At 48.3% G+C, this 253,132-nt stretch overlaps 6 protein-coding genes across 11 annotated transcripts; 2 read left to right on the forward strand and 4 right to left on the reverse strand.

Moving 5' to 3' along the window:
* Window positions 1-116,567: 116,567 nt before the first annotated feature.
* ZC3H12A (zinc finger CCCH-type containing 12A) lies at window positions 116,568-126,360 on the forward strand. 2 transcript variants are annotated; one of them, XM_037499917.2, is made up of 6 exons: window positions 116,568-116,596; window positions 117,404-117,862; window positions 122,319-122,458; window positions 123,634-123,868; window positions 124,372-124,478; window positions 124,600-126,360. In XM_037499917.2, exons 2-6 carry the CDS (start codon window positions 117,468-117,470, stop codon window positions 125,424-125,426), a joined length of 1,704 nt encoding a protein of 567 aa, XP_037355814.1. In that variant the 5' UTR covers window positions 116,568-116,596; window positions 117,404-117,467; the 3' UTR covers window positions 125,427-126,360. The 2 variants fall into 2 exon arrangements, with proteins under 2 accessions (XP_037355814.1, XP_037355815.1); XM_037499918.2 differs by lacking the exons at window positions 116,568-116,596; window positions 117,404-117,862 and having other exon boundaries at window positions 122,442-122,458; window positions 123,639-123,868.
* Window positions 126,361-134,924: 8,564 nt separating this feature from the next.
* MEAF6 (MYST/Esa1 associated factor 6) lies at window positions 134,925-161,241 on the reverse strand. 2 transcript variants are annotated; one of them, XM_037501405.2, is made up of 7 exons: window positions 161,120-161,241; window positions 159,866-159,981; window positions 155,490-155,577; window positions 155,259-155,304; window positions 141,310-141,502; window positions 136,634-136,667; window positions 134,925-135,879 (listed from the first exon to the last, which is right to left on the reverse strand). In XM_037501405.2, the coding sequence occupies exons 1-7, from the start codon at window positions 161,207-161,209 to the stop codon at window positions 135,871-135,873; spliced, it is 576 nt and encodes a 191-aa protein (XP_037357302.1). In that variant the 5' UTR covers window positions 161,210-161,241; the 3' UTR covers window positions 134,925-135,870. The 2 variants fall into 2 exon arrangements, with proteins under 2 accessions (XP_037357302.1, XP_037357303.1); XM_037501406.2 differs by lacking the exon at window positions 134,925-135,879 and adding an exon at window positions 137,289-137,346 and having other exon boundaries at window positions 136,633-136,667.
* On the reverse strand, window positions 159,942-175,344 carry SNIP1 (Smad nuclear interacting protein 1). Of its 4 annotated transcripts, none has more exons than XM_054690853.1 (6): window positions 175,017-175,344; window positions 173,643-173,745; window positions 170,321-170,919; window positions 168,291-169,178; window positions 166,014-166,132; window positions 159,942-159,981 (listed from the first exon to the last, which is right to left on the reverse strand). In XM_054690853.1, the coding sequence occupies exons 1-4, from the start codon at window positions 175,241-175,243 to the stop codon at window positions 168,914-168,916; spliced, it is 1,194 nt and encodes a 397-aa protein (XP_054546828.1). In that variant the 5' UTR covers window positions 175,244-175,344; the 3' UTR covers window positions 159,942-159,981; window positions 166,014-166,132; window positions 168,291-168,913. The 4 variants fall into 4 exon arrangements, with proteins under 4 accessions (XP_054546828.1, XP_037357301.1, XP_054546827.1 ...); XM_037501404.2 differs by having other exon boundaries at window positions 166,014-166,715; XM_054690852.1 differs by having other exon boundaries at window positions 166,637-169,178.
* A 1,466-nt stretch (window positions 175,345-176,810) lies between these two features.
* On the forward strand, window positions 176,811-185,211 carry DNALI1 (dynein axonemal light intermediate chain 1). The gene is made up of 6 exons (XM_037498445.2): window positions 176,811-176,973; window positions 177,520-177,665; window positions 179,933-180,102; window positions 181,011-181,189; window positions 181,531-181,695; window positions 183,507-185,211. The coding sequence occupies exons 1-6, from the start codon at window positions 176,893-176,895 to the stop codon at window positions 183,540-183,542; spliced, it is 777 nt and encodes a 258-aa protein (XP_037354342.1). The 5' UTR covers window positions 176,811-176,892; the 3' UTR covers window positions 183,543-185,211.
* GNL2 (G protein nucleolar 2) lies at window positions 185,194-208,452 on the reverse strand. The gene is made up of 16 exons (XM_037498446.2): window positions 208,269-208,452; window positions 206,560-206,644; window positions 205,512-205,606; window positions 203,469-203,608; window positions 200,717-200,901; window positions 198,251-198,317; window positions 197,223-197,381; window positions 196,576-196,689; window positions 192,692-192,820; window positions 191,894-191,998; window positions 190,951-191,109; window positions 190,641-190,754; window positions 187,014-187,459; window positions 186,596-186,678; window positions 185,999-186,084; window positions 185,194-185,387 (listed from the first exon to the last, which is right to left on the reverse strand). Exons 1-16 carry the CDS (start codon window positions 208,330-208,332, stop codon window positions 185,235-185,237), a joined length of 2,184 nt encoding a protein of 727 aa, XP_037354343.1. The 5' UTR covers window positions 208,333-208,452; the 3' UTR covers window positions 185,194-185,234.
* A 12,073-nt stretch (window positions 208,453-220,525) lies between these two features.
* Window positions 220,526-241,978, reverse strand: RSPO1 (R-spondin 1). Its single transcript, XM_037499227.2, has 6 exons — window positions 241,875-241,978; window positions 237,003-237,376; window positions 226,042-226,233; window positions 223,841-223,990; window positions 223,381-223,569; window positions 220,526-222,686 (listed from the first exon to the last, which is right to left on the reverse strand). Exons 2-6 carry the CDS (start codon window positions 237,097-237,099, stop codon window positions 222,523-222,525), a joined length of 792 nt encoding a protein of 263 aa, XP_037355124.1. The 5' UTR covers window positions 237,100-237,376; window positions 241,875-241,978; the 3' UTR covers window positions 220,526-222,522.
* Window positions 241,979-253,132: the final 11,154 nt, after the last annotated feature.

A 253,132-nucleotide genomic window follows, 5' to 3' on the forward strand; every position in this document is an offset into this window, starting at 1 on the left:
GTCAGCTGCTGAACACAGACACTAGGGTGGGAGGTGGTGACTTTTAGAGATGCTGCCTGCCCAAGGGCGTGACTCTATCCGCTTGAACACCAGCCAGAGTAGATGACAGGTCCTCTCTTTCCTGGGTGCCCGAATGCCCATCTATGGACAAGAGCTGGCCTGGACATCCTCAGGGGCTAAAAGCAGCAAGGTTCTGTAGAGCAGGGATTGTCTGTGTAGGTAAAGAGGAAAACGGCGGTAGAGCCTCCCTGGTGGCGCAAGAGGTTAAGCACCTCACTGTGAAGCAATCCACAGCCTCTGCAGCATGAGTTTGATCCCCGGCTGGCCAGGGAGCAACCCACATGGCACAGCAGACCTCTCCTGTCTCGCCCGCTGCTCCCCTCAGCAGTGTGCTTCAGTCAATTTGCCTGTTCTGTTCCCCACTCTGTCTCTGGTGAGTCCTCTCACCACCACCCCCCCCCCCCCGCATCTCTGGCCTGTGCCCCAGCTTTTGTAAGCATAAATAAATAATCTTTTAAAAAAAAAAAAGAGTAAAATGGAGGTAGATCAGCCCAAAACCTCCAAGAAAAGAGCAGATCAGCAGATGTCTCACCCAGGGCTTCCTCTTCAGGAAGAGACAAAGGGGATTCCAGTGGTGGTAAGAGATGGAGGCTGCTTCAGAGTCTCCATTTATGAAGCAGAAATTGTCACCCCACTTGAGATTTAAGGAAATTGGATCTGAAAATGTGGACTAAATTGCCTTGAAACTGAGGGTCATGCTTGCCCCTCCCTCACCCCAAAAGTCAATCTATTACCAGGTTCTTAGTTCCACCTTCAAAATATCTCTGGACTCAACCCACATCTCTCCATCTCCCCCACCTCCTCCTTAATCCAAGCCACCATCATGCATTGCTGGGAACTGCTCCAGCAGCCTCCTGGTCAGCCTCCCTGCCTCCAGTTTAGTCTCCCCACCATCAACCAGAGGTTGCCTTATAAAATGCAGCAGCATTTCACCCCCACTTAAATCGTCAATGGCTCCCTATCACCCTCGGGATGAAATCCAGCTTCCTTCCGGGGCACTCAAGTCTCTTCACAGTTCCCACTACCTCTGTACCCTCACCTCTTGCCACTTCCTGCCTGACACTCCAGCCAGCCATCTGAACCACTCGCATCCCCAAGGGGCAAGTCCTCTTTGCTTCTGGCCCTTTGCATAGGCTGTTCCCTCTGTCTGGTGCTCCTCTTCCTCTCATTTGGTTCTTGCACCCTCAGGGTTCTTCCCCTGAAGAATCACCTCCTTTGGGGGCCTTCTATGACCAGGCCAGCCCTGGTTATTTTCCCACCCTCCTCTCTTCTTCCAGAGTCCCCTAAACCTCCTGCATCATGCTCTACTGGAAACTCTCCTCAGAGCAAACAAAGATTACGTCTACCTTATTCATCCTTTGTACCCTGAGCACCTAGGACCATTTCAGACACACAGTAGGCTCTCAAGAAACTATTTGCTTGACAGATGATTGAATGAATGAATCAATGAATGAGAGAATGAACGATGAAGCCAGAGTGCGCTCTCCTCCCCCGTATATCCAAATGTATAAAAAGCACAGGCAAGTCCATCAATAAGGCAAGCACTCGCTCCTCGCAGCCCGTCCTTGGCTGGGAGTCGGGTGATGGATTTCCGGAGGTGATGCACGGGAGCGTGAGAAGGGCGGAGTGGACGCATGGAAGAATAGAATATAGATTTCTATAGATTAATCATTTGTCATTCCTGCCAGTCGGCACGCTCAGGCACACACGCTCCTTCCCCTCCGGATCTCCCCCCACCCCCGAAGAAGCACAATGCACACTGCCCTTGGACCATGCAACAGAGGCACACGCACAACACACACACGCAACGAAGCCCTGTGTGAGTTTACACTTCACAAAAGCCTCAAACGCAAATTCAAACACACACTCTGCACTGAATCGTAATTCACAGCTTCCCCACCACCTAGAAAACACACACACACACCATGGTGCACGCTTGCTCTTACACACACACACACACACACACAGAGACATGCACGCTTACTCTGACACACAAGGGCTCCCTTGTTTCTTTACTGGCTCTGCCCTATTCTCAAGTGCCTACCTGTCCTCCTTCAGAGCCATGGCCTGAGGTCCGGTACCCTGATCACCCCTTTCTCCCTAGGGAGAGCCCAGACACCAACTCCCGGAGCCTCTCCCAGCCCTGAGCTGCTCCCCAGGAACACTGTCCTGCCCCGATGAGTCCAGCACCATGTCCCCTATTTCTTATGTCAAATCCCCCCATCAAAAGTGATGGGCAGAGGGACAGGCCCTGTGGGCTCGGGGTGAAGTCAGTTGGATGCAGATGATTTCACATGTGCCCCTGAGTTGCCTCCTGTTTTATGCAGAGTTGCCAAGAAGGGAAAGTTCAAAAAGAACCAGCCCACTTTTATCCCAAGTTAAGGGGAAGAGGCCAGCACCAGCCTCCCCTGGCCAGCCACTCTGCTTAGTGCCAGTCAAGGGAACACCTCCTCCCCTCAACATCTCATCTGCTCATGTCCCCCCTCTTAGAGCCCCTATCTGCCTTTGCTGGCTCCCCAAGGACCCCAGGAACCTCATCACCCACCCCTCTGTTCCAATACTTCCCAAAGACCCAGAGCTTCCTAGGGTCCCAGGCCAGTGTCTTCATGCATCTCTCCAAGCTGTGGAGCTATGAGTTACACACATACACACTCACACACACACACAGACTTCTCCAGCCTCCAGACCCACCCAGTGTGAGTGCTCTGTGTTCCCTGAGCCTGTCAGGTCACTTGGGGCTCCCTCTGCCTCGGTACCAACTAGAGACTCTCGGTCCTGGCCTCTTCACTCTCCTAGGCCCTCCTAACCCACAGCTTCCACTAAACCTCCTATCCCAGGCCCCTGCTCAAACACTGGGCTTGAATTCTGTAATGCCTTGACTCGCAGGACCCTGCATGACTGGTCCCAAGCCACCAACCTCCCAGGCTCACCCCATTTGCTGACTCCCACTACCCTTTACTCACCGCCTCCTGTACTCTCTCAACTCTGAAGCCCAGAGATGCAAAAGAAAGAACCAGCCCCTCCTGACCTATTCATTTTGTTCCTCCTTTATACACACATTCCACGCCACCCGCACAGAGGGTGCCAAAGAGACTCAAAAGGTTATTTCTTCCTGGGAGCTCCTGACCATCTGCTGGGGCGGGAGGGGGAAGGACACTCAGAGCTACCAGAATGCAAGGACACGGGGGTTGAGTTGGGTTGGGTGGCAGGAGCTTCTTGTGCCATTCCTCCATGGAGAGCCCTTCCGTGCCAGCACCCCCAGGCACCGAGGCCTGGGGGGGAGCACATGTACCCCATGCTGCTGCCTTTGATCTCAGTCACTCTCAAGTTGCTCTAGCACCCAGCTACTTCTCTCTGCCCATCTCCCTTTGAAGTTGTTTAGAAAAGATGGCTGCAGATTACAGCCATTTCAGCAGCCTGAAGTGGGACTTTCTCAAGCTGGCTTCCCTTTGCTCTTAAACTGTTTGCTCCATCTGGCTTGCCCAAAACCCCTGCTCCAAGCTGTTCAATGCCAGGGTTTCTCTCTCCCACAAGACCTGGGTATTTGTGCAGAAATGACCCAACATCGCTTTGCTTGCCGTGAGGGTCCTTTGCTTGCCAGGAGACAGCTCTGCGATGACTTTACCAGCCCTGCAAACATTGAGCTAAGCATCCCTGGAGATGTGACCGCGCCTCTCAAGGATCCCAAAAATGGCACGGGGAGCTATCCGTGGTGCTGACGTCAGGTCGTGCACCACCATCATCTGTCCCCAAATTATGGTCTGTTCAGCACCACACCGAATGGGAAGATGGTCAGCACCTCACCTCCCCTATTGACACAGCTTTGCTTTCCTTTGGGCAAATTGCCTCGACTCCATCCTTCCCAAGCTTCCGTCATTCGTCCTGATCACCTCTCTCAGCTCTCTGCCAGCTCCACCCCCTCCTATGCAACTCCTACCTTGCAATGGCAGCCAGAGCAAACTTTCCAAAGCGTAGGTCTTGTCACCCCATTGTTGCAAACCCCTCAATGCCTTTCATTGTTCCTCTGGTAAAGATTAAAACTTTGTAACATCTTGACACACAGGACCCTGCATGCACTGGTCCCAACCCGCCCTCCCAGCCTCACCCCATTTGCCTTTTGCTGACCCCTCTATTACCCCTTGCTCCCTCCCTGGGTGGGCATTTGTCCATACTCTCCCCATTTTTGTGTAATGCTTTCACTCTGCTGATCTCAGCTCACATGGTGCATCCTCCAGGAAGTCTGCTGTGGGCCTGCCATCCAAGGTAGGTCCTCCTGGGATTATTTTCTTAGTATTGTTCTCCTTTCCTTCAAGGGCTGACCTTGGCTTAATTCATCACTCATCCATGTGTAACTATTTGACTAATATCTGTCCTGCACACTCATTAGACTGTAAGCTCCATGTGAAAAAAAACTCTGTGGATCTACTCAGTCGTCACTAAGGCTAACACATGTCTTGACCATCATGGGGACTCAACACACATTTAGAAATGGATGAACACTTGAGAAGAGGCTGATTCCTATGGTTTGGGGGTCCTGAAAGACCCCAGCCAGGCTATTTCAACTCTCGGGCCATTGCATTTTAACAGACCAAACACGAGCTTGACTCCTAAGAGAAGAAATAAGAAACAGCCCCCTCCTCCAAGCTTGCACTTCAACCACTCAGAGCAATGCTGCAGGATGTCAGGTGCACTGACTCCAAACCCTCCTGTGAAAGCTGTACTTTGCAAAATGAAACAGACTTATGACCCCAAATGTCCCAGACCAGCCCTCCTCCTGGTTGGGCTCAGCTTAAACAAGCTACCTTCAGCTTTAGACCCCAGGTCAGAGAAATCAGTACACCAGGAAAATCTGAACGCCACCCCCCACCCCCCCACACACACACACACAGCTGTGGTGCTAGATGGGGCTAGAACTTGGCAACCCAGGCCCTTGACTTCAAACCTGGTATTTACTCACCCAGAGTGTGACCCAGACTGTCTTCTCAACCCCTCCCCAAGCCCATACCCCCTAGATTGCCTCTGAGGGTGGCAGTGACTGACAGCTCATGCCCCACCCCTCCAGCATATGCCCCCACCCCATGGAACCCCTGGTTTTATCTGGAGAAACCATGTTCTTCTACTAGAAATTAAGATGCCCTCTCCCTGGTTCGTCACCCTGCGTCACTAAAACCAGGAAAAGAACCTGCTTCTTGTCTTCCACCCTCTCCTCCTTCGGACGCCTTTTCAAAGGGAAAGAGAAAAGCCCACAAAGCAACACCCCCTTGCCGCTCCAGGCGTTTTAATGAATTCCAGCCTTCAGGGAGAACGACGGCTGTGTTAACGGTGCCGGTGAAAAATGAGGGGAGGAACAGTGAAGCAAATTTCTTTTTATTGACTTTTAGTGAGCTATTTAATCCAAACAGCTCATTATCTGCAATATAAATATACTATATAATGGATTTTGCAATAAGAACAATTAGTTTTGCAATTAGCATGAGAATAAGCTCTCCCCAACTGCTGGGAAGGCAAGGCCTAGACATTGGGGGTTGGGGGAGCCTGAGGTTGGGGGAGACTTACGAAAGCAGCCCTGCAGGTGGAGAGGGCAGCACCCCTTCCCGTCTCCACTTCCCAGAGTGGCCCCAGATCTGCGGGGGACGCTGCAAGTAGACTGGAGAGTAGAGGCGTGCAGACGGTGGTTAAAAACACTGGTTTTCAGCAGATCTGGGCTCCAGCTCAGCTGCATTGCTAGCCAGCTGTGCAACCTTGGGCAAGTCACTTAAGCTCTCTGAGGCTCAGCATCCTCATTCGTAAAACTGGGCACCACACTAGTATTCTTCACGGAGCTGTTAGGAGGGTGGCATGGGGGTGGCTTGGGGGATGCATCCGTCACTGACACAGAGTACATCCTCTTCCAAAGTACTGAGCTGGGATCTCTTTGCATCTCCTTGACTCACCTCCAGGAAGGAAGGAATCATATCTGTCTTGCTCACCACTGCATCCCAGCACCTGATAGCAGATAGTGAGGCCCTAAAGAAATATTTGTTGAATAAATGTTGCTAAGCAGATGGAGCTCAAAGGTTGCTTGACTCAGTTTCTGGTAAATAGTAAGCACTTGATAAATATTCCTTGGATAGATATTAGTAAGTAAATGAAACTCAGTGACTGCTTCCCTGCTGGCACACTGCAGCAGCCTTGCAGACAAGTGTGGAGGCAGTGGCCAGCCTGCAAAATAGAGCGCCCTCTGCAGGACTCATTCACCACTCTCCCAACCACGCTGCTGCCTCCTACCCCTTCAGAGTAAGGCCTCCCAAGGATGTCCCTCCTCTCTGAGGCCCTGGAGCCTTCCAGAACATTACTCAAAGTCAGCCCTTGTCCCTTCAGTTGCCCACAGTCCCCCAACCCTGGCCCTAAGGGGGGATGTTGAGCACCTTAGTGCCCAGAAGCAGGGGTGTACTGGTTTTGTGTTCCCAAGGCAGAGAGCAGACTGGCCTTTCCTGCATGGCCCAGACGGGGCAGTGTGCAGAGGTTAAGGTATCCAGGTGCTCCGTATTCTAGCTATGAGCCATTGACAAGGTCCCTAACTGCATTTTCCTCATCTGTAAAATGAGAACAGTAAAATGTCACTGCTGGCCTAGAATTCCCCACCTCTCTCAGGTAGGCTTAGGTAACATACAGGTGAGAAAGCCAAGGCTCGGGGGCGGGGACTTGTCCAGGGTCATGCTGCTGGCAAGCGATGGAACTCGTTCCCAGCTCTCCCTGAGCACAGCCTCCCAGGTGCCTCATGAGATCCTGAAGGAGCAGGAGCAGGGACAAGGATTCTTCTTATTCTCCCACTGGCATCTCTAGATGTTTTACCCTGGGCGCTCCGGAGTGTTTGGCTCAGTGGCTTGGACAGGATATTGGCGGAAGGGGGTGGTGCCAATAACTCTGAGTCCCAGGACTCCCCCTGAATCAACTCCAGGAGCACACAGTCTGACCTTGAACTGAGGTTGAAGTGACTTTGACCCCCACCAAGGCTGGCTATGGTGGATGGTCACACACTGCCTCCAGGCAGAAAGCAGAAGTTTCCCTGGCATGGCAGTCAGCAGACAGGCAAGGAAGACTCAGTTTTGGTCATGCTAAAGGAGGAGAATGGCATGAAGATACCCCCAAAGATGCAGGGACCCCAAAAGGCTGACAGGTGGTCTCTGAACATAACGGTCAGCAGTGCCAGCTTCAGAGGCTCCGGCCCCAGATGAGAGCCGGCTCTGCCATGGACTTGCTCCCTGACCTTGGACCAGCCACACATTCTTTCTGAGCCTGTTTCCTTGTCTATAACATGGGGACAGTGACGATGCCCACCTCACAATACTGGGGTCAGACAGGCTCCAGGAGTGATGGACACAAACACCCACACCCGTCAAAGCACAGCCTCTGGTGTTAGTTTTCTGTGTTAAAATGTTCTGGAAAAATGGGGGCCTCCCTGGTGGCACAAGGGGTTAGGACAAAGCACTATGAAGCTATCTGCAGCCACTACAGCATGAGTTCAATCCCCGGCCAGGGAGCTATCCACATGGTGCAGCAGACCTCTCCTGTCTCGCCCGCAGCTCCCCTCAGCAGTGTGTTTCAATCAATCCACCTGTTCTGCTCCCCACTCTGTCTCTGGTGAGTCCTCTCACCCCCAACACCTCTAGCCTGTACCCAGTTCTTATATGCATAAATAAATCTTTAAAATATGCTCTGGAAAAAGTCGTGGGGTGAAGCAAAGCCAAGGGGGGCCTGTGCGTGGCACCCCACCTGTGCCAGTTCTGCTTCTCAACTGCACGACTTGGGGACAGTCGTCTGGATACCCTCCTCTCCTGGCTCTTTCCCCTGCAGCCTCCTGGGGCCTCCTGACTCCAGTCCCCGCAGGGCCCGGTGGCCTCTTCAGGAGAGCAGAACGGAGCGCTGTTAGTCACGGTGTGGAGAGGTGCAATCCATCGGGGGGAGGCCAGCGGGACGTGGAGAGGTCATCTCCATTACAAACTGGCTGTGATTAAGCCATTACTTACCGTAATGGGATCCTTTCAGGCGGAGGTGATGCCTGCCACAGCCGATAACGCAGGCCGGCCGCCGCAGCCCGGCAGGCCGCTATAACACAGGCTCTCCCCTCTGTGACAGGTTCAAGCTCTCACGCTCATCGAAAAGTCCATTTTCCAGCACAACTGGGTACACTTCCCCGTGACAAATGCCTGTTCGCCTTTAATCTGTTACAAGCCGAAGAGGCCCAAAGGAAGCTCTCCATCACGGGGAAGAATGTTTTTATAAGCGTGCTCTTTGAGGGCCCCTGAGTGAGGGGCCGCCGCCAGATGTGCACAGGCAGGATATCTGCACATTTGGGGGGCTCAGGGCCCCCCCAGAGTCACGTTTAGGAGGCAGGGTTGTGCTGGCATGTGTGGGGCCAGGGTGTGGGGGTTATATTTCCATATGTCTGTGTTGGGGGGGGGGCGTGTGAGGGGTGCCTGTGTGTACCATGTGTGAGTACGTGCATGTCCACAGTGAGGGCAGGAGAGGTTGAGTATGTGCAGTGTGAAGAAAGGGGTGTGCACTCAGATATGTGTTTATGGTGTGCCTGGAGGCTCACAAGTATGCCACAGTCTGCACTAGGAGCTGTGTGTGCACCCAGGTGGGGATCTGTGCGTATGTGTGTACCCCCATGCCTAGGTAAGGATCTGGGGGGAGGAAGGAGGGCCTGGGAGGTGTCTGTGTGACTCCTGGGTGGGGCAGTATGTCTGTATGTGTGCACACGTGATGATGCACATGATGGGCACATGATGATGAACACGCGTGTGGGCCTCCATGTGTACATCTGGAGAATAAAGTAAGGTCTGACTACATCACCCCTCTCCTGGGACTCCAGGAAAGACAGGCAGGGGCCCTTAGATCTTCATAACTCATTCCATGGTTGTCCCACCAGCTGGGGGACAGCACCTGGGAAGCTGGGGTTCACCCTGAATTGGGGAATGAGGAGGGAGATGGACCTCTGACTCAGAGGTCAGAGATGCTATTCCTAGAATCTGGGGGCAGAGTCAGGGCATCACGATGGGGGCCATCTGAGAAGAAGCACACGGTTCCAGTTTGAGGCCAGAGACCATGAGAGCCACGCTCACCTGAGGATGGCTGTGGGGTGGGAAAAGCAAAGATTCCTTGACAGTGCAGAGATGGGAAACACCCATCCAGCCTGCACCCAGGGCTTGGAAGAGCCAGACATCAGGGAGTGTGGATGGGGAGAAGTGACAGCCTGAGGCCAGGAGTTACTAAAAGGGACCCTACAGTCTGAGGTGCTCCAATTTTCTGATCTGAGAGTTGTGCCCTGATGCTGGAGTGGGGTGATGACAAAAGGAAAGTGAGCTGAGTCCAGCACACTCCCAGCCCCATGTCAGACATCTCCTGATGACCGGCATGGACCACTACATACCCAGCCCTGGGTGGGGAGCAGGCGTGACACTGGCTCACACTCAGAATCCCCAGACTTTCTAAATCATCTCTCCTGGGGCCTAATCTGCACCAGCCAAGCCCACTGCATGTGCAGTGATGATCCTGTGCCAGCTACTACAAGCAGCCACACTGTGTGAGGTAGATGTGCCTCACCCACAGGACCTCATTCATTAATAGCAAGTACAGTGATAACAGTGGCGTATTGTGCCCCTGATATGAGCTTCCCACAGGTCAGGCACAAGCTGTAGAAAAGTCTACAAGAACATTAAATCCTCACTGAAGATGCTGAGGGCCAGGGTGAGGCAGCCAGGTGTGCCAGGTCCGACATCTGCCAGCAGAGGACCCAGCACTGAGGAGCCTCCTTGAGAGAAGTTTCCACAAGATCACCTGTCCTGCCTCTATCCCAGTCCTAGTGACGGTGCAGGAGGCGAAGCTTAGGGTGTGCTCATCCACTGACTGATGGCGGCTGAGCTAAGTCCATTAGACAATCAGATGGATGGAAACCACTCAAGTCCTCACTGCAACAGAAAAAAATAGGAAGGTGCCCAGGAAAACCTCCCCATCTTTCGTATCATAAGACATGCCACAAAATACAAAGAATAGCAGCTATAAAGTGTTTCTCTTTCATATGTATTATCCTGCCCAAGGTCAATGGAGAGGGAATGTCAGATCCCCACCCCCATCCCCTAGAGATCCCAGGCTGGAAACCAGCATGCCCTTATTTTTCTCAGTTCCAAAAACAATACACTAGAAAATGTATGGCCGTGACTGCCGTTGAAAACATTGTCCATTTTTTTAAGAGATGCGCAAAAGGAGTGGCCAGGACAAGATCCGGAGGAGGTTGAGGAAGCAGAGGAGGTACAGAGGGGTGAAAGGAGGCATAGAAGGGGGGACATGACAACCTGGGGAAGGTGAGGAGAGCAGAAAGCAGGAATCCCACAGACTGCCGCCTGCGGGCCAGGCACAGTGCTAGGCCCTGCACTCGTGGGCCCATTTAATCACCCCAGTCTATAGCAGAACATGTGTCCATCCTGGCAGTGAGGACGCTGTGGCTCAGGAGTTTAAGTAACTGGGTACACTTCCCAAGATCACATAGCTCAGCAGTAGGGAAAGAGTATGAAGCAAGATCTGGTGGGATCTTTCCCCTCTTGTCAAACTTGAGGCAACTGTGTGCCCCACTTCTGAGCTCTCTTGGTATAATTGTGTGCCCTGAGCAGCCTCCCTCTCTCCATGTCCTCCAACCCCCACTATGAGAATCATGCATCATTCTGAGGCACAACAGAAGGAACATGGGATTTGCCTGCCCAGGGAGCCAAGGGCTGTGCCCTATTTTCTGCTTCCAAAAATGCTAGTCTGGGGCTCTGTGTTTTGAAGGCTCCACCCACCCTTTCCCAGCACCTCTCCTCTCCCTGGGTGCCTGCTGCACCCGTGGCTCATGGCCCAAGTTGGAGCTGGAGAAGCCTCTCTCCTCCCTCATCTCATCCCAGTGGATTTCTGCTCTGTCCAACACATTCCTGACCATCCAAGCCCCCTTCCTGCGAAGTGATGCCTTCTCCAGATGATGACTGAGTTAGTTTCTCCCCAGTGGGCATTTAGCTCCTCTCTAATGGCCGACTTGGGAAATGGAAAAGATAAACTCTGACTTACCCTTCAGATCTCAAACCAAACATTTCCTCTCCCGGATTCTCCTGCCGTTGTACACCTGGCCCCCTGAGCACTCAACACAATCCACCACCAAGCCATAAACAGCACAGCACACTGTTGACTATTCCTCTCCCCTCCTTGGTTGTGCACATAATGAAGGCAGAAACTGAGCTAATATCATCTGCCAAGGAATCCCCAGCATTCAGCACAGAACCCTGCACATGATAGGAATAAATATTCGCTGAATGAATGAGTGAATGAATGAAAGGGAATGATCTGGGCCCAGTAGGGGCTCCCTTCTCTGGGCTCCCACTGTCCCCAGGACGCAGTATCCTCACTGCCTGATCACACTGAGCCAGTAGTGTCTTACTGTCTCTAACTCATAGCCCAAGAGCCAATTCAGACATAGTACAGTCTAAAAGCAAATGATTTTATATAGAAAATCAATATATTGATTTCTTTTGAAGAATAGGAAGATCTGGAGATGCCTGAGACCACTTCCCCCCCACAGTAATCAGGTGAAGCAGTCCTCTCATAGACGGACTTAAAGTCTCCAGGTCGCCAAGCCTCCCCCAACTCCTTATTCTTCTTACCCCTCACTTGCCTCATTTACCCCATTACCTGCTCTGTTTGTATAACCCTGTTCCTCCCCTTCAGACTGAGCATTCGCCGTCAGAATATACCTCGGCACAGTGTTGGCTGAATAGTTAAATACAAGCCAGAGCAGGAGGAAGCTACGAAGAGTGGTGAGATCAAGTGGAGAAAACCTGCACGTTAGGAGAAGAGAAAGCCTCCCCTAAGGGAATGGGAGCTCTGGGCTAGACAACCTTTAGGGACTAGTAAAGAAAAGAATAATTGTGTACACCAAGCACTTTGTATTTTATCGCATTAGATGCTGTGGCTCTTGCTGTGCTTGAAATTTGGGACAGGAGTGGAGGATGGGAGCAGAGACATGGGTTAATTTCACTGAACTGATTTAATAAACAGAAATCCATTATTTTTAAGAGTGGAAATCCTCTGCTGTGTCAGTTTCCCAATGCTGACTGGCACTCTACTGCCACCTGGTGGTAGAGAGTACATATTGCAGGAAGAGTATTCTCAAAGGAAACCCCTACCAGAAGCTGCACACAGAAATTTGCAAGACCCTGACCACCCTCCGGAAACAACCTTGACCAAGGGAAGACACAAAGTGGGACAGAAATGACTTATTTAAATGAGAAATTAAATTTAGTGTAATTGAAACCACAGTTATTGAGTATTTGTGGGCTAAGCCTGTCCAACCCCCGGGAGCTGTTAACTATAATCAAGACACACACGATTAGTTCTTATACAGGGAAGACTGAGATCCAAGTCCATAATTGCCAAATTCTTCTAAATGTTGGAATTGCAGCTCAACTTGAATTAACCACCAACAGCTGGTCAAATAGTCAGATATCAAGCATATTTCTTTCTCCCCACCCCACCCCCAGTAAATCTTTGCAACAATCTTCTAAAATAAGTCCTATTATCATTCCATTCTTCAGATGAGGAAAATGAGGCTCTAAAAAATGAAGTCACATGTTGGCAGACAAGCTAATAAACAGCAGAGAAAGGATTCAGGTCTTTGTCATTTCTTCAGTCTCCTATCTGTTCTAGATTCAGGATGGTCTGTTTGATTTCAGAGCCTCCCCAAAACAAGTATCTCCCCTCCTGTAATATCAGCAGGTCTCCAGAAGGACCAGAGAAGCACAAATGTTAGATCATTCCTCAGCCATACCTACAAACTTTCTGCCTCCTCCTCTTTAGTCTCTATTCCATAATGCCCTCACCCTCCAAAAGTCCTCCTGGGCCCTGCTTCCCCCAGGGCAAATTGGTTGCCTGTCCTGAGTCTGGAGTCCCAGCCCTCTGTCATGCCCATGCCAAGTCCACAGCCCATCTGGGGTTGTTTTCTGATTGGCAAGTACACAGTTTGGACCTGCGCTTCCCCAGAGAGAAATACAAAGCCATAATTGTCCCCAGATTGGCTTGTGTTCTTTATGAAAAGAAACAATACACAGTCTTTGTGTTTAAAAAAATTACTGAAACAAAAAATTTCCAGTTCACACTCTTTTGAATTGAGAGAAATAAGTAAACACTATTTCCCAAATCTATGTTCACTGGGAAGCCTCCTTTTATTATATTTATGCAAAAACATGAGCCAAATCTCATCCTACGCCACTATAAAACACATTCGATAATAAAATGCAAACTCTGTTTGCAAAGAATTACAGAGGATCAACTTCTGGCCTATTGTGAGGAGTAGTTTAAAATTAAGAGTTTTAAGCTTCATGTATCCCAATTTTATTTTGCAATAATCCATGCCTTTAACTTTCCCTGTTTATATTTACTCCGAATAATGTAGCCAAAAATCCACTGAACATTGATTGTGAGAAGAGTAACTCATTATCTGCTTTTGGCCAGAAATAACAGCAGAAAAAAAGGAAGGTGTTTGCTTGTGCTCCCACAATTCTCTGGAAATATTTGCTTTCAGACATTTTGTAATATTGTGAAGTGTGCATATTTCTACATGGGAGCTTTGCAATTTTAAAAAGATACCAAAAAGAACAGAAAGGAATCTAAATGGAGTTTGCATCTGTAGCTCAAGTCACGGCAGCTGGGAGCCTAATCTGCATACCCACCTGAAGAATTCTGGGATGTTGCCACTGCTCACCCCAGGGAGGACTTTGGGGTGGTTGCTGAAGGGATCTCCACACTATGCCTCATGACCAGGAAGGGAAATTGGAGCAATGACCTGCACTGCTAAAGAGGACACTCAGGAGGACAGCATTTGCAGGAAAGCCACACCAAGCCAAGGAGTCAGTGAGTATATGGCCTGCTGCGACCTGAGGCGGCAGCAATGACAAGATGGGGAAAGGGACAGGGGCTGCTGGAAATGTGTGTGCCCAGGGTCCCAGGCCCTGATCTAAACCAGCTCGCATGCAAACTCTCTAGGACATGTAGACCCGCGGGGGCTTGGAAGGAGAGAAGGAGGTGCCCCCGCAGAACAGATTTGCACACCCAAACACCATCCATCCCATCCTTATTTCTATTTCTGCATCTCCACCTGCCCTTCTCTTTCTTCTCCTTCCTTCATCCATCTTGCTCACTGTTCCTCTTTCCGTAACTGCCAACAGTCACATTAAAACTCTCTGACCTTTATGTAGCATTTTTTGCTCTTTCCAAAGCACTTTCTCTTGCATGAATGCTTCTTAAACTGGGATGAACACACCCCTGGGGGCTCCAGCTGTGGGTCAGGGTGTGTGGAGAGCAGCGTGGCAAACATGGCGCATCTTGTGGGCTTCAAAATTACCCAGTGGTGGGGCCTCCCCGGTGGCGCAGCGGTTGAGCGCTGGGTTACGAAGCTGTCCGCAGCCTCTGCAGCGCAGGTTCGATGCCCGGCTGCTCCCCGGCCACCGGAGGAGGGTCCCACATGGCGCGCAGACCTCTCCTGCCGCCCGCTGCTCCCCTCAGCAGTGTACCTCGGTCCTTCTGCCTGCTCTGCTCCCCGCTCTGGCTCTGGTGAATTCTCTCACCCTCCCGCGCTTCTGACTGTACCCAGTGCTTGTATAAATAAATAAAAAATAAATCTTTAAAAAAAAATTACCCAGTGTAACTTTAGACACTGCATTGGTATTAAAAGGAACACCATGGCTGTATTACGGAGCCGAATGCAAACTGCACATAAATTTTTAAGCTCCAGGAAGACTTCAAGTGCATTGCGAGCTGTGACAGGCTCCTTGAAGCTACATCCTCAAACCCCCAGGGTACCTGTTTCCTCTTTTTTTGCCATTAGATTTTGTTTTGATGGAAAGTTTGAGAAGCTCTGACTTACTTTATCACACAAAATCCTCACAACATCCCTTTTAAAAAGCAAGTCAGTTTTAGAGATGGAGAAAAAGGAAGCCAGAGCAGATAAGTAACCCACCCCCAAGACGCCCAGCAAACAGATGGCAGAGAATAAATGACACCCAGTATTCTGACCCCAAGTCGAGTGCTCATCCCACACTGCGCCACTGCCAGAGACCTCCAGCCGCCAGGGGCTAAAGGTCGTGGCCACAGGTAGTGGGGTTCAGGACTTGCAGAGCCTGTAAAACCTTCCCCACCACCCATGGCTTCAAAACTCAGAAGCAAGCAGTTGCTTGCAGCCTATTGACCTTAGAACCAGGAGACTATAATGATGATGTCACCCAGATAAGCACTGTCAACTCTGGAACCCCCAGTCTCAGAGGCTAAGAGCGGGGGAGGGGTTCTTCTAGTGAGACCCAAGGGGTAGGGGGCAGACACACGGGCAGTGGGGTGGCCCTGGCCCCTACCTCAGTGCCTGCTGCTGTCCAACAGGTACTCTGGCTCCAGGCCTCTGTCAACACTTAGGAATCAACTGCTGAAGGGTGGGATGGAGGCTGAATTACAGTCAGGTCAGACTGACCACCACGCTCCACTCCCTCTCCAGGCAGTCACCCCTACATCATGGGGGGTGGTGCTTCAGACCAGGGGTTAGGGAAAGTCACAGCTTCCAGTTATCACAATACTTGGCTGCATCAAGCTTCTGAGCATGCAGTTTGCCCAGTGGGGGAGCCCAATGCCTAGTGGCCCCCCATTTAATCTGGGAGGATACCAAGATGACTGGAGCTTGGCAGAAGGAGCACCCTGTATTAGTGGATTATGAAAAACTTAGAAAGGTCCAGGGGTGCTTTTCCCACAGGTACACTCAGGTTAAGGGTAAAAGTCTGGTGTTGGCAGGGCGGGTCCACAGTCCTGAGCAGGGCACAGAGCAAGGGGGACAGCAAGGTCCTATCTCCATGGCTAGAGCCGAAGGAGGTCCCCATCCCATCCCATCCCATCCCCACGGGACAAACTTCAACAACAACAAAGTCACTTCAAGTCAGATTGCTCAGCTTTTATATTGTGAAATGACAGCTGGAATTCAGATGTTCCAAGATAAACTCAGTGGTTTTGTTTATTTACTGTTAATAGAAATAGAACTATTCTGTGTCCAGTAAGTCATTTTAGTGGTAGATGCTTGAATATTACTATATATTACATGTATTGGTGAAGGAAATACAACTCTAACAACAAAGACACATAAGAACCTTAAAATAATATTTCTGCTATTAAAATATTATAAACAACATTTGTTAAGAAATAAAGAAGCAAGTTATAGGATTGTCTGAGGGAAGAAATTCCTGGTAGAGGAAACAGCATGTGCAAAATTCCTGAGACTAGTAGAAGGCAAGGCGGGCAGTCCTAACATTTTGTGCTTCTCAGCGTGCTAAGGTAGCTCGTGCTTTAGAGGAGATAAAATAGTAGCTGTTGAGCATACCTATGAAATTCAAACATGCTAACCCAGGAGACCAGAGGGTGACCCACCTTGTCCAAGGTCATCCTCTGCTGACCTTGACAACCCTGTTGAGACAGAAAAGTTCCTTCCAATACTGTTGAGATGAAAAAAAACAAGAGGCTACATAGTTGCCTGGTGCATGTTAAGAGCCTTGTTTTCATTAATAGAAAGAAAGAAATACATGAATGAGCACAGCCTCCTCATGCTGAACAGTCAGTCTTATTTAACGTACAGATCACAGAAGCAGGTAACTCAAACATGGTTAGTAGCAAATGGAAAAATCAAAGCAAAATAAGTTAAAAAGAGACACAGCAAAGAGGAGAATATTCCTCCTAAATCAGCCTTTTCCAACTGCTCCAGGGCACCCTGGAGGGTCCTAAGTACAGCTGGCTCCAGTTTACAGGTATTTCTGATGCAGGTATGGCCCACCTAGGGCAGCCACAGGTTCTCCAGAGCCTCCTGGGAGTTCCCATGAGTACTATTCAGAGGTGTCTGAGATGACATCGAGCAGGTGCCATGGACTGGGCATTGCATTGAATGCCTTTCCTGCGTGTCTCCTTTCACCCCTGAAAATCCTGGGAGGTAAGGTTTATATTCCCTATTTTACAGATAAGAACACTGAGTCCCAAATTAAGCAAGAAATCCATTAAAGGTATGATGCTTACAGTAATCTGAATCCTAGCCAAGCCAGAAATTTGTAAGATGTTGATTAAGAATGAGAAGATGGCCCCCAAGATGGGGGGTTAGAAATGAGGAGGCTGAGCTTTGAAGAGGAGAAGGAAGTTGGGGGGCAACATTTGTCGAGGCACAAGACCAGGCATCTTTCTCGGTGTCCCATTCAGTTCCCACGATTGCTCTGTAGGACATGGGTTGATAACCCTACTTTCAAGATGAGGATACTGGCACTCAAAGGGATTGGTAGACCTGCCCAAGGTCACAGACTAGTACCAGAGCCCAGATTCCCAACCAGGTGTGTCCAGCCCCACCACCCCCAGCAGCCACTGCACCTGGTCATGGCACCTGTGGACTGATACCAGCCTGTCCTGGGAATCATAATGCCTGGGATGTGGCCCCGGCTTTTCCAGTGACTTGCTGTGTGATCTTGACCACATTGCTCCTTTCTTTGGGCCTCAGTTTCCCTAAAATGGGGGGCTGGGTGGGTTGATCTCCAAGATCCCCTTCAAAACATACACCAGGACATTTGCTGCCTCCTCTGACCCTGGGCAGTACACAAGAGAGGGCAGCAAAATTCCTGGAATCGCAGCTGCACCCCCATCTCCCTGTAGTGTTCCTCCCACCCTACTTCTCTGCGCTCACGGAGACCCCCATCCTACACAGCCAGAGATCTGCCCTCTCTCTCACCTCTGCCTCTTTCTCCCCTGCCCCATATCCGCCCCAAGCCACACCCAGTCCCCTCTACCTTGTTAGCTCCTCCTATACTATCCCCATCAGCTCCCCAACCTGAGCATGTGGTTGACTGGGGCCCATGTCTGTCTCTCACTCGGGCCACGCAGATGCTTCTATCTGGTCCTAGCCCCAGTTTCTTCCCTACAACCAATCATCTTCCACGAGTGTGGCTCATCTTGGTGGCTCAGATTTCCTGCATGTTCCAAAGGCCTACAGGATAAACCCCTCAGCATGACATTAGACACTCAAGACCTGGTCCTCCCAGCTTCATCAGCTCCCTGCCTTTCACACCCAGCTACACGTCCGTTGTGTGCTCTGCTTTTCCACCTAACTACCCCTACGTGCCCTTCTTCTAGTCTGGAATTTCCAACCTCCCCCTGCTCTCCACTCCCCGCCTTGACCCAGACACCACAGGGGGAGTTAGGGTCCTTCCCCTCTCTTTGTTCCCATGAATCATTTTACAGCACCTTGCACGGACCATTATTTATTCGATTCTGTACCTCCAGAGCCTGGCTCCGAGCCTGACACACAGAATAGATGTAGATGCATATTTGATGGATGAATGGAGTTTGGCATCTCATTCTCTCATGGGCTAGGGATTTGTTTTCATCTAGAATGTCAAGTTACCCAAGAAAGCTCTGTCCATCACCCAGAGCACTGCTGCCCACACAAGCAACACCTCCTTCACCCGTGTCCAGGCGTCTTGCCAGTTTGTGCCCAGAATGTGCTCTCTCCTCTCCCTATCCCTCCCTCCCTCACCCCACCCCCCTCCCCTGATCATAAGGACACTGAACCTCTCTCTCCTGTCCTTGAACTCGATGGCCCTCTGTCCAGGGACAGATCGGGGAGGAAGAGGATGCTTGGGAGACATGAGAAGTTCTGTAACAAGTCTCTTGACATGCAAACATCTGTGTTTAGGGGAAAGTGCAAGCAATACAATCTAAAGCAGTGATGGTGCACTCAAAAATGAAGGTCTGTACAGCACATAAAATGACAAGATGGGGCCCTGGATACTGCCAGAGGTCTGTGGTCTACTGTGAAGTGAGAGGCTCGGATGGAATCCAGTTCATAGCATCTGACTCCATCCTGGCAAAGACAGAGAAAGTCTGGTTGGCCACACACCAAAATGCCATGGGGTCTATTTCTGGAAGCTAGGGGTTATGGATTATTTTTACATTTATCTTTACACTTTTATACTGACTTTTTTTTTTTTTTTACAAAAATCATGAATTTTTATGTTCAGGAAATATGCTATTTTCATATTGAAAGAAGAAGATGATGAAGACAGCAGGGAAAAGAGGAAGAAAAGGTGAAGACAAAAATAACTACCTGAAGACGGTTGAGCATCTCCCCCCACCACCCACAGGAGGTGCCCATGGCCAGAATCTACCCTGGTTGTGATTCCGGGGCTCACCCCACGGAAGTGCCCTTCCACCTGCAGCCACCTCTCCAGAGCTGATGCTCAGTTACACTTCAGGTGACAGCGGTCCTGCCTTTGGCTGAGAGGTGAGAGCACATGGAAGGGACTTGGCTCAGACCAACACTTTCGTTCATCTTATTGGACTAAAGACCAGGACAGAACCCCAACCTTGGTGCCCATAAAGGGAGACTCATGCAGAGACACTGCCCCAACAACCAGCTTGGCATCATCTGAAGACCAATTCTCTTAAGATACATGATGGTTGGAATTGATCAAAGTCTGGGTGTGACTCTTTGGGGTGTTGCCTTCCATTCAGAGCTGCAGGTCCTGGCTCCTCTCTCCAGGGGCAATACCACATGACTTGGCTATTTAATTTACCTGTGCCTCTGTTGCCTGTCCTGTAAAGTGAGGCTCATAATCACACGGACATCACAGGACTGTCAAGAAGACTGAACCAATTCTACATGCCCAGCACTGAGCACAGTCCCCACACACAGTCTCTCAACAGACGACAGCTTTTATTATCGATGGCAAAACTACCCCTGCAGTGGGTGGGTCAGAGGCATACATAACCCTCTAACAATGGGATCGGGGTGAGCCCTCATGCATTACCATAAACTGGCAATGCCTGAGGGATTCTGACACAGGGAAAATCGACTGGTGCTCATGAATGGGGACAGGAATCACATTTGTCAGGGGAGGATTTCTGCACAAAAGGAACACGAAGAGCTCTTTCAGCTCGTCCTCTCCCCTCCTTGAGAGGAACTGGCCTTATTAACAGTATAAAGGGCAGCATGGTTCCCACCTCCATCATGGCTCATTGGGAAGCAGAAAACACCAAGCCAGAGGGGAAGAAGAAGGAAGTTATCTGTCTGTTGGGTCTGATGACCCATGGAAAGAACCATACATGGGGTAAACATCAAGAGTCTGTTGTCTGAAACCCTTGCGGGTTCTGAAAATCTGGGAGGGCTTCATGGTCCTGAACATCTTTTGGTGGTAGGACCCCTGCTTTTGCTTCCTGAATCCCTGACCCCGGTCTACGGTTCTCAACTCATAGTCACACCGATGTTTTCAGCCCACATCAGCCAGTCCCATCCTGGGTCAGGACCCCTTTTATTATTCAGTCCACAACTCTGTATGCGTGCCTGCTGTGGGCTGGGAGAGACAGAGAGGAAAGCGATAGAGACCCTCAGGGAACGTGTCCTGTAGTCAGTGAGATGTGGCACGTGCATAAATACACCTAAGTTGTGTCAATCCATCATGGGTTCCTCCTGGGGCTCCCTGTTGCCTGCATGACTGTGCCCAATGCCTAAGCATAGTATTGAATCCTCTCAATCAGTCATAACTAGCCTGCTGTGTGCAAGCCCAGCCCCTTCTCCCCTTCCATCATTCTGCCTTGTCCATTCCAGCCTTGCTGAGCACCCCTGCATTCATGCCCTTGGGTGTTCGTCCAAGCTCTTCCCTGTGCCACTGGACAGACGTCCACAGCTCCTCGGATACATTGTTCAAATGCCCAGTCCTGTATGTATCTTCTCAAGCAGCCCCAGGAAATGTTGGTCTCCTTCGCTTCTGTGTTCCCAAAACATTGGTTTATTTCAGCACTATCGTGCTATTTTGTATATTTTTATATGTTCATCGTTCCCACTAAGTTGTGGGGTCTCTGAGGGTAAAGTCCATGTCCTGTTATTGTGTCTTAATGATAGAACACAGTACCCAGCACACTGTAGGGGTTCAATAAAAATTTGTCTAATAAAGCACAAATGGACAATAAACCTAAGAAAACATGCACGACCCCATAGTCAAAGGGAAATGAAAATGATGGCAAAAATGAGATACCATTTTTACCCACTGGAGAAGCAAAAATTGCATGATATTAACAATATTCAGTTTTGATGAAGATGCGAGGCTACAGAATGCTAGAGAAGAATTGCTAAAATCTTTTGGAAGGAAAAATAACTCCACCTGCTAACAATTAGAATGTATATACCTATGGGCTCTTCGACACCGCTACTGTTTAACCTGCAGAAATAAAAGCTCCTGAAATGCTCCTTATCTATTGCTGCATAACAAACTGCCCCAAAGTCTAGCAGCTTCAAACAACACGATGTTCGATCTCACGGTTTCCGTGAGGCACTGCTTTGCCGAGTCCTCTGGCTCAGGTCTTTGCAAGGCTGCAATCCTGCTGTCCACTGGGACGGACTCATCTGCAGACTTCACTGTGGAGGGATCTGTTTCCCAGCTCACTTACATGGCTGTTGACAAGATTCAGCTCCTCCCGGGTTTTGGAGGTCTTCAGTTCCTAACGGATGGTTGGCCGGAGACCGCCCCACTTCCTCACCAGGTAGTCCTATCTACCAGAGCAAGTGCATGACAAAGCCGGAGAGAGAACCAAGAAGCTGCAGTCTTTTGTAACCTAACCACAGAGGTGACATTCTATTCAGTTTAACATTTTCTATTATTTAGAAGCAAGGTCTAGTTCACACTCAAAAGGAGGAGATTACACAAGGGTAAGGAAAGAAGAGGCGAGGGTCAATGGGGAGTCATGTCAGAAACTGATACAACTCTGCGTGTGTGTGTGTGTGTGCATGCGTGCGTGCACCTGTGCAGACACATGAATCATGAGAAAAGCTATGAAAAGAACATTCCAGGGCCTCCCCTGGTGGCGCTAGGGGTTGAGCGCTGCGCTATGAAACTGTCCGCAGCCTCTGCAGCGCCAGTTCAATCCTGGCCGGCCCGCGAGGGTCCCACATGGTGCTGCAGACCTCTCCTGTCTCGCCTGCTGCTCCCCTCAGCAGTGTATTTCATTAGTCTGCCTGTTCTGTTCCCCACTCTCTTTGGTGAATCCTCCCGCGCATCTGGCCTGTACCCCAGTTCTTGCATAAATAAATAAATGAATCTTTAAAAAAAAAAAAAAATTCCAAACCCTTAGGGGGGCCACTAGGGAGAGGGATAGGACTGGACAGGTAAGAAAAGTGGGCGGGGCAAATTCCTGATTTTTTAATAAATCCTTATTTTGACTTTTAAAGTAAGCATTCTCCCCCCCAAAAAAGTAAGCATTTCATCTTAAAAATATTAAGTCAATGGTAATTTGAAGGAATCAATGCCAAAAATGTCCAGGAGTTGAAAATGGGAAAACTCATCCTAGCTTAAGGGGACAGGGGTGGCCAGGATCATGGAGGAGATAGTGTTTGGAGTGAGTCTTGAAATGTGAATGGTGCCAGGATATGCAGAAACAGCAGGAATGACATGAAGGGAAGAGCACACAGAGGCACTGTCCTAGGGCCAAATGTGGTCAAAGGGACACAGGTCGAGAGGGCACAGGCATGCAGCGGGACCCTCAGGCCAACCTGGCACATATCTGCTGGATTTCTCCATCCACAAGTCAGCTCTGGTGGATGCAACCAAACTCCAGGATATCTGGCAGAAGGTTCTAGACCTCTGTGCTTGCTCATACAGCTTTCAAACTCCAGAGTCACAAGCACCTGCCCCATTCTAAGAGGTCCACAGGCAAGGATGTCAGGAGCCTGAAGTCTGTCCAGGTGAGTCCCCCCAGACGACCATGGCAAGGAGAGGAGGGCCTTCCTCTCTCTAGGCTCTGGTCTTTCTATGGTTCAAGCCTCTTCTATCTCCCTGGCCGTTAACTTCGTCAAATTCACCCTCACCTATCTCCAGGGAGAACTGACCGTCAGAACCACAGGGCTGGGACAGACCCTAGTTCAGCAGTCCCTTTCACTAAACCGACCGCACCACAAGCTTGGATCCAGGGAAAGGGTTTTGTTTAGGATGTAAACAAGAAAACTGATTCCTCAAGACCTCCCCAGTCACTGCTTTGGGACAGGCCATAGGCTGGGACTCAGGAAGGGGAGAAGCTGAGACCCAGCTCCCTGCCCTAGTCCCAGGTAAGGGTCCAAAGCCCCGGGTCAGACCATTCCAGAATAGGCTGGTGTGACACATGAGGGAGTGAAGGGATCATGGCAGCTTCACAAAGAGAAGAGATACACAGGCTGGATTTTGAAGAGTGAGCAGGAGTTGGATGAAGAGCGGGAGGATGGGCACGTCACGCAAATGAAGCAGCACAGGCAGACGTGACATCTGGACCAGCAGCCCAGTGAGGTGGAGCCCGTGGAAGGTGAGGCAGAGGGGAGGCCTCAGGATTGGCAGGAGGAAAGGCAGGCAAGGGCCAGGGGCAAGGGAGTCAATAAGAGGAAGCATGACAGGGTTTGCTGGCAGGAGCCTAGGGGTTTGTGGCTCCTTAAAGTGACTAAGATGTGTAACCTCTCAAGAGATTGCAGGTGGATAAGACAAGATGGGGTGAGCCTTTTATTATATCTTTCAGGGCTTGGGTGGCTAGTTTGTATTGCTATTACTATTTTTAGTATTTTAAACTCGCTTTCGTGGCTAGGATCACGAATAACTGACAATAACTCGCATGCACTGAGGACTCCAGGCATTATGCACTTGGTCTGGCACGATCCTCCTACCAGTGCCGGGAGACAGACACCGTTGCTCACTTCCGGCTGAGGGGCTGAAGCAGTGCTAAGGGGCGCACACATGGAAAGTCACATACAGACAGGGGAATGAGCCAGAATTTGAACCCGGGTCTGCTGATCCCCAGCCGCTACTGCTAACGCTCCACCCCAGCCTCCCAGTAGCACACATGACAGGAGGCAAGTTCATCACTTGCACAGATGCCATGAGGCCAGCAGACAATAGAGCCAATTCAAACCATCTGGATGTGCTGGTGTCCTGGGCACGGGGCCAGCATGCCAGGATGGAATGTATCGGGCACAGATGTGAAGTCCTGGACTTGGGATCAAAGCCCTTCCCAAGGACAGGTGGAAGAAGGGGGCCAAATGGGAACTTGCACACCTCCCATTCCAGAAGTAGCCTCTGTTCTCCAGGACTCTGGACCAGGAAAGTCCATTAGAGGTAGGGGGTAACTGGCGATGAGCTGAAGGCTGACTCCCTCACCCACAGCCTCTGGAGACCATGGAGATTTTGTCTCTTCTGTCCTCATTGCCAACGCTCCCCATGTCTCCTCTGGTGGCCCCGATGAAGCTGAAACCGCCCCAACCCAGAGACAACCCTGAGGCAAGGTTGGGGTTAATCGGGAGGTGGAAGAGCCGGCTACATGACTTCAGAGAATTGCTAGGGGTCAGTGGGTTTTATGTTTTTTAAGCTTCAGACCCTTCTTTTCAAATGAAATCTCATCTAGAATCCTGTAGGTGAAATAGGTGGGAGCCAGAGTTTCCCCTGGTCTTCAGCACCCACCCTGAGAGACGAGAGATGAGCTGGACACAGTGTGAAGTCTACTGAGCTAGGTCACTTCAAAAACTGCCCAGCTCAAAAATGCTGTCACCCTTTAATTAACAGTGAACAAACTAACACCTACTGAGCACTAACTATAAACCAGAAACTAAGCTGAAGGCTTTACACAAATCCTCTCATTGAATTCTCATCACAACCCTATGAAGTAGGTTCTGTCAGGTGACAGAGACTGCCAAGTGCCCACCAAACTCTGTTCTCTCCTTCCTCTGATTAGAATCCAAGGCAGACACATGACTAGACTACATTTCCCAGGATCCCTTGCAGTGAGGGGAGGCCATGTGACCATGTTCTGTCCAATAGCGAGTGAGAAAGGGCACTTCTAGGCCAGGGAGCTTATGGGAGTTAATGAACCCCCACATTCTCCTTATCTTCTGCCCTCTATCAAGGACCAGGACTACCAGAGTAACTGGAAGCCTGCAGTAGAAATGGGGGCCGTCGCAGCGCCTACTGCTGACCTGGAGCCTGCCCCCACTGTACTATTATTGAGAGAAATTTCTGTTTGTGCCCTGGCAGTGTAGATGCGAACCCTCCAGGCAGGGGTGTAGCCATCCTATCTGCATTTCTCAGAGGAGGAAAGTCATGGGAATTAAATAAGGTTCTAAGATCACCTAGCTAACAGCAGAATCTGGAGCCATTCAGTCTGATTGTAAAGTCCCTGCCCTCAAACCATAAACCTTGCCTCCCAGATGTTATAAAATGAATAATGCCAAGACTTGGAGCAACCAAGATGTCCTTTGGAGGTGAATAAGTCAATAAACTGTGGTATATGCATGCAACGGGGTATAATCCCACAATAAAAAAGGAATGAGCTATCAAACCATGAAAAGACATGAAAGACCCTTCATTGTGTGTTACAGCCCACCTGTAAAGGCTCCGTACTGTAAGATTCCAACTTGCTGACATTCTGGAAAAGGCAGGACTGTGGAGATGGTGATTGCCAGGCACTGGGGGGATGAGGGGGGAGGGGTGGTAACAAATAAGTGGAGCACAGAGGATTTCAAGGGCAGTGAAACTACTCTGTGTGATATTCTAATGGTGAAAATTGCCCAAATGTCAGAATGTACAACACAAAAAGTGAGCCCTAATGTAAACTAATGGCTTTAGTTCATAATAATGTATTGATAGCGGTTCATCAACTGTAATAAGCATTGCATCCCACACTAAAATAAAATGTTAAAAATAGGGAAAATTGGGAGGAAGAGGTATTTGGGACTCTGTACTTTCTGATCCACTTTTCTGTAAACTTAAATCTTCTCTTAAAAACAAAATCAATTAATTTAAATATATAGTATATCTACACAGCGTCAATAACTAACTCATGAACGAAAAAAGGTTTTTTTGCCACATGACATACCCTTCAACCAGCACTCATTTAAACTTCCCAACAGTGTATGATGCAGGCAGGTCCTGTGATTAGCTCATTTTGCAGATGAGGAAACTGAGGCATAGAAAAGCCAAGTAACTTAACCATGATGGGACAAAAATCCCATTTGTTTGACTTTCCTCCACCCTCCCTCCATCACCCACTTCCTCAGCTTCCATGGATGTCTGCCCTCACCAAGGCAGGGAGCCCAGAGGAGCCTGCAGGTCACAATGCCAGGCCCGTGTGGCCATGGCGATGAAGGCTCACAACAGTGTGATGAGGGCGACCCCAAGGTTAGCCAGCAAACAAGACCTCTGGATGCCCTGTACTGTGCCCCTTCCTCTGCCCAGTGCCCTGTGCCCTCCAACAGACATATACACATGCACACATGCCCTTCCACATTGTCATTGCACCCTCAAACAAACAGGCTTTGGCTATCCAGGGGACATGAGCCCTTCCGCATTTACAAAAGCTAGCATTTCTCACCAAGAACTGAGGTCATTTGGGGACATTTTTTTTTTTCCTGGAGATTGTCAAGATCTCCTTCAAAATGCATAACCATACCTGCACATTAGCACAAGGCATCACTTTCCCTGCTCTCTGTAACCCCTGGAGGGGAACTGAAGGAATGTATCAAATTCTTAATTTAAGAAAAAATCCCCAGCGCCTGCCTGCGGTGAAAGGGCCATTTCGTATGTTGGAGGTGTTAGGAAGAAAGTGCTGCCCGGAAAATACTGATCTGACCACTGTTCCTGGGATGCTGGGCCTCCAATGAGAGAAATAGGACCCGATCCGGTTTGGCATTTAAGGGACATAAATGCAGTCCAGGGGCGGCAGGATGTCTGCCAGTCAGAGCCTTGGACTATCCATTACCTTATGACAGGGTGATATGGTTCCAAACCCACCGGGTTTTATTAAACTTGCTGATTCCATTCTACTGTGAATGGCAAGGAGAGCACCGGAGGCCCTCGAGCAGCCTTGAAAACTGTCAATGCCTTCTAGAATGAGAGCCCCTGATGTGCAGAGCCCTCCCTCTGGAAGGTCCCACCTGGGTTCAGACAGGCCCCATGTTTCCTGGCTGTGTGGTCCTGGGCATATGCTATCTGAACCTTCACTTTCTCCTCTGAAAATGACCAACAAATACTGATAAGGTTCAATGATATAATGCAGGTAACACACAGAGCATGTAGAAACATTCAGTGAACAGTGATTTGGTGGTGATGAGTATTGAGAGCTAGCCAGGTTCTCACAGATTATCTCCTCCAATCCTCTCATTATACAGATGGGAAAATCGAGGCCCAGAATGGGGAAGGGACTTGCCCACAATCACACAGCAAGTTGGAAGATCTGGGCCTAGAACCCTCACCCCTGTTTCTTAGATGAAGGCTTTCTCCATTGCACACATTGCTCACATTCTAAGAATATCTTAGAAATGCAAAGAATATTCGTTAGTCATGTGAGAACCACAGTGGATCAGGCCTGGGACCAGAATAGGTGATGTCCTATTTTACCAGTTCAGCTGCCCTAAGGGCTGGGATTGGCCTGGACCCCTCTGAGGGAGGGAATGATTGACAGGTGAGAATATGATCGGAAATCACTCCTGCCTTAAGTCAGAGATCTCCATTCCTAGAGGAGTCAGCAAAAGGAGATCTGGGTGGGTTATCAGCCCTTCAATCCAATGCCGTTCCTCAAATAAGACAGCAGCCTTTCTTAAACTCCACACAGATGTCAGGCCTCCCAGCAAGCGCTCTGGTTTTTAGGACTAAGCCAGGCATTGAAATTTCGCAGGAGTTCTGCATAGACACTGGAACACCACAGCCACCAGCCTAACAGAAAGTCCCTGTCTACAAGGGTGACATCACCCAGGGTCTCCCCAAATCCATGTCCCCTTCTGAGTCTTGTAGGTGCAGGAGGGCCCTCCTGATCCGGCTGCTGCTCAGCTCTACCCCACCTCCTATCTTGGGGGCAGAGACAGTCCCATCCCTGTGCATAGGAAGGGATGGGATCCAGGCATGGGCCCAAGTGGGTTTGGTGAGGGTCAGCGATCATAACTGTCTTTTGTGCCTTTACTGAAAGTATCCATCTTTGCTGACCCCCTTGACCTCCACTGAGTGGGAACAGCGAGGTTCTGAGTCACATGACCCAATCGCCACCTAGCCACTGCCAATTGGTTGAGAAGGGAACACCTGACTCAAGGCAGCCCATTCATTGGCTGGTCAGCCATCCTACGAGCTAGCCATAGTCATATGTGGGGGAACTTGAAGAGCTTAAAAAGGGTATTTAGGGGTAGGCACTAAAGGCAAAGGTGATGGGGATGGGGGAGGGGTGGTGGAGGTGTGGGGCTGCTGTCAGAAGGCTGAAAAAAAAATACTACTATTCACAGAGGTGATAGAGTGTTGGTGTTGCTGAAGGTAGAGGAAGTATCCCAAAGGAACCTCTGCAGAACCCTGAGATGGGGGTGCAGGCCAGGTACTCAGATCAATGGAAGGCTAATCTAGGTAAGCTCCCTTTCCTTGGTATAGTTCAGAAGAATACTCTGGAAAGAGAAGCATAAGGCTCAGTGGTATCGACCAACCAATGAAAGTTACCAGTACTCACAAAAGAGGTTGGCGGTAATTCCTAGGAAAGGAAATTCCCACCAGACACCCAAATATAAGAGGAGACGTTCCCTAAGGTTGAGAATCGATGAAAACAAAGATTCTCTTGTACCCTGAACCATGGGTGCAAGGCCACTTCCTCCTTACCTTACCTGTGGCAGCTGCTTTATAGCACTTGAATGGATTCTCCACCCCCAGGGAAAACCCTTCTGCTTTCTGATTATGTTTAGAGCAAATACTAGTTGAGTGGTCAAGGTTGGAATAAGAGAATGGTGGTTTTCTAAAATGAAAAGCTGGGTTGGGCAATCCAAAGGCCAGAAAAATCCTCTGAATCCCCTGCAGAGTCCATGGCTAAGGTTTTGGCCTTGGCTGTGGTGTAGGTGCCATGTAGGTCTGTACAGCAAATTGAGGTTATATCTATAGCACTCAGAGCCTCTGGAACTGGAAATATTCCAGTCCATCCCTAAAAGCTAAGCCACAGTCTAGCACAGGGTAGGATCAGACACCTGGAAACCACTCCCCGGTCAGTCCCCCAAATTCCACAGTCAATATAGGGAATGTGGGGAAGTGTCCTTTGAGCCACTGACAAAGAATCTATTGGGAAGACCAGTATGGTTACTCTTAGCACAGGCTCGGCAGGGCCCCTCAAAAATTGGGAGATCAGCAATAGGAAGAGCAGAGCAGAGATACATCTCAACAGACTTGAACACCTCACTCCTCCCTCTATAAGGGGGTGTGAGTGGAAGGACATGGGGCAGGGAAGAGGTGCATATAGCTGTGACAGCTGGCAGAAGGCCCGGGAACAGAAGGGGAAGGAACGAGCCACAGCGCTCTCTAGCTGAGGGAGCAGGCCGGGCTTAGGGATTTTCCTCACTTCCAAAACAACAGGTGCCACAACTCTAGAGAAGCCACCAGACGGAGCTACGTTCCTCCTCATGTGCCTCTTCTAGAAAATGCTTTAGTCCAAATCCAGCCACCTCGAATGCCCATTCTCCTGAAGCCGCGTAACTGCAAGCTTGACCAGGCAGCCCGGGTTAGAACCAGAACTATTTTCCCTCCGTAAGTGGGTCTGGAGGTATCCCTGAGCAACGCAGCTGCATGGGGAGCACCTGGGAGATTTCATTATTGAGATCAGTGACCCACACAGGAGATTAGGAGCTGTTTGTTGATCAACAGGATTATCCCCACTCCAGCCAGAGTGGCCTGGAGAGGCCTGAGATGGGGGTGCAGGCCAGGTACTCAGATCAATGGAAGGCTAATCTAGGTAAGCTCCCTTTCCTTGGTATAGTTCAGAAGAATACTCTGGAAAGAGAAGCATAAGGCTCAGTGGTATCGACCAACCAATGAAAGTGGCCCCCCCTCTCCAGAGTGGCCTGGAGAGGCCCCGGGGTGCAAATGGTGAGGCTGCCGGCACCCAGTCTGCAGAGGGGGCCCAGGGGCGAGCAGCAGCCTGGCACACGTACCCCTGGCCCACGCCCCCGGCGCCTTCACTCACCCCTGATGCTGTAAGTCTTTCTCCACTGTGTGGGCCAGACCAGTATTCTGACCCACACCACATTCTTGACCACGGCCTCCCCGCATGACGGTTCTTACCTCTTGGGGTGTCAGTCAGGCTTAGGTTCACAGGTGGTGAACCTGGTTCTCATCTTTTGGCAACTTCCCTCGCACAGAAGCCTGACAGGCCTCCTTCTGGGAGCTGCTCTGCTCACCTTCCTGCCTTTCCCAGGGCGTCTTTCCACCTCACTAATTGCACCGGTCTTGGCTAGAACTCCACCTGTGGCCTATTCCCGGTCAGTCCCTCCCCCTCAGAGAAACCAGAGACAGAAAAGAACTTATCAGGACCTCTTGTCTAACAGAGTGTCCAACCAGCCAGTGTAGTCTCCACCCCCATGGGCCCATCTCTGCACCCCAACACCTCCTTCATCTTCCCAGGAGGCCATAACCCAACACCCCAGGGGGGGCACTGGCTTTTCCCCTGCCTTCCAATGACAGGAACAATAGAGCCAGGACAAGCCAGGCACTGTGGTGGCTCTCATAAATATCTCAGCTGAGCCTCATAATTACCCTAGTGGGAGGTACTGCCCCCATTTTACAGGTGAGGAAACTGAAGCTCATAGATTTGCCAAAGGTCACACAGCTAAAACGTGACAGAAACAGGATGCTCTATCAGCCCGCTGGATGGCAGAGACAATGGGGCTGGCCTCCCAGGAAGGGATCCCCCATGTCCTAAAGCTCCCTATTTGGCACAATGTGTCCAGACCCTTAAAAACATCCATTTGACTCTAGCCCGTGGATGTGACCAGCAACATCCAGAGATATAAAGACAGGACTGTGACTTGTTATTCATAATAGCCAAAAATAACTAAACTGTTCAACAACAGGATTAAATAAATGAGGGCCTGGTCAAAAGATGGAAAACCAGGCTTCCATTAATCTTGTCTTGAAAAAAATCACATGTCTAAATATGAAGATTTTTCCCACAATTATCCTTTAGAGAAGAGAAAATGTCTTGAAATTCAAGTACTTCCAAAGACTCTCCCATTAAGCACACTCGCTCTTACTTTAAACAATAAAGTACTGTTTGGGGAAATCACATTAGCCCTCCCGACCTCAATCAATGCTAGCTTGGGATGTTTAAAGAGGTCACCTGCCAGAATTAGCAAAAAGGGAGGCAGAGAAATGTAACAGGGATTTGTGACTATTGTGGGGGTTACAACCTCACAATGGCTGTGTCGGCTGACATTGTAAACAAGCCTTGAAAGATCACTTTTAAAAGCCATGCAGAGAGCAGTTATGTAGCAAAGATCACCCATACACGGCGAGGGCTCAAGGGGAAGGCAGCCCTAATGCAATGCAAATAGAAGACAATTTCCAGAGACAACATTGTACACAGATTTTGAAGGTGTTGCATCTCAATCTCCAACCAGCTGAACAAAATGAAAATGAGGGGTCCCAGACAGCCGGGGTGGGTGATCACCAGGTGGCTCCTGGGCTAGGGAAAGCACCGGGGTCAAAGACTCAGTAGGGACAGAAGGTAAAAGTGAAAAGGCCAATCTTTCTGAATTTCGGGTTCTACGTAGTTTTGTGTATCCGTGGAACCGTGGCTTGAAGGCCAGGGCTGGATGTGAGCAGTGAGCGCAGTCTAAGAGTTGCACGTGGTGGGGCTCCATGGGGCACCCCTGAGACTTTACACAATGTGACAGCGCAATGGCACGTCAATAGAAACTGTAAATATATAATTTATATAATTAAATCTATAAATTAAATATGATGCATAAGCAATTGCTCATGTCTAAATATCTGTATAGTCAGGTTCCAAACTTGGGCTCCAAACTTTTTATTGCATTTTCCATTTGGGAAAGTCAGGCCTTATAGTCCTAGCAACCCCCTATCTAGGTCCATAGGTTATATAGCAATGAAAGAAAATAGCTATGAAACAATATAAAATAGGAAACGCAAAGTGAAAATGTTATACTGTGATTCCAGTGTTGTTTAAATACACACACAGGGCCTCCCCTGGTAGCGCAACGGTTGAGCGCTGGGCTGCGAAGCTGCCCACAGCCTCTGCACCGCCGGTTCAATACCCAGCCACCAGCGAGGGTCCCACGTGGCGCACAGACCTCTCCTGCCGCCCGCTGCTCCCCTCAGCAGTGTCTTCGGTCCATCTGCCTGTTCTGCTCCCCACTCTGGCTCTGGTGAATTCTCTCACCCTCCCGCACTTCTGACTGTACCCAGTGCTTGTATAAATAAATAAATAAATAAATCTTTAAAAAATAAATACACACACATACTCACACACCGTCACACACACACGGCTGTGGGCATAGAAAAAAGATCAGAAAGAACTATCCTGTATCAAAATGTCAGCAGTGATGATAGCTGGGCGGTGAGATTATATGGTTTTTCAATATTTTTTCTTAAAGCTATATTAATGTTTAACCAGGGAAAATAATTTTTGAAGGCTTTTAGAAAAGCACTTCCTTTCTTAAATTCTCCCTTGGGACTATTAGAATAGCTTTTGCCTCACTTAATTCCCTAAATCTTCTGGGAACCACAAATATGGTAGGGGGTGGATTTTTGACATAGTAAGATGTGCTTAGCACAAGAATAATGGGAGGGGAAAGCAGATTGCTAAGCCATGTCAATAACATATATACATATATGTACATGTATGCAGCGGGCTTCTCCCGCTGGAAGAGAGGACGGGAAGGAGATAGTGTGTACGTGGCCCCGAACAGCTGGGGCGGGCAATCCCGGGCTGTGTCATATGTCAATGGCAGTGTCTATGCACACTGCCATTGCGTGTGTGTGTGTGTGTGTGTGTGTGCGCGTGTGTGCGCATGCACGTGTGTGTGTGTGTGTGTGTGAGAGAGAGAGAGAGAGAGAGAGAGAGAGAGAGAGAATAGAAGGAGCAGGAGGAGAGAGGGAAGGAGGCATAAACAGTGTGTGTGCACATAGGTGATAAATGCTCCCACACACATAGCAGGTCTGGGAGGAACCCCACCAAATGACCAAAAGCCCCCAGATGGAGAAATCCTGTATTCTTCTGTGTGGCTCACATTTTCACTCGTGCAGCATGTGTTTATAATAGGATGTAATCAGCTTTTTGCTGATTCCACTGAAATGGGGGAAGCTGAGGGCGAGTCCCATCCATTCGTGTGGCTTCACTACTCTGCAAAAGAAAAAATTTGAAGCAGTATTTTCCTAGTGCCCCCAAACGCCCTTGGGGTGAACCGTGGGGTAAGTGGGTGCTTGCAGTCACAGCCACAGCAGCCTATGTGGCACCAGCAGTCCTCCAAGTCTCTGAGAGGACACGGCGACACAGCCAGGCATGAAGCCTGGTCCCGAGTGGTCCCTGTGCTGGATCTGGTGCCTGCAGCCTGTGCATTCACTGACCATGACCTTGAAACTGAGGCCCTCAGAGGGTGAGGTCACACAGCTGAGACTTGACCCAGGCAGCCTGGGCATGTATGGGTGATACACGTGTTCCCACAATCACACACTCTCAGCTGCCACATTAATGTCTGCCATCTCCCCCCACCCCTCTATCTTTGTGTCCCGGTCCCACCAGGGTAACTGTCACCAAGGCCTCTGCTGCCCACAGAGCTGAAGGAACAGGCCATTTCCCTACAGTGACATCGACATCCACCAGCAAGGGCCCCAATGCAGGGACTGAGGACCCTGCTCCCCAGGATCCAGAGGCTTCAGACCCCCCAGTATCTCCCGCCGGGGCCATGCGAGGAGAGGGCTGTTGAGACTGAATTGCTGGGACAGCATCTGAGCCAGCTCCAGAGTTTCCAAATCCTGCCTTGGCCCAGCCATCTCTCTCCTCTGAAGAGGTCCGCAGGGAAAAGTGCCTGCCAGCCCCAGGCCAGCACCGTCCCCTTAGCAGCCTAGGTGCCAAGCCCAGGGCAAGTGGGCTGGGCAGGGCCAGAGAGCTCCCACCTGTGACACCACTCCAGCCCCACCTGGTCCTGGCCACCAAGGGTCAGAGAAAGAGCAAGAGCCCAGCGGGCAAGAGAGAGCAAGAGCCCCAAAGCCTGGCTCCAGGCTGAGCAGGCTAGATCCCCACGAGACCTTCCGAGGGCTGCCCAGCTGAGGAAGGGGAAATAATCATTCGATTATTTCACAGAGGCCATTTCACAGAGGCCCTCACCCAGCGCTCCACGCCATCTCCTGCAGGACAAGGAAGGCAGAAGAGTGAGCAGGCCACGAACCCTGGGTGGGCTCGCGAAGCCCTTACCAAGGCAGTGAGCATCCTTCCTCCTTTAAGGGGGAGGGGTCTCTCCTGCGCCCCATGCAGACCCATCCTTGAGGAGGAGTGCAGTGGGCAGTCGGCTCAGCTGCCCCCATGCCCTGTTATTGTTTCAGGGGGAGGGGGTGTGCCTGTCCCCCCAAGTTATCAGTGGGACCTATGGACCCCTAACACACTGTTCTCTGAGAGAGCGCCAAACCCTAATCACTAGACCACCAGGGAATGCACCGTGTTGTCTCAAACCCCCATGCTAAGCTGCATACAATCCCCCCACCCTTTTGTTCCAACGACCTGACACAGAGGACATAAGCTACACCCTAAAAATATCCCCTTGTTTCTATTTGCATCCTCCGCCCCCATCAATTTCCCAGGACTCAGATAGGAACCCAGCTGAGGAGAGAATGGCCTGCCCCTGACAAGCCAGGTGGACCCCACTCTCACCCCCTAGGATGCTTTCCTGCTCTGGTTGTGTCCACAGATGCCCTCCAGCCAGCCCTCCACACCCCTCAAGCCCCCAGCGCCTGCCTGAGTGCGCCCCATCCCAGGTCGGCCCCTGTTAGCTCTCCCGGTCCTCACCTGTACCTTCCTCCCACACATTCTTAAAAGGTCACAGCCTTCCCCCAAGCCTTGGTCAGTTGTCCCTGAATTGGCAGAGAGCTGTCACAGGCCCTCGATGACATTAGAAAAGGTCAGCGAATTATGCAATGACACACCCTGCAGGGCCTGGGGTTGCGGCCTGCAGTCCCCTTTGGAAATAGGAAAAGAACCTACGAGCCTCTGGAAACCAACATCCATCTCTCTTCTCAGATCTGATCTCCACCCTGGTCTTCCTTTTGATCTTGCTTCCAAGCCAGAGATGAGCATTTCCACATTGACTCCGGCTTGATTATAACTGACTCTGAACCTTTCTAGTGATTAAAGTAGCCGCGAGGCGATGTTCTCCAGAGATCTGTGCTGCAGGTTGAATAATTCAAGGCATCCCTTCCAAAAGGCTGAGGAATCTAGAAGACAAAATCAGAGAGCAGAAAACTTTTTTTTTTAAGAAAAGAGCAATTTCCTCCATGCTGGTTACACAATAAGTACTCCATCAATGCTGGTTAATTTTGATTGACACAAACACTCACCAGAAATCAAATGGAGAAGGCTGCAGTAACCCGGCAGGCCTGGAGCAGGATATTGGGGGCTCCCAGCAATGGGGCAATTCAGGGGACTTGCTCTCTCCCTCCTGTAGGATAAGGTGTTTAGGAACTTCTGGTATTTCCCAGAGTTGGAAGGACTTTGAAATGAGGGCGATAGTGGATGGGGCGAGGTGGCACCTGAGGTCCTGCCCAGGCTGGTGAGCTAAGAGGTTAGGCCGAGGAGATGAAGGAGCTGCTTTGGCAATGATTGAGGTATGAGACTTTGGTCCCGGCTGAGCTGCTTCAATGCCCACATGGCCAGATCTAACATGGGGAGGAAGCAGGGGAGTAGGTCTTCTCCACCTCACTCTGCTTGCACTGCAGAGTTCAGGGGGACATGAAGCTACAGTAGGGCAGAGCCAGGCACCTGCAGAGTGCCCAGGAAGGAGCCTCCCCACTGCAGTGTCTGCAGCAATGGAGCTGATGGTGGCAGAGGGCTTCCCCAGGAAGGGGCGTCGAAGAAGAGACAAGGATAGATCTGGAAGCCTGCCGCCCTGGGAGTTCAACATAACCAGTGAAGACTTTGGGGTGGGAGGGGAGAGTCCGCCAAAGCAGAGAGTTTGCAACTCTTACATCCAAGCACTGATGATGTCATGGCAGTCTTCCCACCCACGGACTAGCACAGAGATTAGAATTCCCTACACAGGACCCCTCCGATGCCTGGCATCAATACCTAGCAGGTCGCCCTCATCTAAGAGGATCTGGAATCCTCCTTGCACACCTCTTGTTACAGAAGCTGAGGCCCAGAGAGTTGGAGTTGCCCAAGGTCATGCAGCTAGTTAGGAGCCAGAGAGAAACAAGGACCAGGATCCTTCATCCTTATTCCTAGTTCCCAGGAGTGAGTGTGAGTGTGAGTGAGAGTGTGTGTGTGTGTGTGTGTTCAAGTAAGAGATAGAGAGATTGGGGTTGAAATTCGGGCCCACCTGGGTGAGTCCACTTCAGCGCCTCACGCCAGCAACTCTGCCCAGTGTATTGTCAGCACCTTGCAGAGCAGGAATCCCAGTTGCTCCTTGAGGTTGCACACTCAGCATCCACAAGCCAATTCATCTACCTGTGGTTTAATGAGCATCAGATGCTGCCACCAGGGACCTGGAGGCCCAGAAATTCCAATTTTGAGCTTACTCTTTAAAGTCAATTAGCATCACAACATCACATGCTAGAGAGTCCATGGGCACAGAAGCCAGAGCTCGCAGCTGGGGCCTCCCCCCGACATGGCGCTCCCTCCCCTAGAAGAAGAGGAGTCTGGGTGTTCCAACATCAGAAGTGTCTCCACCCCTGGAAAGCAATTGGGAAACCAGGCCTAGGGTGGGTCTAGCATGAGAAGCGACCACCTCTCTGAGTGGGACAGATCTTCAAGGACTGGACACTCCCTCTGCCTGGAGCCCTCCTCCAGCACCACTGCAAGCTGGTGATTACATCTTTCTTAACTTGGGAAGAGAGACGACAGAGAGGTTCACATAGGTGAGCTGTGTCACACCTGTTGGGTTCTCTGCCTGATCCCCTGTCCCCAGTAACTCCCCCTTCTCCCGCCACGCAGTTAGAGCAACAAACAGGCCCTCAGTACCACGTGCAGTACAGCCAGTGACCACTAGGGGCCAGCCCCCATGACCACCCTTGATGGGTGCGGGAGAGGGCATCTGGTCAAAGCCAGACCAGTCAGCTCTTCCTGTGAGGATGATGGGAAATGTGACGGGGTGGAGGGAGGAGGGAGCTGAAAGAGAAGCCACCACATCAGGCACCTGAGCTTAGAATCCGTGGAAGGGGGCCTTTTCCACCCACCCTGTGGATCAGAGAGGCAAAGGAATTCTGGCTTCAGAGAAAAACACAAAGCAGAAAGGAACAGAGGTAAACAGAATAAATGCAGGGAAACCTGAAATTGACTCCCTGCACTGGCCTCTGGAGTCCGGCATGTTTGCTCTGTCCTGCTGAGTTGCTTCTCTCCGGCTGAAACACCCCTAGGTCCTTCAACAGCCGCCCACTGATGGGATTTGGAATCTGGTCTCACAGTACACTGATACCCGTTTTTTCAAGGCTCTTTTTTTTTTTTTTTTTTGCAAACCCACATTTTTCTCACTCACCTTCATTTCTCTGGAATAGGTCTTTTGAGATGCTCCCTTCCCATCACCTTTCCCTCTCCATCTGCTCTCATCCCTTCTTCCCCGGGCTCCCTCCTCCCTTCAGCCTCCCATCAGACCCTACCATGAAGCCAGGAGAAGCTGCCTAAGACAAAGGTCTGACCACCTCGCAGCCCTTTCTGTGACTCCCTGTCCTAGAGGAGAGAATCCAGACCCCTGGGAACAGCCTGGCATCTCCGTGTTCTGCCCTGCCCATCCCTCCAACCCCTGTAGCTCCTCCACACTCTGCAGGCGCTCTGGCCGTGCCCAGCACTGCTTTCACCTGCCACACTCAGTCACTGTATCACGGCAGGTGGTCACAGAGCCAAACAGGCCGGGTTTGAACCCCAATTCTGCCAATGAGCCTATAACCTTGGGGAACCCCATTCCCTCTGTGTTGCCTCCACTACAAATTGGTGACAAAAAACAGCCACCTCGCAGGGCTGTAGAAAGGGCTTGAAATGACATAGGTAAAGCATTAAGCACAATACCTGGAGGTACGAAAATGTGCTTGCTAGAATAATGTGTCCACGTCCCATCTATCTAGAAAATTCCAATTCATCTGAAAACTCAATTCAAGTATTAGCACATCTGTGAAGACTTTTCTGATTCCCCACCACTCTGGACTCTGACAGAACTCCTGCCTCTGACCTTGCAGTGACCTACACATGCTCCTATTGCATCAACGCCCCTGCATGATCACCCCCTGAAGCAGGTCTGTCTCCCCACCCTTGTGTCTGAGCCCTGCCAGGACAAGGACCAGGTCTGACTCTCTCTGTGGCATGCAGAAGAGACCATAGATGTTTACTTCATTAAGTCGCCCTGAATTATTCAAATGCTATTGATTTCTCTCACCCAGCCTCTTCTTCATTCCACCCCGCTTTTAGAAGTTGGACTTTCTCCTTCATCAATAACAATAATAATAGCTAAGGCCTATTGATTGCTTCTCACCCTGCCAGACACCTTCTAGGTGTGTTGCTCATGACTTACTTAATTAACCCTACAACCCTCCTATAAAGCAGGCACTGTTATTAACTTGTTTTCCAAATAGGGAAACTGAGGCTTGAGTGTTGCCAGAAATGTGGAGGAGCCAGATTTGAGCCCATGTGTTCTGTTTCCTGCACATATTTCAGCGTTTTATTTTTAAATAATATAGAAGAGTTGTAAAGAGGGTACAGAGAATGTCCATCTGCCCCCCCACCCAGCCCCCCTGATGTTAATATCGCACATGACTACCATGCATTTAGCGAAGTTAAAAATGAACATTAGCACAGTCCATAGACTCAACTGCAGCCTTTATCTGAATGGCCCCAGTTCTCCCACGAATGCCCTTTTGTTGTTCCCGGCTCTGACCCACACGCAGTCAGTCATTCTGGGGCCTTTGTCTCCTGGAATTTGTGGCCACGTCTCAGTCTTTCCTTGTTTTCCCTGACCCAACACTTCTGGAGAGCAGCAGCCAGGTCTTTTGTGAAATGTTTCTCAGTTTGGCTGGTTATTTCTCACGCAGTCTGAGGTGAGGGTTTGGGGAGGCAGCTGGCAGAGGCATGAGACCCGGCTGTTCACGTCTCACTGGGGGCTCCTGCGATCCACAGGGCTTGTAATGGTCATTGAGCTCTGGGTTTCTCCACCACAGAGTTACTATTTTTCTGCAGTTGCTCATAACCCCCACAGTCTAGTGCTTCACAATCAACTTTGTTGGTGCTGGAACAGCATTGTGCCTGGCAGGGCATGATGTTCTAAGAGAAAAAGCTCAGAGCAAAGGGATCCCGGGATTGCCTAAAGCAGACCTAGCGTATCAGCTGCCCCTCCCACCACAGCTCAGCCTCAGGAAAGGGCGTTCCTCAGGGCCAGAGTCATCTAGAAAGGTGGCTGGGAGGGCGGGGATGACCATTCCAGGGAAAACTGGCACCAGCGGGGGCATCCTCACAGGGAGAAGCCAGAAGAGCCCAGGTCCATATAAGAAGGCAATGGCCAGACTAGAGTCACACAAAGTTCATCAAGCCATAACCCCTGTCTCCACCCAGGCCTCGGAAAACATCTCCGTGGTGTGGCCTACAAGCTCAGAGCAGTGATTCCCAACAAAACAATGCCATGAACCACATTTCTCGCCTACTCCTCACACTGCTCTGCTCCGTAGGCAATGATCACAGCTACCTTGTCTTTGAGGTAAGCCTTGTGCTTGCACTTGCACCCACCCTGCGCCCACTGAAAGGAGTGCAGAGCCCCCCACAAGCCTTCCCCTCCCTCTCAGCTCCTCCAGGCACTGAGCCCAGGACCAACACACAGTAGGGGTTTAGCAAATGTCTGCTGAAAGGTGGGAAGGAAGCAGATTTGCTTCTACAATAAACTTTCAAAATATTCTGAAGACATTTTGTGACCCTCACCACCTTCCAAAGCTCAAAAAATCATTTTAAAAACTGTTGACTGTGAAATTTCAATTATGTTCACAAGAAAAGCTAGAGTAAAGCACCAGAAGCACAGAAAAACAGCTTTGCATTTGACAGGCCAAAAGGGCCTAGGAGAAGAGCAAGTAGGATGGAGACCAGCCTTGAAGCCACTTCCAGCTATTTCCGGAGACTCGATGCTCATGAACAGACTTAACTCAATAGCCCTTGAAAGTGGGGACAGCTCCAGGTATTAGAAGGCTATAAAGGTGGACAAGTCAATGCCATGAACCAGCTACCAAACACAATTTAGTGCTCAAAGGCTGCATTGATAAAGGTATAACATCCACAAATGAGGTGATAGACCTGTTCTGCTCTATGCTGGCCAAAACAATCAGAGAATTGGTTCAGAAAGACAAACTGGATTTTGTGCAGAGGTTGGTCTTAAGGATGATGAAAGTCCTTCTTAGTCAATGAAAAGATAAGAAGAATATTCCAGGCAATGGGAAAATATATATGAAGAATATGAGACAAATCCTAACTACTTCTGGGGACCTGTGAAAAAGACCAGCATAATTTAAAGAGAGAGAAAGCAAGCTGAAGCCAGACTTGAGACTGAAGAAGTAGTTGGTGGGCAAACTTATAGGGTCTTGTGAGTCATACAAAGTTTGGATTTTATTGCAAACAATGGGAAACCCTAACCTGTCCTTGTTTATTAGCCAGAGACCTACATTGAGCTAAGACCCAGACACCCCACATACACACACGCCATGAGGGCCAGCTCATCTGTGTTCAGTGGGGACTGTACTGGAAGAGTTTCAAAGCAGCAAGAGATGGGGAATCCCCTGAGCCTTGCCCATAAGAACATGACCCAGTGGAAAATTTGGCTGATGCTGCTATTTGGCAACCTGCAATCACTCATGGACCAGGGATCTATCACTCATGAGATCAGGGATCTCAGAGAACCCGCAGCTGGAAGAAAAAGGTTTCTGCAATGGAATTACATGATTTCTACTCTTGGTCAGTTTTTTTTCTTTGTTTTTGTCTCACCCTGCAGAAAACTGGAAACAGAGCTCATCTGTTTCTTGCTGTCCCTTAAAGTCAAAAGAAGTACCCACCTGCTACTTCACTGTCCCTACAGCATCCCAGTCATGTCTCCAGGGACACCACATGGTGGGCACACATCTGAGTCCCCAGGGCTACCTCTATAGGTGATGTTCTGCAGACCACCGACTATCACACTTCATCCCTGGACACGGAGGGGAGTCCCACTGCCCCCTATCCACAGCACTGCAGTCCCCTCCCTTCACACTTTCCAGATTCTGCTGCTGGAGCATCCACCACCCAAGAGCCATAGCTGTCACTGTGGCTGCCATCTTGCTTGAGAGGACTCGCTAGGTCCCTGCTCCCTTACTCCGTAGTCAGAGTCCAGGATGATGCATTTGATTGGCCTCAAGCCTCTGCCTGCAACAGAGAAGCTGGAAAAGTGAGTTTTCAGATTCTCTGCTGAGAATATGCTCAAAAACTGGAAGAATTCTCAAGCACAGGAAGATGTGTGATGCCAGGGGAAAAGCAGGGTGGCTTAACACAGACCAGCTCCCAGCCATCTCCGTCCTCATCAGGTGCCTCTCAGTTCTAAGAGGCAGCAAGCTCAAGACCTGGACTAATAAGGGTGGAATGATGAAGCATCTGTGAGACTCAGAGAAACAGAAAGGCAGGGCCTGTTACAGGAAGAGTAAGGAGCAAAGCCCAAGCCAGTGAATGGCATCCTGATGAACTCCACCCCCTGACATCTTCCCAGTTTCCACCCCATCTCTGTGCTGAGAAGATCTCAGGCACTGAGGATTACAACTCCCTGCATGTTGTGAACTTGACTTGCTAAATGGGGGTAGGATTGTGGAGCTGGGGGTACTGGGAACTAGGGAGGAGCTGAGTAGCCACAATGACCATTAACAGACTGAAAACAGGGGTCCTCACTCCTGCCTTTCCAGATTGGACTTGCTTCCTGGTATCTCAGTTTAGACTTTGCTGGTAGGATGTCAGCCAATTAGTCTTTTCTCTCTCTCTCTTGCTCTCTCTCTCTCTGCCTGACTCTCGATCTCTCTCCCCTCTATGTCTCTCTCTCTCTATTCTCCCTTTTCTGATTCCCCTTGTAAATAAATCTTTCTTTTATTTCTCTCTGCATCTGTTTTTAGGTCTTAAGTGCACTTATGGGGACTCACAATGCAGGTGACCCCTGTTCTCTCCAGGGCTGTCCTGAAACAGGGTCACTGCAGAGGCAAATCCCTTAGCCTCTGTGACTGAAGAGTCCATAAGACCCAGGACCCAGGATCCCCACAAATCCTGCTAGCAGCATAGGGAAGGTCTGTGTGAGTCCCACCAGGACAGACCTGCCATGTTTAAGCCCAGGGCTCACTCCCAGTGGAGGCTGAAGGTCAGAGCCACAGGCAGAATCTATCAGTCTGGAGAGTGCTAAAGACAGAAGCCACAAAGACATTATCTCAAGGTATAAACCAAGGCTAAAAGGGACTGTGTCCCCTGCCTGCTCCCAACATTTGCCCTGGAAGCTCCTGCTCCCCTTTAGTCACAATCCTGTGTCAAAAGCAACCATGTCTACCCCACCAAGGAGCTGGCTCACTTCCTAGGCTCTGAACCCCTTAGAGTCTGTCTGTCTGTACCCCTGTGCCCTTCAAAGATGGTAAAACCACCCAGCACAGCCAGACCATCTGTCTTTTGGAAATCTGCTGCACCTTAGAAAAGGCTTTCCTGAAATCCCAAGCCCAGAGAACCCCCCTAGACAGCAGCAGGGTACAGAGACCAACCCTCTGCCTCCATGCTGGCCCAGGGGAGCAGTGTCTGCCAGCCTATATGCCCTCTCTTTCCAGCTCCTTACCTGAGCCTAGGTAGAGGCTGGGAAGAAGGGCAACCCCAGGGAAACGTGCTAAAATTAAACCACGATGAGAGCAGGATGACTAAAGCTTCCCCATGCCACCCTGCCCCCACTCTTTGATTAATTTAGGACACACCACACCGGCCATCTCTTTGCAGAAATTAGATGAAACCTTTAGGGAAGAGGAGCGATCCATGTTATTTAATCACACACTTGAGACACCAACCCTCCCCCCTCCCTGCCCCCTCCCCTTTAGCCTAAAAGAAAAGAATAATAATAATAATAATTAAGCTGGTCTATTTACGGTTCTGAAAATCAGCAGTTCTGGGCCACACCTGCTAGGGTCGAGCTGAGCTTTGGAAAGACTGTGAGGCGTCCCCAAGTCTGCCTCACTGTGGCGGGCAAGACGCGGGAGCTGCCAACATCCCCCCTTTAGGGGAGAACACAGGGCTATTTAGAACAGCTCGTTGATGGGGTCAAGGAGAGGAAGCCAGAGACTCTGAAGGGCATTTCATGTCGTGAAATCCAGCCGGCAGCCTGGGCTCATCACTCAGCATAAGCCATACGGATTTATTTATATTTTGCACGAAAGAGGGAAATTACTTAGCCGTAGGGATCAATTCTTCAATCCAATGTTTCTAACATGGCAATAAATTTATTTCACCATCTCCCTTTTTCTTTTTCCCCTTCTCGAAGTTTAAAGAAATAAGGTATTCGCTGGGGGGTTGGGGTGCAGGGGAGGGATACGAAAGGGAGAAGGTCAGAGAGAAACCAGGCACCGTGCCAGGAAGCCACTCCTGGGCATTGGCACTCACTGGGCAGCCTGGCCTCGTGCAGGGAGTGCTGGGATTGGAGCCGGGGACCTGGGTTCCAGGCCTGGGTGCTGTCACTTCCCTGCAGTGCAGGTAGCCCTGAGCAAGGCAGAGGGCCGAATCCCAGAAGTGGGAATAGCTCCTCTGGGCTGTAGCAAGTTGGTACAAGAGGCAAATGAGGTCGGATATATTCAGGCTTCCAGCTCAGCTCCCAATATATCAACATGATTGATTGAAGATGAATTTTCAACAGATCTGATGGTGTGACCTATCGCTTCTCCCTACCCAAGTTGCATAGTTTTTGCTGTTACAGATACATCATTACTTGAGCCAAGAAAGGTCCAGGCCATTTCCCAAGACCAGAAACTACTGGGGCCCTCCCCTGCAGGACAAGGTGCCTCTGGGATATCTGTGTTAGATCTGGCCTAATGCTTTCTGCAGGGGGAAGTGGGGGAGCCCCCTGCAGCAGGGAACCTGTGATGAACAGTTTCCCCAGCCCAGCACACCTCTTCACGGGAGACAAGCGCAGGCTGATGTATGGGCCATATAAATGCAGCTGCTGGTTAATGCGAGGCTGTGATGGAGGAACATTAACATGGGGATTGGCTGGGAGGAAGCGATGTCATGGTAGGGATGAGAGCTAAGAAGTGACAGGAAACTTCCCTGCTGGAAGATGCTTGACGCCAGAGGGTGAGACCAGGTTAGATAGCAGGAACTGCCAGGATGAAGACAAAGAGACGAGCTGGCCCCCAACCACCTTCATTCCCCAAACAGCCCTGACCACCCACTGCTAGGCCTTTGCTCCAGGCACTGCCTCCCCGTGGAAAGCCTCCCCAGCCTCCCTCTCCACCTGTCAAAACTCTAAATGTCCCACTAAGTCTGACTTAGGAGCCCCCTTTTCCCAGATGCTATCCTAAGCTTCCTCCCAAACTATTATCATCCTGCCATCCTGAATCCTCAGCAGACCAAGGATTCCTTCTGTGCCTTGGCCTGTCACACCACATTCATTCAAAAACAAATATAAATTAAGGGTGGGTAAATAAACATGGCCAATGCTTGCAGTGGGGCACCATGCAGCAATAAAAAGGAGTAAACTGCTTATACATAAAACATGAATCTCAAAAACATTATGTTGAGGAAAAGAAACCAAGCACTAGAGTATATAAGGTTTAAGTCCCTTTATATAAATTTCTAGAACAGGCAAACCTAATCTCTGGCAATTGTAATCAGGGCAGTGTTTGCCTCTGGGGTCCAGGCATGACTGAAAGGGGCAGGCAGAACACAGGGATTTTCTGGGCTGGTGAGAACGGCCTGTGGCCACCAGCCAGAGCGCTACTGAGCACTTGAAATATGACTGGTGTGAATTGAAATGTGCTGTAACTATAAATACACCCTGGTTTTTCAAGACTTAGCACACAAACATAAAATATCTTGTTAATGAACTTTTATATAGATTGCATCCTGAAGTGATAATATTTGAGATATATTGAAGTAAATATCTTATCAAAATGAATCTCACCTGTTTCTTTTTACTTTTCTCATAAGGCTACTAGAAGAGTTTTACTTACTTATGTGGCTCACATTCTATTTTGATGGCACAGCAAGTGCTGCTGTAGATCTTGATTAAAGTGTCGGTTGCACGGGGTACACGTTTGTCAAGATGCATCAGGAGGTACCCATAACTCTGTGCATTTCACTCTATGCACAACTATAAAACAAATTTTAGTGCGTACCTACTATGTGCCACCAGCCACTGAATTAGATGTGGGCCGTTCCATGCTATAGAAAAAGCAGACCCAGTCCCTGCTCAGTCTAGTCAAAGAAACTGACTTTAACCAAATAATGGCTCTGAAGGATTGTCTCCTTTCGCCACGCTTTATACTATTGAGACAGGTCCTGCACTTGGGTACCTTTATCCCCATCACTTAGGTGTTCTGTAAATTCTGAGACACTGAGCTGAACTATTGAATTGGTTAGAAGTTGCTTTCTGAAACAAGCAGGTAAACGCTTTACCTGGGGACTGTTTTCGCCTTTGAGCCCCACCAGCTCCTATGTTAGAGTTTTTGTCTTTTTGCAAAATTTCCAGGGACAGAAGGACTCAGAGTGTATTCCCATTCTGGACCTGGTTCTTAGGGATAAAGTCCTAATATACATCATGAAAGCTTTTGCTTAAATACTCTGAACCTCCTGGGTAAATACCATGAGAAGCAGGGTGGTCAAAATTAATCAAAGAAAGTAGATTTTATTATTGAAATTGCAGCATGTCTATGCAAGCTACTCCTTTTCCCTAGGGATTTTGAAGGTAAATATATGAAGAAACATCTCCACAGAAAGGCCTCCCACCACAGCAGGTGACTCTGGTCAGTATCTCAGAAATTGTCTGTAAACAGGCCCCGGCTGGCTGTCTTTCCAAGACCCTTAGGCCTTGTGACAAGATTTACTCTTGCCACTGGGCCCAGAGCTTGCTCTCCACAAAGCCCCACATCCTGGGACTCCCAGGGAACCACTCAAGCAAACCCTGTTTGTTGAGTAGGTTTTAAGAAAGCCTCCATGACCTGGTAGAAGTCACTAGTGTATGACTCAAGAGCGACCACTGACTTGAAAATCTAACTTGTAGCAGCTGCAGAAAGGCCCTTATTGACTTCTACTCTGAGCTGGGCCTGGGCAGGTTCAAGGGATGGAGGAAACACATGGAAGGGTTAGGCCAGGGCCCTAGCCTCAACAACCCCACAGTCCTGTAGAAGAAGTACAATGAGCACTGTTACCCCAAATCATGGCTTAGAAGGGTCCAAAGAGAGTGTTTAGAGAACAGAGGGGAAGGTGAGGTTCACTCTGCCTGGGGAAAGCTGCACCCCACTCCTGGGCACCTCTGCTGTGTCAAGCATGTGTGAGACTCAGGGTCTTGATGCATGAGTTAGAAGCATCTCCTGTTCCTGTGCACACCTCACCCTCCTTATGGCAGCCAGAGAGATTTAACATCATGAGTCAGATCATGTCCCTTTTCCAGGTAAAATCTGTCAATGACAGCCAGTTGTGTTTAGACTCCAGCTCAGATTTCTTAGCAAGGTGGTGTTATTCAGCTGCAGCTGTGTCACAAAGCACATGGGCCAAACAACAAGCACGTACCTCCATGTGCCCGTCTATAGACCTGCTGGCTCAGCTGACTTGGGCCAGCTCTCCATATGTCTTTGGGCCAGGTCAGCCTACATGTATTTTTCTCATGGTGATGGCAAGATTCAAGAGAACAAGCAAAATACACAAATGCACTCAAGGTCTGGGCTTCAAACTTCTGGACAAAAATCATTAGCCAAAGCAAATCAAGCCCAAAAGCAAGGCACAGGAAGGATATTCCGCCCACAATGAAGACCAGGCAAAGGCGTGGGTGCAGGGAGAGTTAAGAATGGGGCCAGCCATGCAATCTGCCATCCAGCCTCTCCCTACCTCTCCAGAGACACCTATTCCAAGTCATTCCTTTTCATTGTTCCAACGACACAGCCGCTTTTTTTCAATATCCTCAAAGGCAAGGCCCTTGGACATGTCTTTCCTCTGCCCGCAAGAGTCTTCTCCTCACCGTTTGCAGAATGACTTTCTCTCATCCTTCTAATCGCCTCTCAATGTGACTTCATTAACCAAACCATTCATGACTCTCAGCCAGAGTCTGCTGCTATCATTCCCCACATGAGAATCATTATTTTTGGCTTCTAATTGTTCATTGTCCACACCCCACCCCCCAAACTGTAAGTTCCACAAGGAGGGACAATGTGTCTGTTTGGTTCCCTAAACCATATCCCCAATGCCTGGCAGAGTGACAGGCACAAAACAGGGGCTCAACTCACACTTGAATGAATAGAGAAGAGTCAGTGAGGTTGGATTTGAGATGACTTTTGGAGGAAGGCAGGAATTTAAACAACTGATGAGTGGAAGATTCCAGAACACAAGAACCAGCAGCAGCACCTGGGAACTTATTGAAAATGTCGCTTCCTAGGCCCTGACACAGACCTATTAAACAAAGATCTCGGGGTGTGGGGGGAGGGCGGGGGAGAGCAAGTAAGCAATCTATGTTTTAACAAGCTCTTTAGAAGATCTTGCTGCAGGTTTAAGTCTGAGATCCATTGGCCTAAGCAACTTTTTTTTGGTAAAAGACAAGATATATTTTAGACTTTGTGGACCATCCAGTCCCTGTTGCAACTACTCAGCCCTGCTGTTGTTTGAAAGTAACCACAAAGCATGAAGCAGGCTGTGTCCTAATAAGAGGTTACTTCCAAAAGCAGGCAGGTCTGGCTGGCATGCTGTAGCTTGCTCCCCAGCCTGAGCAAAGGTATGTAAGTCATAACATGTATCACTTAACCTCACAACGCACATCAGTGCTAAGCAAAATTTTTTTTATAAAAATTCCACTTATTGGGCCTCCCTGGTGGCGCAGCGGTTGAGCGCTGGGTTGCGAAGTTGCCCGCGGCCTCTGCAGCGCCAGTTCGATCCCCAGCTGTAACCCGGGCCCCGGAGGAGGGTCCCACATGGCGCACAGACCTCTCCTGCCACCTGCTGCTCCCCTCAGCAGTGTACTTTGGTCCTTCTGCTCCCTTCTCTGGCTCTGGTGAATTCTCTCACCCTCCCGCACTTCTGACTGTACCCAGTGCTTGTATAAATAAATAAATAAATCTTAAAAAAAAAAAACTACTTATTCAACAAATTAATAACACCTTTTCTGTCTCAGACATTAATATACAAAGGGTAAGAAGATGTGTTTGAGTCCTTCCAAAAAGGAATCTCAAATGGGCTGAGCACCTGCTGGGAGCCAGCGACTTCACATGTGCCGCCCAGTATTCCTTGCAACGCCCTCACCATGAGATTCAATTTGCCCCCATTTGACAATTAAGGGAATTGAGATTCAGAAGGGTCAAAGTGACCCATCTTAGGCCACACAGCTGGGATGCAGCAGAGCCAGATTCAGTCCCTGTTCTGACCAACTTCTAAGCCAGGGCTGTGCCTCCCCTGGGGAGGTCGCCACAGTCAGTCCAGAATAATGGACTTGTTTCACTAAAGGCACCTTAGTGCCCAACCGGCACCCCCCTAGTCCTGCACCCAGCACCTGTTCCTTCTGCCTTGGAGAAAGCCAAACGCCACTTGTCCTACCTGCCAACAGGGTCATAAAATGGATCCAAACAAAATCAGCAAGATAAATCATAACTTTCCAAAGTGCTGTGTGCCACTTCTCAAAACGCAACCTGGAGCTCCATGGGAGATGGGAAGTGTTGCTATTATTTAATAACATGCAAAGTAACTTTTTAGGAAGAATGCACTTTTTTGGATGAACACTGATTGAATCCCATCTTCCTGACCAGAGAGTTAAATCAAGCCTTTCAGACGGGTGATTGAAATGATGCTAGAAGTCGATTTGGTTTCATTCAAACCCACCCTTGTGAGAAGGGAGCTAAGAGCTTTTTTGCTATCTCAAGAATCATCAAATTAAGGAGAAGCTGGAGCTGACAGGGAACCAGAGGGGCTGCTTCAGCCCCAGTCTCTGGCTGCCACTGATTCAGAAGACCCCTGGGTTCCCCGGAGACCAGGAACAAATGTCTCCTACCTGTCCTGCCCAGGAGGTTTCTCCTTCCAGTCAAAATGATGCCTTTTGTTGCAGGTTAGTTTTGCAGAGATAAATTTGTGCATTTTCTGCAGTAACTGGGGCATGAAAGTGGCTGTGACTTGGGGGAAGAGACCAGGCTGCAGAAGCACTGTGCTAGGAAGTCACCTGCACCCTGGGGAGGCTGTTTTCGCAGGGAAAACACAGGGAGCCGTGGAAATGGCCCCTCCTGGCCTCATTTCTGAACAACAGCCACTAGTATATGCACTCCCCCGGGCCCTTCCTGGCCCATCTGAGACGTAGTTCCAGAGAACCATCCCCTGCGAAGGCGAAGTGTCCCTCAGAAAGGGAAGAACAAAGAACTTTCCAAAATGCTGGAGTTTTGCAAATTTTTCTTTGGGTGCATTGGCTTCTTGGGGACAGCCACTAACATTCTCTCATCAGTCTCTTCTCCAAAGCTATCATCTGTTTTCTCTCTTTACACAGCCGCCTGATGCACTCTTGACACCTGGTCCCTCCCCAGAGCCACTTCTCCCTCTTTGCCCAAGACAATGTCAAAACTCTTTAGAGTAGGGCCTCCCCTGGTGGTGCAGCGGTAGAGCGCTGGGCTGCGAAGCTGCCTGCAGCCTCTGCAGCACCGGTTTGATCCCCGGCTGCTGATGAGGGTCCCACTTGGTGCGCCAGACCTCTCCTGCCGCGCCTGCTGCTCTCCTCAGCAGTGTACTTCAGTCCTTCTGCCTGTTCTGTTCCCCGCTCTGGCTCTGGTGAATTCTCTCACCCTCCTGCGCTTCTGACTGTACCCAGTGCTTGTATAAGAGGCCACTCCCCCGAGAGCCTGACCAGTGTCACTGCAGAGGAGCTGGGGGTCGTGAGGGAGCAGTCAGTGTGCCTGGAGAAGGTGGCCTCCCTGGAGACAGGCCTCCCCATGCAACACCCCCTTCCTTTGTCTGCCCTGTGAGGCAGGTGTGGCCTGGAGCCAGTGCCCACAGTGGATAGTCGTGGTAAAAGACGCCCACTGCTTCTCCCAAAACTGGATTAACCAAAAGAGAGTCAGAGCGGGGTCTGGAGATCCCAAGGGAGCCCGAGAGTCACACTAGATTGGACCCAGCCACCCCAGCAGCTGCCCTGTGCCCGACTCTGCGAGGAAGAGGAAGAGAGGGAGAGGTGAAAAGAGATAGGAAATCTGGAAGAAAATGAACTCCTGGAAAAGCCCCTTGAGTCGGTGCTCAGGATAGAAGCTGAAACAGGCACCTTGCAGATTCCTCAGGGCTCTGGACAGGGACACTAGAATTGGCCCAGACCCAGGCGGACTGACAGCCCACAAAGATGCAAGAAGGCAAGAAGGCAAGATGTTACCTGACCTTCAGGGGGAGCAAGGGCCTCTGGCTGCCAGTCAGAAGGCCAAGTTTCCAGTCCCACCAGTCAGTCACCTCACATCTCTCCTGGGGCTTGGTCTCACTGGCAAGGCCAGTTGGTTAAGTCCATCTCCGAGACACCTTCTCATACACACTTTGTCATCGCCTCGGCTACAAACAGCCAGCGACTGCGCGGAACTCCCTGCCTGGGGAAGATATCCTGGGAGCACTAGAGGGCAAACCAAAGAGCGTGTTGGTGGCCCAGGAAGTCCCCAGGAGGAAGACAGAGAGACAGGTAGATACCAGACACCTGAGGACCTGGAGGCCTTGAGACTGGGGGTGGTGGGGCAGGGGAGAAGGCGCCCCAACAAGCAGCTGAGCCCCCTTCCCACCCTCTGCATGAACACCACCTATAACCAGGCTCCCCGTGTTACCCGTTAGCTGCTTTCCTACATGTGCTCCTCCTGATTTGTTCTCCTTTTATTTATTTACACAACAAGCCCTGGTTCCAGAGCACCGTGCCAGGCACTGCTCTAAGCACTGTATGAATATTAAGTCCTTTGATGCTCATGACAGCCCTGTGAGAGGAGGGCTGTTAATCCCATTTTTCACGTGAGAAAACTGAGGCACAGAAGATGAAGGAACTTGTCCAAGATCACTGCAGGCAGAGAGCAGCCAGAACTCAAACCCACCTGCTTCCAAAGGGCAGCCTCTGTCACCTTATCACAATCCAGCACACAGTAGGCCCTCGGTAAACTTACTGAGTCTACAAGTGAATCATAAGTCTCAGGATGGTTGGCATGGCTTCAAACTGCCACCAAAGAGACCTGCTGGGGGCCTGGCAGGCCCAGCTCCCACCCCCATGAGGTGTCCCCAACCTGCCTGGCCCTTCCCTGCCCTAGGAAGGGGTCTCCCTGGGCCCTGGGCCTGGAGACCTCATGAGGACCCCAGAGCCAGGACTGAACCCTCACTGAGGTCTGTGGGAACAGGAGCCCCTGCCTCCCAGTGACGTCCCTGCCCCCTCCGCCTCTGTGGTTGGAGACTGCGATTAATTATGCTATGTAATTAGATAAAGAATATTCATTTTTCATTAATGACGGTACACCCTTGCTCTGTGGCTGAGTTCCTTATGTTTTAATTAAGCGGGGCTCCTGAAAGCCGCGTGGCTCCTGTGCGAGTGCTCCCTCTTATAATGAACAGTCACTTAGAATTTTAAGAAGTGAAGGATTCCTTCCCCAAGTTAATTACTTCAAAATTAGCTTAATCACAGCTCATTTAAACTTATCTAAACAACAGCGCAAGGAGTTCCAGGAAACAGAGGTTCTGACTTTGCTTGTTAGAGTCAAAAAAAGTAATAATAATACACGGTGGGTAGTGGAGAGCTCCAGCTCCATCAGTTGAAGTCAACTCAGAGCCGAAACCACCCGGCGTCAGAGTTGAAACAGGAGCGGGGACGTTTGACAGCCATCTATAGCTGCCTGGGTCCCTGGGGGGCGTGGGGTGCTGAGGACCCCTCCATGCTGCTCTCAGATGGAAGACAAAGCTGCAGGCCTAGGGTTCCATCTGTCCCTCCCACCATGGACACCCCACACCTCCCCACTCACTCTCAGGTCAGCTTATACTTGGGGGTGTGACCAGGTCTGGCCCCTCCCCACTGGGCAGTACAGCCCAGAGCATCTGCTGAGGAGGTGACCAGGCCTTGGGGAAGCACAGTTTCTGGGGCCAGGCTTTCTACCTGCAACACTCTGCACACACATCTCATGCCCAGACAGCGCCTGGCATCCCGGGGGCACTCAACATGCATTTACTGAGTGAATGACCAGCTGCATGGCCCTCAGATGCAAAGCTCAGATCAATATAGAAACTGCCAGATTTCAGCTCCCCGCAAGAACAGAACTGTCTTCCCAGAAAGTCAGCTTGGCTGTCCCCAAAGAACGTTATGGAGGCCTCACTGGATACCAGGCACTGGGCTAAGTCCTTTACACCAAGTATCTCATTTAAGCCTCACGACAGCCCTGAGCATAAGGACGGTTATTATTCTCAGTGTCACAGGTAGGAAAACTGGCACAAAGTGGTGACAGAATGTACCCAAGGTCACACTGGTAATAAATAGCAGGCTTTAAACCCAGACAGCCGGGCTCCAGAGCCTCTCTAAAAAGAAGTAAGTTTCCAGGCCTGGCGGTGTATAGGCAGAGGCTGGAGGATGCAGGTCTGAGGATGCTGGAAGGGCATGCCCAGAGTGAAATGGAAAAGAGGGGAGACTGCATGACTATGGCCCCCCATTGTGCTATAGGTTAGAAGGTTTGGGGTATCAGGCATTTCCACCTGCCCTGTGGACAGTTTCATCCCACTGGGTTTGCAGTGGTGACTGGAGCAAGCCCTGCAAAGAAGCACCTGCCTACAGGGTCTGGGCAGGGGGGCAGGAGCTGCCCTGCAGCTCCCCCTCCTTGTACAGCAGCCAGGGACCTCCTGAGTGGAGGAGGCTGGGAAATTATTTATCTGCATCCTCTGTTCCACACAATTGGCTTTCCTTTGCCAACTCCCTGTTGGGGTGGGAATGAGAGAAAAGCCTGGGAGGGGCGTGCAGCCATCATGAAAGACTTCCAAAAATAAGAGACCCCTCCCCTCTGTAGCAATGACCAGCTGCGGTAGCCCCATGGCCGGATCCCAGGTCACCCCGGCCACCAAAGACCCTGTAGCACCTGTCAAGGGTCCAGAAGCTCCCAGCCATCACCAGTCCTCTCTTCCACCCCTCCCCTCAGGAGAGGTGGCACCACTGCCACACCGAGTAATTCCGCCTGTCACTGCCCTAATTACACCCCATCCTCCAGTACTGCGCACCCACACCCCTGCATAATGGGCCTTCTTTTTAAAAGACACTCTCTCCTTTTCACAGCTGCCTTTTGAAGGCGAACAATCTCACACAATGTCGCTTAATGACAGCGCTGCTCAGCGATTCCCAGCCCCCAGCCCTCTTCCTCTACCTCTCCCTCTTTTTCTCTTTTTACTTGATAATCATCGTAATTGTCATAATCTCCCTGGAGTTAAGAGAAGGTACCTGGGACATTTCAATTAATTATGAGGTGACCTAATAAAAGGTCAAGATGGTCTGTGTGAGGAGCAGGCTGCAGGAGGGCAGACACGGCCACACCCCGCATGGGTATGCGCACTGCCACTGGCCCCTTACAGGAGGAAGTCAGAGATCCTCATAAGCTCCTCTGATGCCTCAGAACAAAGAGCAAGGTGAGGTCTTCTGGGAGAGACCCAAAGCCCCCACCCACTCAAGCTCTAGTTCGCAAAAAGCCCTCTTCCCTGGTCAAAACACGGCCCAGAGAGCCTCACAGCAGAGACCAGGCGTGCAGGTCCAAGAGGCCAGCTCCCTGAATTGGAGCCCTTCCCAGGCCTTTTCAATCTCGAAGCCTCACCATACTCATCTGGAAAATGGAACAGCGAATTAACCTGCCATAAAACTCTGCTAAGAACTCAATATTGTGGCTACATTCTCTAAACTATTAATGTCCCACCACACCTGCTATCAGACCCCTGAGGACAGTTTTATTCACAGGCAGAGGATGCAAGGTTTAGGAGCACCAACTCCAAGCTAGATAAACTTGCCGAATTCAAACCCTGGCTCTACCACTTTCTAGCTGTGTGATCTTGTGGAAATCATCAACCTCTCTGTGTCTCTGCTTTTGACATCTGTGAAACTGGGGTACAAACAGCACCTACTTACTTTCAAGATTATTGGGATAATTTTTTTAATTCCATATGAGAGCTTAGCGTGACACTGGCTGTGTAAAGCATTAAGGTATTTGGCGGTAGCATTACCCAAACAACTCCAGCAGTGCCTGGCATTGTGTAGATATTAAATATTTGTTGAGTGGCTAATACATACACAGCTCTTAGTACTAAGAGTTTAGTATGTGATAATCATACAGTGAGTTTTAGCTATTATTAGCATCTTTATCACTATTATCATCACCAGGAGAGTTCTCACCCTCCCCACTTCCTCAGGGAGGTCCCTGTTGCTCTGAAGAGGCCAGGGCTGGTTTCTAGGAAAGTTGTTGGCTTGGGGCAGTCAGGACACATCCCTCCCTGGGGATCCCCCAAAGAAGAGGGAAGGTGATGTCAAAACTGCTGGCTCCAGGGGTGTTTAATATAACTGCAGCCACTCTACTCTCAGCGTTTCCACAAATCCCCACCCCTCCCCCAAATCCTGGAGTCAAATCTGCTCTTCATGCATTGGGACCTCCTAGGAGCAGGCTCTGCGCTGGAGAGGCTGAGCCATCTGCCACTAGCCTGGGGCTGTCGGGAGGGAGCCCGGCCAACAGCTAGCGAGCAGGGGCGTGAAAGGGCTGTGCTCCAGTGTCAGCCAGGGTGGATGTCTCTCCCGCTAAGGAGAGTGGGAGGAAGGGCTCAGACCCCACACCTCACCCCCACCCACCTGTTGGACCCTGGCAGAACCCGGTGCCCACTCTGCAAAGAACAAGCTGCCAGCCCCTGCCAGCTCACTGAAAATAACAGAGGCCTACCAGGGCCTCAGGCAGAAAAGGGTAGGGCCTTTGCCCAGAGTCTCATACCAGGACCTGCCAGAAAGCTCTAGAAGGGTGGAGCAAGAGGTAGAAGTCATAGACCCCTCTAACCAAAAGAAATACATCAGCTCAAAGTAGAAAAGATCAAAGATTAACATCTTTAGATACCCTGAAAATGAAAGGCTATCTTCCCCTGTCGCACTATAAAATTCAAAATAAAATTCTTAATTTTTTTGGAAATGACACAGAATAGACAGGAATTACAAAGGCAGTATGCACAGTGGTCAAGGTCTTGGGCTTTGGAGCCAGACTGCCCAGGTTTAAACCTGACTTTGGTCAAGTTAACCTGAATCCCCGGTGCCTCCGTTTTCTCATCTTTGAAACAGAGGGGACATCGGGGTACTTCTTAAAGTGGTTGTAAGGATTAAGAAGATAATATAAATTAAGTGCTTAGAACAAAAACTATTATTTGTGAAATGATAGTGAGAACCTGTTTAAGGTGGTTTATTTGTATGTGTTTTGAAATTAAAATATCTGCTTTCTAGGACTTCAGTTTACAAAATTCTCCAATTGAAGCTGAAGGCATCACCTTTCTGGCATCCCCCTCGTGGCTGCCCTGTGTGTGCTCAGTGGAGCAGTCACCCTCCTGCTGCACCACCAAGAGCCTCTGAGGCCAGGAGCTGAGAGGAGGGAGCATCCGCAGGGTGCATGAGGCCCGGGCCCAGTGTCCAGTCACTGAGAACGAGCCAGGCAGGTCCCTGCAATGAGGTCCATCTGCCAAACCCAAGTGCAAGAGTAGCAAGGAAGGGAAGAGGACTCTGAGCAGCCCGAGGGTGCTGGGCTTCGGTGCCTCCCTGACTGGTCGCAGGGTGTGGCTGAGCCGCTGGCACCAGCTAAGGGAGAGAAACTGCAGGCTGGGGCGGGAAAAGCGGCTTCATCGTCCACCTTCCTCCTGAGTCCTCATCAGAACAGATGAAGCACAGGGGACTTAGCTCTGTCTTGAAGTGCAGGGAAAATCAGATTTCTATAGTCACTCTTGGGTCGGTATAGTAATTAAGCACTCAAAAGGACGGAGATCTGCTGAGAACAGCTTCTGGGGTGTGGTGCCCAGCACGTCTCCAGGAACTGCTCTTTGCTGCCTGCCATGAGGCTGCCACTCCACCCCACCCCAGCCCTGGCAACATGACCCTGCACCCTGTGCCCCACCAGCCACCAGTCGGCAGGTCTCACCACGTCAGGGCTAATCAGTCACTCTGCATGAACTTGGAGTTGGAACAGAGGGCCACTCAGCTCCTTCCGAGGCATGTGGCATTGTCTCATGTAGTCCCAGAGAAGTGGAGCCCAGTTCTCTGCCATGTGGACCGGAAAAGCAAAGGGGCCTGGCCTGCAGAGAGCAAGACAGAAATGCCAAGCCTTGCAGCCAGGAGTGGAGACAGAGAGAGATGCTGGCAGGGCTGTAGCGGGCAGTCTGGGCAGGCTGAGAACCAGCCACACCCCGCCGGGAAACACACTCCTCTGTAGAGTCCCCTGTGAGACTGAGCTACTGTGAGTAGTTTCCAGTCCTTCAACCCAAGACTCTAACTGTTATGTTTCCTGCTGTCTCTGACACCATTAATCCTCAATCCCATCATTAGTTTGCTAACAATGTATACCTCGGTGTCACATGCATCCCATCTCAGAACAAAAGGTGAAGCAGAGGGGACAGCATGCCTCCTGCAGTCCCGACGAACTGCCCCATGTGGCCAGTCTTGCCTTGGTTCTACATTCAAAAAAACAGTCTGGCAGCCAAAGGCAATTAAAAAGGAATTCCAATCTTGACTCTCTCAAAGCATCGTAAAAGGATCCAGCTCAAACCCTGCAGACTCTTAAAACCCTTTCCTCTTTTCTTTTCCCCAGAGCCTTGGTTCCTCCAAACCTTAAAATTCTTACCCTCGCAGTCCAGTTCTCTCAGCTCCCCTGGCTCTTCCCCTTTCTGCCTCTGTCTCAGCAATTCATTCCAGAAATGTTTGAGGCTTTCTGCTTTATTTGGTCTCTCCTTTCTCGCTTACTCCATCTTCTACAACAAAAGAGGATGAAAAAAGGGACTCTGCAGCTACGACCTCAGCTCTTCTGCAGCCACTTCTTGCCCATCTCTCTGCTTGTTCTCTCAACTCTGGCTCACAGAAGCCTGAGAATAGGCCAGAGGTGGGGGAAGCAGATGGTGGGGTGGGAGGCACAGAGTGAGTAGGCTGAGGGCACCACGGGGCAGCCAGTCCAGCCCTGTTCCTGGAGAATCTTGGAGGCACGATTCTGTAAGAGCAAAGAGGAAGTTCACTTCCACCCCTTTCAGGCTATCAAGCAATCAAATTGACAAGAGAAATTCCTTGGAGAAAAGAATAAATTTAATTCCATATGTATGGAGGGACTATATATAGATGCTAAAGCCAATGGAGCAAAATAGGGGTATACATCCTGAGCTAAGGAATGGGCTTGGGGTCTGGAGCCTCATGCAATAAGGAGGAGTCTCATGACAAAGACCAGATGCTCTATAATTTGATGTGCCCCCTGGCACACAGAATGGTTTCTCCAATTGAAAAAAAGGCATTTCTGATAAACATCCTAATTCTGGTAATACTCCCAATTTTCACTCTTCTAGGTAGTTAAGGAAATGAGTCTGTGAGTCTGGAGGGCCTCCACTCACCTCAGCTCAAAATAATCTACAGGCCAAAGTGACACATTTGGGAAGGCCTGTTCTGGACATCTTGGGGAGACCTGCCCTTTGAATCGTGTCCCCAGGACAGCTGACAAACCTTGTCTTCACCTCTATCCAGCACAAACAAATCCAGAACCTCCTGTACCCCATAACCCCAAGAATATACCCCATTCTGACCTCCAGTGTCCCAGCACCCTACCTCTGCTCCCATTTAAACAAAGTCAAGTCCTTATAGCTCTCTAGTGCTCCTTTCCTGCCACCAACTTGCCACCTACCCAGAAGTCTCTACCAGGTCATCCTATTCACTCATAGATGGCCCAAGTCATCTATCACATCCCAGGGTTACATTCCCCCACCAGCTCCCCTTCTTCTAGCACCATCCCAACTCCAATGCCGTTGCACATGAACACATGCATGTGCACATGCACAGCACACACAGCACAAGCATGCATGCTGGAGACTGATCTTCCTTCCAGAACCACCACCTTCCACTTCTCCCTTTCAGTGGCTCCCACCACCTAGTGAACAACCCGCTGTTTCCTGGAGAATCTTGGAGGAGCGATTCTGTAAGAGCAAAGAGGAAGTTCACTAGGTGCTTGGCCGCTTCTCTCAGCCCTACCTCCTCTCCTACCTTCCTGATACAAACCCTTCAGACCAGCTTGGCTCACTTGCCACCTTTGGGAGACTTTGTCAGCCAGTTCCCATCAAACCCCAGCCTGCCAGGCCCCCATGTTCCCTTCTTCGGCACATAAATGTGAGAGGAACTTCCATTCTCCATGGCACATCACTCCAATCATAAGCTCTCCAGGGTAAGTACTTGGCCCTTCCACACTTCAAAAGCTACCCCCAAAAAAGCAGATTACAAAACAGTAAGTCTAGTACAATCTATTTTTGCAAAAACAAATAAGCAAACAGGGGCCTCCCCTGGTGGCGCAGCGGTTGAGCACTGGGCTGCGAGGCTGCCCGCAGCTTCTGCAGTGCTGGTTCATTCCCCAGCCACAGGCGAGGGTCCCGCAAAAAAAAAAAAAAAAAGTAAACAAAAAACCCACATGGGTGTGAACGCCACATGTGCTGCTGGTGGGAGTGAGAAACAGCACCACTGCTGCAAAAAACAACTTAGTGGTTGCTCAGAAAGTTCCACATGGAGTCACCATCTGACTCACAAAGGCCACTCCTGGGCCCAGGCTGAAAAGAGGCGCTCCCACAAATGCCTGCATGCAAACAGCGGCACACTCACGGCCGCCAGAGGTGGAAACAACCCAGTGTGCACCGACAGGTGAATAGATAAACAAGCCTTACGTGTGCAATTATAGATGTATACATCGCTATGCAAATGTGTGTGTGCCCCTCAATGGAATATGTTCATCCATGAAAAGGAATAAGCTCTGACACGTGCTACAACATGGACGAACCTCGGAAACACTATGCTCAGTGAAAGAAGACAAAGGCCACGTGCTGTAGGAACTGCTTATATGACATGACCAGCACGGGCAAGACCATAGCAACAGAGCACAGAGTGGTGGTTACCAGGGGCAGTGAGGAGGGGGTAGTGGGGACCAACTGCTCAGTGGGTACAGGGTTTGCCTTTGGGTGATGGAAATATTTTGGAACTAGAGGAGGTGGGTACATGACTGGAATGCACTAAATGCCACTGATTAAAATGGTTTATTCTCTGCTATGTGAATATTTTAAAAGCTAGGCTGGCAGGTAGTCTGGTTTGGAGAGGGACTAAACTAGGAGGGTGAGCCCCTTTTATCATCATGTGGGAAACAGAGGGAGGGACAGAGCTACGGAGGGGGACCACCAGCTTTGCCCAACTTCAGAGAGAATCAGAGGATGAGGGCATAGAGGAGGAGGAAAGCATTTGGGAAGAGCCTTCAGGGATGACCTAGACACCCTTCCTTAAAAGATTGAGGATGCCATAGAGACAGGGAGGGCAGAGACAAGCTGGAGTTGCATGATTTGCAGTGGGGTGGGGGGGGAGCTTGTAGCCCCAGGGGTGGGAGGTCATTTTATAAATAGTTACTGGCAGGGCTGTGCCCAAGGTCCTGGCACAGAGGCCCCTACCTTCTTGGGGGCACAGCCCTCAGGCTGGACTGAATGGAGGCCAAGAGCAAGAGGGTGACTCAAAGTCAGCCAGCCTTTGCAAAAGAAGCAATTTGCATCCCCAAAGTGGCATCCAATAAATTTCCTTCCCTTCACTTTTGCATGGTATGTGTCAGTCAGCTCAGATATTCTCATCGCCAACTGTCTCAGGGTCCTCTGACTTCCTCTGTCCCACAGCCTCATTCCAGCCCCCAAGCACACAGTGGGTGCCAGAGCAGACAGAGAGACTCGGTACCATGTAATGGTTAGGTACCCCAGCTTTGGAGTCTGGCAGGCCTGCGTGCCAGTCTGACCTTGCCTCTCAGCTCCTCCAAGGGCCATGCTGAATGGCTGTTTGGGTTATTGTGATCGGTCAGTCCAGTCCTCCCAGCCCCTCCCTCCACATCTACATCCCACCCCCGGATGCCAGGGACCCTCTCCTGAGAGACTAACAGCAAGTCCTCCAACTTCCTTCTCCCATTGCTGACCCTCCAGGGTCACCAGATAGGGGACCAAAACCCAGCCCACACTCCATCCCCAAGTCTGACCCTGTCCTGGCACAGAGAACAGTTCTTTTCGTAATTTGCCCATAGGCATCATAATGAGTTATGGAGGCCCCAACCTAGGCCCAGGCCAGGCCAGTGTGTCCTTATCCTGGACACATGCAACACACAGGAAGGTTCTGGCCTCCTGAGCTTGACTGGGAGCTCACCCACCCAGAGAAACCCACCCTGTAGCTCACCCTCAGGACCAAGCTGAGAGGCCCTGACCCACGGGAGTCACAAACAGAGGGCATCACAAGCACGCAGAGGGAGGTCTCAAGTACCCCGCGTCGAGCAGGAAACTACCTGCTCCCCACCCAACTCTGGGCCCACCAAGGACAGGGAGTGTGTGCCCCTCATCTCTGGACCCCGGTGCCCAGCACAAACCCAACTCGGCACATGGTCAGCATGGCCAAGAGCCAGCCTGTCTGGCTTCAGATACAGACTCCGCTGCCATTTGCTGTGTGGCCCTTGATTTGTAACCTCACCTCACTGAGTTGTGGTTTTATCACCTGTAAAACAGCTAATACTTGTACTCATTTCTTAGGATTGTTGTGGGAATTAAGACATAATATATATCAAATGTTTAATAGATAGTAAGGGTTCAATGTAGGTTTTATGATTATTACAATATAAGCTATTTTGTTACAACCATTACTGTTATTACGCCACTCAATATCGACTTCTGAACTTCTGATTTCACAAAATCATAGGCCTTGTACCCAGAAGAGTCTCATTTTCAAATAAGTAAACTGAGGCTCAGAGAGGTTAAGATATTTGAGCAAGGTCACACAGCAAATAAGAGACTGAGTCTAGAAAGCAAATGTCCTACATCAGCGTTCCTGCCACAACTTCCTCTGAATCTGTCTCATCTGCCTGTTGATTCTGACTTTAGATCACACCTAGTTTAACTGACTGACTTCCCCACCTGGGGGTGTATGGAACATGTTTTTGTGCTTGTGTTTGAGATACTGGGGTTGACTGTATGTTTCTGTCCACGTTCAGGGGTGTGCACCTGCATTCGTGTGTTTCCTGTGTTTGGACAGGTGTGGGGGTGCAAGCATGTGCTCCCATACATGTGGAGAGAAGTACAGGTGCCGGTGATCAGGTAAGTGTACATAGTTGTGTGGGGGTGAGTTTCCTCCCCAACCTGGTGGCACGATCACTGAAGACAGGGCTGAGTCCTTCACTCCTGGGACTCCTCGCTGTGCCTGGCTAGGTACCTGGCATGCAGTGGGCCTGAACAAACATGAGTGGAATAGAAGGGAGCATGTGTCCCTCAGGAAAAGGGAGAGGATTTCTACCTTTTCAGCAATCTCTGCTACTGAGCTCAGCAATTATGGGAGGGGCATTCTCTTGGGGCCCCATCCAGCTGAGCCATCCCGCGCCTTCCCTGAATCAGGCAGTAAGTACAAAACAGCTGGCTGGAGCCCTCCCCAGGGGACACACTGAAGTGGGTGCCCAGGGACATACCCCCAGCCCGAGGGTGGTTGCTTAAGCGGCAGTAAAGGAAACAAAAGATGAAATACATCAGCCATTGGCAGCTGTAAAAAGAGCAAAATCGCTTAGCAGAAAGCCGTGCGCTATCCATCATCGGGCCCTTCTCCACTCGAGCTGCTGAAGCAAGAGGGTTTTTAATGCCCTCCAATTCATTTGCATTCGCACTGCCACTATTTTATGGTATCAGGGGTTGCCAAGAAGATCTGAGTGGTTTTTTAAAGACGTTGATAAACCTTTTCCACCAGGGAATAAAAGTTTTTTTTGGGAAAAGGGAAAAGAAAGTTTTCCGATATAATGCATTCCGTCTGCAGAGTGACGGGTAAGTGATTCTGCAGATGTATTGGTCCCATAAAACTGAGCACGGAGTTCGGCCCAAATGTGCTCTGTGCTGGTGAGATGAGCAGTTCATTCATTTTGCAGCTGGTTTGAAACCTAAAACTTTGCAGAAAGTCACTGAGAAGAGCTTCATAAGCCGCCTGCATCTTTGCACGACCAGAGCTTGTGACCCCTCAGACACATAGACACTGTCAAGGTCATCGAGTCTTACAGGGTCCTCCAAGAATCCCCACTGGCCTTGAAAGTGAAGCAGTACATGAGTCAGCAGAGGGGCTAGTCTGAGCATTTCCAAAAACCAATTCATGGCCCTCCCCTCTTCGTGACAAACTTGAATTCCACCTGTGTTCCCAGGCAACTCCAGAGTCAGACTCCTTCGCCTCACTAACCCTCACATCACACCACTCACCATGCCCTCAACTCATCCAAATCCTGCAGGTCCCTTCCTCCCTGGGCCAGGCCAGGCCAGGAGGGCCCATTCATTCTCATTCCCATTTTCCTTTCATGCATTTCCCAGGGAATTGCAGCTTCTCATCCAGGCAATCATAGGTTCAGGAAAAGGATTTCCACCACCCACCTCACTGATTGTGGATCAGAAAATAGTTTGCACAGCATCTGGAGAGGGACCTGAGCTTTTCCACTTACTGGCTTGTCCACTTGGGCAAATAGCTTCCTTTCAAAGTCTCTGTTTCCTTATATGAAGCCTCCCATATGCCATCAAGAGAGCCCAGAAGTGGATAAGAGCTGATTGCTGTCTTTGAGGGCCTCAGAGTATAGCAGCAAGACAGACACATGATAAGATAATTAAAGTAGTCTGATAAGGCTCTAGAAGGGAAGCATATGAAACAGAAAGAACACAAAGAGGGAGCAATTAGGTAATTAATAATGACAGCTATAGCAGCTATAGCTTATTGACTATTTATAATGCACTAGGCATTTTATTTATATGAGTTCACCCAGTCCTCACATTGAACCTTCCAAGAAGACATAGATCCTACTATTTAGATTAGAAAAGATAGACTTAAAGAAGTAAAATAACTCTCAAGGTCATGCCCAGAGCATCCTTGAGATTTCCAACACTCTTCTTAGTCTCATAACACGGTCTCATTCATGACCTCCCTCCATGGTGTCTGGGTCAGCTTAAGTTTCCCTATTTACCCAGAGAATGGTTAGCATTAGATAATGTCTCTGTAGACATTTCTCATCTGTAAAATGGGGGTGATAACAATAAAACCTACCACAAAGGGTTGTACTAAGTGCCTAAAGGAGTTAATGTATGAAAAACATTTAGAGTGGGGCCTAACACAGAGTCAGGAATATGTCACCATGACATATTCCTCTTAGTGATGCTGTTTTTATTCCCACCTCCAAGGACACCATCTTGCCATGATCAGGGACCAGGTCAATGAGGACCTGGCCATCATCTCTCTGTCAAAGGAAACAGATGAGAATCAGCTGCACAGAATGAGCTCAAAGTTGAAGCCTGTAGACTCCTCCCATTCAACCAACTCTGCCCCCAACCACTTTGAGTAAGCAACCTCCATACACCCATTTCCAGCACCAATTGAGGGGTTCCTAGTCCTGCCATTTCTCCAACCTCATAGACCAAGAAAAGGGAAGCCAGAGAGGCCTGGGAGAGGCCAGGGGGGAAACAGGAAGGGTTGGCTCCCCCGTGGGCTCTATGGGAAGGATGAATGGTGTGCTTGCATTTCACCAACAAAAGCCCTTCTGCTTCCAGGAGAGCCAGTGTTGACAGCTGTTTCTCTGGTCAGCCAAGAGTGTCATGTCAAAAACTGCTCTTTTCTGATGAATTTCAATAAAGTACCCTTTCTGTGTCATTTAAAAGACAACGGCTACTTTTGTTGGGAAGATATGATGAGAGGACAAATGTGTGTTGAGGAACAGAAGAAAAGGCTGGGGGGCTTCACCCACTGTGAGTTACATGCAATGCACATGAACAAGTTCCCCGCTCTGTGCTTTGCCTTGGGCCAGGTGCTAGGTCATGGGGTCCACAGGACACTGTTTCACAAGTAAACACACAATTACTAGACAGAATAAAACATAACGAGATAGAATATGCATGGGGAGCTCGGTGGGGAGGGGACAATGGCATCACACACACAGCAAGGAACAGAGAAAGTTTCCCAGAGCGAACAGCTCTTAAGATGAGTCTTGGAAGAAGAACTGAAGTTCACCCAGGCAGAGTAAAGGGCTGGGGGTGGGGGTGGTAGGGAGTTCAAACAGGGGAACTGCATGAGCTAGGACAAGGATGTGTGTCCTCGAACATCAGGAAATGAGGCGTTGTAAGAATGTGTTAAAGCACAGGCTACTGGCGAGGCATGAAACTAGAAAGTGAGTTGGGGCCAGGCTGTATGTGCCATGGTAAAAAGTGGATTTTTCTCTTATATAGGACTGAAGGATTTCAAAAAGGGGAATAATATGAAGCCCTGAATGCTAGAGGGAGCATGATGCATAGATCACAGGAGTTGCCAGAATGAAAATATTCTTGATTTTTCTAGACTACAGACAATAAGGGTCTGACTTGGGGTCCCTGAAGTTGAGTGAGGTTAAAATAAGCAATGTTAAAGACACATTTTGCTGAGAAGTGGGAGAATTAATACAGTGGGATACAGAAGGAAACCTATGGTCACCCTCAGGTAGAGCTTGGTTAACCAGACAGACAGTGTCTGAGACTTCTCCAACACCAAGAGAGGCCCAAGTTCAATGCCAACTGGGATGTGGAATCTAAGACCCCAGACCTGCAAGATATGGGCTTGGAGAGCCAAAGTGCCTGTATTCTCCTGCATCCAGTATGACAAAAATACTTCATCATACCATGTCAATGCTGATGGATTGGTGGTGTCTACCTAAATTACTATTTAAAGGGATTATAAGACCGTATCTGGACCCAATGGGAAAGAAAGCTCTGATTGATTAGCAACATCTGTCATGAGCACTGGGGTGGGAGGGGTAGTACATGCGTCTCGTACTTGTTTTCGCTATGCTGTGTACTTAGATTCCCAGCCAGGAATTACTGATAGTCTCGGGCCTCCCTTGATCCCTCCAGTTAACAGAGAGCAGTGGGCACACACGGGATTGACCAGTTATGGCTGGAAGTCATGAGAGTGGTGGTTCTTGGAACCCCCCAGTGAGTAGAATCTAGAGAAGCACCAGCCAGCATCCTCACCTCTGGCCTGACCCCTAGCCTTCTGAGTGGTATCTCAGAGACCTTCCTGGAAAACCCATGGAATCTGCCAGACACTGAGCAGCTGCTGGTATCTTAACAATGTTCAAGTGTTCAGTGGTCACATCAAGAGGTAAAAGCCACAAAAACTAAGAAAGGATATCTTTCAGGTTAGAAATTCTTCACCTGGGACTCAGGGATAAACTGCAGGAGGACTACCAACCCCTTGAAATCCTGTGCAAATTGTTCTAAATGTGTGAATTTTTCTCAAAAGAGGGCTTTAGTTTCTGTCAGTCTCTCAAAGATTCATGCCCCAAAAAAGTCTTCAATCACTGCACAAAATGAAGGAGAGTAATGAGAGACAAGTGGATTCCCCTGAGCAGAGGAAACAGCATATCTCAGTAGAAAGTGAATTTCTGGGAGGTATCATCTGTCTACACAGCTAGTCTAACCTACTTAGCCTTAAAAAGCACCCTTCAGGGCTTCCCCGGTGGCGCAGAGGTTGAGCGCTGGGTTGCGAAGCTGCCCGCGGCCTCTGGGGCACCGGTTCGATCCCCGGCTGCTCCCCGGCCACCAGAGGAGGGTCCCACATGGCGCGCAGACCTCTCCTGCCGCCCGCTGCTCCCCTCAGCAGTGTACTTCGGTCCTTCTGCCTGCTCTGCTCCCCGCTCTGGCTCTGGTGAATTCTCTCACCCTCCCGCGCTTCTGACTGTACCCAGTGCTTGTATAAATAAACAAACAAACAAACAAATTAATTAATTAATTAATTAATTAATTAAACATGCCTCTATTAAAAAAAAAAAAAAGCACCCTTCAACTCTGGTATATAAACTTGGGGCTACTTTTAAGTATCAGCTGGTTTAGAAATCCAGGGAAGCATTTTGTCCTCAAAGAATGTTCTTAGATATGTCACTCTCTCAACAAAACCTATGGCCCTAAAAAAAAAAAAAAGACTTCAACCACTGCTTAAGCAAAAGGAAAACAATGCTATCTGTGATAAAATGACTAGGGAGATGGGCAGAGTCAGCAAAGTAAAAACAAACAAGCGAACAAGCAAAGCTTTGCCTGCGCTGTGCTGGGAGAACAGCCACAACCGGCCACACAAGAACACACTGTCTAGCCTGAGAAACTGTGGCAGATTGAGGAGATTTGGGCATTATGTTGGAACCTCGGATTCGTGGAAGCCCCTGAAAATTATTAGGCTTAGAGAACTGTATCTGCTGGGGGTGCAGGGACTGAGGTTGGCAGCTCTGGCTCATGGGCTGTAATGTGTGGAGCTGCATCCCTTCCCTTCAGAGCACCGGTGTCCATGTGTCAATACACATTACCTGGTTAATGTGTTATTGATCTATCTGCTCTATGAGTCTGTCCGCTCTAGGACTGCAAAGACTGCTTCCACTGCCCCCCCCAACCCCAACTGTCACCTGGCAGAATATTGGGCACAATGTAAATGTATGATAAATATTTGATGAATGAAAAGATGATAGGTAGGTGGATGCATGGATGGATGGATGTATAAAGGGCAGGATCTGAGAAAAAAAATCTAAATCAAATGTCTCACTGGTTTAGCACTTGGGAGGCAATGTCATATAGCAGCTTGGAGAACAAACTCGAGTTAGAACGCCAAGTTTGACACTGAACTCATATTGAGGGTATGTCCCTAGGCAAAATATTTAACCTCTCTGGGATTCAGTTTCCTCCTCTGTAAAATACTGATAATGCAGAGTTACTATGAAGATTAAATGAGCTAATATATCTAAAGTACTTAATAGTACGTGGCACATAAGAAGCACTAGGTAGTAAATCTTAGAAAGATAACCAGATATGGAGTATCTAGGTATAAGGCAAAGGAACACAGAGGTTAGCAAGAGATTTAAAGCAAAAAGTGGGGAACCGTGGCTCCAGTGTCATCTTAGAAGATGCCCGTGGGTCTCCTGGCATCAAGGAATCGGTTAAGAGTACTGACAAGAGCTGGTTAATGGTGATGTTTTTGGAACACTGGGATGAAAGACAGGTTGGGGGGGAATGAGCTGGTTTCTAAACATGACTTGTGCGCCTACATGGGTGGGGGGTGTGACAGGGTAGTCTGGAGCTCAGGAAGAAATTTCAATCAGCTGACTCTTGCTGAGGAAGTCAGTTCTGCTGTTGGTAGGAAAATGATGTGAGCAGAAACCACTCTGAGAGTCCAGAGTCCTCTCCACCCACATGGTTCATGCTCCAGGTCCACATTCAAGCTACTGAACTCAGATCCTGCTGCTCCCCATGCCCTATTCCTGCAAGGACCCTGTGCAGCATCTTCCAAATCACAAAGACTTGAGAGAAATTCATCCTTTGGGGTTGATTATGCTGAAGAGGAAACTGAGACTGATTCTTTCCAAGTGCTCCCAGGCATGGAATATTTGGATTTGATGATGAGAGGGAAATGGTTAGATAGGAGTGATTAGTGGCATGGGAGGGGAGGTTTAGCAGCCTTAGGAGAGCAGATTCTGTAAGGACTGTCCCACACTCTGCTCCCCTGGCCCCTCTCCCACCAAAACACTAAGCACGAAGTGTCTCTCTAGCGACCATCATAAATATCAATAATGGTAACAACCACTTAAAATAAGGACCTCCTCAGCCACCTCCTCTCTTGTCTTGTCAGTAGCAGAATGAGCAATGCCCCTTAGGTAAGGAATAATGATCTGATCCGCAGGTCACATTCAATGCAGGCATAGCCATGATAACTGCTCCCCACAAGCCAAATTATGTTGAAATCCATCACAAATTAAAGACAGTATGTCTCTTTGAAAATGTTCGCGTCAACTGCCATTTTCTTTCCAGGCGGCAGAGTGAAGACATCATCACACTGGCAATCTGATCTTTTTATTAGGTCCCAGATGTGCCAAAATAAGTCCATTTCTTCTAAATTTATCAGAGTGTTGACAGACAGAAAAATGCCAAACTGTCTACTGAAACAGGGACCTCACTTCAGTTTACAAAATAAATGCATTCTAAAGAAATTCTATTGTGGAAATAGCGCTGGACTGAGAATCAAAAAACCCAGACCCCAGTTTCCAGCTTGGTTATCACCGGCCATGTGGATTCAGGAAGTCATTTCACCCTTTGGACCTCAGATAGCTCATCTACAACAGGAGGGGCGTGGACTAGAGGATGTCGTGATAAGAAAAAGTATAAGGTTTTATGCTTCTCACTTTGCCCCATGCAAATTATCTGACCGATTGACCCTCTTCTACCCTCCTTCACTCCAGTTTCTGACTGGTGAGCTGACAGGCCCTCTTTCTCCAGTGATTTGTTATAAATAAGCGAGTGGGGTGGGGCAGGGCAGAGGGAGGGACTTTCTAGCCCTCTGAGAGCTCATTAGTGGGAAAAACTTCTCAACTTGTGACTTGTGATCTCCAGTTCTCATTCACTCAGGCAGGCACAAGCAAAAGGAAAGGAAAAACAGGACCTGGTACAGGGCCTCAGGGACTTGAGGGAATGGGAGAGTGGCTGGCTGAGCAGATTCCCTCCAACTTAGGGAAAACTTTGGCTAATATAAACAGTAAGTCCCTGACTGGGCCCTGGAGTAAAAATATGGGGATCCCAGAGGATGACAAGGATCATCCACCAGCACACTGGACCCTCGGAGATTGTGAATCCCACCAAAGATCTCTTCCCACCCTCCCACACTGCAGCACCAGGATGTCAGTCAGGGATGTCCCTCTAGAAACAGAGCTTGAGAGCTGTCAGAGAGGCTGCTCAGAGCAAGCTAAGAAAGTAGTTGCAAAGGCTCTTTCACAACCAAGCCATGGGGGAGGGTGGGTGTTAAGTGAATCTGGGATAAAAGACACTGTGATGCGTCTATGGAGCTGTCCATGGTTCTGGTGGCCTCTCCCTGCATCTATCAGGCCAGGCTGCACTCATCTGACCTCAGCCAGCTTCAGAGCTGAGGCCTGCCCAGCTCTGCATCTGCCTAATCAGGACTCACACCAGCCTGTCCCAGTTCACACCTGCGTTACCCGGGCTGATATTTCTGCCAGTTTCCCAGAAACATGCATCTCTTTATGTTACCCACTGCCTACATGTGTGATCTGTTTACTCCAGACTGGAAGCCTGATTCTCCACTTAATTTCTGAAAACACAGATGTAGATGGTGAATAAGCCACAGGAAGAGGCACTGGGACTTGACCCAGCACCCAAAAGGCCCAGCTGCAAGACCAGAAGCAGGAAAACAGACACAGCCGATCACATGCCCCAATCCCACCAGTGCTCCCTAAACAGAACAGCAGAGTAAAGCTTCCCTAACAACAGAAACCCATTCCCACTACAGCTGGCCAAGCAGGAGCCCAGCCCAAATGGAAATTCTTCGGGAATCTCCCTAAAGCTCTACCCTATCTCACTTTGCCCTACAAATTGACTGTTTTTAAAAAGTCAAGAAAGCGGGGCCTCCCCGGTGGCGCAGCGGTTGAGCGCTGGGTTGCGAAGCTGCCCGCGGCCTCTGCGGCGCCGGTTCAATCCCCGGCTGCTCCCCGGCCACCGGAGGAGGATCCCACATGGTGCGCAGACCTCCCCTGCCACCCGCTGCTCCCCTCAGCAGTGTACTTCAGTCCTTCTGCCTGCTCTGCTCCCCACTCTGGCTCTGGTGAATTCTCTCACCCTCCCGCGCTTCTGACTGTACCCAGTGCATGTATAAACAAAACAAACAAACAAATATAATAATAAATAAATAAAAACATGCCTCTATAAAAAAAAAAATAAATAAATAAAAAGTCAAGAAAGCTTTGTAACCAGCAACCATCAGTTAGTCAATTGTGGAACAGTGGGTCTCAGTTAGGACAAATGTGTCAGTCCCCTTTCCTATGCCCTACCACATGATCTTGAGAAAGCCACTGAATTTCTCTGAAACTCGGTTTTCCCATGAGGTTTGCCAGTCCATTGTGCATTAACAGACATGAAAATACTTGGTAAATTAAAGAACTTGGTGCAAGGGGCAGTTACTGCTCCTATCCAAATCCTATTCAGGCCTCCCATATGACTCTCTTGATGAGCCTCATCAAGGAGGAGTTGGTGAAGGGAGATTACAAGTATTTCTGTCCCAGTGGTTCTCACACATGCAGTCCCCATTCTACTTGTGAGGTAAAATTACTTGCTCAATATGGCTCAAGTGTCACCAAGGCAGGATTTGAATCTAGTGCTGTGTGGCTCCAAAACCCATGCATTTTATCTACCTCTCTAACCATGTCCCTCTCTAACCAGTTCCCACAACCCCCTCCATCAGAGCAGACCTGTTTCCAGAAAAAGCCCAGAGAAAACCTCGGAGGAAGACCTCTGATCCCACCCACCCCGCAGATCAGATCTCTGGGCTGTTCTGGCTGTGAAACAGAACTCACGCCCAGCTTGTCAAACTGTCTGGAACTTGGCTTCAGACCAGGGCTCCCTGGAAGACACAGCCTTTCTCATCCTGCCCACAGCCAATCTCTTTACTCAAGCCTCTCCCTGAACCTCAGCCACTTCCTCTACACAGCAGGAGTACTAGAGATACAGCATGTACCCTTAGGCCAAAGATTCCCAAACATTTTGGTGCATAAGAATTACTAGGAAAATGCAAACTCATCACCCACAGGGATCCTGATGTGGAAGATCAAGAGGGGGTACCCAGAAATTTGAATGGTTAGCAAGGTGATTTAATGCCTTCATGGACTTGGACTCAAAGTCCCGCAGTCTTTTCCCTGGACCAGAAGGTGAAACTAATTGTTAATCCCTAATATTATGTTTCAAAGGGGACTTCATCTCACAGGGTTGATGCTGCCTGAGATGTTTCCTTTCTTCGCCCAACTTTATAGATGAGAGAATTGAGGTCTAGAGAGACCACTACTTACTGATAAGCCACATTGGATTCTGGGGCCAGCATGCTGTCCATGAGGTCCAGAAAGGCAGTCAGAATAGTGGGAGGTGAAGCCAGGCAGCCTCATGGCCTTTGAGTCACTTAGCTGGGCTGAATCAGCAGGGATTGGGAGCACTTTATATTGATTTATGAGACAGCCCCCACTGGAGGACTCCAGTGTTGGGATGCCATTTGTTACTTCCCCAAGGAAGCTCCCAAAACGATCAGAGAACATGGCCCCAGCCCATGCACACAGACACACACACGCACATATGTACTCTTTCATTAATAATTTCAAAGCCATATGGTACAATAGCCACTGGGGATACCAGGTCTTGGTGTTGAGTGCAGGGAATGTGATAAGAGGTGGTGCAGGCCTGCACCCTTTCTGCTAGGAGGAGAGGACTTTGTGCAATACACTGAATAGAATTTGGAGAAAACACCAGTTCATCCATACCAAAACGTGGAGAAGCGTGGGATCTCCTTGGAGCTCAGCTTATTCAACATCAAAGGTCTACAGCAGCATATCCAATAGAACTTTCCATGATGATGGAAATGACACTGAAATGATACATGATATTGGTTCTGTCCAACACTCTACCCTCTAGCCACTTGAATAGTGATATGTAGCTAATGGGACACAAGAACAAATTGATTTTAGTCTAATAAATATTAAAACAAGCTATTAACTCAGGTAAGTCTCACAAGTGATGGATGAATAGGGACAATCATTTCCATTTATAGACTAAGAAAGCTAAAGCTTAGAGAGGCCAAGTAACTTATCCAAGGGTGCACAGCTACAAATGGTAGAATTAAGAACTGAACCCAGGCCTCCCCGGTGGCGCAGCGGTTGAGCGCTGGGTTGCGAGGCTGCCCGCTGCCTCTGCGGCGCCGGTTCGATTCCCGGCTGCTCCCCGGCCACCGGAGGAGGGTCCCACATGGCGTGCAGACCTCTCCTGCCGCCCGCTGCTCCCCTCAGCAGTGTACTTCGGTCCTTCTGCCTGCTCTGCTCCCCGCTCTGGCTCTGGTGAATTCTCTCACCCTCCCGCGCTTCTGACTGTACCCAGTGCATGTACGAACAAACAAATAAATAAATAAATAAAAAAAACATGCCTCTATTAAAAAAAAAAAAAAAAAAAAAAAAAGAACTGAACCCAGCAGGCTGGATCTAGAGTCTCTTCCAAAGTACTACACTAAACCACATCCCTGCTGGCCTGCTGCATTCCTAACTCACTCTGGGGCACCTGCAATATATATACATGCAGTGGGTGCATCTATGGAAGGTCTGAGCAAGGAACATGAGCAAGTGCCATGCTGAGAGAAGAATCATAACTCTGATCTGGAGAGGGACCTTGATTTGATTGAAGAGAAGCCCTTATTACCTTGGCAAAGCCTATTCCAATAAATAAAACAACAGCAGAGACATCTGGAACCTTGACTCAGTGAAAGAGCCACAGGTCCCTAAGTGATGGAGTGACCCATGTGATGGAAGAAGCATAATCGCTGCCCCAGAGCACCTCTAATCAGAGGGAGAAAGCAGTGAAAATACACGGCGTTGTGGGTTCAGGGTGATGTGACTCTGAAAGGAGTATTCTCCTGAACTATCAGCTCCCTGACTACACTGCAGCTGATCCTGAGAAGGCCTTTGGGGTTGCTAGAAGCCCCTGGATAAGCCCTTCCTGAGGCTCCCTGGAAATGGAGGTTTGAAGAAAGCATCACTTCTAAGATGATCATTTCTCCCACCCTCCAGGGTAGGGTAGCCGTGCTTCAGCTAATTAGGAAAATGTATTAAGGACAGAACTTACAAATGGCCCCATGGTTCCCCACATCTTATTTGCATTGAGCTGTTGTTACCTTATTGATTATATTAAATTAGGAGATAGTCAGACCGTCTGCAATGCAACAGTTATCATCATCAAACCAATTAGTATCAAATGGGATGTGGTCCCCGTTGCTACAGCTCTGCACTTGGCTACTTCCAACACTGTCAGCCCAGCCTTATGAAATAATTGTGTTTCCTTTGAAACAGCAGCAATCAGCAGAAATCTTCCCCAGAGACCCACCTCTCTCTCCATGGCTCCGTATCAGGATATCTTGTCACACAAGCCCAAACAAAGTGACACAACCGGTTTCTTGGATAGCACAAGTCTCAAGAGGGGTGTTTTCAGGACAAACTGCACCTGGCCGAAGAAATCCTTGATTAATCAATCACAAAGGTGCAGTCACACACATGCTCATGCACCAACTCCCCACTTGTGCACAATTACCATCCACTCCCTCCAGCAACTAGAATATACACACGAAACACATTCAAACCCACTCACCCACAAGCACATATACCTGCCTGTGAACTTCATGAGCCCACACTCCCAGGTTACTCTCAAGCAAAGTCAACAACAAATTCACACACATGCCTTGCAAGGAGCCTACGCCCAACACTCTCAAGTCATCACACACACAATTACCCAACAAATACAATACAAGCAAGTAAGCAAAGAGGACACAGATTTGCAAACATGCACCAACACACAATGATTAATTACAGTCACACCCAAGCACCTCACAGGCAGACACCACTTCTAGAGACATTCCACACAGAGTCCTGTGACCTGGCAGGATGCTTAGGACCCTTTCTCAGGGCTCAGAAACCTCATTCTTTGTTCACACTACCACTCGAGTCTGTGGACTCTCCAAGATCACTACCAGCTTTGTGTTTCTCTCTCGCAGTGGTTGGGGAGGCAGGTAGAAATTCAGAGGTTCTGAGTTTTCCTATGAAGAGGTAGCTTCTGGAGAGATGCTTCACTACACTGGCGGCGACTGTTCATTTGCTTAGTTGGAACCCAACCTCACTTCCCCAGCACCCGCCCAAGCCCATTCAGAGCCATTCCCAGGAAGTACTTCCCGAGTGCCTCCTGTGGGTTGTGCCTGTCGTGGGCATGAGATTCCACATTGATCCAAACAGTCGCTGTTTTCATGACACTTAGAGTCTAGAGCAAAAGACAGGCAGTGAAGTAATAAACCACCATGTATGTATGTGACATTTGAGCAGAGACCTGTCAGAAAAAAGGCAGCCATTCAAATATCTGCCAGGCCGAGGAGCAGCCAGTGGGAAGGGTCTGCAGCAGGCATGGATGGCAATCCTCAGAGCAGCAAAGCAGCTGGCACAGCTGGAGGGAGGGGCCAAGGGAGGTGCAGGAAGTTGCTACCTGCTTGCTGTCACATTACCTCAGCCTTTGCAGAAGAGGACTGATGTTCTCTCTGATTTAGAAATGAGCAAACAGAGGTTCAGAGAGATAAGGTAGAGCCTGCCAAGTCACACGCCCTGAAGACAATGAGCAGAGACTCATACCAGGTCAGCCCCAGGCCCTCTCCTGCCCTCACGTACCCCTCTCTCTGCAGGCTGTGTCCAGTTCTGCTAACAGAATCATGCCCTAGCCCGCTCACATGGTCATCAAAGTCACAACTGGTCTATTAATTCATTGCCGGAGCTTTCATTACACACATTACAATGCACATGATTAGAGTCATTAGCAGAGCTTACAACTACAAACACCATTCATAACTCACAGCTCTCTCCAGCTCTACTAATGGGACACACACAGAGAGAGAGAGAGAGAGAGAGAGAGAGAGAGAGAGAGAGAGAGAGAGAGAGAGAGAAAGAGAGAGAGAGAGAGAGAGCACACGCACGTCATACTGCCTAGAGTGGTTCTGACCCACTTGCTTCTTTGGTTTGAGAGGAAGAGTAGGCAAACAGCCCTGTACCATACCAAGAAACGCTCAACATCGACAGTGGATAATTCCAGTATTAGACACAAAGTCCTTTAAACTAAAGAGACAGCGAAGGTTCAGACTTTGCCAAAATCCCCTGCAAAACTAGGCTAAAAGAAGATGAATACAATACATTTGTGTCTAGACCTAAACAAATGCTAGATGTAAACACTTTCCCAAGCTTCCCAGCAACTCTATGAGAGAAGCAGAATCATGCAGATGGTGCAGCTAACGATTAGCTGTGGCTCAGAGATGCAAAGGCGCTTGCCGGCATCACACAGTAAGCAGCCGAGCTGGGATTGGGACCCACGCTGATCTGGATCGCAGGCCGTGGTCTCGCCTGGTCACACAGGTCAGGAAGTACAGGAGGGGGTGAGGAGGGTCGTGGCACGTCCAGCCAACTGATCTGCAGCCGGACACTCTGCTGTGCTCCTCTCCTTGCAGGTACAAGAGGAGGAAAGGGGATTGGGAGGAGGGAGGAAGAAGGAATAAGTCATTGGGGGAGAAAGCAAGGGGAGCTAAAGGAAAGGAGGAAGGAATAAAGCAGGAGACAGGAGGCAGAAGCCCCTGCCCACAGACCCTCCACTGTCATCCTCACCCCCGCTCCACTCTTCGTACCTAAGGCGCGAGGGTCACACATATGTTTTTGGAGACCAATTTTATTTACGTACTAGAGACAAGTCATTACAAAAGACATTTTCTAAAATTCACTTGGTGTTAAAAATCCCATCGGAGGGACTCCCTTCACCTGGGAGCACCGTAGAATGGCTTTCCCCCATCCTGGGGGATGTTTCTGAATAACAAGGACTTTAGGGTAAAGTTCTGAAGAGACTGGATGGCCGAGGTATGGCAAATGTGATCAGATATAGGTCACATGGTCCTTAATCTATACCCCAATACATGGCAAGAATTAGTCCAGGGCCTTCCTGGTGGCACAAGGGGTTACGACGCAACCTATGAAGCTGTCTGCAGCCACTGCAGCACGAGTTCGATTCCCCGGCCGACCAGTGAGCAACCCACATGGCGCAGCAGACCTCTCCTGGCTCACCCGCTGCTCTTTCTATGGCCAGATTAATCTTCCCAAGTCCCCACTTTGATCCATCATGTCCTCAAAACCCTTCCAGGACTCACCATCACCTGCAAGGCCTGCATTCACACCCAACAATTCAGTTTGAATGACCCTGCCAAAGGCTTCCAGCTCAGAGGTAACATCTGATTGGATCAAGAATAAGCACCTGAAACAAGAGCAGCCCACCCATAGGCTATCTAATAGCCTATCACATGGCCTGACACAAAAGGCTCCACAAAGAGACAATGGTGATCAGCTGAGCCAATCAGATTCCTTCTCTCAGTAGTCTGAAAGACTGTAGAAATAAAAAGAGAATTGGCTAATTGATAGCAGGACAGAAAAAGCAGACACTAGGAACTGAACCTAAGTCGTGTTCATGAAGTCAAGCAACTCCTTCTAGCTTCAGAGGTATTCCTTTAACCCCGTCTGCCTCAGTTTCCAGCCCTGAGGTAGCTCCTCGTGTTGGGTTTCCATAAGAGTGCCCTTATGATGCCACTAGGGTTTTGTGTGAGTTTGACCCTTGAGTGGGCTGCTCATCCATAGAACCAAAGAGTCAAGGCTCTAGGCTTAGGATCTTGGCTGCAGGTAACAGAAACCCTCTCTGGCTGGCATGGTTGGGGGGTCTTTATTACAAAGATCCAGGGAATGTCATGGAAGGGGGTGGAATTGGAATGCAGAAAGCCACCACGAACCAGTCTTTTCTGGTTCTGCAGTCTGTTTGGTCACTAGGTAGAACCTGCCTACTCCATGCTTCCCAGTGATAGCTCCTAACCCTGCCTTCTCCCAGGTCCCAGGTCTACATTTCCAGAAAAGAGAATCTGACCAAATTTGGGTCAGATGCCCAATCAGCCATGAGCCAGGAAAGCAGCTGGTGGGAGAGACACACAGTCCCTAGGACTCTAGTCTCCAGGTTGATCACTGCCTTCGCTCACTTTCCCCACCTGTGCCTGCGTCCTTCGAGAGATTTTTGAGACGGGGACCCAATGAGGGGCCTTGCCATTCCTGAACCTGCTATCTGGCCCACCCAGGTCTGGCACTCCACCAAGACCTGAGGCAAGAAACAGTAGTCTGGAGAGGGGTATAAACCCCAGTTCCTGCCACACAGCCCCCAGCTTGGCTGTGATACTCACACCCACGGGAAAAGGGGCATCTGATGCTTCTTGCTGTTCCAAAAAGCTGGAGACATCTCACACCCACAAATAATAATCATGATTTTCTGTAATTATTATTTGTGTATTTTGCATAATTGTCATAATTATTATCATCAGCTCATCAGCCTCCCATCCCGGGCATGCTCTTCTCTAGTCCTCAGCCCTGAAATTTGATCACATGGGGCACCCTTTCCTGCCTCTGACTTCCTCCTGAGAACTGGTTCCAGGGATCCCTTCGGGACACGGGGTGGGAAGCTGTTATGGGTGCTTCTACCTTGTTTACGCTCCCAGAATATTCCTAGACCTCAGTGCTAGCCCTGTGCAGGGCCTGGGCTCTGTGCTGGGAGAGGAGACAGGGAAAAGAGAGGTTTGAGCTTGCTTGCTCACCCATCCTAATAAGAGAAAAAAGGTCCCTGCTCCCTCCCACTCCGTGAGCTGGAGTCAGGGACCAACTCTGTAGTTCAGATTAACGGCTCACCCCAGCTCTGCATTCAGTGACTCCCATGAGTAACAATTGTTATCAATTGTGGTGGGAGTATTTACACCACAGAAATTGGCAAAAGCGTTTTTTCCAGTGTGCCACTTGTTAAACATTTATCAGCACACCCTCAGACCCACCCTCCACACCAGACAGGATGTTCTTTTAAAACTGAAATACAACCATCTCAATTCCCTGCAATGGCTCTGTGTGATTCCATAGTGAAGTCCCAATTCACTGGAAGGCCTCCAAAGCCCTGCATGACTCAGCCCAGCCCACCCCACTGGCTTCCATTCTTACCATCTCCCCATAGCCTTCCAGAGGTCTCCGTGCCCCAGGGAAGTCCTGTACAGGCTCCAAGCCCTCTGGCCTCTATCACACACCAGCCCTACCTGAAACATCTTCCCCATGACTCCCTTCCCTTCCTCCCCCAATCTGGGTTAGAATCCCCAGCTGGTGCTCCCCACCCGTCCTTCTCAGGCAGCATGTATTTTCAACATGTCTCTACCAGCCTGTGGTCCCACCAAACTACTAACTCAAACCAAGTCTAACTTGCTCATTCTTTTACCTTCATGTCTGGCACAGAGTCCAGCATGCTGAATTAGGTAAACTCGAATGGAACCAAAAAGAGTCAACACAGCCCAAGACAGACAGTGTTCTCACTTTGGGAGGTCAGAGAGAACAAGAACACCTGGACACTCCCCCAAGGAGACATGCGAGGCGAATTAGCAGGGCAGCACTGCTCCCTCCTTCCGGGTGGCCGACCTCACACTGCTGTCTACTTCCTGTCTACTCAGCGGGACCCCCACACGGCTGCCTCCTGGTTCCCCATATGCTCCCAGGTGTGTAGCTTCACACTCCTTTGGGTAAAGGAACCTCCACCTTTACACACCTGTCTCTAACCTAGCCCCCAAAGTGGGTCCCTGGAGAACATGGGGCTTAGGGTTCGTGGCATCGGTCTGCAGCAGGGGGAATGTGGTGTTGCTTGCACACTTAAGCAGGCAGACAGTTTTCTATATCACAGTTGACATTTATTGAGAACTGTGAAGGAGCAAAACAAAAACCAGCAGAACTAAATTAAATTTTTTTGAAAAATGAAAACAAAACCTGAATGTTTTAACGTGACAGACAAGGGTCCATACACCAGTGAAGATGCTCATTGAGCAGCTTGCTCAAAGGGGGACTTCGGGGAATTCTACACCAAAAAGGGGGAGGCAGCTGATGGTGGTTCTGTGAGTGAAGGAAGAAAATTGGCACTCCACAAGGACTCGCTCACGGGCCCAGGAAACCTGCAGTCTGGTCGAATCAGGGTCTGGTGTGTCACATCCGACCAAGTCTTGCTTCCCGGCAGGAGGGTTCCTGACATTGGGCATATTCCCTGTGTGGCCCTGATGCCTGCCGAGCGGGAACCACGACCTCCCTGGCATCTTTGGCTGGAGGGCCAGTGGGTGAGAGCACAGGCGCAGGTTGCCTGCACCCAACCCCCAGTGTGTCCACTGATATAAAATGAGAGTTAGGATCACAAGCAACCAACAGGATTGAGGAGTACATGTGTTATTTGCATTGAGGGTCCTGGGTGGAAGGGTCCTTGGTGGATGGATTCATTTAAGGTTTAATGATTAATCTTAAACCTTTAATCTTCTCATCAAGAGGGAGATACTGTTCTCATCTCCATTTTTCAGATGCATAATGATTTGCTTGCTCTCCACTTTCCACCATACCGCCTGCCATTGCCACCGCACCCCAGGGTTTAAGAGTCAGGGTGACATGCCAGGGCTCTGGGGAGGTCTCTCTCATCCTGGCCACTGTTCACAACCACTGCTGTGGACACACCCACTGCCCAGTCTCCCAGGACACCATAGAGCCCACCAGTATGCACAATGCTAGCAGCCCCACCGTCCTTTGGACACACTCCCTCCTCTAAGGCCAAGGCCTGTGCCCAGACTTTCCTCACTTCCCAATCTCTCAAGTCCATAAAGGTTTTCTCTTTAGTCAGATGGAATCCACCCTCTCCCCTCTCCCACCAGGACAACCACTTGAATCCCCTGGAGAGGCTCCAGTATCAGGAGACAGGGCCCCTCCTGTCCGGCACATGTAGTCCCAGTGTGACTCCTGCCCAGGCACACACCTCCCTGAAGGCAAAGCATCTCAGCCAGCCAGTGGCCTGGATGGAAGCAAAGGAGAAATATCACAATCTCCAATCATTACCACCCCGCTCCCGGATATGGGTGGGCACTGGATCCCTGCTCAGGGTGGCTCCCCCAGAAGTGAAAGCCTGACCTTGAAGGCGCAGGTTGGCTCAGGAGCAGCCCTGAGAAAGCCCCAAAGGAGACCACAGTTCGGTAAGGACACACGGCCCAATCCACCGTAGCTCTGCAGAGTGGGGGTCTCAATGGACGCCTGCGTGAGCACTGAGTGAGAAGCCACAAGCTAACTCTGCCTGGAACGCTCAGAGGCAACTGCCACCCACACGAAACCCTTCTCCATGACACGCACTCCTCCATGACACGCACTCAGTCCAGTGCACACCTGACCCAGCCCACAGCTCACACAGTGTACACTCCTTGCACACAAGCCTCAGGTAGACCACTCACGCACACACACCCAGCGCAGGCCACCGCCCTCACACATGTGAGCCCGACCTGCCCCACCATACATGTACCTACAGGTACTCCCCACCATCCACCCCAGGGCTTGATAAGGCCGAGGGGTGCCGCTCCCTCCACCCCGAAGCTACGCAGCCACCAGGCCGGGGCTGCCTGAAGGAAGTTCCTTTTTCTAGCTCACAAAAAGGCAATATCTGTTTAGGCTAAATGGGACCTTGCAGAGCCGACTGAAATTCTCAAACCAAATAATGCCTGAGTCTGTCTGTGGGACAAACTTCATGACCACATCTATATGAGTTATCTCCATCCTTCGAGTGAATGACAATGCACCTCCAATTACAAATGATGGGGAAACTCTGATAGCACAGGCAATTCTAAATAAATTGTGTGTTATGCTTGGTGCATGCAGTAAGTCCTTTCTTCCTACTAACAGAATCCCTTTCACCCCTCCCACTAAATAAATGCTGGACCCATGATACAAAGCGGTGTCAAATAGCCAGCCTGCCTCGGAGGTCCTCACATGCCCGTGCAGTCCTGCAGCCCTCTCAAGATGGTGGCTCAACTCGGTGGACCCCACATACTCTGCGGGCACATGGGGTCTGCCACCAGCCACATCAGTTTCTCCCAGCAAGGCCTGCTGTCTGCCTGGAGGCCGGCAGGAGACTCTGTCTGGAGAGGCTGTGGTGGATCTTTGGCTGTGTGCACACAGAACTCGCCTGTGTGTGGTCTTTGGGGAGGCCGCACAGGAGCCTTCAACTTGCAGAGTTTCAAATTCGTTGTTGCTTCCTGAAGATCACGAGGCCACACGGGCCAGTCACAAGGCAGCCTCTCACGTGAGACACGGGAATGCAAGACACAGGGGCAGTGTTTAGCCACGCGTGTGGGCACCGAGCAGGCGCAGGACCCCACTCCAGCACGCGCCTAGGCACAGCGGCAAAATCCCATGGGTCCATGCAGGCAGAACAAGCCCGGAGGTACCCACAGACCCACCAGAGGGTCTCTGTGCACATGTGCGATGCTTGCAGGCATTCATGGACACACACTGCAGCCCACTCTCCACGCCTCCTCCTGGCGCAGGTGGGAGGGGCAGCACTGCCGTGTGTCCTGCTCAACCTTCTCATGGCCACCAGGTATCGATGGTGCCACTCTAGACCCCAGAAGGGCACAGAGGGCCCAACGCATGTCAGCTCACTTACACCCTGCAGCAAGGTGAGTCTGGGTGCATTTGAATCACCAGGAAGATGTTTTAGTTACTGAAGCCTGGGTCCCACCGACCCTGCCTCCCCAGCCCAGACAGATTCTGGTTCAATTGCTCTGGGGAGGGCACGGAGCGTGGGTCTGTTTTTAATCCTCCCCAGGTGACTACAATTCGCTTCCACAGTAGAAAATTCTTGGAGCAACCCATCTGGCTCCGACAAATATGAGCTGAGGGTGTGCAGATGACCCTTCCCCGCCCCTTCAGCTCACCTGGGGAAGCCCTGGACACTCTGGACCTGACCATCCGCCGCTCTTCTAAGTGCCCGGGTGCAGACGGAGGAGACGCCCATGCGCGCACTGCGGCTGCCCCCTGCTGGACAGAGCCAGCCCAGCCCACTGCCTCGGAGAAGCTTCTGCAACCGGGTCTCACGGAGGCTGAGAGGGTGGGGGAGCCAGGAGCTCCGGGTCCTGAGAGGAATTTCCTAAATCCTCTCTGAGAAGCCTCAAGCCCACAGCACTGTGCCTCCTGCTGAGGCCCGGCCACCTCCCTGGTCCCAGCCTGGGACATCTTTCCCTTGCTCATCTGCTCAGCAGATGCAGTAGGAAGCCAGGATGCCAGGCACCTGGGCTGGATATGGCAGCTGAGGTTACAGAGAGAAATAAGGAGGGGCTGACCAAGGAGGTGCCTCCAGCTCTCCCACACCCTTGTCCTTCCCCCAACAACTGCCTGAGCCACCTTCCTCAGGCAATGGTATCCTTGTCACGCTGCACTCCCAAGGCCTCCAGTCATGGGATAAATCCCAAACTCCTGAACACAGCTTCCCAGGCCCCTCACAGCCTAGCTCCTGCCCAGTCTCCCTGGGAGGTCTCACATCCTGGGGCTGCCTGAAAAACACATTCTTCCACATTCTGCTCATGCCACCTCTCGAAGCCTTCCCTGGTTTCCTCTGTCGGCCATGCCCCATACCCATTAGTTGCTTCCTCCTCTTTTCCTGAACATTACACGCCCATTTCTAATAATGATTCTGTGTACTGGTCTGCCTCCCCCCACGCGACTAGAGGCCCCCAAGTGCAAGATCTAGGGTCAATAAAGGTTTGTAGAATGAATGGAGGCTTCTCCAGCCTGCCCCGACTCTGGCTCTACCACACCAGTAGGCTAAGCCCCTCACCCAGAGGCCCCATGCCAGGCAGGACAGAGCAGAACACCAGCACTGGCAGAACACAAGTGCCAGGTGCATGTTCTGCTTCTCACACTACGCACATATCAATTCATTGAACCTTCACAGCAGAGGCCGAGGTAACCTGCACACACACAGCTGGTGTCCGGAGCTGGATTCAGTCAGACAGTGAGCTCCAGAGGCCACACTGCTCACCCCACTTTCCTCAAAGGGTAGAGGATGCTGTGGGGACCTGCATCTGTGCACTCTGGCCAGGTCTGTCCCGAGGCGCCCCCCACCCCCGGGGATACTGGGAGGGCCCTCCCGGAGACCCCAGGCCCAGATTCTCTCCCGGCCAACAGTTTCAGGGTTTCAGCTTCTTTCACTTCCCTCTTAATTTCTCTGACAAGAACAGATGCCGCGGCAGCTGACAACCAGCCTGTCGGTATGAACAGGAAGGCGGATCCAGAGCTCGTTTGTCTGGTAAGAAAATGGAATTGGACAAGGAGGCAGCTGAGCTTTGGAAGACTTGGAGGCTCCAGGGTTGGCAGCAGAAGGGGGGCCTCCCAACAGGAGGGGAGGGGGTACAGGGACAGTATGGGAGCTCCGAGATGCCAGAGAGCCCCTGGACCAGCCCCTGCCTCTAACCAGTCCTTCTTCCTCTCTCCCTCCCTCCTGGGCTCCGTGGACAACTACCATGTGCTCGGCCCCGGCTTGCTGCTGGGAACAAAAGGATGAGGCTTTACTACAGTTTCCTCGAGGAGGCCAGGCTGGGGCCGACTGGGGCAGATCAGCAGTGCTGGTGTGGGCAGTGCTATGTGGGCAGCCCAGCTGTCTGGGCTCCTGTCAGCCACCCCCTCTTGTGAGCCTGTGCAATTCACAGAATTGCACAAGTCCGTAAGTCCCACATGTGTACAACGGCTGCTAGTGACACCTGCTTCATGGGGTGTCGAAATGATCAAGTGAGTTCACACGCTCCGAAGCAGCGCCTGGCACCTGGCAAGCTCCTCCTCCCACCCCCAGCATCCCAGAATAGTAGCTCCTCACCAAACCCTGATCCTCATCACCCCTCTGTGTTCCCCTTACTCCTCTGTTGTTCCTCACACCCCCTCACAATCTGGAAGTGCTCCCTGACATCTAACCCCAGGGCCTCCTGTTGCAAGGCTCTTCCTGTCATCCACAGCAGGCACCAAGCATCATGTGCTCTACTCCGAACGCACATGTCCTCTGCCCAAGCCTGTGGGGATGGACCCTCATGTTCGAGAAACGACTTCCTACTCCCTAAGACCCGGAAAACATTGCTTCCTTTGGGAAGTCCTCCCCAATGGTATTGCTGCCTCCTCCAGGAAGCCTTCCCTGACTCTCCAAGAGAAGGCATCTTTGGCCTGAGTGCTGCTCCTCTGATGCCTCCTTGGGCGATCAATATCCTGTACATCCAGCTCCATTATTCTACCTGGGAGCTCCTTAAGAACAAGGCAGCACCTGATCCTCACTAAATCTCCAGCCTGGCTGGCTGGGGGAAGCGAGATCCAATTCCCTTCCCTGAGGCCTTCCCTACCTTCACTGAAGGGAGTGGCTCTCCCAGCTCATCTGTAAGAGTCAAGGTGCTTGGTCAAAAGCAGACTGTCTGAAGGTGCCAGACCTCCTCTGTCCCACCGTCGCCCCCACCAGGACTCCCTCAAACCTGACACCAATCCCCGAGGAGAACGAGAACAGTCGTGGCCACTGCCCCCCATCCCTGCACTCACTGTTGTCACCACTGTCACCTGCAAAGAGGCCTCCCTGTGAAGGTGGAGGGGAGGAGGTGGCGGAGAGGAAGGAGGGGGAATGGGGGAGCAGGGAGGGAGGGTAGAGAGGGATGGAAGGCTAAAGCAGCAGGAGGGAAGGGAGGGGGAGGGGTGGAGAGGAAAGGGGACTGAACATTGTTTCTTGCTTTGTCTCTACCTGCTGTTGCTTCCCCTGTTAACAATTGCCAGTGAGCACAGCCCCTGTCCCTCCTAATTACCGTGATTAGCACCAAGCTAGCTGCAGCATTTTATGACTCTCCAAACCAAAAAAAAAAAATAATTAAGGCAATTACTGTCGTTAACACTCTGCCCTCTTCACCTCCTCAGAGTGAGGCTTGAACAGGCCCCAGGGAGCCACGGCTGGACCCTGGACACTTTCTCCCCCATACATTGCACCCCTGACCCCAGCCAACATCATTACCCGCCACCTCCAGGAGCACCTGCCTGGGCAGCTTCAGCTGCCTGAAAGGCTGGGAGGCCGAAAGGAAGGGCCTCGGTGAGGCCCCTGCACCCCTGGGAAAGCGAAAGCCAGGTCCCTGCTCAGAGAGGTGCATGCACAGGGAGGGGCTGAGCAGGCCTAGTGTGCTGCAGCAAGCGCAGGGCAGGTTCTCTATCCACTCAGGCAGATGGATAAAGGATCCCTCAGTGGCTTTTAAGACTTCAATGCTCTTTCTATGCCAATTGTTGTGGGGCAAGCCCGCAGGCTAGGCAGGGAGGCCAGGGGCTGGGAGGCCACTCCCAGCCTTCAGCCACTCCCTTGACTCCTCTTCAGGCTCTCTCTGGCGTTCTCTTGGGGTCTCCCCGTCTCATGCCATTCCGCCACAGCCATTCTTGTCTCTGGTTGACACCGCCCTTATAAGCTCAGCCTCCAGGCCCAGGTGTGCACACCTACACATGCCCACACCCATGCTGCAGGTGTCCACCATCAGGCATGCGTGCCCCATGCCCTTGCTCCCCAGCGCCTTCGTCATTTGAGGCCTCAGGTGACAGCCACAGAGGCCAGCAGCATAAAAGTCTAACCAATTCACTTACCCTACACCCAGTCACCCCAGACTTGGCCTTGTCCCTCTGTAACCCCTCAGTGCTAAGGCCTCCCAAACCCAAAGGCAGGACACCGTAGGGCCTGTTCTCTCTAGCTCCCGGTCTCGCATCATAGCCAGCCCAATGCTCCACTGTTTCCCAGTGGAGAGACCTGGTCTAAAGCTCAAGTTTTTGTTTCCCATGGTGAAACGGGCCATCTTCATCTGCTATAACAGACAGGGGATTTAAACAACGAAAGGTTTTTTCTTACAGCTCTGAAGGTTGCAAGTCCCCAGTCAGGGTGCTGGCACATTCTGTTCCTGGTGAGACCCCCTTCCTGGATTCCTTGACTGCCTTCTCCACGCAGGGTGGGGAGGAAAGAGCGAGTGGGGAAGAGGAGGGAAGCAAGCTCTCTAGCGCCTCTTCTTAAAAAGACACCAATCCCAGGCCTCCCTGGTGGCACAAGGGGTTAAGCACAGCGCTGTGAAGCTGTCCTGTCCACAGCCTCTGCAGCATGAGTTTGTTCCTCCCCCCAACCCCTCCCCCCACCCCTCCCACCCCACCGCTGGCCAGGGAGCAGCCCACGTGGTGCAGCAGACCTCTCCAGTCTCTCCCACTGCTCCCCTCAGCAGTGTATTTCAGTCTGCCTGTTCTGTTCCCCGCTCTGTCTCTGGTGAATCTTCTCATCCCCTGCACTTCTGGCCTGTACCCCAGCTCTTGTATGCATAAATAAATAAATCTTAAAAAAAAAAAAAAGACACCAATGCCTTGGCAGGGTCACCACCCTCATGTCCTCACCGAACCCTAGTTACTTCCCAGAGAGCCCCTCTCCAAACCCCATAGTGAGTGAGAATTTCAAGATATGGATGTGGGGGACACAATTCAGCCCACAGCATGAGCCTTGAAAAGCGTGGCACTGTCCCCCCACCAGCGCCTCCCTCCTATGGAGCCCTTTGAAGATTCAGTGAGATAGTCAACAAGAGGCACCTAGAGCACTGCCCAGCACACAGTAGGCCCTCAAGAACTAGCAGTTCCTTCTCTTGCACTGTTGGTGGGAGTGCAAACTGGTCCAACCACTATGGAGAGCTGTGTGGAGATTTCTGGACCTACTAAACATAGAGCTTCCATATGATCCAGCAATTCCACTCCTAGGTATTTACCCAAAGGACACAGAAACATCAATTCCAAAGAGCACCTGCACCCCTATGTTTATAGCAGCACTGTTTACAATAGCTAAGCTTTGGAAACAGCCCAAATGCCCAAAAATAGATGACTGCATCAAGAAGATGTGGTACATATACACCATGGAATATTACTCAGCATTCAAAAAAGATAAACACATGCAATTTGCAGCAACATGGATGGCGCTGGAAGGGATCATGCTCAGCGAAATAAGCCAGAAAGAAAAAGAAAAATACCGGATGGTCTCACTCATAACAGGAATCTAGAAAACCTAAATAAGGGAGCAGGAAAATGAATAACTATAAGAAAGTGAAAATCAAAATCAACAAACAACTATGTACCAGAAACACTCTATGGGGGTGGGGGGTGGGGAGGGGAGGGATTGGGGTCAAAACAAGGGGGTCGCAATTGTATGGGGAATATAAAAATAAAAAAAAATTATATAAAAGAATATAAAAGAAATAAAGATACAGAATACTAAAAAAAAAAACCCAGCAGTTCTTGCAAAAATTAACAGCAATGTAAGAAATTAATTAAATTAAAACAAACAAAAACATTGGTTCTCTCCCATGCTCCAGAGCAGAGATGACAGAGCTGGAGGCCCTGCCCAGGAGGCTGGGGGGAGAAGGGGCGGGGGGGTAGGGTGGGACCCGGCTTCTGCCTGCATGTCCTCACACTGGTCTTCATGCTTCTGACTCTGCCTCCTACCCTTCCATTTTATTCTCAGCACCTAAGCCAAAGTGAATCTTTTAAAACACTAATCACAGAACACAGAGGGTGTTTATGGCAGTGAAAAGACTCTGTATACTCTAAGGATGGAGACACACATTATGCATTTGTCCAAACCACAGAATCTGCAACACCAAGAGTGAACCCTGGTTTAAGCAGTGGATTCAAGGGATAATGATGGGTTAACAGGCGTGTGGATTGTGACAAACAAACCCTCTGGTGGGGGTGTTAATAACGAGAGAGGCTGTGCAGGTGAGGGAGCAGGAGGTACATGGGAAATCTCTGTATTTTTCTGTCAATTTGCTGTGAACCTAAAGTTACTCTTAAAAACAGTCTTTAAGTTACAAAAAAAGATACTTAAATTTTAAAAAGAAACTTTTTTTTTTACATCAAGCTTCTTCTTTGCTCAAATCCTACAATGGATTCCTATCTCACTCAAAGTAAAAGCCAAAGTCCAAAGACAGTCTCCATGGCCACATTCCTCTTCTGCTACCCACCCCATCATTCACTCTGACCTCACCCATATCTGACAGCTTTAGGGTCGGCCCAACGACCTGGAACACTCCTTCCAGATACAACTCTCCTCCTTCAACACTTTATTCAATGTCTTCCCAATTATGCACCCGTCACTCAACATCCCACCACACAGTCCCAATTCCCCTTACCCTGCATTAGTTTTTCATTCTCCCAGTGTGTTTATCATCTTTTAACATGCTTTGTAATTTACTGATTTATTGTGTTCATGTTTACTGAGCCCCCAAAGATTGTTGTCTCTTTTGTTCTGTTTTCCCAGAACTTAGATCAATGCCGAGCCCATAGTAGGCACACAAAAATATTAGTGGAACTGGAATCTTAGCCAAGGCATATTGTTTCCCGTGGAAGACTTAGTGATGCCCAGAAGGGGACCTGAAGCAACAGATACCAGGGTAGCAATGAACAAAGAAATGCCCATCAAATTGTGCAGGACCAGTCTGCAACAGCAACCCCATGTGTCAGGAAGAACAGTAGTCACGGACTTGCTTGATTCTAGATGTGGTCCTGGAAGCAGGTCTGGCCTCAGCCTCAAGGATTCTTGACCAACCAAGATACCAGGGAGGTTCTCAATTGAAATTGCTTCTAATAATCAGCGACACGTGGCAAGTAATTTAAGAACTAAAAGTTTTCACTTCACATTCAAAGGATAACTATTATTAAAAAAAAAGAAAAAAAGAAAATAGGGCCTCCCTGGTGGCACAAGCGGTTGAGCGCTGCACTGCAGAGGCTGTCCGCAGCCTCTGCAGTTCAGGTTCGATCCTGGTCAGCCAGCGAGAATCCCACATGGCGCAGCAGACCTCTCCTGTCTCACCCGCTGCTCCCTTCAGCAGTGTATTTCAGTCTGCCTGTCTGTCTGTTCTATTCTTGCTCTGTCTCTGGTGAATCCTCTCACCCTCCTGCACATCTGGCCTGTACCCTGGTTCTTGTATAAATAAATAAATCTTTAAAAAGAAAACAGAAAATAAGTGTTCGCAAAGCTATGCATTACAACATGATCCAGCAATTCCACTTCTAGGTATATACTTGAAAGCAGGGGTTTAAACAAATAGTTATTTGTGCACCTAAGATCATAGCATTATTCACAATAGCCAAAAGGCAGAAATGACCTAAGTGTCCATTGATGGATGAAAGAATAAGCAAAATATAGATGAGTGGAGAAAGAAGATGTGGTATATGTATACATATGGAATACTATTCAACTATAAGGAAAAATGAAATTGTATCATCTGCAGCAAAATGGAAGGAACTCACAGGAACTATATGATATGATATTAGTCAAAAAATAAAGACGAATATAGGATGATTTCATCCAATGTGCAATAAGGAGATGGATGGAGGAACCAAAATGAAAATAAACTGGTGGATATTGACAACAGAATTGAGATTAGAAAAGAGCCCCAAGGGTTATGGCTTCATTGCCCTAGAGGATATTAACCAACCTTGTATTTAATAATGATCTTTTTCCATCACTGGTTTTCATGAGTTTCTTACCTCCTCCTTTGAGCCCCCTTTGTTCAGATCCTTGCTGAGTTAAATATTTTGATTGTGCTCACTATGCAGTGCATGAGAATTATGCTCTTAATAGTTTGAGAATTACACTTTGGCATCTGGGGGACCCCGATGGTGCTCATGCGTTGCACACAAGGCCCGGGGCTGCTCCTCACCTCACTGCCCCCCTGCTCATCCTGGCTTCTCTCTCCCCCTCTCCCTCTGCCCCTCTTCCTCTCTCTCTCTCTCCCCGACCCTGCCTTTCTCCCTCCCTCTCCCCCATACCTGAAAATCCTGTTTTCTACTCCTCCAGGCAATAAAACCAGGTCATGTCTATAGCTAACTCTGCTTGAAATGCCGTCCTTACTATTCGGTCATTATTTACTATCTCAGTTTGTCTTCCTACAATTAGATTCATCTTCCAACCTCTTTCTAGAAATACAAGTGGCATTTGCCTTAGTTAAATAAAGGATCCATCCTGATGATTTTCTTTAAAAAGGTGGTGGTTGGGGCCTCCCCAGTGGCACAAGGGGTTAAGTCGCAGCACTACGAAGCTATTGGCAGCCACTGCAGCACCACAAGAGTTTGAGCCCAGGCCAGCCTGGGAAGTGACACACACACACACACACACACACACACACACACACACACACACACCCCCACACGGCAGACCTCTCCTCACTCGCCCTCTGCTCCCCTCAGCAGTGTATTTCAGATCTGCCTGTTCTGCTCCCCACTCTGTCTCTGGTGAATCCTCTCACCCCCCTTACCTCTGGCCTGTACCCCAGTTTTTGTATGCATAAATACATAAATCTTTAAAAAAAAAAAAAGGCTGTGGGGTTGGGGGGGTTCTACTTCAAGAGCATCTGTATCTCTAGAAACCAAGATAGTTTCCAAAAACTAAGCAAGCTTCCTTGTTTTTTTTTTTAATAAAAAAAGTAAACATACTCTTCGCTAGATAACCTGCTACAATATTTTAAAACTATTATTGTTACGGAAAAAAAGCTCTTTTCTCTTATTTTTATTAATTTGTTTCTGACATCTTACTAAACTCTTTTATTTGCCATAATTAATTATTTTGAGTTAATTTTATTGGGTTTGCTAGTAATAAAATTGTGTCTTTGGCAAATGATGGTAATTTTCCCATAGCTAAATTTTGTAATCATGTTTTCTGCCTTATCACATTGACTGTAATGTGTGTTCTTTGCTATGATTAAATGTGTTGCGCTTTTAAGCAGCTATGGAGAAAAATTTATCGGTGAGCAAAAAGGCTAGTGACTGAGTAGGCAGCTAAAACAAAAACAAAAATGATGAGAATGGTTTGAGTGTGGGGTGATGGGATGAGGCCGGGACCAGTATCGTGTCTGCAGAGATGGAGCTACAGGGAAAAGACATGAATCAGCAACCAGGGCAGAGACCAAACACAACTCCAGGTCTACACACCTGAAGCCCAGGGTCCACCTGAGTGACCAGGTGTGGCGGGTCCCTGCTTCACCTTCTCCTGTACCACAGTGATTATTTAAGGGCCGGACATGTGATCCAGACCCAGACCAAACAGGCCCTGCCAGTGCTCACCCACAGGACCCAGATTATCCCAATCAGAAGAGAGGCTCAGGAGTTTTGTTTGGTACTTGGCCAAAGGGAAGGCCCTCTCTCTACCAGGATTTGAGGAAGGACTTCAGGAGCCATTGGTGCCCAAGGTGGAGAAGCTGGCCTGAGACCAGGAGTCACACACTCTGGGTCAACTTTCTTGAGATTCATGCTACCTTGGGACATTCAAACCACATCAACTACACATTTTCTGACTGGTCAAGCCAGCTTACGGTGGGGTCTTTGGTCACTTACTATAGAAAGAGCCCCCTCGGATAGAGCGGGGAATTGACAAACTTTTGAGTAGGTAATCTAACTCTCTTAAAATGTATTCATCTGAGAAGAGGTGTGAGAGAGAAAAGTAATTAGAATTCTCAGTTTATCAACATTTCCTAAAATGTGAATTCAAGAGAGAAATTAGCAGATATTTTAATTGTCTACTCCATCGCCACATTCTCACACTTAATCTACCTACTCTCTAAATATATTAACATTTTTATAAACACTTTTCCAGTTTACAGTGCAACTTCACACATCTCCACTCATTTGGTTCCCATGACAAATGAGGCAACTGGGTGGTAACAGCTACTCTCCCATCTGCAGGGATCTTTCTCTCATCACACCACATGCTGCTCAGATGCCTGGCTCTTACAAGTTCTGGACTCCAGAAAAAACAGATTCACTTGTAGTTCTCATGGCCCACAGAGAACTGTTTCACAGTTCTGAGTCCACTGATGTCATTCAGTTAATCTATCCTTTCCACATAGTTTACCAGGTGAACTCCTACTCATACTTAAAAACCCATTTCACAGAATGCACATCATGTCTCTTTCACCAGAAGGTGGGCAGGGGGTATGGTCCTCAAGAAATGTGTGCCTTTATTATATCTGTCAAGGTCAGCCAGCTTGGGATGGAGTGGGGATTCTCACCAATCATTTTGTTGTTTGGGGTTAACTCCCTTCCATCACCAAAGGAAAGACACCAGCTACTCCACCAGCCCTCTTGCCATGAGAACCTCCTTCAAGCTTGGCCAAATTTACTCTCGTTGCTGTACAGGAGAGTCAAGGTTAGACTTGGCCTCAGGCCATTTTTATTGGTTTATGTGACTGGCCCTCAGGCCAGTCAGCCTTTAGGCCTTCAAACAGGCCTCAAAGAGACTGACAAATAAATTTCAGGCAGGTTCTTAAATTGGTCTCAAAGAGACCTCACCTGGATCCTCAGACAGGCCTCCGACAGGCCTGGGCGGCCTTCCACAGTGTGCGTCATTGCAGGGAGCCGCCGCCGTCAGAAGCTCTCCTCACACTTCGGGTGTTCTTTCTGCCTGGGAGTCTTTGAAGGCCAAAGACCTGATTGGGATTATCTCAGCGGGGTGGTGGCATGACGTCCATCTGGCCTTCCTGACTCAGAGCAGGTGGATACTGGGCCCCCCAACTCATTGCTGCTCTGGGGACCCTAGTATCCAGAGTGATCCTCTTTGTAGAATCAGGTGCCAGAGGGAAGAAAGGGTGGGGAAACCTACTTCTTATGTCCGCAGTGCAACCCACTGTCTACCTGGGAACTGGTTCGTGTTCCTTTACCCGCTCCCTTCCAGGGCTCCCCAACTCAGAGTAGGGCTCCGCCATTACTCCAGACTTCTCTCCCTTCCCCAAGTAGCCAACAGGTCACTTTGACTGCCCAGTCTGAGATCCTTAGCTCAGCCTGGACTAACGCCATGACACCGAGCTGAATCCTTTCTTTCCCTTCCTCCAGCTTCCAGAATCAGACTCCCAGAAGCCACCTCTGATCCTGTCCATTTGCTCTAGAACCTCCACTGTCCACTGCCCTAAGAGATAAAGTCCATCCAAGGTCCTTGTTCTAGCATCACAGACTGACTCCCTCGGACTCTCCAGGCTCAGCTTCTTGCACACACCATCCTTTCTGGCCAGATTCAGGCACATGCACTTTTCACCTCCCTACTGTTGCTCCTGGGCTGCACTGGCATGTGATGGCATTCACGCTGCCCTCGCTGATTTCACAAGGCCCTTCTCCCACCAGGACTGGCCCTCCCTCCTCAGACCACATGTGGCATTTTCACCAAAAACAAAGCCTCTGAGTTCCATTGTTTGCTCAATGAAGTCACCAGTTCAGTCCTGAGTAGTCTGTGGACCTACCACATCCCAGCACTGTCTGGACTGTGGGGCTCAGCTGTGAACAAACAAGGGTCCCGAATTCATAGATGAGACTTGTTCTGTCCCCATGGAGAGATTTCCTAGTGAATTCTGGCCTTTAGTTACTCTCACAGAAGCCTCTCCCAACTCCGTGGTCCAGGAAGCCTGGAATGGAAGACAGCATCCCTGTTTGTTTACACCCACAATCACCACGCAAGCGCGCAGAGCAGGTGTCACACAGGCATCTGGGCATGGAGTCTGGGGGCAGCGGGGGTTGCTGAGGCCCCCACATACACGGAGCGGGTGCCCGTCCAGGTGCACATAGGTGCTGGGTCCCCTGCCCTTCACCCAGGGCCCGCTTTGCCCCGCTCCCCCAGTCCCCGCACTAAAGGCTTCCAGCACACCGTGCTCCTGTTGTTTAATTTTGCTGAACACCGAGTCCCAACCCCGTGTTAATTGGTTTTACTCCAGCCTTTTGTGCCTCCCATTAAATGAGGAAATGCCACCCATAAAATTTTAATTTTAAAAGCCAACTTGTTTGTTTTATATTGAAATTCCCCGGGCAGCTCCAGCAGAGGGAAACAGACACATTTTCATTTCATTAAAGCAACTTGAGTGAAGATAAAAAAGAAGCTGAAAAATTAGATTTAAAAACAGAGAGCGAGAAGCATTTAAAGAAAATGAATGGAAATGAGCCTCCGCAGAGGGCGGCAGGGATGTTGCTCCACCTCCACCCGCCTGCCCGCACCTCCTGCAGGAGCAGAACAGGGAGTTGGCGACACTCCTGGCTGTCCCTCTGCCCACCAAGAGGGGCCCTGGACTCTCCTCCCTGACAACGGGCCCCATGGGTGTCCTAGGGACAGGGAACCCCACCATCCTCTTCTTCAAGGACAAACCGCATGATGGCTACACCAACTGGGTGGCCCTGCCTCTCCCACTACCAGCTTGTAATGCAGGGCTAGTGGCCCCGTCTTCTTATCTGTAAAATGGAGATGATACTGCACTTCATTTATAGGGTTGTTGTGAGGAGTAAGTAGATTGAGGCCTTGAAAACAAAACAAAGCCCGGTGTGTGGGTAACGCTTGGTAAATGTTAGCTCTATACTCTCCTGCTGCTACCCTTCCACCCCAAGGCCCTAGAACATTCTCATCCTCCGAGGGCCCATCAACCTCCCTGGTCTACACCGTCCCTTACCACTCAAAGACGCTTTTAATGATATCCCTGAACAGAAGAATGCTACAAGAGGTGGGGGGAGGTATGATGAGGAGCTTGGGGAACACCCCCCCCCATTCCAGGGCACAATTCTTGTGGCCCAATTCAATCCATTAATATGCTTTTCTATGCCCCACCCCACCCAACCCCCAGGAAAGTCAACCTCCCTGGGTTCAAATCCCAGCCCCACCACTTATCAGCCATGTGTTCTAGAGGAAGGTCTTCTGGGCCTCAGTCTCTGCATCAGTAAAGTGGGAACAGTGACTTGATCAGCCACACACCGTCCTGATGATCCAACAAAACCAACGCTGGAAACTGACACAGCTAAATGCCCAGTGAATGGTGGCTGATCTGCATCTGGCATGGGGGTCGGAGGTTGAGGGTGGGGAAGGGGCAGGTAGGTGGTTCCACAATAGAGTGATCGCACCTTCTGCTGTTGCTTGGGAGTGATTATTAATAACGCTCCCAAAGTGTCCTAATCTGGATGACTAATCTGCTGGTCCTCCTACTCCAAATCCCCCACTCCAGTGAGGGGGACCTCAGAGCCTGCCCCTGTGGTATTGGAAAAGGGTCCTGGCCCTAGACCTGTTTTCTAACTACTGAGTCCTCCCCCAGAGCCCTGATGCAAGCCTGGCTCAAGCTAATGAAGTTCTTTGCCTGATAGCATGATAAGGAGGGGGGAGGGGAAGAGGGAGGGAGAGCCTGGAAAGGCCCTGGGTGCCAGGAAGGAGCTGGGATTGGAGTCTGCCCAGACTCAGGGGCCTCACCTCTGTTACTAAGAGCAATTGGTGCAACAACCTCTGATCCTCCACTTCCTCTTTTCTCCAGGAAGGTGGGGTTGGGCCGGGTGATGAGTAACAGTGCTATGTCATCAAAAGTGGCAAAGATCGAATTGAACAAGCAATTGGATGTGAAAGTCTTTTCTAAACTGCAAGGATTGCTCTGATGAGCACCACGAGGAGGTCAGGGACATCTAGATGTTCCAGCCACCAAAGCAGAATTCCCAGGTTCTGCTCCTGGAGGAGAGCACAGAAGGGCGTGCTGGGGGAGGGATGATCTGCCTAGTGCAACAGTTCTATTCGCAGACAGGATCCTGCAGACCCTGACCCACTTTCCACAGACCCCCCAATACCTGCCCAGGGCCCCCTGCTGCCCTCCGCCAGGCAGGAGCAATGGCAGCCCCAAGTTCCATCCCATCATCGGCCAGAGTCACTTCAGGCGGGTGATGAGTGTGAGCTGCTGTAGGGCCGCTGCTCAGAAAGGCTCAGAGAGGAGACCTTAGTGGCTGCAAAGCAGCACCCATTTATTTTTAGGCAGCAGTCCCTAAGCATTTTAGGCACCAAGGAACTCCTGGGACTTTATGACAGTTCTGCGATAGGGACCAAATGGGTAGGGTTCCAGGCACACACCCCCATGCCCCATCTCTATCTTCCACTCTCTCCTCTTCCTCTCTTTCCGTCTCTCTATTCGCACCCACGTCTCCCTCTCTACCTCTGTCTCTCTCTCTACCCGCACCTCCTCTCTCCCTCTCTCGACCCGGTCTCTCCCTCTGTCTCCATCTCTCCTCTCTCTCTCTTCAACCAGAGCAGCCCTATTTTCTATATTGTGTCCAAGATTTTGCTTGCACAAAAATTTCCACTGGTAACATTTTTTTGAAAACCACTATTCTGCTCCTCCTCTCCCCTTTCTTCCCGAACAATTCTGTCCTGAAGCCATTCAGTGCAACAGAATAAGGGAGCCATCTGGTAAGGGCAGGGCAGCCACAGAGGACCAGAGCGGGGTGCCAGTGCAGGGGGAGGAGGGGTCTGACAGGGAGGAGGCAGCCCAGGGCAGGTGTTAGAGCCCTGGCAGGGTGAGAGGAGAGCCTGGCCTGGGGTGTCAGAGTAAAATGGGGTGAGGGAGCCACCCACACACTGGGCAGTATCCAAGCCCAATTCGTATAAGTAGGGCAGCCGCAAGGGGTGGGCCCGGTAGGGGAAATCAGCAGAGCTGGCAGAGGAGGGGTCCATGCGTGGGCCTGCCCAAGAGTGGGGTATGGTTGCCTAAGACACCTTGAGGAGGGTGTCCAAATGGGGAGAGGAAGTAACCCCGCCTGGGGAGTCAGAGCCTGAGAGGGGGGACACAGAGAGGAAGGACTGCCCAGATCACCTGGGGGTGAGCCCTGCCTCCTTCTCTGCCTGCCAAACCCTTTCTAATGCCAGGAAGACCTGCAATATCTTCCCAGGGCAACTGATCACCAAATATCCAGTGAGCACCAGTGACATGCCAGCAGCTGGGTGCGGGGAGAGAGCAGGATGGAGCACACAGAGAGGCCTCAGCCCACATGGAGTGCACAGCCCAGCAGGGGAGACATTACAGATGTGAGTTAGCAGGGCCATGGAAGCATGTGGATAAGGACAGCATCATGACTTCCCCGGGGCATCAGGACCTGTCTACAGAGACTAGCCACGACGTAAAGGAAAATAAGTTGGCAATGACCTGGACCTCAGTTCTCCCCCTGCCCACCCTCACCTGCCCAGCTACACCCCATCCCCAAAGGCCCAGGCCACCAAGAACCTCACAAGAGCATTTTAGTGCTGGGACGCAGGGACTAGAGCCAGTCTCAGCCCCCCGGGCTACCTGACTTCTCTGTCCAGACTCCACCTCCCTGGAGGCTTGCTGGGTGGGAAGGTGCCCTGCGCTTTCCTTTCTGAGGTCCCACATCCCTCAGAGTGGCTGAGCGACTAGAGCGGCTAACTCCAAGCCCTCTTGCGGTCTCTATCAAGAGCAAGAGCTCAGCAGGCACTCCGCCAGGCCCGCTTCCCCCGTGGACGCACCCCGCCTCCCCGCCGCCACCAGGAGGGGGCGCCACGGGCCGTGTTATCAGAGGATCCGGTCCCGTGGCCGCGCCACGAAGAGGGGTCTGGCGCGCCCGGGAGCGCAGGGGTGTGGGGCAGCTGGGCGAGCTGCTGGACGAGCCGGGACCACCTGGTCGGGGTGACACACCCCGCGCCCGCCCGGGCACGGGAAAGGGAGTGGCCTCGCTTTCTGCCTAGTCATCGCCTCGCGTCACCTCTGATGTCAGGGCTTCAAGGGGCTTCGTTCCAGCTCCGGGCTCCAGGAAAGGGCGTCGCGGGGCCCAGAGGTTGCACAACTTCCCCAAAGGTCACCGCGGACGAGGAGCCCGGCAGGGCAGGGATTCGAACCCGCGGCTGTGCGGGCCCCCCGCAGCGTCCAGCGCCCTCCCGCACGTGCGCAGGCGGCGGGGGGAGGGGGGGGGGTCCGCACCCCCACACCGCCGCGCGCCGGCCTTGGCCTGGCGCCTTCCTGCTCGCCTCTGAAATGGTCTTTCATGGGAAGATCTCCTTGGCAGCTTCGCAATAGAAACGCGCGTCCTCAAACCACAAATGTGCTTAAATGAATGCAAGTCCCCGATTCCCGGGGCGGGGCGGGGAGCGGGAAGGAGCCTCCGAGAGGAGAGGAGAGGAGCGCAGGAGGCCCCCCGACCCCCGAGCCGAGCCGCGCGGGCGGGGACGCGAGGCCCAGCGCCCCCCGGGAAGCGGCTGCTTTTGCAAACTCGCCGGTGCTTGTGCTGAGTGTTTTGAGTTGGGTCCATTATGAAGTATCTCCTTTTGAGGATGAACATATTCAAATCCAGATGTTGTCCCTGCAGAACAAAAGCTCCCTCCAAACTCTCTTTATGAAGTAGGTTCTCATCCTCTGAAGGAACAGCATCTCTTGATAAGTGGAATTTTTCCCCCAGCCAAGAAACCTGCTGCTCTGAATTTGTTAAAACGGGCTTAATAGCCTGTCTCCATTCTATTTCAGATGCGGGCGACAAGGTGGAATGTCACAGGCTGATGGATTCAATAGATTGAATATGGCTTCACTAAGAAGCCATCTGAGTATATTTAGATATATTTCTTTTAATTCAAAACACAAATTCTAATGGGACAAGTGTAAGATGAAACAGAATGTCAAAGAAAAAAAAAAAAAAAACCCTTCCCAACCATACACTTCATTTTGCTGATTCATAAATGCTTCAAAAACAAGTTTTCAGTTTTTAAAAAAAGATGCATTGTAAAATAGTCCCAATTTCACTAATATTCATTTTTAAGTATACCTTTAAGTAGGGGGAATATGGATTTATACAGTTATTGACTATAATGTGTATATACATAGCCAAAAAGGATTTTTTATCAATAGGGTCCAGCACATTTGTGGAAACCATCTGAGAAGTGAAAAGAGGAGTCTTTTCCTCCCGCGACTTGTGTACCACTGGTAATGGGGTGTTCACCACCTATGGACACCATCTTTTTCACTACAGGACAGACCATCACAGATGGTTCTCACCCCCTCATCTCTCTGGGTCCTTAGAACCAGGCAGGGTCAGACTATGGTTCCTGCCTCTGCCCCTCTGAGTCTTCTCCAAGGTCATTATCCCCAATTCCTCATTATTTTTCTCCTCCATAAATTGGGCTCTATTCACCCCGTCTCCTCAACAGTACGGCAACCAGAATTGAACACAACCTTCCAGTTATACCTCCCTCATCCTCAACCCTATCCTCCTATAGATGCAAGCTGAAATCACCTTAGTTTAGAGGCAGCCCCTGGGCTTTAGCCAAAACCTTTTTTCATGCAAAGTCTTTTCATTTTACATTCATCCCTATTTGGTTTTATTTCAGCGAGTTTTGTCTATCATTTCATCTGTTTGGATGCTTTGAATCATGGTTGAGTCATAAAATACCAGTCATTATGTCTAGTTTTGGATCATCTGCAAATTGAATAAGCATGCTTTCTGTTCCTTTTGATCCAGCTGTTGACCTATGTTGCATGATCTTGACTAGTTGGCCGGTGTCTCTGAGACCTCAGTTTCCCCATCTAACAAGGAACAAACCTATGATGAGTTCTGTTTAGAGATCATGAACTAGGTGTCAGACACTGTGCTAAGCCCTTTGCAAAAATCAGGACATTGGTTCCTCACACCAGTCCTATGAGGAAGAGTTTGTATCATCCTCCCCCATTCTGCAGATGAGGAAAACAGGCTTTGTTTTTTGTTTTGTTTTAAAGATTTATTTATTTATGCATACAAAAACTGGGGTACAAGCCAGAGGTGTGGGGAGTGAGAGGATCCACCAGAGACAGAGTGGGGAACAGAATAGGCAGACTGACTGAAATACACTGCTGAGGGGAGCAGCGGGCGAGTCAGGAGAGGTCTGCTGCGCTATGTGGGTATCTCCCTGACCGGGGATCAAACTCATGCTACAGCAGCTGTGGATACCTTCATAGGTTCATGTGGATACCTTCATGTGGATACCTTCATAGAGTCTTAACCCCTGGCACCACCAGGGAAGCCCAAGAAAACAGGCTTTGTAAGATATTGAGCCCAATTCTGTCTGGCACCCAATGGGATGCTTTTAGCCACAGTCCTCTCAGGTTCTCTGATATGGCCTAAAGCGGAGCAGCTGGCCCACCTATAGCCGTGTCCATCCAGGCTGCTGAACTGCAATCTGTGACACCCCTCAAGGATACCCGTACCCATATCCTATGCACGGATCAGTAGGCGTGCGAGGCTGAAGTCCAGGGAGACCTTCTGAAAGGGATACCAGACCCTCAGCCGTGATTCATGTGAACAGATGATCAAAGACAAATGATGATCACAGAAAAGCAGACCCCTCCTTCACCCCATGCCTTGATTCTGCTCCCAGCAAGACAGATTAAAGACTTCAAGAATGACTACAGTGGAAGTGTTTGCCAGCTCAGTGGGAGTGAGGGGCTTTAGGTAGGTTGCAATATGTAAAGAAAGGCATGTTCCTTACACCCTGAGCTTGTAGTCTGGGAATCACACACACCACGCCCAACCCAGGTGCCAGATGATTTAGAAACATCACAGATTTTCATACTCCCTGCAGCCCTAAGATGGCTCTGGGAAGCTAATGGAGTTTAATCAAGTAAAAAAGCCCTTCTCAGATCTGTAGGGGAAGCACTTTACATCTGTCATTTTTAAGAGCCCCCACCCCTGCAACTGCACAAGCTTCAGGACCTACAAAACCTTGTTATTATTCCCATTTTTTAAAAGATTTTATTTTTTTATTTATTTATGTGTACAAGAGCTGGGGTACGGGGGCGGGGGGTACCAGAGGTGCCAGCAGGGGGTGGGGGTGGAGAGGATTCACTAGAGACAGAGTGGGTAACAGAACAAGCGAATTAACTGAAACACACTGCTAAGGGAAGCAGCCAGGAGACAGGTCTGCTGCGCCATGTGGGTCAGCTCCCTGGCTAGGGATCGAACTCATGCCACAGTGGCTGGAGATAGCTTGATAGCACTGAGACTTTAACCCTTGCACCACCAAGGAGGCCCTACTCCAGTATCTTAATCAACTAATAAATACTTATTTATCAGTTTTTTAATGGGCATTGTTGGAGAGACTGAGTGCTTATCAACGAGGATTCACAGTTACACAGTCCTTTTATCACTTGACTGCATGTGACCAGCCCCTGCGGTAGCTTTGCCTTTGAAAAAGTTTTAACTGGGACTCCCGGGTGGCACAAGGGGTTAAGTCTCAGCACTATCTGCTGCAGAAGTTTCATCCCAGCCAGGGAGCTACCCACATGGCGCAGCAGACCTCTCCTGTCACCCCACTGCTCCCCTCAGCAGTGTATTTCAGTACATCTGCCTGTTCTGCTCCCCACCAGTCTCTGGTGAATCCTCTCAGGTCCAGCACCTCTGACCTGTACACCAGCTCTTGAATGCATAAATACATCTTTTTTAAAAAAGCTTTTAATTATTTTTATTGTAATAAAAAACTTATATTCTATACCCATAATGGATCACTGGTTAAAGCAAAAAGCCTTTTTTTAAAAATGGATGCTAGGCCTCCCCTGGTGGCGCAGCAGTTGAGCGCTGGGCTGCGAGGCTGCCTGCAGCCTCTGCAGCACTGGTTTGATCCCCTGCTGCCAGCGAGGGTCCCACATGGAGCGCAGACCTCTCCTACCCAGCCCGCTGCTCCCCTCAGCAGTGTGTTTCATCTGTCTGCCTGTTCTGTTCCCCACTCTGTCTCTGGTGAATCCTCTCACCCTCCTGTGCTTCTGACTGTACCCAGTGCTTATATAAATAAAGAAATAAAATCTAAAAAAAAAAAAAAAGAATTTAAAAAAATGGATGCTAAAATACAAATTAGTAGGGGAAATTTTAATGAAAACACTTCTGTAAATACCCCCTATCTACACACTTCTTACTACATCTGCTCACAGTTCTCTCATATAATTTTAAAAATGCTGTTGGGGCACCAAGTGTCCACCAGGATAACAAAATTGGGTCTTTCCCTTACCCTTCCTTAACTCCAATAGACTTAAGAAACCTATACATAAAAAAGGAAACCATAAATGTTAGGGAAATAAATAGGAGAATTTATCATAGTCTTAGCATAGACAGCCTTTTTAAGTATTACAGAAAACCCCAAAACCATAAAACATGATCTGTTTGTCTATAATACCAAAACCAGATAAAGATAGCACAAGGAAATTTAGACCAATATCCCTGATGAACACTGATGTAAAAATCTTCAACGAACACCAGTAATGCAAATTTGATAATACAGCACAAAAATTATGTGACATGATTAAGAGGGATTTATCCCAGGGATGCAAGGGTGTTTGAACATACATAAATCAATCAACATAGTACATCATATCAACAAAAAAGATAAAAAATCATTTAATATTAATAGATGCAGAGAAAACACTGGATAAGATTCAGCACCAGTTTATGATGAAAACTCTAAACAAGATGAGAACAGAAATATACCTCAATATAATAAAGGCCACATACTATAAACCAACAGCCAACATAACACAATGGTGCAAACCTAAAAGCTTTCCCCTTAAGATCAGGAACACACAGGATGCCCACTGTCACCACTTCTGCTTCACTTAGTATTAGCAGCTTTGGCCAAAATACAAAGATAGGAAATCTGAGTCAGAAGAGAAGTGAAATTATCACGATTCACAGACAATAGGATGTTACATTGGGTTGTCGAAAATTTTTTCTTTGAATGCGTAATGACTTTTTTTTAAAGATTTATTTATTTATTTATACATGCACTGGGTACAGTCAGAAGCACAGGAGGGTGAGAGAATCCACCAGAGCCAGAGCGGGGAGCAGAACAGGCAGACTGATGAAGTACACTGCTGAGGGGAGCAGCGGGCGGCAGGAGAGGTCTGCACACCACGTGGGATCCTCGCCAGCAGCCAGGGAACGAACTGGCTCTGCAGAGGCTGCGGGCAGCTCAAGCGCTGGGCCACCAGGGGAGGCCCAAACGCATGAGTTTTCCTACAACCCAACATATAGAAAATCCTTAAGACCCCACCAAAAAGCTGCTAGAAATAATAGATGAATACAGCAAAGTGGCAGTTTACAAAACCAACAAACAAAAATCTGTAGCCTTTTTATACACAATGAATGAGAAGAAATAAAGAAAATAACTCTATTTACAATTGCAAATAGAATCAAATACCTTGCCATTCACCTAGCCAAGAAGGTGAAGGACTCTACCGTGAGAACTCTGTTATTAGAGGCCTTAGAGATATCAGGAGATGGAAGGGCAGCCCATGCTCATGACTGGGGAGAATTAATATAACAAAATAACTATTCTGCCTAAAGTAATATAAAAATTGAAAGCAATCCCCATCAAAATACCAGCAATATTTTTCAAAGAAATTGAACAAAAAAATATGGAAATTTATATGGTGCCATGAAAGGCCTCCAACAGCAAAAGCAATCCTGACAACAAAGGGGAGAAAAGGAAGTAACAAGTTACCTGACTTCAAACTTTTCTATAAAGCAACTATACTGAAAACAATATGGTATGGACATAAAAATGGATACATGGATCAAAAGAACAGAAACAAAAGCCCAGAAAAAAATCCACATACATATCAGTACCTAATCGATGATATATCAGCAATGACCTTAATGGGGGAGAATCTCTAAGAAATGGTACTGGAGGGCCTCGCCGTTGGCGCAGCGGTTGAGTGCTGGGTTGCGAAGCTGCCCGCAGCCTCTTCAGCGCTGGTTCGATCCCCGGCTGCTCCCCGGCCACCAGAGGAGGGTCCCGCATGGCGCACAGACCTCTCCTGCCACCCGCTGCTCCCCTCAGCAGTGTACTTCGGTCCTTCTGCCTGCTCTGCTCCCCGCTCTGGCTCTGGTGAATTCTCTCACCCTCCCGCGCTTCTGACTGTGCCCAGTGCTTGTATAAATAAATAAATAAATATTTAAAAAAAAAAAAAAAAGAAATGGTACTGGAAAAACTAGAAGACCACACATAAATGAATGAAGCCACATACTATATTCTATATATAATTCCATACACAAAAATAAAAAATAAATTATTCTCTAACTCCATACACAAAAATAAATTCTAAATGGATTGAAGATTTTCACATAAGACCTGCAACAATAAAATACATAAAAGAAATAATTGGCAAAAAAAAAGACAAAATAAGTCATCAGGAAAAAGAAAAATATTGGATGTTGTCACTTATAGGAGGAATATAGAGAAACCAAAAGGGGAGGGAAGAGCACAAGAGACTATGGTGACAGTTAAGAGGCCAGGGGGGAAAAAAGACAAAAAAGAAATTATTGGCAATATGTTCCATGATACTGATGATAAAGATGTTTTGAGGATTCAACACCTATGGCAAGGGAAATAAAACACACAATTGGGATTAAAGTTAAAAAGCTTTTACATAGGGACCTCCCTGGTGGTGCAAGGGGTTAAGTCCCAGCACTCTAACGCTATCAGCAGTCACTGCAGCATGAGTTTGATCCCAGACCAGGGAGCTACCCACATGGCGCAGCAGACCTCTCCTGTCTTGCCTGCTGCTCCCCTCGGCAGTGTCTTTCAGTAGATCTGCCTATTCTGCTCCCCACTCTGTCTCTGGTGAATCCTCTCACCCTCCACATCTCTGGCCTGTACCCCAGCTTTTGTATGCATAAATAAATAATTCTTTTTAAAAATATAACAATGGAGGGAAGGAAACTGGAAATAGTGTAAGAGCCAGCCATCCCACTCTTGGGCATTGATCCAAAGAACACGAAACCACCAACTCAAAAAACTACATACTCTACAATGTTTATTACAGCACTATTTACAATAGCTAGGCCATGGAAACAGCCTGAATGTCCATCAACTGATAATTGGATCAAGAATATTCCACAAAATGGAATACTACTCAGCCATAAAGAAAGACAAAATGCAGCCATTTACAGTCATATAGAAAGAGCTGGAGGGAATCATGTGCAGTAAAGCACGTCAGAGTGACAAGACAAATACTGGGCATTTACATAACAGATGATTTGACAAAATAAAATGCTGACAAAAATTAGTGAACACTAATCAACACAGTGAGAGCTCTGAGGTTAAAAGAGAGGGGGCTGGGAGGAAGAGACAAGGGGATAGAAGGGTTGTTGGTGGCAAAATAAACAATGATAAAAATAGATCTTTTGATTTAAAAAAAGAAGAAAATCATATACAAAGTCAACGACAACTGACTTACCAGGAAAAGACTATTTGAATTATATCACAAAGATCTAATTTTCCTTGTCTTTAAAGAGCACTTACAATCCATAAGGATAGAAAATCAATAATTCAGTAGGAAAATAGGCCAAGGATATAAACTACTGGCCACAAAGACGATGCAAATCAGTCTCAAATGTATGAAAAAAGAAGCTTCATCCTCACTTAAAAGTGATATAGGTTAGACTACAATAAGAAACTCTTGTTCATCCATTACATGGGTAAAGATCAAATGTCTGATGGCCAGGGAACTGTGTGCCTAAAGGGTGGGGTGACAAGAGGAAAATGTACACAGGGAGGAAATACAAAGGTTTGTAGCGTGTCCTTGCTCTCCAGTGTCTCAGTGTGTGTAACTTGACCTGGAAAGAACCTGGCTTTGTCCCCTGTTTATTTGGATCCCTGATACATGCCTGGGGGGGCTAATGCTTCACTCCTTCCTGTCGTCTGGCTGTGGACAGACTTCAGCCTCTACCACCTATCACCCAGAGAGGAATTTAGGCTTCCACAGAGCTCCCTTCCAGGTAAGTCCAGCAACCACAAACTGATCATGAGGGGGTCAGAGAGTTTGGGAGCTGAGAACATTTACCTGTAATCACCTGAGAGCCAATTCATGTACCCCAGAGGCACGAGACCACTGTAATTGTTTGCTTGCTTGATGAGTTAATGTTTTATTTTGGTGACTGCCTAATACTTCACAGCATGATCATGCTACTCATACACTTAATGGTCTTTCATATTTATCATTAAATTGCAATAATATCAGTGCTAGAAAACGACATTGCAATTGTTAAATTCCAATTGTGTTCTCAACAGGGGTGATTCTGTAGCCAAGGGACACTTTTGGCGTCATAGAGGAGGGATTGGGTGGCGGCCAGGGATGCTCTACACATCCTGCAATGCATAGGATACGCCAAACCACAGACAAGAATCCAATCCAGAATGTCAATGGTGTGGAGACTGGGAAACCCCTTGGTTAAAGAATATCAGTGTTTGAGGGCCTCCCTGGTGGTGCAAGGGGTTAAGCACCACACTATGAAGCAATCCGCAGCCTCTGCCGCATGAGTTTGATCCCTGGCCGGCCAGGGAGCTACCCACAAGGCGCAGCAGACCTCTCCTGTCTCACCTGCTTCTCCCCTCAGCAGTGTATTTCAGTTAATCTGCCTGTTCTGTTCCCCACTCTGTCTCTGGTGAATCCTCTCACCCCCGCATCTCTGGCCTGTACCCCAGTTCTTCTATGCATAAATAAGTAAATCTTAAAAAAAGAAGGAAAGAAAGAAAAAGAATATCACTGTTTGAAATACTCACTGCTGTCTTGTGGTGCTGTCCGACCTTGTAACATACTACTTTTCAGTCAGCAAAACTAGAGAGTACCCCTTGGGCTCCTAATTTTAAAGCTCCAACCCCAATCATGTGCCAGCTCTTTAAATATTTTCCTAGACCTATGGGAGTGAAAGAGATTTCTTAGTGTTTTCTTAAACTATTAGTCAGTTTCAACAAACTTCATATATTTGGTCACCAAAAAAAAAAACCCTGATGACCAGTGTGCAGGCAGGGCTGTGGTGATGAGGTCTTTCCCACGACTGCTCTGGGGAGGTAGAGGTGCAATCTCTAGGAAGAGCAATCGAGGGATATTCTTCCAGAGGTCAGTGCTCCTGTACTCTTTGGTATGGGTTGTACTGTGTCCCCTCCAAATTCCTATGCTGAATCCTAACCCCAGGTACCTCAGAAAGTCACATTATTTGGAAATACGGTCACTACAGATGTGACTGGCTAAGATGAAGTCCTTCTGGAGTGGGATGGGCTCCTACTCCACTATGGCTAGTAGCCTTATAAAAATGGGACATCTGGACAGAGACACACGCAAGGAGAATGTCATGTGAAATCAAGGCAGGGACTCGGCGATGCATCTACTAGCCAAGGAACACCACTAAAAGCACTGGGGAGGGCTGAACAGTTCTCCCTCACGGCTCTCAGATGAACCACACCTTGATCTCAGATGTCCAGCCTCCAGCACCGGGAAACAATACCTTTCAGTTGCTTAACCTGTCAGTTTGTACTTTGTTACAGCAGCCCTAGCAAAGGAATACACCCTTTGACCCAGAGAGACACATTTATCCTACTATGTATTTGCAGTTGCAAAGTGGTGAGTGGCTGGGGTCTACGCTGCAGTACCGTTTGTAGTAGCTGGGGATCAGAAACAACCCAAGGGGTCTATCCATCCAAAACTTACTGCCCATTCTAACCATGGAATATTTTTCAGCTAAATATTTTCTAGTAATGAGGTAACATGGCATGTACTGATTGGAATTACCTCAAAGGTTTAGAAAGGCGAGGTGTAGTCAATTGTATAAAGGACCTCTCTTGTATAAAAATAGAGAGAAACAAGCAGAATATGTATGTGCAAATATTTGCTGGAAGATGCATAGATTCTATCTGGAAAAATACATAAGAAAGTGCTAACTCGAGTTGTTTCTGAGCAGAAACACTTTAAGGACCACGGGGAGATTTCAGTCCCACTGTAAACATACCTGTCCCTTATGAACCTTTTACATTGTTTATACATCACCTGTTCAAAAAGAAAAAAATCTCATGTAGAACATCAAGATGTCTAGTACTTCAAAAACCAGCACTAAAAAGAGAAAGTATAGCCATTTTAGCTTTTCATGTTCTGGAAATAACAGCTATTCATACCTGAAATGGGTTATTTGAGAAGATGATATCTCTTCTCTTATCTCTTCGTTTGGAAAGCACAAAATTTGTTTTTAAAATAACTAAATAGATCACAAAAAAGAAGCAGAAGGTGTATGAGTTAGTTCTAAACTGTCATGTATAGAGGACCTTGTTTGTATATATAATTCATAGCAGGTATAATTATAATTTCAATCTACAGAGATCATTTCAGTATCCTTCAATCCCCAAACCAATCCTGACAAAATATTTTTAATTCATTTGTCTATAAATCTTGCTTTTCTTCATAAAATTACCTTTAAAAAACATTAAACAGTAGATATCCCTTAATAAATAGGAAAAAGGTCAAAACTAGCCTTTAAAAATCATGAGTCTTGGGCCTCCCTGGCGGTGCAGGGGGTTGAGTGCGGGGCTGTGAAGCTGTCTGCAGCCTCCACAGCACTGGTTTGATTGCCGCCCGGCTAGGGAGAATCCCACATGGCGAGGCAGACCTCTCCTGTCTCGCCCGCTGCTCCCCTCAGTGGTGCCTTTGGTCCGTCTGCCTTTTCTGCTCCCCTCTCTGTCTCTGGTGAATCCTCTCACCCTACCGCACATGTGGCCTGTACCCCAGCTCTTGTATAAATAAAAATAAATCTTTAAAAAAAAAAATCATGAGTCTTAACTACAAAATTTCTAAAACAATCTTTGGGATCATCTGACCAAAAATAAATTTTCTCAAACATCTTTATCTTGCAAAAATGATGAGCATTTTTTTCTATTCAAAAAGGGAACTGAAGGTACTTGACTGATGTCAAAACAATTCAAATGTCCAAACATGGAGAAATGCATAACCAGGCATACTGTGTATGGTGGTGCAAGCTGTGACCTGCACACATCCAGGGGGCGACAATCAGATCATAATCCAATTTGTGCAATGCACCACCTGAGCAGCTGTGCCCATCAGCCCTATGACTACTGAAAATGTAGGGGAGCCACAGAACCTTTGAGGGAATGGGGAAAAATCAGAGCTGGGGTCACAAGGATTATGAAAACAGAATCTCATGCACACAGATCCCCATCTCTCTAGGTTGACCTCCCTTTTGGAGACTCTGATGACAAAACTCTCCTGTTTTCTCTGGCCCTCCCAAACCTTGGTTTTCCCAAAGTTGGGAAGAAGGACCCCCAACATCACTTCCTTGGCTGTGTACAACTCAAAGTCCCATTGTTCTCAAAGCTGAGGACCATGGCCAGAAGAAGGAACTCTGCCATGCTTCTATTCTTCCTCCTACTTGAATGGCGGCAGAGGTGGTTAGCTTGTGCTAGCCAGAACAGGTAGAAGGGACTGAACCTTAAATGACATTCAGGACATTTGGCCTCTGGGACCACCAGTTCTACCACCAGCTTTCTGTGTGACCTTGGCAAATCATTAAGCCTCTCTGGGCTTCTGCCTCCCTATTTGCAAAAGAAAGAGGATTATATCTATTCTTTCTCTGCCTCCTGGAAAAACAGACATGAGAAGAGAGAAAAACATGTATAGATAATTTTCACAGGGGAGGAACAGAAATTCAAGCATTCCAGTGATTATCATTAAACATCAAGAACTAGTGGACTGAGAGTCAGGAGAACTTAAGGAGACATTAAAACCTCATCACCTCTCTGGCCCTCAGTTTGACCCCATGTCAGATCACCCAGCATACACTAGATTTCCAGTTTGCTGACCTTTCCCCTACTGAGAGTCTGTTTTATTATTTCCAAACCATTCCCACAGACCTCATCTTTTGTAAGATTATCTCCTAAACTGTACTTAGGTAATTATTAAGTAACTATTATTACCATTATAAAGGATATTTGGTGTTGTGAGGGACAGAATTTATGGGCTTACATAGTCCAAAAGTCTAGAACTAGCACTAACTTCAGGCAAGGCTCAATCCAGCAGCTATAACCAAGGCCCCGTGTTCTTTCAGTCTTTTGGCTCTGCCTTCTTGATATGTCACAAGGTGGCTTCCAGAAGCTCCTGGCACCACTCTCTTCTCACTTGTGATTGGCAAGAAACCCAGTTAGCTCAAAGACCTGAAATTGAGACTCGAACTCTGGTTCGCCTGATTTGGGTCATGTGCCTTTACCTGGCCAATTACTACTGTCTAGAGAATGAGCTATTCTGGTATGCTCAAGCCAATTTGGCCCCACCCCTTAAATGGGGTCATTTCTGACCAGATCACATGGTTGGGAAATCCCCAGCACTAATAGGAAGGGGGAATCTGAGCAAAGGGTGCTGGAGAGTCAATCAACAAGTGCTCTGTGGCATGTTTATTCGCCAGTGATATCTTGATCTGTCCATCAGAGCTTCTAACCAGCATGTGAACTGCACATGAGCAATCTCCAGGATATTGTGAGCTGGTCGTGATGACAAACCCAGCTGTGGGTGCCCATGGGCCCATGTGAGCTGACGTCAGCCCGGTCACAGCAAGCTCCTGACTGTGGTTAGAATTAGCCTAGACGCAAGCACATCCAGGTCCAGCTGCCAGTTCTCTTCTCCCATCTGATGCTTCACAGTTCTCTGGAGACTGCAGGTAAATCTCAAGCTCCAAGTTCCCGGGCCTCTGACTGCCTTTCTCAAATATGAAGAGACATCTCTGAGCTGAATTTGGCTAAGAGGATGCAACAAAGAGGTTCACAGCAAAACATACCTGGAAACATCCCGGCTCACTCGTGCATTGATTCACAAGCATTTACTAACATCTGTCCCAGGCATCTGTCTTCAAAAAGCCACAGTGAGGTGCCCCAGAATATTACAGTTCCATGTGGGAAGACAGTGAGGGGAGCGGGGGGGCCCAGGCAAAAGGGATGAGTATCTACCAGAGAACACTCAGCAGCCGGGCCACCTCAGCCCAGCACATACCCTCCATGTGAGGGTTAAGGCCAGTGGCTTCTCCAGCAGCTTTGAGGATATCAGCAAAGTTTTGGACCCCAGTAGAGATTTGGGAGAGTTCAGCCTCAAATCTGGGGACCCAGTCCTTCTGCACACCCTTAGGGCTTTACAGAATTCTGGCCCTGTTACTGCAGTAGCTTTGGGTTAGGACAGTGGGGGTGACGCAGACTCAATCTTTTTCCAACTTTCAGACTCTACCTCTTCCTGGATCTGCAAAACCAAGTGGGACTCACTGGGTAAGGGAGTGCACAGTGAGGTCAAAGGGAGAACTTCCCCTGTAACTGTCCTCTCCCAGACACCTGAGGCTCTACCCTTTCTTTGAATCAGGCTTTGCCTTTATTGGCCCTCAAGTAAGTTACCAGCGCTTCGGAGCACCTGCCTGAGTGGGTGGGCGTTGGGGCCAGGAGGAGGAAAGCCTGGCTATCCCAGGCTCACTTTGCCTGAGGTAACCTACTGTGTAGTCAGAGGCAAGTCCCTCACTCTCTCCATCTCTTCATCTGTGAAACAAAGGTTTCGGGTTAATCAGTCTCTATGGGGCTTTCCAGCCCTAACAGTCCAGAAAGTGATCATTCAACGTTCACAAAAGAGGGAGCAGGGGGAGCAGGGCAAAGGCAATGGGAAGGAGGGAGTCGGGAGAGCCAGCTGACCAGCGCCCCATAGACAAAGAGGCCCCGAGTTTAGACTTCAGACACACTCTCCACATGGGATTATACTCAGACACGGAATTCAGCAATAGAACTGAACAGGGCCTCCCTGGTGGCGCAGGCGGTTGAGCGCAGCTGTGTGAAGCTGTCCGCAGCCTCTGCAGCGCCGGTTCAATCCCCATTGGCTGTGGAGCAACCCACATGGCGGAGTGGACCTCTCCTGTCTCGCCTGCTGCTCCCCTCAGCAGTGTATTTCAGTCAATCCACCTGTTCTGTTCCCCACTCTGTCTCTGGTGAGTCCTCTCACTGTCCCACGCGTCTGGCCTGTACCCCGGTTCTTGTATAAATAAATATTTAAAAAAAAAAAAAAGAACTGAACAAACACAGTGGTTCTGTAGTGAACATACCACCTATGAGGCATATATTTTTTAAATTAACTTTAGATTTACAGAAGAGTTTCAAAGATTGCACAAAAAACTCCCACATACCATCTCCTGGTTTCACTTTTCCCTTACACCACCATGGGGCATTTGTCAAGACTAAAAACACCAATGTTGGTACAGCTCTGTTAGCTAAGGTCCAGACCTGATTTGCATTTACCAGCTTTTCCACGAATGCATTTTCTGTTTCAGGATCCAACACACTCCTCATCTAATTGGCCTGTCTCCTAGTGTCCTCTGGCCTGGGGTGGCGTCTGTCTTGCCACGCGGCATGAGGCAGTTCTCAGTTTTGTGAAGTGCTGGTCAGGTATTTTGTAGAATTTTCCTCAATTTTGGTTAGCCTCATGTTTGTCTCTGGGACTGTGGATTTGGGGGGAGAAAACCACAGACATGAAGTGCCCTTCGCCTCACGTAACATCGGGGGTACATGATATCCACTTGACTCACTCCTGGGGATGTAAATTAACCCTGATCATCTGGTCAAGCTGGTATCTGCCAGGTTTCTCCACCATGAAATCACAGTTCTCCCTTCCCCTACTCTATTATTTAGAAGCCAGCCCTAAATCCAGGGCACATTCAAGGGAAGAGGAGGAGATAATTCAGCTCCACCCTGGAGGGAGGAGAATAAATACACACTACTTGGAATTCTTTAGTAAGGATCTGTCTCTCCTCCTGCGGTTATTTATTCAATACATAAATAAATCAATTTTTTAATAATTTATTTCTACCAGTATGTACTCATGGATATGAATGTTAGCATGTGGATTACTATCTAATACTTCCTTCTTTGTTTTATTGCTCTATTTTTGTAGCTTTGGTCACTGGCATGCTTTGGCTCCTGGTTCCCTCTGATACACCCCTATCCTTTCGGTTTGGTGCACTTTATAACCCTGACACCACAAGATGCTCCAGGCCCCCCCGTTTTCCCTGCCCCAGCCCTAGAATCTGTCAATTTGCTAAGGAAATACAATATTTTTAAAACAAATCCTCCAGTTATCCTGTCAATAGTCCAAATATATTGCCCTGCATTTGAATACACGATGAAAAGAATTAATTTCTTCAACTATTATTTAAAACATACCTCAATATGGGCCTCCCCGGTGGCGCAGCGGTTGAGCGCTGGGTTGCGAAGCTGCCCGCAGCCTCTGCGGCGCCGGTTCGATCCCCGGCTGCTCCCCGGCCACCAGAGGAGGGTCCCACATGGCGCGCAGACCTCTCCTGCCGCCCGCTGCTCCCCTGAGCAGTGTACTTCGGTCCTTCTGCCTGCTCTGCTCCCCGCTCTGGCTCTGGTGAATTCTCTCACCCTCCCGCGCTTCTGACTGTACCCAGTGCATGTATAAACAAAAACAAACAAACAAATAAATAAATAAATAAAGCATGCCTCTATAAAAAAAAATAATAATAATTTAAAAAAAAAATAAAACATACCTCAATATTTGTACGGGAGAACTATCATGATAGCCCTTTCTTTTTTTTTTTTTTTTAAGATACCGGGAACCTCAAAACATGGAAGGAACCTGACTCTTTCTCTACTTCTAGGAGACCTTGTTGAACTTGGCCGCTGTAGCCTCTCTGCTAAGTCTTCCGGGCAGTCCACTCACCCTCCTCGGTGGTGACCTAGCTCCCGTGTCCTCCACAGCCTGAGTTGCCCAAAGGAGAAACTTAAAGCCAAGGTAATCCCTGGAACCCTGTTTGTCCAGCCTTCCCCTGCTCCCACCCTGAGGGCGCCCTATCCTGCCACTCTGCCAACCTCACCCAGGCTGGCCAGGCACAGGCAGGTGGCAGGAGAGCAGGCAGGCTCCAGGAAGGAAGGTGACACGCCCAGCTGCCAGATAAATGGGCAAGAGGCAGGGGGGAGAGCGTGACTGGGCACCATTAGATCCAAAGGGTTCCTGGGAGTGGGGCCAAGGTTTGTCAAATCCAGCTGTACACGGAGCAGGGGTTCCCCAGAGCAGCCCTGGATTCTTTGGAGAATCAGCGTCTGGGGAAAGAGTCTCCTTCACAAGCCGGAAAGCAGTGAGACTGCGGCTCACTCAGGGAGGGCACGGCACGGAGCTGTGAATCATCACCAGGACTGGGCAGCAATGGGCCTGGAGCACTGGCAGAGTCCCAGCCCGTTCTGGCCCCAGGAGAGGTTCCAGGCAGGAAGTATAACCCAGCTCTTAGGGACACAGACAGGGCAATGTAGGAAGCAACTCAGCATCCAAGGAGTCTAGGCAGGCCTCACAGAGGAGGTGACATCATCTGAGAGATGAATGGAATTGGCTGGGCAGCTGTCTGGAGGGAAGGAGGGGAGGGCGCTCCCGGGCCAAGGAAGAAGCAGATGCAAAGGCCTGGAAGTGTCTGGAAGTGTCTGCAAGGAGCTGGCACAGTGCCTGCCGCCTAGTGGGTACGCCATAAACTAGAAGCATTATATCGCTGTGGTTGACTTATCATCATGATGATTATTAACCTGGACTTGTTACTTAATATTTTTACTGTCTTAGAGGTAGTTACTACAATGAGTAAATGCCTGCCGTCGCCAAGCTTCTCTCGCCTATAAAGGGCTTGTTGTGAAGAGCAGGGGAGCAGCATACAGAGCTCAGCAGGAGTGGAGTGGGCATGTGAGTGGCACTGGCAGGCCTTGTTTATCCCTCTCTCCTTAGCCAGCCGGCCTCTGGGATTGCTGGGCCTGGGGGTAGGGCCCCATGGAGGAGGGACAATTTTGGGTCTTCAAAAATGACCAGGCAACAAAATAGGAACTAGCTGGCTCCGGGGGTTGTCTGTGGCCTCCCACAGAACAAGCAGATGTCAGTGTGGAGTTGGTCTGCCTTAGGGAGATCTGTGTGAATTCCAGTTCCACCAGCTCCTTGACCCTGGGTGAGGGATTTCACCTTTCTGCATCTCTGAGGGTAAATTTCCTCAACTCTCCAACTGCATTAAGACACGAACAAGAGGGACCTCCCTGGTGGTGCAAGGAGTTAAACACCGCACTATGAAGCAATTCACAGCCTCTGCAACACGCATTCAATCCCCGGCCGGCCAGAGAGCAACCCACATGGTGCAGCAGACCTCTCCTGTCTCGCCCGCTGCTGCCCTCAACAGTGTATTTCAGTCAGTCTGCCTGTTCTGTTCCCCACTCTGTCTCTGGTGGGTCCTCTCACCCCCCCCCCCGGATTTCTGGCCTGTACCCCAGCTCTTGTTTGCATAAATAAATAAGTCTTTAAAAAAAAAAAGACATGTACAAGAATACCCAAAGCACACTCTTTGTAACAGAAAAAGATCCTAGACACAACATCCAACAACAGGAGAATGGATAAATCATTAGCATGAAATTCCTCAAATGGTAGTAAAATACCATTATAGGGACACAGACAATAGATGTGGATGTTAAAAGATAATGTACATAAAACATTTTTAAACTAAACTACACAATATATTATTTAGAGATTCATACAAAGGTGATAACTACCTCTCCCCCCAAAAAAAATCAAAGGTATGATGTACACAATTAGACCCAAATTCAGGCCACTCGTTCAAGCTAAGGCGACGAAGCTGTAAAGCTGGAGGGCTTTAAATATACACACTGGCCTGTTTTTATTTTCCCCACCACCATCTCTTACACCCTTTAACCCCTTTCTCCCTCATCCCTCCCTCCCAGCCCCAGAAGCTTCACGCTGGACCTATTTTTTAAGTTAGGTGACAGATACCTGAATATGGTGTCTTTTACCATAAACAATTGCGGGCTATACCACTAACACCTACCTCGCTGGCCTAAGACAAGGTGGAGGACATGCTCCACAGGAAACACTTAGTTTTCAGGGCTCTGGCTTCCTGGGCCTCAGTTTCCCCCATCTGCATAGTGAGCTGATTAACTTGTGGGTTGTGTGTTCCCTTTGCGCGCGCGCGCGCGCACACACACACACACACACACACACACACACACACACACACTTGAGAACAGGTGCCAGGCTCCACCCTCCAGAAGAGTCTCACCTCCACCTGAGGGATCACGACTGGCTGACCTGGGAACCTAAAAGCATCCTCCTGGAGGGGTGGGTGCGGCCTCGAGCGGCGGGGGTCGGCAGGGGTGGTCGGCAGGAGTCCAGTGCCTGAGTAACAGTGTTCAGTGAGCACTCGAATGATGGGGTGGGGGGTGTCCACCGCCCTCTACTGCCCAGTTCACCGCCTGGCTCATTCGGGACCTGCTGTTTGGACCTGCCTGTCTATCCCGATGAGGAGCTTATTCCAGAACAGCGGACGCGGCCCGGGGGCCGCCACACCTCTGCCCACTGCTTGGTCTCGGTGAGCCGCTTGCGCGCTCCTGTCTCAATCCTGAGGCGCCTGTCCGGTGCCGGCCTGTGTGGCCATGACCCTGCCTCCAACGGCGTGCGGCCCCAGCTCTGCGCGCCTGATTCAGCCCGGGCGCGCCTGCCTGGACCTGAGTCAGCCGGGGCGCACTCGCCAAAGGTTCCCCGGGCTCCGCGCCGGGTCGGCTCTGCCCGCGCGGACGCGCCCCCGGCTCGGCTCGCGCCCCCTTCCGCCCGCGGGCCGCGCACTCCTGCCCTCCGGGGCGGGCCTCCGAGGCCCCGCGGCCCACGGGCCGGCGGCGTCCCCGCGCCCCCTGCCGGGTCCGGGCCGCCCGCGCGGGGCTGCGGGGGCGGGGCGGGGGGGCGGGGCGGGGGGCGGGGGCGGAGCAGGAAGGGGCGGGGGCCGCTCCGCCCCCCGCGGCCGGGGCCGGCTTCCGCGCCACCTGCCCGCCCCCCGCCCCCCGGGTCGTATAAAGACGCAGGCGGCCCGGCGCGCGGAACTCGGCCCCATGGAGACGCCGCCGGCCGCGGCTGGCGCACGGCGGGGTGAGGCGCGCGCGGCGGGGTGGGGCCGGGCACTCGGGGCGCGCGGCGGAAGGGCGGGGAGGGCTCCGGCCGGGACCCTCCGGAGGAGAAGGGACCTGGGGCCGGTCCCCTCCGGCCTAGCCGGCCCCGCCTCTGACTTAGCCCAAGTTGGGGGAGCCTGAGGAAGGGGCATCGGGGCCGGGAGAGCGCGCCGGGGAGCGCGGGGCTCGGGCCGGGACTACCCCGCGTCCCGGCGTCCGGCGGGCGCCCAGAGTTTCCCAGAACTTTTCTTGCCGATGGGTGGCCTCGCAAACTTCCCGTCCCGCGGTCCCGGAGTCTGGCCGCGGGCCCTGCGACTCCTGGGCCGGGACTGCGAGCCCAAGACCGCCTGGCCTCCGCGGGGAAGCCCCCGGCGCCCCCTCAGCGCACTTCCAGCGCCGGGTTTCCATGTGAGCGCCCCGCCCCGCGGCCGTGGGGGCGCGGCCACGTCCTCCCGGGCCTGCCAGGAGTTCTGGGTCTCAAGGGGTTGCGTGGGGCCAGGGGTGGGGTGGGAGGTGGAGTCAGAGTGCCCAAGTTCAAATCCTTGCGCCACCAGTTAACAGCTGGATGAGCTTGAGCAAGTTCGTAATAATGTCTGAGGCTCAGTTTCATCTTTTATATAATGGGAATGGTGATCGCTAGCTGGGAGTTTTTGAGAGGACGAAACACGTGAAATGGCTTTGCTTCTTGCCACCAGCCAGCGTTGCCTCATCCTGTTGGGCGGAGTCCAGACTCGACTGGGGTGGGGAAGTGTCATTCCCCATCCGTAACTCTGTGCTTGTCCTACAGGAGTGGTGACAGGTGCCTTTGAGTCTGAGCTGTGAGTGAGGCCCACCTGGAAGCCAGCCCTACCATGAGTCTGTGGGCACTTGAAGACAGCCACAGCTGCCAGGGCACTCCCAGGCCAGCCCAGGAGCCCACCCCTGACGAGGCCTCTGCAACAGAGCTGCAGATGAAGGTGGACTTCTTCCGGAAGCTCGGCTACTCATCTGCTGAGATCCACAGCGTCCTGCAGAAGCTGGGGGTCCAGGCGGACACCAACACAGTGCTGGGCGAGCTAGTGAAACATGGGTCAGCGACTGAGCGCGAGCGCCAGGCCTCACCGGACCCCTGCCCTCAGCTCCCCCTGGTTCCTCGGGGTGGGGGCACCCCCAAGGCTCCCACCCTGGAGCCCTCGCCCCCAGAGGAAGACAAGAAAGGCAGCGATCTGAGACCCGTGGTCATCGACGGGAGCAACGTCGCCATGAGGTACCTGTCGCTTGTGTGACCACGGCTGTGCTCAGTTATTGGGCACAGTGGCCATGTGTCTGCACGTCTGGAAGATGTTTGACCTGTTGTCACAGACTGTTCTAGAGCAAAGGTCCTAGTGTTCGCCAGGAGGCTTCCATAACCCTCATCGCTTGGTGGTGTTAACAAACTATTTTAGGGGTGAGAACCACGGCCGTGATAGAGTAGGGATTCAGCTCCAGTCCCTCTGTCTCCAACACTCACCTCAGCTCCTCATCTCTCCTTGAAGGCCAGTATTCTCACAACCAGCTCCTCTCCTGGCCAAGGGTGAGGGATTGGACTTCAGCTCCTATAGGAGCCAGTCACTTGGCTTCTCTGAGCCTTCTTTCTGCATCTGTAACACTTGACAACGCCCCTCAGATGGTGGTTTGAGAAGCGAAAGCCCAGAACCTGAAAGAAACCAGTGCTCAGTAAACAGTAGTAGTAGTACTAGTTGTTATTCAGGTCTGGGGCTTCTGAGGCCTTGTGTCCCGGACCTTTGTAGCTGTGACCAAGAGTGACCTCGAAGATTGGTGGGGGAGTGTGGGCAGGTGGCCTTATGCTTTGACTTCAGGTGAGGTGTGACTTAGGTCCCCCCCCCCCCCGTTCAGCTGGCACCACCTGAACTGAAGTGGGCTCTAGAGGCCCCCAGATCAGAGGTAGGACTCAGCCCCAGTAAACACCCCCCTATGCAGACTCTCATGGGGTGGAGTGGGGTCAAGGGTAGCTGACCTGGGGGCCCCACCCTCTGGCCCTGCTTTCTTCCATTCCCTCCAAGCCAGGTGGTGAGTCAGGTTTTGGGTGGATCATTCACAAGGAAAAGTTGCTGTGGGTGTGGATGGGGAGACCCCAGAGACGGGGTGGGGCGCAGGGAGGGATCTTTACCCAGCTGCCTTGAGGGATCTCCCAGGTGGGCTCCCTGAAGCCTTTTTGCTTTTGGTCCCCTCCCTCTCCCTGCTGAGCTGGCCAAGTCAGCTGTCTGGCTGGTCCTGGTCCAGCTCAGCAGGTGTGCCCGTGAGCCGCCTCCAGCCACCTTTGGGTCATTTTTCTTGTCTCTGAAATGGGCTGAGGCTGGGTGAGAGGTTGAGGAAAACCGATGCCTACATGCCTACAGCAGCTGTTCCTGTGTGCTTCGAGAGTTAGGGGCCCCTCTCCGGCCCTAGTTGTGGATGTGTACTGGGCAAGGAGCCGGGATGGGCCTGTGACTCCTTCCTGGGGCAACCATGTGCTGTGTGTGTTTGTATCCTGGCCCATGGAGGAGGGGCCTTTGTGGGAGGAGGGGAAGGTGGTGGAGGAGGGTGACTGGAGGAGCGGTGCACTCTGAGCCAAGGGGGTTTCAAAGTTGGGGCAGTAGCAGGAGGGGAATTCCAGTCTCAAACTTCCTGTCTCAGCTGCTGCTGGGTTCCTGTGCTGCCGCCCCTCCCCCCGACAAGGGCAGGAGGGCCAGCCCCCACCATATGCAAATCGTGGGGAAATTCACCTCTGTTTCCTTCTAAGGGAATTTTTCCCCACTAGCTAGGCCCAGCCTGGGCAGATCTTTTCACCTGGGTAGCCTGGCCAGGCCCTGCTCTCTGTCCTAGGTGGGAACAGCTGAGCCTGAGTTTTCTATCTTACCAATGTCTTGTTCTCCCCGCTGGGGGACCCCAACCTGGAGCAAACAGCAAACAGGACTGCGGTGGGGGTGCAAACGTGTCTGGTTTTCCTGTGCCAGCAGAGTTTCCTCCACTGCGGTGAAAGACTAAAGTTAGCTATAGGGAGTCACCCCCAGCCTGGGGGGACAATAGTTGGGCTCAGCTTGAGAGACTAGAACATGTGTTCTCTTCTGCCTAGAGTGAGGCTCAGAGAACCTGCCTTGGGAACATTCGGGGCCAGGGTGGCTGAGCACAGACTTGTCCAAGGCAGAGGTTTTCACAGTGCAAAGGTGATATACAGTCATGTGTTCCTTAACAATGGGGATAGGAGATATATTCTGAGAAATACATCATTAGGCAATTTTTTCACAGTGCGAACTACATGGAGTGTGATTACAGCCAGACTGGTACAGCCCACTACACCAGCCTTTGGTGTAGCCTATTGGGGTCACTGTGGTATAAGCAGTTCATCGTTGACCAAAACATCATAAAATGGCACGTGACTATGCTGCCCTAGGATGGGACATATGCACACACGTATGTGTGTACAGGAGGAAACAGGTGGATGCATGTGCAGACTGTGCACCTGAGATGAGGAGCCAAGTCAGAGATAACTATACCCCACAGTCTTGGGGAGACAGAGAAGATCCAGGGAAAGGAGTGATGTGATGGGCATTGTGAAGACAGACTAGGCACTTGACCCATCCTGCCAAATCAGGGAAGGCTTCTTGGAAGCAGTGATACCTCACTTGGTCCTTGAAGGAGGAGCAAGAGCTTGTCAGGTGTATCATTTCTACTGTTCCCAGCCTGCCTCTTTCTCTTAACCCTCATGGCTTTGTTCAAACTCAAGTCTGAGAGATTTTTTTTCTCCTAAGTAAACTTCAGGTCTTCTTAGGGACAAGAAGGCAATCCAGTGACCTAGCTGTGGGTTCAGACTGATTTTTTTTCCCACTAGCCAGGGCTCCTTGGGCAGGTCACAGAGCATTGATTTCCCTCTCTTTACCAGCCTCGAAAGAATAAACAAGGTGGTGTGCAATGCCTCCAGCCTCCAGAAGGAGCTGGTACCCACCAACCCCCACTCTATCCCCACTGCCAGGGTTGGCACCTGTCTCTGTACCTGTCTGAGCATCCACCCTACAGTGGGTAAGAGCAGAGCTCTAGGTTTGCATCTTATTCCTCCATCACTGCTGGGTGATGATGGCAACTAAGTTGCCCTTGGGGGATCACAGAGCTGTCATCTGAAAAGAGAGGAAAGGGTTTTTACTTGTGGTACCATCCTCATGAGTTTGCTGATGATTCGGTGCTCTGCACTTACCCAGCTCTCAGTCTATGTTAACGTTGTCGTAAACCAGACTGGAGATGGCAGGGAGGCCCCACCTGGTGGGGATGAGCACTGCCTTCAGGCTGGACTTTGCCTCTCCTCCAACTTACAGAGACCTTCAGACCCAGGAGCTCCAGCCTCACCCCCAGACAGCTTCCATGCCCCCCAGCTGCCCCACCTCCCTTTCTACCTTCTCTTGGGGCTCCAGCTATCACCCCCCCTCCCCCCCCCATTAAAGCCACCTACAGGATGTGGTCTGCCATGGACTTGCCTCTTTTGCGTAACTTTTTATACTGTCTTATTTGCCAGATATGAGTCTGAGTTGTTCACTGAGGAGGCAGTGAAGGGCAGGGGCTATCAGGGAGGGAGCACCAGCTGGGCCCTCCCAGTCCCTAACCCCTTCTGTGACACCCAGTCTTACGTGGGAGCCCCAACTCCCCACCCTTCCACGTACCAGCTGCAGCCTCCACTTTGTTGGACTGTCTTTTGGCCTCCAGCAAACCAGAAAGTCGCCCTGCTAATTTGGGCACTCCTTGGAGGTTGCAGATGGCTGGGCCCATTTTTAAGATAGAGAAACTGAGCCAGAGCCACCCAGCAACTGCTCAGGGCTTCTCTCTGGATCCAGCCACATTTGAATGTGGTGAGGTCTGCCCATCAGACTTACCTGGCCAGGGGGATATCCCATCCCCCAACTGTCTTGCTCACAGAGCCCTCCCTTATCTTCCAGGCTGCCTTTCTGCCTTGGTCCAGCCTCTCAGAGGGGCGGGGAAAGGACAGGGCAGGGCTGTACAAGCGTTTTGGGGAATTGGCAGTCTTGGCAGGAAAAGCTGTGTCCTTTCACTTTCAAACTGAGAGGCTCTTAAGCAGCCTCAACCCTCCCTCACCGCCTGCCCTGCTCCCTGAGCCATGAAGATTGAATTCTGACTTGTGGGCTTCATCCTCCTCAGGCCCTGGCCCCTGTGGTTTGTGCGGGACTGAATTTTACTCCAACTTGAATCCTGAGCAATCTGGTTTCTCTTTAGTAGGCTGACCCTGCTGCATCCCCTAGCCCCACCTGCAGCTCTGCTCCAGGCGGGCGAGGGGGTGGTGACTCAGTCTGCATGAGTCTCTGTGGTCCCAGCATCCCCAGGCGGGGCAGGAACCAGAAGTCTCCCCAGGCCTTTCCCCCACCCCCAGGTGTGTTGCAAGCAGCCTGACCCTCCCCCACACAGGGAGTGGGAGCTGCCAGATTCCTGGGCGTTTCCTCACAGTCGGGAGAACCTCACTCAGGGAAAGTCCCAGGCCTGACCATCCAGGCTGGTAGGCGCTGTGGGAGCCAGCAGGGAGTGTAGGCTCGGCCCCCAGCCAGCGGGGAGTAAGCTGAACCCTGATGCCTCACCAGACGCACCAGGGCCACCTAGAGTGTGACCCTCCTCTGTCCTGTCCACACCTGGGGATGGCAGGTCCTTCACCTTTGGGGGCTGACCCTGACCCTTCTCCCTCCTAGTCATGGGAACAAGGAGGTGTTCTCCTGCCGGGGCATCCTGCTGGCAGTGAACTGGTTCCTGGAGCGGGGCCACAAAGACATCACGGTGTTTGTGCCATCCTGGAGGAAGGAGCAGCCAAGGCCTGACGTGCCCATCACGGGTGAGTGGCCACTCTGGAGGGGCATGGTCTCCTGCCCCCGGAGCCCGGCTCTGCCCAAGAGATCATTTGGGTGTGACCCACAAATTCTATTATTTTTTTTTAATTTTCTAGAGGCATGTCTTATTTATTTATCTATTTGTTTGTTTGTTTGGTTGTTTGGTTTATACATGCACTGGGTACAGTCAGAAGCCGGGAGGGTGAGAGAATTCACCAGAGCCAGAGCAGGGCAGGCAGAAGGACCGAAGTACACTGCTGAGGGGAGCAGCGGGCAGCAGGAGAGGTCTGCGCGCCATGTGGGACCCTCCTTCGGTGGCCGGGGAGCAGCCGGGGATCGAACCGGCGCCGCAGAGGCCGCGGGCAGCTTCGCAACCCAGCGCTCAACCGCTGCGCCACCTGGGAGGCCCATGACCCACAAATTCTAGGCCTCAAGCAGGGACCAGCAGTGTTTGCTGCCCTCTTGTTCCTGCACTGACCAGTGGTCATGGAACGTCACTTAGTCCAGCCTCTGGCTCCTGGTACTGGTCACCTCCCTCAGCCTGTCAGTGGGACATGCTTTGTCCCCGGTGACCTAGCTTAGTGGCTCACTCCATGAGTTCTGGAATCCTGGCTCACCTTGCTCTAAGCCGCAGAATCCTCACCTGTGACATGGCCAGGCTTTGAGAACCCCCCAGAGTTGTCGAGAGAGTCCTGTGTTGTACGACCCACTAAGTGCTTAGCAGGGTGCCTGGCACAGTTAATGCTCAGTATTTGCTGGTTGTTATCATTATTCTTTAACAGGAACCCTAACCTTCAGTGGTGGAAACAGAATTTACTTCTGTGGAAGTCTTAATGGGCTCTGGTATCTTTGTCCTAGCTATGCAAGAGACAGGGCCAGGACACTTCTTATGCAGGATTCCTCACAGCCCCCTAAGGGGCGAGCTGTCACGAACAGACCTGATGTCCAGAGGGAAAAGGAGAAGGCCTGATTCCGGGCCTTTGTTCTTGGGTGTCCTGGGCAGCTCTCCGTGCAAGGCCCAGGCAAGGGGCTGGGGGTGGCCGTGGCCTCAGCAGAGCCAAGGCTGGTGCTCATGAACCTAGAATGAGTCCCTGTGCCTGGCCACCAAAGGTCAGGCAGGCCCTGAGGGGCTGTTGCAGGTGAGGCCTGGGCCCTGACCCGCACCCCTGCTACTTCCCAGACCAGCACATCCTGCGGGAGCTGGAGAAGAAGAAGATCCTGGTGTTCACACCGTCGCGGCGCATAGGTGGCAAGCGCGTGGTGTGCTACGACGACCGCTTCATCGTCAAGCTGGCCTGCGAGTCGGACGGGGTGGTGGTCTCCAATGACACCTACCGCGACCTCCAGGGTGAGCGGCAAGAGTGGAAGCGTTTCATCGAGGAGCGGCTGCTCATGTACTCCTTCGTCAACGACAAGTGCGTGCCGCCTAGGAAGGGCCCCGAGGGGCTCAGGGTGCCCAGAGATACCCTGGGGGGTGGGGCTGGGGGCCCACTGCCTTGGCCTCAAGCAGCTTTGGGGGTGAGGTGGACATAGCTCAGGCTAAGGGTCTGGCAGGGGACTTTTCAATCTGGAGAGCTTGCGACAGGATGTGGTCAGTGGCTCCGGGCGCCTCTGTTTCCCAGCACCGAGTCTCCGCCAGTGGCCGGGAATGCAGCTCTAAGGTCAGGTATCGGGTTGCTGGCCTCCCTCTGCCTCAGAGAGCACCCCCCAGCAAGAACTGCCCTAAAGGCGCCCTTGGCTGAGGCCCTCGGGTGGGCCCTGCCAGCTCCCTGGGGCTGTCCCACCCACAGCCAGGGCTGTCCTGCCGAGCAGGCACCAGTGTTAGGAGTTGCCCTCCTTTTCTTCCTAACAAGGCTGCCATCCGGCCCCCTCCTCAGCATGTGGAAACCTCCCTTCATGTCTCCCACTTACTGTGCAGGTTCATGCCGCCCGATGATCCCTTGGGCCGTCACGGGCCGAGCCTGGACAACTTCCTGCGTAAGAAGCCGCTCACTGCCGAGCACAGGAAGCAGCCATGTCCCTATGGTAAGTCTCCTTGCTCCTACTCTTCCCTCTCTTGCCTCAGTTGGTCTTCACCCTGAGTCCTTCCTATTCCCATCCCAGTTCCAAAGCTCCCCTGCTTAGAGACTCCTCGATTCTCTTCCAGGAAGGAAATGCACCTATGGGATCAAGTGCCGATTCTTCCACCCGGAGCGGCCAAGCCGACCCCAGCGCTCTGTGGCTGACGAACTCCGTGCCAATGCTCTCCTCTCACCCCCCAGGGCCCCGGGCAAGGACAAAAGTGCCCAGCGACCGTCACCTTCTCCTGGCTCTCTGCCAACAGAGCCTGAGCATGGCAGCCTGGATGGGAAGAAGGTGGGGGTCCAGGCATGCCCAGGAACCCAACAGGAGGGTCTGACCCAGACCTTTGCACCTGCAGGCAGGAGCCTCCCTCCCAGTGGGGGCAGTGGCAGTGGCAGCTTTGGGCACACAGACTGGCTTTCACAGACACTAGACTCTCTTCCATACACATCCCAGGACTGCCTGGATTCAGGCATTGGCTCCCTGGAGAACCAAATGTCGGAACTGTGGGGGCCTTACACTTGCTACAGCCCCTACAGGGCTGAGCTCCCAGCTACTCCGGCCTACTCCTCCTTTGGACGGACTGTGAGTGCTGGTCATTTCAGTGTCCCTGCTGACTATGCGCCCCCAGCTGCAGCCTTTCCGCCTCGAGAGTACTGGTCTGAGCCATACAGGCTGCCCCCACCCACCCCAGTGCCACAGGAGCCCCAGATGCCCGGCCCAGGGGCTGACAGGGGCCCATGGGGTGGGACAGGGAACCTGGCCAAGGAGCGAGCCAGCGTGTACACCAAGCTGTGTGGTGTCTTCCCCCCACACCTGGTGAAGGCTGTGATGGGGCGCTTCCCGCAGCTCCTGGACCCCCAGCAGCTGGCGGCCGAGATCATCTCCTACAAGTCCCAGCCACCCCAGTGAGTAGCTAGTCCCAGCAGCCCCCAGAGATAGCACCTCCAGATCTGAGGGTTGTCAGGCTTTGGGCAATTGAGCAGCATGTTGCCAGCCCTGAGGCCCACCCTGGAGGCTGGACTAAAGTAGGGAAGGGATCCCACAAACTAAAGATACTGTTGGATTGTTTCTGGCCCGCAGGGCGCCTCTCGCTCGTCTGCCCGAGTGGTCAGAAGCGATCATCCTGTTGATGCACATTGTATCTCTGTAGTTTAAGGAGACGCTGCCGGTAACGGCCGTCGGTCCGTGGCTGAAGCCCCAAACCCTCCTTTCTCTCAGAGGGCAGGGAGGGAGGCAGGGGGAGCACAGGCTGGGCTGGGGGCCCTGTGCACAGCCCCCGACCTCCACCCCGTCCCTGGGATGCCGGCCCCGGCTGGCTAGTTGGGCACCGTGTGCCTGCCCTCCAAGGGCTTGCTTTAAGCCAATGAGGCCTTGTCCGTGCTCTCTCCGGGGCACCAGGCTTCATGTTAGTAAGCAAAATGCTTCTTAATAACCCACCTCTGTCCCACTCTGTTCACTGTGCCATTGCCCCTACCAGGGCCCCCAACTCTCTTCCTCCCCCTTCCTCTGTACTTGGAGTTACCTCACCCTTCCTCAGGGGTGGGGACCCACGTAATGTGTAAATGTTAAATATTTTAAGCGGCAGGTCCTTGCCTCCCGTAACATGACAATAAAGTACAATGTGAGCCCCAATAAAAGGGAACGTCTCTGTTGCTGCAGTTGGGGGTTGAGCTGACCTTTGGGTCATGGAAGGTCAGCAGGTATGCCCCACCCAGGGTGCTCAGTCCCTGGGACGGGCTTTGGCCAGAGCTGGGGAAGAGGCAGCCCTGGACACACGGGGGGGAAGGAGGCAGTCAGGAAGCAGACTTGTGAAAGGAGTTGGATTGGTGGTTGCTGTGTGGGGAGGAGTGGCACTGGGTGGTGAGGGAAAGATGAGGCTGTTCCCCTTTTCTGCCTTATGATCACCTGGCTGAGAAGATGGCTTCTGGGAGAGCTTCATGGCAGTGGGAGCAGGGGGACACCATTGGGTGCTCCTCCCAAGTATTGCTGTGCTCTAGGCCAGAGTCACAGAGTGGACTAGGGAGCACTGAGTCGGCAGCGGCCTGGAGAGGCAGTGGTAGGGTAACCCCAAGCTTGAGGACAGGGGTAAGGTCCCAAGCTTAAGAACAGGCTGTGCCACCCCAAGGTCTCACCTGGGACTCCACTGTAGATCTGTTTCCTCCTCTGCGAATGGAAATAATAACGGTACCTACTTTCAGGGTATCATAAGGAGGACATGAAGCCATGTTTTGGGTGTGCACCCCAAAATCTAGCACGTCGTGAGTGCTCACTGCAGGGCCTCGGGCTGCTCTCTCCACCTCCATCGGCCACCTCAACATTCTCTTCTGCCCCTAGAAGGAAGGGGCCCATATACATCTTTTTATTTTCTGCAGATGAAAAACTGAGGCATAAATGTTAAGTATTTAAACTGGAAAGCTGAGTTGTCAGGTGACCCCACACACAAACTATCAGCCGGGAAATTGGAAAAAATAATTTTCATCGTTATCTTTAAACATCTCACCCACTTTATACTTAGTGTTTGTGCAAAGCCCTTATATATTTTTTTTGGTACCGCTTTAACCACAAAACAGCTACAGCATGTTGAGGAAAATGCCGCACTGGTGATCTGGTCAGGCCTCGCCCCTCTCTCTCTCTCTCTCTCTCTCTCTCTCTCTCTCAGCCTTTGGAAGCCTGCACTTAGGGCAGGGGTCCACGCACAACGTAAACTGAGCTTAACATTCCTTCACCCAGCCCCTAATATGCTCCTCAAGGCTCCTTGCCTGCGGCTTCCAACCCCCTGGCAGATTTTGTCTGCACAAGGAAATGGCATTGTCTCATTTATACTTTTTCCAATCAAGAACTGTATTCTGATTAAAAGGCTATTTATGGGCCTTTGTTTTTTATGGGACAGGAAGCTAAAATACCAGACTGTCCAGTTCATTATCAGCCACTGTCATGGCAAAGCTGAGTGACTTGCCCAAGGTCCCATGGAAGAGGACAGAGGGGGCAGGGCCTCACGTTTGGAACCCTGGCCCCACAAACCAGAGGAAGAAGGGCCCCAGATACTGGTTCACAGGCCCCTGAGATGGAGGCAGTGTGGGTGCCTCCAGTCCTACACCTCATAATCCTCTTAGGTCTATAACCTCCCCACGGGCAGCCCTGCAGCATGGCTGCTGGAACAACCACACCCACCTGCTCAGCAGCTGCCCCAGCAGCCCCACTATCCAAGCCCGCCCTCCCTGCACACCACACCAGAACTTAAAGAAGAGCCTCTGGGGTGGCCTGGAAGGAGAAGAAAAGAACTCTCACCCCTCCACCAACCCCCCAGCCAGCTGTCTACAGATGAAGGCTCATCCTTAGTCCTTGACCAGACCTGACCTTAGTCATTTGCTGCTTCTGCTTTGGTGAGCAGGGGAGGGATCCCCACAGCCAGGCAGTGTATAGTGAGAAGCAGGTCCGGACTGGCTGTGACTAATGTCTGGCCCTGCGGGCTCCTTAACAGACACCGAAAAGGGCAATAGCCCACATGGTAGGTGCCAGCTGGGGCTGGGCTCTGGGGATGATTGAGTCAGGTCAGGGACCTGTCAGCCTGAGCTTTCCAGGTAGCCTCCACCTGACTGGGCTGACCATCCAGGAGCCTCCCCTCCAGGCCTCTTTCTCAATCGGACTTTGGGGCAGATTCAGAGACTGCCAAATTCAATGCCCAGGATATTTCTTTCCCACGACTTGGATTTTAACTGCCAGGCCTCCCCACTGCCTCCTGCCCCAAGCACTGAAGCACCTTTACTCACAGGATCTCTTTCCCCACCTGTAAAAGGGACACAATGATCCTCCAGATTTGACAAAAGGTTATTTCTGTTGTGTGGTGGCTGCCTGAGAGGAAGAAGGCAGGGGCTCAAGTAGCTAAGTGGCCCTGGATAACTCCCTTCCCTCCAGAAGCCTCAACTTTCCGGTCTGTTCACAAGATAGTGAGGTTCACAGGGCTCCCAAGAAGAAGGTGGTAGGTGCACTTTGTGATCCCCTGAGCACTAGAGGGGAGCAAACTCCAGGTGGCTGCCCTGCTGACTACTGCTCTTGTTTTCCTGGTTCCTGGAGTGGAGAAGTTGATGGGGAAACCAGTGAGTATGCAAATTTCTGCATTGTTGGGAAATGATCCTGGGAGCTCAGAGGATGGCCTCCTGCCAGTCCTCAACTAAACCCCCACAGGCCCCCCACCCCATCCTAGTGTTCTCACCAGCAAGAGCCTGACCCTGACATTTTTTTTTTTTTTTTTGCAAGTTCTGTCTTGCACACAGGTTAACCTTTCGTGGGGAGCAGGATGACTACAGAAACCTCAGCCTCCTTGGCAGAGAATGAACTGGCCCCCCAAACAGATGAAATTCCCTGCACTGGCTGTCACCGCCCACTCTGTCCCCATCTGACTTCACCAGCTTTAGGAAATTCTGGCAATCCCTACAGATCTGGAAATCTAAACTAGGAGGAGTTTGGGGGCTCCTGGGAGCAGCTTACCCAGCATCATCCCAGTGCTGATAACACCCCAAACTGTAGTCGTCTCCTGCATGGTGAGGCTGGAAAGTGGCCACCACTCACCACCGCAGCTGCCACTTCCTCCCTCTTCTTATCAGTGAAGTTCTGTGCTGTCCACAGCCCCCATGTCTAGTGGAACAAATCTGGAGGCAGATTTGTTTCCCCACAAACAAAAAGGCAACATCTTTGCCCTGAAGGAGATGCAGGCCAGGGCTCTGTCAGAGACAAAATAAGTGAGCAACAGAGAAACAGATTCAACTAGTCACAAATCTAGAAGCTTGGGGGTGAGGAGGTGAACTGGTGCCATCAACCTGAGCCCTGGACCCAGGCGGTCCCCAGGGGTATCTGCCCCCAAAGAAGGCAGTCCAAGGACCCCTAGCACTTTTGTCTAGGGCTTCTCAAATCTCTGGCTCATTTTTTTCCTTGGACCATAGCCAAGTGGGTGGAGTAGAGTGGTGAGTAAGAGCCTGCTCTGGGGACCTCCTAGTTCATGGGAAGGGTGTGGGAGATTTGGTCAAAAGGGACAGGAAGTAGGGCCCTACAATTAAGGAAATCCAAGCCATCCCAGATCACCGTATGTAAATCCCTCCGGTTAGTTCCTGGAGGGGAGGAGGCCCCACGTTGTCACCATGGGGTGTGGCCTGTTGAAGCGCATCTCCCCGCAGTTGCTGGTTATCTGAAACTGCTTACCTATTTAAGTAATGCCTGCAAAACTAGGTGATGGAAAAGGATCATACACCACCCACCCACCCCACAGTGAGGTTGGGCATGTTACAGTGCGGGCAGATCCCTGGGAAGGGTCCAAAGGCTGGGGTTCTGGCTGCTTTCCAGAGAGAGAGCCTCACTGAAGGCAAGAGGCACTCGTAGTGCCCTGCCTGCCATCTGCTGGCACCTCCAGGTACTGCTGCTTGTGGGGAGGGAGCTAGCCTAAGGCTGAAGACCACCCACCAACTTTGGCCTGAACCCAGGGCCCAGAGAAGCAATATCTGAAAATAAGAATCTAAAGAGAACAATCTAGAAAATAAGTGCCAAGGCAAAAACACGGAATTTTTAAAGGCATTTTCAGGTTCATTCTGGAAAACAACAGATCACAGTGATGCCTCCTATAGCTTACCATTCCAATTTCAACTGTTCTGGGTAATAAATTACCCAAGAAAAATTCTCAGGAACTAAAGGAATGAGCAGGAAAGAAGAAAGAGAAAAAATGCAAGGATTCATGTTTTAAAAAGTGGTCTAGAAGATGAAATCAGGAGGCACATCCTTTGACTCTAATCCCTCCTAGGATAATGTATCCAGCAGGTATTTACATACTTACAAAATGATGTATGTAAGCTACCACCACACTGTTTGAAACAGCAGAAGATGGAAAACAATATTCCCGCCATCAGTGGAGGACTAGTTAAATAAATGTTGGTCTCTACATGCAATGGAACATGAAGTAGCCAATACAAATGATGAGACAGCTGGTATATATAACACTTTCTAAACTCTATGCTAGATGGAAAAAGCAAGGGTATACAGCGTGGGTAATAGGCTACCCTTTTCTATTTCTATTTCTATTTCTGGGGCAGACATCCCTACAACGTGCATATGCTTTTAAACTATATCACTTTTGAAAATTAAAACAGGTGAATATCAGCTATTGCTTGTGACTAAATCAAACATTTATAACACGAGACATGTAGGCCAACACTTTGCTTACATATATACACACATACACATATATACATATCACATATACATACACACACACACAGAGAGTTCATCTGGAAAGATACACAAGAAACTATCTCTGGGAAGGATAACTGGTAGCTGAGGGCCAGGATTAAGTCTTCACTCACTATATTACCATTTGACTGCATGCCATTTGCCCATTTATTTATTCAAAGTAAACATTTTAAAGATTTATTTATTCATTCATTTATTTATTTATACATACAAGCACTGGGTACAGTCAGAAGCATGGGAGGGTGAGAGAATTCACCAGAGCCAGAGTGGGGAGCAGAGCAGGCAGAAGGACCGAAGTACACTGCTGAGGGGAGCAGCGGGCGGCAGGAGAGGTCTGCGCACCATGTGGGACCCTCCTCCGGTGGCCGGGGAGCAGCCGGGGATCGAACCGGCGCTGCAGAGGCTGCGGGCAGCTTCGCAACCCAGCGCTCAACTGCTGGGCCACCAGGGAGGCCCAAAGTAAACATTTTAAAGTCTCCTTGGTGGGCCTCCCTGGTGGCGCAAGGGGTTATGACGCAACCTGTAAAGCTGTCGGCAGCCTCTGCAGCATGAGTTCAATGCCTGGCTGGACAGGGAGCAACCTATGTGGCGCAGCAGATCTCTCCTGACTCGCCCGCTTCGCCCCTCAGCAGTGTACTTCGGTCAACCTGCCTGTTCTGTTCCCCACTGTCTCTGGTGAATCCTCTCACCCTCCGCACCTCTGGCCTGTACCCCAGCTCTTGTATGCATAAATAAATCTTAAAGTCCCCTTGGGGTAAAGAAGTAAGTTACTGGGGTGGGGAGAGGGACTTAGGGAGGGATATATTGGTCAGAGGTCTCCAAAATTTGTTTCTGTGCACAAACAGTAAAAGCTTGGGGCAGACATCCCTACGACGTGCATATGCATTATTTATTTATTTATTTTTTTTTTTGTGGGACCCTCGCCTAGTGGCCGGGGAACGAACCGGCGCTACAGAGGCTGTGGGCAGCGTTGCAGCCCAGCGCTCAAGGGCTGTGCCACCAGGGGAGGCCCACGTGCATATGCATTTAAACTGTATCACTTTGGGGCCTCCCTGGTGGCGCAGCGGTTGAGCACTGGATTGCGAAGCTGCCCGCAGCCTCTGCCGCGCCAGTTCGATCCCCAGCTGCTCCCCGGCCACTAGAGGAGGGTCCCACATGGCGCTCAGACCTCTCCTGCCGCCCGCTGCTCCCCTCAGCAGTGTACTTCGGCCCTCTGCCTGCTCTGCTCCCCGCTCTGGCTCTGGTGAATTCTCTCACCCTCCTGTGCTTCTGACTGTACCCAGTGCTTGCATAAATAAATCTTTAAAAAAAAAATTAAAAAAAATAATCACTTGAAAATTAAAACAGGTGAATATCAGCTATTGCTTGTGACTCAATCTAACATTTATAACATACTTATAACAATTTATAACATAATTATATAACATACTTATAAATGATCTAATGAGCTAATATTTATGTATATTAACACATTCAAAGTGAGAAACTAAAAAAGGTTTGAAAAAAAAAAAAAGGCCTGGTATGTTCTTCTTGCCACCCTCCCTTCTGGACCATAGCCTTACAAAGCGGGGATCACAATCAACTCCACCACAGCTCACCTCAAAGTAGAAACGGCTTCCAGTCATGTAGCTGAACAGTTATAAATCCAGACATGATAACATCGAATTGTCCCAGGAACAAGAACTGCCCTTGAGCACCGCCATCTCTGCCGTCTCTCTTCCTGCACACACCTTCCTGGGCACTGAATCCATCAATGTGTATGAAGTACAACCTGCTGTCTCTCCACAAGGCACCAAATCAGTGCACAGCTTGCATAGCTGAGCTTCAGCTAAGAATTTTTAATTGTGAGAAAGCCTCTGGGAAGGAGGAGAAAGCCTCTGGGAAGGAGTAACTTGGAATAAGGTTGACAGGCAGAGATCAGAACAAAAGCAGAAACTAAATCATGGAGTGTTTCAAAACGGCACACTTACTGTGTTCCAGCTTAGGTCACTTAACACTTGTTTTAATTCCCATACTTACCACAAGGGTTGTCAAGAATATTCTTGATAGAACATTTGGGAGTATTTCTATCACCTCAGCACCCGATGGCAAGCGTGGAGCTGGAAATAGTTCTAATATCTGCTTCCAAAACTTAAAAAGGGGTTTTCCCAGCCAACAGTATAAACTCAACTGTGGAGAGAACACTTAGCCTATTTATTGATCAATTAAAAAAAAAAAAACCGCCAAGGTCCTCAAGGTATGCACAGTATCTTTGAAAGCCCATGGTCTCCACCCACATTGGCCCTGTCAAATCCAGGGTGACCCTTCCCTTCAGTCCCTCTCCTAGGCCCCAAATAGCTTCTAACCTTTTACTTTGTGGGTTGCTCCTGCACTCCATCTTCACAAACTAAGGGTCCGATGGTGTTTAGAACATATGCGTTTGATTAAACTATTTCCCTGCCCCTGGAAGCGCATCCTTGAGATTCCCCAGCAAGATCTGCAGTCACCATCCTCCCAGGATGACATGAAAAGTAATGACAACTTTTTAATGTCTTCCAACGACCAACAGGAGCAGAGGACAACCTATTCCCATTTTAGATATTATTAAGGCTTAAATACCAAAGACCAAACTTTCCCAAATGGCAGAAATCAATGACTAGGATTGCCTTCAACCTCCCATTTCCTCCCGTCCCTCTGAATTACAGCAGAGGGAAAGAGGGAGGACACCTCACGGGAGACACCTTGCGATGGTGGCTCTGGTTCTTTAAGCCAATTTATTTTCTGTCCCTAAAACCTGATAGTACCATTCCAAACTCAACCACCCTGGGGAAGCCAAGTCCAAAAGGAAGCACCTCCTGGTGGTGGTCCCAGCAGTCATTCCAGCTCAGGGTCACTGGCAGGGCTTGCTGAGAGGATGCCGACCACCCAGAAAACTATCTCCACCCACCAAACCTTATAGATGGATACTGTCAGAAAACTACCACTCAATGTGTCCCGCCACGTCAGCCCATTTGTCTTTTGATCAATGATATCATCGAAGTCGTTACTTTACCCTCTTTTAAAGTCAGGCAAACTGAGTTCCTAACAGGAGTTACCAATATCACATGTATGGCAGGCAGAGATCCCTTGGTGCTTTTTTCCTAAACCACCCCTATGTGGGGAACCTTAACAATCTCTCAGGACTTCATCCCCTCCAGTATATATGGCCAACTTACAGGTAAACTGGGCGGTCCCCTCATTAATGATTAAACCTTATAGAAAAAAATAGTATAAAGCAACCAGTCTCTCTAACAATGATTATATACACGTGTGTATTCATACATGTGATGTGCTTTTAAATAACATGTTTTAAAGGGCATAGCTACTTTATCTCTAGCAAACGTCAAACTGTGAGTCAGAAATATGTTAAGGTTTGCTGTGTGCTTTCCTCAGTTAAGCAAACTGCAAGAATCCTGCCCCTCCCTCCTGAAAGAGAAGACAAACTGACAAAGGATACAGAGACATTGTTTCTGGTTTAGTTTTTTAAAGAACAATCTAAATATAAGCTATTTCCTTCAAAACCCTGACATTGGAGTTGTTACCAAAGATAACAGCCAGACATCTAAATAGTCACAGAGTCAAAAAAAAAAAAAAAAAAAAGGTTTATTTCAGAACAAGAGTGAAAGCTTTGTACATCTAACAAGGTAGACTTTTTTTGATAACAGACACCATTCATATTCAGTTCTACCAATATTATCACAAATGGAACATATTTTTTCTAATAAAGATATGGGCATAAGTAAAGCACTATGACTAAACAGAGTCAAAGTAAAGGTGAGGCCCCAAATCTTACCCCTCAGACTGATTTACAGCATAGGATAAATCAAACCATCCAGTCTCTTAATGCAATGTTTCGCAACCTGGTTTCTTATCAGAATCCTAGGGGGTCTCTGAGAGAAAATTTTAACAACCAGACTGTACCCCAGTCAGTCTCTGGTAGAGAGACCTAGGCACCAGCATTTTTTAAGCTTCCCAGGTGATTCCAATGTGCAGCTGAGGTAGCTCACCACTGCTCTCGAGGCAGGTAACAATGATCAGCAAATTCCTCAGCCTGGAAGGAAGGGAGGGGTTCTGCTGGACAATGCTGGCTCTCGATCCTGTCTTTCACTCAGCTTTGGGTGTAATTTTTCAGTCTTGCCATATACCTTAGTGATCTTAGAGCAACATTTAGTCAGGCAAATCCCAGCAAAGAGAGAAAAGATGGAAAAAGGATGAAATTTCCATAAGGCATGATACGAATAAATAAAAATAACTAAAAAAAAAAAATCTTGGGTTTAAAAGTAAAGCATGAGAAATGAAAGCCTGTGAAATTTTATTTGTACAAAAGAATAAAAATATCTATTTTAAAAGGATTGATTCAAACTTCTATTGTTCAGCTTTTCCTGTTCCTAGAACATGAAACTGCTTCTAACTCAGATTTCAGATTAGGTAATTATTAAATAAACACTCTTTACCTTCCCTCTGTAAAAAAAACAAAGAGCCAAGTTACCCATTTTATTTACGGTAAACTAAATTACTTTCAGTTAAGAATATTGGCAAATGCACGAAACAGATCATCAGATAGCCAGCAGGAAGGTAAGAGCTGTACATACAATGGCATTACAAAAAGTCCCCAAAGAAAGAAAGATGGTAAAAGCAACAATAGAAAAATAATAAAACACAAACAAAATAAGAAAATGCCAGATATTTACAGCCTCCCTCTGAAATGTGACCCTTGGTTCTACTTTCAGCATAAAACAAAACCAGAGAACATTTCTTGATGGGTATCAGAGACGAAGCTGGTGCCAGCCAGTTTGGGAGGAGACATTCATTCCAGGAAGGGAGAAATGCACAGTTAGCAACTTGTTGGGATTTTAACCATGTCTTGGTCTTCCTGCAGTTGTGTTACTAAAAATGACACAAGGTAAAATGATCCAATGTGGTCTTATGGAAATGACCTGTCTGTCACCACATTTCAGAACAAACTACTCAGTCACAGGCACTGGGTTTGGGAAAGCAGAGGTGGATGGCCACACACTCAGGTGAGGGATGTTTATCTTTGTGAGGTCAGAGAAGGGAAGCAGGGCTCTATAGCCTGGAAGCTTCTGCACTAATGAATCTTCTAATAGTCCTGAAGAGAGAAAAACAAATTCCCAACTTAGTTTCATCAGAACACTGGTGTGAACTTAAGAAAAAGAATTTCATAACTCTGCTTGGGGACATTCTATAGCTAAAAATTCTATTTCAAATGTAACATACAATATTTCACATCTGAAAATGGCCTTTTTTCTGAGTCTACAAAGGGACCTAAACATCAGTCTGCCCTTATCAGATCTCCTAAGTTTACCAATGAGAAAAAAAAAAAAATTAGTATTAACAATTTATTAAGTCGAGGGAATTTCTCTTCAGTAAAAATGTGTGACCCCCCTTCTCTTTCCAAAATATAAAAAAAATTAAGACCTAAAAGTTAAATTATATCCAAATGGATACTAGACTTTAAAACTAGAGTTGGGGCCTCCCTGGTGGCATAGGGGTTAAGTCTTAGCACTACCACTGAGAAGGCCCCACAATGACAGCTTGAATTCCATCCTTGGCCAGGAAGCTAAGCCACATGGTGCAGCAGACCGCTCCTGTTTCACCAGCTGCTCCCCTTAGCAGTGTATTTCAGTAGATCTGCCTGTTCTACTCCCCACTCTGTCTCTGGTGAATCCTCTCACCCCCCTGCGCCTCTGGCCTGCACCCCAGTTCTTCAATGCATAAATAAATAAACAAATCAAACTAGAATTGTGACCCCAGATTAGGAATTCTCAAGCTTTGAAGACAAATACATTTTTCTATGCGTCTACAAAATTGCCAGCCTCTGAAAAGAGCTAGCTGATACTTACAGCTCGTGGTTTTTTGTTTAACTTCAGATCAATCCTGTAATAGGAAAGATAAAAGATATTTGCATTTTAATTTATTGTATAAGGATCCAAGAATTAGCTACTGCATAGGGCACAAGCTATAACAAAGACTATTTGGTTATGTAAAATCCACATTCTTAATTATACTATGTCATATTTAGTTTTTTACCAGGATATTATTAAGCAAGTATTTAAAAACATAAACAGATACTCTTGTCACAAGGCAAACTTAGAAGACTCACAAAGAAATAAATAGCAGTTATAAAAGTCATACAATTTTTAAAAATTATTCCAAATTTATACATTAAAGAGATTGGATTAAGAGGGCATGCTCTATGTTAATGTGTTAGTTCTGTAACTATGTCACTGATGATCACTGAGACACACAGTGATTAAGAACAGGAAAGAGACTAGGAGTTTGTATTTCTGGACATGAAACACAAAAAAATTAAACAAATTTCAATTTTTAAATCTTTTCAAAGTAAAACATCAAGATCTTAAACTATTAATCTCCTTATGAAGCAAAGCCAGAAAATCAATTTTAAAATGAATTAAAGGTTATCTATTTTAAAAGAAATTAAAATGCATAAAAGTGAAGTTTACTTAATTTTGCTTAAGTTATTAAATAAAATGTTACCTCCATCACGTTTTTCTGTTTTTAAAAAAAACTTCCCAGCCTAACCTAATATACATACCTACAATTAAACAGATAAACTATGGGTTAGAAAGGTCTCAAAAAGGCATATTGGTCTCTACACACTAAACAACACAGCACAAATACTAATTCAAATCAAACTTACTCAAAGTCATAATCAAACATGCCAGACGGGCTGAGGGGCAGCATTTGAAAGGAAGAAAGCAATAGAAATTAATATACTAATTGAATAAATTAGTTGATTAGCCACCCTAGCAAGATCTGTAGACACAAAATCAGTTTAAAGAATAATAAAACATAAAGTCTCAATCATCAAAGCCCCAAGGATTTTGTGGTTGGGAGACTCCCTTCCCTCAATAGATTTTATTTCAGAAGAACAGAATACGAAAAGTTATTTCATTAGAAAACTAGATACCTGCAGGTCTTCTATTAACTGCCAGATTCAGAGTTAGAACTTTTAAAATATTTAATTGTAATGGAAAATGTAATTAGAGCATTATACAAGAGAAAAAGAAGGGTTTAGTCATATAGAAAAAAGTGCTCTGAAGACAGTATTAACAACTTAGCATAATACACTTTCACTAAAAGACACAAACATTATAAATAAAAAAAAAACATTTTGTAACTTTTAAATGAAGTTATGTTCTAAAAGTACTCAGTTAACAGAGTACTCCTTTTCTATAGTTTTCATTCTAGAAGCCAAGCATCTAATGAATATAATTTCAGTGATATAATTTTGTTCCAAAACTGATGAACCATATTACTCTGACCCTTGAATTAGTGATAAGTTAATTACGTATATCAGGACTACAATTATGGGACACAAAAGTCTACTGTGTCTCTATAAAAACGAAGGAAACTCTGAGCCTCCCTGGTGGCGCAAGGGGTTAAGCACTGCACCATGAAGCAATCCACAGCCTTTGTAGCACGAGTTTGATCCCCAGCCAGCCAAGGGGCAACCCACATGGCGCAGCAGACCTCTCCTGTCTCACCCGCTGCTCCCCTCAGCAGTGTATTTCAGTCAATCCACCTGTTCTGTTCCCCACTCTGTCTCTGATGAATCCTCTCACCCCCCCCCACCTGCCCGCATCTCTGGCCTGTACCCCAGCTCTTATATGCATAAATATATAAATCTTAAAAAAAAAAAAAAGGAAAGTGGACACTCACAAGCAACCAAGCCTAGGGATCTAGATGGGAGCCATCTAGATAGAAGAGGCCATCATGTGCCATCACTGCCAAGACCAGTGGTCTGGGCAGACCTCCAAAGCAAACATTGACCCAGAGCATGACACCCAGCTCCTTAGTTGACTCCACACCTTTCAGGCTGTAGACAGGTGGTAAAACAATATGCAAAATGGCCATATTTTCCTCTTAGCCAATGTTTGCAAAAGTGAAGCTGGAAGGAAGCTTAATATCAATATCCCTTGAGCAACAGTTTCACATAAGACATTTTGGAACTAAGTGTACAGAGTAGAAAATATAAAAAAAATTAACTTTCAGTCTACCTTAACTTTGTTCAAATCAAACCAAATCAAAGTAGACTATATCTACATAGTACACTATATCTACTGCTCCCATTTGACATTAATGAAAACTTCACAAACTACCTTGAAGAATTCTAAAGTTCAGTATAGTAGGTAAAATCTGTAAGATCAGTTTGAAGTTACTATTTCAACTTTTTTCTTTAAAGCTACTAGGACTTATTGTTCAAATATTATATAAAATATAAGAATTCAGAACACTGAATCCTAAATTTAGTGAATGCTAAATTTATGAATTTATGAATGCTAAAAATTGTATGGTAAATTTTCATGTTCCTGAAGAGGACAAATTTAAAAATTACTCCCTTTTGCTAAAGTACCATATTTATTTCCACTTAGCTTACTCACCACTAAGCATAGCAGGTACTCAGATGTTATTTGAAATAAATATTGACTTGCTCTGACTATCTATACAGGATGTACTATTTTGGGTGCAAACTTGAAAACGTACATAGACAAAGTGCTGCCCCTAATCCCTACTCTGTCAGACTCACTAGGACACTAGTCAGGGATATGAGGGGTTTCAGAGATGTAATGCCTAACTAAAGACAGCAGAAATCCAAGAACCTCCAGTGGCCAGGAGGCCTCCATTCATGCAGCGAGAGCTTGTTTTCTCCAGAAAGAAGGCAAAGCGGCTTTCTGCTTGCTTAGGGAAAACAAAGGGAGAAGTCCAGCCAGATATTAAGCCAGGGGAATAACTTTCCAAACAGAAAACAACATTTATAAAAGCAGTAACATCAATGATCTTTATAAATCCCAGTATTGTTCTGGAAGGAATTTTGCTTCTAAGGCCAAAGAAAGGGTAGGAAGACGTGCTGTCCCTACAGAAATTTACTAGAAACCTGCAAGAAGAAAAGTTAAGTTCACTGTCTAATTCCCACTCAGCTGCCATGTCATAAGGTATTATCTGAAGTAATAGCTGGGGGGTCTACTGTACCAGTAATGAAAAATAAAATGTCCTACAAACTCTCAAGGAATTTCCCCCCTACTCTAGACACCCTGAAATAGGAGAATCATTACTTTTAAATTACACAGGAGTAAATTTAATACAAGCAACACAGAGCATGACATTTAATTATCTTGACAATTTTTAGAATATCTTTAAAAGAATGGTTCTCTACTACTATTTATGATTAAATCCTATCACACTGATCAAATAACCGAAGGCTTTGTTTAAAAAAAAAGCAATCTTTGCTATTCTTACTAGTAATGATAGTGGCATAGTGATTTTTGGTTTACAGAAAAATGTTTAGCAGCAATCCTAGGTCACTATTTGGAGAATATACTACTTCTGTACTATCAATAAAAGAAGTTCTCAAAGAAGTAAAGAATCAGTTGATGCTACAGAGGCTTGTGACTTCTGTTTTTATAATGCCCACAATACACAGACTTCAGATATCAGAGACAAATCAAAGTCCCTGCTGGTCTAATACAGGCAGCTAATTCTATATTATCCCTGTGTGCTTATATCCACAGAGCTAACAGCTTTAATACCTTAGGTGTGTGAAAGAATATCCTACAGGTTTGTAAAGCAACCCAATCCAGAAACAAACTAGAGAACAGGGCCCCACCATTGCTTGTAGGACCCCTTTCATCTGCTCAGCACACAGCTAAGAGGAACAGGACAAAAGTCACTCTGGATCCCTGATTTTTATCCACGCCAGAACAGTTGAGGTCAGGGCAAAATTCCTTACTCTGGGATATATGCATTACCTCTCTGAGCGTAGCAGAATAATTTCCAATTATCTGAATTAACAGGCCCCAGCATTATCATACAAACCCTAAGAAGAGCAAATGTTATAATCCTCTCTGGTGACACCTGACCTCTCTGTGCACTGATGTCATTACTAGCTCATTATGCCCTGAAAATAAAACACAGTGGAAAAACATTAACTCGCTCTCCTATCTCATAAAGGACTTTGATTTGTCTCTGATATCTGAAGTCTGTGTATTGTAGGCATTATAACAACAGAAGTCACAAGCAACCAAAAACTTGTATTGAAAAGAAAAAAGAGCATGTCAGATCAGTTCTCTCTCTCCACAAGGGAGTAAGAGTAGACAGGGATCAGGATTAAGAGCAAAAGACTTTATCCCACTTTGCAGCTTTCCAACATGTTAGCAGCATTTTCAATACAATTACAGTTTCCATTTCTATTTCCCCCTTTCCTCTTCTAAAAGGCTTCTAAATTCACTGTATTAACAAAGCTGTTATGGAATAAAAATCTTGGACACTAGAAAGAATGGATGTTCTCCTGCATGGTTCACTACTGCCCACTAATTTCTCCCTTAGAGAGAGAAAACTCAAGCCTATTTCATTTGGACAAAAGGAATTCCTTCCCATCAGCAACAGAAAGACTGTACCACTCCTGAAGAATTCTCATTCTAATAACCCCCCTTCCCAGCAATGGTCAATGGAAGCTCTGGGCGGTGGGGTGGGGCAGGGGCTGGTCCCTGCCACTGACCTGTGCCGGTTTTTATTCTTTCGTTTTTTATGGCTGCTGTGATGACTCCCTGAGGAAGTAGAAGAAGCAGCCTTCTGAGGTTTCACTCCCTGCACAGATCCATCCAGATCCTCAGGGTCCTCCTGGCTGGGCTCATTTTCCTGGTTGTGGAAGTCTGGAGAAGTATCACTCTCTGTCCCACTTCCCGGCTCCCCTGGAAAGAACAAACACAAGTCCCCAGAAGCATCATCAGTACCCCTCCGGCAATTTCTCCAACCTTCAGGGAAAATTTTTTTGAACTGAAAAAATTCTAATTGACAGCAAAGATACTATTGACAGAGAAAGCACTTCTACTCAAGGCAACAAAGTTACCAGAATTCCAGAAAAACATGTTATCTGAAAGTGTCCCCAGAGGGGACAGATCTAAGTATGGCTGGGATCCAAGTGTGACAGAACCAAGATAACCTCACCACAGAAAAGATGCTTAAACACAGAATACACTAATGGGATTAGCAATTACGTGAACAGGATCATCAAAAACATTAGCTAGACCTTCAGGAAGTGAGAGATGACCTTGGGAAAACTGCCTGTACCTGGTGGCCCTGTTTCCTTGCCCAAACCATAGAGGAACCCTGTCTATTTTTAAAAAGAGCTCAAAAGGAGAAGAGTTCCACTATGTGAATTATTCTGCGAAGTCTTAAAACTATATATATGGTAGTAATATCCTTCAGCTTGCACATAATCTCAATTTGAAACATAAATAAGAAACTTGAAAAATAATTTGTACATACATATATTAAAGAATAATTACATATATTTTGATAAATATATACTTTTTTCTCTGAAAGAAATTTCCTGAAACTCTTAATAGATAAGCATGGGGGCCTTTTACATAATTACTCCTACATATAAACATGTTACCTATTTCTAAAAATTGCCAAAAGGAGTTATCTGGACCAGGGGTGAGTTTTTTTTTTTTGTCTTTACATTGTATACTGCTGGGAGGGGGTTTCAAATTGAGTAGCTCATGGACCAAGAAATAAAAGAGGTGACGGAAAAAAAGCAGAGAGAAACAGACCCAGATCTCAGAAATCATGAAATCCTATTTCTGAACACTTCATTCAAATAGCAAAAGAGGGAGCTCTTAGACTATGAAGTTGGAAAAAGTAACTTCCTACACTTTTCAAGTCCAGGAAAACTGATTTCACAAAAAATTAGCAAACGAAATTCAAAACTTACTAAACAAAATTATAGTAACCAAGATTGTGTGGTATTGGCCTGAGAACAGACATACAGATAGAACATGGGAATAGAATTCAGATATAAACCCTTATATTTGCAGTAAACTGATTTTCAACAAGAAGGACAATTCAGTGAAGAAACAAGTCTCTTCAACAAATGATGCTAGAAAAACTGGATATGTACATATGAAAGAATGAAGCTGGAACCCAAATCATATACAATAAGTAACTTGATCATAGACCTCGATCTAAGAGCTAAAACTGTAAGGCTCGTAAGAACCTATTGGATAAAGGCAAATGTTTCTTAGATATGACCACAAAAGAATGTCAAAAGAAAAAATAAACAGATTGGACTAATTCATTTATATAAAACTCTTGAGCTATAAACAGTATCATCAGGAAAATTAAAAAATGAACCCACAGAATGGGAGAAAATATTTACAAATCATATCTGTTAAGGACTTGCATTCAGAATATATTAAGAACTCTTAGAACAATGCTAAAAAGACAAAAAACATTTAAAAATCAGTAATGGATTTGAATAGGCACTTCTGAAAATAAAACAAACAAATGGTCAACAAAGTCAACTCACTGCTCATTAGGGACAAATGAAAATCAAATCAAAATCAAAATCACAACGACATTTCATTTCTCACCCACTAACATGGCAAAAATAGAAAGACAATCAATCACAAGTGCTGGTAAAGATGTGTAGCGACCAGAATCCTCAAACATTAATAAAAGTAATGTAAAATGGTGCAGTTACCTTGCAAAAGTTTGGCAGTTCCTTAAAAGGGTTAAACAGAGTTACCAAATAACCCAGCAATTCCACTACCACATATATACCCAAGAGAAATAAAAACATGTTCGCTTAATACTTGTCATGAATGTTCGCAGCAGTTATTATTCACTGCAGCAAAATGTTCACCAACGATGAATGAATATATAAATTATGGTATTCACACAATGGAGCTTTATTCAGCATTAAGAAGAAATGTAGTACTAACACATGTTTTGTCTGGGGTCTTTATGGATATGATCATAGTGTTAAGTAATCTAGTAATCCTAATTTTGGGTATTTACCCAAAAGAATTGAAATCAGGATCTAAAGAGGTATCTGTACTCCCATGTTCACGGCAGCATTATCCACACTATCGAGATGTGGAAACCACCTAAATGTCCATCAATGGAAGAACAGATAGAAAAATTGTGGAGTAAGCATAGAATGGAATAAATTAAGCAACTTTTAAAAAAAAGGAAATCCTGCCATATGCTGCATAATGGATGATGGACATTATGCTAAGTGAAATAAAGCAGTCATGGAAGGAAAACACTTGTATGAGGTATCTAAAATAGTAGAACGGTGGCAGTCAGTGGTGGCAGTCAGTGGGCAGTCAGTGGGCTTTGCCAAGCCGGAAGTTTCAACAATGCAATGAGAGTAAGTTCCAGAGGTGTGCTGTGTGACAATGTGCTTACAGTTAACAATATTGTATTATGCACTTAAAAATCTATAGATCTCATATTTAGTGTTCTTACTACCAGTTAAAACAAGACTTCATTTGGAAATACATATTGAAACATGTATACAAGAAAAAATGGAATGATATCTGGGACTTAAAATATAATAGAGAGTAGAGATAAGAATAGGTGAGGTGCAGACGGGGCAGCACTGGCCATGGCTTGATGGGTTGTAAGCAATGTGGATACAAAGGGGTTCTTTTTTTTTTTAAGATTTATTTATTTATGCATACAAGAACTGGGGTGTAAACTAGAGATGCAGAGTGAGAGGATTCACCAGATAGAGTAGGAAGCAGAACAGGCAGATCTACTGAAATACACTGCTGAGGTTGTTAGGGGGAAAGGATGTCCTGGGCAAACTCCACACAGGCATTGTGAATGCCATCCCCACTCCATCAAGACATTGGGAACTACAAATCCCATGATCCCCAAAGGGAAGTTGGGAGGACCTAAGGGCAGACTTAAGCAGCCATTTTCTCTGCTTATAAATAAAACCAGCCATATTAGTGGGGTCTCTGGCACTTGCCTTGTGCTCTTGGCCAGGCAGGTTTGGTCTTAGTGGAGTATTTGGGATTCCAGGTCAGCAGAATGGGTAGGACTCATTTAAGAATTTATCTCCCTCTTTCCTCCCTGAGCTGTACATTTCCTCATTTCCCTTTCCCTTGTGAATAAACCTTGTGTTAACTTTATTGTGTGCCTGCAGCTTAAGTCCCCTTTAAGCGAACAGGTGAGGACCCACAGTCAGGCAACCCGTTTTGTATCAGGGCCCAACATGGGGCTCAAAGTTACATCCATGGTAGACCAGCCTGAAGTAATCCTTGCCTAGGTCACCTTAAGCACATTAGGTCTGCAGGACACTAGTAAAAGTCTTTGTCCCAGGTCTTGAACAGTTTTTTTTTTTTTCTTTCATAAGGCTCTGTCTTGTTTTTCAACCATGAGCTTAAGCAATTTCCTCCCTAGCTTAAATTCTTTCAATTTTCCTCCTTTAAACATCACTACCACTTTTATAATTAAATAATTTAGTGAAACCGTGCTGTGGCACATGATTTTGTTTTTACATACTTACTTGGGTGGCTTGCAAGCCATCCCTGCTTTGCAATTTGTGCTTCTGGCTGTTTTTCTATAGTGTGTGAGCACCACTGGCTACATTGTTGCTTCTCTGAGAGCTAGATGCTACACTCCACCTATTGAGACCATGCAGCAATAAATTCAGGCTCTCAGGGCCTCCCCTGGTGGTGCAGTGGTTGAGTGCTGGGCTGCAAAGCTGCCGGCAGCCTCTGCTACACCGGTTCAATCCCCGCTGCTGGCAAGGGTCCCACATGTCGTGCAGACCTCTCCTGCGCCTGCTGCTCCCCTCGACAGTGTATTTCGTTTATCTGTCTGTTCTGTTCTGGCTCTGGTGAATTCTGTCACCCTCCCGCACTTCTGACTGTACCCAGTGCTTGTATGGATAAATAAATAAATCAATCTTTAAAAAAAAAATTCAGGCTCTCAATTTAGCTGTGCAGAGTATGAGGGAGGAAAACAGCACAGTTCTTAAAAGTGTGCAGGACCAGGGCCTCCCTGGTGATGTCCGCAGCCTCCACATCACAGGTTCTATTCCCAGCCGGCCAGGGAGATCCCCACATGGCGAGGCAGACCTCTCCTGTCTCGCCTGCTGCTCCCCTCAGCAATGTACTTAAGTCCTTCTGCCTGTTCTGCTCCCTGCTCTATCTCTGGTGAATTCTTTCACCCTCCCGCGCCTCTGGCCTGTACCCTAGTGCTTGTGTAAATAAATCTTTGAAAAAAAAAGTTTAAAAAAAAATTTTTAAAAAAGTGTGCAGGACCAGATACAGGCTGCCCTCCAAAAACTGGATGTGAGGGAGGCTCAGCTGATGGCACAGAGAAAGAATAAACCTTACCCCTGCCATGAGGACTGCAAGAGGGCAGAATTAGAAGAGGAGGATTATCATTTGTTGCATTCCTTAAACACACCGGGACAGAAGCCTCCTCAGTGTAGCAATGTTTCCCCTGTGCAGACTTCTGAGGCTTCACAGGCCCCACTGCCCTCCAGGGAAGAAACAAAAATGGCTTCTCCTCCCCACACTAGCAGGGGCACCCACTTTGGCAGGAAGGGTCACCCTGAGGCAGGACAGTTTTCTCTCAGACAGATGCTGATGGGTGGCTTGAATGAACATGGACGACCTGCTGGGTATTTTTGGTCACACCATCCCTTTAGCCCCGCGGACCTCCTAAATTGGAGGAGCTCTGTAACCCTTCATACTGGCAAGCTCCTAAGAGGATGGCAAACTTGTTTGCCTCTATCTTCCTCTCGCACTGCCCTAACTGGGCAGATATAAGATATACAGTCTATGCTCCAAACTTTGCTGACTCTGGACAAGCAGAGAACGGTATCCAGGAAAGCCAGGGAGGAAGCTGACTGTCTCCACAAACAGGATGGAGAATTCCCAGAGACAGAGATGGTTGTCCCAGTGGTAGATCCCAAATGGGACCCCAACAACGGAGGAATGGAAATGTTAGAACTGTATAAAAAACGTTTATTTGTTGGACTGCAGCAGGGAATCCCCAAACAAAAAAAAATTAATAAAATAATACAACTCGAACAGGGAGCTAATGAGGCTCCATCAGAGTTCCTTGAAAGAATTATTCAGACGTATACCAACCACACAGACATAAACCCACATGCCCCAGAAAATGCTCATCTCATCATTATGGCGTTCATTACGCATAGTGCCCCAGACGTAAGGCAAGGTTAGCAAAGGTGGATGGCGTCACAGAGATGAGTCTGTCCCAGGTAGTGGACTTGGCATTCCGGGTTGACAACACTAGAGAGGACAGGAGACAGAAACCGGCGATAGTTTTCCAGGTGGGCGGAATGGGTAGAACTCATTTAAGAATTTATCTCTCTCTTTTCTCCCTGAGTTGTACATTTCCTCATTTCTCTTTCCCTTGTGAATAAAGCTTTGTTAACTTTTAGTGTGTGCCTGCGTTTAAGTCCACTTTAAGCACGCGGGTAAGGACCCACAGTCAGGCAACCCATTTTATATCAGGGTTGCCCTGTAACAAGGTGAGCATTGGGTGAGACAGGAGAGATCTGCTGCACCATGTGGGCTGCTCGGTGGGGGGCGGGGGGGGGCAAGGTAGGCGGGATCAAACTCTTGCTGCAGTGGCTGGCAATAGCTTGATAGCACTGTCTTTAACCTTTGAACCACCAGGGAGGCCCAGGTTCATTATTTTAATGTCTATATTTGAGCAGTTTCAAAATTCACTGTCATGAAAAGCTAAAAAATAATCTTTTCCCCATTATTTTATTCCAATGATATCTACAAAAAGCCCTCCCTCAAGTTATGTTTTGAAAGTAGAGATGGCAGTACTTTAGAGCAATGGCTTTTCAATACCAATAACCAATTCTCTGATTCACCAGACACCAATAATTCAATTCAATTCTGACACTACCACTGCAGTTAGAGCAGATCCCACAGGTTAAGGACTCAGTCCCATTTCAAACACCAGTTAGAAGTCCCAGGTCTACCACACTTCTACTCAACCAGTTATTAATCAGAAGCACATGACTCCTTTCAATACTCTGCTACAACAGCTCACAGTACTCCAAAACATGCCTTACTTACTGATAATGGTCTATTATAAAATGCTCTAGAACAGCCAAAGGAAGGGATGCATAAGGCAAGATATGGGGGTTGGGAAGAAGGGAACATGCCATTCACACTCCAAGCACCTGCTCCCAGAACCTCCTCGTGTGTACCAACAGAAACTCCACTGTTTAAAGATTTTTATGCAGGCATGATTAATTAAGTCATTGGTCACTGGTGATGAATTGCATTTCCAGCCCTTCTCCCCTCCCTGGAGGGTTGGGGGCACTGATCAAGACTTGATCTGTCTGGCAACCACTTACTATCATGAATCTAGGCACCAGTCATGGTCTGTGCTAGTCATTCTTACTACTCTGAAGATTCTAAGGATTTCAGAAGCTGATTTAACAGGAAAGGAGACAAAGACAAATATAAATTTCCCATTATATCACAGAAAGTAATCAAACTCTACATATATAAGTCATATTTAACACAGGTAAGCCATTTTTGGGACACTGTCATACAGAAACAAAAACTCCATTACTAAAAAAATGTGTACAAGGAAGTTTACTGCAACATTGTTCATAGTGGGAAAATGGAGACAATGTGAGTACTCATCAACAGAGGAAAAACCACACTACCAAGTAGTTCAGTTTTTAAAAAGATGTGAGATGTTAACAATAGCTAACAGGAAATCCCCATTAAGAGCCAAGTACTGTTCTACATGCTTTAAATATATCAATATATACAACCTTCACAAAAACCTCTACAATTACGATGCCCATTTCACATAGAAAGGAACTGAGGGAAGAGAAGTTAAGAAACCTGCCAGGTCACACAGTTAATAAGGTGCAGAGTTGGGATCCGATTTCAAATAATTTGGCTCCACAGTCATGCTCTTAACCACTATTCTATATTGCCTCTCTTTGTATGCATTAAACTGGAAAGGGTATAAATGATGTAAGTGAACTGACAGATAATATGCATATATCTTTTTTTTTTCAATTTAAAAAAATCTTCAACTCTGTATGCGTGTATCCAGAAAAGTATGTTAAGATAATACCAATCCGTTAATATTGGTTACCTCAGAAGGTTGGGACAACAGGAGGTAACTGATCTTTTTCATATTCAACCCTCAATAGTTTGACTAGTACAGTAAGAATGTATTACTTCCAGGCTTCCCTGGTGGCGCAGAGGTTGAGAGCTGGGTTGCGAAGCTGCCCGCAGCCTCTGCAGCACTGGTTTGATCCCCGGCTGCTCCCAGGCCACTGGAGGAGGGTCCCACATGGCGCGCAGACCTCTCCTGCCACCCGCTGCTCCCCTCAGCAATGTACTTCGGTCCTTCTGCCTGCTCTGCTCCCCACTCTGGCTCTGGTGAATTCTCTCACCCTCCCGCGCTTCTGACTGTACCCAGTGCTTGTATAAATAAATAAAAATAAATCTTTAAAAAAAAAAAAAAGAATGTATTACTTCCCTAGTTAAAAAATCTGATGCAATACTAAAAGATCAGTTAAGAGGGATTAGTATGGTCAGGACACCCTTCCTCTTCCATACCCAGTCCTATCTTTATTTAGGTAAAAAATGACATGTCTGAAAATGCAAATGGTGGAGGCACTGGTGGGAGGGAATAAGTTGATGTCCCAAAGGCTCTGGCTCATACACAGGATGAGGTCACAAAAGCGCTGGATCATAGACAGGATGACTGAAGCAGCACAAGTCTGAGCAGGGGCCACACACACAGGGGAAGAGGATGAACAAAAAAAAAAAAGGTTGGGAAACAAGTATGAATGGCAAGTTAGATACAGCAAATTTTACTGTATTGCAATTTTATTAAAAGACGCTGATGAATAAAACCAACTAACTGTTTACTCATTTTGGGCCAGTTGTTAACAGAGTACTCACTAAATGGATGAACTGGTCACATTCTACATGGTAACTAAAATCTGCACATACACACCAATGCAGACATATATAAACAGTGTAAACTGAATCTAAGTCATCTGTGTTTCCTCTCCGAATAGGAAATCCATCTGTGTTTCCTCTCCGAAGATTAACATCCCAGGCAGTATTCAATATCCCAAAGAAATGATACAGACACTTAGTATCACGGCAGTCAGATTAAGAGTGAATTATTTAGGAAAAACTTCATAGGAGAAAGAACTGAAACTGGCCCTTGCAAAATGAGAAGAAAAAGTACAAAAAAATAGCCTAAGCAAAAGTACATTAAGTGAGAAAACACAGGTATATTCAAGAAAAAGGAATCAAATAACACCTTATTTGAGAACTTGAGAACACCTTAGAGAACTTGAGAAGTGAAATGGAATCATAGGTTAGAGATATAAATCAGATTAAAGGATTTTATCTAGGAAGACTAGGAGATGATGGTGATGAGAAATGAATCGTTTAACCTTTCTGAACCTGTTTCCTATCTATAAAATGAGTTTCTTTCCCTCTCATGTTTGAATATGGAACACTGGGCTAGACACTGGAGCTACAGCAATGTTCCCTACTTTCATGGAGCACACACGCTACACATAGAGTCTCAAGGAATAGCTTTAAGATTAAATGAAAGAGGGCCTCCCCGGTGGAGCAGCAGTTGAGCGCTGGGTTGCGAAGCTGCTCGCAGCCTCTGCAGCGCCAGTTCAATCGCCGGCCGCCGGGCGAGGGTCCCACATGGCGCGCAGACCTCTCCTGCCACCCGCTGCTCCCCTCAGCAGTTACTTCCTCACTCTGCCTGTTCTGCTTTCCGCTCTGGCTCTGGTGAATTCTCTCACCCTCCCGCACTTCTGACTGTACCCAGTGCTTGTATAAACAAACAAACAAACAAATAAATAAATATATCTTAAAAAAAAAAAAACAAAAGATTAAATGAAAGAATGCAAGTAAAGTATCTGGGGCATAGCGTTATCCTGATCACTGAGGTTCACAAAAAATGCACGTTGAATTCTAAACAAAGAGTAAAGACTATTTGCAGTAAAACAGTATTTGGCAGGTCATAACAAGGTGAAGTTATTAGAAATTTCTGAACAGAGAAGTGACATCAAACAATGAACTGAGTCCTCTGCATAAACCTGGTTTAGGATTATTAGACTAAAATGATAAGAACTGGACCCAGGGAGACTAGATTAAATATTGCTAAAATATAAAGTGAGGGCCTCCCCAGTGGCGCAGCAGGTTGAGCACTGCGCTGTGAAGCTGGGTTTGATTTCCAGCCAGCCAGGGAGATTCCCACATGGAGTGGCAGACCTCTCCTGTTGCGACCACTGCTTCCCTCAGCAGTGTATTTCAGTCAATCTGCCTGTTCTGCTCCCCGCTCTGTCTCTGGTAAATCCTCTCAACCTCCCACGCCTCTGCAGCTCTTGTATAAAAATAAATAAATCTTTAAAAAAATAAATGAATAAATAAAATATAAAGTGAGATCACAAAGAAGTAATTTTATTCCTTGGCTCATGGAAGGAAAAAGGAGCGATGGCTGAAAGGGTAAGTCACTACATCTCCAAGAGCAGCAGCCAATTAGTCAAACCCATGATCCCATGATGGAAAGACACAGAAATTTGTTTCCCACTGACATTAAAATGAGCAGTGCATTTTGGGGCCTCCCTGGTGGCCTAGGGGTTAAGTCTCAGCATTATCAGCTCTAAGGCCTGAGTTCGATCCCTGGCCAGGGGCTAACCCACATGGCGCAACAGACCTCTCCTGTCTCACCCACTGCTCCCCTCAACAGTATATTTCAGTAAATCCACCTATTCTGCTCCCCACTCTGTTTCTGGTGGATCCTCTCACCCCCCCCCCCACCTCTGGCCTATACCCCAGTTCTTCTATGCAAAAATAAATAAAATCTTTTTAAAAAATTTCTTAAAAAATAAAAAAGGGAGGGGCCTCCCTGGTGGCGCAAGTGGTTGAGCGCCACACTGTGAAGCTCTCCGCAGCCTCTGCAGCGCAGGTTCAATCCCGGCCAGCTGGTGAGAATTCCATATGGCAAAGCAGACCTCTCCTGTCTCGCCCGCTGTTCCCCTCAGCAGTGTATTTCGTCAGTCTGCCTGTTCTGTTCCCCATTCTGTCTCTGGTGAATCCTCTCACCCTCCCACATATCTGGCCTATACCCTGGTTCTTGTATAAAAATAAATAAATCAATCTTTAAAAATAAAATAAAAAATAAAAATAAAAAAGGGAGCAGTGTACTTTTAGAGCAAAGAATGTTGGCTTTGATTAAATTTACTAAATCTACAAATAAGACACTCTGCTTATTAAAAGGAAGAAATAGCTATTAAAGATAGTGCCAAGGCAATAACTTGTGATCAGCACAAATAGTTTAGAGGAGGAAAGGAAGATATCTAGCACCACGCTTCATGCAGCTGTGTACTTACCAACGAGATGGCATCAGTGCTGAAGAGAGATCTGGCTTGTTGAAAGCTTCAGACAAGTCCGGTAAAGCAAACAGTAGAGAATGTGCTGATCCTTGAAAGGAAACTAGATAAAATCTGCCTGTTGTGTTTTTCTTTTCTTTATTCTTTTTATAAAAATATATAATGTTTCACTAATTTGCATAAAATTTCCCTTTGGGCACCACACTAATCCACTTTATGGTTATAGTCTGGATATGTATAAAGCCTAAGCAAGCACAACGTACTGCATTTTTCAGAAAAATGTTAAGAATGGTTTGAAAATAAATTGCCCAAAGTGCAAAACTTCAAAATCCTTGAGATCTAAGAATATGCAAGTCAAACTGCTAAAATAATTTTTACTTCATTGCTATCAGAGATCCAAAAACAAGAAGTCATTCCACAAGATTTATAGTAAAGAAATCCTGAGACATTGGAGAGATTTTTATACAGAGGAAAAGGAGTGAAAGGCCGAGGAGAACAATTCTCTCGTGGAATTAAAGCTTGGTTTGAATTGCCTGGGTCTTTCAGGAACACTCAAATCTTGATCTTAGCTTAAAGAGGTTCAATCACCTACCAAAAGTCAACATAAGTCTTCTCTGGAAGATGGCACCCTCATTTTTGCCCTCAAATTATTCCACAATACTTTAAACTACAATGAACAGTATATAGCTGAAGATAATCAAACACACGGGGAAATGAAAAGTTCATTAGTACTAACCAGCAGAAACCTGTCCTGAAAGACTTCAGATATGGAAGTCAAACAGACTACAGAAAACCATATTTATTCTGCTTAAAGAAGTAAAAGACAAGTTCAAAAATAATAGCATAGAAAGCTACTGAAAAACTATCTAAAATCTACCAGAGATTTTACAAACAAGTAGAATTTCTGGAAATTTAAAATGTAATAACGAAAGATTTTAAAACCAAGAGAAGGTTTAACAACAAGAAAGACTGAACTGAAAAGAGAATTAGTAAATTAGTAGGCAACACAGAGACAAAAAGACAGAGAGATAATAAAAGACATAAAGGATAAAATGAGAAGCCTTACTGTACATTTAACCAAAATATCAGGAGAGGAGAGAAAGCATGGAGCAAATGTAGTATTTGAAGAGCCACTAGACTGGGAATTTCCCAGAACTGATACGAAATACCAAACCACAGTTTCAAAAAGTCCAACTAAATCCAATCCACATAAATAAAAATAAATTCATACTTAGACACATTGTAATTAACTGCACAATATCAAGATGAAAATAAGATCTTAAAATACAGCAGTGGGAAGTGGTAATGATGGAGGTAGTAAGAGATAATGCCACAGGATTACTTTAAAGGGGTTCTGACCATTTGAATTAATATACTCCAGTATTGATATAATTCTGCATACTCTGCTTTATTACAAAAGTTCAAGGCAGCTTACCAAGATTTATATATGAAATCCAATAAAATAAATTTAAAATGAGATTAAGTAAAAACAAAAAAATAGAGAAGAGTAAAGTAAGCTGGATGCAGTACTAATTCCCAAAATGCATGCTATAAATTCCTATTTGCTCTCTAGAGGGGAACCACAAATTTGCTTTAAACATTTTAGCACCCATACAAAGAAGGAAATAGTAAAAAATTTTCAGTAAAAATCAATTTATTGTTCAGGAAAAACAACTATTTCTACAGGAAATATAATTAGCAATCACAATAAGCAACATTTGCAACATCTTCTGACAATTAATAGTGACACATTTAATAGGATCAAATACAACTTTACAGAAAGACCAAGTACTAACAACTAACATGATGTATTCCAGAGGCTAGGTTCAATCCAAGGGGAAGATCTTAGCAGAAAGGATGGCCTGTGTATGCGTCAGAAAATCTTTAATAAGAAAGGGTCTGTCTCAGAAAAGCTTCTGAAATCAGCAGCTTTAAAAGTCTTTTCCTGACAAGTACCCAGATGAAGTTATTCTGCATGGATATTTAAGTACCTAGCCATATGCTGAACTAACTATGAAGCCAAGAGTAGGAATTATCCACTAAGCCTGAGAAAACTGAGAAGTCAGACAATGTTCCATCTCAACTCATAGAAGTGAGGTTCAAATGTGTCTTAACCAGTCTGGTTTACTCTACCAAACACCAAATTCTAACCCCTAGACCACGAGGAAATGTCTGGTTTACTCCAGAAAGCAAATGATAACAGCTCCACATTCTAGAGGGGGCATTAATTGAAAAGAAATAAGATTTAACTTACAAGAAATAAGACAGTCATAGCTAAAGAAAAATCAAAACAATACGGTACAACTGATTAGGCTGGCAGAAAGGAATCAAAGACGCCTACAGAGCTTTAAATGAAGGATAACAGAGTACTATCACATAAAACTGGGGTAGACAAGTTTTGAAGAAAATAGAACAGTTCAGTTTAGACAAAATGTTTGAGTCTGAACATTTGAGTAAAAATGTGTAGAAGATATTTTCCAGATATGCATGACTAGGGCTCAGGAAAGGGGTTAGGGACAAAGATAGAAATTAGGAAATCACAGACGAGGTAATTGAAATTACACTGAGTAGTTTTAATTCACAAACTACCAAAAACCTTTTCCTTTCACTATTTCCCCAATGCCAATAAAACAACTGGACCCCACAACATATACCACCTGAAAGCAGCACACAGCCACAATACAAAAAGCAGGCTGTATTTCCAAGTGACCAGATGCACAGCAGAGCTCCCAGTAGTATTACATCACCTAAGAGAGCTATCCCACCAGGAGAGATAGACTGTCTTCAAACAGAGAATGATACAATTTTCTACAAAGTAAATACTATTTACAATACCTATTACATATTTAAGAACACACAGGTACATTCTGTTCACAGGATCAGATTTTCCTAAAATTCTTAAATTGGTTATATGAGGATTATTAAATATGTCAGAAGTTTCCCACAATAACAGGTTTTTAACTAAAAAAAAGAAAAAGTCCCCTAGGAAACTTATCAATAGTGAAGACATACCTCTTTGTCTTTGAACAATTAAAAGTCGGTCATCACATGACAAAGGAGGAGGAAGGGCATGGGAGATTTTTCCTCAAAAGAAAGACATAACAACAACCCAAAGGGATCCTAATTTTTAAAAAGAAGGGGCAAGCATATAATAGATACAGTGTTCAGAAACAGTTGGAGAGGAGTTAAATACAGGAACAATGACAGTTTAACAATAAGCTCATGAAAAAAGTAAAAAATAAAAATAAACTTACTCTTTTCAATGAGCTGGTCCTGAACTCCTGCCAATGCACTTACTGCCTAAAAGAAAAATAAAAACACAAGTTACTAGAAAAATTATCACAGACCTTAGGAAAGCACTTACAGACAAAAGGGGAAAAGAAAACTCATCCACAGACAGAAGGAAAAAGGAAAACTCACAGAAATTTCACTGAGGTCTTCCTCAACAATGGGCCATAGAAAGAGTCCCCCCACTCAAGACTTACAGCTGCTGATGTAACTGAGGATTTACTGAAGAGGCGCTCAGCTTCCTTAAACTTCCGGTTCCTTCGATCGTTTTTGCTATTGGAGTTTCTAAAATATACAGAAGAAATTTATTCTAAACCCCAAGCTACACCAACGTCTCAAGTTGAGGATGCCCAGGGCAGATATAAAGAATTCACTCTCTCTCTTTCTTCTAACCAACTTTCCTACAGGAATGCCGCTGCACCAAAGCAACCATTAAGTTGAATGGCTATGGAGATGGCGATATTGTCTAAGGCGTGCATGTGCCCCACAGTGGTACATGAAATTGCTTTAGTTGGTTCACATTTTCATTGTAAAATGGATTTGTTTATTGTTAAGAACAACTAGCAAAGACTAGTGATATGAAATGTCTCTGTTAAAAAATAAAACTTAAATTTGAAAATATAAAGAAGGAACTAGCGTTCCTTAGAGATATGGCTGATACTAGGGCTGGGACAAGAAAGGCTTAGTAATAGAAAACTCAAAGACTAGCAGGGCATGTTGCAAAGACAAAGGAACCATCTTGAAGATGGTACCTCTGGCTACATTTGGGGCAAACTAAACATTAAAAAGAATAATGGTGTGTATGTTTACCTCGTGAAAAACCACTGAGCTATATACTTATGGCCTTCTATGAACGTATTTAAATAAACATGTATATTAAAAAATAAACCTTAACAATAAGTGACAGACAGTACTAGATCCCAACATACTGATTTTTTTTTGAATATTGATTTATTTTTATTTTTTTTGTGTGTGTGTGTGTGTGTGTGTGTGTAGAAAAACTCAGATGTGGGCCAGAGGTGCAGGGGGTGAGAGGATCCACCAGAGTGGTAAGCAGAACAGGTGGATTTACTGAAATACACCGCTAAAAGGGAGCAGCAGGCAAGACAGGAGAGGTCTGCTGTACCATATGTGGGTTAGCTCTCTGGGCAGGGAGCGAACTCAGGCCACAGCAGTGGTAGCACTGAGACTTAATCCCTAGGCCACCAGGAGGCTCTGATCTTATTTTACTTTTTTTTTTAAGATTTATTTATTTATGCATACAAGAGCTGGGGTATAGGCCAGAGATGCGGGGGGTGAGAGGATCTAGCAGAGAAAGAGTGGGGAGCAGAACAGGCAGACTGACTGAAATACACTGCTGAGGGGAGCAGTGGGCGAGACAGAGAGGTCTGCTTCACCATGTGGGTTTCTCCCTGGCTGGCCGGGGATCGAACTCATGCTGCACAGGCTGTGGATTGCTTCACAGTGCAGTGCTTAACCCCTTGCGCCGCCAGGGAGGCCCTCTGATCTTATTTTAAATCCATGAATCTATGGTGATACTAAACAGAGAGTGAGCAGGCCCCCTTGGTGGCACAAGGCGGTAAAACACAACCTATGAAGCTGTCCACAGCCACTGCAGCTCCAGTTCGATACCCGGCCGGCCAGGGAGCAACCCACATGGTACAGCAGACCTCTCCTGTCTCGCCCGCTGCTCCCTTCAGCATTGTATTTCAGTCATTCTGCCTGTTCTGTGCCCCACTCTGTTTCTGGCAAATCCTCTCACCCCCTGCACCTCTGGCCTCTCACTCCCTGTACCTGAGTCTTGTATGCATAAATAAATAAATCTTTAAAAAAAAAAAAAAAGTGAGAGAATATGAAAGAGGAAAATGATAAAAGGAGAAGTCTCTGCTTTCAAAATACCAGTAATAGGGCCTGCCCTGATGGTGCAGCGGTTGAGCACTGGACTGCGAAGCTGCCCGCAGCCTCTGCGGCGCCAGTTCAATCCCCGGCCACCGGGTGAGGGTCCCACATGGCACGCAGACCTCTCCTGCCGCCCACTGCTTCCCTCAGCAGTGTACTTCATCACTCTGCCTGTCCTGCTCCCCGCTTTGGCTCTGGTGAATTCTCTCACCCTCCCGCGCTTCTGAATGTACCCAGTGCTTGTACAAATAAATAAATAAACAAACAAACAAACAAATAAATAAATCTTTGAAAAACAAGACAAAATACTAGTAATAAGTGTCAAAAAGAATAGAGAATCACCATTTTGCAATCTCAAATATAATAACTGATTCAGAAAAGAGCCAACAGTGAATATTAAAATCACTGAATAAAAATTTGATGGAATTTTTCTCATCATCCTGCAAAATGAGAAACAAGGAAATGAACAATGCCTTTAATGGAAGTAGTATATTCACAGTCTAAAAATATAACCTCCAAGTTATTTACAAAAAGAAAAAATGAACTTTTACAGCAAAGAATCATGATCAAACCTAGCAGTACCAGTAACAGGAGAGTCTGACATTACATGCTTCCTGATAAAATACAGGTAATCAATAAGATGTCACTACTCACTTATGCAACATTTTTGTCAAAAATGTTTAAAGGGTCTCTCATGAGATCACAGTAAGAAAAATCTGGAATTGGGGCCTCCTTGGTGGCACAAGGGGTTAAATCTCAGCACTGTGAAGCTATCCACAGCCACTGCAGCAAGAGTTCAATCCCCAGGCAGGGAGCTAACCCACATGGTGCGCAGACCTCTCCTATCTCGCCCACTGCTCCCCTTAGCAGCGTATTTCAGTCAATCCTCCTGTTCAGTTCCCCACTCTATTTCAGGTGAATCCTCTCACCCCACCCCCCACCTCTGGCCTGTACCCCAGGTCTTGTATGCATAAATAAATCTTTTAAAAAAAAAAGACAAATCTGGAATTAGGACATTTTACCAAAAAAAAAAAAAAAATGATTCTCCTAAATTAGGAGACATTATAGTCAAAATACAATTCATGAACGGCAACTGGATCAAAGTAAAGTCACAAAGCATTTAAGGGACAATTAGCAAAATCTGAATAAAGACTTGGTACTTTTTTTTTTTTTTAAAGATTTATTTATTTATACAAGCACTGGGTATAGTCAGAAGCACAGGAGGGTGAGAGAATTCACCAGAGCCAGAGCAGGGAGCAGAACAGACAGACTGATGAAATATACTGCTGAGGGGAGCAGCAGGCGGCAGGAGAGGTCTGCGAGCCATGTGGGACCCTCACCAGGTGGCTGGGGATCGAACTGGCGCTGCAGAGGCTGCGGGCAGCTTTGCAACCCAGTGCTCAACTGCTGCGCCACTGGGGAGGCCCCTTGGTACTTTTGATGATAATACTGATGCAGTGTTAATCATCTAAGCATGACACTTGTGGTTAGGTCAGAAAAATGTTCTTTTTTTTTTTTTAAGATTTATTTATTTATGCATACAAGAACTGGAGTATAGGCCAGAGATGCAGGGGGTGAGAGGATCCACCAAAGACAAAGTGGGGAGCAGAACAGGCGGACTGACTGAAATACACTGCTGAGGGCAGCAGTGGGCAAGACAGGAGAGGTCTGCCGTGCCATATGGGTTACCCCCTGGCCGGCTGGGGATCGAACTCATGCTGCAGTGGCTGTGGATTGCTTCATAGTGCTGTGACTTAAGCCTTTGCACCACCAAAAAGGCCCCAGAAAAATGTTCTCATTCTCAGGAGGCAATAGCTGACATGATTAGGGGCACTATCATATTTATTTGGTCTGGAAAACAGAGGGCTGGGAGGGAAGCTAAAAAGGAGTAGCATAAAGGAGAGCTATGTGGTGATGGAATAGTTCTGGAATAGTATCTTCAGTGCAGTGGTGATTACACAAACGATAAAATTACAGAACTACACATACACATTGTACCAATGTCAATTTCCTAGTTTTGATACTGCATCACAGTTACATAAAACCCAACCACTGGGGAAAAATAGGTGAAAGGTACCAGGGATGTCTCTATCTTGCAACTTCCTATGTATCTATAATTATTTCAAAATTTAAAAAAAAATTAAGTGTGGATATAGGTGTGTGTATATATCAGAGAGAAAGAGAAAAGAGAGAAAGCAAATATGGCAACATGTTAACAACCAGTGAATGAAGGTGAAGGGGATCAAGCGTTCACCACACTGCTCTTTCAATTTTCTATAGACTTTGAAAATTTTCAAAAACTTCAGAGAGCTTTCAAGAATAATATTACTAAATGGTGGTACAGCTGGTACATGGGCATGGAAAACACTGCCCCGCAACGCACAGCTGATTTAAATGTGGAAAACACTAGGAGTGCCACTCTGGAAGGTATTGTTACATGTTGCGTTCATTGAAGCCTCACATAAGCCCTGCCATAGACCAACTTTCTCCATTTTATAGATACAGGATTTGTCCAGGTTTGCTCAGTGAGGGAGTAGCTATGCCACATCGAAGTTCAAGCCCCTCCTTCCATACCACCACTGCTGCTCTGCAAAGTTGCTACCAAGAACATACATAGTTCTGAAACAAATATTGCTAAGGCATGATACAAATACTACAGGCTTCTGACACTCACTTTTGGTTGGTCAGATACCGATCCCAGCCACGAATAATATTGCCATACATCTGAGTATCTTCCAGGTAGCTTCCTTCAAAAGCATAGATCTGTCTCTCCAAGTTTGCCAATGTTTCCTGAGATGAGAAACAAGGAAATGGGTAATGCCTTTTAAATGCAAACAGTAAGTGTGGCCAAACTGATATCTTGACATTAGACTTATAAACTCAAGCTCATTACAGTAAAACCACCCTAGTGGAGAGGTGGGTGACTTGGGGAGGGGCAGGTTGTTTCAGACTAAGCAGCCTACAACCTGTCATGTTGAATGCCTTCAAGAACACAACGGAACGTATAAAGCCTGTCTCCAGAAATGTGTAAAATTGTGCACATATTTCAGAGGGTTTCTGGAAATTCAGTTGTCAACAACCCTGGCTGAGGCAGAACGTGAGCAGTCTCCTCTCCCACGCATAAAAGATTCGCCAGTGGGGAGAGGGGAAGAGCAGCCTTGCCGCGCAGCTGGCTCCCCTCCCCTCCCTGCAGGCTCAGAAAGCCCGCCAGCCAGTTGCTATGGAAACCTGGAAGGGCAGCTTCAGGTGAGATGGGCCTCTCGGGTGCCTAGGCCGAAACGCGGCGGGAGGGAGGTGTAGCCACCAGGGTACGTGGGCCTCTGAGTGCACGTCACGATCATAACTCCGAGTCCTCTCCCCTTGCCCGTCCCCTCTGCAAGCTCGCCAACATCTCACACCTCTGCCCATCAAAAACCCCATTCAACAGATCGCTACTCCCAGTCCCCCAAAAGACAAGCGCCCCTCCGCCCTCCAAAGCCCCGACGGGTCGCCCTCCCCCCCCGCCTCCTAACCCCCACCCGCGGGTCTGCACTCCTCTCCCACAGGTCACCAACACGCCCACTCAGCCCCTCAGCGCCCGAGCCGCCGCACTCACCAGCCCTCAGAGGCCGAGCACACGACCCGCCCAGCCCGCGGGGCCACGGACACTCGCCCCCCAGAGCCCCCGGCCCGCAGCCCCGCGCCCCAGGGCGCCGACCTTGCCCCACGCCCCCGCCCCGCCCCTCCCCCTCCGCGGCCCCGCGCCCCGCCCCCGGGATCCGGATCCTCTCAGCCAGGAAGCCGCGGCGCCGGCGGAGCGCGCAGCCCAGCCTCAGGCCGCCGGGCTCCCGGCCGCCGCGCTGCGCCCGCGGAGTAACGGCCTGGCGCGGCCGAGCCAGGGCCCGGAGGCGGGGGCCGGCGCGGGGCCCCACCCGGGCCAGCCCCTCACCGCCAGCTCCTGCTTCCGCTTCACGAGCTCCGCCAGCTCCCGCCGGGTGTCGGGGATCTGCGGCGGTGCTGCCTTGTTGTGCATCGCCATGTTGGGCTGAGGCGGGCGGCGGCGCCAGGCTGGGGGCGGGCCCTGCGCGCCGCCGCCCGCCAGGGGGCGCCCGCCGCACTGCGCCTGCGCGCCGGCTGACGGAGACGCGCCTCGCGCGGCGCTCTGGGCGCGGGGTTCGCGCGCCTTGCGGCAGGACCGCGGGGGAGGGGCGGGGCGGGGCGGGGCGGGGCGGGGCTAGGAGGGGCGGGGGCGGTCAGGGCGGGGCGGGTGGTCCTCGCCACCTCCCTCCCGCAGGTGGGTGGCTGGACTTTGCAGACGCCGCAGTCACCGTGTCCCAGCGGAGGCTCTGAGTGTCTGTGTGACGGGGTCACCTGGTTGAGTGACTCAACAGTCCACCGCATTGCCCGGGTCAGAAACGAGGTATCCCTTCATGAATCAGGGCTTGGACTCAAGGACTCGGAGCCCGCCGGTCCATTTGCTTTTGTCTGCCATGTCCTTGGTTTTTCTAGGCCTCCCTGTTTGGGGCTACATTTTCCAGCAGCCTTCCATTTTCACCCTCAGTTCCAATTCATACACTCTCCGTCCTTGGAGCCAGGGTGAGTTGTTTTTGGAAGACAAATGTGGTGTCTCTCCCTAGGCAAAACCTTTCAAGGGCTTCCCAGTGCCCTTTAGCGAGACAGTAAATATTGTGGACACAAGCTGGAGCCGAGCTACCTTGCTTAAAATCCTACCCCCGCGGCTAACAAACTGCAATTAACTGAATTTCACTCCTCTCAACTTCCCCATCTGTCAAGTGGAGGTGTTACCTCTCTCATACAACTGCTGAGAGGAGTCCATCACTTAACATGCAAGGGGTCTTGCCAACTCATAGCCATTTATAAGTAGTATCGTTCAGTCCAGTATCTCTAACTTTGTTTTCACTTAACCCATCCCCTCCCCTTCTCCAGCGTCAGCTCACCCCATTTTTCAGAATTCTACAATTTCACACTCATGAATCTTGATGGGATTTTCGTTTTTGTCATTTTCCTTCCTCCCTCCTTCCCTTTTCTCCTCTCTCCTTTGCTCAGAAGTCTTTGGGTTTCTCTCATCTGCAGATTGGAATCTTTAACCAGTTCCGGGAAAGTCTCAGTTATTTTTCTTTAAATGTGCCTCTGCCTCCTTTTCTAATTCTGGAACTCAGATTAAACATGAGAATTATTTGTTCTTCTAACCCTCTTTCCCCCATCTTTTTCCCTCTGTGCTGCATTTTGATTAATTTCTTTTGTGTATTGATCTTTTAACCTGGGATCTTGCAAAATTCCCTTATTTCTAGTAGGCTTTTGTAGATTCCTTAGGATTTTTACCATTTCAATCATTTCATCTGCAAGTAAGGGAGGATACTTTCCCCTTTCCTATCTTTATGCCTATAATTTTCTTTAACTTTCTTTACTATTTGGGCTAGGACTTCCAGTACTATCTTGAGTAAAAGTTCAGAGGGGAATCCTGACTTGTCCCCTATCTTAGGAGGAAAGGATTGTTTTTCATCACTAAGTAGAATTAGCTAGGTTTTTTGTAGATGTTCTTTGAAGACATCAAGTTGAGGATGTTCCCCTCTTTCTGATTTAGGGAGTTTTTATCATAAATGGGAGTTTAATTGTGTCAAATGTTTTTCCTACATCAGTTGACATGATCATAGAAAGTTTTTCTTCCCTAGCATCCTGATATAGTGTATTACCTGGACTCATTTTCAAATGCTGAACTAGCCTTGCATGTCTTAAATAAACTCCACTTGGTCATGTTATATAATTCTTTTTATATATTGCTGGATTCAACTTGCTAATATTTTATTGAAGATTTTGCAGCTAAGTTCACAGAATATTGATCTGCAGTTTCTTTTCTTCTTTTTTGTTCCTTCATACTGTCCCATCTGGTTTTGGTATCAAAGTAATATTGGCCTCATAAAATGAGTTGGGTGATGTTCTACTTTTTTAATTTTTGGAAGAGATGATATAAAATGGAGCCAATTCTTGAAATATTTGCTAGAATTTTTCAATGAAATCATTGCCATCTGGGCCTGGATATTTCAACAATTTTTAAATTACAAACTCAATCCCTTTAATAGTTGTAGGGCTATTCAGATGATCTATTTCATGGTTTTTGAAGAATTGGTCCACTTCATCTAAGTTGTTAACTTTATGTATAAGAATTTTTTTTTTAATTTATTTTTGCATAGAAGAACTGCCATGTAGGCCAGAGGTGTAGGAGGTGAGAGGATCCACCAGAGGCAGAGTGGGGAATAGAACAGGTGGATTCACTGAAATACACTGCTAAGGGGAGCAGCAGGTGAGACAGGTCTATTGTGTCATGTGGGTTAGCTCCCTGGCCAGGGATCGAACTCAGGTGATAGCACTGAGACAACCCCTAGGCCACCAGGGAGGTCCAAGAATTTCTTTTGACCTGTTTTCCATTTTGCTAATTTTCCCTGAAGTTTCTGTTAAAGGACATCCACTAATGGGTTTACAGTTATTGAATTTTTCATTTCTGAAAGTTCTACTTGGCTTCTGAAAGAATTGTCATTTCATTTGTTGCCATCTCTCATTCCTGTGGTTATGGCAAGTTTGTCATTTATTTCTTTGAAAACAGTAATCATAATCATCTTCAAGTCTCTCGTAATTCACGTCTTTTAAGAATCAGTTTCTGTTTTGTTATATCTGTTATTTCTCACCTACAGTGCCTTTTCTTGTGTGCTTTATAAAAAATATCTCGAGGCAGGGGGGTGGGTGTGGGGGTGTGTGGAAATAACTAGATGGGAGAGAAAGAAATCCTTTCTTCCAAAGAGTTTTCATTTATTTCTATCAGACACCTGGAGGCACTGATAGTGCAGGGTCATTTAAACAAAGTTCAAGGCTTAAGATTTCCTGATTCACACATTTCCAGACTATGAATCCCCAGGAGGATTCAATTTCAGATCCACTCTTTTATCCTAAGGGTGTAGTCCTTTTGGCATGCCAGCGATTTTGTTTTTGTGGGGAAATTTTTTTATTAGAGTAGGACGTAGGCTTTGGATTTTGATTTCTGCCTCATTCAACCTAAGGTGAGGTCTGCTTTGCTAGAATGAAATATGGTTTGCCTATATAGATCAAATGTGGTTTGTAGGTATCTTTGCTGTATTTCTCTCTGGATTCTCATTCACCTTCACTTTGGGCCTAATAACTTTTCTTGGTGTCAATTCTGGGTCTATGAGAACTTTTGCTGGGGGGGCTTATATTTTACGCAAAAGTCTTACCTTTATTTTGGCAGGGAAGTGCAGAAAATTAACTTAGTCCATCATTATCAGAAACCAAACATCCGATGTACACTTTCGGAACTTCAAATGCTTCCAAAGCCTCAGTAGCTTATTACTTTGGGCATTTTTGAATGCTAGTCTTTCAGCCTAGAAATAGTCCTTTCTTTCCTCATCCACACTGGCCTCTTTTGGTTAACTGGCTATTCTTACCTGACTCCCAAATCTTTGTTAAATCCTATTGCCAATGCTTCTCCTATCTAGCAGTTTGAGGCTGCAGTATATGTTGTTCTGCAAGGGGTACATTGTACATGATGTAGCTCACCATTGCAAGTGGAGTATAGCGCAGTGTGCCATCTGAAACAGTGACCAGAATTGGTTTGAATCTGGTCCTGCCTACCACTGTGACCTTAATCTGTGTTTTTGAACCCGCAAAATGGACTAGTAGATGCCCACCTCATAGTTACGAGGATGGAATAAATTCAGGTATGCATTAGTGTGCATGTGAAATGCTTATAACTGTGCCTTGTAGTCAATATTGCGAAGTATTGGCCAGTTTTTTTTTTACTGAGGTCTCAGTTAATGGCATTTTGTAGGCACCCAGTTATTGAGTATTTGTCTGTTTTCATGACTTAACATGATTTCCAAGTAGCTCTGGCTATGACTTGGGGAGGTGAGGATTTGCCTGAGCCATTCTCTATCCCCGAAAATGCCATCCACAGTGATTTCATTGAACCCTTATGAATCAAGCAGCCTAATGAGCTTTTTACTTCCTCAAATCTCTCCATTAAACCCTGCTTGGGTGGGGAAAGGGGGGGCATTGGTTGGGGTAGGGCAGGTGAGAAGAACAATCCAGAAGAAAGACCCTACACCGGACTGAGATGATTTCTCTTCCTAGCTCTACCACTGACTTGCTGTGGGACTTCAGGTAAATACCTTAATTTCACAGGGTTCTATCCACATACTCCACTCTAGTCATGTTGTCCCTTGGATGCTGCGTCAGCACAACGTCCTCTATTCTGGTTCAAAATCGACCTATTCCCTAAGGCATACCTCAAACGCCATCTTTTGCCCACAGTACAGCCTACCTCCAAATTACTGCTCCTTTATTTCTAACTCACACTTGTAAATTAGTTGCTAACATAGCAAACTTATGCAACCACTGACTGGAATTACTTTTACTTTAGAATAAATATCAACAAATTAACTGTCTTAAAAAAATGTTTTTCCCAAAGAATAAAGACCTCTATTACATGAAAGGAGGGACGATTTATTTGCCTTTCTGGGCCTTGCTTTTCCACAGATAAAACTCCAGCCCCTTGCCCTCGAGCACATAGCCACCTGCTGCTTGGCCACATTGACCTGGTCTGGAAGCGATGCGTGCAAGCTCACCCCACTGAACTGCTCCTCCAGAGACTGCTGATTTTGGCATTTGTTCCCTTTCCTCATATTTCTTCTGAATTTTCTTTGATCCTCCCATTTAACAAGTATGCTAAAAACTTTACCCAAGAGACCAAATGAAGCTTTAAATTCTCCAACTTTAATTTCAATTAAGTAGACTTTTCACTTATATAAACTCACATGCCCAGGGACATGGTGGACTCAGTAAATTCTCACAATGCTGGCATATTGTTCGTGTGTCACACTGAGGTTCTGACTAACAGGACATCACTTCGTTCCTCACATCACGACATCAATTCCTCAAAGGGAAGGATGTTAAAAAAAAAAAGTAAATAACCATCCGTGCACCATACCAAATAATAAACCTGAAATATAGATTTAAATTTTAAGTCTTTAAAACCAAGTGATATTGTAGACTGGTAGTCTCAATAAAATAATACAAAATTAAAAATTTTTTTCAGTTATCTGTATTGCTCTGCTTTTGCTTATCACCAAGATACAGTGTATTTCCAAGTTACATCATCAGCCGCACTCAATGGACTATCCTTTGTTGCTGTGAGAGTGAGGGAACTAAGGATGACTAGAGGAGGCAAGTTAGGGAAAATCTGATGATTCTGTCCCAGACCTCAGCAGAACTGTAGACCACCAGAGGACTTGGGAGGAAGTCAGAAGCAAAGGGCTGTTTCATAAACAGCTTCATTTCCAGACAAGCCAGCCGGGGAGAAGATGGGTAATGAAAAAAATTGCAGAGCTAAGATGAACATGAGTTATTTAATGAATTACTTCAAGAAAAAAGCATTTACCTTATGTTAACTTCAAGTTAGTAACCAGCTGGTGATATCTGGCATGGAGGTGGGTATTGTCTTGTCTTTGACCCTCTTTCTTTTGGGGGGAAAACAAAAACCAAAATGGTAGGGTGAACACCTTCCCTTATGCCTGGCATGAAGAATGTCATAACCCAGAAAGCTATTCCTCTACTAAAGCGAACATAATACACAATTAGGATCTCTTATTGAGAAATGAAGGCAAAGTGGTCATCTACCATTGTGGCCATAAGGATGGTGTTTGAAGCAAAGCCCAAGTCTACCAGGGAGCAGTAGTGGTGGCACAAACTGAACAAGGAGGCCCTGGAGAGAGATGCCAGATTAGTGCCCAACCCCAGAAATAGAAAACCAACAGTTTGGCTCAAGAGAAAAACTCATCAAAACAGAACCTTTAGACATGCACATACGAAACACGTGACAAAATTAGGAAAACAGCAGTCCTAAGGACTAAGGTAGACTATTTTGGGAGCAGGGTACCAATCGTTGTAGCTTCTCCTCATCTTACTTTTCAATGAATTGACCTTATCAAGTGTTTTCACTTCCAAGAGATCTTTTCATTTCTTTTGAGTAAACCTTAGGCAGCTGTCCCTACCCACACAAGTCAACATTCAGCCCTGAGTAAATAAATGCAGGCATGTGAGACCTGAATGGAAAAGACAATCTAACAGGACCATTAAGTTTCAGTCCAAGTGGCACTGACTGAGCTGCACCATCTCTCCCAGCTCCCAGGCCAGCCCATCAACACCTCAGGTAGAAAGGCATAGACAGGCAGGCAGGATGAATAGTGTGCACCCCACTGTGGGTAACTATGCTGGGGAGGAAAACCCCTGCACCACCAATTCAGAAAACTGGAGCTGCTGCTTCAACAGGACCAACATTCTCTTGCCAAGATTTGGAGATCTGGATGCCAGATCTTATTCCTGTTTACTGTCTCCTCCTCTCGCCCCATCACACCCTCCACAACTACCTGTTTTTACCTCAAGAATACTGATACAAAGATTCCATTAGCAACAAATAGACCTACTGACACAAGGTCCTGTCTGCTAGGAAAGTATTACCCTTTGAAATGGGGCTATATTTACAAATTTTATTATTTTTTATCCCAAAATTACATATAAATGAACACCTGCTCGTCAAATGCAGGGAGGCCTTTGCCTTAATGCAGTATTACATTTACATCACAAAACATTCTCATATGAAAATCAGAATGCAGCTTTCACACACAAGTTTATATATATATATGTACACACACACAATATATATATATGTAAGTAGTTATGCCTTTTCTACTTACATATATTCCTCTGTGGAAAATTAGAAAACTGGGCAATCCCCATGCTTTCCAGCCTTGGGAATGGAAATACCACCTATCTGAACTTTGTTTAAAAAGATGAAACATGTAAACTACACAACCTCCTTTAGACAGATACACATATTGTTAGAATAAAGCAAGGACCCTGACACAAAAATGACCATGTTTCTCAAAGGAAAAAAGAATAATGTTTGAATAAAAATGCAAAGTTGAAGAACAGATAAAATGATCCAAATTGTTATGTACATGTTCCATGGAGAAATCAGAATTCTCTCCCAGGAAACAGATCCATGACCCCTTTCAGCCTTTTGTGACACTCACCCAGCACCCACTGGCAGCAGCCATGTACGGTCAAGTGCTTAAGCAGGCTCCACAAAGCATCTGTGTAAGTCCAACAGTCAATAGTGAGGTCATGTGGTAAATTCCCAACCCCCAAAGATGAAGTGCAAAATCAACTTCTATGACTCAAGAGCTCAACCAGGTCAAAGTTTTGGTATACAGTGGAGGCTGTTTTGGTGTTAACCAAAGCATAGTAAGAATCTGTTTTGGGGATTGCCCTCAAAACAAAAACCCGGTCCACAAAGCTTACCAACTATATAAATAACTGTACAAAGAGAACAAGCCACGATTCTCCCCTAACCAAGGGGTTAGAGTTTCCTAGGCAGCAGTTTTTAAAGCACCAACTAAAGCCACAACGCTTCTACTAAAAACGATGTGTTGGTGAAACTGTTCTGAAAACAAATGCCCACAGGCAGGTGGCTGATGTGCCACAGGAAAAAGTCCAACCAAAGAGAAGTCAGTGTTCTTACACTGTAACATAAGCTGGTCAGCAACAAAGACTTAAGGCAATAAGAGGCATTACAGAGAGCACCGCAGTGCTCCCTGAGTTAATCCCAAAGCCTCTGAAGAAAAGGTCTCAAGAGTTTGGGTGGTTTCTTAGTTTGCTAGCTGTCAGATACTTCCTCCTCCTCCTCGTCATCCTCATCTTCTTTCCTGTCCACTTCAGAGGTGTCAGAGGATTCATGAAGCAGAACATATTCTCTGCTGCTGAACCCAAACTTAAGTACATCCTTTTCTTTCAGTTCATAGTATCTCTGAGGCTCAATGCGCTTGTTGTTCAAGAATGTCCCATTGCCTGAGCCAAGATCGATGATGTACGGCTTTACCCTGCGGCCAACTGTCCCATCTGCACGGGTGTATTCCACAAGCCTGGCAGAGATAAAGAGAAACCTGTGAGCAAAATCCTACCTTAGATCATCCAGCTCTTTGCAGCCTAAATGACATATATAAGCTGGTGCAAACACAGTTCAAGTACAAACTGCAGAAAATCAAGAGGAACATGGCCCTAGATCTAGAACAAATCTAGAAACTTGGACTAGTTTAAACACACATTTAGTAAAAAAGGGAAAACTGGTTGCTACTGGGATGGGAAAAGGAAATTCAAGGTAGATCAAAAGCTATTTAAATCCAAGGCTTGGGCCTCCCTGGTGGCGCAGGCGGTTGAGCGCAGCACTGTGAAGCTGTCCGTAGCCTCTGCAGCGCCAGTTCGATCCCAGCCAGCTGGCCGGGGAGATACCCACATGGCACAGCAGGTCTCTCCTGTCTCACTCGCTGCTCCCCTCAGCAGTGTCTTTGGTCTGTCTGCCTGTTCTGTTCCCAGCTCTGTCTCTGGTGAATCCTCTCACCCTCCCGCACATCTGGCCTGTACCCTGGTTCTTGTATGTATAAATAAATAAATAAACAAATAAATCCAAGACTTTCTGTCATGGTTAATAAAACAGATTTCTGCATTGTTTATGACATAATGCTTTTTTCACTTATATCGCAACACATTTTAGTTCCTGTCCCACAGGGAAGGAAGTAGTCAGGGGAGCTTGATCTGAGCCAGAGTTGGACCATGGTGATAATTTATTAGGCAAGTCACTTGCCTTTGCTGAGCTTCAGTCTTCTCATCTGTCAAGTGAGGATATTAGTAACTGTCCTATCCTCCTCACAGGAGTGCTGTGAGCATTAAACAACAGATCAAAATGTGAAGACAGATTCAGCTGACAGACATGCCAGGCATTCTCCTTTACAGTACCATTTGGTTCTCGTAATTGCTAGCCCTGTGAGGCAGGGTGGTAACAGGCCCAGAGAACGGCCTGGAAAGTAGTAGTGGCAAGATGCAAAACCTAAATTTCTTACACCAAGTTCAATGCTTTTATGTAAATGTCAGCAAGTGTTCAAAGTGTAGTTAGGATGAATATTAGATACAAGGGATTCTTGTGCACATACATGACACAAATCTCAGTGATCCCTAGACAGTCAGCTTGTGTTGACACTTCAGTTTCCTTCTGCCAATGTAGACTTACCGATACTGAAAGACGGCGTGCTGCTTTGAACAAGAGGGATGATCAATGGGAATGTCCGCAATTCGGCGATGTCGACCCAGGAGGTAAGCGCTCTGTCTATGAATGTACATGACTGGAAGCACTTCATCATTTTTAAAGGGGTAGAGACGCCACCGTTTTTTTGGGATCCGTGCTTCTGGGGGCTCACTATATTTAATGACTACACCCCGGAAGGTGTTGGTGTCCTCAAGAAGTGCTCCAGAAAGTTCGAAGCTTGGTTTTTCTTTAACAGGCACCTCTTTGTCTTTATTGTTGCTGCCAGGTCGAGGAGCCAACTCCTGAGACTCATTAGCACCGGCACTAACTTCATTCTTCTGGCGATGCTCTCTTCGCCGGGCATTATAAAACTCCCGCTCTGCTTCCTGAGTCTGCAGGTTCTGACTGTCTCGATCCCGGCCTTGAGCCTGCCCACTCTCAGGCCTCTCATTAGAGGTTCTCCTCTGGTGGGAATGGCCCCGGTGTCTATCTCGGTCACTGTTCCTAGCTCGCCGGTGTTCCTGTCCAGATGACTCACGGTGCTGCCGATCCTCCCGTCCTCTTCTGGGATGATCCTCCCGCTCCTGAAATCCAAACAGATCCAGTAACTTAAAGGCAGTTCTCGATTTAGGAAGAAGATGCATTCAAAAAGTCATTTGTGGGGCCTCCCTGGTGGTGCAAGGGGTTAAGACGCAACCTATGAAGCTGTCCGCAGCCACTGCAGCACAGACTTCGATCCCTGGCCAGGGAGGTGACCCAAATGGCGCAGCAGACCTCTCCTGTCTCACCCACTGCTCACCTCAGCAGTGTATTTCAGTCAGTCTGCATGTTCTGTTCCCTGCTCTGTCTCTGGTGAATCCTTTCACCCCCCTCCCCCGCACATCTGGCCTGTACCCCAGTTCTAGTATGCATAAATAAATCTTTAAAAAAAAAAAAGTCATTTGTGATTTGAACTTTGGCACCCAATGTCACAGAGAAATAAGGTAATCAGTGGTGGTTATGTTCCCTGGAAGGCCACATAAACTACCTAGCCCACACTGCTGCCCAACTACAGCTCTACAAACATCAAAGCCCATGTTCAGAGCCCTAGAAACATGAGTACCTACAGGCAAACTTAAAGGGAAGCATATGTAAAAAGTAGAAATAACAAAAATAGGCAAGACTTATCAGAAGAAACCTGTATAACATGTAACATTAGACTTTTTTAAAAATATGAAAAAATTAAAATGACTTATTAAAAGACTCAAAATTGAAACCCAGTAGAAAATGTTCACAGCATAAAATAAATTAATAAGTCAATAATAAAAACAATTCAACAGAAAAATGGCAAAAAAAATTACCAATTTTCAGGTGAAGAAAACTAATAAACACCAAAGACAAGTTTGTTCTTATTAATAAACATAGCATCAAACTTCAAGAGGGAGTCCTGAATGTAAGAGCAAGGCTGGAAAGGGGTAAAGCGATCCTGAACATGTGCACAGGTGGCAAAAAAATAAACAAATAGATGTTCATTAGCAACCAGAGAAATGCTTAAAATCACAGAATGGCTTATCAGAATGGCTAAGATAAAAAGCAATGCCAACAGCAAATGCTGGTGAAGATACAAAGAAATTATAGTCTCACTTCCAGGTGGGAATATACAATGATACACCCACTGTTATAGACCAAGTCGTGTGCCCTCACCTCGAAAATTTTTGAAGTCCCAACTCCCACATGTCGGAATGTAATATTTTTGTTTGGGTTTTCCAGAGATCACTTCTTTTAAAAAATGATTAAGATGAGAGTTGAGGCCCTAATCCAATATGACAGGTATCTTCACAAGAGGAGTAAGAGGGAGGAAAGGCCATGTGTGGACACACCTGAAAAGATAGCCACTGGCCAGCCAGAAAGGCTTCAGCAGAAACCAAACCCGCTGACACCCTGATCTTTGACTGCTAGCCTCCAGAACTTTTCAGAACATTAACTTCTGTTGTTTAAGGCATCCAGTCTGTGCTATTTTGTTATGAAAGTTGTAGCAAACTAATAAAAGCACTCTGGAAAAGAGCCTGGCAATTTCTTTTAAAAAATTAAACATGCAACTACCATACAGAACCCAGCAGTTACACTCCTGAGTATTTATCTCAAAGAACTTAAATCTTGCGTTCACACAAAAACCTGTACACAAATGGTTATATAGAAGCTTTATATATAAGAGCCCAAAACAACCCAGATGTTCTTAAATGGGCAAATGGTTAAATCCATACCCTTGGATACCACTTGGCAGTAAGAGAAATGAGGGAATGAGTGAACTGATACAGGTTACCCGAAAGTAGAATGTTTCCATTCGGTATGATTTGGTAGATTATTTTTGGTGTCTGGAAACATTCAAAAAAACTTTCCATATAAATTAATGACAACAGCATTCCCAGACCCGAAAAATCACCAACCGAATCACACCAAATAGGAATATTCTACTTGCAGGTAGTTGGAAAACCTGTAGCTGCAACAACCTGCATTAATCTCCAAAGAATTCTGCTGAGTGAAAAAAATTAAAACCTAAAAGGTTACATACTGTTTGATTTCACACATGTAACATTTTTTTTTTTTTTTTAATAGAGGCATGTTTTTTTTTTTTTTTTCTTTCTTTCTTTATTTGTTTGTTTGTTTATACATGCACTGGGTACAGTCAGAAGCGCGGAAGGGTGAGAGAATTCACCAGAGCCAGAGCGGGGAGCAGAGCAGGCAGAAGGACCGAAGTACACTGCTGAGGGGAGCAGCGGGCGGCAGGAGAGGTCTGCGCGCCTTGCGGGACCCTCCTCCGGTGGCCGGGAAGCAGCTGGGGATCGAACCGGCGCCGCAGAGGCCGCGGGCAGCTTCGCAACCCAGCGCTCAAACCGCTGCGCCACCGGGGAGGCCCACATGTAACATTCTTGAAGTGACATTATAGGAATGAAGGGATTAGAAGTTTGGGGGAGTTGAGGGTTAAGCAGAGGAGGAAGGTGCATGTGACTATGAAAGGATGACAGGAGGGATCCTTGTGATAGAATGTTTTCTATCTCAACTATACTGATGTGATATTGTACCGCAATTCTCTACGATGTTACCACTAGGAAAAACAGGGTCAAGAGTAAACCCCTGAATCATTTGTTTACAACTGCATATAAATTAGCAATTGCCTCAAAATATAATTAAGCTTAAACAAGAAGGGAAAAAAATAAAGCCCAGTTTTTAAAAAGCCCACCATGGGTACAGGTGAACACATACACAACACGCCTCAGATATGGCAGGAAGAGGCTCTAAATAGGGATCCAGTAGCAAAACATCTTACCTGCTTCACTTTAACTGTTGAGTGGTGAGGACTTCGGCTTCTCTTGCTCCGGGGAGACTTGCTTCTTCTCCCTGAGGTCTTACTTTTTTTTTTTGCTGGGGACCTTTTCAGAGCACGGTACACACAGGATTTTATCTCAATTTCCCTTCCCCCATACAAATCAGCTTCAAGTACCAGGTTTACCTACTAACACAAACACATCTGTGAAGGTCTCTGATGATCATAAGAGAGGAGTGAGGGGCTTCACTTTCTTGGTCCTAACATCCACCTTGAGTTCTAGACCCACATACATAACTGCCTCTGTGATCCTCCTCACTCAGACAACACAACCCTTGATTCCCAGCCCCTCAAAATCCTTTCCTCTCCCAGTTTTTGCTATCTCAGTAATCACATTCAATCCATCCGCAAGTCCTCTAGCTCTCCCCCCTTTTCCACCTCATCCCTGCCACTCTCCTTAATCACAACACTGGATCTCCCCCCCCCCACCAAGTTCTAGAACAATTACAATTAATTCCACTTAAGGTTCTTTGAATGGGATGTTTCCTCTGCCTGGATCTTCGCAAGGCTGGATTATTGCTGTTATTCAGATCTCAGCTCAAATGGCACTTTTCACAAACTTGCCACTTTCCTCCAACCTCTCACTGTCACATTTTTACTTGCACTAGCACTCGTTACTAGCCGAAACTATTTCTTTTCTTTTTTTTTTTTCTCACCGGTGGCCGGGGATCGAACTGGCGCTGTAGAGGCTGCGGGCAGCCTCGCAATCCAACGCTCAACCGCCGCGCCACCAGGGGAGGCCCCGAAACTATTTTCTTTATTTGTTATTCTGTCTCAGGACGAGAGCACGTCTATTTCGACAGATAAAGGCCTCTCTCTTATTCACTCTCGAGGCCCCAGTACCAAAGAGTCTTTAACCCACACTAGCTATTTAGTAAGACTGTGTGGAACGTGTGAATAAATATGGACGCGTCGCAAGAGAACTTTTCACCCCAGAATATCTATCACGTAAGGTCGCCTAGACCCACGACACTTTGGGGAGCAGATCACTGGAAAGACAACCTCCTCACTCGATATGCAGGCAGACGAGGAAACGCCTTCCTTGCAACTGAAACGACCAGGGAGTGCACGCCAGCGAGAGCGGGGTCCTGCCCACGAGGCGTCTGGCGCCTAAAGACGAGCGACACGCTGGGAGGTGTGTGAAAAACGCAGTGAAGTCAACCGTCCTCACCACCAGGCACGACCGAGCCCCCTCCAGCGCGGCAGGAGTAAGCCCAAGCCGCGGCGCTCGGCATTCAAGGCGCCTCAGCCGCTAACCCTGCCCTCCTCTCTCGGGGAGCCCAACGTGAAGTCCACACGGGGCCGCGTCCCACGTACCGGCTGCCTCCTCGGACGCGGCTCCCGCGGCGACCAGCGCGGCCCGGCTCGCCGGCCGGCGGGGACGGGCTGCCGCCGGAGGAGTCCGGGCGCCGCTGGGCGGGAGGCGCGGACTCGGGGCTGAGGCGCTCCTGCTTCACCACCACCGTCGCCGCCGCCGCCACGACGTCCCCGTCCCGGTGCCTCCGCCGGCTTCCCCGCTCCCGCTCGCTTTTCACCTCCTTCATTCTAAGAAACCGGCCGAGCAACTGAGAGGAGCAAAAAGAGATCCGTTGCGTTCCTTTCACTGAAGGAAATGACGAGGTTGACCTCCGACTTCCGCTTCCGGGGTGAGTGGTTCCCCCAGAATGCCTCGCGGCGCAGAGGCTAAACACGTGACGGCTCAGTGGGCGGAGCCGTCGTCCCTCGGCGGGAGTTTTAAATTTCAAAGGCGAACTTCTAGGGGAAAGTGACCCTGGCGGTGTTTGCTGCCCTGTTATTGGTAATCGCTGACACCCTAAAAGCGCAGTAGTATGGAATTGTTTAGCTAATCGATGGACGTTATGTCCTCCACAACGCTGTTCACACAGTCTATGACGAGTGAACAAGCCCTGGCCTGTGAAGCCAAGGAAAGAGGACACGGAATTGTGCTCAGACTGTGGTGACGCTTCCGTTTGGAAATACGAAGGAAAGATAATGCAGTTATAAATGGTAGCCCGGGGCCAAATTATTAGTCTTTTTCTCTCTGTTCCTAAACTATTATGTTGTCATGTCTCCATTTATTTAAAAATAAAATTTTTTGAACCTCTGAGAATTTTAGATTCCTTCAAGAGTCTTCCCTAGCACTTCATTGAAGAGTCAGCTGAGGGGCCTCTCTAGTGGCGCAAGGGGTTAAGACGCAACCTATGAAGCTGTCCGCAGCCTCTGCAGCACAAGTTCGATCCCCAGCCAGCCAGGGAGCAACCCACATGGTGCAGCTGCTCCCCTTGTTGGATTAACTCAGGACATCATTTCCCCCTAACACCCTCAGCAGTGTATTTCAGTCAGTCTGCCTGTTCTGTTCCCCGCTCTGTCTCTGGTGAATCCTCTCACCCCCCCACACCTCTGGCCTGTACCCCAGTTCTTGTATGCATAAATAAATGAATCTTTAAAAAAAAAAGTCAGATTAAAAGGGAACTGCTAAGAAAAAGAAATAAGAAATCTTTCCCTGTTAAAGAGTCATAGACCTGGAAATGTAAAATAAATAATAAGTTTGCTTCTTTAATAAGCATATCTAAACAAAGTCTGGCAGCCTGCTAGGCTGATTGATCTCCCAGGTCATCCTGGAAGATCTGTATCCTTCCCCTTTTCCTGTGTCAAGAATTTGTATGCTAACTAACCAACTTTATCAATGTAAAGTGGTTGTGTATAAAAGAAACTCTTTGTCTCTAGACCAGTGCTCAGACCTTATGGGACTACCCAGGTCTGAGGCCTCATGCATGAGTAACAAAGCTTTCCTGACCTCACCATTCTTAAAGTACCGCTTGTTCTTCCCCTGCCTGGGTAAAAGGCTAGAATTTATTTCTGCAACAAGATGACTCGGTGTTTGCAGGTGACATAAGTGGCATTCGGCAAAGGTGACTGCCTACCTCATTGAAATCGCGAGTTACACGCAGCGCGGGTACGCAAACACATGTTTTCCCTGCTTTCAAGAGTACAGGGATGAGCAGTGAGCCGACAGACAAGTTAAGCAACAGGAGAATTTTTCTCGAAGGTTACACAGAAACTCTCGCGCTGCTGGCCCCGCCCCACTCTGAAGCCCCGCCCAGGCCATGGGGCCGGACGAGGTTTCCATGGTGACGGCAAACAAGGCCCTGACTGAAGTGTCAGCTGCTGAATTTCTACCCCCGCCGCCGCCATGATTCCCCCTGCTGACTCTTTGCTCAAATACGACACCCCGGTGTTAGTCAGCCGGAACACAGAGAAACGGAGCCCCAAAGTAAGAACGGATCTCAGGGACCGCGGGAGGCTGGAAAGTCCCATGTGGAAAAACAGATCCCCGCGTTGAGGGTCCGGAATCTCAAGGGACAAAGGCTGCAGCCACTGGGAGTAAAGGGAATTGGGACCTGGGAAAGAGGATGAGAGAATGATAGAAGAAGCCCAGATGTGGGGTGACCCCAAAGAGCAGATTTAGGATGGGAAAGGAAATCACTGGGATGTGGGAGGGACTCACTCGCTCATGATAGCCGGGTCCAAGGACAGATCTGGTAATGTGCGCCATCACCAGAGGTGTGAAAGCAGATGAGGAGCACCCATGCTAGAACCACTGGCTCAAGGAGATACAAGATTTGGGTTGGAGTGGGATCAGACATTCTTTGTGGTTTTCTTCAGCTCTGAAAAGTCACTTTTGCTGAGAAGATGGTAACAGGGTGAGAGGTGGTAACAGGGAAAACATGTGCTGGAGACCTGGAGCAAACCAGAGACCAGAATATGTGGGATCCCCTGAGTGAATCACCTCCAGCCCTAACCTGTCCCTCTCTTACAGGCTCGGCCACTGAAAGTCAGCTCTCAGCAGCCAGGACCCTCAGGCCCAGTCCCACAGCCACCAAAGACCAAGCTCCCCTCAACTTCCTGGGTCCCAGATCCTACAAAGCAGGCAGAAGAAATCTTGAACGCTATCCTGCCCCCAAGGTAAAAAACAAAAACAAAGTAGAAGCAGCGGTTGGGAGAAGGCCCAGACTTTTGCATCCCAGAACTGGGGCATATGGGAAGAGGCACCTGACTTCTGTTCTTGCCTGGGATTTCCTCACAGCATCCCAGAGCTCCCAGAGTTTACAGGTGGCTGGATGCTGTGAGGGTGGGGGGAGCTGTCTTCTTTATCTCCCCTCATTTCCTGAGAGCTCTCACCCAGGCAATGGCTTTAAATACTGAAGGTTCCCGGGCCTCCCTGGTGGCACAGCGGGTTGCGCACAGCACTTTGAAGCTGTCCGAGCCTCTGCAGCGTGGGTTTGATTCCTGGCCAGCCAGGGAGAAACCCACATGGCGGGCAGACCTCTCCTGCCTCGCCTGCTGCTCCCCTCAGCAGTGTCTTTGGTCTGTCTGCCTGTTCTGCTCCCCGCTCTGTCTCTGGTGGATTCTCTCACCCTCTGGCACCTCTGACCTGTACCCCAGCTCTTGTATAAATAAATAAGTCTCTAAAAAAAAAAAATACTGAGGGCTCCCAAGTCTGCATTCCCAGGACTGTTCTCTCCCATAAACTCCAGACCCATATGTTCTACTGCCTCATTATCTTTGTGAAGATGTCTAGCAGACATCTCAAACTCAAAAGTGCAAATTATATCAGTTTGTCACCTTCCACACGTTGCCCCGTCTTTCCACCAGGGGCTCAGTCCATGTTTCATCATTCCTTTTGCTTCTCATGTCACGGGTTCTACCCTTCCTCAAATTCTTTTGGCTCCACCTTCAAATTATATCCCGAGTCTGACCGCTCTTCACCACCTTTGCTTCTCCCATCTCGTTCCTCGTCACTCATTGTCACCAGCACTACTGCAGCTGTCTCCTGTCGGAAAGCCCTATGTCCACTCTGCTTGCACAGTCTATCTCCACACCCCCTAAATCATGTCAGATCATACCAGTCTCCTGCCAGAAGCTCTTTAATGGTTCCCATCTCCCTCAAACTAAAATCCAAGGTCCTTACAATGACCTGGAAGGCCTGGCATGATCTGGTCTCTGCTATACCTGTGATCTGATCTCCTGTGTTTCTCCGGATGACCTGAGGCCTCTGCTTGCTGAGTCAGAAACAGGTCCAATAACTCTTGGGCCTAGGGACATTCACAGTTGCTGTTCTCACAGCTGTGGAATAAGACACTCTTTGTTTCTTCACTCAGGTCTTGCTCGCGGAGGGCCTCTTGAGAATCCCTATAATAGGGCACTTCTCCCTTCTTCAAAACCCCTCGCCCTGCTGCTTTCTTCTGCAGCCACGTGTATTGCTATCTGACATGTCTTTTTGGTGATGTTTATGTAATAAGTTGACAGTTCAGCTTAAAAGGAGGAAACACGGGGCCTCCCTAGTGGCACAGTGAGTTGAGCGCAGCACTGTGAAGCTGTCCACAGCCTCTGCAGCGCGGGTTCGATTCCTGGCCAGCCAGGGAGATTCCCAAATGGCATGACAGACCTCTCCTATCTCGCCTGCTGCTCCCCTCAGCAGTGTCTTTGGTCCATCTGCCTGTTCTGTTCCCCACTCTGTCTCTGGTGAATCCTCTCACCTTCCCAAGTCTCTGGTCTGTACCCCAGTTTTGTATAAATAAATAAATCTTTAAAAAAAGGGGGGGAAACACTATAAAAGAGACTGCAGTCTCCTTCATGACGAATGACAAAGGCTGGGTGGCAGGGCTCAGTTAATTCCTTTGCACTAATGTGTGGATGTCCTCTCCCCCATGCAGTTCTGCCCTCAGGTTCCCTCCTTGTGATTCTAGAACCTAGTGGTGTCTCAGGCTCACTTTGGAGGGGCCCATAAAGGTGCACACTGTCGAGAACCTCCCCATGTGTGTGCCTCCCCAGTACACACATTCACTTCTTCCTGACTGTACAAAGTTTGTGGTACCCTGAATGGTTCACCCCACACATTAGAATTTCCACGGGGCCTTCTGTTTACTTCAAGGAGCATTGACCATCCATCTGTCCTCAACCTTGTCAGAAGGGTAAGATCTGGAACATGGGTGATGATTCCCCAGAGGGCCATGGGAGAGTGAAGATTGCCTAGTCCTAAGGTAGGGGTCCTATGGTGACCTTGAAGCTCCCACTCCCCAGGGAAAAGAGAGGGTGGATTCAGTCACTCGGTGACAGAGGTGCCCTCACTCCTGCTCAGGCCGACAACTCGAAGGGCCCTCTCTGCTCATGTCCTGAGGACCCGCTCTGGTCAGTGGGCTTTGCTCAGCCTGGCTCTGTCTGTGCTGCAGGGAGTGGGTGGAAGACACACAGCTATGGATCCAGCAGGTGTCCAGTGCCCCCAGCACCAGGATGGACGTGGTGCACCTGCAGGAGCAGCTGGACCTGAAGCTGCAGCAGCGGCAGGCCAGGGAGACGGGCATCTGCCCCGTGCGCAGGGAGCTCTACTCACAGTGTTTTGGTGAGCATGAACATTGCACCCCCCGCTGCCTCCTTTTCCATCCCCTTCATTCAGATCTGAGCCCTGAGTAACCCTAAACTGCAGACTACCCCATCCTGTAATCATTTAATCTCCTGCTACCCAAGCCACTCAGGAACTGCCACCTGTGTGCCCTCTTCCCCCGACCAGTACTCACTTGCCTGTCACCATTTTCCCGAGTGCCTGGTTCCTCATCCCTTAGCAGATGTTTGGAGTAAGATGAGGACACCCATTCTGTTTCCCAAAGACAGCTATAATAAGCACGTGTAAATTTTTAAATCAGGAACGTTAATGCTCTATATTTACATCCACCCAACATTTAGCCCTTGGACCAGAAAAGTGTTTCAGGGTAATTTGCTGTTAACCAAGGCACAAGGGGTTTGAGATCTCCTTCCTCAAGTGCTGGTGTCAGATGTGTACCCCCCAACCCAATCCCATTGTTCTATGTAGACCCCATCTGCCTTCTTCAAGCCAGAGGGCAGGTGCAGGGTCTGGCAGACTCTCTTCAGACTGAGTATGATTTATGGTTTGCCCTCCAGGTCAGCTTTTGTGGAGGAGATGGGTGGGCAAGCTCTAGACATTGCCATCTCAGCCCCATCCCGGTCTAGTCAAGGGGGCAGGTAGGATTTCCCAGCTGCTTTAAAACCACCACCATCTCCAAATGAAAATTCAAATGTCTTTGACTGGTACCCAATTTTTGTCTGAGAACAGAAGAGGAGCCCACAGCTGCAAAGCAACCTGGGCTCCAGTCTCTGCCCTGGCCAAACTGGCCTTGCTGATTGCCTGGCAACATGGCAAGGCTCCTGGGCCCACTGAGGTGGGTGGGCAGTGACAAGGTACCTCGCCCCTCTTGCCTGCTCTCTCTGACCTCCATGTGTGTGCGTTGGAAGATGAGCTGATCCGCGAGGTCACCATCAACTGTGCGGAGAGGGGGCTGCTGCTGCTGCGAGTCCGGGACGAGATCCGCATGACCATCGCAGCCTACCAGACCTTGTACGAGAGCAGCGTGGCATTTGGCATGAGGAAGGCACTGCAGGCCGAACAGGGGAAGTCAGACATGGAGAGGAAAGTGAGTGGGGTTTGCCATGAGGCTTTGGCCCTCGGTGAACCTTTCTGTCAGCCTCAGAGCAGCCTGGTTGTCATTCCCGCACTGAATTCTGGTCTCTTAGGGTGCTCTCCCATTACCCCAGTGAAGCCCCCTTGTTTTAGGGTGTAAAAGCCAGCCTGGGCACTGCAGAGCTCTCTCCTCTGTGGACCTGCCATGCCAGTCACTGACCTCCCACTGGGTGGCAGTGCAGACCCCGTGATGTCTCCCCTCGGCCAGCTGCGCCCGAAGTCCTCTCCTCCCAGAGCTCACACCACCCCATCTACTTGGTGACTTCCCAGGATGACTGGGGGTTCTGTCCTCAGATTGCAGAATTGGAAACAGAAAAGAAAGATTTGGAGAGACAAGTGAACGAGCAGAAGGCAAAATGTGAGGCCACCGAGAGGCGGGAGAGTGAGCGGAGACAGGTGGAGGAGAAGAAGCACAACGAGGAGATTCAGTTCCTAAAGCGGACGAATCAGCAGCTGAAGGTAATCTCCGAGCAGCGGCTCCTGCTCCGCTGATGACTTAAATAGTGGTCCACAGGCACTGCCAGAGAAGAGGAAGCTGCCTCCGGGGGGGGTGGGGGGAGAGGAGCGAACTGAGGGTTCATTTCCCAGATTCTCCATCCATCCAGCTCCGGAAGGGGCTCTGCTCTCGACTCTTAAGTCCCCATGACACCTCAGCCTGGCACCCAATGGGGGGATTTTTTGTCCCTTTGGACAAAAGCTGTACAGGGTGAGGTAGATATGGCAAAAAGTGAGCCAAGTGTCTTCTTGTCACGGCTGCTATCTTGGAGCCTTCCGAGTGGGCTGGACTCTTCAGCGGGTTTGTGGCTGTGCCTACCCACTTGTCCTCTGTGACACTGCTTTTGGGATGGGCAGGGAAGGCCCTTTGGGAGGGAGTCACTTCAAATCTGGAAGATTCCCCAAGGGCGTGGTGAGAGAACTCAGCGGTAGGTGCTTTTCCTCATACCCGTTTTCTGAGTGGCACATTTTTATCCAGCTGCGCTAGTGGGAGGGAGGGGAACTGGTGGAAAGAGCTGGGCAAGGGGCCAGGCTTCGGACCTCTGAAACTCCAGGCTCTCTAGAGTCTGGTCCAAAGGTTCTCAAAGGTTGGGCCACAGATCAAAATCACCTTCATACGGGCAACTTTTAGAAACACAAACTATTGGGTCCACCCCAAATCTGAATCAGAAACTGTGGGGGTGTGGGGCTGGCAACAAGGTCGCCAGGTGGTCATGACACCGGCTGATTCGAGGTGGGTGGCCTATTCACACTTAGTGGCTGTCCCCGCGGTGGTATCTCCCTCTCCTCCAAGTCCCACAGAAAGCTCACCTCGTGGTTGACAGGCTTGTTGGCGCTACACGCCAAGGCAATCAGGTGTTTGAGATTAGGGACTTGTATTAACTAATGGACAGTAACAGCAATTTCCTTGTCTCTGAAAAGTTTAACAAAGAAAAACTAGAAAGTTTCACAGCCAGATGTGAATCTGTTTACTTGGCAGCCTCTGAAGCTGCCTGCCTTATCTGCCGTATTTCTTTAGCATAAGCCCAAATTCCTCAGTTCCTCCTATGGTACTGGCGACAAGAGCTAAGCAGAATACCTTGGCATCTTTCCAATTTTTACAAGCAACCCTGTAATCCCCAGGGCGAAGGATTCTTTAGAAGTGAGTTATTTTTATTGGTTCAAAGCTGCACTGCAAATGCAGCCATGTTTGCAGTCCCCAGGATAGACCTAACTCAAAGATCTGTCCACATACCATGACAGTGAATTATTTGACTGGCTGCAGCGGCAGAGGAACTCCCAAGTGCCTTGAGCTTTACATACGAGATAGACAGCTCCCTACTCACTGGCAGCAATTTCCTCTAATTGGGTGTCAAGTTGTCTCAGTGGCTGAAAATTTGCTGTTTCCCAAACCTCTCGTCCCAGCACAGAGCTCCCAGGCTCCCAAACCAGAGAGCCAAATGTTTAACTTAGCCGAACGTATGCAGGCCTGAAATCTGAGCCATGAAAAACCATGATTTCAACAACTTTTATTCAATTTCCTTTTCTATGCTTTATATTCGACACTGAGCCATTACTGTATGGAAACCAGGACAGCTCTGGTTTCTCCTCATGTAGCAAGACCGTATGCCAAGACAGAAACCAGTTAATCTAGAAAATATGGAGTTGGGAATGAAGGGAAAAAACACTTGGAGTGGCAGCATTTGGGTTCTTCTTCCCAGGCTTTAATCACCTCTCAGCTATTTGTGTTCGGCTGCAAGTTTCAAATATTAATGGAGTTTGTTTTTGTTTTTCAGGCCCAACTGGAAGGCATTATTGCACCAAAGAAGTGATACTTTCCATATGGGTCTCAGCAAGCTCTACTGCCCCATCATAAGCCCTTTGTAATAAAAAGCTAGTTTCCTGAGTGAATAAGCCATCCCTGCCCTGATCACCACCTTCATATGTCACAAGTCATGAAACCCATCAGCCAGGATCCTGGCCGGGCAAAGGAAGGTGGCACAGGCCAGAGCCCCTGTATGTGGCTTACTGGCCAACCTTGGGATTTGCCAACTCAAACAGTAAGGCTTGAATTCACCCCTTTCTACTGAAGCAATTACTCTGATCATCTCCACGCCATTACGCATTTCTGACCAAATGGAACTGCTTGTGTCTCCATTTTATCTTCTGCCTTAAGTTGGGTTTCTCTGGCCTTACTTTCCCTTATCTGATGGCTTTTCATCATCCCTACCCCAGTTCAGTTCCAGTAACTCATTTTGGAGTTCTGGGTTTATCGTTCTCATCTCCTTACCTGCCAAGTCAATTGGACCCCTTCCTCCTACTGTAGACTGCTTAGGTGAGGAGGCAAAGGTTGAGTCAATCTCATGGCTTTTGAGGAAGCAAATGTTTGCTGGCAAGAAGTACAACTCACAACCTTCACTGTGAGCTGCTGGCATCTCGGCTCCTCCTCCACCACTAATCTCATTTGTTCACCTTTTTCTGCAGAAGACCAAACCCTGGCCTACGTCCCTCTAACTAGCTGCGTTTAATTAGCAAGTGGAGAGGTGCCCAGACCGCATAAGCAGTTCTAATTATTAATGATTGGGCCATGGCCTGTATTCAGCTGTGTTTTACTATTCCTCTTAAGTTAAACTCAGAAGTTTTGAAGGCTCGGTACTCTTGTTTGGTAAACCCAGAAGACTGAATTAGTAAAATAAATCTAATTCAGGACTAGGGTGGGCTAGGGTGGCAAGTTGGGTGATTTGCATCTTTCAGTCACATTTCGTGTAACATATGCTAAAGGCACATTTGGTCAGATGCCTCAAGTGTACTCTTCCCCGAAAGAGGGTCTCTTTAGTGGCACCCTCCCCTGACACCCATGCTGGTCAGGGCGTCAAGGCTCACTGGAAGCAGCACAGCCCCACCAGAAGAGCTGTGTTTCACCAAGCTGAATGTGCCTTATACACTGATCTCAAATCTGAAGTCACAGCCTTTACCCTTAACCAGGTATCCAGAGAAATTCAATAAGACTCCCTGGAAATGTGTGGAGTGTCACTCTCCTGAGAAAGGCCGGTGTTCACGGAGATGAGCCGGTTCCATGACTTGGCAACAGTAAAGCACTGGCCACTTCACAGACTTGATGAGAGACCACAGAAGCGGCCGCAGGCTTTCCCTACCTTAAAGCCCAGGCCGTGGTACTACATCCTTTACACGTCCTTCCTTTACATTTCTGTTCCAAACTGCTAATAGAAAAGAGAGGCCACACTTTTCACGTTACAGACCTCATCTCTGTCACGCATTTATAGCAGTTACATCCTGGAGGAACTGAGAGGGTCAATTCAAGCATCAGAAGGGCCAAAGGACTGGCGCATGGAACTCCTTGAGGGCGTGGGGGTTTTATTTTTATTTGCACTAGCACTGGTGAAAGACTTCAACTGTCAGACCTCAACACAAATATATTATGGCTTTAGATATGCCAACTGGGCGTGAAGAACACAAACACAATTGCATATTTTTATATAATTTAATAAACAACATTTTAAATGTTACTGCTTATGTTTGAATTTTTTGTGTTTGTGTTTCTGTCCCTCTGAGTCATTGGTCTTCTTTTTGTTCCTGTTCCTGTTTTTCACATTATGTGTCTCATAGTAGCGCACACCAACTTTTTTGGATTGCTGCTGGCGTGCGGCTCGCCTCCGCTATAAAAAAGGGGCAAAAAAAAACAAACACTGAAGTCATAAAATAGGCCCCCTGTTTCCTTGCCCCACTTCCCACGCTACTGCCACGGGCACCAGACACGGCGCTGACGACGAAGGAAGGCTCCCCTCTCAGACCTGAGTTTGCACTTCCATCGTGACACTGAGTCAGTCACTGGGGTCCACCTCATCCAATACCGGAATCCTCCCCACAGCACCCCTCACACGTGGTCTCCAGTTCTAGGCTGAACACTTCCAAAAATCAACTCTGCACCTCCCAGGAAGGCTCACGCCAGCTGCTAGCTGCCCAGTCCCAAAGCTGTCCAGAGGGCAACGACCCCTCTGCCTACGCCGCTCCTCCTGTTGTTTCCCTAGGCTGGGTAAAACGGACCCTTCTGGAGAACGGTTCAGGTGCCTGAGGACAGTGACTGGGAACTTCTAACACAGAGGACGTAACAAGGACATTCGTCCAGGGGGCCCCTCTTGTCCTATTTAACATCAGGACCAGGGTTCCTTGCACTGAACTTCAGGCCCCTGGTTTCAGGAGGACTGGGTCTCGAGGACTGGACTTCTCCTCCCTACTTTCCATATACAAGGGCTACAGAAACACATACTTCCTTCGATGTCAGTTTCCCGCGAGTCTTATTTGAATGTTCCTCTTCCCTCGGTGCCTTCCTCTTCTTTCCCTTTCTGGTAGGCACTGGAAACAATACATAACACAGAAAAGAAACAGGGATTTTCTGTATAAGTTTTTCTGTGAATCGAAAGGTGGGACTGAGCCTGCTGTGTCAGAGGGACTGGAAGGCCTGTACATGGATGGTGATGAACAGAAAGCAGAGGGAAGCAGGAAAGACACTCTTGATTTGGAAGCTATTAGTCCAGTGGGGGATATAAACATATAAACTAACGTCGCCTGCACCAAAAAAAAAATCTGTGTGTGGAATCACCCTTGAAATACATGGTTAAAATGTACTTTTTTTTTTTAAAGAAGGAAGCTATCTGACTTGCCAATTTAATTCTAAGAAATGAACAGAATGAAAGGTGGATAATCAAACTTATAAATAGTATGTGGAACCAAGGTAATTTGCCAGATATCATAGATACCTATGTGCATAATGATCACACAAAGATAATCTGGATATTAAACTGAGATTTGCCAAAGTTCTAAAGATGCAACTCAAAACTAAACAAGCTAAATCATTTAACTTTACCTGAATCTTCTCCATCTTCTTCAGTGGTTCTTCTTGGTTCTTCTGATTTTGCAAAAATCTTTTCACTTAGTCCCTTGGATATTCTAAAACAGAAAACAAAGTGATGCAGTTGTCCAACGATCTCAACTGCCCAAAGCACGTGCTGACTTGGAGACCCTAACAGATCAATAATGAACCCCACTTGTCTTTACACAGCTATCAGTCAATAAAAGTCAATGCCTGCAGCTCCCTAACAATTTCCAAAAGAATGAACAGCAAAGCCTCTCTTTTAATTAGCTAAAGTCTGAAAATTTACAGACCACATTTTTGAAATGGCAGTAACTCCCCCTCCTGGCCCTGCCTACTGAAACACCACTCCTTGAAAGTTTCTGGAAAAGAAACAAGCAAACTGAAATTTGTGAGAAAATGAAAGTACTACCTGACTGCTGAAAACTTTTTAGCTTTGGCTTTGTTTAAAAACTTCTGGTATTTAGCAATCTTTTCATCCAGGGCTTGAATGACTGCCTTGGTGTCGCTTCCCTGGGCTTCTTCCTGAGACTCTGGGGCTGACTCCTCCTCCTCATCTCCTGGACACTCCTGTTCCTCCTCCTCTGCAGAAAAGCTCTCAAGCTCTTCATCAATATCTGACACCTCTAGAGGAACCAGGTCATCCCCAGAAAACTGAGGCACAACGTTGATTTTGCCAAAGTTCTGCCGAACTCGTGCAAGAATCTGCTGCATTTCCGAGTCCGCATCACAGTGACTGTTCTCTTCTTTTTCCTTCTCAGTGGCAGATTCTTCCTCTTCACCTACAGGTTCCATGATTTCTGCTTCTGGATTGTTCTGAGTTGTTTCTGGGGCCGCTTCCAAAGATGAAGATGAAAGCTATTCAGGACAGAAAAGGAGTAGTGGTAGGGGAGAGAAAAGGAACCAGAAAATAAAAACTGAATTTCTGAACTTACACCTAGCTCTCAAGTGACACAGTGCTCTCTCCTCAGGACTAAGGAGAAATACTGAAACTCAAATTTGAGTCACATTGTCAATCTACTCTATGCCACTGTGCATTAAACCCAGAACCTGGTAGGAAAGGATCAAGGGAACATAGAGTTGACCCTTGAACAATGCCTCAAAGTCACCCTTGTATATCTGGGTTCTGCATTTTCAGACTGACATCTGCGACTGGTTGAATCTGCAAGTGCAGAAGCCAAGGATTAAAAAAAAATTCTCTTGCCAGTGGACCCTTGCATTTCAACCCCATGTTGTTCAAGGGTCAACTGTATCTGTGGTTTCAAAGTATATGCCAGCTCTAAGAGGATTTACCCAATAAAGCAAATCAACTACTTGCTGCACACAAATAAGACTCCTCCACCCCACTGTCTTCCCTGAGGGGTGTAAGGAATGGAGGTTCTTGAGATAAGCACATACAAGATAAGCACACAACACTACACAAGAAAAGTCTGATGAGTAATAAGGATTTTTCTGATAAGTAATAAGGATTTATATAGCACAAGTTAGAAGCTGTTGCGGACTAAGGTGAGGTGTCGAGAAAGCAAAGGCAGGGTCTGACATAAGAAAGGGGAACCGGACCTCCCCGGTGGCGCAGCGGTTGAGCGCTGGGTTGCGAAGCTGCCCGCAGCCTCTGCAGCGCCGGTTCGATCCCCGGCTGCTCCCCGGCCACTGAAGGAGGGTCCCACATGGCGCGCAGACCTCTCCTGCCGCCCGCTGCTCCCCTCAGCAGTGTACTTCGGTCCTTCTGCCTGCTCTGCTCCCCGCTCTGGCTCTGGTGAATTCTCTCGCCCTCCCGCGCTTCTGACTGTACCCAGTGCTTGTATAAACAAAAACAAACAAACAAACAAATAAATAAAACATGCCTCTATTAAAAAAAAAAGAAAGGGGAACCTCGTGAGGAGAAGCCAGAATGAGCACCAGTGGGGGACGGTGACCTGTTTTAGATAAGGGGGCAAAGAGAAGTATGCATGGGGTTCTTACTAGGGCTTCACATGTGTGTAATATTCAGATGACCGAAACGCATTTCTCACATACATTTGGTCTTCATCTAGTTCCTGACCCAGGCTCCCACAAAAGCCTGGGAATTTCTTAAGTGTTCAGTATTAAAGGTGTTTTTGTCTGTTAATGAATGTAACTTTTGGAAAACATATGAGGAAGGGGGCTGGTAGTTTGCAGAAACCAACAGAAGAGAAGGTTGGAACTTAGAGTCCCACCCTCCTAACCTCAAGGGAGGGAGAGGGGCTGGAGGTTGAATTCAACTGCCAACAGCCAATGAGTTCTTCACACCTATGTGATGAAGCCTCCACAAAACCCCAAAAGGAAGCGCTTCTGGCTAGGTGAACACATGGAGATTTTGCGCAAATGCTGTGAGAGGTTATGGACACGCCTCGATTCTTCCCCACACCTGCCCAAGGCAGCTCTTCCATCTGGCTGTTGCTTGTAGCCTTTGTAATAAATCAGGGATCTAGATATTTAAAGGTTTCCTGAGTTCTGTTAGGCATTCTAGCTAATTAATGGATCCTGAGGAGAGTGTCCTGGGAACCTCTGGTTTACAGGCAGTTGGTCAGGTGCACAGATAATAATGTGGGCTTGCAACAGGCACCTGAAGTCTGAGGAGGGGCCTGGGGACATCTGGTCTATAGCTGGCTGGTCAGAAGTATGGGCTTATCTGGGGCTTGATGCCAGTGTTGAAGCAGAGACACTGCCTTGGGAGACTAAATTCGTAACCTGTCTCTGGGTAGATATGGCCAGTATTGAGCTGAATTCTTGGACTCTGCTGGAGTCTGAGAATTGCCTGCTGGTGTGGGACAGCCTCAGCACTCACAGCCCCATGTGGCCTACCAGGGCTTACACTGGCCTAGAAACACTTAACTGTACAGAAACAAAGCACTTTTCTAAATTCTGAGAAACATTTTAGCAAATTATGCTAGAGGTCCCCAAATTTGTAGTCAGCTGGGCAGGAGTGTGGGTAGCCTGGGAACCCTGTCTGCAATTGGCATCTTAAGTAGGGGCAGTCTTATAGGAATGAGCCCTTAAGCTATGGGGTTTGTGTTAACTCCAGGAGGTAGTGTGAGAACTGAGCTGATTTATTAGACACCCTGTGGTGTCAGCAAATTACAAGACTGATATGGAAAATCAAAACATATTTGGTATGGGAAAAAATCACCACTGATCCACTGGCACATAAGTGCAAGACGGCAGGGAATTCTGTCTGCTTTACACTGCAATCCCTCCAGGAGCCAGAAGAGTGCCTTGCACATAGGAGAAACTCAATATATTTTTCTGAATGAATCATGAGTGAAAGACAACATACAAAGAAGATGGTTGTTTGGTGGAGGGGAGAAAGTGGATCAAACAACAGTTTCAGGTATACTGATTCTGAAATGCTGGATATTCCAGCTGGCAACAACTAGCTGAAAATTAAACTCTAGAAGGGAGTACAGGTAAGAGGAAACCAGAACTATATGGACCCAAATGATATTGGCTTGGAAGTAAAACTTAAAGCCACCTCTTCGAGAAAATTGGCAGAGCCCTGAAAAAGATCCTAGAAATAGAAAAGCAAAGCACTAAAGTTGGAGCCTTGTGGGGTCCACTACCAGGGTTAGGGAACAGAACGGCAGGAAAACTTCTCAGTCCAGCCCAAATCTAAAGACTTCTTTCCCTGACTACCAAGTGTGTCTCGCTCCTCTGTCATTCATGTGTATGCCCCGTGCCTGGCACCAGGTTGGGTCTAATACATACTTGTTAACCAAGTGATCTGGAGAATGCCTCTGCTCCTCAAACATTAAGAAAAGATACACAAGAGCACCTACGTTTAATGAAGCCTCTTTTTCAAGGCCTAGCAAAGTTGTCTGATCTTCTGTCAAACATCTACTACTTCCTAGTCTCCAAATGCCAACCCCCAACAAGGTCATGACAACAGCATTCTGGCACCAGAGACACTGCTGTTAAAATACCTACGCCAAAGAAAAAGACTCCATAAAGGGAGGTAATCAGAAGACACCACACCTATGTTAGTAACTAAGCTTTCCAAGATGTGGGTCCACCCTGTTCTTACCTGGGGGGCAGCTGGAGGTTCTGCATTGGGTGGCTTGACAAAGAAAGGAATGCGCCCTCTCTGCCAGTCATTGAGAACCATTTTACCCACAGTCTGCAAGTCAGGCTCTCCACCCTGAAACATCACAGAAAGACTCCCAGTTAAATTCAAACAACAAAACCACCTGCCAGTCTGCAGGAATTTTAGCTGTTCCAGTGGTTCACCACCTACCTGATAAGTTTCACACCTCTCACCCAAGGCACAACAAAAAAGATTCACACCACAGGTCAGTGCAAGGCATCAGTCTTTATCCTCGAAAGCCCTGGCTCACCTTTAATAGCTTCCCAGTCCGGAAAGCTAGCTTCTCAAGAAAGTCCTCAGCATTCTCCCAAGAATCAATCTTGTATGTCTTACTGATATATTCTGGCTTTGCTCGTTCAAGTACAGCACCAATGTGGTCTTCAGGAGTTTTAATTTTTTCAACTTGAACCTAGAAATTAATAGGAAATCCCTTGCTTATAAACCGTATCACGAAAACAGTGAAGTTCCCAGTATTCTCGGGAACAATACTTGAAAATAGCTTTCAATGCCATAAAGCAAGCAGGCTTGGCAGAAGCCTTTTTCCGAGGTGGCTAGACAGGGCCAGCTGAACGGAGCCCCACTGAAAGCTAACCACAGCCACGGAGTCCAGAACTTAGCTTTAATCCCAATTCACCACAAACTAACTATGTGGCTTCCGCAAGCAGTTTATACTTGGAATGCTTCAAAATACCCGCTTGCAGAAATGTCTGCCAATACAAGGACAGTAAGAAAAGGCAATATGATGTTTCAGACAGGAGGGGAGGAATGCACACAGGATGTATAGCCAGGAGCACCAGCTAAGGTTAAGTGGAACCATTTAAAGTCTTCGATCTCATGCAGAAACAAGTGAGGAAATGACTGAGTTCCAAAATGACTCAACTCATAAACCCATGAAGATGAATTATCACTAAATATAAACAGGCTCTGCTTCTCTTTGGATCCCGTGTGTAAACTACAAACGCTTGTAGGATGACATTGACCAGATATGCCCACAGTTCCGCTAACTCCTCAAACAGGCTTAAGTGGGCTGGAGAGGCCTGCCCTGTTCAGCATCATGTTCCTCAAGTTTGGTCAGACAGGCTGACCCCAAACTGCTTTCTGAATGAGTAAAAATTAGAAAGCAAGGGTATCCAGGGTCCCCCTCCTGCCCCCCAACAGGAAAACAAAGAGCCTCTCAGGACTGAAATACTCACAACTCCTTTCAGCACGATGTCTGTCTCGGAGTCCTCAGAGGGATACACCACCCCTGGGCAGTCGATGAGGAATACCCGCCGCATCAAGGTAATATACTGCCAGACCTATGAAGAGGGGGAAAAAAGCCAGAGACTTCCCCAGTTTAAACACTGAATCTATTTTCACAAACCTTTGATGCTCATGAAGCTAAAAGTGGGAAAGGGAGCCAGGCAACTGCTGAGTAAGCTATGAAGTCTCTCCCCCAAGGATAAACTCTAGTTTCCGTCAGTCAGGAGTCCATCAGGTTCGGGCCCGCGTAGGGCTGCACAGCAACAGGCAGTAAAACTTGTCCTCATTTTTGAAAGTACTCTTGGCAGCTTGATACTGTTTGGCCTCTCGTCCTTTTAACAGAACCACATACTGCCCCCAATACTCTGTGCTCTAGGGCATGAGCCCCAACTGCCAGAATGTACCCTAACATTGAGTTTTATTTAGTTCTTAAATATCAAATATTCTTGGGCCAGTTTTGTCTGTCAAGAGTAAAAGATCAAAGCGACAATTTAAAACAGACCAATATAAATGGCACTTACCAAATCATGCCAAAGCCACACAGTAGCATACAAGTACTCTTAGTCTTACCAAAATGGGCAGAAACAACTGATACATTCCAAACTTTTACATGGAGACTAAATGCCCAGTGGTGGTCTTCATTCATGAGATAGAAATGGAATAGCAGATAGAAATCATCATCTTAAGGATCCCTCCCCATGAAGAGGAAATACCTAACGGTAAAGAAGATCCCCTTGAGGCAGCCTTACCTTTGTTTCCCCCGCAATGGGGGCCACACTGCAAACTTTCTTGGAGCGCAATGTGTTTATCACAGAGCTCTTGCCGACATTTGGGTAGCCAATGAACCCGACGCTGATCTGCTTCTTGTCAGTGTGCAGCTACAGAAAAAAAGAAAACACAACACATACATGCAGTCATGAATACTCCTATGGACAAACAGATCAGGTTGGATTACTTTAATATAAAGATCACAGAGCAGAACTGTTGCTAGAACTTGACTGAAAGCCTAGACACAACACCTACACAGTCTGAGTGGGCCGGATACATACACTGATGAGTAAGTCGGAGATGAGTCATCTTCTCAGTCACTCATATGAAATTATGCCTGAATGTTTTAAGGTTTAAAATATGTAGGTCGAGAAAACAAAGGAAGAAATAGCTTGTTAGTCACCAATTTAGAAGAACAGGATCCACCGATAAAATGTCTTCAGGGAAGAGAACCTCACAGTGCACTAACTGGCAACCCCATGACCCATCCCTCCCCTCTCTTTACACATTTTGTATCTTCACTGCCAAAAATACAAAACAAAACAAACAAAAAAGCAACTGCAAAAGTTAGGTGACTGTGTGACAATCTTGAGGAGGCAGAGGTCAGCTTGCCACAAGAGGCATCTACCCATGGATGGGATGGCTGATGAACGATGGCAAGCTCAACTTCCATGCCTGCCTCACTCCTCCTCCAAACGCCACTAGAATGACAACAGTCAGAATCCACACATACAAACCTATAGCACCAAACGTACAGAACCAAAGAATGAGCTTGAGATTAGATAATAAAAACTAACATGTGTTATTAACCACCTTCTCCACCCCAGAGCCTTATTCATGTGTTTATGATTTTTTAAACCCTGCATGTCTGAAAAAAACTAATGTTCAGTCAAGGACCCCTGACTCAGAGATAATAGTAGCTGAAGGTGAATGTTCCCCTACCCACTATTCCCACAGAGTTCCAAGAACCTTGGTAGTCAGGCTTATATACCCCCAAGCTGGAGACTAAAAGATTCTTCTCTGGAAAAGAAGGTTTCCAAAGGTTGAAAGTTGAAGAGATACCGACATTGAGGAGGTCATCCAGTGGGATGTTAGACTTCATTGTAGCATGATTAGATAGAAGCTCCATCAACAAGCCAGTCACTACATAAAACTTCTGTTGCCTTTTTTTAGTGGTTTACTCTTAAACACAAATGGAGAATCAAGAATAGCCAGACACTGAAAGTATGAATCTAGCAGAAAAAACAGAGTCAATGTAAGAGAGGGGAAAACTCAAAACATCACTATCATTATTCTCTGAGAGAGAAGATACTACATCTATGAGACAACAGGCTGCAAGCTCTCAAAAATTAAAAATTAAAAGTGACAGGCAAATAAAACCTGTGCTAGAACAGCTAGATGATCAAGGCAAGGAAATCACCAGAAAGTACAGCAAAATGTCACTTATGTATTGAAATAAAGACAAGAAATTCAAGAATTAAACCAGGCGATAATGCCAAATTTCTGAACAATAACAGAGATAACAGAGAGGAAGGGAAAACCTCCAACAAATAATGTGAGGTAACATCTTTTTTTTTTCCCAAAGATTTATTTATGCATATAAGAGCTGGGGTACAGCCCAGAGGTGTGGGGAGTGAGAGGATTCACCAGAGACAGAGTGGGGAACAGAACAGGCAGACTGACTGAAACACACTGCTGAAGGGAGCAGTGGGCAAGCCAGGAAAGGTCTCTCGAACTCGTGCTGCAGTTGCTGTGGACAGCTTCACAGGTTGCATCTTAACCCCTTGCGCCACCAGGGAGGCCCTGTAACATCTTACTGAAAGTCCCACTGAATGCTAGCTCACCCAACAATGAAAGACCCATCTTAAATTACATCACTGTGAAATTTTTGTATGGAAACTTTAAAAAAATTCACATAGAATTCAGGAGTCAGAATTGCTTCAGATTTCTCAACAGCAATACTGAAAGAAGAGAACAAGGTAGTGCCTTCAACACTCTGAGGACAAAGAGAGACATTCTGAGAAGAAATGGTGTGAGGATACAATGAAGATATTTCCAGAATGCCAGGTCTCAAAAAATGTTCCTTCTAAGCACCGTTCTCAGGAAGTTTTTGGAAAAAGTTCCCTCAAAGGAAAGGAGTAAACCAAGAAAGAAAAGGGTTCTAATACAGGAAAAAGACACGCAATTCTCCAAATGATATTGACAGGAAACCCCATGGGGAAGACTCTGCAGCTGTCAGTCCCAACTGGAATTGAAGATAAAGGGCTGCCACTGCAGCTGACCACATGGCGCACCGGAACAGTTTGAGCTGTCCCACTCTACCAGAGAATGTGACATGTTATGATAAATACAAATAAAACAGAGCCAATTAACATCAGAGAAAAAAACAGAAGGTTCTATTAGAAAATAAATAGTAGTGCTGTGTAAACCAGCTGTGGCTAATATTTTATGGTCATAATAATGCAAACACTGAATGAATAATATTTTAGTCAAACACTGTTGTATGACAACATAGGGAAGATAGAGGGAAGAAAGTGTGAAGGGAGGATGGCCATAAGAATCCTAATCCTGGGCCTCCCTGGTGGTGCAGGGAAATTCTCAGCAACAAGCTAAATTCTCAGCAACCAAGCTATCACCAGCCACTGCAGCATGAGTTCGATCCCTGGGCAGGGAGCTACCCACATGGCACAGCAGACCTCTCCTGCCTCGCCTGCTGCTCCCCTCAGACTATATTTCAGTAGATCTGCCTGTTCTGCTCCCCACTCTGTCTCTGGTGAATCCTCACACCCCACACCTTTGGCCTGCGCCCCAGTTCTTATATGCATAAATAAATAAAAATAGATCTTAAAAAAAAAAAAAAAGCCTAATCCTCATTTTCCATGGTAGAAACTTACTATCTAAAACTCGGGGGGGGGGGGGGGGGTTGTGGTGGTCAAGAAACCAACTCATAAGCATACATTGAAAATACAGAAGTAGGGCCTCCCTGGTGGCGCAGCAGTTGAGCTCTGGGTTGCGAAGCTGCCCGCAGCCTCTGCAGTGTCGGTTTGATTCCCGGCTGCTCCCCGGCCACTGCAGGAGGGTCCCTCACGGCGCGCAGACCTCTCCTGCCGCCCGCTGCTCCCCTCAGCAGTGTACTTTGGTCCTTCTGCCTGCTCTGCTCCCCGCTCTGGCTCTGGTGAATTCTCTCACCCTCCCGCGCTTCTGACTGTACCCAGTGCTTGTATATATAAATAAATAAATAAATCTTAAAAAAAACAAACAAACAAACTTCCAGATATCATTAAAACAAACAAACAAAAAACCACAGAAGTAAGTAACATAAAAGCAGCCAAAAGTTGCAAGAGTTTGTGCTTGCTTCTGGGAAATGGGGAAGGGTGGGACAGAGGACATGTGTCTCTAATTAGAAGCCAGGTAGAAGCAATACACAAACACAAAGTTGTGGGGACGGGACGTGAAGCTTTGAGCACGTGTGCTGGGGTGATCTGTTTTTAGGGCTTCCCTGAAGCCCTAAGGAGCTGAGCTGGAGTTTGGCAGGGTGCCCTCCAAGCAGAAGGGACAGAAATTGCACAGGCTGGAGGGTGGAGGACGTGTTGCAGGCCATGAAAGCCCAGCGTGAAGAACACAGGTGCAAGGGGGCACGGCAGAAAGGGAAGCAACATTGGCTGGGGATGGGAGAACAGGCTAGGCTAGAAAGTATGCGAGAATCCCTTATAACCTTCAGGCTCTGTGCGCTCCTGAAGCTCCAGAACGCGTGCATCACCAGGATGATGCAGGGAGCGACACGGCTGGCTCCTCTGACACGCAGTGACTAGGTGAGATACTCACACAAACCCACACCCACGAGGTGCCGATCAGGTTTCAATACCTTTCCAAACTGCCGCAGCAGCTGAATAAACGCTCCTTTGCCAAAGGGGTTAGTGAGACTGGCGTGGAAGGCGAGTGTTGGGTGATCCTGGGAGAGGATGGCAACCCATCGCTTCTGCGGGGAGAAAGGAAAAGATACTGATAAACTAGAACATGTTTATTTACAACACAGGGAAGACTCAGAGTTTGAATTACAGGACTGTGTTTCAAAGAGCAGTTGTGTAAGGAAAATGTTAGCTATAATTCCTTGAAATGTTTTATTCAAGTGTGACAGTTAATGCTTTGTCTTTTGTCTTATAAATACAAAACAATATTCAAAAAATGCCTTCAATGCTACTAATGCAATTAATGTACCATAATGTGAAACAGGCCGGTGGGGAGCTGCTGTCTACTAAGGGGCGACATCACTCATGTGTGGGGTGCTGCAGCCGTCTCTCCCCAACCATCACAGGGTAAAAGGTAACTCTGCCCATTGTCAACAAAGCACATTTCAGTTCTGTTTTCAATAAGGACACTTCAATGACTACAATCTCACAAGGGCAACACTCAGTTCTAGAAATCACAAAACTGAATTATTTACAGGTATATCAAATCCTGCAGGAGTGGAGAGAACTTGGTGATTGGTTTTGGATTAGCAGATATACTTACTGTTGCCCAGGTTGGAACAAGGTCACATTTGTTAAGAACAAAAATGAGGTGTTTCCAGGGTTTTTCCTTTTTCAAGTAAGTCTCAATGTGAGGGGAACGGGTACCCATAGGATCTCTAGCATCAAGAACTTGAACTACAACATCTGATGAATCTATCACCTGCAAATTCAAAAAGGCAAGAGTCATTTGCTATAGTGCAAGTGCAAAATGAAAGCGGGAACTTAGGGAAAATAAAATAATAGGCAACTTCAAAACAGTCTCATGAGGAAAGCTGATTGAAGCCAATCTGACCATAATTCCTATTTCTTCATTCTGTGGGCATTTGAAACTTGACATGCAAACAGCAGAACTAGCTTAGGTGAACTCCATCTCATTTCCTAACTGCTGCGTACTACTGATCAGTCATTTCTTGGACTTCTAAAAGTTTCTGATACAGGTTTTATGTATTTTACACTAAAAAATTTGGTTTGCCCTCATAGTACTAATTTCTTAATATGTTATGGTTTAATTATGTGGCCATGCTTGAAGGTCTTTGTAACGAAGAGCATTACTAGTGTGTGGACATAAAATGGCACCAATGAAAAAGAACAGGACCGGGACTGAAGACACACACAGCCTCTTCCACTAAGCGGTGGGTGAGTCAGGTAAGCTAGTCAACAACCTTCCTGGACGTGTTCCATGCAATGAGGGGGCTGGACTTTATAAATAGATTAAAAATTCTCAGCTCTAACCATGTATGATAAATCTAGACAGGAATAGCATCTTAGCAGATATAATGATAGAATATATGAATGTATATAACTGTTACTTCTATATGAGAGTAATTTTTAAAATGCAGTACAGTTATTTAGAACAATGCTTAATAGGTGTATGACTGTATCAATCTTGGTTCCTTTGTGAGGAAATAGATAGAAGGGGTAGTGGAGTTTGTATTTTAATCTGACAGAATTCCAATATATCAAAATCCATTTTCTCATTCAAAATTATGAAAAGCAAAGGACCTACTCAGAGAGAATTTCAAGTCTCACCTTGTAGAGCTCACCCCAGATTCTTTTGGATTGTCCCTTTTTATAGATCTCTTCCTGGGCTTCATTTCTAAATAAGAAAGCACCCAAAATGAGCAATGGAAGCAACTGAAGTTAAGAGGATATTTTAGGGAAAAGTCAACCATGTACCACAGGAAAAGGGTATAAAATCTAGGGCTTCCCTGGTGGCAGAAGGGGTTAAGCACTGCACTATGAAGCAATCCGAAGCCTCTGCAGCACGATTCCCAGTCAGCCAAAGAGCAACCCACACGGCGCAGCAGACTTCTCCTGTCTTGCCCGCTGTTCCCCTCAGCAGTATTTCAGTCAGCCTGCCTGTTCTGTTCTCCACTGTCTCTGGTGAATCCTCTCACCCCCCCGCATCTCTGGCCTGTACCCCAGCTCTTGTATGCATAAATAAATAAATTTTAAAAAGAAAAAAAAAAAGGGTATCAAATCTAGCTGGAAATGGACCAAAAACAAGTGACTGTATCCAAATACCTGACAGATGAGTGGCTAAAAAACATGTGGTAAATATGCACAAAGGGATATAAGTCAACAATCAAAAAAGAATTAAAGTACTGATAACATGTTGCAGCATGGATAATCCTGAAGACATTATGCTAGTGAAGTAAGCCAGACACAAATGGCTAAATACTATCTGACTGCATTCATATGAGGTACTGTTCCTGAGTGTGGTAAGATGCCTGTGAGGGAGGACAGAATGGTGGCTTTCAGGGCCAGGGTGGGCACAGTGGACAGTTTTAGTTTGGGACATGTGAATGGATTTTGGAGGTGGACCGTGGTGATGGTTGCAAGACCATGTGAATATATTTAATGTTATTCTAAACTGTCATGGAAAATTATGAAAAGGAATTGGTGGACCAGAACCACAATCTATACTCCCTAGATTCCATTTTTCTGATAAGGTTAAGAATCTGTTTGAGACTTACTGGTCTCAAAGATGTGTTTTGTTTTGTTTTTTTAAAAGATTTATTTTATTTATTTATGCATACAAGAACTGGGGTACAGGCCAGAGGTGCAGGGGGTGAGAAGATTCACCAGAGAGAGAGTGGGGAACAGAACAGGCAGAAGGCAGACTAACTGAAATACACCACTGAGGGGAGCAGTGGACGAGACAGGAGAGGTCTGCCGTGCCATGTGGGTCACCTCCCTGGCCAGGGATCAAACTCAGGCCACAGAGGTGATAGTGCTGAGACTTAACCCCTGGGCGACCAGGGAATCCCTTTCAAAGATGTTTTGAAACAAAGAGTTTTGTCTCCCCCCTGACCCCTATTACCTACTGTATCTTCCGGAGGAAAAATTCAAATGAACAGAAGACTACAAAGTCAACTACAAAGTCCAACTAACTCCAAAAACAAATAAACTTCCTGCCCCTTTTTGCCTGGCTTCAAAGAGCTTGCTTGACATTCGTTCTAGGAGGTCCAAATCTGGAGACAGGCTGACAGCATCATTGAGGTGGCATCACTACAGTGGGAAGCAATGTCTCTTTGCTAAGAAGGCACCTGAGAGAAACATGAGGGAAGACAGGGGTGCCCGGCACTGCCTGGGGAAACTAAACGGTAACCTGTTCCAGAGGGCTGACCATCAAGGAGCATGCACCCCCCTTGCTGTCATAACCTCCTGTAAGAATGTGTCTTCGGGGAGTAATTAAGGATGGGAAAGATCTAGTGACGTTGATGTTTCACTTGAGCATTGTTCACGATATAGAAAAACTAAACAGGGTAAAAATTCAATGGAAATGGCCATAACAATACTAGTTTGATGTTAAGCATTACACTTTTGTTAATACCAACAAGGAAATATATTCTTAATAATTTAGGGGAAAAACTAAAACAGCAAATTAAAATACAGTTTAAGGCATTATACTTGAAAATGAAAACTTAGTGTAAGGAAGTGGAGAAATACACATCAGTGGATGACTCCACCTTTTCCTGGATTTGACCTCTTAGAATACAAGCGAAGTTATGGATGCTTTTTGGTCCCCTCTCCCTAAAACAATGCAAAACAAAAAACAAACAACAAAACCCCAACTCCTTTATACAGAGATATGCCGTGTTATCTTCCCAGGGTCTCAGACACCTCAAAGATGATCATAAACTCCAGAGACTTCTGGGTAAGGAAGCCTTGATATTCGCTAAGACACTAACAATGCTTAGGGAGTGAGATTGAATTCTCATTTTCTTTCTGTTGCAGTTCTAATTTATCTATGGTAGGACACACTGCTATTATAATGAAGAAACTGCTTACCTTAGGGATGAGAGACCTATATAAACAAACCACCTTCAAATATTTTTCAGTTAGGCCCCAATTTCACTAGTTTAAAGACAAGAGGAAACACTCCATCTAGCAGTTAAATCACTGCGCTTCATGTAGGCAAAATACACATAAAGGCAATGTTATGCTGCACAAGGACAGAGGAAGAGAGCAGTGCCAACCGCGAAGCTGTACCTCACGCCGGTGTCTTCAGTCACCAGATCACGGTCCTTGCCCTGGTCATAGCTCTCAGTGGACATTTCTGCATTTTCTACGAGAGACTGCACATCACTCACAAATAAATTCGGTCTCTTCCTCTGTGACTTGGGGCCAAATGTAGTTTCAAAGCTTTCCGTGTCAAGAATGTGCACCTTTGCATTCTAAAGAGAAAGGAGAATTACAGGCAAAACTAAGCACACAGAAAAAGCAAAATGTTGGAACAGGCTTTCTACTTTTCTCTTGCCCAAGTTCAACCCACACCAAACCCTACAACATGGATGCAGTCCGGTTGCCAATCAGAAACGCAGCACTTGCCCCCTCCTCTAGGCTCTGTAAGCCTCCTTGGAGAAATACAAAAGTAATACAAATATCAACTATTCAAAGCAAACATGAACAGTTGTGTAAGATTTGCCAAAAACTGATTTACTTCATTTATCATAAACTCTGGTCAAATGTAATTAAGGCCACAATGATGAAAATTAACTTATCTTTTCTGACCATTTTTTTGAGCTTTCAAACAAGTGCATAAAATTCGCCAAATTCACAGATTTTGTCAAGGACAATCATACTCAAATTTGTGTTTTTTTTTTAAACCAACTGTAAATGCCAACTTTTTCTTGGAAGTTAATTTCTTTCATGGCTAAAAGGAATTGCTTGTTTTGTAAGATGCATTTTAGTTTCAGATAACATTTTCCCTAATTTAGGTAACGTTTTTATTAAATGCACATGGAAAGTCTTCAGATGAAAAACATCTAGCAAAAGTCCAAAATAATAGTTTAGATGTGATAAAAGGAACCTGATACTAACTAGAACTTGATGTGCCTGTAAAGGAGTTACAGGCATAGGAATTTTTGAAGCAGGATAAAAGTCAAAATTTGAGTTAGGATCTATCACGTAACAGAACGTTAACAGCCGGCAGAGAGTATCCTCAAAAAAATCACCCCTCTCTCCCGCAGTCCAGGCTCCTCTGAAAGCACCAGCTACTAAGCACTGGATGATGAAACAATCCCTGTGGCTTCTGAACTTTAACAGATATCCTGCCCTCCTCCCAACTTCTAAAGATCCCTAAACTATTATTTTCTCAGATTCTCTAACCCATCTCTCAGGTTTACTTGTTGCTAACCCCCAACTGGCGAACATCCCCAAACAGAAGGGTTGCATTTTACATGGGAACTAGGTTTTAATGTAAACTAGGAAAATTATGGTCAAGATTATCCTTGAAAAGCTAATTAACCTATGAAGTGCAGTATACATGGTTTTATGCATTCAAATCTATACACTAATAAGTACAATGCAGTAACATGTAGTATTTAATAAAATACCCAAGAAAATATTATTGTAGTTTTATTGTCTTGCTATAGAAATACAGTAACTACAATACACATAAAGCTGAATATACAAGTTAAAAGTTTATCTGATTTGACTCCATCATGCAACAATCTCAGAATTATATTTCACATTAATAAAAGTGGTACCACTTTTCAGGTCCAAAACAGAAAACTCATTAGTTACTTTAAGTACTATCTGTACCAAAAGACAAGCTAACCAACCGCTACAGCTGTAGATCCTTCACTCTTCATATCAGATATTTAAGAACTAGGTTTTAGAAGCATTGAACAACTGGAATAGGCAACAAAGCAATAAATCCATAATAGAACCTCTCTGTTCTTCTCATAAACAGGATTCAATAGTTTGTTAAAAGATAGCTTTAGGGAGAACAGACAAAGAGAACAAGGGAAATGAGCAACTTGTCTGTGGTTCGTGAATTACACTCATGTGTTTCCCTGAAAGAAAACAGTCACTCCGCTAATAGGTGCCATTCTTCTAGTCCGTCATAAAACAAAGCATAATTGACAAAACCTGAGGCAATAACCAGGCCTTGGTTTTTATTTTGTTCTGCAAGTAAACACTTTTCTTTGAACTGTTTAATCCATGTATGCATGTCAATGCTTTCTTCCCCTCCTTATACTGGAACTGAAGCTTATGTACTGGCTACACTTCTGGGAATTATTATTCAATGCAAGTAAAAACGTGCAGGCAAACATTAGGACATTTCTTTAGATCCATGTGAAACTCATTCCACTTGAGCCAGATTCCGTCCCTATTTGTACTTCCAACTTCAACGGTGACCAACCGAGCTAACCAGCATCCTTTCCTTCAAGGATCTCCAAGAATCTCAAAGACTTTGGTGTACACAACAAAGGTCTCCCTCCTACTGACCCAATCCTAATTCTACATTTCCCTAAAGTTTGATGGAGTCAAACAGGTTTGACCATGAAAAAAAAAAAAAAAATGGAAATAATATTTGTACTAGCTATCAGCTACTTAGCACTAGTCAGCTGGCGAGCTATGTGCGCACTATGTGCCAAGTGCGTTACAGATGCTTCATCTGCATCCAATCACTCAAGGAGGATTATCTTTATAGTCAGGGAAGTGAAAGCTCATGGAGAGACAGAAGGCCATAGAAAGGGGCAGAGGAAAGGTTAAAATTCAGCTTTCACTCCCAAACCAGTGCTTTGATCCACTATGCTACTGTATCTCCTGGATGGAAAGTAAATCATGCTCAGGGTGAGGCCCCCCCTACAAAGGTAAAAGAAGTCTCAAAAGTTAATGGGTTCTATTTAAAGTAACTATTCACTATGGAAAGGAAAAAAAAGAAAAGACCAGTTAGAAAGGCTCTGCAAGGAGTATGCCTAAGAAATTCCATAGCCAGGGAGATCCTCCTTACGTGAGGCCGGATTCGATCATGGAGGAGAGACATGGGTAACTTGCTTTGCTTCATGACAACTTTGTAAGGATCCTTCATAACTGTATCCATTTCCTCTTGAAATTTTTGTAATGATGACTGCTTAATCACACGTGTGTTTCCTGTTTTACAGAAGAATGTTGCCATTTAATAAATGACTCCTTTTTGTTTCTGCATCCATTTTCCCAATGACACAGTAAAAGGCAAGATTTTAAATTACCCTCCTCACTAGACACCTGATATATCCACCCCATGCAGCCACATTCAAACTGAAGAGGCGAAAATAATAAATAAAAAAAACTGACTCTTGCACTGTGGACTAATATACCGTGACCTAATCCACCAACCCAGATATACAAAGGGTTTCAGCAGTCTCCCAAGTCCAATTTCCTGACTGGATGAAACTGAGAAAGAAACAATACTGAATGCAACTGTGGTTTGACAAATGCCCTACTTCCTGCTAGATGTGGCAAAGATTTGGAGATTTCTAACAGCTGCTCAGCTAGTATGTATAGAGAAAACCAAAGCACAGGCTCTAAGACTCAATTACTGTTTTTAGGATTATGAGGGTCTGAAGAGACTATTAATCAATAAATCCATTCAAGGGAGCAAAAATAAAGCCAACTAACACTACCTGGAGAACATCCTGTAAAAGATCCTGAAGAACATATTCAACCAAACAGCATGATGCAGTACAAATGCAAAACCTGAGGTAGTGACTATGACAATGGCAATGATGACAGCAGTTAAGGCTTATCCTGTACTACTAGTGCGAGGCACTATTCTAAGCACTTTCCAGGTACTCACACAATAGATTACCAAGACATTCATATGAGACAAGTACTGTTTTCATCCTCCTTTTAGATTTGAGGAAGTTAATGAATAGACAATCTCACTGATTTGCCCATGGTCACAGAAATGGCAGAACTAGGATTCAAACTCCAGCAGCCTGGATCTAGAATTACAGGACCTAGACATCACACTGCACAACTCTCTAAGGAGTATCTGACACTTTTCTGTCCATGTTGCAGGACACGGAGGAATCTCATCAAAGGTATAAGAGATATATTTAAAGGTAGCTGGCATCTGCTACCAAGCGCAGAGCTCAAGCATCCAGGCAAATAATGGGTGTGCCCATTTAAAGCACTCCCCACATCTAGCAATGGCTCGGGGAAAGGCTGTGACCCCACACTCCATCTGGAAATGAAGATGGGAGTTTCCAAAGGAAGGAGCCCTGTTTTCCTTATAGGGCTGGACCAGTATCTGGAGATAATCTATTCACCCCTCAGAAGGACCAACAAGATTCTTTCACTGTCACTCAGTTCAAATACAACCCCATTAAGAAAAAGTATTTCAGGGCCTCCGTGGTGGCGCAGGCAGTTGAGCGCAGCGCTGTGAAACTGTCCGCAGCCTCTGCAGTCCTGGTTCGATCCCCGCCGGAGGTGGAGATACCCACATGGCAAGCAGACCTCTCCTGTCTCACCCGCTGCTCTCCTCAGCAGTGTATTTCAGTCAGTCTGCCTGTACTGTTCCCCACTCTGTCTCTGGTGAATCCTCTCACCCTCCCACACCTGGCCTGTACCCCGGTTCTTCTATAAATAAATAAATCTTAAAAAAAAAAGTATTTCAGAAGAACTTCAGGCTAATGCACTTATTCTTCAGGCTAAAGGCACTAACAAATCTCCAAGTGCCTCTCAAATAGTAAGCTCTCTAGGCAAACAGAAATTAAGAGATGAGAGCTCCCAGGTTTGTGAATACTAGTTATTAAGGTAGGTCTAACCTGTTTAAGAGGGTCCACTGACAACTGACAACAAGCTTATTTCAAAAAAGAATTTATGAAATCCACCACCACTACTTTTCTCAGCACTTTTTCCACTACAGGTCCTTCTTGTCCCCTTTTCACACAGTCCCTGTCAGTTCCACTCACTCAAAACCCCCTGCCTTTTAGACACCTGAACATTCTACTCTTTTCCATATAGCACATATTTTGTAGAGCAAAAGTAACAGACAGATGATAATACTCACCAAACCATTTAATATTTGGCTCCACTCTCGCCACTGTGCCAGAAGCCACCGTTGATTGATATTGCAGAGGCTTAATCACTTTACCACGACTGTTCCTAAATTGAGGAAATAACAGATTTGGTTGACGACAGACAAAAGGCAAGAGCAATGTCTGGTTTACAGAATACGCTTTCCATCAAAAGGCCCCTTTTTTTTTTTGGCTTTTAAATGATCATGAAATACACATTTCGGTAAACAAAAAGCACTTCTACATTTGAAACAGATTGCCCAAAAGCCATTTAACCTCTTGCAACAGAGCACATAATGATTTCTGCTAGATGAATAACAAATAATGCTGATGTTTAAAAATCTGTTTACTGTTTGTTTGCTTTTTAAAAAATCACATACTTGAGTTTTTTGGTAATTATCTGAAGGCTGGTTTAAATGAATTTTAAGTAGGGGAAGATTTATGCTGGAGCTCAAAATTTTAAAACAAACTGTAAAGTAGGTGACTAAGGCAGATTAAGTTCATTGACGTTTGTCTTTTAGACACATCTTTTAGAATGGATGGAGAATCTAATTACCAAATAAATTAAGACCAGCTAGCAAAATGCCAAACTCAGCAAGTCCCCGTGACAGAGGCTGCCTCAGCAGAGCTCAGAACTATGATGCATTTTCAAGTGTCACAATGTTGTGATCTAAAGCCTGGAGTTCAAAAACAAGTTTTCTAGCTACTTTCATGACTACAGACCTATATATTCTGTTAAAGAAAATCAGATTCCCCTGACGAGGATTTAAATTGATATCTAATGCGCCACTCATGGAGGCTGAGACGGTGGGGAACAAAACCTGTCATTGTAGAGTGTTGTGACACAATCACTACTTCACCACCCACTCCCCATGTCTTTAACTAAAACTTTACTATTTATCACATAAAATGATAATGGAAAATGCATTATCCCTACTTGGGGGAAATGGAGGTGGAAACAGGAAAAGCTTATTACTGGGTCTCAGCTACAAGTCAAGGGCATGAAAGAAAGGGGAGAGAATTACAGCATCCAATGCTCACCTGCGCTCCTTTTGCCTGTACATATTCAGGCGCCGAATTGTGGCTCGGTCTCTCATGTTTTGGCCTCCAGCTCCCTGTACTCGATCTAGGAAACAGACGCGACAGTACACTCTCTCATAACCAACAAGTCTACGTGTGGTCATTGCTTCGAACACATCCACTAGTTCGTTCAGAGTAGGCAAGCTGCCACTTTACCACAAAATCTCTAATTTCTCCATCTGTTGCAAATTGCTGGAAGCTACGTGGTATGACAAAGTTTACCTCATCTTTGATCCTTAGTAGGTCTGTGCTTGATAATAATATTAACTAATATTTTTGAACACCAGTAATGACACTGTGCCATCCACATGACAGGCGTCACCTCACGCAACTCATACAGTAATCCTACAAGGGGGATATGTTATTCCCATTCTGTAGGCCAAGAAACACATTCAGTGGCCAGATACCTTGCTCAAGGTCACTCAGTTACTAAATGGCAGTGTCAGAATTTGAACAAAAGCATTCTATCTGTGCTCTTCACTAAGACACCTACCTGCCCTGGTGTCATTTTAATACATACTGAGTGTGTGCCACAAGCAAGACACCAAGGAGGCTATAATTTTGATATGGAAGTGTTCCTAATACATGTGTCTTAATTTCCTAATATTTGATTTTTGTTTCATCAACAGAAAATAGGCAGTCATTCTAGCCTTACATCTATGAGAAAAATAAGAGGACAAACAAGTATGGTGATAGTAACCTATTACTCTTATTCTCATAAGATGAGAATAGTAACTTCTCATTTTAGGATTCTTCAAATCACCTACATCCACAAGTGATGCTGTAGAAAACAAGCTGAAATCACAGGTCTGGCAGCTCTATGACCAACTGCCACCTGTGACAAGCTTCTTCCCATATTTTGGTTCAGTCACGTCACCTCTGACAGGACCTCTAAGGGGTTTTTCAGGTCTCACAGTCTAAGATTCCAATCAATACAAATTGAATAATTCATCAGCAATTCAGGAAACATCCCACAAGAGCTACAGTGGTGAAAAACTTTAAGCCATTTTTAATAACAAAATTTTATTAAATGAACCCAAGTTGAAGGGACTCCCCCAAAGACTATCTTGTTCATTCTTTAGCTGGAACTACAGCAAAACTCATACCCATCTTTAGCGAAATGACCTATTTGTTTATCTGCAGGGTCAAAATGCACTTTACCAGGTGGGAAGACTCCAAGAGTCAAATCTACAATCTCTTTCTCATTTAAATGGGAGGCAAGGGTGGTTTAGCACAAAGGCCAAGTGGCTCTAATTTGCTTCTGGCAATTCGCAGAACTGGAAGGCTGTAATCACACATGATGAAATAAGATGGGAACGGGCTTCAACACCTGACCTACACAGGAATCCAACTCAGAGCCTCCCCATCTCACAACTGGGGTCACCCAACGCTGCCAGGCCTGTGTTCACTTTCCCTGACACTTGACCCGGTGCCAAGCACCCCGGCCTGACAGGAGTGCAAGATGTCACTATCCCTCAAGAACTCCAATTAAAAAGCCACCTTCTCCCTTGTCGTTCCCCACAGTCACTCAGCTCGAGGTCGCGCCAAGGAATGCCACCCGGGGGGGGGGTGTCTCCCCCCAACCCCTCGCCCCGCCAGCTCCTCAGAGCTCTGCTCCCCTCCCCCAAGTTTCCTGTAAGCGCCCCCCTTCGCGACTCTGCCGCCGGTACCGGGGTTCGTGCTGGCCCTGGAGGGGTTGATGGTGCTCCGTCCTTTATACTTGGGCTTCACCATCTTGTCGACGGTTCAGGACCGGAGCGCTAGGTCCGGCCTACGAGGGGTAAACGAGCACTTGACTGCCCAGGCCCGGCACAAGCAAGCCGCGTGAACCACGCAGAACCACGTGTGCAAATGTCTACGTCACTTCCGCTTGCGCCCCCCTCCGTCCCGGCATGACTTCCGGCGAACCGCGACGTGCACTCCTGGCTCCGCCCCCGACCGGGCGGCTGAGGCGGCTCTGCGCGCCGGGGCCCCGCCCCCTCTTCCCTAGCAACCGGCAAGCTGTCCCTCCATAGCAACCGCCTCGTTAACCCAGACGCGTCGCCCACAGCGCCTAAATGGGTCCACCTGCAAACATGGAAACCTCTTCGCAGACCAGCAATACAGGCTTCAGTTTAATTATCTTCTGAATTTGTCCTCTGAGCCCTTCCAAAAGTTGATCATACAGCAGCCAAACACTTTTGTCACTCTTTTTTCTTAAAAAGCCAACGGCTTATGACTCTTACAGGAGAGAGAGACAAAGACAGAGATACAGAGACTCAAATTTCTTGTCATCCCTACGGAATTCTGCATGATCTGGCCTCTATTTATCTGACCTCATTTGTGCTAACCTCCCTCTGGTTATTCTGACATTTACACTGGATGTTCCCTCTGCCTGAATCACTCTTTCCCTAAATCTTTGCATAGTTAGTTCCTTCTGGTCATTCAGTTCTCCATTCAAATGTCACCTACTGATAGGGTTGCAAGATTTAGCCAATGAAAATTTGGGATGCCCAATTAGGTTTGAATTTTACATAATTTTTAGTGATAAGACTTTGGAGTTTTAAGTATGTTTTATGCAATAGTTGAAATATACTTGTACTAGATTTTTTCCCACTGTTTTCTAAAATTCAAATTCAACTGGGCAGCCTGCATTTTATCTAGCAGCTCTTCCTACTGGGTTCAGTCTTTCCTGTCTAATTTGTCTAAATCAGTCATCCCCCACCCTTCTGCACTTATTGTTTTGTATCTTTATATTTTATTTACCCCATGGCATTCATCACTGGTTGGAACGATCTTATGAAAGGTTTATGGGTTGCTCCCCTAAAACTAGAGTGTAAACTTCTTGAGAACAGAGACCTTACAAGTTTGTTCACTGCTGAGCTCTAAGACTTAGAACGATTTTTAAAACATAGTTAGGGGCCTCCTTGGTGGTGCAAGGGGTTAAGCACCACACTATGAAGCAATCTGCAGCCTCTGAAGCATGAGTTTGATCCCAGGCCGGCCAGGGAGCAACCCACATGGAGCAGCAGACCTCTCCTGTCTCGCCCGCTGCTCCCCTCAGCAGTGTATTTCAGTCAGTCTGCCTGTTCTGTTCCCCACTCTGTCTCTGGTGAATCCTCTCACTCCCCGCATCTCTGGCCTGTACCCCAGCTCTTGTATGCATAAATAAATAAATCTTAAAAAAACATAGTAAGGACTCAATAAATATTCACTGAATTAAGGGATGCACAGATGGTATATCTTAGCTCAGTCTGCTGAAACAAAATACTACAGACTGGGGGGCTTAAGCTTCACAGTTCTGGAGGTTGGCAGTCCAAGGTCAGGTTGCCAGCAGGGTTGGGTTCCTGGTGAGAACTCTCTGCCTGGCCTACAGATACTCACCTTCTTGCTACCTCCATGTTAGAGAGAAGGGGAAGCCTCTGATCTCCTCTTCTTATAAGGGCACTAATAACATCATGGGGGCCTCACCCTTATCACCTCATCTAAAGCTAATTGCCTCCTGCAGGTCCTAGCTCCAAATACCATGATATTTCAGATCATAGTTTCAACAAATGAATTTTAAGGGGATATACACATTAATCAATAGCCCAATGGAAATGCCTTTTGCCTTGAGGTAAGGAGGATTAGGGCAAGTCCCAGAAGTATCTGTTTTTGTTAGCCAAAGTAAAGTCTCTAGATGCCTGTGTTTCCACCAAAAAGCCCTCCCTCTTTTTTGGTACCTCAAATTTTCAGACAATGCCCATCACTATGCCTTTAGGCGAGAGAAGAGGTACTTAAGTGGAAGGACAACGGATTCCAGTCTGTGGTATATATAGCTCATCCTGTAAAAACAAACAACTGGGTAGAAAGTAAGGTGCTCTAATTGTGGAGGGATGATTGAGTCCTTACTTCTTTGAGTCTAAAACAAACAAACCCCAAAACATTCTTTCTAGAGCAAAAGCAGGCATGTCCTAGACAAGAAGGGGAAATATCTTCTCTCTCTTGAGATTCACTTTTTTTTTTCACCCCAATGGCCAAGTGTCATGAGATTAAGCACAACTTAGCTAGAAAGGCCCTGAGCCCACATGGTATTGGAGGAGTTTCTGGGAGCTGATTAGAAGCAACTTCATGTCCAGTGAGACTCCAAAGATGTCCCCTTTCAGCCTCACACTGTCTCTTTGGCCCCTCCAAATGACGGTGCAATAGCCCACTCCCACAGAGAAGACTAGGATAATATGTTTCTGATGCCTCAATTTGGTTCAAACCAGAATAAACACGAATGGCAAAAATCAGCCTATGAGCTCATTCAGGCTTTGATCAGGGACATAATTTCATTATGAAATTTTGAATCAGGCTGTTGTGAAGTCTTGCCAAGGAGTTTCATTTTCCCAGATGATATGGTGTGTTGTTTCTCTCCTGTTCTACTCAGTTTGCGTTTATCTTATGAGCTTTCCATCTATTTTTATAATCTGAGCCATCAATCCTTTTTATAACAGTATTTGCTGATTCTAACAACCAACCTCAGTTCTACCTGTCAATAATAAATCTGATCAAGGTCAGTCAAGCTAAAGTTTGGTTCGTCTGCCCTGCTTACCACAATTGTAATTCAGTGACTGCTTTTCTCTCATCTTCCTGATGGCGCAGTGACCAAAGCAAGCAGAACATGCCTTCAGGTCTTCAATTCCTCTGCTTTGAAACAGACATATTCACTCTGAAAGATTGCAGTGCGAACATATGAATTCAGTACATGAAATCGTTGTAGACATGAAACGCCATGCAGAGAGGATGCTTCCCTCCAGACCCCTGTCTAGCTCCTTACTGCCTGCAGTCTTGCTCCTATTAACCACAGGTTTGTGTGAAGAGAAAGCCCCCAACAGGAAGTGGCTGGAAATGCCACCTTTCTGAAAAGTCTGTGCCAAGTTCCAATAGGAAAGAATGGTGTTTTCATAAGAAGCAGAGAACGTCTATCTCACTTTATTCTGCAGCAACTTTTTCACTGGGCTCTAATGGGCAAATAGCAGTAGGTTTGACAGTAGCACATTTCAAAGTGTGGTCTCAGGATAACCAGAATCAGCAGGACTTGGGAAACTAGTTAAAAATGCAGACTCCTGGGTTCCACTGCAGAACTGTTGAAATCAGAACCTCTGCGGGGCAGGGTGGGGGCAGAGAATGGACATTGTAACCAGCTCTTAAAGAGATCCTTGTATACAAAGAAGTTGGAGGTTTAAAAAGCAAAGTCTTTCCCAAAACTTACCCTGGGGCTCTCTAAACAGCAGAGCAGAAGGCAGACCTAGCTCCTTACCCACCTGTCTGAATTGCCCTCGCTTTTCTCAGCACAGCCAGTGTGAGGAAGGCTGCTGCAGTGTCTAATGTACTCTGAAAATATATGTCTTGGCCCTGCCCCAAATGCCTCAATATTTATGCTGCAGCCGGAGGGTCGTTATCCTTTGGCAATGCTCCATTGTAAGGCCATTAGCTCTTAATTAGTGCCAGCTTGTGGGTTTATCCTTCCCAGTCGATCTGAGAGCAGAGGCTTCCCTACTCAGTCTCCTGTGTCTCTCCTCTGGCAAATCCAAGATGAATTGACCCTGACCTATTGGGCCAGGAGTTAGACCCTGGAGTTAGACACAGGAGTTTGACCCTTGGAATGTCTGCTGCTCAATGTGAAGACCTTTCTAGCCCCTATGCAAAGGCTCTGGGCTCTGGAAAGAACAGGGAAGCACTCAGAATATGTCCTCGGGGTTTTGTTTCATTTGTAAAAAGCAACAGAAGGAAGTCTTTGGTCATGGACCTCAGCAGCTTATAAGCTAATACAAGAAAAAGAAGGTATATTAAATTGGAGCTTCATGGGCCAAATTGCCCTGTAGTTTTCAGTCTACAATGCCTGGGAAGTTTTTGGACAAGGACGTAGCAAACTGACTGAGAGATTCACCTCTGGGAACCCCAAGAAACTTCTCTTCATGGATGATGTACCTGGTCACCGCTTCTAAGTGGGAAAAACACAGTCTGTATTGGTCTTGGCTTTCATATCATTGTTGGGTAAGGAGCTCTTCAAAAAGATCCCTAGATTAGGCTTTGGAAAAATAACTAGCAGCGTTTTGCTCCTTCCTATCACTGAATCCCCATGGTCCTCAGCATATTCTGCTAAAGAAAATCTGAGAAGCAATTTTATGAGATGCTATTAATGGCTCCTAATTTTCAGCCTGGTTTAGATAACTCAAGATTGCTGGCTGTGTCCTGAGAAATGGATCCAGAACACACATGGATGTGGGAATTTAAAGTATAATTCCAAATTGTAGATAATTGTTTAAGCTCCAAGGAGGCTGGAGGGCCCATATTAAGTCATCTCCCCACGATCAGTGTGTTTCCTATTACACTTGATATCTATCTGTCCAATGATCCTCTTGATTTTTAAGCCGTTAGACTAAATCTTTGTGTAATTCTTTACCCCCTCATCTCCTGCCCAACTCCCCCTTTATCCTTAGGAAAACACTTTTTTAAAATGTTAACCAGGTCTCTTGGACTGTTTCCAGAAGAATAATGCCACGTTTAAGGATCTGAAAAGTCAGCTCCTGAAAGTGTGTCGGGGGGACCTCTGTGTGTCAGAAGATCAGCCTGGCCCTTGGGCCAGCTTCTGCCCAACAAGACAGAGAGGTTTTCCTTGGCCTCCTGCATCCCTTTTGCTGCCTTGTCTGTTCTAGTCTAGACTGGGAACAAAATCTTACTTCCAAAGTGGAGAGTGAGGCTGAGGTGGGAAGAAAGGTAGGACCAGTACATATCTTTTCAAGCAGCAGAGGAGGAAGTGGTGGAAACCTAGATCTACGTAACTTTTTAGAGTCCCCATTAGAAAGACAAATCTACTCAACTCAGGAAAAAGGGATGCTTTCAAGTCATGGTGCAATGAAGCTGCAAGTATCTTTTAGATGCTTTAAATATCAATTTGAAATATCAATTTTAAATATCATCAGTTTTGCTTCAGCCAGAATCAGGCAAATCCTCAGGATCCCTCAGCACTGTGACAAAGACACCTCACCAGTGCACCAGGCAGGCACTGAGTAGCTTACCCCAGGCAGGGATAGGCAAATCCCACCAGCTGCTCGCTTTTATATGGCCCATGAGCTAAGACTGGTCTTTTTATTTTTAAATAGTTCATGGAATCAAAATAAGAATAATGTTTTGGGACACATGAAGATTATATGAAATACCAATTGCAGGGCTTATCAATAAAGTTTTATTGGAACACACACCAATTTGGTTGGGTATATTCTAGGACGGCTTTTGCACTGTGATGGCAGAGATGAGTCACTGACTTCTCACCTCCCCTCTCCCCTCTGATGTGTGCTCTGTGCATTGAATTACCATGCAACTGACTCTTAGTTGTCTGTTTGCCATTGTCCTCTGACAGTGCATGTTGCCTGTTCAAAATGGAGGTGCATTTAGTTTTTTCTGCTCTGGGATTCAATTAAGGGGCCCACAGTCTGTCTGAGTGTAGCTGCTTCTGTAGCAGGCCAGCAGGGGGCTCTCTGCAGAGGTTGACATGGCTTGAGGAGGGGAAGAGGGAGCCTGTGCTGAGAAAGGGGATCTGGGAAGAGCAGTCCTGGTCTGCAGGCCTGAGGCTGAGTCCTAGGCATTTTCTGAGCCCAAGAGAGAAGTGGCTTCAGGCAGACATTGAAAGACCGCTTTGTCCAGAGTCTTGTGAGGCTGACTTTATCATGTTGGCCAAAGAGGACCCTGGTGCACTGGCTCTTCAGAGCTCATGCAGATGGACAGGTTCAGGAGCCTCTGTTGCAGCCCCATGGCCTGCCCTTGGCGCACACGCTGTGGCCACATGGTGGTTACATGGGCATGAACAGCTTCATGAGCAGTGGACACTGATGAGGGGCTGCCATGGAGAGGCAGGGCCTGATGGATGCCCCAAGGAACCCCATAGCAAAGTTGCGAGCACATGTGATCCCTCTCCTCTTCCCAATGAACAAGCAACAGGCTGGCTATCATGGGAGACAGGAGGGGGAAAAGAAAAGCAAAACGTGAGTTTCACACAGGTAGGCAGTAGCTCAAAGGACCAGAGTTCACATCCTGGCTCCCCACTTATTAGCTTTGTACCATTGGTCACACCCCCTTTGTCACCTCTTTATGTCTCAGTTTTCTCATCTGTAAACTGATCATAGTCATAGCAGTGTCCACGTCAGAGAGCTGAGGTGAGGATTAATCCAGGCAATGCCACAAAGGGCTTGAATAGGGTAAGTGCTGTAAGAAGGTTCGCAGTTGTTATTGTAAGTGTGTCTCCACCTGCACCCATTGCTTCATGAGACTTGGGAAAGGACAGGAAGGCAATGAAGAACCCACCGCCCCTGCTCCCAGGAGCTGACATTCGCTGGGGGTTGGGGAGGGCATGTCATATGTGATAACTGTGTCAGACAGTCCATAGAAACAGAGCGGGGAGAAATTACTGGTGAGGGGGCCTCCTTCACATAATCACTCAGTCTGGATATGGAATATGAGTAGATCCACAGATGACAGCAGGTGGGAGCACTTTTTAGGGGGAAGGAAGAGTAGGGAGAAAGGCACTGAAATTTGGAAGCTTATTTGTATTGGGCACCGCTGAGTGGTTCTGAGTAGAAGAGTAGATATGATGGGGGATGGGAGTGGCAGGAGATGACTCTGAAAAGTGGGTTGTGACAACCCCACTCTGGAAAGTGAGGTTGTGACCACAGCTGTGGTCAAATGACAAAAAAAGATCAGGTCACATTGCTTTGGTCCCGTGTCCTGATGAACTTTGATGCTGGCCAAAGGAGTAGGGACTGTCGATAACTATGATATCCAGGAATATGAGAATATTAACCCTTCGAATGGACCTTTTCATTCATTCACTTTTTTTCATTCATTCAACAAACCTCTAGCATGTAAAAGACAAGAGACAAATACAATGAGTCAGATATACAGGGGAAATACGGGCTGAGAAAACTATGGGTGTGAAGAAGCTGTGGGTATACATCAAATGGAAAGAAAGACAAAGCGTGGGAGGGGCCATTAAGATCTAGGGAAAGAAGAAATACCAAAGCCGGCCAGCATGGAGAGGAATCAGAGGACCAGAAGGGTGAAGCAGGTTGGAAAAAAAGCTGGGATGGTGGGGGGGGGGTGCGGAGAGGGGGAATAGGAGAAGGGTAAACCATGGGAATGCGCTAAGCATGTGTTTATGAGAAACTGAGATGCGCTGTCTGTGGACATTGTGTTAGTTTGGTGGTGGGGAAAGAATTGTAAATATGCTTGGTAGGCAAATACCTTGTACAATAAAATACCTTGTGAGAATGAATGTGAGCGTAGGGGAGAAATCAAGCACAGTTCTATGGGCAATCGTCCTGCCCTTGGGAAAAAGGCCAAGTATATATTCAAGGCAGTTGTTGCCAATCTCCCAGCCCCTGGGGCATATCCAGGGTCTGAACCAGATGGATTATGTGTATCTCAACTGGCACGAGCCACAGCTGGGCCATCATCAGACTTTTCTATCCATGGGAGGGAGGGAGGGAGGTACTTTCCCTCCACGGTGAGCCCAGCCCTTCAGGGATTGCACTTGGTGTCCCAAAGGAAGTGGCTCTGGCTTCAGGTGAGTCCCAGAGTGCGATTCACTTTGCCCCCCAGTCCCACAGTGCATCAGATGGAGCGAGTGGAAAGAAGTCCAATGCCTTTTAGGATGTGGTTGCCTCATGTCCAGGTGGTGAAGAGCACAGAAGTGAGACACTGGCTCAAATCAGGAACATTATCCAAATGTGGAGCCCTTGGTGGTAAATCTGATGATAGAGATGTTCAGACTTAAACGCTGAGTTCTGTGATTCTGAGCCTGCTTATTGCTGGGCCTTGACACCTGAATCTTCCAGTGAAACAGTGGAGTTTCACTGCCTGAGCGACCATCCTCATGTGCTCTCAGGGCAGACCTGCCTGGGATGGGCACAGCCAATGCAACTGCTCCAGCCTCTTCCCATGTCAGTGTCTTATTCCAGCTTCCAGTCCTTGTGAGGACACTTCGCATGGTCCCTGGGCTAGTGTCACCCTCGCTGACACCACCTGTGCCAAGTGAGTTTCCAGGGCTAGCCTGGGAAAGCACTTTTCTTTGTTCCTTGAGCTGCCAGTGTGTTTGACAGGCTTGGATCTGGTCTGGCTGTTCCAGCATCACTTAACCCCCTCCGCTGCCCCCAAGTCCCTGATCCCCCCTCCTCCTGTTCCCCTGCCCGAAGGCAGCCGGCTTATTCCTCTTGGAGATGAACTCATTGTTGACTTTAACTCACTTCGATGTTTCCCAGGGAAGCATGCTGGCGGGAGGCCCACCCCAGCTCCTTGAAGAAGACAGCCGGGTCAGTGCCAAGACTGGGTGCCAGGGGCCTTAGAACTGCCAAAATGCCTCCCATTTTATGGACAGGCCTGGCTCGACCTGAAGACATTCCAAGTATTTAATCAGCAGCCCATGGTACATATTGGGTTGCAGGGGGAGCCCTCAGAAAGCCAGGCCTTTCAGGAGACAAAACCAGCCAAAAGAAGGAGCTGGCCTTCTCCATGGGCCAGGCTGATGCTCAACAGATGGGAAAAGTGCTTCCCAATAACAATGATCAATAACCAAAGGCTGGCGGTCACTGAGGTCTGCCTTGAGGGGTCCTAGGGGCTTGGCTCTGCCCTCTTTCCCACATCAGAGTGAGTCCAGCCAGGAATCCATCTCACCCACCTCTCCCTGCACCAAGCTCCGGGAGAGCGAACAAGCGAGGGAGGAACCATATTTCACATACTTTCTCTTTCAAAATGTAACCCTGTTTCGCAATTTCCTACTTAAGTTCTGGAAGCCTCTAGGGTAGGACCCAAGTCACCTTCTTCAGCCCCTGGCCCGGGTCTCTTCTCCCCTCCATCAATCTGGTAGACTAGCAGAGCCAGAGAAAGGTAGGGACAAAGTTTAGAAGCTCTTCCACCAGCCTCATCAGTGGCTGCTCATCCAAGAGTCTATGGGATGCTGAACGAGACTCAAGCAAGCCTCTAGCCAAAACCTGTTTATTCTTCAGCCTGTGTCAGCTCTTTCCCTCGGGAGAGCCAGGAGGTGTGCCACACCAAAGCCGTGCACCCAGCTCCGGTATGCTCCGCCTCAGCAATGCCGCAGGCATTTAATCTTCCGATCTGCTCTACTCGGGCTTTTGTGCCAGCTTTTCCTAGCCAGACACACTCCAGCCCCTTGGCAATGAGTTCCTTTAATCCTTCAAAGGTGGTGGGTTTTCTTCTTCCTTACCACCTTTCACCAGGGTTTCCACCTGTTGTTTGTTTAAATCTGGTCTGGGCCACAGCTGGAGGAGTCATGGGCAAAAAAGAGCCGGCACCTGGGAACTGGCCTTGAGTCAGGGACTTGAATCAGGGCTCAGGAAGCTGACCCTTTCCCTAAATTCCCTTTCAGTCTCTCTAAACCAAACCAAACAAACTGAAGGGGGGGGGGGCACTTAAAAAAAACAAACCCAGAAAACACAACCGTGTCACCCAAAATATTGAAATGCAAAACAAATCCATCCTCCGGAGCCTTAGTCTGAAACATAACAGAGCTGGCACCGGGTAAGATGGTGAGAAATATGTTGGTCTGGGCAGGTCTGCGACCCTGCAGAGGAAACAGCAACATTTTTCCAATAACAATGTGGGCAGATAACAGCTGCACACAAATTATGCGTGGTTGTTGCCTAAACTGGGGGTAGGGTTAGGAATCTTGACATGATTTCCTTTCTCCAGCGCTTGCTCACACCGAAAACCACAAGGTGTGACTTCTGATCAGGCTGTGTCTCCAGCCACAGGTGTGCTGCTTCTCGGGCTATGCGCAGGTAACTTGCCTCCCCATCTTGAAACATACACGCCACTTTCCACTGAAAAGAACATGGCAAGTGTGACAGACAGGAGGAGGCCCAGGTGGGATGTTTTCAAGGATGCTCTGGGATGACACCTGTATCAGTAGCAGGAGAATCCCCTCCCCCAGTGCCCTTGGGGTGTGGAAGCTCAGCACCCCCTAATGCCCAGATCCTGTTCACTCCCTCATCTGCCTACAGTTTCAGAAGCAGCTTTAGGAGGCTCAAGGAGATGGTGCAGGGAAGCTGAATGCCTGAATGCTCTTGTGCCATCACCAAGCAAGCACAAGAAATACAGAAGGGTGCAGCTCATTCTTCGAAGTCAGTAAGAGGGTGGGTTTTTGTTTGATGTCCTTTTAGAGGGGCGTTGAAAGCAGTGCCTCGCGAACATTTACCATGTGCATGAATTACCTGGGGAATCTGTTACAAGGCAGATACAGGTTCTGTAGGGCTAGGAGGAGCTTGAGATTCAACATTTTTAACGAGCTCCCAGCTGAGGCTGAGGTGGCTGATCCGTGGCCACACTTTGAATAGCAAGAAGCTAAGGATCTGAGAGTTGGGAACAAATCAGTGCCAGACATAGCCAAGTTCCACAAGGCCGGGAACTGAGACCCAGAAGAGAGAAAAAAGCGGAGTGAAACAATGGCGGCCACAGACAGAGTCGGAGGCCGCAGCAGTGGGAACAGAGGCAGACGGTGACTAAGAGAAGAACAGAGCCCAAGAACAGAGAGGACAAAGGCAGAGACCAAAATTAGAGATGGAGAGGCCGGCAAAGATGGAGCCAGGCACAGGGAGAGGAGACAGGTGATGAGTGGCAGCAGCCCGTCACAGGCACCCATGACCTCCCAGGCTCCAGCACAGGCTCCCAGGCCTAAGCAGCGGTGAAAGGGCCCACAGGGTGGGTGCAACGAGCCCACAGATCTCAGATCCCTCACCTTTGGAACCTACCAGTCCTCCCACACCTTCATCGCCCTCTCCATGCTCTGCTGAGCTCACTCTGAACCTTCCACCGCTGAGGTCCCCTTCTCTCCTGTGTATTTAAGCTCATTCTTTTAACTGGACCCTTCCTAACAGGTTTTAAATATTTCCAATCTTCCTGTTGGGTTCTCCGCCACCCCCCACCCCTGCCCCCACAAGACTCTCTCCACCCCATCTCTCTTTCTAGCCTGAATCTGTTATTCTTTCCTCTTTTGTCACCTAAACTTCTTGGAGGAATTGTCTGTATTGATTTCCACCTCCACGGCCTGCCCCAGACCGCTCTTGGGAAGGTTGCTACTGGGACACATGCTGTGAGTCCATTGGTCAATTTCTTGTCCTCCTTTACTTTGCTCTCTTAGGCTGCCTTCGGTTCCCTTGATCTACCCCCCAGCTTGCTAGCTTCTGGGATGTGACTGCTCCCTGGTTTCCCCTCTGCCAGCCCCATCTCTGACTCCTGACCTTCCATCCTCTGATTTTCATATTTAGTCACAAAGCCAAGTCCTGAGCCCTCTCTTGACCCAGTACTTTCTTCCAAACCCACAGTCTCAAATATCTTCTTTATTCCAGTTTGTACTCTAGCTCCTCTGCGTACTCAGGACCCCTATTTGGGTCTTCACACTCAATGTCACCTCACCATCTGCATCAGGATGCCTCCAAGGCCCCTCAAACTCAAAACCGCCAAAACCAGCACGATGTTCTCCCAAACCGCTCTTCCTCATGGGTTCCCCATCTCAGAACACAGCTCCATCATCTGTCTGAGTGCTCGAGGCAGAATGGGGCTGTCCTTGACACTTTCTTCTCCCTTCCTCCCTCTTCCTTATCTAGTTTATCACCAAACTCTGCCAACTTTATTCTCCAAATACCTTTTGATTTTCTCCACTTCTCTCCAATTCCACTGCCACCACCCTGCAACACCTCTCATCTGGATGACAGCAATAGCCTCCTAACAATTTTTTCCCCTGTCTCCTACACTAGCCAATGTGGTCTTTGCAAGATAAAAATCTGGTCATGTTGACCATCTTTTTGCAGCTTAAAACCCTTTGGCAGTCTCCCTTGGAGTTGAGAAAAAAAAAGGCCCAATTCCAGGATATTTCTGGAATCATTTCAGCTTATTTGCCCTCCAGGCTTTCTTTCAGTTCCTTGAACACCAAGTTCCTTTCTACCACAGGACATTTGCATGTGCAGTGCCCTCTCCATAGAACTATGCTGTCCTATACATTAGCTGCAAGCCACGTGTAGCTAGTGAGCACTTGAAACACAGCTAGTTAGACTGAAGAACAGAATTGCCATTCAATATTAATTTAATTTACTTTAAAATTGTTAAACTTATATTCAACTCAGTTATTGGAAAACTGTTATCTACCTTAGACATATGCATCTACTTTTCAACTTGAGTTTTTATGATATCTAAGTACAGATCAAGTACCCTTTGGTGAAAATTTAGTGTTTGAATTGAGATATGCTGTAAGTGTAAAACTAAATACAGAATGTTGAGACTTAGTTCAAAACAAAAGAATGTGAAAGATTTCATTCATAATTTTTATATTGATTGCATGTTGAAAAGATAACATTTTGCATATATTTTGTTAAATGTAAGATATGATTAAAATTAACTTCCCCTGTTTCTTTTTACCTTTTAAATGTGGCTACTAGAGAAATTTTAAATTATATAAGTAGCTCATACAGTATTTCTATAGGATAGCACTGGTCTAGAATGCCATTCCTTCTCTCTGTCTTAACTCCTTTGACTCATCCTTCAAAACTTGGCTCAATTATCACTGCCTCTGAAAAGCTTCTCTAAAATAAAATCTTTTTATTCAATTTCATTGACTTTCATAGCTCCGTGTATGTGCAGGTGGTTGCTTTCGTCTAACTCCACCCTCTTGTAGTTACACATTTATTTGAATAATTATTTGATTCATACCTGTCACCCCTATGAGCCTTTAAGCTCCACGAGTGCAGGACCCATGGTGGCTCCTCCTGGAAACTAAATATTTATTCCCATTGCCTGGTACAGGGATGGTTGCCAGTGGACACTTCAGAATGCCACAGAGGTCACTCCATCCATTGTTTTACCTTTGGGGCGAACTGTCCCTAACCATCTCAGAAAGCCTGCGCACTCCCTGGCCCCCCCAAGTGCCTCCACAGCACTTCAGTGTATAGATTCTGCCTTTCCAGATGGAAAGTCTTCCTTTAAAGCAGACCTGAATCCCTCCTGCTGCAAGCTGGCCAGGCCTTTGTTCCATCCTTTGAGCAATGCTTCTCAAGCTTGAATGTGCCGGCCAGTCCCCAGAAACTTTGCTCAGATGCAGACTCTGGCTCATCAGGTTTGGGATGAGACCTGAGATGCTCCTTTCTAACCTGCTGCCCTGTGAAAACACCGACGCTGGGTCACAGGCCACACTGAGTAACCTGGATGTAGAGAGCATGGTTACCACCCTCAGAGTACCCCTAAAGCTTTCTTCCTGCTCTAGACCCTCTGTCTAGGAGGTCACTAGGGGTTTCTTGAAAGTCAGCTCTGTCCCTTCCTGCTCCTGTGTACTCCACCACACTGAAAAGGAATGTAGTACCTGTGGCTACTGTTATCATTTGGTTTTCCATTTTAATTTGAAATAAACCTTTAACCAGTTTTCAGTCAGGGCAGCCCTGATATGGATCATGTAAGAACATTCTCCAATGATCAAGTCACAGCGCTGGAAATGCAGTCGTAGTTCTCAAGCTTGGCTCCTGTCCACCATGCTGAACTGACATGATCAGCAACTCCAGAAGGCTCCACTTGCCAAGTGTGGGCTTGGCCCCCGGGAAATGTTCTCCCGACATGTCCACTGCAAGCATCATAAACCAAGCGTGTGCTGTGGGTCCTTTGCTGGCCACGAGGACCTCTCTGGCTCCCCATCTCCCACGTTGACATCCGAGGAATAGAAGTGTATTCCAGTGGCCTTGAGTGTGCACGTGCACACTTGTGTGCATGTTTGTTGATTGCATATGTGGACATGGGGTCTGTGCGCGTGCATGTATGTAGGAGACTGTGTGTGCATTGCCCTTGCCACTCCATTTCAGTAAGGCTTTCATCACACAGAGCTGCGCTGGACTTTTTCTGCATGGGCCTGGAGGCTGAACAGTGTCCCTAAGTGGGCCCTGGAGATGTGACTGGCCCCACTGTCCCTTGATGCTGCTGCTGCTGCTGGCCCTTGCGTCTCCTTGCAGTGCCCGCCTCCTTGTTCTCCTTCCTGTTCAGGCTCCTGTTGGCATTCTCCCGCCGGCCCTGGCCGCCTTTCCTCCTTTTCTGCCCTGCAACGCCAACAGTAGAATGGGTCATCAAAGACTGTCCCACCACAAGCAATCAGGTCCTGGGCATGGCCAAGGGCCTGAGCGGGGAGTGGTGAGGAAGCTGGCCTGGGGGGAAGGCAGGAGGATGCCTGGAGATGCCACCTGGAGGCCCCCTCTGACCAGAAACCAATTCAGAGGACCCTACAACTTGGGTCCTGAGAGGAGGTCCCAAGAGCCTTTGTACCTTCCTCTTCCTCATGTCTTCCTCCCTCTGGGTCCCAGTGGGCCAACAGCACTCCCTAGATGTTCATTGCAAGTCTCAAAACAGGCAGGAAGACCCCCCACGACTCTGCCCCACACAACTGCCTCTGGGGCCAGCTGCCACATCATTTCCAGTGGCTGACTGCGTGACCTTGGTCAAATCACTCCACCTCCGTGAGACTTTGTGTCATTCCTGGACCCCCCTCTGAACTCCAGAACCAATATCACTGACTGAGAAGAAAAGAGGAAACTGGACGGATAGGGACGCGAAGCTTCCAGCTCCCCCAGAGCCCTGGACCGCTCTGCCAGGACAGGGTCCTGGTTCGCAGAGCAGGGTGTCTTGAGGCGGCCTTGGCCTCAGGGCCTCTCCCAGGCAATGGTAGGAAGCAGAGCCCTCAGACGTCTGGGGCGGTGTCTGACCCCGGGCCCCTGGGAGGCAGAGGCTGCAGCTTACCTTCAGGACAGGGAGTCCTTATCACCGTGCACCTTCGGGTCTCCTTGATGTCAGAGCAGGTAGCATGGTCCCCCCCAGGCGCATGGAGCACCCTCCGAGTCCGCTCCTCAGAGCCCCTCCGGAAACCACAGAGCTTCTTCTTCTTGGAGCACGGCCCCCACGGGGACCACTCGCTCATTTCACATTGTGCTGGCAGGCAGGGAGGGGAGAGGGAAAGAGAGAGCAGGAGGGGGTCATGTCTCCTCCCATGACCCAGGGTACCCCAGGGGAGCCTCTTCTACCTGCTCTTGCCTAAGCCTTAGGCTGGAGGCACCTTTAGTCCAAAGGGCAGAAAAGTCCCAAGAGAAATCCCGGAGGGTGTTTGTAGGGTAACCTTTCTCTGCACATTTCTGCTCTCCTAGGCCAGCCGTCCCACCCCCCACCCCCACCCCCGCCCCCTACCAGGCCTCTGGCACCTCACCCGGACTGCTGCACTCCATGGTGCCGTTGGCTGCTGTAGAGCCCTCGGGGCAGTCTGGGTAGCAGCGGCCCTTGTGCAGGTACAAGCTCTCCTTACACTTGGTGCAGAAGTTGTGGCTGAAGCAGGCCTCGCAGTGCTCAATCTTGCATTCTGAGGAGAGGACCAGATGGGGGGCCTCTGGTTCAGCCTGGAATGGACACTTCCCTTCATCCCCATCCCCAGCGCCATCCACCCCCACCCACATTGAAGATAGGGTGGGGGCCTGGAGTTGCAATGACCCGAAGTCTTGGAAGGGCGGGGAAGGAAGGGCAAGGACAGGGGGAGGGCAAGGTGGTCACTCTTGAGGGCTACATGGACTTGCCAAGGTCAGCCAACTCCCAACCCAAAAACCAACCCAATGCAACCCTGGAACCCAAGGGAAGGCTTAAGAGAGCTCAGAAGAGGAGGACAGGACCCTTTGGGTGGGAGTAAGAGAGGAGGGTCCCAGCATCTCATAGTACCTCAGAATTGAACTGAAGGACAAGACACCCCCCCCCCCACCCTGAGTGTTTGTCTGCTCTCCTCTTTCCCCCAATGCTGGGCATCCACAGCACCCAAACCCTGGTTCTTCTGCCCAGAGTATAAAAAAAATCCTTGGCGGGGAGGGGGTCAGGAACAATCCTAAGGCAAATTCCTCTTTCTCTGTAAGGTCAAGTTCCAGGAACCACCTTGGTTGGACTCCTGGATCCCTCCCTGATCCCCTTCCTGCCAGCTCTCCCTCCTCTGGGGAAGCAGGGGGAGGGAGGGTGGGTTCAGGGCTCTGCTAGCAGCAGGCAGGTCTTGCACAATCTCTCCATTCCCAGATTACACTGACTTTCTCCCAGTCTCTGGCACCTGAGGCCTGGGCTGCCAGTTTCCCAGGAGTTGGTAGAGCCAGGAATTCCCCACCCCAAATGCCCCGAGGGCCAAGAGGGCAGCTCCGGGGTCCTACCCCCATCTTCACAAGCTCTCATTCCTCCTCTGTTCCTCCCAGACTCTGTGGGTTTATCCCAGCTTCTCTCCCTCCCTGCTCCTCTTCACCTCCTTCCTTCTCTCATGCTGATTTCTGGGTTTGGTTGCAGTTAAAATACAGTAAGAACCTACCATGTATTGAGTGCCAGACACTAAAGGCTTTACATATGCCTCGCCCCTAAGGTACTATACTCCCATTTTAAAGATGAGGTTCTGAGGGTTTGCAACACGCCCAAGTCACCCAATGAATAAATAGGAGAGTCGAGGTCAGAATCCAAGTAGGTTGATCTTGGGCCAGTCATTTCCCTACCAGCCTCAAAGTTATCAGCTATAAAAACAAAAGCTGTCATTACTCAGGTCTCATCTCTTTCCAATGCTTGCCGCGAGGCTCAACAGAAGGTGGTCTGGAAATGCGTTCTAAACTCCAAGGCACTGAACAAACAGGAGGGGCATTGGCATTTTTTTTTTTTTTTTGTGGGACCCTTGCCGGTGGCCAGGGATCGAACTGCCGCTGCAGAGACTGCAGGCAGCCTCGCAACCCAGTGCTCAACCGCTGCGCCACCAGGGCAGGCCCATTATTCAGCAGTGTGTCCCCTGTGTCTCCCAGTTTGTTAGAGCTGAGACAGGATGGAGCTGTGGCCACAAGTGTCTTGGAGCATGTGGAGCTGTGGCCGGGGTGGTGAGAAGACCAGGGGAGAGAGGCCGAGCAGGCTGGCCCGGGCCCAACTACCCTACAGTCTGGAGCCAGTGGAGGCTTTGAGCAGTAACGTGCTGGAGTAGGCTGTGTCTCAGGGCATTTTTCTGGCTGCAGGGCTGAAGGGGGCCAGAAGGGAACCAGCTGAGGGCTGGAGGACAGACGAGCAGGCTATTGCAGGGGTCCAGGAGACGGATGACAGTAGCCTGGGTAAGACAATGACAGTGGGGCAAGAAAGCTGATGGAGCGGGCAGGGCAGCTAGTGCAGTCTGGGTACACTGAGCGTGACCTGTGGGAGTACAAGCCTGTGTGGGTTTGGAGGGAGGAGATGTGGTTCTGACTTGGATGTGTGGGTTGGGAATGTGGGTGGGATATCTCAGGTTGTCCGGTAGCAGATAACTGGAACGAGGAGCCTCGTCTCCCCTCCTCGGTGTCCCCTCTGTTCCTCTCATCAGCCACCAGCAGCTCAACGCACCCCGATGCCTCTGATGCCCTTCTCCAGCCCTGCCACACTCACTGATGCACTTGTTCATGTCGGGGCTGCGGGCATCGAAGTATCCAGGTGGGCAGGACGGCAAGCAGACGCCCACCTGGCGGATGTCGTTCCTCTCCAGCAGGATGAACAGCTTGGGCGAGCACTTGAGGCAGCCGTTGACCTCGGAGCAGAGTTCGCAGCCTTTGGCACAGGCCTGGCTCCCTTCAGTGCTGACTGCAAGGCAGAATAGGGTGAGAAGGCGGCGCAAGGAGGGACCTCTCTTTCCCAGGCTCCCGCGGGCTGGGGTGAGAAGACCGACCATCTTCTTGGAAGCACAGGCCAAGCAGGCAGGCTGCTTTATAAAGCGCCCAGGATGCTCTCTCCAGGCAATTAGCATAGACGCCTGCAGCAAGAGCCCCCATCCATCCTCAGGGCCTCCCCCACCCTCCAGCATCCCCAGAGAAGCTACCAAAGCTGCACCCTTTAGGCTCTCATCCCTCCCCTGCCAAAAAGGAGCTCAGACTCAGGTTGGAAGGAGGGTTTTTTTTTTTAAACCCTTGAGAATTTTTAAGGATAAAAGGACTAATGGAGGAAATTGAGTAAAAGACCACCTGCCTGGAGGCAGAAAGACAACTGGAATGACCTATATCTGGAACAACCAGGGTTGATTCTGCTCCCCAAAGGACATTTGCCATTGTCTGGAGACATTTTTGATGGTCACACTGGAGAGGGAGGTTGCTACTGGCATCTAGGACCAGAACTGGGGGGGTGGAAGAGGCACGAAACATCCGACAAAGCATGGGGCAGCTCCCACCTCGTTATCCGGTTCAATATGTCAGCTGTGCTGAGGTTGAGAACCCCTGGCTTAGACCCGTCCTGTGAGGCAGTGTGCTCTCCAGTCCCAGCTCCAAATCTCAGACCTTTGATCTCGGTCCCTCATCAACTTGTTCAACTGACACTCAGCAACCCCTACTAGGTACCATCTGTGAGTGAGCACTGGGGACGTGAAGGCAAACAGCCTGGTCACTCTGTAGGGAGCTGATCTTTCAGTGGTGCAGAGAGAGACCCCCAAACAAGCAAATGCTGACAGCCATAAGCCATATAATACTGGGCCAAAAAGAAGAGAGGGACAGAGTCACAGGAGTTGCCACCTGGGCCAGCTCTTGAGAACTGCCATTAGGAGGCAGAGGCAATGGCCCTCTAGGAGCAGGCCTGCAGAGCTGCAAAACAACTGAGGGGGGATTGTGGAGAACTTATGTTGTGGGGTGGGGAGGGGAGCGGTGAAAGGTAAGGGGTCCACTCCTGAAGAGACTTTTACATCATGCTGAGGAACCTGGGTGTGATCCTGCCAGGCAGCATGTCCCTAAGAGTATTCACTGGAACGTGATTCCCCCAAATGCATACTGGAGGCTGTGAAGAAAAGATCACTGCATCAAGGAGGATGGGGACCCCCAAGTCAATGAGTCCAAACAGGATTCTTTACTGCAGGACTTCTTCTACCTTGATTATGCTTCAGTGCAGAGTGACTGTTAAGAGCGGCTGGACGGGCAGCATTTCCTGGGCATTTTGGCCACAGAAGCTTTGTTTTGCAGAGTTTTCTGGGGACCTTTGTCAGAGCTGTTTAAACAACAGGGAGCCTATGGCAAGTTTTAAGCAGAGCCTGACCTGATTTACATGTTGGAAAGTTTCCTCTGGCAGTCCCAGTGGAGACCAGAGATATGCGGGACCATTAGGGAGGAAAATCATCCAGGCGAGAAAGTCTTAAACAAAATTCTGTTCAATAGCGAGATGGAAAGATTTGAGAGATGCTTCAGGAAGACAATCAGGTTGAACAGCAATCAATAAGCAGCCAAGAGGGAGAGGAGTCTCAGAGTTCACCAGGCTAGGGGTGAACAGCAGGGCCAATGAGTGAACAAGAGGCCCATGGGAGAGAAGCCAGTTGAGAAGGAAGGAGAGGAGCCACTTAGGAAGAACCAGGTGGCAAGGAGCTAGAGACAGAGCTGGGAGAACAGATGCCTGGAAATGGTACATGAAGTGGACCAGAGTTCAGGCTTCAGAGTTGGCTGGACCTGCAGTCAAATCCCCAGCCGGGGATCCTGCACAAAAGGCTGCATCTCGTATGCCTACCTTACCACCACTGAAAAGGATGCCACTCTGGAGGGGCTAGGGGAGCACCTGCTCCAAGAATGACCTCTCATTTTAGAGCAGGAGAATGGGTGGGAAGAAGGGAAGCAGAAGGAGGGAATTGGAGAATTCCAAACATAGTAACAATGACAACAAAATCATCGTCATCTCACCTTCATCACCATTACTACCATCACCACTATCGTCACCACCACCACCATCACCACCACCACCATCACCACCACCATCACCATCACCACCATCATCATCACCACCACTACCACCATCATCACCATCACCATCATCACCATCATCACCACCACCACCATCATCATCACCACCATCATCATCACCATCACCACCATCATCACCAACACCATCACCACCATTACCACCATCATCACCACCACCATCATCACCACCACCACCATCATCATCACCACCACCACCACCATCACCACCACCATCATCACCATCGCCACCATCATCATCACCATCACCACCATCATCATCACCATCACCACCATCATCACCAACACCATCACCACCATTACCACCATCATCACCACCACCATCATTACCACCATCACCATCATCACCACCACCACCATCATCACATCACAGCAGCTTCTTACTAACTGGTGAGCACTTATTCGGTGGCAGACACAGCTCTCAAAGCTTTACAAGTATTTGCTCATTTAATCCCCACAACCCATGAAACAGGTGCTGCTACTGTTTTCATGAACACCCACTTTTACAGAATAGGAAGTGGAGAGGTTAAATGACTTGGACAAGGCTTCACAGCCAGCATGTGTTCCAGGCAGAGGGAGCAAAAAATGTGGAGCCCTGGGTTAGGACAACACAGGTGACAGGGAGACTGAAAGTATGACTAGTCTGGTTTTGGTTCAATGTAGAATTTATTTGTAAAGAGTCAATGTTACCATTGAATTGATCAAGACATTAAAAGTTAGTATCATTCTTGTTGGTTTGGCTATTATGAGAGCAAAAATAGTCCAAATGTTGTATTGGAGTTACGAGAGAGCCCTTGGGATGAGTTTCCACTTTGGATGTCTATTGAGCTGTATCAACAAGCCTGTAGATTTTAGGTACTACTTCTACTCCAAAGAGAAATCCTTTATTACTCAAGATTTTTACTTAATTCATTATTGACATGTAAGCTCCTTCTAGGCTTCTGCCTCTTTTTCCATAACTGCAGTCACAAGGGTGTCCTGTTAGCTGGTCTCTGCAGCTCTGTTCTCGCTTATTCTTTGTTATCACTTGTATCAAGGACAGCATTGTGAAAGGCCATCTCAGAACCCCACTACCTGCCTCCCATTCACCCAGCAACAATCAATTCTGGGTGCATTCTCCTTCAAAGCGATCAGTGACACAGCAAGAGGAAGATGGCCCATGCAGGGATCTGGAGTTAGTATGGCAAGGCTAGAGTGTGGAGCGAGTGGTTAGACATCAGGCAGGGCCAGGTGAGGAAGAGTCTTGAACTCACAGATAAGAGTTCAGACGTTATCTGAAAAGCAATGAGGAATCACCGGTGGCTTTAAAGTAGGAGGCAAGATCAGGTGCCCATATTAGGAAGATCACTCTGAAGTGTGGAGAATGGACTAGAGGGAGCACGAAACTGGAGGCAGGCTGACTTCCAGGTGCAAAGAGATGTCGCTGAGCCAGGAGGATGACAAGCAGTGGACACATAAAATCTTTGGTGATGGAATCAACAAGCGTAGGCAGTGGGCTGGACGTGGAGGTGAGGGACAGACAAAGCACGACCCCGATGACTCCAAGGAGCTGGGTGTGTGTAGCAGAGTGGCTGATGGCCCTTCACTGAGAGCAGGAGCAGAAGAGGAGCAGCTTTGAGCAGAGGAATGATGAGTAGTTAAGGTTTAGGTGTCTTGAGTCTGAGGTTCCCCTGGGACACCCCAGGGAAGGTGTGTGCTGGGTAGCTGAACATGTGGGTCAGGAACTGAAGGGAAACATTCTGCCTGGAGACCGAGACATGGAGTCCTTCACATGAAAACAGAGACCTGTGAGATGGTACAGACAGCAAAGGAGACCTGTGAGATGGTACAGGCAGCAAAGGAGATCTATGAAATGGGAAGGACAGTGAACTGAGCGAGTGAGAAGAAGAATTAGACATTAAAGAGAAAAATGGAAAATAAGAGCCTGCAAAGAGGCCAAGAGGGAACAAACAGATGGATGGGGTGCCTAGAAGCACAATGCATGATGGGAGTCAGGAGAAGAGCAGTCTGCGGAGGCAGGGCCCAGGCAGAGTCAGATGCTGTGGAGATGTCGTGTAGGGAGTCAGCGACAAACAGGGGACTGGCACTCATGATGGGGTTGGGAGCAGAGGGCTATGTTGAAGAGTAAAGGGAAGGAGAGGAAGGAGAACCATCAAGAAACTGGCTGTAGAGAGATGAGAGGATTCATGGGTCGGTCCGGAAGCCGTCACTGGTGATTCAATCCACCAGAGCAGAAGCATCCCAAGGCAGAAATTGTGCAGCCTGAGAAGAAAGCCAAGGGCTGAGGCTTGGGCAACACATCAATACACAAGCAGAGAGAAGCTGAGAAGGAATGTTCTAGCAGGGGGACAAGGGGCAGAGTGAGAGGAGCAGGGGTCGAAGCCCAGCAGGAAAGGCAGAGCTCTGCAGGGCCGCTGCGGGAGACCACACCAGCGCTCCGAAGCTCGAAGCCCGTCTCCCAGAAGCTCGAAGCTCATCTCCCAGACTTGCATTAGGAGGTGAGGGGCAGTTTTGGGGGTGTGGTCGGAGGAGACCCAAACCACATGGTCTTGGGCTGAAGAGTGAAGGGAATGGATGGAAGTGGGAATCGAGGAGTGGGTTCCCATTGTGGAACGAGTGGGAGCGAGTCGGAGAACAGAGAGGAGAGAGCAGCTAGGAGGGAAGGTGAGCCCTTCACCAAGACAGGGGTGCTGCAGGGACATGGAGAGAAACCCCAGGCCTGGGAGGGTCAGACAGGTGCTGATACTGGCTTGGAGGCTGGAAGGTGGAGTCAGGGGCGAGGACTGAGGGGGTTGCTCTCCATGAGGGTTGAAGGCTCAGGAAGGCGGGGGCTCAGCTATGGGAAAGGGACACTTGTCAGGGGGGATGGGAACCAAAGGGCATTTCCAGCTCACGAGGCACATGGACGGATGGTGGGGGATGGAGAGCCACCTGGGGGGGGGAGGGGGCTCTGTGGAGCTAGAGCAGGGCGGGGGGAAGCAAGAAAGGCGAAGGGTGTTGGAAGAAACATCGTGATTCAAAGGGAGACTGAGGGCCGGGCCCAGCTGGGGCTATGGACATATGGCAACAAAGGAGCCAGGGACCTGGGGAGCAGGGCTGGCTACGCACTGTGGTGAGTGAAGGAGCAATGGGGGGCACTCCCCTTCCCAGCCAGCTAGGTGAAGAAGGTATGCCAGACAGGAAGAACAGCTGGGGCAGTGGCCCTGAGGCACCAAATGCCCTGGAGCACCCAAGTGGAAACGTTCAATTGGCAAGAAAAGGACCACAGGAGGGCATGGTAGGGCCCAGTCTGAAGGGCTCCCCTTGGCTCCTGTGCCCATGCAAGGGGTGGGGTGTGGCGGGGCTGTAGGGCTGTGGCCTGGCTGATGAGGCTGGATGGGCTCAGACATGGAGCAGGCCCTCAGACAGGAGATGGAGCCTCCTTTCCTCCTTCTTCGCAAGAAGCCCTCACACAGCCCTGCCCTTCCTGCTCCCTGCCCTGGTCACCAAGCCAGGAGGGCAAGACTGTGCCCTCCTCCACACCCCTCCTTTATTCTTGTTCAAAACCCTTTCAAGCTGATGTTCCTATAACCAGGCCTTGCCCACGGGGTTCTGTCCCCCTGAAGAAGGGCTTCTGCCACGGCTTCTCCTCTCCGGCGGTATCACTGCCTCCAGTCTCCCAATGTTTTCAACTCTAGAGATCTTTCTAAAACCAACATTGGGGCCTCCCCAGTGGCCCAGGGGTTAAAGTCTCAGTGCTATCAAGCTATTGCCAGCCGCTGTGGCAAGAGTTCTATCCCCAGCCGGGTTGCTGACCCACATGGCGCAGCAGACCTCTCCTGTTTTGCCCGCTGCTCCCCTCAGCAGTGTATTTCAGTCAATCCGCCTGTTCTGCTCCCCACTCTGTCTCTGGTGAATCCTCTCACCCTCTGCATCTCTGGCCTACACCCCAGTTCTTGTATGTATAAATAAATCTTTTTTTTTTAAAAAAAGATTTATTTATTTATTCATACAAGCACTGGGTACAGTCAGAAGCACGGGAGGGTGAGAGAATTCACCAGAGCCAGAGCGGGGAGCAGAGCAGGCAGAAGGACCGAAGTACACTGCTGAGGGGAGCAGCGGGCGGCAGGAGAGGTCTGCGCGCCGTGTGGGACCCTCCTCCGGGGGCCGGGGAGCAGCTGGGGATCGAACCAGCGCCTCAGAGGCTGCGGGCAGCTTCGCAACCCAGCGCTCAACCGCTGCGCCACCGGGGAGGCCCTATAAATAAATCTTTTAAAAAATATATTTAAAAAAAAAAACCCAACCCAACACTGACGTGTCACACACCTGCCTAAAACCCACCAGCAGCTCCATGTTGCCAGGAGAATGAAGACGCGGCCCTTTCATGGTCGATCCCACCGCCTCATCTCTCAATACCACCCTTAAGCAGGGTGGAACTGTTTTCCTTTCTCCAAACACGTCATTACCACTTCACATCTCTGTGCCCTTTTTTGAGTTGGTCCTTCTGCCTGGAACACTCTTGACTCCTCCTGAATCTGACTGGCTCCGTCAACCCTCAGAGCTAAAATCACCTTCTCCAGGAAGTCTCTCCTGATCTCACCTCCCTACAAAGTCTGGGTAGAGTACTTCTCTGTGTTCCCACAGACACTTGGGCCCCCAGTGCTTGAATCCACCACGGCAGGTATCACCTTATGTGGTTATTATCTGCTAAAATGTCTTTTTCTCTCACTAGAAAGCACTTTGGAGGGAGGAAATGGCCTTATTTCTGAATGGAGCCATGTATGGGGTAAAACTCCATAAAGGGATAGCGTTCCCTCTGAAGGCAGGGCTGAGGGTGTGCAGAGTGAGACAGAGGCGCAGAGGCAGGTGGACAGATGTAGCAGGATGACATAGTAATGGGGGTTCAGGGTAGGCTGAGTGAGCGTCAGTGGGGGATGGAGAAGACCTCGTCATGACCCCGATGAGGGATAACTTTACCTTTGGGGAGTAGCCTTGGAAGAACTAGATTTGAAAAGAGCAATTTGTATTCGGCAAAAGTGAGAGGTGACAGGGACAGGCCTCCATGGGGAGGCTGAGGAAGAGGGTAGGCAAGGGCACTTCTTAGGCCATGGGCTCCATGTCCGCTCCTGGTGCCCAGAGTTGTTGGTGCCCATGTGTCCTGGGAAGAGCCAGCATCCTTTAACCCAACTGCTTAGTTTAGACCTTCACTCTCCTCCCCTTGGCCTTCTACATGGCATGTGTGCCTCCCATCTCAGGTCATCTCCCCTCACCTCTCTGCCCTGATCCAGGCTGCTCCCCTGATAAAAGTTCTCAGTGGCTCCCCTTTATCCACAGCTCTAGTCAGGTCAAGTGCAAACTCCTCAACCTGGGGGTTGCAAAACACTCCATCCTCTGACCTCTGCCCAGCTCAGCAGCCTCTCCCCCAGGACCATGTTCTTAGCCCCAGGCGGCTTTCACTGCCCTACCTTAAGGGGAATTAGGTTTAGCAACACAACCTACAAATGAGCACGGCTGTTCCAGCTGAAACTCTAAGGCTCACCGGAATTCCACTTAGAAACCATTTCTCCAGCTACTCCGAGCTGCAGCCCAATTCCTAAACAAGGCATAGGCCTCCTCCACGCCACGCCTTTGGACACGCCAGTGCCTCTACCCTGAGTCTCTCCCAGATCCACCTGTCACAGCAGTCACTACACGCATCTGAAATAGCCTCCGGCTACCCCAGCTCTTTCTGGGCTCCTCAAGATTCATCTCTGGGCCCAGGGCCAGGCTCTGTAGGTTTGCGATGAACATTTGTTAAATGGCATAGGGGAATGAATGAGGTCTCCTGGAAGGAAGGTGGTCTGAGGGAGGGAACAGGAGATTCAGGTGGAGGATGGGACAGGGAGAGGGGCCAAAGGCAGGGGGCTGCTTCTGCAGGAGCCAGAGTTCAGTGATGGGATGGGGGCCATGGGGGGGCCACTGAATGAGGGGGTCCAAGAATCAGGTAGGAACAGGGTCTCAGCAGAGGGACGGGGTACTCAGTGTGAGAGCCGGTGAGGGGATGAGTGCTCTGCAGGGGGCAGGAAATCCAGGTGGGAAAGGCCCTGGGATGCAGGGGTAGAAGAGGCTGGTGAGTGGAGAGGGGCCCAGGAGGGGAGGAGAGGGGTTCTCAAGAAGAGGAAGCTGTGGACGTCCCCCCAGGACTGATAACTCTTTGTCCAACTTCTTCCCCCCTCCGCAGTGGGACCACTATCGAGAACCCAAAATTAGAAACTTCTAGGCTCAGAACTGGTGGGTTGCTCTGTGTAGAGCTAGATGGAGTGGCTTCCTGTGCCCCTACCAGCCCACAGGCACGAGATGGCCAGGTCGACCCACCTGAGAGCCACACACACAGCAAGCCCACCTCCCACCCCCTCTCCCTGCTGTGCCCCCCAGCCCTGCCTACTGTCCTTCTCTGAGGTCCAGAGGCCAGAGCAGCCCCACCCAGGAGTCTCTACCCTTCTTCTACCTTCCTCCTCCAACTCGCCACACCTAGGGCAACACGGCCCACCTGTTGTTTATAAAGCAGGAGGTACCTGCTGAAGTCTATGCAGAGCTGGAAGCAAAGGTTTCATATGTTTCTTTCATGTGCTCCTTACTCTGTTCCTCCACAGTTACACTTGCCCCCGGATGGCTAGTATTTAACAAGGATCGCCCAGCAACAGCTACCTCAGCGCTCTCTGAGCCTCTGGGTTTGGATGCTCACTGCACCCTGAGTCTTTCCCCGCAGCTCACCCTGTTCTCTTATCTCGCCATCAAGGTGTCACTTGCACCATTGAGCGACAGAAACCATTTCCCTGCCGCCAAGACAGCGGGATGTAGCTGCACCGCAATCAGAGGAGGAAAATGGCTGCGTTCTCTAGGCCACATCGGATGCGCAAGCCAGACTTTTTCTGGCACAACAGACTCGACCCCAGGTCTTCTGCCTGGTTTAGGTGTGTGTGGCTCTGCATGTGTGTGTGGGAGCGTGCACCGGTGCACATGGCCGGGTGTGCCTCTCTCTCTCATCTCGGAAATAGAGGAGACTGATTATAAACCGCTAAACCGCATCTGGCCCATGGAGGCCAAAATACGGCCCCACCAGATGAGAAGGGAGGAAAATCAAGGCCTTGCTGCTGATTAAACCTAACCGTCTCTAATTGTTTGTTAAGCCAGGGATTTTCAGCTTCACCAGTTCTCCGCGCGTCCCTCCCCAGGCTGGGCTCTGGCCTTGGCTGCTCTGTGGAAACCCAGCAAAACCCTATGGGTTTTTTTCTTTTTAAGATTTATTTATGCATACAAGAACTGGGGTACAGGACAGAGGGTGGGGGTGTTGAGAGGATTCACCAGAGACAGAGTGGGGAGCAGAACAGGCGGGTCTACTGAGATACATTGCTGGGGGGAGCAGCAGGAGAGACAGGAGAGGTCTGCCTGTGCCATGTGGGTCACCTCCTGGGCTGGGGATCAAACCCGTGATTCAGAGGCTGCGGGTAGCTTCATAGTGCTGTCTTTTAACCCCTTGAGCCACCAGGGAGGCCCACCCCATGGCTTTTCAACCTTTGCTGGTAGGCCTTGGGCTAGGGACCTCAGAAGCGAGGCAAGAGGAAGTCAGTGAGGCTTTGGAGTGGTGTTGTGCCTGAGGAGTGACATCTCTTCATGGGGCCTTGGAAAGACAATCTCGGGGTCCCTCACACGCAGTGGCCACTCCCACAACACAACAGGCAGGTACTGAACCCCCATCACTGGGGACGTGAAGCAGAGGCTTCACGAGGACAGGGTGTGAGGGTCGTGGGGGTGGTGGGAACAGGTTAGTCTTGAACTCCATCTAGCAAGTTGTTTTCAAGAAGACTGGGCTCACAGGGACCAGGAGACTTCCAGTCCGATACTGACTGCATGTCCTTGGGGTCTGTCTCTTTCCCTTTCTTAGCCTCATCAATATATGATAGGATTTAATTTTTCCCAAAGCTGAGAGCCCTCTCTTCTAAGGAAGCCTGACAAGAGGAGGGGAAAGGGAAACAAACGGCTCTGGTCAGAAGGGCTGTGGGGAGGGACTCCTTCCCTCTTGCTTCCCTTTCCCTCCCAATGCAGGCCCCTGAATTCTTCTGGGCAAGGTTAAAAACCATAGGAGAGGACAGACTCATGACCCCCAACACCAGCCACCATTTCTGCCTCATGATCTGGGCCCAGAAAGCTACCGCCAAGCTGTGCAGTGAGTTCTTGGTCCAAAGGAGTTGATGGATGCGTTTCAGCCCCCACTGAAAGGAAGCAGCCCTGAAGGCCTGTCAGTGAGCAGGGGACCAAGCACCAGCCTGGGGCCAGGAAGCATCTCCATGGATACCATACAAAGCAGGTGCAATGTCAAAGGGCATAATCCACAAACTGGACCCTCACAGGAGAGGGGTTAATCTAGAAAGCAGAGTCTACAAAGGGGAAAACAGACAAAGTGAGTAATCTACAGAGCGAGTCACTTCAACCAATTAATCAAACGGGATAATCCACAAACAGGATCATCTACTGAGCAATCTACACAGCCGTAACAGGCAAGTCGAATCTGCAACGGTCCTCACAGAGTGAAACTCCCAGAAGGCCCTCTACTCCCCAAGTGCCCCCTCCACACCCAAGGCCCGGGTGGCCCCGCGGCCCACTACTCACTGCGCCTCTGCCTCTTCCCCTTGAGCCCTCGGCTGCCAGCGGAGGCGAGGTGCATCCAGCTCAGAACCAGGGCCACCACACACAGCCCAAGCCGCATAGTCACTCGCCAGCAACAGGCCCCTGGGAGGAGGGGGTCTCTGGTGGACGGGGGCGCCGGGCTCTTGCTAACGCCTCCGGGGCTGGGTCAGTGGCAGGAGGCCCAGGCTTGGGCCGTGTCCAAAATCCACCATAATCTCAGCTGGGGACATAGAAGGTGTGGGCAACCCACTTCCCCCTCGGCCCATAGGAGGTCTAGAGAGCTTTCCTCAAAGGCACCTCAGGGTGTCACGTGGGAGATCTTTGTCACTTCAGCAGGGGTACATCCAAAGACCAACCTGTTAGGAGAGAAGACAGAGTGTTAATCTGGGGTACCAAGGGGGTTCATTCCCCCAACCTGTGCTTCTACCCTTCCCGTGTGGTCCCCTACCCGGGAGACTCGGAGAACTCAGAAGGTTTGGACATGACAAAGCGCCCACCTGTGGCACCCCTGTAGAAGTCCACTCTGTTTCCCACCTCGCAGAATGCCTCAGCCTGGGACAGGAGCTGACTACCCAAGCAGCTGGAATACGCAGTGGCCACTCAAACCAAACCCGTGAACCACTGGGAACAAGCTGGTCCTACCCCTGCTCAATGTTGGCCCATTCTAACTGGAAGTTCTTCTTCAGGTCTACCCTAAGACCTTATGCTGTAGTAATTTTCTGTCTCCCAAAGAGGAACTCTCTGTCCTTCCCCCAGTGACCCTTCAGCCTTCTCTAACCAGGGCTGAGTTGCCCTTGTGCTTCTCATGTGTCCTGGAGCTAGAGTGGTGGTCCCAGGACAAGCTGGCCGTCCCTGCACGGCCCTCTGGGCTTGGTGGGAGGGAAGGAAGGAAGGCTTCCCCCGCAGCAGAAACTCTGACACAGCAGGCCTGGCGGGCCTGGCCTTTGTGAGAGGATAAAAGAGGCTGCGATGCCCGCCCTGGCCAGAGACACAGAGAATGGGGATAATCCCCAGCCCAGCAAGAGCCAGGTCTCTGGACCCACTGGCTGTGGTGATGGGGGTAGGGGGCTGGTTCCTCCCCAGTGAAATGTGTCTGGGAAGTTGGAGCTCAACCTAGGAGTCGGAGGATGAAGAACCCCACTCCACACACCCGGGATCACCCACTCCCAACATGCTCTCACAACTGAGACCTGTCCACACGTCCCCTCCACATGCTGTGCCACACACCCTGGGACCTGCAGACTAGCAAGTCATGGGGCTTTTGCTTTGTAGATGCCAGGAAAGCATCTACTTCCAGGAAAGCATCCCCATCCACTGGCTTGATGACCTTGGACAGGTCACTTTCGCCTCTCCGAACCTCAGTTTCCTCATCTATGAAATGGGGGTAAATATGCCTATGTTCTGTTTTATGGGCTTGCTCTGAGAGTTGGCTGTTTTCTCAGAATGAGAGCTCTGAAATGCTGGCGCAGAGGTGCCCTCCCTCCCCCTATTCCAATCCTTTCCTCTTCGCCTCTCAGGGAGGCCCCAGTAGAGCCCACCTGCACGGAGATAAATCATCACCCCACCAGGGAGTTCAGCACCTCCCTCCTCAGCCTCTCCCACCAACTTTGAAGGCCAGACACACTCAAGTGGTTAAGCTGCCTGTGAGACATGTTTACACGAGGCTGATGGATCCCACCTGGTGCTGTGGTCCGAGCCAGCAGAGATGCCCCTGGCCACCCCCAAATGCCAGCCCCTACATGCCCCTCCAGTACTCCCTTTACGACCTGCTAAAGCCTCCCCATCCTCCCCAGGCCCCACAACACACCCCCATATGGAGGTTATCAATCTGGAGTCTTCCACCCCATGTGTATAGTCTCAGGTTGGCCATCAAGCATGATGGTTAAGGGCATAAACTTCAGAGTCAGTTTGCCGGGCTTCAAATGGTGGCTCTGCTACTTATTAGCTGTTACCTTGGGCTAGCTGCTAAGCTAGTCTGGGCCTGAAGGGGGTTGTGTGCTTTTTATGACTTAAATGAGTTAATAGACTGCTTAGAATAGATAGTGAAGGCACAGTGATATATATTGTATTTCTTTATGAGCAAGACTTTGTTATATGTCTACATTTCAATGGACATTTGAAAAGCAACGGAAACAGTTTTTGTATCATCATCGTATACTAACTTTAATCTCAGCACTGTTTTACAATTTCCCTATTTGCATTTATCTTTATGGTTGATTGCCTTCAACCAAAGTGATCATTCAAAGTGATAGGGTTAACCCCTTCTCAAATGGTAGCCTGAGGACCCTGGCTGATCTGTGCTTGGGGTGCCATGAGTCCTTATACTTGCCAAACACTGAAAAAAACCACGTCAAACCTGGCGTTAAATCCTGGGTCTGTGAGACTTTGATCCCACGCTGTGATCAGTACGCCTGGGGTGCTTGGGGGCAGAGAAGGTCTCTGAAGCATCTCTGCACTCCCTGTGCCTGCCCACATGCACACTGTCAAGGTTAGTGCTGGACAAATAGTGGCTCGCTGCCTCCCTCCCTCTTCCTGTCTAAATTGGCCCAGGTCTTAGCTTCCAGCCTGACTCCTGTTGTGCCCACCAAGGCCTTGTCAGCAAACATCTCCTGCCCCATTCCCACCTGAATCACCATGTGAAACATGATCTCAGCCTGGAAATGGGCAGGAGGATCTGAATTTCACTGCAGCAAGTGACCCCGGCCTCCCTCACCTATCCCTGGTGGGGGGAGAATTTCGAGCACTTAAAATAAAAAAAGAAGAACCAACCTATAGGATCAGTCCTGAAAAGGAGCTAAATGTTCATCCTGCTAGGAGTAGAGGCACCAAACAGAAGGAAAAGGGAAGGTTCCTGGTGGGGGAGGGTGTGAAATGGAGGTTCAGTGCCTCCCCTAAGGAAGTATGTGCTAGTCAACTCCAGTTGACTGTCAACAGGCAGAAATAATGACTCGATGTTGCCAGATCTGATTTTTTTAAAGAGAAGTTGAACATTTAAAATTTATGTGAAATCTGATGTTATAAACACTGGCCAGGTCTGCAGTATCAAGCCCCAGAAGGTCAAGCTCTGCACCCATGTCCTGCAGCTAGTCCCTCCCCCACCCCCATGCACACTGGACGCACAGACCACGCAGATCAGGGCAAAGAGAGGGGACAGGAGCTGATGATTTCTTCTAAGTGGCCTGCGTCATTTCTGTGGGTTGCTCTCTCTGATCTCCTTTACCCCTGGGGCTACATGGCACAGGCAGTTCATTTTTGGAGGCCCATTTCTCTGCACAGGCAGAGCCAGTGGTGGGAACTGCTCAAGGTCTCAGGCATCTGTGAAGTAAGGAAGGGCATTTGTTCTTCAAGGTTGAGGGTGAGGGGCTCACATCATAAGGTGCACAACTTGCCCTGTGCTAGGTCCGTATTTAACCATCCACAACTCTAAGAGGAAAATAGAATTATTCCCACCTTGCCGGTGCTGAGAGGGGAAGGCTCTTGGGGCCACAAACCTAGTCAGTGACCATGGGATTTGCTACTCTGGACTGGGTGTCTGTCTGAAGGGTGGGGCAAGAGATCTGCGAGTGTGGGGGCAGGACCTGGCTTCCAGAATAGATCCAGGAGGTGGGGAAGGGGTTGGCAGAGTTGGGTCTGGATGCCAGGGAGAAAGACCGCTCGCTAGGTGGTCTAGGGCGAAGAGGACACTGATTCTGGAGGTCACAGGTGCGTAGGGGAGGGGGGATATGGAGCTGAGGACAGACCCTCCTCAGCAAGAATAGAGTAACTTTCACCTTTTTGTCCGCAACGTTACCAGGATAAACTGGTACTTCGTCGGGGGCCGGATACAGACCCCGAATCCTAAACCATTCCGACAATTTCTCATTAGCCCTCCCCAAGACCCGCCACAGGGTGGGGAGTTTTGGCCACCTAGCGGGGTGGTGGGCGGGGGCAGAAGAAGAGCTGGGCGGGGGGCGGGACCAAATATTGGTCTGCCTGACCCCTTGGGATTACTGAGTCAGCCGGAGCCAAGCCAGGTGCAGGGCCTTCTCCCCACCCCCACCCGCACCCCCAACAGTAAGGGCAGCGGGGAAAGTCTCCTTCACGTTCCTCCATCTCAGCTCCAGCGCGCAAATTCTCCTTCCCTTCCCACTATCTGGGGACTCCCAACAGGTGCAGGGAGAGGGGAGCCCCCCTGCCAGTCCCCCCAAATCAAGATAACGCAGCAAGTCGGAAACGCAGGCTTCACAGAAGAAAGCCCCTGCCTCCAAGTACCCGCGCCCAGAACCTCTCTGAGCTTTCCGGGGAGCCCCGGGCAGACGCAGCTCCCTCTTCTCCCCAACTAAGCATCCCCACGCATGCCCCAGCGCCCGACCCCGCGGCCAGCGAGCCGCGCCACCTCGCAGCGCCCCGCGCAAGCCGGCTGCCCCCGCGAGCCCCGACCCCGGGTGCGAGATTGGGTTTGGGGTAACCACGGGCCGTGGGAGTCGGGGGAATCTGGACGTTGAAAGCGGGGAGCTTCTGGATTGGGGGTGGTGATGAATAGGGCTGGTCGACTCGGGGAATTCGGAACAAGTGAGGACGATCGTGCAGGGCTGGGGGTCGAGGGAGCCCATCAGCCCCCCGAGAGGGTGCTGCTCGCTGGCTTGAGGGGCGACGCGGGAGGTTGGGGGACGACAGGACCTGCAGGAGGTGGGGTGGGCATCCCCAAGAGATGCACTCGTCCACCTTCACTGTCTGGCGAGCAGTCAGAAGTCCCTTCCTCCGGCTCCCCCAGCACTCAGCTCCGCCGAGCCCCGACGCGAGCACCCGCAGCGCCCGAAGTTCGGGGCTAGAGTGAGCCAGAGAGGCGGACGGGGCAGTTAAGGGGGGACTCACCTCCGCGCTGCCAGCCGCGGCAGGGGCAGGCCCGGGAGGGTGAGGGCGAGGCCGGCTCACCCGCCCGCCGAGCGATTGTCCTGAGCGCCCGCTCACCCGCGCTCGGCCCGCCAGTTCCCCAGTTGCACAATCTGCGGGCGGCTCACGCCCTCGGGGGCCAGCGCCCCACCCCGCGCATCGGTCCTGTGGGGTGGCTCGCCGGCCGCGGTGCCCCGGGCTGGCGGTCAGCTCCAGGCTCTCTCAGCGCTCATGCTTTCGGTCCCAGTCCGGAGAGGGGCCAGTCCTCCGCTCGCACGAGGGAGGGAATCCCCCCCCTTTGCAGTCCCACCCCCGAGCCGGCCCCCCTGCCCGGGATCCGCAGCAAAAAACGGACTGGAGCGCCAGGCCCGGGAGCCCGCAGCCCCCTCCCGCATGCCCTTGCCGAAGCTGGGGCGCTGTGCTCCGGAGCGCAGACCTGGCAGAAACACACGCCTCTGGGCCCTGGCGCAGACCCTCCACCCTTGCCTGTTCCCCTCCTTCGGCCCCGCACCCGCGCATTCCAGGCAGTCAGAGCCCGGGCTGCAGCTCCCGGGCATCAGGGGGTCAGAACAGGGGCCTGGGAGCCTCCCCAAACCTCAGTTTCCCTTCTCTCGAGGACTAGGAACAGGCTCTACGGGGTCCTGGCCACGCCCTCCTACTCTCAGGGTCCAGTCTCTAGAGCATCTTCCCAGGCCAGAGGAAATGTGAGGTCACAAGGTCCTGAGCAGGCCGGTGAGGACACTTCTACCTGCAAGGAGGGAGATTTTGGAGTAAAACCTAGATTCAAATTCCTGCTTCATCACTTAGCAATCGTGTGACCATACCTAAGTTACTTAAGGCCTCTGAAGCTTAGGCCCTCATCTGTTTTGAGAGATCAGTGAATGAAGGATGCAGATGCCTGGTAAATGTTAGGGGCTCTGTCAGTGCTGGCGGAGTGAGTCTTGAAGGGCTGCAGACACCTGCAGCGACCCAGATGATGCTGAAGTCAACCTAAAGAAGCCAGGGAGGGAGACGCACTCCTTAGGGTGGCAAACAGCTGTTCTCCAGCTTCATTCCAGGCTGGTAAAGGGAAAATGGGCTAACTCCAGTTAGCAGGAGTTAAGTTAGAAAAGCTGTACTGACTGGGGGAGGTGATGGGGGTGTGTGAGAGTACTCTAGACAGCTGTGAAACCTCCACAGGAGAGGGGGAGCCCTGATTATTGAGACAAGGGCACAGGGTTTTGATAGTGACAGGAGCATGGACAGAACGATCCCTGGAGTGTGCTGACGGTCAGGGACTAGGGATGGTGGATGGCCAGAGGCATTGGAGCAGTGGGTCCCAAATGCCTAGTGTCTGGGCCCACTCAGCCAGAGTATTGCCAAGTTTGCAGGAGACAAACAATCATTTCTGAGTTGGTTCTGAGCCCACTCTAAGCCCCTCTGGAGCCCCTCCCCTCTCCCCTCTGCCCCAGCCTTCTCTACCTCTCAGTGGCCCTTGGCTCTGCTCTGTGCCTAATCAAACAGCCCCAAATGCTGAAAACTCAATGTTTATTTTATTTTATTTTTTTACACACTTGCATAACTCCCTGACAAGCCACGCCAGGCGTTGGGCTTTTTGTTTGGTTTTATTTTGTTGCATTTAGGGAAAAGAGAGAGGGAGGGAGGAGGGAGGGTGAGAGAGAGAAAGAGAGAAAGAGAAATAACACAAACCACCCTGCTCTAGAAGCTGTCTTAGGCCAGGCAGTGGGCTCGGGTTTCCTGCCTGAGGAAAAGTCTGTGGGAGTTGGGGGGCCTTGCTTCTAGACTCAGGAATGAGGGAGAAGGGAAGAAAGCTACCTGGGTCAGAGAAGATAATGAATTAGAACCATGTGACAATCATGGATGAGTAATAAAGAGCATTTCTTGTGCACCTAATATATGCCCACCACTATGCCTGGCATATATATCGTTACCTAATTTCACAAGACAAACTTCTCCCCCTCCCTTCCTTCCTTTCTTTTCTCTCTTATAAATGTGAGTTTTGAGCCACAGAGATGACAAATAAATTGCTCAGACTTAGGACCTGTAAGTGGCCAGGCCACTCCCATTATGCTAAATGACTGATAGTTTCCTGAGAGAGTCCTGTTGCCCTGAGTTTACATACACTCATTCTGCTGAGAAATACCTTTTTTCTTTGACTTCTCTTGTCACCCTTCATAAAACCTATCAGAAGTTCACCAGTTACCTTGCAAATCAGCCTGCAGGCTGTGTAGACTGTTCATCCCTGGTCTGAGAGCATCTCTCCCACTGCGCCTCCAGAGCAGGGACTATTTGAGCCATGCTTATGATCCCAGCACCAAGGACCTACTTCATCCATATTTGGTGAACAGAACCCTCACGTGGCCAGGGCGGTACCCTCTGTGGTGATGTCCCAGGTCACTATCTCTCCTCACCCGGGCCAAGATGAGAATGATTTCTCATTAAAAGACCAAATATCAGGGCAGTGGCCACTGGAGACTGGCAAAGTTCCTTCTACTTTGTGTAATCTGTCACCAGGCAAGAACCATTCTACTAACTCAACTGTCACTGTTTTCGTATACTTTCAGTTACAACTCCTGGAAGACCAACTCAAAACAGTTTAGATGGCAAGGTGGTTTATTATTTCATGTATCAAGAACGATCCAGCATCTCGGCAGCTACATGGATAAGATTCTTCCCTATATTCTCATTCTACCATCCTCACTCATGATCACAAGGTGTCTGTAGCAGCTCCAGGCACCACATCTTCACCAAGTCCAACAAGTTTCTTCTTTAAAAATTAACTTAGGGCCTCCCTGGTGGCGCAAGGGGCTCGGTCTCGGCACTATCAAGCTATTGACAGACACTTTAGCAGGAATTCAATCTCTGGCCAGGGAGCTGGCCCACATGGCACAGCAGACCTCTCCTGTCTCACCTGCTGCTCCCCTCAGCAGTGTATTTCAGTCAATCCACCTGTTCTGTTCCCCCTCTGTCTCTGGTGAATCCTGTCACCACTACCCTGCACCTCTTACCTATACCCCAGTTCTTGTATGCATAAATAAATCTTTTAAAAAAAGAATTAAATGACCATTTTCAATGGTAAAATGTAATACATATACATATATACGTATTTATATATCACATTTTAAAAAATTTAACAACTGTGGATCACATACCCAGCAATAAACTGATCACAGACAAGAGGGATAATACCACTAAGATTAGCTTAGATCAGTAAGGATTCATCTGAATTTTGTGTGGAAGAGTGTTTGCAGGTATAGAACTCTTTTTCAAGGGAAAATGGGAATTTGAGTAGGCAACTAATAGTGTTTGTAATCATCACTGTTAATTAAAGAAAAGCTGACTTTGTTATGGTTAATTTACTGCAGATTCCTTAGTCTCCTGACAATGAGTTCTTATCATTCTTCATTCTGGAGGCAATATAGGATAGTGTCCAGTCTCAGTTAGAAGCCCATCTCTACCACTGCCTAGCTCAGTGTCCTTGGGCAACTCACCACACCTGCCTGAAACTCAGTTTTCTCATTTGTAAAGTGGGCATGTAACAGTATCTACTCCATGACCATTTTTAAATAAGGTAATGCATTTAAAGAGCTTAACACAGTGTTAAGATTACAGTAAGTGCTTAGTAGATGCTGGCTCTTATAATTAGCTATTATGTTGTCCTTTCCTTTATTATTAACTGAGTATTATATTTCAGGCACTGGGCTAGGAATGGAGGTTAGAGAAATGAGTATCACACTGTCTTCCTAAGGACCTCTTGGTCTAGGTGGAAGGCAGATTTATGAGACCACATAGATGAAGTCAAAGGAAGGCACAAAGGAAAGGGTGATCACAACTCCTTCATGGAGTCAGAGAAGCTTCTCCAAGGTGATGCTTGAAAGACTTGTTGGCATTTTCTAGGCAAACAAGATGAATTGCTTTCCAGGCCATGGAAGTGGCATGTGCAAAGGCCCAGAGGCCTGACACATCATGGGGCCCTTAGTGGTATAAGTAGTTTTGCTTGTAGGGATTTAGATTGAAAGAGGTGGGAAAGAAGACAGTCAATGAAATCCTCCAGAAGGGCCTTATGTACCAGGCTAAAGAGCAGACCTTCCTTGAGGGCAAAGGGAAGTGGAGAGAATGCAAGTCAGCCTCTTCCTGCCTTGGCCTCCCCACTTGGCCCTTCCTTCACCATCCTGCACACACCCCTGCTCTCTCTGGTGCTCGCTGTTCTACCTCCCTCCTCACTCACAGGGATTACCTGCCACAGGTCCTGTGGCACCTTCTTTGCCCACACAGGACACAGGCATCTCTCTCAATGTCCTCTTATTGTCACAGGCTCAAGCATTATCCTGGGGACCTCACTCTCCCCACACCTCCTGGATCTCCCAGATGGCGCTGGGTTCTGTTCCGTTCAACTTCAGCCTCCGGTTCACATGGCTGCTCCCTCTTGACCTCACCCAAATGGTTCCATCCCTGACATTGTAGATGCTAAGACCCTCAGACCCCCACCGTGAACTCTGCTCCAGACTGCTCGCTCCCTTCTGTCCAGTTCAGACCTTGACACCTTAACTCTTCCATCAAGATGTCCGCACTGGCCTAGCTCCAATCGCTCCGCAAACCCTCTGCCTTTTTCTCCTGAATTCTTTAGGAGAATGCCCAGCTACCTGGGGCAGTGCCCCTGCAAATCCACAGTCAGCCTCAACGGGGCCCTCAGTCACCAGAGTGGATCCCTCTAGCCCCTCAGGCCCCACCCTCAAGACAGCTGAAACACCAGGAGTGATTCTTTCATTTTCCTGCCACGAAAGCTGAACTTGCGGTCCCTATCCAGAACCGCCTCCCCAGATGTCCCTGTCTTGGTAAACAGTTTGAACCTGATAAACAGAAAACTGGAAGGTATGTTCATGCTTCCCTTTCTCTCACCTCCCATCTACTCCATTGGCAAATTCTATTGGATCTCCCGCCAGACCATTTCCCAAGCTCACCTCACAGCTCCAGATTTGAGCCATCTCCACTGCTCACATAGATGGTTGTAGGAGTCCTTGACTAGTCTCCTTGCTTCCACTCTATTCCCCCATCAACACTGGCTTCATACAGTAGCCAGAGTAAACTTTAAAAATGATAAAGCCGATCCCATCATTCACTCCCCTGCTTGAACCTTGCAGTGATTTTCCATTGCACTGAAAATCAAATCCAAACACCATCCCTTATAAGGCCACATCCCTCCAGCTTCATCTATCACCTCTTTCAGCTGCAGCCTTCCTGGGCTTCTTTCCATTCTTTGATAACTCCAAACTCTTTCTTGTTTCAGGGCCTTTGCACAGCCCTCTGCTGGCTCCCCCCACCCCCACCTCTTCATGTGGGCAGCTTCTTCTTTCCAATCTCACCTTAAACATCACTTTGTTAGAAGGACCGTTGTTGATCTCCCCATCTTAGTAGCTCCCCGCCATCCTCTATCACAGTTTCCTTGTTATTTCATCAGACTTAGTTTGCAATTTACCTACTTGCTCCTCTACTAGATTTGAGTTCCCAGCACTTGCATGTGGAAGAGCCTGTCTTCCTTTCACAGTCCTGAATCTCCCTGTGGGATCCTTCCCTAGTCACCAGCAACCTCCTAATCTCCAAATTCTCTGGCTCCTTTGTCTCCCTCCCTCCCCCCCCCTCTTTCTCTCTCTCTCTCTCTCTAACTCTTCACACCTCTTCCTTGGCATGCATCTCTCCACCATCCTGGCTCCTGTTCCTTGTCCTTCTGCCTACCTCTCCACCCATCTCAGTCCTTCACTGTGGGCAAGTTCAAAGTTAACTCTGGTCTGTGCCCCATTCTTTAATCTCAAACTCATATAGCTAAAAACTACAATGTTCAATAATAAGTAGGTGGAATGGTCAACCTTATGCTTCCACTTGGCTAGTTGAAATATTACTATGGTACAGATATTGTTTGAGATGTTTCTGCAAAGGTAGTTTTCAGATGTGATTAACATTTAAATCATTATACTCAGTAAAGCAAAAGACCCTCCATAATGTGAGTGGGCCTCATCTAATTGGTTGAAGGCCCTTAGGATTAAAAAAAAAAAAAAGACTGATGTTCTCTGAGCAAGAAAGAATTTTCTAGCAGATGGCCTTTGGACTGGAATTTCAGTTCCTTGGGTCTCCAGCCTTCCAGTCTACTCTACAGATTTTGGACTTGCTAAGACTCTATAATTGGGAGCCAATTCCTTAACAGAGAGAGAGAGGGGGGTGGGGGAGGAGAGAGAGAGAGTGAGAGAGAGAGAGAGAGAGAGAGAGAGAGAGAGAGAGAGAAACCCTCTTTGTTCTGTTTCTCCAGAGAACTCTACCAATACTGTAAGTGTTGGGTGATGGGAGATACAAAATGACGATTGGTGCAGACTATGTGATTAAAGGTTAACTAAAAAACTCCCAACCTCTTTTCCTTCTGAGCTCATTCTCACTTTGAAACTTGTTTGGCCTGAGTCAGGACACCCAGGTTCTGGTCTTGGGCCTGCCGCTTGCTAGCTGGCTGATCTTACCCCAGTTCTTCAGTATTTCGAAACTCCTTTCTCCTTCAGCCTGTCCCATCTCAATAAACAGCACGTCCAGCCTCCCAGCTGTTCAAGGTAAAATCCAAGGGATGTTCTTGGTTGTCATCTTTTCTTTACTCTTCATTTCTACCTGCAGAGAGTAACCCAATCCATGCGCTGGACTCTCCTCCACTGTCACATCACCTGGGCACTGTCAGCACCTGCCTGGTGATGCTAGTGTAAGGTAAATAGAAGTTACCAGGTTTTTTCTGCCCTCCTGCCATTAACATCTATGATTGACACCTATGGTCTTACGCGTGTACCTGATGGTGGCACCTGGAGTACATGGTGGATATGTGTGAGTGGGGGTACCTGAGCCCGGAGACTGAGCACAAGGGCAGCAGCAGAGAACAGAGCAGCAGAGGACGGGGGGTGGCAGAGGACAGTGCCATAGAGACCAAAGACAAGACCATGAGAGAAGCCAGAGAGCCCAGAAAAGTAAAAATATGCTGGGGCTTAGGAGTCCTGCCAGTCTCCTGGCCCCAGGCACCCCCGACTGTCCTACACCGGTTGTCTCACTACAAATGGTGCAGAAGCATCATTAAAAGCCTGAAAAAGCCATTGAGGGCTCCAGGACTCCTCCTTTACGCTTCTGCCTGGATCCACAGAGACCCTGCCCCATGCCTTGCTGGCACTACATTAGTCTTCCATTTTTGTCCCAACAAGCCACAGCAGCTAGAGTGACTTTTTAAAAATGTAAGTCAGGGGGCCTCCTTGGTGGCACAAGGGGTTAAGAACAGCACGATGAAGCTGTCAGCAACCTCTGCATCAAGAGTTTGATCCCCGGCTGGCCAGGGAGCTACCCACATGGCGCTGCAGACCTCTCCTGTCTCACTGCTGGTCCTCTCAGCAGTGTATTTCAGTAGATCTGCCTGTTCTGCTCCCCACTCTGTCTCTGGTGAGTTCTCTCACCCCCCACACCTCTGGCCTGTACCCCAGTTCTTATATGCATAAATAAATCTTTTTTAAAAAATGTAAGTCAGATCATAGCACTGTATTCATTTTCTATGCCAATGTAGCCAATTGCCACTAACTTAGAGGCTTAAAACAACAGATTTCTTAGCTTAACAAATCTGACTTTGAGAGGTCAGAAGTCCAGTAGGGGTGTTATAAATGCCTTCTGTGTGGAGGTGCCAGGGAAGAATCTGTTTCCTTGTCTTTTCCACCTTCTGGAGACCACCCAGCTCCCTTGACTCACAGCCACTTCCCTGCATCTCTTCGACCTCCACTTCTGTCATCAGTCTCCTTCTCGGACTCTGATGGTCCTGCCTCCCTTTTAGAAGGGGCCTTGTGGTTCTATCGGGCCCACCTGGACGATCCAGGATCACTTCAGATCCTGCCTCCCTTTTAGAAGGGGCCTTGTGGTTCTATCGGGCCCACCTGGACGATCCTGGATCACTTCAGATCTTAGGCGTATCTGCAAAGTCCTTCTGACTGTGTCAATGACACAGTAACAGGTTTCAGGGATTTGGATATAGACCTGTTGGGGAGCTGTCTACCACTGCACTCTTCACTCTCCCCAGTGGCTCCCCACTGCACTTAGAATTAAAGCCAGCCTTTAATTTGATTCACAAAATCCTCCATGGCCAGCCTCTGCTCACCTACTCCACCCACAGTGCCCCCACACGGACCCCTGGGCACCTCAAATCCAATCCTACTATTGTTTGTTCTTCTGCCTTGATGCTCTTCTCCCAGATCTGCACATGACCTGCTCTTTCTTGTCGTTTAGGTCTCAGCTTAAATGTCTCCTCCTTGGTGAGGCTTTCTCTTATCTACAGTAGTTCTAAGAGGCCATCATTTTGTCTTATTTTCTTTAAAGCACTTTATCTCTGCCTGATGTTTTCTTGTGTATTATGTATTTGAACATGCCTCGTTAGAATATGCAGGCATGTTCAAATCTAGGATTTTGTCTCCCTGGTATCCCCAGCACTTGATTTACTGAATGCATTGGTGTAGGGTAAGTGAATTAACCAGGATTTTTGTGCCACTAGCCTCTGTGACTATCGCCTGTGGCCTTGATGGTGTTAATGCAGAAGGGCTTGGAAGTGTGCGCGGGGGCACGCGTGCCTGATGGTGCCTGATTGTGGACCCCTGGAGCATGGGGGTGGGCATGCATAAGTGTGCACCCCTCAGCCTAGAGGTCAGAGATATAAGAGCGCTGTGGAAAGACGGCTACGAGAGGATGAATAATTACAGAAGAGGCGAGACCACGCGAGAATGCCAGAGCCCAGAGAAAGGAAGGCATAAAGATTCGCTGACCAGCCTCCCAGTCCCCTGCCTGCCAGCCCTGTGCCTGGTTGCCCTACAGTCGCTTTCCTCATTTTTTCAATAGCAATATTTTGTCTTCTCAGGTAATTCTGAGGAGTGAATGTGATAACAACAGCTATCCTTTTTTTTTTTTTTTTTTGGCCAATATTGATCAGGCCCCAGAAACTCTGCATTTAGGAGAGAATGCTCATGCTTCGGTTCAAGGTCATTTGGTGGCAAAAAACCAGAAACTCTCTAGTCAGCTCAAGGGAAACTCACAGCCCGGAAAGCAGCCAGGGGAAGGAAACAAAATGCAGGAAACAAAATGCAGGCTGCTGCTGGAGGCCTGAGAGGTGACAGTTGCCATCCCCTGTCTCCCTCTATGTAGCCACCCACTCTTATTACCACCTTTTTCTTTTTCTTCTTTTTTTTTTTTTTTTTTTTTTTTTTTTTTTTTTTTTTGGTGCAGCTGTGACTTCGCTCTGAATCTAGCATCTTCTGTTTACATGTGACCACCCATGGCCCAACGTGACCTCCACTCTGTGACTGACAGTATGACTGCCCAGCCCAGTGGGGAGAGTGTCCAGTTGACCCAAATCCAGCCAGTTGTCAGCCCCTAATCAGCCACCTGTGGGTGGGATGATGCGGTCACAGAGTCCCCATGGCCTCCTGGGCGTGTCTTCCAGAGGGATGTGCGAGGGGGGCAATTTCAAATAAAGCAGTTAGCTGAGCATGCACCCCAAAATACATCTACTGAGAAGCAGACCATGCAGCTCACTTTCACACATGGGCCTTGAAACATTAGTTCCTGTTACCTTTTCCCACCACCCTTCCATTCCATTCAGTCTCCCTAATACGTCCATCTCCAACCTGCTTCTCTCAGGTCACACCAGCCAGTACTCCAGACTGCCTGCTATCGCTTCAAGTTCAATCAAGAAAAAACTGAATTGCTCTTCCTCCAGAAATAGGCTCATTTCCCACTTCTGTTTCTGACCCAGCCTGACCTATTCCAGGCAGCCTGACTCCAACTGCCTGCAATTCCCATCACCCATCTCTGGGCTTTGGAGAAGTCAGCGCCTTCCTGTCCTCTCCCCCCCACAGCTGGTCTTCTCCACTCATCTAGTTTACACAGCCAGCGAGTTAGTGAGTCTATTATGCCAAGACATGGCAGAGAAAAATGGCTAAACCCAGTGCTTTTGAGCCAGACAAACCTAGGGTCAATACCAGCTCTGCCTGGTAATTTTGTGACCTTGGCAAGTCTCTTTAATTTGGGGAGACAACTGTAGTTCTCCCTTAGAGGGTTCTCATGAGGACAATATGATGCTTGTAAAGCAAGATGATACATATTTTCCCAATGATTGATTGATGAGGTTCCAGCAATGTGCCAGGGAAACAAAGATGAGAAATGGTCACTGGTTTTAAGAAACCCGAAGTCTCTTCACAGGTCCGTATCACTCACTGCCTTTTGGTTCCCTGACTGACAAGGCCCTTCTGGAAATACATTAACTGTTATGTTACATAGCATTAATTATACATAACTAATACCCAGTTATAAGAACAATAAAGATTGGGCTTCCCTGGGGTGCAAGGGGTTAAGCACAGCACTACGAAGCTGCAGCCTCTGCAGCTCAAGTTCAATCCCCAGTGAGCAAGGGAGCAACCCACATGGCGCAGCAGACCTCTCCTGTCTCGCCCACTGCTACCCTCAGCAGTGTGTTTCAGTCAGCCTGTTCTGTTCCCCACTCTGTTTCTGGTGAATCCTCTCACCCTCCCGCATCTCTAGCCTGTACCCCGGCTCTTGTATGCATAAATAAATAAATCTTTAAAAAAATAAAGATTATTTCAAAAACAGGGCCTCCCTGGTGGTGCAAGGGGTTAAGTCCCAGCAGTATGAAGCTATCTGCAGCCACTGCAGCACAAGTTCGATCCCCAGCCAGGGAGTTGACCCACATGGTGCAGCAGACCTCTCCTGTCTCACCTGCTGCTCCCCTCAGCAGTGTATTTCAGTTGACCGACCTGTTCTGCTCCCCACTCTGTCTCTGATGAATCCTCTCAGCCACCCACATCTGGCCTACACCCCAGCTCTTGCACACATAAATAATCTTTAAAAAAAGATTATTTCAAAAACATAGAGGAGGATTAGAATCACCCTTCCCCCTCCATCCCATTGTGGTAGAATTCCTTCCTTCCAGGTGTGCTGCTTTGCAACAATTATGCCACTCAACATAATTGCATAAATGACAGTCTTTATCAACTGTCATTTTGCCAGTACTCGACTAGCCATCAAAGATCCTTTGAAGTACCATCTTGAACAGCTTCTGTAGGTGACGAGGTGAATGTAACAACATATATTATTCCTCCTCCACTCTTAGACACCAGTGGTTTCCCCTGTGATAAATAATGCATAGTGGACAGTCACTGCTGGGCAGTCACTTGAGA

Source organism: Talpa occidentalis, unplaced genomic scaffold (assembly GCF_014898055.3).
Source record: "Talpa occidentalis isolate TD23 unplaced genomic scaffold, MPIMG_talOcc4v2.1 talOcc4.9, whole genome shotgun sequence".
NCBI classification, from domain to species: Eukaryota; Metazoa; Chordata; class Mammalia; order Eulipotyphla; family Talpidae; genus Talpa; species Talpa occidentalis.

Coding starts and splice junctions, on each gene's coding strand:
- ZC3H12A (XM_037499917.2), top strand. CDS start 117,468: ATGAGTCTGTGGGCACTTGAAGACAGCCACAGCTGCCAGGGCACTCCC. Junction 122,459..123,633: donor GCCTGACGTGCCCATCACGG/GTGAGTGGCCAC, acceptor GCTACTTCCCAG/ACCAGCACATCCTGCGGGAG. Junction 123,869..124,371: donor TACTCCTTCGTCAACGACAA/GTGCGTGCCGCC, acceptor CTTACTGTGCAG/GTTCATGCCGCCCGATGATC.
- MEAF6 (XM_037501405.2), bottom strand. CDS start 161,209: ATGGCGATGCACAACAAGGCAGCACCGCCGCAGATCCCCGACACCCGG. Junction 159,982..161,119: donor AGCGGAAGCAGGAGCTGGCG/GTGAGGGGCTGG, acceptor TTCTCATCTCAG/GAAACATTGGCAAACTTGGA. Junction 155,578..159,865: donor CGGTATCTGACCAACCAAAA/GTGAGTGTCAGA, acceptor TGTATATTTTAG/AAACTCCAATAGCAAAAACG.
- SNIP1 (XM_054690853.1), bottom strand. CDS start 175,243: ATGAAGGAGGTGAAAAGCGAGCGGGAGCGGGGAAGCCGGCGGAGGCAC. Junction 173,746..175,016: donor CGCGTCCGAGGAGGCAGCCG/GTACGTGGGACG, acceptor TGCTCTGAAAAG/GTCCCCAGCAAAAAAAAAAA. Junction 169,179..170,320: donor CACGCCGTCTTTCAGTATCG/GTAAGTCTACAT, acceptor TATCTCTGCCAG/GCTTGTGGAATACACCCGTG.
- DNALI1 (XM_037498445.2), top strand. CDS start 176,893: ATGATTCCCCCTGCTGACTCTTTGCTCAAATACGACACCCCGGTGTTA. Junction 177,666..179,932: donor AACGCTATCCTGCCCCCAAG/GTAAAAAACAAA, acceptor TCTGTGCTGCAG/GGAGTGGGTGGAAGACACAC. Junction 181,696..183,506: donor GGACGAATCAGCAGCTGAAG/GTAATCTCCGAG, acceptor TTTGTTTTTCAG/GCCCAACTGGAAGGCATTAT.
- GNL2 (XM_037498446.2), bottom strand. CDS start 208,332: ATGGTGAAGCCCAAGTATAAAGGACGGAGCACCATCAACCCCTCCAGG. Junction 197,382..198,250: donor TCTGGGGTGAGCTCTACAAG/GTGAGACTTGAA, acceptor TTGAATTTGCAG/GTGATAGATTCATCAGATGT. Junction 186,085..186,595: donor AGAAGATGGAGAAGATTCAG/GTAAAGTTAAAT, acceptor TATTGTTTCCAG/TGCCTACCAGAAAGGGAAAG.
- RSPO1 (XM_037499227.2), bottom strand. CDS start 237,099: ATGCGGCTTGGGCTGTGTGTGGTGGCCCTGGTTCTGAGCTGGATGCAC. Junction 226,234..237,002: donor GGGGAAGAGGCAGAGGCGCA/GTGAGTAGTGGG, acceptor TCTGCCTTGCAG/TCAGCACTGAAGGGAGCCAG. Junction 222,687..223,380: donor AAGGACTCCCTGTCCTGAAG/GTAAGCTGCAGC, acceptor TTGGCGTTGCAG/GGCAGAAAAGGAGGAAAGGC.